Source organism: Anolis sagrei, chromosome 1 (genome assembly GCF_037176765.1).
Source record: "Anolis sagrei isolate rAnoSag1 chromosome 1, rAnoSag1.mat, whole genome shotgun sequence".
NCBI lineage: Eukaryota > Metazoa > Chordata > Lepidosauria > Squamata > Dactyloidae > Anolis > Anolis sagrei.
This window is the reverse complement of record NC_090021.1, coordinates 55,924,704-56,213,061: the sequence shown is the minus strand read 5'-3', so window position 1 is coordinate 56,213,061 and position 288,358 is coordinate 55,924,704. Positions and strand designations below refer to the sequence as shown.

The 288,358-nt window shown below is 39.2% G+C and overlaps 4 protein-coding genes and 1 long non-coding RNA gene across 12 annotated transcripts in view; 3 read left to right on the top strand and 2 right to left on the bottom strand.

Moving 5' to 3' along the window:
* Positions 1-51,552, top strand: part of WDR64 (WD repeat domain 64) — an 87,619-nt gene extending 36,067 nt beyond the window's left edge. The window contains exons 11-28 of the mRNA XM_067464456.1: positions 11,681-11,807; positions 14,577-14,725; positions 17,256-17,379; positions 19,096-19,268; positions 20,031-20,210; positions 21,359-21,486; positions 23,579-23,671; positions 24,515-24,599; positions 25,374-25,416; positions 26,046-26,194; positions 29,214-29,319; positions 31,740-31,801; positions 33,437-33,546; positions 37,419-37,607; positions 40,118-40,217; positions 40,507-40,587; positions 48,559-48,651; positions 51,246-51,552. Of these exons, the coding sequence (XP_067320557.1) occupies positions 11,681-11,807; positions 14,577-14,725; positions 17,256-17,379; positions 19,096-19,268; positions 20,031-20,210; positions 21,359-21,486; positions 23,579-23,671; positions 24,515-24,599; positions 25,374-25,416; positions 26,046-26,194; positions 29,214-29,319; positions 31,740-31,801; positions 33,437-33,546; positions 37,419-37,607; positions 40,118-40,217; positions 40,507-40,587; positions 48,559-48,651; positions 51,246-51,374 (2,121 nt within the window). The 3' untranslated portion in view covers positions 51,375-51,552. The remainder of the gene's footprint in view (positions 1-11,680; positions 11,808-14,576; positions 14,726-17,255; positions 17,380-19,095; positions 19,269-20,030; positions 20,211-21,358; positions 21,487-23,578; positions 23,672-24,514; positions 24,600-25,373; positions 25,417-26,045; positions 26,195-29,213; positions 29,320-31,739; positions 31,802-33,436; positions 33,547-37,418; positions 37,608-40,117; positions 40,218-40,506; positions 40,588-48,558; positions 48,652-51,245) is intronic.
* An 11,436-nt stretch (positions 51,553-62,988) lies between these two features.
* On the top strand, positions 62,989-83,136 carry EXO1 (exonuclease 1). Of its 3 annotated transcripts, none has more exons than XM_060753885.2 (14): positions 62,989-63,092; positions 65,365-65,549; positions 66,230-66,349; positions 67,708-67,831; positions 70,091-70,228; positions 71,183-71,395; positions 71,866-72,053; positions 72,629-72,725; positions 73,954-74,182; positions 74,663-74,912; positions 77,119-77,593; positions 78,199-78,303; positions 79,715-79,908; positions 82,806-83,136. In XM_060753885.2, the coding sequence occupies exons 2-14, from the start codon at positions 65,389-65,391 to the stop codon at positions 82,948-82,950; spliced, it is 2,439 nt and encodes an 812-aa protein (XP_060609868.2). In that variant the 5' UTR covers positions 62,989-63,092; positions 65,365-65,388; the 3' UTR covers positions 82,951-83,136. The 3 variants fall into 3 exon arrangements, with proteins under 3 accessions (XP_060609868.2, XP_060609870.2, XP_060609869.2); XM_060753887.2 differs by having other exon boundaries at positions 63,008-63,229; XM_060753886.2 differs by having other exon boundaries at positions 63,008-63,353.
* A 23,001-nt stretch (positions 83,137-106,137) lies between these two features.
* MAP1LC3C (microtubule associated protein 1 light chain 3 gamma) lies at positions 106,138-114,528 on the bottom strand. The gene is made up of 4 exons (XM_060755086.2): positions 114,447-114,528; positions 114,016-114,071; positions 112,611-112,717; positions 106,138-106,680 (listed from the first exon to the last, which is right to left on the bottom strand). Exons 1-4 carry the CDS (start codon positions 114,502-114,504, stop codon positions 106,476-106,478), a joined length of 426 nt encoding a protein of 141 aa, XP_060611069.1. The 5' UTR covers positions 114,505-114,528; the 3' UTR covers positions 106,138-106,475.
* A 48,038-nt stretch (positions 114,529-162,566) lies between these two features.
* PLD5 (phospholipase D family member 5) lies at positions 162,567-287,926 on the bottom strand. 6 transcript variants are annotated; one of them, XM_060753888.2, is made up of 10 exons: positions 287,367-287,926; positions 236,853-236,989; positions 221,412-221,580; positions 219,486-219,600; positions 187,609-187,736; positions 183,542-183,739; positions 177,662-177,801; positions 175,378-175,543; positions 173,513-173,627; positions 162,567-173,168 (listed from the first exon to the last, which is right to left on the bottom strand). In XM_060753888.2, exons 1-10 carry the CDS (start codon positions 287,553-287,555, stop codon positions 172,936-172,938), a joined length of 1,590 nt encoding a protein of 529 aa, XP_060609871.1. In that variant the 5' UTR covers positions 287,556-287,926; the 3' UTR covers positions 162,567-172,935. The 6 variants fall into 6 exon arrangements, with proteins under 6 accessions (XP_060609871.1, XP_060609873.1, XP_060609874.1 ...); XM_060753890.2 differs by lacking the exon at positions 287,367-287,926 and adding an exon at positions 282,126-282,215; XM_060753891.2 differs by lacking the exon at positions 287,367-287,926 and adding an exon at positions 251,568-251,692.
* On the top strand, positions 263,104-273,869 carry LOC137096157 (uncharacterized). Its single transcript, XR_010909355.1, has 3 exons — positions 263,104-263,125; positions 270,963-271,057; positions 273,023-273,869. It is a non-coding gene; the product is annotated as an uncharacterized lncRNA (long non-coding RNA).
* Positions 287,927-288,358: the final 432 nt, after the last annotated feature.

The following is a 288,358-nucleotide window of genomic DNA, read 5'->3' as shown; positions in this document are numbered from 1 at the left end:
AGCTATATGTGCAGCATACATCAAAAAACTATCACAAAGTCTTTACTTCACATCCATTTTCAATAATGGTAGGAAGGACAAACATGCCTTGAATGGAATATTATATAAGATCATTTTTTTGTTATGCTAGCTTTTCCAGTAACTTTATGAATAGACTTGGATTTAAAAAGCTATTCCTAAAGGATATTTTTGTATAGTTTTACTGACAGGATACCTATAAAATGTTATTGAATTCTGTTTCAGAAAGGCTAACGTGAAATCTTTAGACTCATTATCTGAGAGGCAATCGTGGATTTATTTTATTTTTTTAGAAAAAGCAAAACCACCATGAGTCATGAAACAAATGTGTTATTTTATAATTACACAGCATTGAACCATATGAAAGTAGTATCAAATTGCGTTATTTTTATTGTATAGATGCACTCTTAGTGTCTGATTTACACCTGACCAGGCATTTCTAGGTATACGGTGTCTCATTAAAATCAGTAAGTCTCATTTCCAAAGAAACTTTCATGGGGTTTCACTACTTGTATATGGAGGAACTTCATGACATTTTCAAAACTGATGAAAATAAATATTTTTAGACTGATGTTATTTACAAGCATTACTACAATAATTTAAAGCAAAGTAGAAAAATACATAATATTCTATGCCATTTATCTTCAAATTTTAGTTTTAAAAACAAGTATCTAAGCACTGCAGTTGTTGTTGCTGTTGTGTGCCTTCAAGAATTTCGATTTTATGGCAACCATAAGATCAATCTATCATGGAGTTTTCTTGGCAAGAATTCTTCAGAGAGAATTTGCCTTTGATTTCCTCTGAAGCTGAGTGATATAATGACATGCTCAAGATCATCCAGTGGGCTACCATGGCTAAGTAGAGATTTGAACCCTGGTTTTGTCCAATATCCAAACCTCTAGCCATACTGGTTCACAGCAGTCTATATTATCACATCTGCAGGACACTATGAGCCTCACCACATTGATGAAGTCTCGTGGGGTGATTTGTCAGCCTCCATAGCGTATCAGTGGGGCAGAGGAACAATCCCAACACTCTGCGCCCTGCCTCACCCACAGTGCCGCTTTCCCATCACACGTGGAAAAGCATCACCACACAGCTTCCCCTGCACTAGCCCTGTTGTTCTTCATGGAACATGGGAAACCTCCCGTGTTCCAAGGGAAGCATCCTACCATGCTGTCAGGACACTTCCTCCACGGGCCCTGCTGGAAGCTGTTGTATATCATGTGATGGTGTCCAACGAGCTCTGAGGAGGAAGTGTCCTGGCCGCATGCTAGAATGCTGATTTTACCTTGTGTGATGAGGTGGTATGGAAAAGGAGTGATTTAGCAGAATTTGTATACATTTAAGACCACTGATCCCAGTAAAAGAGTTAATGTGGGGATTAGATGATGATGGTCCTAGGACTGCTTTTAGGATCTTCAGCTCTCCAGTCTCAGCTTCCCCTTTTCTATCCAAACTCAAGGGTCGGTGGAATGGGTCTCCTAAAGGCTTTCAGAAGTGGTTATTTAGAAAAAAAATAAGTTGCAGAGGCCTCCTTGCACATTAAAACGGCCAGGTTTTCGAAACTTTAGGTGACCTTCTAGTCTGGGCTTTTGCTAGTCTGTAGTGTTTCAGGAGTCATAAGGAGTGCAAATAGGCTCCAGACTCTCTGCAATTGTCCATCCCCAGATTAATGGCTACATAAAGGCGAAGTAATATATTACCTTTCAGACAAAAGAAGTCTTTCATTGTCTGATGATGGGTTAGTAGGTTGTTGCCTGTGTTGATTTCCAATTAATACATTTCATGTGATTCTTATTTAAAACTACTTTCAAGCATGCGATGCAGAATAAAAATGACTAGTTTTCCTATCCTAAACTTCTCCCTCCAATCCTACTTTTTTGCACAGTCAAAATTTAATGCTAGTTTTCCTTTTATGAAATTAGCAGATCCCCCCCCCCTTTTTTTTTCCTGCTTTACCTATTGGTTCTGGAGGAAGATTTTTTAAAAGCAATTGCATTTAAAAGTCACTGTCTTTAATCAAAGTTTAATCTGCCCTCTCCTGACAAATTGTAGGAGTTTCTAGGTCAATTGCATCCCGAGGGCGATTTGTTGAATAGTACATAAAAGAATGTTTGAGGGCACAGCTGATGTAATGCCAGTGTTTAGATCCGGTGAGCCTGTGGTGTTTTGAAAGTCCTTTTGGCTGCGAGGAATTGTGGGATGGTATCTGTGTCTCTGCAGCGTAGAAGGAAAGTCAGGGAGCACAATAGATGTGCTTTCCTGGTCCTTCGACAATACATTGAACATCTCTACGGGGAGAAACTGTTCCAAGACACACGGAAATTGGAGAAACTAAGGACCAGGAAAGCACATCTATTGTGCTCCCTGACCTCTTAAGAGAGAGAATCCACACCATCTGCAAAGAACTCGCAAACACAGACAAGGAACTACTGCATCTCCATATCAATATCAGCCAGAAGATGAATTCCCAGGACTGGGACAAAATAGACAATCTCACTTACAGGAAAATGGAGAAGAACATGGTTGTCCACACCAACAGACAAAAACAAAAATTCCACAAACGCCAAAAGCAACAGCCGAAACCAGAACTGGATACATCACGGACCATCATCAACCTGACAGACAGACAACTCTCTGAAGACCAAGTATCCATACTAGCGAAAGGAGGAAACTTTGCTGTAACCGCCACCAGGATCCCAGTAGAAAACATCATTGCCAATGCCAATGTCGAATCAGCAATTTACCGCCTACCAGAGGAAGAAGCAGAAGAAGTACGAGCGGAAGCAGCAAGGATCCTGAAAAAGGCAAAACTCCCCTCCAGTAACATTACTAGGAAGGAAAGAGAAGCCATTCGAGACCTAAATTCAGATCCTGATATCCTCATTCTGCCAGCAGACAAGGGGAATGCCACAGTCATCATGCATACGGAGCAATACAAGGAGAAGATCAGAAAACTCCTGGACCCTACTATATACAAAAAACTCAAGCAAGACCCAACTGCCAAAATAACCAGGAAAACCAACACCCTGATTAAGAACTCCTCAATAAACTTTGACATACGACAGCAGCTATGTAAATCGGAAGCCCATCCACCCAGGCTTTATGGACTCCCAAAAATCCATAAGGACTCCACCCCACTCAGACCCATCGTGAGTGCCATTGGATCCCCCACTTACGACCTAGCAAAATTTCTTGCTGCACAGTTACAAAGCCATATTGGGCTCACTACACACTACATCAAGGACTCAGCCCACTTCATAGAAAAAATCAGCAATCTCAAGCTAAATACAAACGACAAACTGATCAGCTTCGATGTGGTATCTCTATTTACCATGGTCCCGGTAGCAGACACCATGGCACTCATCAACCAGAGGTTCCCAGAAGACATCACGGCTCTGTTTCACCATTGCCTCACCACCAGTTACTTTCAGTGGGACAATGAATTCTACGAACAGAAAGATGGAGTAGCTATGGGGAGCCCTCTCAGCCCAGTCATAGCTAACTTCTACATGGAACACTTTGAAGAACAAGCCCTGGAGACAGCAACGAAAAAGCCCACGATATGGTTCAGATATGTGGATGACACCTTCACCATTTGGAGCCATGGAGATGAAGAACTCAACAGGTTCCTGGACCATCTTAACAGCATCCATCCAAACATCCAGTTCACCATGGAAAAAGAAAATGAAGGAAGACTGCCTTTTCTAGATGTCCTAGTCATCCGCAAACCAGATCAACAATTGGGTCACACCGTCTACAGAAAACCCACACACACAGATAGATATCTACATAAAAACTCCAACCATCACCCAAGTCAAAAAAGAAGCACCATCAAAGCCTTGGCAGACCGTGCAAAAAGAATCTGCGAACCCCACCTCCTCCAAGATGAACTGAACCACCTCAACTGGGCTCTCCAGGCCAATGGATACTCCACCTCAGACATCAGAAGAGCTACAAGACCAAGAACAAACCACGAGAGTAAAGATGAAGATCCACCCCGAGGAAAAGTGTTCCTGCCATACATCAAGGGAACCACTGACCGCATAGGGAAGCTGATGAGGAAACACAACATACAAACAATCTACAAACCCACCAAGAAAATCCAACAAATGCTACGTTCAGCAAAGGACAAGAGGGATCCTCTCACCTCTGCAGGAGTCTACCGTATACCATGCAGCTGTGGACAAGTCTACATAGGGACCACCAAACGCAGCGCCCAGACACGCATCAAGGAACATGAAAGGCACTGCAGACTACTTCAACCAGAGAAGTCAGCCATAGCAGAGCACCTGATGAACCAGCCTGGACACAGCATATTATTTGAGAACACAGAAATGCTGGACCACACCAACAACCACCATGTCAGACTACACAGAGAAGCCATTGAAGTCCACAGGCATGTGGACAATTTCAACGGAAGGGAAGAGACCGTGAAGGTGAACTGGATCTGGCTACCAGTATTAAAAAACTCTAAAATTATAACAGCTAAACATCAGAGAGGAAGAAATCAGGCACAGATTAACAACTCCCAGCAACAGATTTTCCCAGACTCAGGCAGGCCTTCAAATGCTAATGAAGGTGATTAGCTAACATTCACACCTAACTGCAGCAGGGAAGAGCTCCTTGCCCCACCCCAACCATTCCACAGATATATAAACCCATTGTACTAATTGCAACCAGACCCTCTGAGGATGCTTGCCATAGATGCAGGCGAAACGTCAGGAGAAATGCCTCTAGAACATGGCCATATAGCCCGAAAAAACCCACAAGAACTGAGTGATTCCGGCCATGAAAGCCTTCGACAATATATGAAAAATATGTTTTGAACTTAATATTATATAATACATAGAGGCCATGATCCAATTTGAGATAATGGAGGAAATACTTACAGAATGTAGGAATGAGCAAGCAGTCTAGCAGGCAGCACCATTCCTCTTGAGCACATAGATCCATACTTATTCAACATCCCAGGATAACTGGCAAGGCAGGCTTATCTATTTTCCTCTTTTCATTCTGTTTTGCTCTTCTTGCATACTCAATAACAGATTCTGGAGACAGCTGCTGTTTAGCTTCCCCAGCCTTGAACTTCATTGCACTGTTTACTTCTGGCAAGTTGCTGCAACCCTGCCCCCAAAATATTTTTCTCTTGTTCACTTTCACCATCCTACCAAGGCTCATCAATGTTAAAAAACAAACAAAGCAAAATTTTGACTGTAAAAGTAATGCAGTTCGATGCCACTTTTGCTGCCATTGCTTAATGCTATGGAATCATGGGACCTGTCACTTTGGAAAAACTTTAGCTTGCTCTGCCAAAGAGAACTCGTCCCTTGCCAAATTAAAAATCCCAGAATTCCATAATATTGAACCATGGCATTTAAAGCAGTATAAAACTGTATTAATTCTATATGTAAATGCATTCACAGACACAGACAATATGGAGAAAGAGAGAAACTTGGGCTCTATCTACACTGACCTTAAAATGAAGTGTAAAACCAAATCATATGAATCTACACCATCCACATAATGCAATTTCAAACGGCATTAGACATAGATGTGAATGAGGCCTTGGTGACAGCAGAAAAAGCTTTGTAAAAGGAGCTTTCTTTTCTCCCATTTTGTTAAATTGAAGCAACTGCAATAAAACAATAAGAGGATATAAAAACAAAATGGTGTTTATCAGATCGGTTTCCATTGGGAATTTGATCTCATTTTATTGGTGGCACTAGACTAAGAAATGAAAAGAAGACAGTTGTGGGCTGGCAGTAAAAAGCTGCTGTTAAGTAGAAAAATCCCAGATGGAAATGCATGCATGGAGTGATTGGAGCATTTTTAAAAGGCCACAACTTTATTAATTTTACAGCTGTATAGATTGGAATGGCATGAGGTGTAGACACAGTGAACAAATAAATTGGGTGAATTATCCAGTTGCAATTCAGTTGAGCCCAGTCTACTCACCCAAATCGCTAGGAAACCACCATGGCATGGTAGCTGAGCAAGCTCCTGGGCGCACTGCCTTGTAGTTTTTTGTCATCTGGATTGAACAGAACCAGACCCCAAAGCTGCCCCTACAAATTCAAAGTTATTTAAGGAGACACACAGTCAACATGCCAATGTAGATGCTGCCTCTGGTAATGCCCTGATATTTACTAGAAAAGCCATTGAAACAAGTAGGACTTCCTGTCCAAAATAGCCCTTTGTCACTAACTTTGGTGACATGATTTGCAGTTGATTAATATTAAGTAGTGGATTGGGGAGGGGTGCCATAAAAATGTGGTCATTGAGGGAGTGTTGTTTCATACCACTAAAATGGGCTTCAAGTATATGAGGAGCCAGGTGTATGTTGCACACTTGTGAGTCCCTCCTTGGAGGTTGAGAAGAACGGGGTATAAATGCTTGAAATAAATAAATAAATAATAAGAGAGAGATCCAAATCTAAAGTTTCAAAAAAGCAAGTGTGCCATATGCATTTGTAGATGTCCAAATCTTTAATCCTGTCCATAGTTCAAACATCCTGTGGATTCCAGTATAATTGAGGTACATGAAAGCATGTTTAGAAAAGCAGCTCTACTGCAGGCTTGTGCAATCCTTGTAAACCTTGACCCGTTTTGTGTCCCGGCTTCCAGGGAGGGGAGGGGGCAATCTGCTTTTTGAGAGCCTCAGGAAATTGGGAGGGCAGATATCTGTTTTTTCTCTGGGTTGCCATTTTCAATTGGTCCATTATGGGGGTGGGGCTTCCTAGGCTCCCCTTCTTGTCATTTTAGGCATTTAAGCTCTACTCTAGAGGAGAGTTGCTCAGCTGCAGGCAGGTGTGCACTTTAAGGAGGTGTCTTACCTGTGGCATGCTTTCTGGGCCTGCATGACACATGTACTTTCCAAGGCAAGGAGGCAAGTTTACTCCAGAGGAGGTGCTTGGCTGTAGCCAGGTGCTTGTGCTTTCTGGGCCTGCACACCACACACACTTTCCAGGCAAGTTTACTTTATATGAGGCATTCAGCTGCAGGCAGGCAGGTATACTTTCTGGGCCTGCATTCCACATGCACTTTCCAAGGCAAGGGGATAAGTTAACTCCAGAGGAGGCACTCGGCTGCAAGCAGGTATGCACACTTTCTGGGCCTGCACACCACACACACTTTCTAAGGCAAGGATGCAAGTTTACTACAGAGGAGGCGCTTGGTTGCAGGCAGGTGGATGCATTTCCTGGACCTGCATGCCACTTTCTGAGGCAAGTTCTCTTACTCCAGAGGAGTAAGAGAACTTGCAGGCAGGCATGTACACTTTCTGGGCCTGTATGCCACACATGCTTTCTTTGCAAGGCAAGGACACTGCTCATGAAAAACAGGCAAGGAGCCAAGATTCACTGCTGCTTGCTTTCGTGAAGAACTGATCTTCGTACCAGGAGGGGTCTTCCCATTACGTACTCCCAAAGGTAATGAAAGTAACAAAAAAAATGGATGTAATGAAAGAAAACGGATCTGCATACAACTCTAAGCTCTAGCCAAAAGCACTTAATTTCATGTTACTTCCTCTTTTGCAATGTCTAGTCTTGCCATCAATGTTTTAAGTCTAAAGCCAATCTGTCATATTTGTCAACTCGCCAATAAAGCCTAGAACTAACTAATAGCGTTTAATTCAAAATTTTTGATGACTCTCCTACATTAGTAGTGGTACCTGTGTGCTGTCAAGTTGTCTCCAATTTAAGGTGACTTTAATATAGAACTTTCTTTTTTTTTTCTAAATAAATAATTTTTATTACAAAATATTATCACATATATTTTTTTTTTAAAAAGAGAGAGAGAAAAAGTGGAAACAGTATAGGATTTTCTTAACAAAATTGATTTTGTGGAAGTTTACCACTGCCTTGCTTCTGGGCTGAAAGAGTGTGACTTGCTCATGCTGAAGACTTGAGCATTTCCATGGATGAGCAGGAGTTTGGACCCTCCCCCCACCCCACCACCCGTAAGACTCAAATTACATGCCCCTATATCAGAGAAAGCAATTATCTAAACAAAATGCATTATCAAACTATTGAGTTTTTCACTGCCTGCAAATAGCACCTCAGGCATGGGGCAAAACAGAGCACAGAAATTAGAGGTGTGATGATATCACACCAAGCATTTTATATCATTGATCATTACAGAGGAAAGAGGCACAAACTGTTGCACTTCTGGATTCCAACTGTGCGTCATCTAGCTTTGACTTCATAAACCTCTATATACTCATGTATAAGTCTAGAAATTTTAGTCAAAAAATCAACCAAAAAACCTGAGTCAACTTATCTGTGGATCAGTATGAGTACTGTACCTTAACTCTTATTGAAAAGGAACCATGCCTTGTCTGAGACAAGTGGCAGAAAGCAACTGTTTAGTCCATCCTGGGAAAACCTAAAAGAAGCACCAATTCCCTCTCCACTCTCGGTGGTAGCAGCCAGGGGCAGCTGGTCTCCTGAGTCAGCAATGGTGCTTTCCTCTCTCTGTAGAATGACTCTTCACATATCCATGAGTCATATCAAAATCCATAATTTTGCCCCCAAACCACCCTTGACTTATACATGAGGTTGACTTATACATTATTATATATGGTAGCTTGCAATATGCTTTATGGGAACTGTCCTCTTCTTGTGAACACACAGTCTTAAGGACTTATTATTTCAGCTCTCTCTTGGGACACAGTGAACTCACATCAGAAACAAAACAGGTAGTTTGTGACAGATGTGTTAATATAAAGGTATTAGGCAGCCATCTGGCTCTCAGGATGAGCCCAAACGTTAATCGGATTAACTCTATTTCTGGCAAACAGAATATGTAATTTAATAAATTGCATATTAAACAAATGTTCTTTGCTTTGAAATGTCTCTTGAAAGGCCACATAGAATTTTAAAACAAAGGGTGGTTTGATGCCATGAATTGCTGTGATGTTATGCCTGGAAACTGAAAAACAGGACTTTGAGGAATTGCAGTTTTCAGAATTTCCCAAGCAGCCTGGCCAATGGCCACACTGGTCAGGGAATTCTTTGACTTACATTCCCAAAAGTAAAGTTTTTCAAGTACTGATAGGAAACTTGTGACACATTTATCTAAAAAATAAAATATTCAAGAAACCACAAAACTTGAGGTTGCTTCACTTACCTTACAATATGTTCCTTGCAACACTTTATCACATAGGAACATGCTTATATTTAATGTTAGATAAACATTTGTTTAATTTCATTAATTAATTAGTTGCATATTGGTATTTAATTTGTGGCTGGTGAGCATAGTGTTCAGCCGTCAATCAAACATTGAACTGAACTGTGCTAACAGTGTAATTTGGCCAGTATAACTCTTTTGATGATGGTAAAACAATTATTTTGACACAATCATTATAATATTTGTTTTTTCCCCTGTTTCTTGAAGTCAAATTGCAAAATCTGTATCATGAAAACACATGATTAGAGCTGAACTGGTTTTCTTTTAGTCCTGGTGTTAAACAAAAGAAATCAACATTGCTAGGCAAACTATTGCTGTGCCCAAGTGATAGTAGTTGTTTTAAAGTCAACATATCTACACTGCCATTTATGAAAAGATTTAAAGTAATATTGATTTTACCTCAGTTGTTATTGTTTTGTTAGTTAAATTAAGATGCCATGTTTTCCCCAGAGCAAGCTAGAAGACAGTTTGTATGATACGAGTTTCAAATCACAACAAATTTACAGTAATATTTAAAACCAATTAAATCATTTCATTTAAAAATCTATTTTAAAATATATGAAAGTTTTAAAAGATAAATAAAACATCTCGATAAAATAAATCTCTCCATACATTAAAAGATTCCTTGAGTTCTCCTAGCAAAAGGAGAACATCCTAATCTCCAAAGGAAGGGAAATCCAGAGAATGGGAGCAGCTATTGAGAAAACTCTCTCATATCCTCACCAATCATAGCAGGATTTAGAGAAAGTCCTGCTCTGGTGATCATAGGGTTATGGTGGGTTCATGTCAGAAGATACAGTCTTTCATCAATTCTATTGAAATTGACAAAATTGAAAGGATTATTTTACAGTCATTTAGTTTATTCTGACACCTGGCGAAAAGGGGGGTTGCTTGAGACAAACACATTTCAGTCTTATCCACATAATGGTACTGTAGTGCTCCTTGTGCAGAGATGCCTTTAATAATGCTGGACAGCCATTAGGAACCTTGAGGTGGCTAAGTATATGCATTACTCTATACCTATATGGTGTTAGTTGCATTGGCTGTCTACTGATGTCCAAGCTTGATTTAAAGTGCTGTTAAAGACCACAGTGGTTTGATCCTAAGTCATCTGAGGGACCATCTACATCTGTGGCCAAGGGACACATGAAGCTCTCTGGTTTGTGCCTCACACTAACCCTCTCATCACATTTCTCCTGGAATTTCATTGAAACCACTCTTTCCTTGGTTCCAGTAACAGTGAGAAAAGTCAAGATTGGTGTGGGGTAGGTGGGCAGAGAAGGCTCTTTATTGTATTTTGGAATGCTCCCTCTCTGAACCTTTGTTTGGAATAGGGTTCCATAGATGTGGGAGTATCCCTGACAAAGTTCCTTCTCCTCGTGCCCACCAACCTGGATAACCACTTGAAAAAAGTCTGCAAGGATGATTTCAAAGCATGTGCAGATTGGTACACATGGACGTCCTTCAAATAATCTGCTTCCTTCTATTTAGGACTTTAAAGTTCAAAACAAAACATGCACTTTGAATTATGTCCAGATATGTCCTAGCAACCAGTGTGGCCAGTACTTGGCTGCCCTGGTCTATGATTTGTGCAGAAACTTCGCCAGTAGCAAACTTCTGTCAAAAATAGATCTGGTGGCTAAATAGCTCCTATAAAACCAAGAACGGCTGTTCTGACCCTCCTGTCCTTCTGAATATGTGAGGGGCTGCATTTTGTGCCACCTGAAGTTTCTGAACCATCTACAAAGAAAACTCCAAGTGGAGCACATTACAAAAAATCTAATTGGATGTCACTAGCACATGGATAGCAGTGGCTAGTCATTCAAAAAAGCCAGAAAGAGTGCTGCTGCAGCAGAGGGAGTTCAATGGCTCAGTGCTTCTTTTAGGTTCTCCCAGGATAGATTAAGCTCTCTCCTTTTGGCACTCTACTCAAGGAAAGGAAATGTTCCTTCTCCAATAGGAGCCAAGTTATAATACTGACATTAACCTATGGTTTTTCTGAGTTGATATTTTGACTTAAATTTCTAGAGTTATATGTGAGTATATACAATAACTGTATTTTATTTATTGTATTATTGGTGCTACATACGACGCCTGGACCATGTAAATGGATTATGCAATAGATTATCTCTCATAAAGTCAAACCCTGCCTCTTTTGGTTAAAATATATGAATATATGGTGCACTTTACACAAAAAATCTGCAATCCCCCCTGGAACATTAAGGGGCAGACAAGCATCTAAATGCCATGTGACTTTTCACTGTGGAATAAAGTTGGAGGAAATTAAGTACAACACAGTGTATCTTCCATCACACCTCTGATGTATAGCAGAAGAAGCAGTGTGGTGGAAAACTATCTTATCCACCCATTTCATTTTGTACATAATTGTCAAAGCTTTGTAGAATGGAAGGCAACTTTCATACATTTCCTGTCTGCCCACTGAATTTTTGTGTATCTCAATTTTCTTTCAGATTTTTAGAGTATGGGATATCCAGACCCTTTCACTAATGCAGGTCTTCCATGACAGTCAATCAGGGCCCAGAGAGGCACAGATCTTTGCCATGTTATTTGATAATAACCATGGTACACTGATTACAGGTATATCTTACTGATTGTTCTGTGAATACTAGATGAACCAGTATGCTTGTACCTGATGGAAGAAAATATATTAGTATCTTCAAGTGATATTGTGTGTGGATGAAATAGTTTATAGCCATAGAGGCAAGATGTAACAACTGCTTTTTCTCAAACTGCAATTAAGGACAATAAATATAAGAGGGATATATAGTATAATTTGGGTGTTGAACTGCAACTCCCATCAGCCAAGTATAGTCAATGATGAGGAATGCTAGGCAATACAGTCCAACATCCTCTAAAGGATAGCATTTTGTCATCCTCTGTACCAATGGTTTAAACATGTATCTGCTTGGTTCCCATATTTAGTGCATGAGAACAATGGTCAGGTGTTATCACAGCTCCCTGCAGCATGTTTTTTTCTTGACATCAATGCATTTTCTATTTATTAAGGAAAGCGGACATTCACTGATAATATCTAATGTTTGTTCCCTTCTGTTGCAAAAATCTGATGGACCTTGATTCAGCACAAGACAAATGTCATTTGTTGTATCCTCTCTGTTTTTATGAAAAGGGAATATTTAGAAATTATTTCTCAGCAGACATTCATCAGTGGTGATGTTCAGACATTGCTACACAGCTATGTTGTGTATTACTGAAACCTGGCTTGTGATGGATATTGCAATTTCTGGTGGCAGGCCAGAAACCACAATCTGAACCCAGGGCTCGTTGCTGGATTATGAACTCTTATGGCTTGTCATAAATGTTCAAAGATAGAACAATGGCTGGTACCTAGTTTGCTTTCCCCATTTACCCCTGTTAAAAAAACCCCATAGCTACACAGCTATGTTGTGTATTACTGAAACCTGGCTTGTGATGGATATTGCTATTTCTGGTGGCAGATCAGAAACCACAGGACAAAACAGAAACACATTATAAAACACATTTGAAGACCTATCTCTTCTGGCAGGCTTACCCAGCCACTTTAAATCACAAATTTTAAACTTGCGTCTTATGATCTTAGTTCTGTGTATTTCAACATGTATTTTGTAGAAATATGTGCATTTTATAGAATGTTTTAGATGATTGTGTGATTTTATAGTAATGTTGTAACCCACCACAAGCCACAAGGAGAGGCTGGTAATATCATCATCATTGCTAAACAAACCAGAAATGGAGGAAATAAGCCATAATTTGGTTATCTGTGACGCAATCTATGGTTTAAGTGTAATACACAGGCACCATAAACCATGACAACTGTGACAAGCAAATGTGCCCACGACATTTTATGTGAAATAACTACAGCTCACAGCCTTGCAACTTGGCAGAGATTCATTGGTGTATTCAGTGGCAAATTGCTGGCATGCGTGTTGCTGTATTTCTATTTTATTTATTTGATGGTGTCCAAAAGATGTATGGGTGCATGTATGTATGTGTGTGTGTGTGTGCATTCATACACATAATTTATTTTTATATATATTTAGGCGATCTCTCGTTGTCCAAGTATGATGGCCTTCCAATTTCTTGGAAGATGCCTGTGTGTGAGTTTTTGTAATGTGTGGAGGTTGGTGCACAGCCGATCAACACAGTTTTCACAGAGTGAGGGTCCCAACCAGTGGCATGGTTAACATGACGATGGTGTCTTCTGAAACTGTTGCAGCCGTCTTAGAATCATAGAATCATAGTGTTGGAAGAGACCTCATGGGCCATCCAGTCCAACCCCCTGCCAAGAAGCAGGAAAATTGCATTCAAAGCACCCCCCGACAGATGGCCATCCAGCCTCTGTTTAAAAGCTTCCAAAGGAACCTCCACCACACTCCGGGGCCAAGAGTTCCACTGCTGAACAGCTCTCACAGTCAGGAAGTTCTTCCTAATGTTCAGATGGAATCTCCTTTCTTGTAGTTTGAAGCCATTGTTCCGCGTCCTAGTCTACGGGGCAGCAGAAAACATGCTTGCTCCCTCCTCCCTATGACTTCCTCTCACATATTTATACATGGCTATCATGTCTCCTCTCAGCCGTCTCTTCTTCAGGCTAAACATGCCCAGCTCTTTAAGCTGCTCCTCATAGGGCTTGTTATCCAGACCCCTGATTCTTCCGCCTTCACAATTATAACATGTACTATGTTATCTTCTACCTGATCTGCGATTATGGATCTCATACACATATGAGAAAAAAGAGTATATGCATGTAAAATATAATATTAGTTGCAAGAATGTGTTAATCTTACTTGAAAATGTAAGAAAAACAATATTAATGTTTAAGTTTCTCTTTTAACATTCTATATTTAATTTGTTATTTTTTTAAAAAAAGAGATTAGTACTTCAGATAAGTGCATAAGACAAAGATAACCTGTTTTGTTGGACACAGTAGTGCTCCGCAGTGTGCCAGTCATACCAGTGTTGTTTATCCTGTGATCAGCTAGTTGTAATACGAATCGGCAGCTACTACACCATGTATAAGTCCTAAATGGATTAACTCAGCCAAGTAATTCTGAAATCCTTCAATAGGAAATGCCTTTAGATACTCATTTGGATTTCAGTTTGATCTTCAGCATTCCAAACAAGCTCTGCTTATTTTAGAGAGAAAGTAATACTTTGTATCCACATCACTAAAACAAATCTTTTGTTATTAATATAAATTGATGAGATATACATTGTTTTGTAGCAACATTCAGTGTTAGTCTTAAAGCAATCTATACTTAATGTTATGATTTGGTTGCATGTTTTCCAGGATGGCTGATGGAGTGCATGTTAATAAACTATAAACAACTGTGTATATTTTACAATTCACAGGGTCGGCTGTCATTGATGTCTATCCTCTGACCCGGATGATACAAGACACCAAACAGGTCCCACAGACACATGAACGGAACATCAATGTACTACTTTACAACAAAGCTTTTCACCAAGTCCTTACTATCTGTTCTGAGTCTGTAGTAAGGGTGAGTACATACCTTGTTCATTTGTTCAGTCTTTTCCGACTCTTCGTGATCTCATCTACGCCAGATCTCCCTGTCGGCCGTCACCGCCCCCAGCTCCTTCAGAGTCAAGCCAGTCACTTCAAGGATGTAATCCATCCATCTTGCCCTTGGTCGGCCCCTCTTCCTTTTTCCTTCCTTTCCCCCCAGCATAATTGTCTTCTCTAAGCTGTGATTAGAAGGCTCTTCAGCTCCTCCTCACTTTCAGCCATCAAAGTGGTGTCATCTGCATATCTAAGGTTAATATTTCTTCCAGCAATTTTCACCCCAGCCTTGCATTCGTCAAGCCCTGCACATCGCATGATGTGTTCTGCATACAAGTTGAATAGGTTGGGGGACAGTAAACAACCCTGCCATACACCCTTCCCAATCTTGAACCAGTCTGTTGTTCCATGGTCAGTTCTTACGGTTGCTACTTGATCCTTATAGATTCCTCAGGAGAGAAACAAGGTGATTTGGTATGCCCATACCACCAAGAACTTGCCACAATTTATTATGATCCACACAGTCAAAGGCTTTAGAATAGTCAATAAAACAGAAACAGATGTTTTTCTGAAACTCTTTGACTTTCTCCATTATCCAGCAGATATTGGCAATTTGGTCTCTTGTTCCTCTGCCTTTTCTAAACCCAGCTTGTACATCTGGCAATTCTCGCTCCATGTATTACTGGAGTCTTCCTTGCAGGATCTTGAGCATTACCTTACTAGCATGAGAAATAAGGACCACAGTACAAAAGTTTGAGCAGTCTTTAACATTTCCCTTTTTTGGTATGGGGATATAAGTTGATTTTTTTCAGTCTGATGGCCATTCCTGTGTTTTCCATATTTGCTACATACCTTGTAGCCTTTCAAATCACAGTCAATTTATTTTGCATAACTATATGTATTATTTGAGTGTGTGTGTGTGTGTATCCCCCTATATCTGAAGACCCCATGGCGGTGTACAATAAATGATAATAATTTAAAAATATTAAAATAGATTATTAATTGAAAACCAGTTAAACTAATTATTAATAGTGTACTCATAACACGCGTGCCACCTGAATGAAGGTTTTAATAAAAAGCCAGGTTTTGACTTGACCTCAAAAGAACCCTAGTATTAATACTAGGGGTGTGCAATTTTTTCGCTAGTTGTCGCAAGTCATCACATGAGATATTTCTTCCATACTGCTTGAAAAGGTTTTGCAGGACCACGCAACTGATCTCTGTGTTTCAGATCTCAATTTCCCTTCCCCAATTCCATGAACATAATCATTGACATTTTTATCCAATTTTGTGAAAGAAAATTCCTTTGCAATCATAGAATGGAGTCCCTACAATAAAACATAGTTTCTTTCTTCTATCCATTGATGTGTTTCCTTCTTAAATCAAGATCTCTAACTGTTGCATGCACTCTAACAATCATGAACATTATAAACTATTGTGGCGCCTTCGTTCCTCTATAGATTGGTAAAATGGTTAATTCATTTCAGAGCAAATTCTATTGGGGAAAAAACTGTACATTCAAAATATGCCATTCTTCTTTGGGGAAGGGGGCGTGAATACCACTGTTCTTGTGGGGGGGGGAGTGAAACTGTTCTGTCACCTCTGGAGCCAGAATGAAGTGCTTTTAAGAGAGGATGTAAGGCTTGCGTCCAGCGGGAAGCCAGGGCCCCCGAAAAGGAGTCGTTAGAGAAAATTCCCCTTATTAAGCATTCTTTAGAACAGGCTTGAGAAATATAACAGTTCTTTATTAATGAACAAACAGAAATTGTAAGCTTTCTTGACAGACTATTAGCTCTTGCAATCTTGTTTACAGGAAACAGGCACTATCTTCAAAAACTTTGCTCAAAAGAAAATTCCCCTTTTTAGCTCCTCCCAGGCTGCTGTGAACCTAAACCTGACTTGAGTCCACTACCGGCTGAACTGTGTCTCAGAACCTAGCAGACTTGCCAACAGGCCTGTAATCACTTAGCTGGAGATGAGCAGAGCTGTTATTCCCTCCAGAAGTCCTCAGGGCTGTAAAGCCGTTTCCCTGGAACCTTTTGGTAATCTGTAGAGGCTCTTAAAACTGTTCTCCCCCGGGAAGTCTTAAGAGACGAAGCCTTTGCACAGGAGGACGTTTGTGTACATCCTCTGCATTGACTTCCTTTTTGAGACTAACTGAAAAATGGCCCTTTCCCTCCAAAAAAACCCAGAGAGGGGCGGGACCAGGGAACTTAACTGTTATTGACAGGTGGCTTGTCCTATGAATGCAAATTATAACAGGAAGCCACCCTGCTGCAAAATCCCTGCAACTTAGGACAATGAACAAACACTCAGTGTGGCACAAAATTGGAGCCCCTGGAACAGCCGTTCCAGAACAGAAACCAAAAGGGAAGGTTAAGAATTCAATACTGTTTTTTATTTGGATCTAATTGTCTCCCCTTTTACTTCAATAGTTTGGGTATTTACTGAAAGTAACAGCTAGATATAGATATAGATTGATCTGAATATATAATGTTCTTTATTTTTAGGTATGGGAATTGGAAACAGGGCAGTTGATATACCAGATTGAGGATGCTCATGGGTCTAATGTTGAAGTTACATGTGCAGCAATTGATAACAATGGGTTTCACCTTGCCACAGGAGCATGTGATGGTAAATAATGAAATATAATTTGTATGTAACAATGTAAGAATTAACTTTTGTGACAAGAATTGTGATGTTGCAAATAACTGCATGAATAAATAATTAGATTTACCTTCAAGATTGTGACTTTACAGTTAAGACTAGCTGATGACTATTTTGTATGTATAAGATTATTGGCTGCTCTCAAAAACTACTTTAGTGGGATACAGGATGCAACATTTTAAAACGGATTTCACCTATGTGAAACCAGTTTAAACATGTTTCATCCTGTATCCCACTGCTTTGTCATGGAGAGTACCTGTGCCAAAACCAATGGTTCACAGTATTGTCAGCACTGGATTTTTTTTATCGTGTCAGAAGCAAATTGAGAGACAGACTGACTCTGTTTATTATTGCAAGCTTGTAAATTTGGCTACCATTACATTCATCTGCTGGGACAAGTAATTTCTGGTGTAAGAAACTTGGCCATCTGCAAGGACATTGCCCAGGGGAAGCCTGGATGTGTTACCATCCTGTGGGAGGCTTCTCTCATGTCCCTGCACAGGAAGCTGGGGCTGACAGATGGGAGCTCACCCCATCTCATGGATTCAAACAACCAACCATCAGATCATCAAGTTCAGCCAGCACAAGGAGCCACCACTGCAGCTCCTATGAATACAAGAGGTGGTAGTGGATAATGATGGAACCTGCATTATGTAGGGTATAGTCATATCAGATACATTTCTCTGATAATGTCAAAGAGTTGTTGAAGTGCTAGTAAACTTGAGCACTATTGTCTCTTCTTATACTGGCAAGTGGGTTTCTGAAATCAAGGGACATCAGTTAGGAGGCTAGGTTGATCACATCAACTCTGATGTAATATCAGAATAATGTTCGTGTAACATGATTTCACACAAATGTAACCCATGTAAAACTCAGGTTTGGCCTTCACAGAAAAATAAACAAGTGGGTAAACTATCTGGTTTCTTCAATTTTATTTCACACAATTAAACATTCATGCTCCAACATCCTTGCACAGAGATAGTATCGGGAAAACATTCTAAACTCTCTTGTGCCTGATGGACAGACTGAAGAAGATCAGGGAGACAATAAGACCAAATCAAATCTCCCAGTATTTCACTGATGTTATTTTTAAATATTTCTGATTTGATTTATGGATTTATTATTATGCTAGGCATATTTTAAAAGACATATTATGGAAATACTTCTCATAGACACATTATGAATAACACTCCCGTGGGGTAAATTGAACTGGTAGTGAAAAAAGTGGCTCAATGCTTTTTCTCCTAGACTGCCATCTAAATCTTAATCGCTGCACAGGTCAGCTATTGTCTTTGCACTGCTGGAGAAAACTTTTTTGAGACTTGCCTCACCCTATCTCTGCTTAATTTTTAGTATCTTTTGGGGTGATGCTTGGATATTGTTACTTTTATTGGTTCTGAAGTTGATTTCATTTAGAACATTTAGTAGGGCTTTATAGTAAAGGCAGTCTACAATTTAAAAAGACAAATAAATTACAAATTAACCTGTGCTTCCATTCCAGGCATGATTCCAAGGCATTGATACATAAAGCATTCCTAATATTATCTTACCTGAAATACTTGCATGGTTGTGATTACCATGAAAATGGCTGCCTTCTTTTTTCTTCCATTTATCTTTCCCTTTTTCTTTTTCTTTCTCTCTCTCTCTCCCTCTTTACTCCACCCCCTTTTTTGTTTGTTTTAGGGACTGTCAAAACATGGGATTTTGGAAGTGGACAGGAACTTAAAGGTTTGCCTCTAGGCAAGGAAATCAATGATAATGAACATTGGCTGTTGCAGATGGTTTACCTGAATGCTAGCGAGAGTAGACATGTGATCCTGGCCTTGGAGTACAGCGGATTGATCAAAATTATTCAGGTTTTGTTAACAGTTTTTTTAAAAACTCTATGTTGGCTTGTGTTAAATATGCCATTTTCAAGTTTGAAAATCAGTTTTTCTGGAGGCTAGACTTGCCAGCAGTAAAGATATGAAAATATTTTTATTTATCTAGCTCTATACCTGAATTCTCAATATCATAAATATACAATACAATTTTATGCATGTTCATTTACAAATAAATCCCAGTGTATTTACGTAATGAGATTAACTATGAAAGAAGTCTGCTTACAGTCTGCACTTTTAATGACCAGTCAGCAACTGTATTATCCATTTGTCAAAGGTTTATACCTTTTTCTCTTGTTCTTCATAAATTAAAACTAGAATCTTCCCAATATGTATCTATCAGTTCACAATGCTGCTAAAGTTAGGGTGGGCAAAGGATAGGTCTCCCAGACGCTTTAACCAGCGCTGGAAATGGTGAGGAATGCAGAGTGCCGCAATGCAACATCTGCACAAGAGGTTCCCAAGTTTATTTAGCCTACCGCTCCCTTTTCAGAAAAATAAAAACCTTACTTCTTTAAGTGAAAAAACAGAAAGATGCAGCGACAACTTTGGAGTCTTTTATGTATCTATATTTATAGAACATGGTAAAGAATGTGATGTCCAGTAAACTCAGAATGAATGTCTAGAATTAGTAATCAGTTGGACAGCTGAGATGCTCCTTCCATAAAAAATAAATTCTACCAAGTTAATTGTAAAATATATAGATGGACAATTATTCTTCAAATCTTTCTTTTGTAGGCTAATGAAGGTGAGCCTTTCTTCTCTATTACCTGGAATCTTCCTGATGCTGTTTCAGTTGCACTACAAGGCAATTCATTGATTTCCCTCAAATTGAGTCCCAATCCCAAGAAAATTAATGGATTTTTCCCAGATATCGAACTGTTGCCTAATAAGGGTCCTGAAAAATCAAATACAGAGGTGAGAAACCATACCAATTCCAAAGTTTTAAACATCCTCAAATTTGAACCTTTGTCAATTCTGAGTTCTGATTAAGTGTCTTAGAATCTGTCAGTGGATTCCCAATTGAAAGCTAATGATTCCGAAAACACTCACCTGAAGAGGAAACATGTTAAGACGTTCCCCAGTGAAAGAGAAAGAAAACTTGGAGGGGGTTTGTAGAGTCTCTGGCTGCTCTTCTTCACTGGTGATATAGAGGCTATGTTTCATGAAAGCTCAAGATATCACAAATGCATTAAGTCCTTAAGATTTCAGCAGACTCCATGTTGTTTTAACCATTCACTGTTTCTGCTCTTCCTCTTCCAACCATCTAAAGCAGGCATCCTCAAACTGTGACCCTCCAACTGTTTGGGCCTTCAACTCCCAGAATTCCTGATCATTGAACAAGCTCATTAGGGCTTCTGGGAGTTAGAAGCCCAAACAGCTGGAGGGCCACAGTTTGGGGATGCCAGATGTAGAGCAGTGGTTCTCAACCTGTGGGTCCCCAGATGTTTTGGCCTTCAACTCCCAGAAATCCTAACAGCTGGTAAACTGGCTGATTTCTAGGAGTTGTAGGCCAAAACACCTGGGGAGTTGTAGGCCAAAGCATCATAGGTTGAGAACCACTGATCTAGAGGCTATTAACTGCTACGGAGGGATAAGATAAAAGATACATATAATAATATATTTATTAGGTCTAGACAATCCCCCAAAGGTTATCTCTGCCTCCCAGGATCTTGCTAACAGGTATAATATGTAGACAGGTGCTTTTATAAATTAAAAAATTCATTTTAAATGAACCAAATATTTCACTCTGGTTTAATCTTCTTATATCCTTGTTTCTTCATAGGTTATATCAGTGCTTAAAGCTATCATAATTATACAGTTCTGTGTTTGAAATAATTTAAAAAGCCAAGGAGGATAATTTTTGCATCTTAAATCGAGTCTGTGGGAAGACTGTACTTTTCAGAATTGAGTTCTTTTCACATCAATAATTATATAGTAGTAATATACTGTGTAATTATATACTAGATAATTAACAAGATTGGTACAGCAATCCTCGAAGCTACACATTTTACCTACTGCCTTTTCATGAATTACTCTTGATCCTCTTTTACATATCTTTTCAGATACCTCAGGGGACGGAAGTCAAATGCTTTGATTTGCTAAGAGTAGAAGGTTATAATTTGTTAGCTACTGCAAGTCCAAATGGTAGTATCATCATGTGGGATTTTGAATCTGCCACTGCCAGACACATGTAAGTAAGAAACGACAAAAATGGGCAGAAGCCCATTCTCCCTCCTTCCAAGAAAAAACACCATCTGTTAATACAGTTCTACTGGACTCTTATTGCCAAGGAAAATGGGATCAGAATTAGCATTTCAAGACCAAGGGTGCAGATCTGGTCCTTGAGAGCACCTCACTAAACATTGTCCCCAATTTTCTCGCAAGCGGAGTGAGTGCCAGACAAAGGACTCTTCAGCTTCCTTCTCCCAGTGTGATCATCAACAGAGATTCTAACTTCAAGATTCTGTTCTTTTTACATCTCACCTTCTCAGAACTGTATATAAACTGAGATTCAAACAAAATGAGCTCTTTCCACCTGCCGTATGGGAGGGATGGTGGTTAAAGAGCTCCTCACCAATATCTGGGCCACCATCAAGTATATCATTGAGCAAAACCAATGTATTCTCCTTTTTTGCCTTTATGTCAAAATTTAGAAACTATTAATATGAGTTGCCTACTGTCATACCAACTATTTCTTTCAGTGCTCAACTGCCAATACATTTTACCACAGCAGGAGGAGAAACAGGCAAGAGTCTTTAGCTGGTGCTGTAGCATGAAGCATGAAATGCCTTTCACTTTGGCAGCCTTTCCTAGTTCCGAAGTTCAGAGAGATAATTCCCCAGGGGATATCTCAGGATTTTGCACTTCAAGCAGAAGGCACGACTTTCCCAAACCTGTACCCCATCTAATTTTATATTGAGCTGGTTTTCCACAGAACACATACACCACAGCATGCACACACACACACACACACACACACACACATACAGTATGTATTGCCTCATTGCCCTCTCCTTCAAATGCAAATAATTCCAAAGAGAGGGTGATGCCATTATTTCTCTTCCACTCTTCTTTTAATTTTATTCAAGTTAGAAGTCTCTTGCAAATGCTTAGTTCGATTCTCTCCTACATTAACAGATATAATCACTTTCTCCTTCATTGCATGTACTCTTTGGTTGGAAAAGTACAAATCACAAGAGGTAGGCTAATGGGCTCAGCGAGGAAACATCCTCTTTAAAAGCATTTAATTTATTTTCACTTTTTGGTAGAGGAAAGTTGATTGTCTATCCCAGCAGTTAGGCCATGAAACAGCACCTCCCACATAAATGAGGAAGGTATCACTAAGCTTGAAGGAACTTCAAGGTGTGCAGAAAACAAAAATCATTTAGAAATAAATAGCAGTGGGATATAACTAAGTGTTCAGCAATCATGTTCAACAACCATGGAATATTAACTAACTGTTGTGAGGGGAGAACAAAAAAACTAGGGGAGAGTAGAGAGGAAATAGAGCTTTCTGAAAGACAACACAGCATACTCGAGCTCTGAACAAGAGCACTCTGCACAACATTGGTGATACTCTCTGGGAATAACATACTAGCTAGCCATTATGTCTATCATATTTCAAATCTTCCTAGCATTTGGAAATGAGTGATCAGTCTTTAAGAACCTGAAGTACTATTAGTGTTATAAAGTCTGTATTCATTTGGAAAAATTATTCATTCCCAAGCCTTTTCGCCAGAACCATTCTAAACAGGTTTTCAAAAATGATTTTCAAATGGGTCTATCCCTATATGTCCAAATCCTCTGCAATAGAAATCACTTTTAGCAGGCAAGTAAAAATGGAAAAGGATTCCATGTTAAAACTCTCTTTTATTAAACCAGTTGTATGTTGACATAGACTTCACTGTTGGTAAAGGGACTTGCATGGAGTAGGGTGACATTGAGCTCACCGAAGAGCTACAACATAAGGAACTTAATATGTTGTGAAATATTGAAAAACTGAATTGTTGCAAACCATTACATCATTTAGATGTAATCAATGAATTGCATTTTTGTTTTCAAAAATATGGGTGCAGTCTTCTACTATGAGTTAATCCTATGACAACTTGCAGCCCTTTAGTGAGATCTACATGAACTTACAAGCTGCATGAACTTATGATCATCAGCATCTTTATGATATATCATGAAGAACAACTTCTTATCATTGATTATCTTGGTCCATGACATATGCACTGATTGAAGTAAATTAAGGCAAGTGTATAAAACTGCTTTTTTATTTCTAGATTCAAAACTAGCAATATCACTGAAGGAGAGGAACCTGAATTACGAGGAATCAATAAATTACACTTCCTTTATCGACGTACCATGTCTGATAGGTAAGTGAATTATGTGCTTATACAATATCTATTGAACCTATACCTGATGTAAATTCCAACCAGGACTACTGATTTATTTTTATATTTGAAATATTATAAGAAAGCTGTCGTTCTGACATTAAAACACCCTGTTATTGGAGAGATATTGAAAAATGATGTAGCCTACAAAATTTGAAGTATGCTTCTGGCATATTGGTTCAGTATTATTTGGAATTCCAAAATTGTCAAGATGGCTTTCTGAGATTTCTATGTACACAAAATTGTACACAAAATTATTTAAAACTATTGCATAAAATTGCCTTCAAGCCTAATGTATGGGTCCCATCTGCAAGATCACTGCTATACTCACCAATTGGCTCAGTGTAGAGTCAGATCAGCTCCACGATGGCCAAAGACTGTATAGAAATTATCCAGGCTAACGTGAGATAAGGCTCCCTTAACAGAGGCTTGTCCCACATTATCCAAAGTCTCAGGAAAGTCTGAACTTTAGGACTGTCAGAACTGTTGGACTAGTTCCAAAATGGAACAGCTACAACTGTTTCCACTGCCAACCTGTGTTTCCCAGGCTCAGGTGTTCTGGGGACACGGGATGTCTATGCCACCCCATAGATTTTACATGTCAGCCATTACCCACACTGATGCTGACCCAGGGCAACTGGAAGCTTTAGGAAGGGAGTGAGGAGAAGATGAGGGACCCCAAAATATATCCTTATGTACATATTAACAAATGTAATTATTCTAAAATCTGGGGGAAAGCACTTCAAATCCTGGGATTTTGAATAAGCAATGCTCAACCCATATTTGTTAATACTTTGGGCTGTCTGGATTTTGTCTTCCATGCAGGGATCTTAGTCAGTCCAATCTCAGTTCAGATCCTCAAAGCGATGACAGTCGTACTCAAGAAGGAGAAGGCAGTATTGTCAAGCTGGTATGCTTCCTTTCCTTTCCAACATCAAACAATCTACACTAGATTAATATTCTATCCAGGCAATTTAGATGACACACACTTCCTTGACCCATGTACCAAGTTCAGAAACTCCAGTTGGTTCAAATAACGGCAGCCAGGCTAGTTACAGGAACATCCAAGAGTGAGCATAAAATATCCATACTAAAGTCACTCCACTAGTTGCCAATTAGTTTCTGAACAAAGTACAAAGTGTTGGTTTTGACCTTTAAAGCCCCACATAGTTTGGGTCCAGGTTAACTAGAAGATCACCTTCTCCAGTACAATCTGCCCCTTAGAACACTTAGATGTGAGTTTAAAATTCATAGTTAAAACTGACTGGGTAGGCCTGCTGGAAGAGATAGGCCTTCCTATATGTTATACATTCTGACAGCTCTCTCTCTCTCTCTCTCTCTCTCTCTCTGTGTGTGTGTGTGTGTGTGTGTGTGTAATCTAAATAACAAAGCTTGAAAACATTTCTATTCTAATTAAGGTGTACTAACAGGTTGAATGTAAAGTATATAAATAATACAAAATGATCTTGTTTTTAGTCAACAAATACTGCTGTGGTCATCTTCCTCTGGTTCTTTATAAATTCCGTTTCCATTCTTTTTGAAGTTTTTGTGTATTTGTTTATTGTACAGCTAAAGTTAATTTGACCATTTTGGTCATGACAAATGCATTCAAAATCTTCAACAGTGTAACCATTTTTCCTCCTGAGTGTAAGCAAGCTAATTTCTAAATATTATTTGCTTTTAGGAAAGTGATAAAAGCGAATCTGGTGGTATAGCTGCTTCTTCAGGTATGAACGGAAATATGATAAACTATTTATATGATTGGCTATAGTTTTGAAGACCACATTTTTTTTAAAAAGCAAATGTTTATCAGAAATCCTAAAAAATGAGTGGTTGGGTCAAATTATCAACTTTAAATTAATATCAGACAACTTTGAAATGGTGCACATTAAAAAAATCAGAATCCCAATTCTTTGTTTGGTTTTTATGGTAATGAGAATCAAGGTGCTTAGAGATTGTTAAAATCTATATGGGAAACCAGAACTAACATATTTTCTTCGTGTAAACACAGTATATTACTCACAAAAAATACTTACCAAATCCAACTCTTTCATGTTCACCATGACTTTAAAATGATGGTAATGTTGAATTACTCAAACATTAAATAGAACGTACATTGATGTTTATTATCCAGTGATTCTTTTCTTCACTATCCTTTCTACCTAATTCTGGAAACAAAATGAACATGAACTAGATTAGACAATAGAATCCCGATATGGTTGATCATCTGGGTAAGGTAGGAGTTTCATTTCAGCTTTGGGCTGAAAGGAGATATTTTCAACTGGATGCTGTGGTGTGACGTGGCCCAAAAGAGAAAGAAGTGTAAACACTATTGGTTAGTTGTGCTTTATTGCAGAACCAAAACTTCCATCTTCTCTTATTGTGGAGAACAAAGAAGTAACACCCAGTTTATTGAGTACTGGAGCTGAAAAATTGGAACGTTTGAACATTCCTGTACTTGCCTCAGCTCATGAAGATGGTTATATCTACCTCTGGACTATAATGGTAAGTTTTTGACTGGCTTGTGGTAGTGAATGATCACTAAACTGCCTTCCAATTCTGCTGTCAACCAAGGGACTTATAAATGAGAAGATCCTTCTACTGTATATTTTTGTGTGTTTTCTTTTTTTCTCCATTTTCCTAGAAACACAAAGAATTACTTCTTTAACAATGTTAAAGAAAAAATCATTTTCTTAAGCAAATTATAGCTCAGAAATCCCATTACCTTTGATGATACAGGACTTTATCGGTGTTGGTAATAAGAATATGAAAAGAGCCATACTGTATCATATCAGATGCCTCTTTAGTCCATCATTCAGTTCATGCAGTGGATAGTCACTTGTATTCAGGAGTGTCCCTATGATACTGAAGGAAATACACAGGCATCATGACCTGGACTATTTCAGTGACTTTATTTGGACTTGACTTCTATGCAAGGACTCTGTTTACGACATCACCCTTACCACTACTTTAGCATTGGGGGTTTACATTATGAAAGCACTTTCTAAATACTGCTTAGAAAAATATGTATATTTAGTTTAGCTGGGACCCAGACTGAATAAAAGGTTTAGATCAGAACTCTGAATTTGGGCCAGATTATTAATGGTTCAAGCAGATTAACTGGTTAAAATCCCTAACTGATGATGAAGTAATCATTGTTTCTTCTTCAGTCTCTTTCTGAATCCCTCCCTCTTTCTATTGCATATTTTGTATGTCATTTGAGTAAGAATGCACAGGGTCAAGCCATTAAACTCAGTGAAATGGTATGGCTGCAAAAGGATATGAATATTTTTGTGCTGCTCTTCATTATTCTTTGCTTTTTATTTATGATTTGGGTTGAAATTTCACCTGCATCTATGGCAGGCATCCTCAGAGGTTGTGAGGAACAAGACCATGCAGCTCTGAAAACACACAACAACCCAATGATTCCAGCCATGAAAGCCTTCGACAATGTATTTATGATTTGTTTATACACTTAATTTTGCTAGTACTGATCCTAGAACAAAAATTCTTTTAGAACTGCTCCAGGATCCCAGCAACCTTATTCCAGTTTTCGATAGAATGCAGAAGTCATGCAGTTTAAGAAGTGTTGCTTATGTTCCTAAAATAACTGAACTATCTGGGAACATGCTATAGCACAATGAAGTGGTGGTGTTCTTTGTTTGTGAAAGATCCTAGATTCATTCTGTAGCCTCTCCTTTAAAAAAATGAAGGCATGAAGCAGGCTTGGGAACAATCAATACCGAAGTCCCTGGAGAGGGTACTGCAAGCTGAAGGAGACTGCACATTTATATTTTGTACTTGCTAAAAGTGACTGCAGAACACTCTTTGAAATCTGTTTATATATCCAGAACCCTAACTTTTTGGATTTTATGGTAGCTGTTGATGGGAGCATTCTGGGAGCTGTACCAATCTCAGCATATCCATACCCTGAACTGTGTAATTCTATCTATTTATCGATCTATCGATCTATCTATCTATCTATCTATCCATCCATCTATCTATCATCTCTCTCTATCTACCTCTTCCAGTTTTATTTACAATATAGGTTGAGAATATCCCTTATTTGAAATTCCTGAGACCAGAAGTCTTTGGGATTTTAGAATTTTTTTGGATTTTGGAATACCTGTGTATTTATCATTATACATAATACAATATCTTAGATATCCCCACTTCCCCACCATTGGACAGATCCGCACATCTCCTTCAGCTTAATGCCTCACTCATTTCCTACTTGTATTGTGTATGAGAAATGAGGCTAGAAAGAAATTGGCACAGTGCCTGACAGAAATCCCCCCCCCCCACCCCATTTTACAGATTGTCACTTGTCTCTCTCTCTAGCCTCCCTCCTCTCTCCAGGAAGTCCTCCAGCTGCTCATTTTCATCTTAAGAACAAATGAGTGGGAGTGTTTCAATAACCACCACAAAAGTGGAAACAGATGGAAGGTGGCATAAAGTTTCAGATTTTGGAGGACCTCATATTTGGGGTTTCTATATAAGGGAGGCTCAATTTGTATTGCCGTTATCTTAATCTTGATATAATTTTATGGTTGGACCTTTTGTGTTTATAAACAGTATGTGTTTTAAAGACATGGGAATAATAAAATTGTTCAGCTCAGAAAATAATTAGATCTAACAAATGGTGAAATCCTTTTCATATCTATTAGAAGCAGTAGTCATATCTAGGTTTATTCAGAATTAAATCCATGAATGGAATGGGAACGCTGTGGCAGCCTGGGATCCTATTTGTGCCATAGGTTGAACCAGGCATGTAGCCGGGGGGGGGGGGGGGGGGGCCTCGGGGGGCTTCAGCCCCCCCCCGAAATTTTCATGGTGGTTCGCGAAAAGACCTTATTGGTGCATTATTTAAACTGTTATGTTTATTCATATCATGATCTGATCACCATACTCAATATATCCCATATGCATGGGGGTATTGGGGTAATGATACAAAAGGTTTGCTAGACTAGACCCTCTTTCACTCAGACTCAGCGCCCCTCCCCCCGAAACTCAGCCCCCCCCCCGAAACCCGCCCTGAAAAAAAATTTAGCCCCCCCCCCCCCGAAACAAAATCCTGGCTACGGGCCTGGGTTGAACCAACCCAACAAAACAAAGCCAGAAGTAGCCAGAAGCCCATTTCAAGAAAAAGAGAAACATCTGGTGTGGTTTAAAAGCCCCAGGGATTACAAAAACAGAACCACATGGTTCCTTGTCATGCCTTATAAATTCAATTCATTATAACTACTAAAGGATCATGTTACAGCATGTTTGTAGAATTGTATGCAGGCTTGCCTCAGAGTAAACCCTACTAAATTCAATGACAATTATTTCTAAATAAATCTGGAGAAAACTACATTATAACTCAAGGTTCAAACGGATATTTGGAAAGCGTTAAAATCAAGATTGTAGCTGAAAACATGGCATAATGAAGTAGATCAATGTGACTCAAGCAGCCTTCCAAGCATCAAATGTCAGAAAATTCTTCTTTGTTAATAGAAAGTGTAATTATTTTTTCTTTATAAAGGGAGATCTACTGAGAGAAATTTTGCCTTTCACAAAAAATCCTCCAATTCCTTTGACAGCACTGTGCACTGACATCTCTTATAAAATGCTTTTTGCTGCAAATAAAGGTAAGCAATCATTTCTCTTTCAAGGCTTTTGGGACAATTGATCAGCTGAATAAATTCAACATTGGGAGCATGTTAAAAACACAATCAGGTAGTTTTCTGTTCAGATGAATGTTTGATTTCAACCGAATAGTCTTCAGAAAGAGGATGCAGAAATGCAGGTGAAATGTTTCACTTTTATGATAAGATTGAGGATTTTTTTTCATGATATTTTATGGATTATGTGTTAGAATCATAGAATCAAAGAGTTGGAAGAGACCTCATGGGCCATCCAGTCCAACCCCCTGCCAAGAAGCAGGAATATTGCATTCAAATCACCCCTGACAAATGGCCATCCAGCCTCTGCTTAAAAGCTTCCAAAGAAGGAGCCTCCACCACACTCCGGGGCAGAGAGTTCCACTGCTGAACGGCTCTCACAGTCAGGAAGTTCTTCCTAATGTTCAGATGGAATCTCCTCTCTTGTAGTTTGAAGCCATTGTTCCACGTCCTAGTCTCCAAGGAAGCAGAAAACAAGCTTGCTCCCTCCTCCCTGTGGCTTCCTCTCACATATTTATACATGGCTATCATATCTAAGTTGTTTGAAGATTGTGATGGCATGAAATATAAATAGTGTAAAAAATAGACTAAGAAGCATGGTTCTGGAGAACATAGGGTATGTAGTCCATATTGTGAGTTTCCACAAAAGTAATTGTTTGTTTCTTTGTCTAATTGATTTGTAACCCATTTCCTAGGTTCTCTCTGTTCAAGGACTGCTAACTATAAAGGTTTACCTATAAGAAAAGTGAGCTACCGCTTTTGCCAATGGTATAGCTCTTTGGTCTACATCCGATGTCTCCCTCCTTTGTGATTAAAATCAGGAAAATGAATAAGCTAATTAAAGTTCAGACAAGATAGAGAATGTCCCAGCTTGATATTGTGCATCTTCACCAATTTTATTCAAGAAGTAATTAGGTGTACATTTTCCAAGCATAAACGCATCTAATTGCTACCTTAAGACAAAAGTTCTGGAATATGATTCGAAAATTATTTCTTTTTTTGAGTACAGCTCCCAGAAGCCGCATTGAGTCACCTGTTAAGGGCTGAAAAATGCGGTATAGAAATAAAGCAAATAAATAAATAAATAAATAAATAGGCATCCTGCACAGTTACCGCTGGGGATGAAAGATCAAATATAGAATAGGATACAAAAAGATCAAGACTCCTGCACTTTTAATAAATGATTAGAGGATGAATGAAGAATTGTACCTACTGAAATTTCCTCTTAAAATTTAACATTTCAGTTTAAACCTGGAAAAGCAAATGTTACTTTTTGGATCACAATATCCAGAAGTCCACAGACAGCCTGCACAATTACTGTTGGGAATGAGACAGGATACATAGGACTGAATACATAATAGTACAGGGATCTTGTATCTTTAATAGGTGGCTAGAAAAGGCATGACAAGGTATGCCTGCTGAAATGTTCTCTTTTAGACGGCCAAGGATTTCATCAATTCCATCAGTAGAGTAGAGACAGTGATTATTTTTGATGCTTTCATAACCCTGAGGGTGTACTTTCATCTCTCATTCATTTGACAATATTTCACTATTGAAAGTTTAAGAAAAAATACACTTGATGATTCTGTGTGTTGTTGAAGGCTTTCATGGCTGGAATCACTGGGTCTCCGTGAGTTTTCCGAGCTGTATGGTCATGCCCATACAGCCCGTAAAACTCACAGCAACCCTTGATGATTCTATTTAGATGTGATCATAATTTCAAAAAACTGAAAAACACAGTGCGTAATGGAAAATACATAAAATGCTACTTCTTGGAAATGAACTAAAATGGTATTGCTACTTTGGGAGCCATGTTTATTTCCCCTGAGTATAATTTTCAATGTACTATCAATACAATTTCAGTAAACACAAACTTAACTAGTACCTTGGACACAGGTTTTTCTCCATTTGATTATTTTAAATGAGAATACTGGTGTTTATCTCATTTGAAAGCAGTGGAAATTTTTCTATTCAAGTGGAAAAGATCCACTTACTGCTAAGAGCTTATATTGTAGCAATATGGGTCTAGAGGGGAAAATAAGTACATTGCCATTTGTGAAATGTCACATTATTCCTTTTAGCCCAATATTCTTGCATAGGGAATGTGCTGCAAATTACATCTTCTTGAGGCATGATAAAATAGACAGCTATGCTATCCGGTTTATGTATGATTATGTACAGTGGTGGATTGTGGCCCACATATTTGGAGATGTGGGTCCACTCCAGGTATAAATCAGACTTTTCAAGGAAATATCTAAAATTCTAGGCTTATTTAGGGAATGAAATTTGGTATATTGGATCAATCTTTTCTAGTCAGAACAACCAACAAGATTTGATTTCATTTCATAAAATTTGATTGCTGTTTTCATTGAGCATTTCTCTTACAGAGGGGCATGTTATCCGATGGAATGTGGGCTCGTTTTTAGAAGATCCGCGAGATGTCAAAAAGGTGAGGAATCTAGAAGGCAGTATATTATTTTAAAATATGTAACATCTATTTAGAAGTCAGCACAGTGGTTTGGATATGACTCTATAGAACAGGGCTTCAAATTTCCACTTGGCTATGGAAACCCACTAGATGGCTCTCTGTCACTCTCTGTCAATCTCAGAGGAAGGCATATTCTTCCTGAATAACTCTTGTCAAGAAATCCCTGTGATAAATCTCCCACCAGAGTTGGGAAGTTTAAATTCCAAGAACGGATTGAATGAAAAGTAGCTAGGCACCTTTGGTAGAGTTTCATAGTTCAGTGAGATAGCCCCTCTCACATTCCCATGAAGCATGCACTAAAGGATGATGGTACCAAGGGAAGCGCCAAACTAACAACTTTAAAAAAACTAGGTGTACTCCTAAAAAGAATATGGTGCTTCAGGTGCCCTTGGCCCAAATTCTATATAGTTTTATGGATTGTAATCAGTACTTTCAATTGTGCCCAGATATATGTTAGTAGCAGAATGAAGTTGTGGTCACAATGAAGCCAATGATTCCCTATAACCAGCCCAGTCAATAACCAAGTGCCAATATTGTTCAAAGATATCATGCATCCTCATACATCAGCCTGCAAAGGAGTTGAAAGTGTTACCTTAAGTATTAGACAGAGTGCAGGGTTAGATTTAATATTTTACCTTGAACACAAGCTTTGCAGTTCACACTAACTGCAACTTTCATTCTCCTCTCCTCCACTCTCGAAGCATGGGGGAGAAGAGGGATTGCCATGTTTAACAAGCTGCAACTTTGCGGTACCAATTTCATGCCCACAATAAGGAAGGACTCATTTACTTGGAGAACTTTGGGGCTACTAGGTCATTTGTTGTATATTGGAACCCCCAGAAACAATGGAATGGCGTGCTTCTTTTTCTTATGTTCATCGTATTTAATAAAACTTTTTACATCAGTGAGTGCTCTATTCGATATTTCACATCTGATTGATGAGTGCAACAGGCCTACCATAAGATAAATGTAGAAGAGCAAAATAGACTTAATGTCCATTTTTGAACTACAGTAGGGCCCCTGTATCCCCGGGAGAGACAATCCAAGGCACTCCATAGATACCTGGAACTACGGATAGTAGTAACCCCAGTATTTTCACTACACTTGAACCAGAAGCATACCATAGAATCACAGTGCAGGACTTTAAAAAAATCCATAACAGCTTCTGGGAGGAAATATTTTTTGGAATTAATACTCTGCCAAAAATGGTGGAAATCAACTATATGGATAAGGAGCTTGCACTGTATATTACATTGGCCAGTTCCCAAATCTGAGTTTCTACAAAAAACCAAAACCCAATTCTACCCTAAATGAATATATCAGCCTTTGTTTTATTTAAAGTATTTCTGTGCAGTGCTTCAGTTCAAATTTCCGGTGCAATTTTCAAGAGTCTTGCTGGAATTATTTCATTATTTTGACTGGCTGTTTTATTTGTATTGGGTTAAGTTATATACATAAATGAGGCTTAGCCTGGTACATTTATTCATACCATCTACCTTTGATGTCAGTCCTGGATTTCAGAGTTTCTCAATAGCTGTAAGATGCCAAAACTTGATGACATATCTTTGCCTGATTCTTCCCTCTCTATTTTCTCAGCGTGTAAAGCAACAAATTTGCTGGCGAGCTCATTCCACCAAAATAGTTGACCTCTTCTACAATGAAGAAAGAAATCTGGTGGTGACCGCTTCTGTAGACTGTTCTGTGAGGTTAGTCATTGTTAGCTGTAAGCATTGACTTGGAATTGGATCTGTTTATTTATTTATTTATTTATTTATTTAGTACACTTGTATACCGCTAATATCTCAGCCTAAAACGGCGACTCATTGCGGTTTACAACATTTAAAAACAACAATATTCCAATTAAAAATATAAAACACATACATATACAATACACAGTATTGGGCCACCAATACAGACCAATGCATCTCTTAAATTAAAATCATAATCCAATTTCGTTGTCTGTGATTGCCAGTCCTTGATCAGAGATTTCATCGCATCGGATTAGCCGAATGCTTGCTCAAACATCCATGTCTTGAGTTTTTTCCGAAATACTATCAGCGAGGAGGCTGATCTTATCTCTATAGGGAGGGCATTCCAAAGCCGCGGGGCCACCACAGAAAAGGCCCTGTCTCTCGTTCCCGCCAGCCGCACCTGTGAAGCAGGCGGGATGGAGAGAAGGGCCTCTCCCGAAGATCTTAGGGTCCTGGTGGGCTGATAGGTCGAGATACGTTCGGATAGATATGTTGGGCCAGAACCGTTTAGGGCTTTAAAGGCCAATGCCAGCACTTTGAATTGGGCCCGGTAGCTAATCGGCAGCCAGTGGAGCTGGTACAGCAGAGGAGTTGTATGCTCCCTGCGCCCTGCTCCTGTTAGTACCATGGCTGCCGCCCGTTGGACTAGTTGGAGCTTCCGAGCCGTCTTCAAAGGCAACCCCACGTAGAGAGCGTTGCAGTAATCAAGGCGGGATGTAACCAGAGCGTGGACTACCGTGGCCAAGTCAGACTTCCCAAGGTACGGTCGCAGTTGGCGCACGAGTCTTAACTGTGCGAATGCTCCCCTGGTCACCGCCGAAACCTGGGGATCCAGGCGATGAGTCCAGGATCACACCCAAACTGCGAACCTGTGTCTTCAGGGGGAGTGCGACCCCGTCTAACACAGGCTGTAACCCTATACCCTGTTCGGCCCTGCGACTGACCAGGAGTACCTCTGTCTTGTCTGGATTCAATTTCAATTTGTTCTCCCCCATCCAGACCGTCACAGCGGCCAAGCACCGGTTCAGGACCTCGACAGCCTCCTTAGTAGCAGGTGGGAAGGAGTGACAGAGTTGGACATCATCTGCGTACAGATGACACCGCACCCCGAAACTCCGGATGATCTCGCCCAGCGGCTTCATGTAGATGTTAAACAACATGGGGGACAGTATTGAACCCTGAGGAACCCCACAAAACAAAGGTTGTGGGGTAGAACAGGAGTCCCCCAGTAACACCTTCTGAGACCGACCCTCGAGGAATGACCGGAGCCACTGCAAAGCAGTACCTCCGAGACCCATTCCCGCGAGGCGTCCCAGAAGGATACCGTGGTCGACGGTATCGAAGGCCGCTGAGAGGTCGAGTAGCACCAACAGGGACACACTCCCCCTGTCGAGCTCCCGACGGAGATCATCCACTAAGGCGACCAAGGCTGTCTCGGTACCATGCCCCGGCCTAAAGCCAGACTGTGCCGGATCCAGATAATCCGTGTCTACCAAGAATGCCTGGAGTTGTGAGGCCACCACACGTTCCATGACTTTGCCCAAAAAGGGGAGATTGGAAACAGGCCGATAGTTGACGAATTGAGTGGGGTCCAGTGATGGTTTCTTCAACAGCGGTTTTATCACAGCTTGCTTTAAGCTGGCTGGAAATATGCCTTCCCGAAGGGAGGCATTAACCACCACCTTAACCCACTCAGCCAATCCCCCTCTGGCCTCCTTTAGAAGCCAGGATGGGCAGGGGTCTAGGATGCATGTGGTAGCTCTCATTCCTCCAAGCACCTTGTCCACATCCTCGGTTTGAACTAATTGAAATGAATCCATCAAAATTGGACAAGCAGATGCTCGTGTTACATCCTCAGAGACTGCCGTTAATATGGTATCCAGTCCAGAGCGGATCAAAGCGACTTTGTCTGCAAAGAACTGAGCAAAGGCTTCACAGCGAGCTGCCGAGTCATCAGGGCACCCATCCTGAATGGTGGGTTTTAACAGGCCTCTGACAACTCGGAACAGTTCAGCCGGACGGTTCTTTGCAGACGCAATAGTGGCCGCAAAGAAAGTTTTCTTTGCGGCTCTTATTGCCGCGGCATATGACCTTAAAAAGGACACAAACCGTGTTCGATTTGGCTCGCTCGGATCCGAACGCCACACGCCCTCTAGTTCCCTCTTCTTTCGCTTCAACGCTGCCAGCTCCTCAGTAAACCAAGGGGCTGGTTTAGTTCGGCTACTTGAGAGGGGACATTCTGGAGCAATCGTGTCTATTGCCCTAGTCATCTCCCCATTCCAGAGAGCGACCAGGGCATCAACAGGATCACCAACCGAGGTGGCGGGGAATTCCCCAAGAGCCATCAGGAATCCCTCCGGATCCATAAGCCTCCTGGGGCGGACCAATTTAATAGGTCCTCCACCTCTGCGGAGGTTAGGGGGTGCAGTAAGTCTAAAGCTGACCAGGTGGTGGTCGGTCCATGGCAACGGAGAGATGGATAACTCCTCAACACCGCCGCCTTCCTCCCATCCCTGACAGAAAACCAAGTCCAATGTATGTCCAGCACTGTGGGTGGGGCCAGATACTTGTTGGGACAGCCCCATGTTCGCCATGGTAGACATGAAGTCCTGAACCGCTCCCGTTAGGGCAGCCTCGGCGTGGACATTGAAGTCCCCCAGCACAAGCAGCCGTTGGGACTCCAGTGCCAGGTCCAAGACCACCCCCGCTAGCTCAGGTAGGGAGACTGTAGTGCAGCGAGGTGGACGGTACACTAGCAGAATTCCTAATCTGTCCCGGTCACCCACCCTCAGGTGGACGCATTCAAAATTTGTTGACTGCGGGATGGGGGTCCTGGTCAGAAGAATGGAATCTCTGTAGACTACTGCAACCCCGCCTCCCCGCCCTCCGGATCTCGGTTGGTGCTGCACAGAGAACCCGGGTGGACAAAGCTGGGTCAAATTTACACCTCCCGCTTCGTCCAGCCAGGTCTCTGTGATGCACGCCAGATCTGCCCGTTCATCCAGGATTAAATCTTGGATGAAAGTTGTTTTGAATATAATATGCCAGTGTTACTTTTTCTGTTCAACTGAACTCAATTTTAGTTTTGCATAAGGGCATGAATCACCTTAATGTGATAGTATGGAAAACTGCAAATGTGGCCATCTCCAGAGGTAAGGATGAACTTGACACAGCACTATCCAAATGCTCCTACAATGGTGAGCTAGTCCTCCCTTGGGTTCTTGGAAAACTTTTATTGCCTATATTGTATGGTCTTGGCTGCTGCATCCATTGCTTTCAGTGTTCCAATGTATCCATGGTACAGAATTGAATTCCCAGGCAATTAGCAGGACAGCTATGTGCTCAATGCCACTGTGCTCAATGCTGGAAACAAAAATGGTAGCAGGTCTGACTGTGGCTTCTAAACATGGCAAATATGATGGACAATCTAATTCTATGAAGAAAAAGCAGTTATGCTAGGGAAACAAAAAGTGGGTGCATAATGCCAGTAAGCTTGTGCACTAGCTCTTAATATTTTGTTGTAAGTTGTGCCTGGTTGTTGTTTTTTTTTTGGGGGGGGGGGTCGTTTAAAAAAAACCCAATAGAACACTAGTATTGGGCGCTGCCTGGAGAATGTGTTATTTTGGACTGTATTTCCCAGTATTTCCAACTCAATATGGCCACTGGCCATGATGTTCAGACATTCTGAAAATTGTATTTTCTAAAATTGTTCCCCAGGCTGAGCTTTCTGACCACCAGTTTTTATAACATAATTAGAAGCCTCAACCTTCCTTCTGTTTGAACTTGATGATTTAAAAGTTTATTTCTGTGACTCTTTTCACCCAAAGGCTTTGGCATTCACCCGATGGACATTACTTTGGTTATTTTGGTCAGCGCAGATTGTTTGACATTTCTCAACTTACTGATATAATTTTGCCCTGTGATATAAATGAACTTCCCTTCACAATAAGAGATGGCAGCAAATATATGGAGAAAAAGCAGAAGTATGAATATCCCCTAGTCCTTGACAGGCAAAGGTAAGATTTCACACCTTCTCTTCTTCTACATTAGATTGTAAATCTATTGTTTCTTTGGAAACTGATCTCTAAGGACATACCCCCAGCATGGAAGGCTGCTCTCAATCTGAAATTTACTCACAGACTTCACAAAATCCTCTGGATGATATCTGTACAAAGAGGCAGAGCAACACAACCAATCAGTATTAGAGGCCAGCAATTATCTTTCAATGTAAATCCCTTAATTACCGTTATCAAAAACTGCATGGGCACATTTTGGCTAAAATCTTTTGGGAGTGAATTAATGAGGCTTGTGAAGAAGACCTTCTTTCCTTCTCCCACATAGCTGGAATACTGAAGTGTTTTGTCCTTTGTTACTTTTGCTTGTTTATTGTATTTCTTTTGCATACTTTTCCTCCTTGGTTCAATAATATAATAAGACCCAAATGCTATCTACTGGCACTGTTAAAGGGAAAATGGGAACTTTATGGAACTTAGGGCCTCATCACAAAGGTTAGTTGAAGCGTCTTGCTTTGCCTGGCATCACGGCAGAAAAAGAGGGGCAGTGGGGCGAATATGTCGCCCTGCATGCAGCTCCCTCTCAGTGATCCTTTCCCCATCACACAGGGGAAGCATCACCCTTCCAGAGAGGACCCATGCTGGCTCCATTGGTCACGTTCACCCCAGTTGGGGGCGGGGCCTCCCCAGGAAGTCACACAATGTTGTGTGATGGCCAGCATGGGGCTTCATCCATTAGATGGGGTGAAAGCATCCTAGGATACTAAATTCGCCCCGTCAGATAAGATCGTTCAATAATCATAAATACGCCATATTGTTAGTTGGTAGAAATGCCAAAGAGCAGACAGACCAGGAGGCCATATTCTGTTCCTAAAATCTAACTCCTAAATTGCTCACATTAACTCTTTTTTCCATTAAAAAAATCTACTCTCTTATCCCTGTAATAGAGACAGTCACAGATGATATAGTTTGCAGTATGAGATACCAAGGCATCTCATGCCAAGGTAAAAAATACACCACATATTTCACAAAGATCCACTACCACTCATTAAATGCTAAAATATTACCATGTGAAAAAAGCAGTGTTAGCAACATGGTACTGCAAAATAATTTTTTCAGTATTTGCCAGTTCATTGGTGGGTTTACAAATATTACAAGGTATCCGGTAGAGCATGCAACATATCCCGTTATTCCTGCTTTTATTCTACATTGTTCCCATATATTCATTAAAAAGCTCAATTTGGTTGCAGTTGGTTGAACGACTGCCTCCATCATCCATCTTCTCGATTACTGTACCAACTCCCTCCTATTTTATTGGATCACAACTTGAAGGTGAAATTGCCATTGTTTTACCTCTACTCGTCTTAATTTCACCTGCTGTTATAAGCAACAAAAATGCTTCTCTTCTTCTGATGACTCAGCATGGCAATGTCTGAGTCTACAGATGAAATATTTTCACAATAAGAGTCTCAAGGTTGTCCTGCAGTTCCTTTTTGTGAGCAATGCCATGTTAGATTGATTTGGGATGGATGGGTGCCCTTGTGTCCTTGTGAAAACTGAGAAAGGATGTGCATGTAGAAAAAGCACCCAGGTTATTACTTTGACAGCATTGAACAAAAATGAAGTGATGGTGTATGGCACATGTTCTAAAACCCTGTCAAATTTATGTATGAGAGATAATATGTTTCAATAATGGTGTGGGTTATGCTGGCTTGTAAATCCTATCTTGTGGAACACAAGGAAGCTGCTGTTATTTTTAAGATATATAACTGTTGGTATTTCTACAGTCCTTCAATTTAATGACAAAAGAGATAAAATGACAATACTCCTCCCGCATGAATTGTAGATAGCCAAGGTGACATTATTGCATTCTCCTTCACTTACTTCTCATGGAAGAAAATACTTCTATGTCATTTAAAATAAAAACTGCATTTAATAGATATTAATATCATTCAAAACAATTGTATATTATTTTTCATTTATATTACCCTATATACTCATCTAGAAATTTTAGTCAGTAAATCAAGCCCAAAAAAACTGGATTTGACTTTTCCACATGTCACTATGAGTACAGTAACTTAACTCTTATCAAAAAGAACCATCTTCTGCTTTGAGTAGAATGACAAAAAACAAGAGCTTAGTAATTCCCAGGAGATATTCTGTGAGTCCCCCCAGGGGTGAGAAAAGTGATATACAAATACAGCAAATAAATAAATAAATAAATAAATAAATAAAGCACTGACCACCTTTCTCTTCCATTGTAGTGCCTCTTCTGGCCTTTTTTAATGTTTGGGTGAGGAAATAGCAGTGGAAGAATTCAAGGTTTTTTTCTTTCTGTAGAATGACCGTTGACCTATCCATGGGTAATTTTTAAATATATATCCTCCCCCCCCCCCCCCCGCAAGCTTACCCTGAACTAAAAAGTGAGGTTTATTTTATTATAGATGTTAATTATGGCACTGAAATTTTCACTTGCTTTTGTCACTTGACCCGTGTTTCTTTTTTTTTAACAGGTGGAAGACTCTAACCAGAAGTTCTTTATCCTTGAAAAAACCTGGTCCATCAGAAATTGAATATGATTTCAAATTTTTCAAAGCCTTAGCTTCTCCAAAGGTACTAAGATTCACTTGCTACTTTAGATCCCTTGTATTTCACACTGCTAAAATACTTGTGTATTTTTTTGAAAGACAATACAGCTCAACTGGATATAATTTTTTTTAAAATCATGACATTACTCCCCATATGTCGGTGGAAGTTTATGCTCATATAGCCACAAGAGGATTGCCCAGAAATGTTCATACGAGATCTAAATTAATAGGTTAAGCACTGAAAAACTGGGAGGGGCTGATAGTTCCTTTTCTGGAGCTCAAAAGATGTTGACTATATTATTTTTGTTTCACAGATTAACAAACAGCCTCTGGAAAGTTTCAAATCTGGAAACAAAGATGCTGGTATTGTATTTGGCTCTATACCTATATATAGGGTGAGTTCAGGGTTACCTGATACATTGGAAGTTTCATAAAGAAAGAAGCATTAAAATTAAGCAATTAAAAAAGCCAAATTGTGAATTGCTACCATGTACTCAATTTTAATTTAATCTAATTTAACTTTTAAAGAAAATGTATCGGAATTCCTTGTACACTGGTTTCCATCCTTTAATCTGAATCTTCTGGTATGATTCATTTAAGATCACATTAATCTTACAGCTAGTATCCTGTGATTTGTGATGAGGTATTAAATGTGGACCATAAAGTATCTACATCCAGTACATTAATGTCGAACTAGATTGACTGTAGAAAAAATTTAAACCACAATGCAACACATCTTCATTCAAAGGCCTTGCTAGTAGATGAATAATAATAATTATTATAATTTAATAATTATTATATAATAATTATTATTATATAATAACCTGATGAACCAACCTGGACACAGCATTTTATTTGAGAACACAAAAATGCTGGACCACTCTCACAACCATGTCAGACTACACAGAGAAGCCATTGAAATCCACAAACATGTGGACAATTTCAACTGAAAGGAAGAAACCATGAAAATGAACAAAATCTGGCTACCAGTATTAAAAAATTCTAAAATTGCAACAGCAAAAACAGCTGAGAGAAAAACAGGCAGGGACATCTAATCACCTTTCAAGAAGAGTTTGCTCCAGGCACAGTCAGCCCATTGTATGCTAATCAAGGTGGTCAGTTGAAAGATTCACACCTAGCCCAACTTACAAAAGCCCTTTGTCTCACCCTGGTCATTCCACAGATATATAAACCCCTTTTTTCCCAGCTCCAGCAGACCTCACCTCTGAGGATGCTTGCCATAGATGCAGGCGAAACGTCAGGAGAAATGCCTCTAGAACATGGCCATATAACCCGAAAAAACCCCACAAGAACTGAATAATAATAATAATTTATTTATTTATATACCGCCCTATTTCCCCAAAGGGACTCACGCAGTTTACAACGAAGTAACAGAGTGGCAAACATTCAATGCCAAAGTGAACAAAGAACAAATCCACTGGAGCCACAGCGGACTGGTGGAAGGGCGATGACAAGAACCTCCCGGGGCTGTCATGGAAGAGGGAGGTGATGAGACCCTCCTGAGCCTGGCTTCGATTAGGGCGATGACAAGGCCCTCCTGGGCCCAGCTTGGAAGAGGGAAATGAGGAGACCCTCCTGGGTCTGGCTTGGAAGAGGAAGATGACAAGATCCTCCTGGGCCTGGCTTGGAAGAGGGCGATGACAGCTCTTAATACAGCTTATTCTTGGGAAAGTTTGCATTACATCCTTAAGGTCTGATTCTCTAAAGAGATGACAAGCCCTACTGAATCTCTAGTAATGTTTTGTAGCACTGAATTCTTAGTGCCAAGTTTGATTCTTTTATGAACATATCAAACTTTAGTTTGCCCTACCTTAAGTGAACTAGTCTCCCCTTATATTTGTGATGCTTTCCCCATGCATGCCTCCAGTAGATATTTCTGCATTATGGCATCTCCTTGTTGTATGTTTGGAGACTGGGCTGTGAATAAGGGAGTCCCTCCTTCCAACTTCACCTTAGCAAATGCCTCAATCCTTCAGCTGCAACCTTCAATCTGAAACATGAGAATAAGAAGGCCAGGTGAACACAAGAAATTGGAGCTCAAAAAGAAATCTGTGTCATGGAAAGGGGAGGAAGAGGGGCAGGCAATACCCACCACACTATTCTGGTTCATTTTCCAGTCTTCTAAAGCAGATATTTAGGGAGTGTCAAGAAAAATTTAGAGCAGAGCTTTCCAAACATGTCATGTTGGTGATACAGTTTTGAGACATGCATCATTTCGCAACACAGTAATCCAGTTTTACTAGCAAACTGGAAGTTAAACTAACTTCTTATAAGAGATACAGATCCACACATAATTTGTACTAACAAAATATATAGGGACACATCTCTCATAAAAACCTTTCATTTCTATTTTTTGAAATATATGATTTTAAAGATAATATACATTTCCAATATTTTCTCATTTGTTAGTGGCAATATGTAAAAATATACAAGCATTCAAACAAAACTGTATAGCACTATAATAAAATAACTACTTCCTTCCTTTATCCTCCTTTCTTTTTTCTTCCCTCTCTGTCTCCTCCCTGATTTGTCTTTCTTTTTTGTTTCATAATTTCCTTCCCTTCTTTTTCTGCCCTCCCTCTTCCCTTTCTTTCTTTCCTTTCTTACTTTCATTCCTTCCTTCTTCTGCCTTCCTGCCTGCCTTCTTTCCTTACTTCCCCCTTTCCCTTGTGGTAGGCAGGTGGTGGGCGGAATCAACTTATTCTAGGCTACAGTGATGCTGGCAAAGGTCTCTTCCTTGCTTTCCTACCATTTTCTACCAGGGAGTCCTCCTATGCCTCAAGCAAGGCCTAGAAAGAAGCTCAGACCACCCACCTCAGCCACACGATCACAGGGTTCATTCCACCTCTGAGCAATCTAGTCCTCAAACAACACATGCCTGAAAGAGGGCCATGACATCTAGCAGCAACTAATCCTCTTTGTTCCCTCAGCCACTCCCTTAGATTTGTCCCTGAATTGGTGCTTTCTTCATTCTTTCCCTTGGCTCTGGCTTCAAAATGGAGTTGATTTTGTAGTTGTACATCTGCAATTATTTGAAGTTGGGTAATCATGGGAATGTGTGCTGAGTTTGATCCAGATCTGGAAAGCCATATATATGTGCCAAGTTTGAGCTAGATCCATCAAGCCTTCGTGGCACAAATCAATCAACCAACATACATACTTTGACATTTATATACCGATAGATGATTACAATACAGCATTTTAATTATCAGAGTCAGAATCCACCTGATAAGCACTTTCTAGGAACAACAGCAGGACAGCAGAGTTGCACTAATGTAGTTTGTGAGCTACCTAGTGTGGGAACAAAATGCTAGAATAAATAGTCCTTTTATTTGACCCAGAATGGTTCTTATGAGACTTTTATATGCCATTATCCCAATACATTTTCTCTACACAATTTATGGCATTTGACATTCTTTCCATTTCTAGTTTATTGGTCCAAGAAAATTGTGTTACACTTTCCATCAAAGAAACTATAAAACCTTCAAGGTTTTTGCTTCTGTTATTCCCCACTGTGCCCTTTGAAATCACCAATATCTCAGTTAATGTCGGGGGAAACTTTAAATGAGTGTAAATTGAGACAGCATCACATTTCAGCTATTTTAGTTAGGTATCAAAAGGGGTAAGTTCTGGTTCATTAAAACCTGCTTCTTGATGACATAAACCTCACAACCTTAAGATGTTTTTGAATTTAAAATGCATTTATGTTTTTGGTACCATTATGGTCTCTCCGTTCTGTGAGGAGTGGTTATCAAGGTTTAGTTTCCTTTGGAAGGCACTATGAGGCTTTATGGTGCTTGTGAATCCATTCTGCTTCCAAAATATTGCTCACCATTACAAGTCATAATGTTTTTCCTTCTATCAAGTTAACAAGTGATATGAATGTTGATCAAAAAATTAGTGTTAAATACTGGTCTCTCTCTCTCTCTCTCTCTCTCTATATATATATATATATATATGCACAGGGCCTCTATGCTTGTGGGCCAATAGCCATCATATCCCTGTGTTAAGATGGCACTGCAAACAGACAGACTGAAAATAAGAGACACTTATAAGTGCTCATGCTATTGCTTTAAAGGCGCTCAAGACTTGGCTGTTTGGTTGTGCATTTAAGTAACTGGATCAAATTTTGCCATAGTCACTGCTGAATGTTTTTATGTTGAATGTTTTTATGTTGAATGTTTTTATCTTGAATGTTTTTATATTGAAAGTTTTATATTTTTTAAAATTATTTTAATTAATTTAAATTATTTAAATTATTTTAACTGTTTTAAATTGTAAGTCACTCGGAGCACCTTGATGGAGAGTGACTAATTAAGAAATAAAGTGATGATGATGATGAAAGTTCATGTTATAGCTCATGCTATAACACTGGCCAACACACATTTTGGTGCCTCGAATGTTAGCCCTGTTTCTGGATATATTCTGCCTGCTGATTCCAAAATTGGCACCAGCTTTCCCCTAGCACCTCTAGTTTTTGAGACTCAGAACATAAAACATCTACCACTTGCCATCTACTCGTCCATAGATAATCATGACAACCATATCTAAGAAACTTTTTTGATAGGCTGTGTAATCAATCTGTTGGCCTTAAAAGTACCACTCAGCTCTTTGATATTTTACTACAAAATGCTATTATAGATACTGATACTGCAGAGAATAAGAGAATCATTAAAATGATAGCAACTAAGAGAAATTTAACATGAACAAATATGATTTTAAGGAAAAGAGAATCGAGGTCACACACACATGGTGTTGGATAATTGGTTTGGACAGCTACCCTCTTGAGGAAGATTTAGATAGCATGAATAGTGGAAGATGAGTCACGATATCCATGTGGTTACACAACATTTAGGTCAAAATAACATTGCTTCCAGTCACTCAGAAATAATCAATGTCTCTCTCTCTTCAACATAGTTTTTATTTGGAATAGCATTTTTGCTTGAACATGTTATTCTGTGTGCAAAAATTAAATTCTTCACAAAGAGACTCAAGGCAAAAAGAAATGTAGCCTATAGAAAAGAACCTGAAATCTGAAGCTCACTCAGAATCAAGGATGAAGAAAATTCATTTGATTCACATTGTAATATACAGTTATCCTTCAATTTTCAGACTTCTGTGATTCTGTTCTCCAATTAAAATGCAAACAGAAAAAATTATATATAAAATGCATACATACAGAATGTATGCAAAAGGTATATATTGAGAGGAGTGCTGGTCAAAATTATAAATGAACTTGAATGTATACAAGAAGGCATATTTTGTGCAGCATTTAAAATATGTAGATTTTTCTTAACAAACTGTAAAACTGATATAGAAATAACACATAGCAAACTTAAGTAAATATGAATATTAGACATAGCGTCATTCATCTATAATTAAAATCTTTTTAGATATATTAGTTCAGAAGAAACTATAAATTTAGTGTTGCTTATTCCCAGGTAAGAGGGTAGAGCTGAAGGTGGGAAATCTAACTATATACATGTTCTCTCAGAACTCCAACTCCTAAATGTAGTATTGAAATAAAGTTCCAAAATTAGAATTACCTTTGAGGAAAAAGCATAGGAATTTGAGTTGCACATAAGAAGAGTAATTCATGTTCAGAAACAAAAAAGAGAAAGGGAATGAGCAATTACATATCCAATCCTGCAATGACAGTAACACAAGCATGGGAAACTGCAGAAGGATGCATAACCAAAATTAGCTGCTGCTCCATATTGTATAGAATGAAAGCAGAAATTACTTTCAATTTGTCCTAACAGAGAAAGAAGAGATTCCGCATAAGTAATAGGTAATAAATAGCAGCCCAGAAGTCAAGAAGTCAAGGAATCTCAGTAGCTAGAAAAACTAAGACTGGCAGAGGAACGTGCAAAAGAGTAATCATCAAGATCTAGTTGCAAGTGTCCAGAAACCAGGCTAGGGTTTCTGAGCTGCAATGGGTGATAGACATTGCTGTTTGCATCTGAGGAGTGTTTGCTGCTTCCTTTACATAGGCAGGCTGAGTGTAAAGTGAGAACGGCTAGGGCAGCTTCAACTGAGCTGCAGGCATGCATAGTCCTACTCCAAATACTCTTGCATTTGTGCTACTCCAAAGGGAGGGCCAACTATTTCAGTTTTCAGCATTTATATGTATATAAGAGGGGGCAGTCCCCACAGTACAATAGTACAATAATTGTCTCAAAAGAAAATGGAAACTAATTATGGTAAACTGTATGCTATAGAAATGCTTTCTGTATGGGAGTAATGAAGTGTTTCATGAACCAAAATAATCACATCCTACAAAATTATTCAATCAGAAAAACTAATCTGCTTCGGGTAATGATAAATAGTTTTCAGATTGTTTTAGAATAATACTTGAAAATGCTTTTTATTGTGCATTGCTGGAGTCAGCAGAAAAAAAAACACAACATAAACAAAGAAAAAAAGAGTGGATAATATAGTAATCTGATACTAATAGGGTAACATTTGTGAATAGTTACACAAGTGGTTACTAGACAGAAGTCTTTATATACTATAACTGATTCCTTACTTTTCACATTCCCTTTTCTATACAGCCTGATGATTAAGAAAGCTATTTATAAGCAGGATCTGAACAAGTTCATGTATGGGTTTTCCAATGGTGAAATAGTCCATCCTCCATAACTGAATCGAGTATTGATTGAGGATTTCAAAGTTAGACATGCTCAGATTATCTATTAACATTTCTTTCCCCTGCAATGTAAGAGGCCATTAAAAGTAGCCATTGATGCAAACAACAGAGCCACAGTTCCCTTGTGAGAGACAAGACAACGAGCAAGGAAAATAACATATTGCTTGTTAAAATACTACAATACAGTGGTGCTGTGTGGTGTAACATCACAAAATATCAGGAAGCAGCAGAAAACACTGATCACCATTAGTGTTGCAACATGTCAATATGGAGGGACTACCTGGTTAATAGCCATTGATCCTTGTTCTGGAATGTCATCCTATAGAATGGAAATCACACAGTTGGCCTGCACAACCATTGAGAAGCACTCAGAGCAATGAAGGTGTTTACATTAGTACAAAACAGAGTAAAATCCACTGTCCTCTTTGAGGATGACAAAGTATCTTCAACCTGCTCTTTCTCTGATGGGAGGGAGACAGTCTTGTTGTTTTTGCTGTGCAAATCCCACTGTCCTATTTGAGCATGGGAAAGTATCTTCAACCTGATCATTCTTTGATGGAAGGGAGACAGTCTTTGTTGTTATGGCCAACTGGTTGCCTTCAAGTCATTTTCAATTTATGGTTGACCTAAGGCAAACCTATCATTGGATTTTCTTGACAAGCAGTATTACTACCAAATACTTAGAAAGTCCCAAGTTCATGCTCTGCAAAGGAGCAAGCCCATATATGTGATCATGAATGCAATAATTTTATTCTTTTTATTTATTTTTCTTTCAGGTTATAAATTAGTAATAGACAACCATTCAACTTCCACACTTTGAATATACTGGTACTACCAAAATCACACCAGAAACATATTTTGATTTGGCTAAGAAACATAGGGAAATATCCAGGAGACTTATGCTCCTGATAGCCTGCTAGACAGTTGTTTGATGGAATATCATGAATTTCAATATATACAGAAATAGTATATATAGAGAGAAAGAATCACTGGATTTGAGGCAACAATTCTATTGGCTGTGTGGATGGGGTTGGACATGAACTTCTACAAGTACAGCACAAATAACTAAAATAGATTTAAGAAGACAGGCTGCAGTAAAATGTTTGTTGTTTAATAGCTTCTGTAGATGGTCTGAGTTCCTTGGACAAACTTATTCAACACAAGCACATAGGGTCAATTTTATGTTTATTTATAACTTTTTTCTTTTCTGTAAACAGAAGTAGAAGAGAACAGTTTCAACTGTTTCATTTTTCAGCTTCAACTATTCCAGCTGAAACTACAAGCTCATATGTAAAACTGGAAAAAATATTGATTTTGCTATTATGTACCTTGAAGTCTTTTTTTATTTATGGAGACTCTAAGGTGACCCTATCATGGCACTTCTTGTCTCTGTCTTCCTCTGGGGCTAAGATAATGTCAAGGTCATAGAGTGAGTTTTTACTCCTGAGTAGGGATTTTGACCTGAATCTCCAGAGTTGAAACATGATACTCAAACCACTACACCATGTTGATCTACCACTAAGTATTGCTATGCAGTTATAAATAATAAAAACTTTTTAAAAACCAGTAAACTTTACATATTAGGAATGTTCCCTGAAAATAATTCTATAAAATCAAGTATTCTTTAGTCTGGAATTTTAAAAAAATATTGTACTTATCTACATAATTTGTGATTTTTCTGACTTATTTATAAAAGGTTTTAAGTCCCCCAAGTTTGACAAGTACTACTGCAGGAAAAAATGGATCTGTCGACAGTATCATCAAGCGAAGCAGAATAATGTTTACTACAGTAAGTCTATTCATCATTTCTTCATATGGGATGTAGATTAAGCCTAAGAGTATGGGCCAGATAAAGAGTATTTCAATTTGTGTTGCAGCCAAGAGAAGAAAACACATATCCTGAACTGATAAGAGAACTGAGCTAAATGAGCTAAATTTTAGTTGAAGGGTGGCCAAAATGCACCCCCCCCCCTTCTGATGTTGTTGGACTGCACCTTCCATGAGCCCCAGCGTAGTCAGTGGTTAATAATTCTTAGAGTTGTAGTTCAACAGCTGGAAGGCCGCATGGTTACTACCACTGGTTAACTCTATTGCCTAAATGACAAATTCTCTTAGGTTAGTTATTTCTCAAGTTTATTTACACTTTGGAATAAGTAAGAAAATAAAAGTAATCTAATACACAAAATGTTTGCAGCATTCAATGAAATTTCCAAATACCAAAAATACATTTTCTAGGTATTTTCGTCTTGGGGTTGAGGTGAGAGGGGGGGGGGGGAGGGGGAAGAGAAGTACACAAAATGAATTGTAATAATTGTCATACTGCATACTATTACAACTTTTCAGAAATGTTATGCTAAAAGATGTATAAGAATGTAGGCCAAGAGTAATAATTTTATTCTTATTCTATTGCTGCTCTCCTCAATTACCAAATCAAAAACTGGAAAGTTGCAATACATAGAGCTTAACTCCAGGCTAACTTAAGAACTGTTATCATGTATTATGAGCCTCCTGGGCTCTACAATCTTGTGCTATTGTGCTGAGGTTTTGTTTTTGTTTTGTTTTTAATGGATTTTAATTGTTTTCATTGTATGGGTAGTTTTAATTCCATTTCAATGATGACAATTTGGTGTTTTACTGTTTATAAGCATTTTAATAGTTTTACAGAATTTCTTCAATTCTAAGATGCACATTTTCCCTATATAAACATCTCTAAAATTGTGTGTGTCTTAGAATCACAGGTATATCCTGCTATACCATAATATATTTTTGTTGGTGGAGGTAGTATGTCTTACAATTGATGGTGTCTTACAATTGAAGCAATGTGGTAACATTTGTAAGCTGCCTAGGGTCCCAGAAAGGATGGAATATATATAATTGTAAAGGTAAAGGTTTCCCCTGACATTAAGTCTAGCTGTGTCTGACTCCGGGGGGTGGTGCTCATCTTCATTTCTAAGCCAAAGAGCTGGCATTGTTCATAGATGTCTCCTAGCTCATGTGGCGAGCATGACTGCATGGAATGCCATTACATTCCTGCCGATGGGATACCTATTGATCTACTCACATTCGCATGTTTTTGAACTGCTAGATTGGCAGAAGCAAGGCCTAACAGCGAGAACTCACCCCTCTCCCCGTATTCGAACCGCCAGTGTTTCGGTCAGCAAGTTCAGCAGCTTAGCAATTTAACCCACTGTGCCACCAGGGGGCCATATAATAACAATAATTTAAAAAACAGCAATAATATATAGTATGGCCTTAATTCCTATAGGGGATACATTCCCAGACTTTGCATGCATGTGTGAAATCACAAGTAATACTGAAACCAAATGAAACACCTCTGGTCCAAGAATACCATGAAACAATACAGGAGGAACTAGATACTCCCTGATGACATATTTTGAAGAAGATGAGTAAATCAAACCAAAAATACCATTCAAGTGAATATGGGAGATTGTACTGCATATATTCATTTTAAATAATACAGATATGAGAAATGAAGCCCTCAGGCGGGAGATGTAAATAAATCAGTGATGAAGAGACTACCATCTTCTGGGACAATCTGTTCCAGTTCTACTCTAAGTGTTGGTACCAGTCTGTGAGCCATAAACTGCTGATCCTTGGGGAGTTTCCAGGAAAGTGAAGAACTGTGGCAGCCAATGGATACAAATAGGATATTAGTCCCTACTACACTGGGAGAGGGGAATCCTGGTCCCCCGCATTAAATAACTTAAGAAGCATTAGTCTGTTCCACTGTCGTAAGAGCTCTCACCATTAAGAAATCCTACCTCATGTTTAGTCTCAATCTCCTTCTTGCAATTTGAATCCACTGTTTCAAGGTGTATCTACTGGAGTTCACTTTATCCAAGATCCTAAAGTAAAATGAACAAAGAAAGCAAGGTTTGTCTTGGCCTTAGGTAGTTATAGGGTTTTTTTTTAGTATACTAGGAAATTGCGCACAGTTGCTGAAGGGAGTCAGCTGGACATTGACAACAATTCTAGAATATAATGACCTTCCAAACCTCTAATGTAGCTATATTGCTCCTTCCTACATAGATTTCCCTCAAAAATAGCCTTAAATTGGACACCAGTCTTAAATGTTCTATACACATTTAACTAAATCTGAAGGAAAAGTAAGGCAGATTTAAGGGAGTAATGCAAAAGCTACATATAGTAACTGTATAAATGGATTGAAAAGCATAAATGCCAATCTATAGTGCGAGCGTTTTAAAGAAATTGTAATACATTCATATTATTTGCTAAAATACTTTTGGAAATTTAGAATCTCTTGCAGAAATGAGTACATGTTGCACACAGAAAACAAACTGATAATTACTTGACATTTTAAGCACAATAAATCAGCATATGACGCCTTTTTTTCTTTTGCAGCCATCACGTTTCATGGTCAGAAGGGATGGAGATGCTAGCCAGACACCAATCTCCTCCCCATCACGTACAGGGTCCCAATATAAAAGCCGTGAACATGTTGTGATGGAACATTACAGAAATAAAACCTAAACAACAAAGCAAAATCAGTGATCTGAATTTCTGTACTGAAATTAAATTTCAATCTTTCATTACCAGGACATCTAAAGGTCAAACTTCAAACTTTCTTTACCTGCTACTGAAAGGAATATCTGTCAGGTCATAACTCCTTTATTAACAACATGGGACATAAGCAACTACATATATGTGTAAAGTAACTCCTTGTCTATAACATATGATTCAAAATAGTGTCCATCAGGTGAGGTGGATATTTTGTATTTATATTTGCACCACCTTTGAACCCACTCATCAAACTGACTTTGGAAAAAAAATCTTTGTGGCAGTACCCCATACAGTAACTGATAGTGCCTTCCACTTTGGCTACATCATTCAAACTCCATCCCTGAAGGCTTTTCTTCATCTGACTGAACAAGTGAAAGTTGGAGTGTATGTAGGGAAAAATCAGGGATGTAGGGAAAAATGTAGCATCACTGACCACTCCTTTGTTACATGAATCTATGATATTGCCTCAGAAGTGTGGGGCTATGCATTATTTTGGTATAACTGGATTGCATTCAGCGGTTTTTGTAATATTTTCTTCAATCGCTTGTAAAAGTTGCTGGAGTGATTGAATGTAATTACACCCTCAAGAAAATCAATAAAATCAGCCCCTTGTCACCACAGAAGAAAATGGCCATAATCTCCCCTTATTCCACAGAATTGAGCTATAGCAGTTAAAATGGCATCAAACTGCATTAATTCTGCAGTGTGGATGTACTCATGGGTAACTTGAAACTAGCAGAATGGTGATATGTGATCCTTTATAAGGAGACATGACTTTTTGTCCCCATTCTGACTGGGACTTCAAGGATCTGAAGTCCAAAATGTCTCAAGAAATTAAAGCTTCATACCACCGGTTTGCGGTCTGGAAAAATGCAGGAACAATTACTATTATTGCTGCTTTGGAATTCTGAATCAAACATTTTCAGGTCAAATAACTGAACACAGCACTATTCATTTTTGTTTGGAAAATACTCTGGTCTGGAGTGCTTTGTATAACCTCAGCACTAACTGGATGCTCACAGTGAAGGGCACATTTTGATTTAACTTTGCCTATACTTGTGAAGGCTACAAAATTAAGTATATTAAAGCTGTGTTCAGAAATCTGTTTTTCTACTTATTTCGAAGAGATATTTCTGCTGTGCCTCCACCGTGATTATTATATAGACTCTCTGGTGCTATATACAAAAAGCATATAGGAAGAAGGGAAGGATGAGGCTGCTTAATATAAGCAAATACGTATTATTTTGAAATGTGTAAAGCCAGCAGATAACACTGGGAGAAACATATTAAAAGTTTTGGAAATTAGCAATGCTGTCAATAGACACCAACTCATGAGGGTGCTTTTGGATGGTTTATCACAGTTCTTTTCTGGTTCCCAGGCAGCATTACACTATATTTCAATAACTTCCTCCAACATTCACATAGGCCCCTTCTACACACAGTTTAAAGTAGGATAAAGGGGGAGGAGCTAGATGACACAAATTGAAAATGAGTGTTGAATGGTGGGATGACATGAAAAATATGTGATAGAGATTTGCTTAAAGTCTGCAATCAGACGAAAAATGCGCTGCTAGGGAACACTGTCTATTTCTGCACTAAAAAACAAAACAAAAATGAGGGTTCCTTGCGATACACTGGTGTAGGCTGCTCCAGGGTTTATCCTCATTTTATAATCCCTAAACAGCTGCAATGAGCAAAGCAATGTAACTACAGGCAGTCCCCAAGTTACGAACAAAAAGGCTCTGTTGTTTTGTTCTTAAGTTGAATTTGTATGTAAGTCAGAATAGGAATGTTTTTAAAGTGTAACTCTAAACAAAAATATGGGTTTGTTTTTTCTTTAGCTTTGAATAGTATATGGAAGGGTTAACCCCCCGTGGTCTCTGGTTGCTTCTGGTTTGCAAAATCTGTGTGTGTGTGTTTTTTTTCTTTTTAATCTGTGTGTTTGTTTTGTTCTGTTAGAATTGTAACACCATGGTATGGTTGCTGATGACATGATAAATAAATACCCCTGTGGTGTTTGTTTTGCTGTCTGTGCTCCTGTTCAAAAGATTTCACTTCACTTTCTGATTCCACAATAATTGGATTTTGAAAAATGTGGCTTGTTGTGGAAACAAGGATTGGTGATAAAGCCACCTTTCACACATGATAACTTTCAGGAGTTCATTTCCCTTCCAAGGGGTATATTTCCTTCACTTCCTATTGTTTCACTCCCATTTGTAACTATGAGTTGTTTGTAAGTCTAGTGTTTGTAACTCGGGGACTGCCTGTATGTGACTGGATCTTCCTCCTTGAGTATTAAGTTTTAAAATAGTTATATAATATTACCATAACAGTTACTTCTGCATTGTGACTTATATATTGGGTTGTTGGGAAATTCTGTGACAATATTCAATAACATGTTATTCTAATTGGACTGTTCATTTGTGTGGAGATAGTTTAAGTCTTGATGCCTACTGAGGCATCTACAAGGCATGCAATTCAATATGTGTTCCACATACAGAAGCTGCATGATAGCTGTTCATCGATTTTGGATGAGCTTGTAACAATGAGGCCCGATGATACAACACTTTCATCAATGCACAGAGAAATAGCATCCCAGCAAAAGAAAATGGGCCATTCAGCTGACCTAGCTTTCTTTGCCTTTCTGAGAATGTGATTCATTATATGACACAAATCTTAACAGCCTTCCCTGATCTACTCCTTCCATTTAAAATATGGCCTGACAGCTTTACCTTATTCCTTTGTTTCCCCACTCTAGTAGCTGGAGATTAAAGGGCAATCTCGAGCAAAAGGTGAATGTTTGAAATAGAAAACTAGTAATCATGGGAAAAAAGGAGGAGGAATAGAAAGTAGTGGAAAGAAAGAGAAAGACATTTACAAAGTGCTAAAAAGGAAACCATATTTCCAAATCTTTTAAAAAGGTAACAGGCTCATTGATTGGAAATGCTCTATGTCTCAGCCTAGCTGTTTTAATGGCCCTTTCCCAAGAGAATGGGGAAAAGACCTCTTATGCATTTCATTTGTACACTTAGGATGGTTTTCACATGAGTCTTGAGCCTGTATCTATCTAAATGGTGTGGCTTTTTTCCTGCTCTCTTGTATCAGGTGCTTAAAAAGGCAGTCTTGAGACAGAATATTATGTGTTCTTGGCTCTTGAGTCTAGGGGCTTCAGAACTCAACCCCTTCCAAATAGCTATATAAGATAGCATCCTTAATAAAAGATCTTCCATTATCTAACTTTTCAAACAAGCTAATTTCAAGCACAGATCTGTTTTCACATCACAATGTTTATGGGGCAGCGATATTTCTGCATGTCTAGTCTCACTTAAGGTATTGAAGTAGATTCTGATTAATTCTTAGATGAAAATAAATACACACACCAGCATAGAAGAGAAACTCTGGATTCAAAGATAAAAGCAATACTGGCAATCTGAATGTATAGTTCTGCCTACAATAGTGGGATTGAAATTTGAAATTATGGCCATATCTTTCAACTCAGTTTGAAGAACCTATTGCTTATGAAAGGTTTGAAAAGCAGAGCCAGTGGTAATAATATAAACAGTTTAACCTGTGTCTTTATCAATTGTTTTAATAGATGAAACATTTTATTTAGCTTGTTTTCATTTCACACATATTATAACAACACATTTTACTTTAAGTGGTATAAACATTATCTGATAAAAAAACTGGAGCCTTTAATTGACGCTCTTGCTGCACCACAGAAGTAGCAGGTGATGTGCTAAACGTATGATTTCTATCTTTAAGCCATCAGATTTGCATGCCTTCCGAATGCAGTTGCACATACTGTACTCTTTCAGTATCTGAGAAAAAAAAAAACTAAGAACTGTGAATGTATTTTTGTTACTAAAGTGGCTTTGCTAATTAACACCTGTTTTTTTCATACTAGTTACAGTAACATACAGGTGCTGGCAGTGACCAAAAAATATGACTTTTCTCACTCTTTTATTTTCTCACTTTTCCTTACAAAGAGTTTTGTAGAATCCCATTAGAAAGTTAAAACTTTCATGTGGAATCAGATCTTTCCCAATAACCCATAACAAGCAATGACGAGGCAGCTATTGTTAAGGCACATCACTGAAAGCCACTTTGGACTTAGCAATGTTTACATGGTCTAAAGAAATGGAACTACTAGGATTTTTAGCATAATGTTTTTATGGATAACCTCAGTGGGAATTTTAATGGTATATGATGCATTTATTAAGTTTGCTGTAGATGGTTTGTGTCACATGCAGTTTGTTTATCTGTTTTATTTGGGGTTGTGATGTTGTGCTTTTTGTGTCATTTAATTTCTGTTGTTTTAACCATTGTTCACCGCTTTGCATCCCACCCATGAAAGAAAAGCAGGATATAAATAAATAAATAATAGCCCAGGTCTTAAAAACAATGAGTAGGATAGCACACAAATAATAAAACTGTACTTTTATGTACATTGTTTCAAGTAAGCATTCAGAGTTATAATTTCAGTTGGTATATTCATTTCAAAAGAGAACTGCAATTAAACTGAGAGTGGATGTGTTCTCAGAGAATAACTTCAAATGAATAACTTGCTGAAAATACATACAAATAGTGAATATACAAATCAGCTCTAAGAATACATCCATGGAGATACACATTGAAATATATACTAAATATATGCTTAAAGTCAGATTTTCCTACAATTTTCTTCCCCTTCTAAGCTGGATGACCATCTGTCAGAGGTGATTTGAATGCAATATTCCTGCTTCTTGGCAGGGGGTTGGACTGGATGGCCCATGAGGTCTCTTCCAACTCTTTGATTCTATGATTCTATCCCTCCTTCCCTAAAGGTAAGCGTTGAGGCATCAAATGAAAGTGATAAGACTGGTGGAGTCATAGGAACTTGTGGGTATTATGGACAGATATCCCAGTGGATATGTCTGTGGTGATGAACCACAAAGGTGCGTCAAGCCTACTCTGACCTGGACTGCCTTCTACCTGGAAACCAATGACCTCACTGCAGAAGAACATATGGATCAAGACACCTACGTATCCACCACCAAGACATTACACTTGGGGGGCCATCATCCTCAAGCTGTAAGGTATCACTTAAGTAAGCCTAGGATAATGAAAGTGGATTGTTTGGGGTAAGAAGACCCACTTACAAAATGTCACCCCATCCATTAAGACGGGTTCCAACCTCATTTTCCTCAAGGGCCACATCATCCTTATGTTGTTGTTCATTCGTTCAGTCGTCTCCGACTCTTCGTGACCTCATGGACCAGCCTACGCCAGAGCTCCCTGTCGGCCGTTACCACCCCCAGCTCCCTCAAGGTCAGTCCAGTCACTTCAAGGATGCCATCCATCCATCTTGCCCTTGGTCGGCCCCTCTTCCTTTTGCCTTCCACTTTCCCCAGCATAATTGTCTTCTCTAGGCTTTGCTGTCTCCTCATGATGTGGCCAAAGTACTTCAACTTTGTCTCTAGTATCTTTCCCTCCAGTGAGCAGTCGGGCTTTATTTCCTGGAGGATGGACTGGTTGGATCTTCTCGCAGTCCAAGGCACTCTCAGCACTTTCCTCCAACACCACAGCTCAAAAGCATCGATCTTCCTTCGCTCAGCCTTCCCTAAGGTCCAGCTCTCACATCCGTAGGTGACTACAGGGAATACCATGGCTTTGACTAGGCGGATCTTTGTTGCCAGTCTGATGTCTCTACTCTTGACTATTTTATCGAGACTGGACATTGCTCTCCTCCCAAGAAGTAAGCGTCTTCTGATTTCCTGGCTACAGTCTGCATCTGCAGTAATCTTTGCACCTAGAAATACAAAGTCTGTCACGGCCTCCACGGTTTCTCCCTCTATTTTCCAGTTGTCAATCATTCTTGTTGCCATAATCTTGGTTTTTTTGACGTTTAGCTGCAACCCGGCTTTTGCGCTTTCTTCTTTCACCTTGATTAGAAGGCTCCTCAGCTCCTCCTCGCTTTCGGCCATCAGAGTGGTGTCATCTGCATATCTGAGGTTGTTAATGTTTCTTCCAGCAATTTTCACCCCAGCTTTGCATTCATCCAGCCCCGCACATCGCATGATGTGTTCTGCATACAAGTTAAAAAGGTTGGGTGAGAGTATGCAGCCTTGCCGTACGCCTTTCCCAATCTTGAACCAGTCTGTTGTTCCGTGGTCAGTTCTGACTGTTGCGACTTGGTCCTTGTACAGATTCCTCAGGAGAGAGACAAGGTGGCTTGGTATGCCCATCCCACCAAGAACTTGCCACAATTTATTATGATCCACACAGTCAAAGGCTTTAGAATAGTCAATGAAGCAGAAGTAGATGTTTTTCTGAAACTCTCTGCCTTTCTCCATTATCCAGCGGATATTGGCAATCTGGTCTCTCGTTCCTCTACCTTTTCTAAACCCAGCTTGAGCATCTGGCAACTCTCGCTCCATGTATTGCTGGAGTCTTCCTTGCAGGATCTTGAGCATTACCTTACTGGCATGAGAAATAAGGGCCACTGTACGGAAGTTGGAGCAGTCTTTCGCATTTCCCTTTTTTGGTATGGGGATATAAGTTGATTTTTTCCAGTCTGATGGCCATTCTTGTGTTTTCCATATTTGCTGGCAAATGGCATGCATCACCTTGACAGCATCATCTTTTAAGATTTTAAACAGTTCAGCTGGGATCCCGTCGTCTCCTGCTGCCTTGTTGTTAGCAATGCTTTTTAAGGCCCATTCAACCTCACTCCTCAGGATGTCTGGTTCTAATTCATTCACCACACCGTCAAAACTATCCTCAATATTATTATCCTTCCTATACAGATCTTCTGTATAGTCTCGCCACCTTCTCTTGATCTCTTCAGCTTCTGTTAGGTCCCTGCCATCTTTGTTTCTTATCATACCAATTTTTGCCTGAAATTTACCTCCAATGTTTCTAATTTTCTGGAAGAGGTCTCTTGTCCTTCCTATTCTGTTGTCTTCTTCCACTTCCATGCATTGCTTATTTAAAAATAGTTCCTTATCTCTTCTGGCTAACCTCTGGAATTGCGCATTTAACTGGGCATATCTCCCCTTATCCCTGTTTCCTTTTGCTTTCCTCCTTTCTTGGGCTACTTCCAGTGTCTCAGCAGACAACCATTTTGCCTTCTTGGTTTTCTTTTTCTTTGGGACATACTTTGTTGCCGCCTCCTGAACAATGTCGCGGACTTCTGTCCATAGTTCTTCTGGGACTCTGTTTACTAAATCTAGTCCTTCAAATCTGTTCTTCACTTCCACTGTATATTCGCTAGGAATGTTAGTGAGATCATATCTAACTGGTCTGTGTATTTTCCCTGATCTCTTTAGTTTTATTCTAAATTGGGCAATAAGAAGTTCGTGATCTGAGCTACAGTCAGCCCCAGGTCTTGTTTTCACCGACTGGATGGATGTCCGCCACCTTTGGCTGCAAAGGATGTAGTCAATCTGATTTCGGTGTTGACCATCTGGTGAAGTCCATGTGTAAAGCCGTCTTTTAGGTTGTTGGAAGAGAGTATTCGTTATACACAGCGAGTTTTCCTGGCAGAATTCTATCAGCCTGCGTCCCGCTTCATTTTGTTCTCCCAGCCCATGCTGGGAGATCCCAGTTGTCATTTGACTTCCCACCTTGGCATTCCAGTCTCCTGTAATGAAAATAATGTCTCTTTTTGGTGTATTATCCAGTAGTTCCTGCAGATCCTCATAGAACTGATCTACTTCTGCTTCTTCAGCAGCTGTGGTTGGGGCGTATATTTGGATCACTGTAATGTTGAAAGTCTTTCCTTGCACTCGAATTGAGATCATTCTGTCATTTTTTGGGTTGTATCCAAGCACCGCTTTAGCGAATTTCTTATTAATTATGAAGGCTACTCCATTTCTTCGATGTTCCTCTTGTCCGCAGTAGTAGATCTGGTGGTCATCTGATGTGAAGTGGCCCATTCCAGTCCATTTCAGTTCGCTGACCCCCAGAATGTCTATCTTTAGTCTTGACATCTCACCAATAACAACATCCAATTTGCCCTGGCTCATAGATCTTACATTCCAGGTTCCTATGGTGTGTTGATCTTTAGAGCATCGGATTCGTCGTTCACCTCCAGTACCGTCGGCCGCTAGCCTTCCTTTCGGCTTTGAGCTAGCTGCGTCATCACATCTGGGGCTAGTTGAACTTATCCTCTGCTCCTCCCCAGTAGCATTTTGGCCATCTTCCGACCTGGGAGTCCCATCTTCCAATGGCATACCGACATATCTCTGGTTGTACTGGTCCATTTAGTTTTCTTGGCAAGGATACTGGAGTGGTTTGCCATTGCCTTCCCCAGGGATCATGCTTGGTCTGACCTCTCTGCCACAACCGTCCCGTCTTGGGTGGCCCTTCACGGTTTCGCTCATGACATCATTGAGGTGCTCAAGCTCCAGCGCCCCGACAAGGCGGTGATCCTTTGCTGGAGCATCATCCTTATGGCTGCCTTCAAAGGGCCATTGAATCTATGAACTGAGAATCCATGGATACAGAGGGCCAACTATATACACACACACATATAGTGGTCAATGCTCTTTAATAATAAATCTTCATTTATATCCTGTTTTTCTCCCTCATGGGACCCAAAGCAGCTTACGACATATTAAAATCATGTAAACAACAATCCAAATACATTGATGACAAGTATAAAAATCTTTAGATGTTATTGAATGACAACTCCCATCACTTTTGATTATACGTCATGCAGACAGGGAAGAATGGGAATTGCAACCCAATAGCATTTGGGCCTCTGAGGTTGGGGAAAGGTTAAAAGTCATTTTAAAGTCAGACACCATATCCACAAGATTTGGATCTAAATCCAATCCCCTCTATCCTGACTACCGTAAACAGAACAAACTGCAGCCTATCAGATGTTACTGAATGACAACTCCCATCGACTCTAGTTATGAGGTCTAATGCTCGGCAATACAGGAGTTGTAGGCCAGCATCTGGAGGGCCATAAAATGACAGAGGGCCGGATTTGCCCCACTAGCCTTGCCACATGTGCATTAAGATGTAAGGCAGCCAGCTGTGCGGGTTTCCACATTCTCAGTGTCGGGATGGAAGAATTTATTTATTCATTGGGTTCTTGTAGATTTTTCGGGTTGTATGGCCACGTTCTTGAAGCATTCTCTCCTGATGTTTCACCTGCATCTGTGGCAAGCTTCCTCGGAGGTTGTGAGGTTTGTTGGAAACTAGGAAAATTGGGTTTATATATCTGTACAGTCCAGGGTGGGAGAAAGAACTCTTGTCTGTTGGAGCTAGGTGTGAATGTTTCAATTGGCCACCTTGATTAGCATTTGATGGCTTGACAGTTTTTAGGTCTGACTTGTTACTGACTGGGAAAATCCTTTGCTGACAGGTGATTAGGTGTTCCTGATTGTTTCTTGTCTGGAGTTCCCCTGAGTTTTGTTTTTTATTTACTGTTATAATTTTAGAGTTTTCTGAGTACTGGTAGCCAGATTTTGTTCATTTTCATGGTTTCTTTCTTTCTGATGCAATTGTCCACATGCTTGTGGATTTCAGTGGCTTCTCTGTGTAGCCTGACATGGTGGTTGCTAGAGTGACCCAGCTTTTCTGTGTTCTCAAAGACTATGCTGTGTCCAGGTTGGTTCATCAGGTGCTCTGCTATGGCTGACTTCTCTGGCTGAAATATTTATTTATTATTTATTTATTTCACTTGTATACTGCGTTTCTCCCCGCAGCCGGAGATTCAAAGCTGTTTCCAACATAATTATGGCAACATTTAATGCCTCACATACAGGAACCTAACATAACAATAATAACATATGATTATCAATTAATTTCTATGAAACACATATACTCTGTACCAGAATCCATAAGGGGAGAATAGTGGGAAAACAAAATATCAAACAAATAAAGATTATTTTATGATCATCACTTTTTGGAAAATGTTTATCCTTATCATGCTGGCATCACTTCCCTCACTCTTCACAGTCCTTTACTGAGGTCCCGACGAAACTATAATGCTCACATTAGTTCAAGTAAATCAGTGTTTCTCAACCTGGAGGTCGGGACCCCTAGGGAGGTCACAAGGGGGTGTCAGAGGGTTCAGCAAAGACCACCAGAAAACACTGTATTTTCTCTTGGTCATGGGGGTTCTATATGGGAAGTTTGGCCCAATTCTATTGTTGGTGGGGTTCAGAATGCTCTTTGATTGTATGTGAACCAAAAAATCCCAGCAACTACAACTCCCAAATGTCAATGTATATTTTCCCCAAACTCCACCAGTGTTTTCATTGGGGCATATTGAATATCCCAAGTTTGGTCCAGATCCATCAATGGGAGGGCTGTTTCTGAGACTCTAAGTGGGGAGAGGAGAGCAGGCATGCTTGGCGCATGGCAGCGTGGTACGCCTGCATGGGCAAGGTTGGAGGGAGGCTCGTGCCAGCAAATCTCTTCAAGACATGCGAGTTCTGTGTAGGAAGTTTGGCCCAATTTTGTTGTTGGTGGGGTTCAGAATGCTCTTTTGAGTGTAGGTGAACTATAAATCCCAACTCCCAAATGTCAAGGTCTATTTCCCTCAAACTTTACATTTGTGCATACTGAGTATTCGTGCCAAGTTTGGTCCAGATCCATCATTGTTTGAGTCCCTGTGCTCTCTGGATGTAGGTGAACTACAATTCCAAAACTCAAGGTCAATGCCCACCAAACCCTTCCAGTATGTTTTGTTAGTCATGGGAGTTCTGTGTGCCAAGTTTGGTTCAATTCCATCTTTGGTGGAGTTCAGATTCCTCTTTGATTGTAGGTTAACTATAAATCCCAGAAACTACAAATGACAAAATCAATCCCTGCCCTGCAACCCCACCAGTATTCAACTTTAGACGTGTCAGATATTTCTGCCAAATTTGCATCCTGCATATCAGATATTTCCATTACGATTCGTAACAGTAGCAAAATTACAGTTATGAAGTAACAACGAAAATAATTTTATGGTTGGGGGTCACCACAACATGAGGAACTCTATTAAGGAAGGTTGAGAACCACTGAAGTAAATGGAAGCCTCTGTGACAAGAGAACAAACTGGGATTTATGGAGCCAGGCAGAAGGGTGTAAACCAGTTTGCACACCCGCCACCTGAAGGGTTTTAGACTGTCCCCGGTTTTTAAGACAATTAAGTTTTCCCTCCAACAGATAATGGAGATAATATTCTTTGCAAAACGTGTTCTCCTACACATAGAATCATAGAATCAAAGAGTTGGAAGAGACCTCATGGGCCATCCAGTCCAACCCCCTGCCAAGAAGCAGGAATATTGCATTCAAATCACCCCTGACAGATGGCCATCCAGCCTCTGTTTAAAAGCTTCCAAAGAAGGCGCCTCCACCACACTCCGGGGTCAGGACCTGGGCTTCTTTTTTCAGAACTGACAGCTGCAAAGCGAACCCTGAAGACCTCCTTTCCCTCTGTTTCCCGTGCGACGATTCCGCGACGTTCCCTGACGCTTTAAATGCCAAGTGCGTGATGAAGAGCTCACGCGAACTACGTCAACCAGCGGCCTGCCGTGGTGCATGCTGGGAGACGCGGACCGAGGGGCGGAGCCTCTTTGGCTCGCTTGGCCTGGCGGTGGGGAGCGGGGGGCGGGGTTTAAGAGCCTGGAAAGCGCGCGCGCTTTGAAAGCGGGTTTGATTGGTTCGCGCGCTCCGCCGCTGTCTCTTCGCGCGCCTTGTTCGGTACAGTTTGGGGGTGCAATGAGGGAGGGAGGCATCTGTGGAAGGGAGGCCAGTTAGCGGCAGCCTTGAGTGTCCCCCCCCCCTTCCCTCCGGCGGCCCTAGGAAGCAGCCCTGACCCCCATCTCGCCTCCTTTAAGGTAACAAAAGGGCAGCAAGGGAGATCTTGTCCCTTTAAGTGGTTCACGGGTTGCGCAGGATATACATATTTCGTCAACGATGGAATCAAAACAAAGCGGCTCCCTTCATTTTTATTCATAAAAGGTAAAGGTTTCCCCTTTGACCTTGAGTCTAGTCGTGTCCGACTCTGGGGGGTGGTGCTCATCTCTATTTCTAAGCCGAAGAGCCGGCGTTGTCCATAGACACCTCCAAGGTCATGTGGCCGGCATGACTGCATTTATTTATTTTATTTCTATATGTGTTTATATCTCTTCCGACAGGTCTATCCAGTTAGCTTTCAATAATGAGTGTTGATTTACATTCTTTTGCCACTATATGTCAATTCTTTATATTTGTTATAAATTTTCTCATGTATGAGTGTGTGTGTAATCTATGTAATTAATTGTATTTTTAATGTTCATTTGTTTTTGAACTTCACCATGAGCCATCAGGAAAGGCGGGTAATAAAGAAAATATTGCTATTATTATTATTATTATTATTATTATTATTTACTGTAGATATGTGTGTACATGAATAGGGTAGGCCAAAAGTCACAAATAGGTTCTATATATTTTGATTTTAGTATTTTTAGTATCTTAGTTTTTATCTTGCACATGCGGCCCGCTCATTGTTATGTTATTTTATTTTACTGTGTATGATTTTGCTTTATCATCTTTGTACTCATATGTTGTGTGCATTTTACAGAGTTGTAATTGTGTTTTGGTTTGACTTTATTGTAATATGCTGTTGGGCTTGACCTCATGTAAGCCATCGCGAGTTCCCCTTGGGAAGGTGGTGGCAGGGTAAAAAATAAAGTTTATTATTATTATTATTATTATTATTATTGTATATGATGCCATTTATGAGATGTATGATGTCTTGGATGACACTTAACGAGATTTTATTTTTCACAGAGTATATAAATTTACACAGATAGGTAGATAGACACATACTATTTTATATATAAATGTGTGTGTATATACACACACATATATGTACACACTACATATGACCCTATGCTGTTGCAAATTAAAAACAAAAGGAGTTATTAAATATTGAAGCCCCCTGGTTTCTTTTGGCCCGCCCAGTATGTGTGTACAGAAAGTCCCCATGTTACAAACAAGACTGGTTCTGTAGATTTGTCCTTAAATTGAATTTACATGTACATTCTTAAGTGTAACTCCAGCCAAATCTATGTAATCTTTGGATGGCATAGGGAAGGGTGAACACCCCTGTGGTGTTTGTTTTGCTGTCTGTTCCCCTGTTCAGAAGATTTCACCTCACTTCCTTTCTCTGTGATAATTGGATTTTGAAAATAATTGGCTTGTTGTGGAAAAAGATTGGAGAGAAAGTTTCAGTGGAGAAACCTTTTCCCCTTGACAACTCTTTCAGGAGTGAATTCTCCTTCCGAGGGGTACATTTCTCTCACTTCCTGTTGTCCCACCCCCATTTGTAACTGTGAGTCATTTGTAAGTCGGATATTTGTAACTCGGGGACTGCCTGTATATGAGAATCTGCAGTATCTTATTCACTCTCCAGGGATTCCCAAGCTTTGGTCCTCCAGAGGTTTTGGACTTCAGCTTCTGGGATTCCTGACAGTTGGCCAAGATGTTTGGGGCGTCTGGGAGTTGAAGTCTTCAAAAGGTGGAGGACCAAAGCTTGGGAACCACTCACCTACACAAAAACTACGTGATGCACAATTATCGTTTATGACATGCAAGGCTGAGACTCAGGAAGCATCTGTTAACACATTTATGGTTTATTGAAGTACCAAGTGGAAGTATCAGCCTCATTTTAGTTAGTCACAAGTTTCTGTGTAAAATTAACATATTGATCCACCTTTATAAATTATATAACATATATCCTTCTGTCTACATGAAGGGTGAGTAAGCAAAGACACCAGATTCTGAGGCATCTAGTTCCTTCCTGCCATATTCTCATAACATTTGGGTGCGGGGGTGGGAGATAGGTAAGCATGGAAGTAAGTCTTGTAGTGATTTTCAGGGTTCAGTGAAAACTCCCAACCTGGACCTCCTGAGTTCCAGTCTGACATTTGATCCATCACACCACACTGCATCTTTAGAAGCATTTGTGTTTGTGTTTTTTCCTTACTAGTCGGACAAGCCTGACCGAAGCACAATGGGAATCCCAGGTTTGCTCCAGTTTATCAAAGAGGCTGCTGAACCTACTCATGTCAAGAAGTACAAGGGACAAGTAGTTGCTGTGGATACTTACTGCTGGCTGCATAAAGGAGCCTATGCTTGTGCTGAAAAGCTGGCCAAAGGAGAACCAACAAATCAGTATGTTTAAAGCTAACTCATGGGTTTTGTTTGTTGTTTGTTTGGTATACAACCCTTCAACATTTGCTGGAGTTAGGGGCACAAGACTCCCTTAAAAAATTTTAAATGCAAATTAATATTTTTTACCATCTTGCAATACACAGTCATGGACCAGAAAATCATATTATCAATATTTTGTTGAATGCAATAGACAACAGTTGATAAATGCCTTCCTAACCTTGTGATATTAGAAGAGGAAAGTCATTTTCACTTGTTAAAGGTAAAGGTTTCCCCTGACATTAAATCTAGTCATACCTGACCCAGGGGGGTGGTGGTGCTCATCTCCATTTCTTGATTGAAGAGCCGGCATTGTCCGTAGCCACCTCCAGGGTCATGTGGCCAGCATGGCTGCATGGAACGCAGTTACCCTCCCTCCAGAGCACTACCTATTGATCTACTCATATTTGCATGTTTTCAAACTGCTAAGTTGGTAGAAGGTGGGCCTAACAGTGGGAGCTCACCCCACTCTCTGTATTTGAACTGCCAACCTTTTGGTCAGCAAGTTCACCAGCTCAGTGGTTTAACCTGCTGTGCCACCAGGGGGCCCATTTTGTTAGAAATGATATTTCTTTAGCAAACTGCATTTTACTTTTAAGTGAAAGATGTTATGCCAGATGTGTGACGTATTTTTCTTTCTACAGATACGTAATTTATTGCATGAAACTTGTTGATATGCTTCTGTCATTTGGTGTCAAACCAATTCTTGTATTTGATGGATGTACCTTGCCATCCAAAAAGGAAGTTGAGAAATCACGGCGAGAGTAAGTCAAGTTTATAAGTCAGTGATGTGTGGCTCCCGTCTCTTCCAAATTCAGAAAAGTACAAAGACATGCTATTTAAAAATGCTTAGAATCAGGAAACCTAACTAGTATTGTTGCAGAATGTAAGCATGCTTTTAAAATGAATACTCTTATATGAAAATAAACCATATATCCAAATAATCCAAACATCATGTTTTACATAGCAAGAGGGGAGTATATAAAAAGGAACAAACAGTACAAATAATGTAATGAAATCTAGGTTTAAAATGTTTTTAAAATCCTTCTGTTATGCTAGATCAGGGGTCCTCAAACTTTTTAAACAGAGGGCCAGGTCACAGTCCCTCAAACTGTTGGAGGGCCGGATTATAATTTGAAAAAAAAACATGAATGAATTCCTATGCACGCTGCACATATCTTATTTGTAATGTAAAAAACACTTAAAAACAATACAATACTTAAAATGAGGAACAATGTTAACAAGTATAAACTTCTTAGTATTTCAATGGGAAATGTGGGCCTGCTTTTGGCTGATGAGATAGGATTGTTGTTGTTATGTACTTTCAAGTCATTTCAGACTTAGGTTGACCCTGAGCGAGGGCCGGGTAAATGACCTTGGAGGGCCGCATCTGGCCCCCGGGCTTTAGTTTGAGGACCCCTGTGCTAGATTGTCAAGCTGTATCATCTTGGGAATTATTGCCCAGCCTAACTGGACAAAACTGAATTAAGTAAGTCTGCCTTCGACTTTCATGTCTTTTCTTGTGAAAAGTCATTCCAGAAAGTTCATTAACTTGTTACATTTGCATCTAAAATCCTTAAAGGAGTTATAATTAAAGTAGAAATTAGTATGTACGTGAAAATGCTCTTGAGTATAAACATAGAAATCTCTCAATCCTGGCCTGGAAGTCTGTCTCAGTAAAATCAGTGGAATAGCATTCAAGTAATATTCACTTGCATAACAGATTAAGGCACTTGAATTCTCCTGAAAGCAATGTGGTTTTATTGCACAGAGATACACTAATAGTAATTTTTTTCAAGTGCAGGTGAAGCACAGTTAATGTTTCTAAAGGTGTTTAGATTTAATATGAAAATATGTGATTTAGCTCCTCCCCTTTATCAATTGTCAGGCTGCTCAAAAGCACCACCCAGAGTGGATTTTCACAAATGCATTAATGTCTACTTTTTGTTTGATTTTTGTTATCTTGACAAGTTATATATCTGGTTTTCAAATTGCTACATAGTACGCACATTCTTGCATACTGGGCATGTTTTTTGCACCTAAAGTAATTCTATTGCTGCCCACTTGGTTGGTTATGATGACATGGTATTGAGATGATGGGTTTATTTTCTTAACCTTGAAGAAAACGGCAAACAAATCTTCTGAAGGGGAAACAGCTACTCCGAGAAGGAAAATTATCAGAAGCCAGAGAATGTTTTTCACGGAGTATTAACATTACACATGCCATGGCCTGCGAAGTTATTAAAGTAAGTTATACGTTTTGGATTGTAGTTGTTTGAAAACACCTTTACTTTTTATATTTAGTGGCAAGATAACTGTCTTTCCTTTAACCCTGAAGTTTGCATATATTAGAATGGATTAGAAACTTAAAATTACACATTACTCAGTAATTAATTGTTTTGGGTACATATAAATAGGAGCCCCCGGTGGCGCAGTGGGTTAAACCCCTGTCCCGGCAGGACTGAAGACCGACAGGTCGCAAATTCGAATCCAGGGAGAGGTGGATGAGCTCCCTCTATCAGCTCCAGCTCATGTGGGGACATGAGAGAAGCCTCCCACAGGGATGATAAAACAAAATCATCCGGGCGTCCCCTGGGCAACGTCCTTGCAGACGGCCAATTCTCTCACACCAGAAGCAACAAGTAAAAAAACACTTTAATATGGGAATATTCCATTCAAAGCTTTAAAATCTAATTTTAATCTAATTTTAGTGTCATATACTAATATATTTACTAATAAATAAAAGGTGTGATTCTAACTGAGGTAGGTTTTACCACTGTGTCTTGGTTTAGCATTGAAGGCTTCAGGTGTAGGGTTACATGACTAAACATTTCTCCCTCCTTTCTCATATCGCCCTTACATAAGAATTAAAGAAAAGCCATATTGTATCAAATCAAAGGTCTTTTTTACTCTTCTGTTTATGTTTGAACAATCTTGCCAAGAAAAACTTATGAAATGTTCACCTTATTGTCACTATTTTAAATCAGAACTGACTCGAAGGCACATAAAAATAGCAACTTAGTTTTCTGTGTTCTCAATCTCTAATTGCTTCAGTATCTTGATCTTTTTGGTTGCCCTTTTCTTCACCTTTTCCAGAATGTCTTTTTGTTTTACAGTGACCAGAATTGCTCTAAAAATTCTAGATTTGGTCACACCATCAATTAATGTAAGAGTAGTATGATACTTTAGTTTCACTGCATTTTCTAATTGGGCCCAGCATAAAATTTGCCTTTTTTTTACATCTACCGCACATTGAGTAAAAAAATTTTATTCTGCTATCCGTAGGCTCACAGTCCTGTTTTTGGTTAGTTAATGTCAGCTCAAGTTCCAACATGTATATTTCATTTTGAGTTCTTTAAGAACTCAGGTGAGTGCCATTTGGTCTCAGTTATTGTGGAAGTCTGGATGACGTTTTCAGTTACTTCAATAGTCACTACTGTTTACATTAGCTTTGCACCCTTCCCTTCTGAAAACATTCCTAGTTCAGTGCTTATGGCAGTTATATTTATTTATCGTGTCAGAAGCAAATTGAGAATATAGTTAAAATGTATTTTCAAAAGGGGCAAAGTTAAAAACTTGGCATTGTACTAAATGTCCTTTGTCCAGAAGCCACTTGGAGTGCCTTGGATGTGGTTGTAAGAAGGTCCTCTATTGTGCACGTGGCAGGGCTCAAACTGCATTGTAGTAAGTGGTCTGTGGTTTTCTCTTATCCACACTTGTATGTTGTGGACTTCACTTTGCAGCCCCATTTCTTAAGATTGGCTCTGCATCTCGTGGTGCCAGAGTGCAGCCTGGTCAGAATCTTCCAAGTTGCCCAGTCTTCTGTGTGCCAAGGGGGAGTTTCTCATGTGGTTTTAGCAACTGTTTGAGGTTCTGGGTTTTAGCCTGCCACTTTTGGACTCTCGCTTACTGAGGTGTTCCTGCAAGTATCTCTGTAGATATTAGGAAGCTGTTTCTTGATTTAAGGCATTGGCATGCTGGCTGATATCCAAACAGGATGGGCTGGTGATATCACTGCCTTGGTCCTTTCATTATTGGCTACTACTTCTCGGTGGATGTCAGGTGGTGCAATACTGGCTAAACAGTATAATCTCTCCAGCAGTGTGGGGCATAGACATCCTGCGATAATGCGGCATGTCTCATTAAGAGCCACATTCACTATTTTAATTTGGTGAGATTTATTCCCCATGGGGCGTGTATATTTAGCAGAAGAGTAGCAAAGTGCAACAGCAGATGTCTTCACTGTATCTGGTTGTGATTCCCAGGTTGTGCCAGTCAGCTTTTGTATGATATTGTATCTAGCAGTTACGACAGTTATGACAGAGTAGGTTGCTTGTCCCCTATTCAATTCATGGCATCGCTTGTTAAATGGAGGGTGGATTAATATGACTGGGACTCTGGAAAGGTGTCATGTGAGAAAAGGTAGACCAAATCATAATATAATATGGCTTCATGTGTTCATATGTGAGACTAAGAATATTTTCAAGTATACTGATTCTTTTCAGGCTGCCCGAGCCCAAGGAATTGACTGCATTGTTGCTCCATATGAAGCTGATGCTCAGCTGGCCTACCTTAACAGGATCGGCATTGTTCAAGCTATAATAACAGAGGATTCTGATCTTCTTGCTTTTGGATGTAAGAAGGTAAGAAAGATCCAGGGCAATGCCACATCTCAAATATGCCTTTAACCTGATTCCATCATTCCATATAACCCTGTGTCAGAATGTCAATTTGGTAATTGTAATTCGGACCTAGGTTCCTCATTCCACATGGTCCCTGTACGGTACAAGAATGTGAATATTATAATTTACCAATAATAACTTGTAGTAGAAGTAGTTAAAAACCTATCACAACTTCAAGATGTGGCTTGGAGAGGCATTCTTTTTTCTACACTTAAGAAACTGGGATAAAAATGCACTGGATCACAGAATATAAATGAACTGTACTTTTCAATGAACAAAAAAACATTTCTTTCATATGTTTGAGATCTGAGAAATTGATTTTGTGAAAATAGATTATGGGACTACCTAGGTTGATCCTTCTGTAAATTTTAAATTAGAAGAATTCTTGACATCAGAGAGAATGTATATGTGCACTGGATTAAAGTTACTAGAGCTGGATTACTTCATTATTTAGGTGTATACAATATTTCCTTTTGCATAATTACCTCATAGCAATTGTTAGAGAAGTCCTGCAAGGTAGGCAAGCTTTGGCCTCCCTGGTGTAGGTGTATGGCCTTTTACCCTACAAGTGCCCTCAAAAACCAGCTTTGAAGAACCTGGAAACATTTCTAGGAAGTATGAAAGCTGAAAAGGGTGGTAGTTCTTTGACTTTAATTGCAGCTATAATAGAAAAAGTTTATTGCAAATCATTTCTTATTCCTTCCCTAAGAAAACCCTGTGAAGTTCACGGGACATCTGAATCAACAGGTGACTTAAAGTCACAAACACCAAACAGGTGTCTGTCTGATATAAACAATTGCTTAGAGAGACATGTCAAAGAATCTACTTGAAGATATTAGATTTGTTTGGGGACACTACAGTCTGCATAAACTGTGGGTTTCTATAAAGGACTTGTGATTTTGCTTGTTCTTTTAGGTGTTTCTGAAAATTGATAAGCTTGGAAACGGCTTAGAAATTGATCAAGCTCGGTTAGGGATGTGCAAACAGCTTGGTGATGTCTTCACAGAAGAGAAATTCCGTTACATGTGTATTCTGTCGGGCTGTGACTACCTTCCATCGATTCATGGTATTGGATTAGGCAAGGCTTGCAAGCTACTTAAAATAGCTAACAATCCTGATATTATCAAGGTAAAGTAGTCTTCATCATATCATAGTTCACTTTCATTTTCAGAAGCTTCTGCAAAAAATGGAAAGAAGTTGCTTTACGCAAAGCATTTCATTTAGTTGTTGATGAGCTGGAGATCAGTGCAAAGAAAAGCACTTTAGCAATGGTACACCTCTAATAGTATTACACAGATCGCTCATATATTTGTAATATATGTTGACTGGAACTTCATTGTCTCTTGTGTATAGAATTCGGATTCCATATAGGATGTTTTTTGTATCTTTTTGACTGAGCTGATTATTTGTGGTTGCCATTTTGTCACCCTAAATCATCAAAAGCTCTTAGTAATTTCATTCTGGGCTTACACTAGTATTATCATCATAGTTTCTAATAACTGATCAAATGTATGTCATGCAGATTTTATCCAGAAAATGTGGTGGAGTATTTCTGACTGCTGTTTCTCCTAAGTAAATCTATTACATTTTTTCCCTAGGTAATTAGAAAAATGGGGCAGTATTTAAAGATGAATATATTAGTACCAGATGACTACTTACAAGGATTTATTCGTGCCAACAATACCTTCCTCTATCAGCTGGTTTTTGACCCAGTCAAGAGGAAACTTGTTCCTTTGAATGCTTATGAAGATGATATTGATCCAGAAACATTGCATTATGCAGGGAAGTATCCTTTCTCAAATAAGAACATAGATCACATAAAGTTCCTTTCCTTTTATGGTGTCTTTTGAGGTCCAGACAAAGTTAAGAACTTTAAGATTGCAGTTATGTGGAATTTCTTGGGGAATAAGTCATTTTAAAATCTGCACAATCTTAGAACTGGGTCCAGTGATAATTCTGCCAAAAAAATTAATGGAACCATTTTTTCTCATTGCAGTTCTTCAAAAATGCTTGGGAGACTTTCACAACAAATGTTAATCTCTGTGTACAGGATAGAGAGAGAAACTCAGTCGGATTTGAGCAATACTGGAGGCATTTTCCTTATCGTTAAGGACAATTCTATAGAGATCTGTAGAGAAAAAGCTATTCTTTGTAAAGTTTAATATGAATAATCTCATGAATTGCTTATACTTTACTTAAATGCAAAGACAATACATCTTTTTGTTTCTTATTTCATACATCTTATGTTTGCATGAGCATTTTTATTGTCTACTTAGGAGATTGGAAGCTGCAAAGTGACACTTCTAAAAACAAGAATATCCATAAAGGAACCTCATTTTTTCCTTAGTTTGATTAACTTAGACACTTTGGTGACAGCACTGCTTTTCATATTGCTCTTGGAAATAAAGACATCAATACAATGGAGCAAATCGATAATTACAATCCCGATGCATCGCAGGTAACATGTTGAATTGTAACTAAGACGTGTAGGGAATTTGAAATTATGTGGTTGCCTGATTTGTTGGATAAAATATGGACACAAATAAGCTTAATACGTATATATAGAAAAAAATACCTTTTATGTCAGCATTTGATATCTTAAAAATACCATATCAGCAAGCCATTCCCTAGAAAAATGATAGATACTAATTTGTCAAAGGAAGCTGTAGGGACCTCACTTGTGTAAAACCTAGAATGTTGTGAGATCTTCTTAGTTGTCATAATAGCAAGAGGACCATGGAATTAACAATAAGCTACTTGATAAAGGCAAATCTCCAAATATGTTCCTGTGACTGATAATAAAGAGTGAAGCAAGGACTAGTGATTCACCCATCACAGTGTTACTTACATTGGCCTTCCTGTTACTAGACTTGGTCCTTGTACTTTGCTATACATCAACAAGTGACTCAGTAGGTTCAGTGTGTGTTCGCAAGTTAAGACCAATCAATTGGATTGTATCACCAATATAACCTCAAAACAACAGTTCAGTATTACTCTGCTGGCAATGTAATGTCATGTAAGTGACCATCATATATCAACATTTTCTCTTCTTTCCCAAAGTAAAGATGATGAAAAGTATTGGTATATGAGATGGAGCAGCAGTGCACCTGTCTTAAGCATCTGTAAGCAGTTGCTGATAAACTTAATTAGCATACCATCAGGCAGAGCTCAATTAGGCCCAGAAGCCAATGAGTGGCCCTCTTTCTGTCCCAACTCCTATATTATCCTGATAGAGAAGGAGAGAAGAAGCAGACACAGCTCCATCACGCTTAAACTCAGCAACTGATGAGACCCTCCCTCTATAGTTCACCCGCCTGTGCTGTGGTCCTTGGAGGAAGAGAACAGCAACCAGTACCTGCTGAATTTAATCCTCTGTCCCATTGCTATTCCCTTTTCCTTATACATCTTTTCTTTTTAGATTGTGAGCCTGAGAGCAGGGAACTGCCAAATTAATAAGTGTAAACTGTTCATTTAAAGCACTATGTACACTGATAACACTATATTTGTCATCTTCATCTAGGAGTCTCCCCAGTCAGGGCCTAAATACCCATTATAGTATTGGGCAAGGACTGAATAGCCACCAGCAAAGTTTTGCTGACTAATTTTCAGTGTGTGTGTGTGTGTGTGTCTATGTCTATATCTTTCTTTCTTTCACACATATTTATTTTTGTTGTCTCTTACTGTAGCCAGTGCAACCCAGAAGTCGTGGCTGGGATAACCAATGTGCTAGCGAGAAGCCATCCAGTCTAAAGAGCATTTGGAGTAGAGACTATAAGCCTGGTTTCACTGCCAGTGATATCAAAAACCATGAACCATTGTTTAAAAAACCCACAACCAGAGGCATGGAGCAGTTAATTAACACAAAAGGACTAAATCTTCCTGGCAAAGCACTACTGGCAAAAAGGCCAAGACTTGGTATGACCATTTTTTAATTACAGATGTTTTCTGTAGAAAGGAAAATGCCAATTAGGTTGTTCAAATGGTACCGAAGCTTAATATTTAAACTGCATATTTTTGTGTTAATTCCTTCTTGGTCCTTTATATGTTGTGAAGGAATTACTAATACAACATTAAAGAATAACATAATACAAGAATAGTTGGCATATTTCCATAATACTTTTAAAGTCTATTTTTGCTATGTTTACTTTTCTGCTTCTGCTCTCAACAAATGTATTGATTTGGTATTTGAAAGCTTGGCATTTATTCCTTTTCCCCTGATTAATAATAATAATAATAATAATAATAATAATAAGCTAACAATCTATTTCTCAGTGCATATGGGAGAGGGACAGCCAATCAATGAACTTTTCTTTTTCTTTTCTTTTTTGGAAAACAGTATTTTACAATATGTTACTTTTATGCTCAAGTATAATCTGCATATATATTTATGTTTAGAAGAGCTTTCAGAAGGAGATTTGTTGAGCCAGTATTTTTCAAATCCAAAAAAATCCAAGATAGAAAATGAAGAAAATGGAGAACATAATGACTCTACTAGTGCCTTGTCTGTGCTCCATTCTTCAAAAGACACTCCCAAGAAAAAGGAGGAGACAGACTCTCAGCTTAGACCTAGAAACAAATTTGCTTTCATTCTCCAGAAGAAAAATGAAGAGAGTGGTGCAGTTGTTGTTCCGGGAACTAGAAGCAGGTATGTCCTCTTTTGCAATAAACAATAACATTCTTAAGGAATATAATTTGACAATTCCCCACTATCTATAAAAATTACCATCATTACTCAAAAACAAAATATTGGATTGCTCAAGAAATGTAATCTGGTTCATACTGCCCATTAGCAAACCAGAGTAAAACACAGCTGTTTTCCAAAAGACGCAAGGGGAACTAACAAGCCTTTTCAGTAATATATTCAGCTCTACTTTAAAAACCTGGTGCATGTCAACTGCCAGTTTTACTAACTGAAATACCCAATGTTACTTAGCTATACCTCACAAGGGACAAATTATACAATTGTAAAGTCAACAATGAATATTTCTAATAAATTGCGTTACAAAATTCACACCCAGGTAACACTGGGTACATCAGCTAGTTATTAAGAAATGGTTGTCTTGACTGAGTCACACTCTTGGCCTCAGAGAAAGGTGCAGACAATCCCCTTTTAAATAAAGTCTTTAATTGTTGCCTTAAGCAACAATTTTAAATAAAGTCTTTAATTGTTGCCTTGCTTTCACCTGAAGTCGCACTCTCTCAACTGGAGAGAATTAAAAAAATTACATTTTACTACACTGATTGCTTGCTTGACTGAAGCGCTAGCCATGACCTTTGGGGCTATGTTTCCTTTTTGTGGAGTACAACTGAAGCATCTTCTGCAAAGCCCACTTTAAACATTACATGTTATTAACAGATTTGTGTAAATGGGTAGCATTCAGAAACTTTAATATCCCCATTTTTGGCAACCCTATCATTGAGCTAAGGGGACCCCATTTGGAGTCAGGATCCACAGTTTAAGAAACAGTGGTTTACTTACTTAGACGATCCCTCGTTGTCTGAGTATGATGGCCTTCCAAGTGTAGTGTCTTGGATGTGTAGCTGACTGTGGAGCCCTATTCTTGATCCACATGTTCTTCCAATGAGGGCATCGGTTTACTGTATAGGCAAGTGCGCTTCCAATACATGCAGATACCTGAATATTAGAAAAAACCTCCATGGGAATGCAATGCACCAAACACAACTGGGTTTCTGAGTTCGGTTTATAAGGTTGGACTACAAAGCAGTTGTATGCACGCTCTTGGCCAATGGCAATTATACTAGATTCCTTAAAATGGAGCATAAGTCCCCCCGATTTTAATGATGTGTACTGTAGATGTATTCTATAAACCTATCGTGAATATAGAAAAGATATACCCTATGCTTCAGTAGGTTTCCAGACTGAGTTAGAAAAATGAATATGATAAATAAATTATACTACCAAAGGCCATGGCCCAGTTCCTTCCATCTCTTTTTCTCCCCACAGCCCTCTCTGATGCATAAATGCAAACAGAGTAAAGGAAACTTGGCATGCTCAGCTAGTGCTTGTAGACATTCTGACTAGTCTCCTTTTCCAACAAAAATGCCAGGGGCCTTTCTGATGCAGTTGTGTACAAGGGCAGATTTCCTCCTGTTCTTACTTTCTTTCTCTTCCATCTCTTACAACTAAAAATGTTCATGTAGGGTATTGTGTACAATCTGCACAGATTATTTTGTAAGTTATGTAAGCAAAAAAACAGAGAGTAAGAAGGAAATGTCTGTAGCATCACAAAATATCTGTTTGTGTTCAGATAAAAAGGAGAACACTTGTATATAGAAATATTGTGAAAGTAGGATTTTCTGCTAAGCAGTTGGTGTGCATGTCATAGACAGGCAGTATAATAAGTGTGAGAAGTCATTCCCTGCCTTCCGAATTCTTCATAGATTTGTATATTTCAGATTTGTTGATAAGGTAATTAATTTTTCGCATGATAATGTCAATGATGGTTATAGCACTGAAAAATAAATGTATCATTTTAATATCATAGTAGCACTAATATTTTAGTTAAGAAATGCAAAGATTGCTAATAATCTGTTCTGACAGGTGCATTTTGAACTATGGTTAGTGTAATAAGCAGAAGTTAGAAAAGCATAGATCGAGTAGATCACCCTGGGTCAAGCCTAGCTGATCTAATTTTTAAGTTCTTCCATCAATTATTTCCATTCAGCATTCTTAATGTCCATAGAAATGTTTGATATAAAATATATCAGCCGATATTCCAAGTGTCTCCCTTGTAGTGAAAGGTGAACTTCTAACATTGATTAGATTTCTTCATGAAGATGGATCCTTTCATTAACGATCCACATGCTTCCCATGATTTTACCCATATTAGGTTCTTCTGCAATATAATGGATCTGCCTGACAGACAGCCAAAGGGCAAAGTTCTCCAACCATCCCAGGATTGTGAGACTACTGAAGCAGAATGCACACCAGTGGAAGATCACAGTCCTCACTTATCAGAGGCGGAAGAACTAGAAAGAACCATCCCATCATCCCTTGGGGCAACACAGACCAGCTGCTTCAGTTGGACAAAGAGCTTTTCCGAAAAACCTGAGTCACCCAGCCCATTGCAAAATGTATCTTTTCTAAAGCGATTCCACCGGCAAACACCCAGTAAAGTCACATCCCAGAATTGTAACGCATCACAGATGACGAGTTCCACAATAAGTACAGAGTTGGATGAGGAAGCATCACATTTGAAAGAACAGGGGAGCTTATCGGAACCAGAACTTGATGTGTCATCAGAAAGCAATCTGGACACGTCAGAAAATTCACCAGTGACCAAGAAAAATGTTGTTGCTGACAGAGTAAGATCATCACTCTGTGTTCATAAAATTGTCATAGTTGTCTCAAGGGTGTCTCTCTATTTATTATAATAGGCATACATCTGGCTCTCTACTATAAAAATGTTTTCTAATGATGAAAAGTGTTGCCTGCCTGTCGGCCTGTCTACTGTATTAAAATTGTTATCTCATACTTACCATGATTCTGGTGATGAGTCAGTTTAAGAATTTATCTAGATTTCCTTGCAAATCAGTTCATAGAATCATAGCGTGGGAAGAGAAAACAAGGGCCACCCAGTCCAACCCCCTATCATGCAGGAACACAGAATCAGATCACCCCTAAAAGATGGCCATCCAGCCTCTGCTTAAAAACCTCCAGAGTTCTTTACACAATAAAACCCATTGGGTTCAGTGGGATTCCATCCAGATAAAAGGACAGAGGTTTTATCCTTTACTCATTGTCAGCAACAGCAGTCTGACAATTATGTTCCTTGACTTGAAATGTATTTTTACTATTTTAGTATTTTTGGGATAAATGTTAAATTTTATAGATTGGCAAAACCACAGTGTTGGATTGGTAATAAAATAATACTTAATCATTGCTTTTTTATTTTTGTTTTGTACCAAAGGAATCTGATCACAGTTCACAAACAGTCTGCAAGCCGAATTCTCAGATCTCTCCATACTTCAAATCATCTTGTACAGATGATAAGGATACAATTCTCAAGAGTATGGTGTGTCTCCCCCCCCCCCCCCTCTTGTTTGAATCTTTCTTCTTGTGACTTTAGATAGGATATTATGTCTTTCAGAAAATAATTGAATTGTAAATTCTTACAACTAGGAATCCTTTTTGATAGTTATCTTACATTTCTTGTCTTAAGGGTTATGGGATGTTTACAATAGACATTTGATCTTATTCGCATAGCCACTTTGATGTAAGTTAGTCGAGGGTACCTGTAAATTGAAAGCAGAAAACCACTTCACTAAGGCAAATAGGCAGGTCACTACAAGGATGGTTTTTGTACAACACATAACACAGTCCATGTTGGAACATGTCACAGAGATGTAAAACCAGCAATTTGATGAAAATCTCTAAAATATTTCACATGCAAATTTATCTTTTCCAGCCAGCACCGAAAATATTGTACTGGCTAGTATAAAAGTATTTATAATCCTTTCCTTTCCCTTCTTTCTTTCATTTGCTTAATTTTCTTAAAAGGAGAAATAATAATAAATGTCTAATCAGTACCTTCAGTAGATATTAAAAACTATCCATTTGTAATATTTGTTATGGGAAATTCAAATTATTCTCTACCCCAATATTATTTTTTGGATTATAGTGACATCTTGTGGTTAGTGGTTTGACTGTGCTGAAATGGAAAGTTCATTCTTCCTCTCCTGTGTCTGTTTGTGTATATACATATGCATTCACGGCTACAGCAGATTTTTGCAAGAATTATGTGATCCTATCTTGGATATTTTAACATTTTAATTACGGCATTATGTATTTCAAATTACTCTTACAGTACTTTTAAAAACTAACATGGGAATAAACAGCTCTAAGCTTTGCTTTTTAAGTGGAATGATCATACAGGCTGAGTATCCCTTATCCAAAATGCATGTGATCAGAAGTGTTTTGGATTTAAGGTTTTTTTGTTTGTTTGTTTGTTTTTATTTTGGAATACTTGCATATACATAATAAGCTATTTTGAAGATGGGAACCAAGTCTAAATATGAAACTCATTATTCTTTTATGCACCCCTTGTACACATAGCCAAAAGGTAATTTTATATATTTTAAGTAATTGTGTGCATGAAACAAATCTGTGAACATTGAATTGTATGAAAACAAAGCTGTTACTGTCTCAGCCACCCCTGTGGACAGTTTTGAATTCTAGAGTATTTTGAATTTTGTGACAAAGGGAAAGCTTGGTAAAAACCTTATTCCGGAAGAATACACATGCATGTACATACCCCAAAAGCTATTTTCTAAACCCGTTAGTTTTTTTATTGGTAAAGAGCTCATGTGGGATAATAAATCTGTTGAAATTTTCAATGAATTATATTGTTCAGTGTCACAGTTTTCACATGATATGACAAATATAGTGCTACTCTGAAACAGTTGGTGTTGTTCCACTTTCTATAGGTTCCTGGATTTCATAAAACTAATTCTGCAAATCCCCCTGTTGTAATGAGGTGCAAATCACTGGTGCCTGCAAGAGCAAGTGGCTTAAGTAAGAAAATTACAAAGTCAAAGAAGAAAAACCATCATGATGTTGAAAATAAATCAAACCTGCAAGTCACAATTCATGAACTGTGGAGAAGCTTCCAGTTTAAAAGGTGAATATTCCTTTTACCTAAGGATCATGTCTTCATTAATTTAAATGTTAAGTTATTTTATTAACATATTGAACAATCATATTCAATACAAATCTGATCCCATTGAAAAGGTAGATGGTATTTGTCAGTACACACACACACTCACTCTCACATGATTGTTAATGTAGCTTTTAGCACAGGCATGTTGGCATTCCCAGAGGCTCAGAATTTCTAAGGTTGATAAGGGCAGTTTGAACTGGTTCGCCTCTACTCAGCAGGGAAAGTTGGAACAAAAATGTAAGTAGATAGATATTCAAGAATTTCTCATTTATATGGGTTGCTAGAAATATTTGCTTCAGAACAGACTTCCTTTCCCTTGATCACTGATCATTACACAAAAGTAATTTAAATCACTTTTTTTCTTTTTGCAAGAGGCTGGGCGGCCATCTGTTGGGGGTGCTTTGATTGTGTTTTCCTGCATGCAGGGGGCTGGACTGGATGGCCCTTGGGGTCTTTTCCAACTATGATTCTCAGAGACCTTTGCATATTTAAAATTCCTAACCGCTTCCATTGTTTTCTTTCCCTCACTATATTTTTATTCACATTTGTATTTTCCATTTCTCTTAATGTGTTGTTTATCACCACTCCCCTGCATGTTTTGCTACTTTCCATCCATGCATATGGGAGGATAATTGCAACTTGAGTCTAGTGTCTTATACCTATGCTTCCATTGACTGTCAGACCTTCCTTAACAGGACTGACAGTCAATTAAGTAAAAGAAATCCTTATATGGCAATTGTAGCACATTCATAGAATCATAGAATCAAAGAGTTGGAAGAGACCTCATGGGCCATCCAGTCCAACCCCCTGCTAAGAAGCAGGAATATTGCATTCAAATCACCCCTGACAAATGGCCATCCAGCCTCTGCTTAAAAGTTTCCAAAGAAGGAGCCTCCACCACACTCTGGGGCAGAGAGTTCCACTGCTGAACGGATCTCACAGTCAGGAAGTTCTTCCTAATGTTCAGCTGGAATCTCCTCTCTTGTAGTTTGAAGCCATTGTTCCGCGTCCTAGTCTCCAAGGAAGCAGAAAACAAGCTTGCTCCCTCCTCCCTTTAAAATCATTCGAATGTGCATATTTATTTATTACTTATTTATTCATGACATTTATATGCTGCTCTTCTCACCCTGAAGGGGACTCATAGGAAAATGGTGCTAGATATCAGATACTTATTACAATTGTTTAGGGTCCCATTTTGATGTTTATTCGGTCTCATAGTGTCATGCAAATTTCAGAAACTTGCATTGGTAAATGTTCAAATTTAAGATTAATATACATGGAATTGAGAGGAATGCTAAAAGTAAGCGCCCAGCACTTGTAATAGCATGTCTCTGAATAAATGACTGGAGGAGATAAGGGGTTGGATAACGAAAACCAAACTGAAACTGAATTCAGACAAGACAGAGGTGCTTCCTATGAAGAGTTCTAACCTAGGGATGGAGTTACACTCCCCCTGAAAGACTGTCGCAGCTAGGTTGTGCTCCTGGATCAGTCTCTCCAAATGTCAGCCCAAGGAAATGCAATGGTCAGGAGTGTTTACTATCAGCTTTGGCTAATACGCCAGCTGCATCCCTTCCTAGGTTTGGAGGACCTAAAGATGATGGTGCACATGTTGGAAACCTCAAGGTTGGTCTTCTGTAATGTCCTTTACATTGAGCTACCTCTGTACCATGTTTGAAAACTCCTTAGTTCAAAACACAGAACCCAGACTAGTTACAGGAACATCCAAGAGTCATCATATTACCTTAGGACACTGGGGTCCTCTGGGGGGTAGCTACTCCAACCAGCCAGAACCCAACTGGTGACCATCAACAAGAGGATCTTTTCATCAGCTGCCCCAAGAATGTGAAATTAGCTGTCGGAGTGTAAAACACTTCTGAAGACCTCTCTCTTCCAGCAGGTCTACCCAGTCAGTTTTAACTATGAATTTTAAAATCACATGCTAAGTGTTTTAACATTTGTTTCATGTATTTTAATATGTCTATGTTTTAATATGTGGTTTTATGGATGTATATTAACTATAGTGTCCCGTCTCAAGCTGTAAGAAAATATGGGTAATTAACACAAATTATTATTTTCATTTTGCTTACATAGCAGTAAGCATACCAATGAACCAAGCACTTTTTAATGGAGTTCCAGAGATGAGGCTAACTGACCATTGCTTCCCTGCCATCTATGAGAGCAAAGCGTTCAGCTTCTGTTCCCTAAGATAGAATAATTCAATAGTGGGGTGAGCTCCCGTCAGTCAGTTCCAGCTTATGTTGGGACATGAGAGAAGCCTCCCATAGGATGGTAAAACATCCGGGTGTCCCCTGGGCAATGTCCTTGCAGATGGCTAATTCTCTCACACTAGAAACGACTTGCAGTTTCTCAAGTCACTCTTGACACAATTTTTTTCAATATTTCCAAATTGGATATTATCTTGCGAAGCATTTTATTTTTCATGTCTACTTTTAATCGCACAGGAAGCTACCATATATTGAGCCACACCTTTATTTTATCTACCAAAAGTTTGGTGACACTGAAAGCAGGAGTTTTTCTAAAACCTGCCTGAACATATAGAGTAACATCTCTGGAGCCTGCTGCATGTAAAACCTGTGCCTTACCACGAAATTGCTATCAGTAGAAGAGATACTTCCAAATGCTGGAAGTAGAAGCAGTGCAGGCTGTACCCATTTTGGTAATTGGCTAGGGGCACATTTCTGTTCAAAGTAAGAATTAAACAGCTGCAGTGTTCGGTTCACTAATATGCTAAATAGAGGATAAATTAGATCCTTTTAAAAATCACAGTGGTACTGAACTCAATTTGAACTGTCTGTGCACAACTTTATTCCTGGATGTTTCCTTTCAATTTGCAGGGATTCTCAAAAACTACCCTCTTGTAAAACAACAAAGCCATTGTCTCCAGTCAAAGATAACAACATTCAGCTCACTCCTGACACAGATGATGATACTTTTAATAAACTTGAATTCAGTCATGTGCAGCGGAAGATATTTCAATGAACTCATACTGCAGATTTGAGCAATTTTATAATCATTGGCAGAAATAATGTCAGGAAATTTCGATTAATTGTTCTAAAATGCAAAAATCAAAGTAAAATTTGTACTTGTTTGGCTATGAGCTATAATTGTAATGTAGTTTCATCAGATCTTGTTGAATACCTACTTGAATAAAATTATTTTGATACACATGTAGTGCTTGACTGTCATTATTTACATGTGAGAAAGCAAAACGTTTGGAAAAAAATATGTGGAAGATGCAAGATGAAGAATACAAAATTTTGTTTTTTTATGAACAATTCTAGTTCTGAATGGGGCAAAGAAGCTGAAGAAAAAGGTATGAGCACGTATTCTTTAGAGCCCTTCTGACAAGTCACTTAGGGTCCTTCCACACAGCCATATAACCCAGAATACCAAGGCAGATAATCCACAATATCTGCTTTGAACTGGGTTATCTGAGTCCACATGGCCATATAATCCAGTTTTATATAGATGTGTGGAAGAAGCCTTACATAGGTCAGGTGTTAAAAGGAAGACTCCATCATTTAATTTAAATGGTTCAGGGTTACAAATTTTGTGAAATACTTCATTCAGTGCAAATCTATATTCTGATTTTTCCAAGAAGAATTCTGACAGATGTATTTGGTTGTCTTAACTTGCCACGGCTTGATATGAACAAAAGAGTATTTTGTTAGATGTGCTCTTCTTACAACCAATTATGCCAAACCTTTTAGTGAACAGCCTGCTCACCCAACTGGTACAGGGATGAGAACTTGACAGATGTGTCCAAGCCTAGTCTCAGATGTGTGTAATTATTTGCTGAGTTAGGGGGCAAAAATAGTTGACAGTTGAGTGTCAATATCAATAATTCATAAAAGCTTTAAAATAATGAATTTAGCCTATCAGAAGTAATATTTAGCTTCCATATATAACCACAGATATCAGTGATTCCTAAAACATGGTAGGATTATGACTAGAAACAACTACTATAGCCCATTAAACAGCATGGGTGACATTTGCATAGCATAATTAGATAAATTCAAATGAAGTGAATAAAGGTGTTGCAAAATAAACACCTTAAATGTTTCCATTGCAACCTGGAATAAAATTCAGAACTGACAAACACATCTGACATAAGTGTCACCAGTCACTGCCAACTCTTAATTTGCACTTGTATATGCTGGGCCATTTTATTAGTTCTGTAACTAATCTGCATGGCATTGGAGACCTGGATCAGCATTATTATTTTATATTTTGACTTTGAATGCCAGATCTGTGAAAGACCTGGAAAACTCACCCAGACTTTTCTTCAATTAGCATCCAGTGCCACTACTGTGTTTCCTGCAAAATTGAAAACTAATTTCAAGGATGCTCTCATCATCATGCAAGGGGAAATTGCAGCTATCGAGACATACAATTTCCATTCGGAACAGTTTGTTCACAAAGAATCAGAATCATAGAGCTGGAATGAATCCCAACAGGCCATCAGGTCAGCCTCTCTAATGCAGGATCTCCAGTGAGAGCATCCTCAGCGTGCAGCTCTCTAGCCTCTTTCTGAAGAAGTCCAAAGAAAATAACCTCACCACCCTAACCCTTTATTAACACTTTATATTCTGCCCTATCTCCCCAAGGGGACTCGGTGTGGATCACAGTACACATACATGACAAACATTCAATGTCGTTTGGACAGACAAGGATAGAACAGACAGAAAGGAGGTATGCTTTGTCGACATCCAGCTTTTCGGCACCTTGGAGGTTGTGCTCAAATCTAGCCATGGGGGGGGGGGGGGGCGGACGACTGTCCTGATGACAAAGAGTCATCAGGACTTCTTCCATTTGGTCGAGGCATTTCTGGTCTTTTATGGTGTCATACCTTCCCCACTTTTTAGCGGTACCTAATTTCTCTACTTACAGCTCTAAGCTGTTTTCAAACTGCTTAGGTGAACAGTGAGCTGATCTGATAGTCAGATGCTCACACTGACCCATGCTTTGAACGGGCAACCTTTTGGTTGGTAGATTTTATTGCTGCTGGTGGTGATTTACCAGCTGAGCTATAGCCTGGACCTGCCTTCCTAGGCAATTGGTTCCAATACCAAACTACTCGTGTGTCAAGGCATTTCTTTAAATGTTTAGTTGAAATCTAGTATCCTATAACAAAACCATTAGAGCTAGTTAATAATAATAATAATAATTTTATTTATACCTTGCTCCATCTCCCCAGGGGGACTCAGGTCAGCTCTATTTCTACCTTCAGCAGTAAACAGTAAACAAGCCAGCACCCTGTTTCTGGTGTTTAAAGAGTGTGATCATAACACCCCTCAATCTCTTGACTAAGTTGAACATGCCCAGCTCCTTCAACCTCCTTTCCATTTCTCTTAGCATTCTTGCTGCATTTCTCTAAACATGCTCCAACTTGTGTATGCCCTTTAAACAAAGCACCCAGAACAGAAGATGTGTATTGACCAGTGCAAAATATAGTGTAACTATTGCTTCCTTTGACTTGGAAACTATGGCTCTATTAAATGCAGGCTAAGATAGCATTTGTTTCCTTTGCTGCAGCAAGGCATTGCTGACTCATGTTTAACTTATAATCAACAAAAAAATCTCAAAGGCTTTTCACTTGTAGTACTGGTGAAGCTGTGAATTTGATTTTTGTGTCCTAAATTCTTTAACATTATACATTTGTGTCTATTATGTTCTGTTTTATTAAGTTCAGCCCAACTTTGTGGTTCATCAAGGTCTTTTTGAATTTTGTTCCTGTTTTCCAATGCGTTAGTGACCACTTCCAATTTTGCATGGTCCACAAATTTGTTAAGGTTTTCTCCGTTATGTATTCTAAAACATTGATCAAAATGTTGAAGAGCTAGGACAGAACCCTTTATCTAAGATTTCTGAAAAAATGATGGCAAATGATTGTGTGAACATGTCAGCAATTTCCTTCAATATTCTGGGATGCAGTTTGGCTGGCCTTGACTCAAAATGAAATTACTAAAGAGTTGTGAGAAACCTGACTGTGGCAGGAAAATATTCTTTGAAGCAGGCACGCGAAATCTGGTTTTCATTACTTTTTCTTCCTAGGAAAACTTTTTCCTTAAAAATTTATATCAGCTTTTATTATCATCTTTAAAAAGGTACTGTATTTCTTTGATTCTAAGGTGCCATCAATTGTAAAGACACACACTAGTTTCAGTACCACCAAAAGTGGGAAAAAGCTTGATTTGTATATACATAGATAGCACCCACAATTCTAAGACTCACCCCATTTTTAGAGATGTTTATATATGGGGAAAACGAGCATCTTAGAACTGAGGAACTACAGTATTCGCTGAATGCATAAATGACCATATTCTCTCCTTTGCATTTTATCTGCTTTAATAAAAACCAGAGTCTCTTTTTACAGAAGAAAAAATAGAGAACATCTGCTGGAACAACTCACGCCAGAACCTCGCAACAACCAAATGAGTAGATCCCTATTTCTTCATTGCTGTCTGTTTTGGAATATTCCTGTTCCAAACCATTGAATAATTTCAGTCTGCCCACACACAAAGCTTGATGGACGTCCCGGTAAGGCATAGCAATTTGGACCAGAGTCTGTCTTCTCTCTGCTTTGACCACTCAGAAGCCAGATGCTGGTTCTCAAACTCCCTGTCTGGGCTGCATGATAGGAGACAGAAATAATGGGATGGTAGCATGTAGGTCCATCTTTTCCCCAAAATCTCTCTCTACATAGCTCCCGACGTTTACAGCTGGAGACAGTAAAACTCTGACAACCCCTGTGACAAGCTGTTTTCAACAAATTCATTGTTGACTGCAATTATTTGCAGGAAACATTATTTTTCTAGTCATAAATAAGTAAATAAATAAGTAAAAATATCAAATAAATTGCTTGATTTTTTTTCTTCCTTTGCAGTCTAGGTAAAGGTAAAGATTTCCCCTGACATTAAGTCTAGTCGTGTCCAACTCTGAGGGGTGGTGCTCATCTCCATTTCTAAGCCGAAGATCCAGGGCAGTCTGTAGACACCTCCAAGGTCAAAGAATACCATTACCTTCCTGCAGAAGCGGTACCTATCAATATACACACATTTGCATGCTTTCGAACTGCTAGGTTGGCAGAAGCTAGCCCTAACAGCAGGAGTTCACCCTGCTCCCCGGTTTTGAACTGCCAACCTTTTGGTCAGCAAGTTCAGCAGCTCAGCGTTTTAACCTGCTGTGCCACCAGGGGGCCCCTTTGCAGTCTAGATAATGTTGAATGAAAATAGTTATTGAAGCTCATGTCAGTTTTTAATCTTGTGAAAGGCAATTTTGTGTTGTCCTGGGTGACCCAATGGATCAAGAGGTGAAGACCAAATCCCTTGGATGAATAATAATGAATAGTTTTGCTCAGGGCCAAAAATAGAACACAACAGACTTTGCCTGGATCAGGTTCCATTCCTGCATGGAACATCTTTCTTTATTAAAAGCAACATTGCACATGAGATGCGTTTCTCCCACTATCTAATTTGGCCTTGAAACGATAAACTATAACTTTAACAAATGCTGACATCAAAGTGAAATATGTAAGCTAGAAGCATTTAATATATGCTTCGATGTACTATTAGAACTGAAAAGTGCAACAACTTTGGAGGACAATTGGTGAGGAAATCTAATAAAAAATTGTCAGCTTCACCTTTTCTCACTGTCCTCCCACCTCTTATTAGTATGCAAGCCATTGGCTTTGTTATAGAAATAAATCACTGAGCTAGCTTCATACAGGAATAATCAACCAGCCTCTGAAGCAACTGACTGTCTTCTCCAGGTAACAACAAACTGTAACGGCACAGCCGGCCCTTCATATTTACAGATTCTGTATCCATGCATTCAACCGATCATGCTTCAAAAATATTTTTTTAAAAATCCAAAAGTAAATGTTGATTTTGCCGTGCACTGAGCATGATGCTGAAATGTAGATATGTCTTCCTGCAGCTTGCTGACGTTTTCAGAACTTCAGGCTCTCTGGCATTTGTTTGAATTGTCCATCACTTTATATAAGGGACACCATTTTATTATGTCATTGCTTTAGCGCTTACTGATGTTGATATCCATAGGGGTTCTGGAACCAAAGTGAGGCCAGACTGTTCTTTGCTACATGCCTAGGATCCTGCCACTGCTCATACGTGGCTTAAAAACTACAGACTAAATGTAACTTTCCAGGGAATGCCTCACAAATTACATGAACTTAGATCATATGAAGAGAAAGGAACAAATGTTGTCCTGTGTATATCCTTAACAATATTTAATTTCAAGAGCTCAAGGCTCCAGTCTAAGTGGAAATGTGACAATGGACCTCTTTCCACCGCCCTTTCAGGTCCTGCCATTATGCTGGCAATCACCAGTGAAAGAAAAGGTATGCGGGGCTGCTCATGGCACCCCACACGCCCTTCCTCCTCCTCTTATCACACGATGATAAGGGGAGCCACCACCGTGTAAAGTCATAAAGCCATCAGATGGCAGAAAGACACCCAGGACAATGTTTTATGGCTGTGTGTGTGTGTGTGTGTGTGTGTGTGTGTGTGTGTGTGTGTATATATATATATATATATATATATATATATATATATATATTGTATGCTAAAGATTTTAACAGAAGTTTATTATTGTTTTTACTTGTTTATAATTGCTGAGGCATCAAATTGTTGCCAACTGTAAACCACCCTGAGTCGCCTTCCGGCTGAGAAGGGTGGTATAAAAGTGCAAGAATGCATGACAACATGTGTTGCCCTGCCACCCTTTCTGTCATTACACAGCAAAAGGGGAGGAGAGTGTGGGTAGCATCAATGGAGCTACTCAAACTACACTTCCCTTGACTTTGGAAGAAATGTGGGTGGGACCTGCTGTGTGTTGTGTGATGGTGCAAGGCAGGCCCCTTCTTTGCCGTGCCCAAAAGTGGAAAAACGGGGCAAAAATGCCCCATGTGAAAAAGTCCTAACAAACCTACAAACCATTCTCATATATTCCAGAGTGCCAGAAAGAGCCCGAGGATCTCTGAAATGGTGGGAGGCTACATCAGGGTATGCTTGGCACACAGCAAAATCAAAGTTAGCTTTTGGAAATCCCCCCTCCTCAATATTTTTGAGCTATATTTAGTTTCAATTTCCATGTGCAGAATGTGGATACAGAGTGCCAGATGTATTTACTTCTTGTTGTTTTTGCTGCTGTTGTTTGTCTTCAAGTAATTTCAAACTTATGGTGACCATAAGGTGAACCTCCCATGGGGCTTTCTTGCTCATAAGAGGTTTGCCATTTCCTTCCAATGAGGCAGTGAGAGTTTGCCTTTGAAGGTCGCCTATTGGGTTTCCATGGTTGAACAGGGAATTGAACCCTGGTCTCTAGAATCATGGTCCAATGCTCAAATCACAGCACTATAGTAGAACACTTCTAGATAATGACAATTGCTTATTAATATGTCTTACAGGGCAAGAAAAGTCCAGAAATGAAAGTCACTGGCTGTGTCTTATGGGAGTCTTTTCACATAATGGTCTGGCTGACTTTCAATAGGACTGTGAGCACTGCAAATGAGACCTACTAAAGGCAATAGATATTGTTTCTGACCTTCCTATTATCTCTGTGAGCCGGTATGCCCTGGACTATAACACTAAAACGGAGAGCTGTCTCATAGCATTTAATGAGATGAAGAGCATTTAATGAGATGAAGCAGCAGTACTTTAAAATCTGGCCACTACCACCTACCTGCAGTCCGAAGAAAATGAATGCATTGCTTTGCTTCTTCACATTGCATATTTCATAGAAAAGCTGAGATGTCTTGTGGAATTTTGGTATAGTAATACCAGATAAGTTAATAAGAATTTCTCTGTTTACTTTTTATTAAGCACTACTGCTTTGGCTATTACTTGGCTAATTGCAAATTCAATATGAATGGCATAAAGGTCCATAAACTCCCGGAGCCGAGCTTTCCAAACTGTGTGTTACAACACATCAGTGTGTTGGCTGCAGCCTGCAGATGTGTCACACAAAAGAAACCTCTGAGCAGAAGCTATTCATGAGATATGTTGTGTCCCCATACAAGGGTTAAACCCTTGTGCCAGCTGGATTGCTGATCTGAAGGCTGGTGGTTCGAATCCATGAGACAGGGTGAGATCCCACCTGTCAGCTCCAGCTTCCCATGCGGGAACATGAGAGAAGCCTCCTACAGGATGGTAAAACATCTGGGCATCCCCTGGGCAAAATCCCTGCAGACAGCTAATTCTCTCACACTAGAAGCGACTTGCAGTTTCTCAAGCTGCTTCTGACAAGATTAAAAAAAATACATTACATTTAATATATGAGCCCACATCTCTTATAAGGGATTGGGTTAACCTCTGATTTGCAAGTAAACTGAATTGCAAAATAATTCATGACTACAAAGCGTGTCACCAACTTGAAATGATTGGAAAGATCTGTCTAGTTGCGTCCTTGAAACAAGGAAAAATGCATTACCTGGTTCTGAGCCCAATGTCTGTTTAGTTGTGATGGTTACAGGTGACTTTGGGCTCATCATCGCTTCTCAGTTCAACCTACCTCACAGGCCTGTTGTGAGAACAAAAGACGGGTAGGTGAAAAACAAGAACTATGTCAACAAGAACCTCTCTCCAAGGTGGGGGGAAGTAAAATAAAATCCAAAGAAATCTACCAGGACCTGTATTTTGTTTTTCTTCTTTCTTTGCAGAGACCGGGATCATTTCATTTCATGTTGTCTTTTTTTAAATATCCAGTTAGGTTTAAATTGCATTCTCCTATTTATATTTATACACTGAGCTGCTGAGCTTGTTGACCGAAAGGTCACAAGTTTGAATCCAGGGAGTGGTGTGAGCTTCCACTGTCAGCCCCAGCTTCTGCCAACCTAGCAGTTTGAAAACATGCAAATGTGAGTAGATCAATAGGTACTTTCCGGTGGGAAGGTAACAGCATCCCATGCAGTCATGCTGACTACATGACCTTGAAGGTGGCTACGGACAACGCAGACTCTTCAGCTTAGAAATGGAGATGAGCACCAACCCCCAGAGTCAGACACGACTTGACTTAATGTCAGGGGACAACCTTTAGCTTTAATATTTATATGTGCAAAGTTTTAAAATTGCAATTTTTATTCAAAACAGATAGGTAGTTCCTTCAGCATGGGCCTTTTGTTTAGAAGAGTCCATATGGCGAAGGGTGAGGTAATTTTTTTCAGCAAGCCTGGCACTTTTCAAGGCTGGCCACTTTCAGAAGATGGCTGCAGTTGCTAAGTGACCTGGAGCTTGGCAAAAGGGCCCACAACTCAATCACCGCTCAGCTGGAATGTGTGTTGTGTCTAATATCATGTAGGATGGTCAAGGTTTCAAGACACAAATTAATATTTCTCTTGGATTAAAAAGCAAGGTCAGACACAGAGAACACATCCATCTTGTCACGCAGCACTGTGCATGATATAATTTCAAGGGGTTCTGTGGTTCATGGCTGAATTGCTCTTGGTTTCCTGTGTCTGACATGCAGTTAGCCAGTAATACAGTTCTTTTCCGAGTAGAGGTATGACACAGAAGCACATTCATGGGTGTAGAATGAAAAGGGAGAGAAGTGTAGAGAACGCAAGAAGTTGTCAGGGTTAGTTATAGAATCTGGAGTTTGCAATATAAACATTGCAAATGAGCAGTGCTGTTCAGGACTCTAGGCTCTTCAATCCATTATCTCTGATGCAACCCATGGCTACTGAATGTGCACAATTTTCATCAAGCATAGCAGATTTTCTCTAAAGATCCAGTACTATAAATACCAATCATTTTGTCAAAAAACTAATAGTTGGCCCTCTGTAGTCACAGACAATCCATACATTGATTCAAGAGCCCCATGAAGGCAACTATGAGGCTCCTGTGGCTCTCAATGAAAATGACTTTGACCCATTTGCCATAAGGGGTCCTGGAACCAAACCCCAGCAGACCTCGACCTCCTGCAGGGAACTGGATTGCCTCCATAACTAGCATACTTGGCTTGAATTCCTCAATATATTGGGAATTATTCCAGAATGCATATTGAAATGGCCTCTCTCAGTGGGCTGTTGAAGAAAATAAGCGTACATTTGGTATTTAGGTTTCAGCTGGCTATAATCAAAGATGCAGTGTGACAGTGATCAAGGAAAACATGGCATCAAAGTGTGCTTAAGTTTTTCTTGACTTTTTTGTGAATGGTAGAGATGGAGTTTGAACTTACAACATACAACTTGATCCTGACCATGTCCATCAACTGTCATTCCCTTATCAAGCCAATGATTACATTATATTTTGCCTCTTGTTTTAAAAAAAGCAAGAGTGAAAGTCAAATCATGTTTGCGCTTTCTGATTAAAACTGGTTCTTCAAAGTGTGAGGTAGGAAATGAGGGTATATTATCTCAGATATGAATTCTGGTTCCCAAATGAATTTTTCTTCCAGTCCCCAAATTGCAGAGAGTGAGAAAACCTAGAGTTCTCCAGTTTGCCTCATTCACATTCTCTCGATAACTTTACCTGGCCCTTTTCTTTGGTTGATTAAACTGTATTTCTAAATACTTATCTGCAGATTTAAATTCCTACAATGCTAGAAGTTTGGGAATTACAAGATTACTCTCTATTACAAAATAGAGAGTAATCTTTCAAAAGAAGTGGAAGTGATGCAAGCAAGGATGGGCTCATAATATTGCATGAAACATCTGGATTGTACTGCCTATTTGTTCAAAAGATATTGCAAATAACAGGTCCATCAGTGGAATAGTACTAGACTGGTTTTTCAATGCTTAGCTGAGAAGAGATTAGATATCTTGTGTCACTCATAAATCTGCTATATAAGCAGTTACCACGTAAACTATTAACTGCTTTATACAGCTCAGCAAAACATACCTCAGTCCTTGCTTTGCAATTTTAAGCAAGCTTCTTGAAATTAATGCCATTGGGTTCATACATTTGTTAATGCTGAGGAAATATACTAGATGAAAAACGTGATTATTTTGAGCATGTGTTCAGATTGCTCTAAAACAACCTCCTCCAACTTGGCAATACAATTATGGGTGGTGGGAGTTGTATTCCAGAACATCCAGATAATATCTGGCTCTGAGATTTCCACACAAAAAATGGAGACCTGGAAATGACACCTTATAATGTCACATGAGATGAGATTGAATATGTCATTAAGCAGCCTACATTTTGTATCAACCACAGTTGAAGAGATTGTGATGTTAAAGTAAAAAGCAAACAAAACCTCAATCTAATAAATGGGGACTATTCATAACCTAGTCCTATAAAGGATGATTGAGGACACTGGGTATGTTTAACTTGCAAAAGAGAAGACTTGAGAAGAGAGAGGATAGCATCTTTAGATATCTGTAGAACATGGAGCCAGCTTGTTTTCTGATACACCATAGATTGGAGCATGAATCTATGTCTTCAAATGACAAGGAAGGACAGAAGGAAGGAAGATAGGGAGGGAGGAAAGGATTAGGAAGAACATCATGGCTGCAAGAGCAGTTGTGGAATAAATTGCTCTGCAGTATGTTGGACTCCTCCTTTGGAGGTCTTTAGCAGAGGTTGGTTGGCTCACTTTCAGGAGTACATTCACTATATATTCCTATATGATTCGGGGGGGGGGGGGGAGGGGGTTGACTAGAATGGTCTTTGTGCTCCCTTCCAAGTCTATTATCCTACATGCAAATACTTTTTAAGTCAGTGGTTTCACCCTGTGATTTTTTCCCCCTTGTCCTAAGAATCAGAGAACAGAGGGCAGGACCTTCACTGATTGTAGATGGCTGCTCTAAAGCAGGGCTTCTTAAACTTTTTCATTCCTGACCCCTTTCAGCCCAAGAAATCTTTGCATGATCCCAGGTATATAGATGTATAAAATACATATAAAATAAAACATTTCTCCATGTACCAGGCTTGCCAAATAGACTTGTTTTTCTTTTTATGAAGCATCTTCTGCCGAATCCATTGTAAACATTACACAATAGATTCATGTAAATATCTGAAACTGCCAATGCATAGAAATCTTTTACTGTTGCCAGTTTTTCAGGACCCTAACACTGAGCTAAGGGGATCCCATTTGAGATTGAGACCCGCAGTTTAAGGAGCAGTGCTATATAGTTACTTCTGTTTCCGGCACTCTATGTCCAGGTGAGCAAAGAAACCTGGATGAAAGTCTGAAGGAAGTGACATGCTTATGTAAAAGAGAAATAATAGGCATATTCCCCAAAAAATGAATCAGATTTATTTCTGAAGAAATAGACTAGATCAACTAACCGTTTATAATTCTTATTGGAAGAAAAGGAAGTAGGCATCTTTACAGCACTCCCCATATTCTTCCTCCATTCTGGAGGGTCCCATGTCTCACTAGTACAGTGGTTCTCAATCTGTGGGTCCCCAGGTGTTTTGGCCTACAACTCCCAAAAATCCCAGCCAGTTCACCATCTGATAGGATTTCATGGAGTTGAAAGTCAAAACATCTGGGGACCCACAGGTTGGGAACCACTGCATTAGTGTTTACCAAATCTTTGTCTGCCAGATTTAATTGACTTCAGCTACAAGAATTCCTGATCATGGGTCAAGCTGGCTAGGGCTTCTGGGAGTTGAAATCCAAAACAGCTGGAGGGCCAAAGTTCAGGAAATATTACTCTTGAGCCAATTGGGCAGAGGGGACAAAAAGAAATAATGAAGTGATGGAGGTTGTGTCAAGACTACACCTTCTGTTTAGTGGATAAACGTACATGAATTAAAAGCCTCTTGCTAACAGAAGGAGCCTAGGGCAAATCTATCAAGGGGCTTTCTTGACAAGATTTATTCACAGGGGGTTGGCATTTGCCTTCTTCTAGAGCTGATTGAATGTGACTTACCCAGGGCTATCCAGCAGATTTTCATACTCAAACAGAGATTTAAACCCTAATTTCCAGAGATCTAGTCTGATTCAAACCATTACACCACATTTTGCTTTCTTTGGCCTTTCCTCACTTTATTTATAATAGAGGTACATGTCAAGGACAGGTGTAAAGTATGTGTATTTTTAAAGCAGCTTCCATGCCAATTGTAAGATGGCAACTAAGTCTTCTGTGAGACAACTATAGTTATAAAACCCATCATATATTTACTACATTCTCCTTGGAATCAGAGTACACAGAATGTAGTAGATTTTATTTTTATTTGTCGTGTCAGGGCAACCAGTCAATTGTATTACATTTCTAACAGAACAAAACAAACAGAAAAAAAATACAAAATACAGTGTAGTAGACAATGGACAGGAGTGGACACTTGCTCCAGGTTAATAAAAAAACTCACTAGATGAATCAAATATCTCCCCAGGCAATCCAGCACCATTTCTGTTTTATAAGACTTGCATGTAATCAGAAGCAGACCTTTTGTTATTTAATAAAAAGTAGCAAAGAATGTGTTTCCACTAACCAAAGTCAAGGTTCAGAATGCCCAAAGCCACCACAGCAATACTGACCCATGAGGCTGGCAATGCCATAGTAATCTCTTATCACCCTATCAGTAAGAACACAACAATAGCCAAGAGGAAAGAACTGGTTTTCTTATCATGACAGCCAAAATCTGCTGCTGAGGTAACACCTAATAACTGGCTCTGCATGTTGCCCCCCTCCAAAATGGCAACAAGAGAGCATCATGTCATTTGCTAAAAGATTCACAACACAGAGGTTGCTAATTATTTGGAATGTCTGCTATTTGTCCTTTGGCTTTTTAATTTACTTACTGGGTGAACACACAAGTGTTGTACTGACACCTACAGCAGAGCAAAAGGGATTAAAGCAAAGCCTCCTTGTTTGTGTACTGAACTCACTGCAAACTAATCTGTGTAACGAGAGATTAGCTAGAGATTTGGGGTGTCGTTCAATGAGCACGTCTCTCCTGTAAACCCTGTGATATCTATGTTTAACAGAGAGAAGTACTTAATGGTGTGTTTGTATGTACAGCATCTTATTCTAGAAATTCCCAGAGGGCTAATACTAACCACATTACATATATTTACTCGAATATAATGCATCATCAAATGTAATGTGCACCTCAATTTGGAGGGTGGAGATTACAAAAAATGAATTTGCCTGTGAATGTAATGTGCCCAACAGCAGAGGCATAGCATGTCAGAGAAGCAGGCAGCATGAAGGAGGCACTTTGGGAAGCCATGCCCCTCCATCAGGCCATGATTCTCAACTGAGGGGGAGGTTGTAAAGGCCTCATGAATGAGGTCAGTTGGGAACCACGTGGAACTGAGCAAAACACCCCAAGCACCAGGAGGTGACAGGAATGACTGGGTCTCCAACTGAACTCTCATCCTCCTTCTCTTCTGCGTGCCACGGGGCCCTGAGGTTGCCACTACTACCAGTAACAGCCTCTTTGTGTCCCCACCTCCCTGTCCAGCCTCTAGGATTCTGGGTTCCCCTGGGCCTTTTTGCACAGGTGAGTTTATGTGATCAGTTCTAATGCACCACTGAATCTAATACACACCTCAGTTTTGGCAATGCAGTTTTGCCAAAAAAAAGGTGAGCATTAGATTTGTGTAAATACAGTTACAAACAAGATAGGTTCTATAGGTTTGTTCTTAAGTTGAATTTTTTTCAACTTACAGTACATTTTAAAAGTGAAGCTTCAGCCAAATATACATAGCTTTGGATATCATAGGGAAGGGTTAACACCCCTGTGGTGTTTGTTTTACTGTCTGTGCCACTCTTCAGAAGATTTCACCTCACTTTCTGTCCCTGTGATCTTTGTATTTTGAAAAATATGGCTTGTTTTAGAAACAAGGAATTGTGATAAAGCTTCAGTAGAGACATCTTACCCCCATGATAACTCTTTCAGGAGTGATTTTTCCAATATGGTGTTGAGTGTTGATTGATTGATTGATTGATTGATTTACAGTATTTATATTCCACCCTTCTCACCCTTCAGGGGACTCGGTGGATTACAATGCACAGATTCATGGCAAACATTCAATGCCATTAGACATACAACATATATAGACAGATGCAGAGGCAATTTAACATTCCAGCTTTCCAGCTTCATGAGGGTATGATTGATTCTGGCCACAGGTTGAGCTGCCACTTCACTGTCCACTTGTGATACCGAGTCCTTGATGGAATACTTCCTCATTCTTATGCACACTGCTGGAAGATATTTTCTGGTGTCATAAATTAGTTAAATTAGCCTCCCTGCATAAAGTGGTACCTAAATTTCCTACTTGACAGATGTAACTGTCTTTCGGGCTGCATAGGTCAACAGCAAGCTAGACTATTAATTGTCAGGAGCTCACTTCGAACTCATGACCTCTCGGTCCATAGTGATTTCATACAGCTGGTTACTAACTAGCTGCACCACAGCCCAGTCCCAAGGACTCTGAGAGAATGTGAATGTGCCTTCAAGCTGCTCCTTGCTTATGGAGACTGAAGGACACTTCATCATCATCTAGAAAATGGCAAGAAATTTTTATAATAATAAATATTAATATTAACTGTTTTTCAAACATACTCTTCCTCTATGAACTTGAATTGCTCCTTTTATGAGAATGAAGAGGAAAAGGAAGCCGGTATACTGAGGCTTTGAATCAAACTTACCTGCTTTTAGGTTAATAATTATTCTCTAGTTCAGAGCTTTCCAAACGATGTGTTATGACACACTCGCATGTCACCTAAAGTCCCTAGGTGTCTCATGTGAAAAATACTGCCCCTTGTCCTTGCTGCCCCCGCAAACAAAGGTTGCCTGGTGAGGGAGTGCATTGGCCAAGCCCATGCATTCGGCTCTAAGTCCCCCTTGTGGGGAGAAGGGCGGGATAGAAATATACAAAATAAATAAAAATAAAAATAAGCCCAAGCCTGAGGCCCTGCCATTCTCCTCCTTCTCCTTATCATCCTTTGTTGCAATGCCTAGACCTCCTTCCCCCCCCCCCCCCCCCATGATTACAGCCCAAACAGCAACTCCAGCCCCAAGGGAGCAGGGAGAAGAAAAGTAGGCGAGCAGGAATGGGGAGGGGTTCAAGGAGGGGCCTGTAAAGGAAAGGGAAGCACAGTATTAGAAGAAACGCTCAAAGGGCATCTAGTCAACCCCCTCCCTCCCACCCAGGCAGGAAGACACAGTCAAAGCCCTCCCAACAGACAGCTATCCTGCTCTGTTCAAAAATCTTCAGAGAAGGAGAGACTACTGGCCTCCCAGACAGAGATAGAAAGAGTCTCAAAAAAGGGCCTCTTAGCCAACCAATTTCAGCCAGGAAGGAAGGTACAATTAAAGCACTCCTGGCCATCCAGTCTCTGCTTAAAAACCTATAGAGAGATTTAATCACTACATAAGTACTTGTGCTGTTCAAGTTAGTTGTAACTTTTATAATTTGCACCATTTGTTGATTGAGTTGCAGTAATTACCACTAAAATGGATAAGTTTCTGATTAAGCAAAGAAAATCTGTTGACAATGACGTTTATGATAAACCACAGGGAGCAGCTAAAGAGGAAGCTACAAAAGAATAAATTGTAGTACCTAAGAAGTGTAAAGGAAATTTTTCCAAACCTTCTTCTTCTTCTTCTTCTTCTTATTATTATTATTATTATCGACACAAAAGCACAGTATGTCACAGCAAACAAGATCTATATGCTGGATTTTGTATCACAAAATCACAAGTCGAACACTCCCAAGTGTCTAGGACTGTGTGATGTATTTTCGAATGATGCACGCAGATCCAAGTAAGGTGGCCTTTTGCAGTTGACAGATCGTGATTTTGTCGATGTTTATTGTTTCCAAATGCTGGTTGAGATCCTTTGGCACGGCACCCAATAATAATAATAATAATAATAATAATAATAATTATTATTATTATTATTAGAAACACAAAAAGATTAGTACACAGCAAACAAGGTCACTCTCCTGGCTGTTGTGTTGGATCACAGGTCAGACACTTCCCAAGTGTTTGGTCAGTGTGATGTATCGGTGAATAATGCTTGAAGATCCGAGTAGGGTGTCCTTTTGCAGCTGACAGATGGTAATTTTGTCAGCACCGATAGTGTTTAAGTGCAGGCCAAGGTCTTTAGGCACTGTACCCAGTGTGCTGATCACCACTGGGGCCAACTTTACTGGCTTGTGTCAGAATCTTTGCAGTTCAATCTTTAAATCCTCGTATTGTGTCAGCTTTTCCAGTTGTTGCTCTTCAATCCTGCTGTCGCCTGGGATTGCAACATTGACGATCTATACTTAGTTTTTAACATGATCGTGATGTCAGGAGTATTCTGCTCCAAAACTCTGTCAATCTGAATTCGGAAATCCCAGAGTCGTTTGACATGTTCATTTTCTGTAACTTTTTCGGGCTTGTGATTATTTATTTATTTGCCATAGTTATATCCCGCCCTTTTCCACCCCGCAGGGGACTCAAGGCGGCTTTACACATAGCCAACTATTTAATGCCATAAAAACAACATACAATTAAAAAAACATTTAGAACCACATTAAAGCATTGAAAACATTACATCAACTATTACAACCACACCATCCACAATCATAATCTGGGCCATTCTAATAGTCATTGCATATATTCTGTATCCATCCACAGCACTACAATTATTCTCCAAAGGCTTGGTCCCAAAGCCACATTTCTGCTGTCTTCCTGAAGACCAGGAGTGAGGGGGCCAATCTAATATCACTGGAGAGGGAGTTCCACAGCTGAGGGGCTACCACTAAGGAGGCCCTGTCTCTCATCCCTACCAACTGCGTGTGTGAAGGAGGTGGGACCGAGAGCAGGGCCTCCCCATAAGTTCTTAATCTCCGAGGTGAATCATAGAGCGAGATATGTCCCCTCTATGGACATATCTCTGAATAATTTACTCATTTATTCAGTAAAGATAATATAATATATTGTATAAAACTCTTTTTAGCAGTTGGGTTAATCTCCAGTTTGCTAGTAAACTGCATTATTGTGGCACCAAAGAATGCATGTCTAAATAATATGCCACCAACATGAAAAGTTTGGAAAGCTCCACTCTAGTTGTTTGTGAAGATTCTGGCAGGCTTATAAAGTGCAGCTGTGTTTTAGAGCAGTGAGATTTGTTTCTTGATGTTTAGTTTACCACAGAAAGTCTAGACATGGAGTGCATTTGAATTAGGCTCCACTCTGATAAAAAGGGCTGTTTTTGCACCCTGCTAACAGATGTGTGTATTTTTGTTGATGACTAATATCTAACAATGCTGTGAAATAAATGCTGCTTAGAATGTTCTTCTGTCTTCATCCAAAATGTGGTGGGAGTAATTTGAAAGGTGACCTTTATCTGAAAACAATTTCCTCTCAGGGCAGGAATACCAATCAAATAACTTTTAAATTTAGAACCAATTTTGCTACACATTTGACTATCTAAACATATATTTAGCAAGCATCAGAAGGTACTGGAGATATGTGAAATTCTCTTGTATGCATTGGTACCTTCATAAGATCTTTCTTCTCTTCCTGAACATACATAGAAGGTCACAGCAGCCGGTCCATATGGTTCTGCAGTATTTATTTATTTATTTATTTGGGGCATTTGTATCCCGTCCTTTCTCAACCTCTGCAGAGGGACTCGGGCAGCTACCAACCAGCACAGCACAGTGCCAACAACATAGTAAAACAAACATCAATAGACATATTATAATAAAACAGATATAAAAATACATTAAAATAATTCACCGATTTAAGTCGTCATCCTAAAAACAATATTCTATCCATTCTTTAGACATCCTAAATGTTGTATCTGAATTCTCCCATCACTTTGTCTGTTTATCAGATACTGTTATCCTAAAGGTTTCTTATAAGCAGTAGGTGACAAAATACAAAGAGTGTATATTATTAGCATAAGGAATGCCAATGAAATTTTCTGTGCAGGTGAATTTGACATATGGCCTCTTCAACCTGGTGGTTTCAACTCCACTTTCAAATGCCAGATGTCTAACTCACATGCCAAAGTATGCAGTTAAAATCCATCCACATGAAGGCAGTACTGAATTGACTGCAACATTAGCATATGTATGGAGTTTATTTTCACTCACTTTGTGTACATAAAATCTAAGCTGAGAGTAGACATGGCTTCAGCCCTGTCCTTCCCTTGAATGCTTTGAAGGGAAAGGTTGGTGATTTTCCTCAGCCTTAGAATTGAATCTTAAGAATCACATAATGGGTAAAGATTACCAAAAGGAGGAGAGAGCTAAGATTTTCAACAGAATAATTCTGAATCTCTGGAGCAAAGTAGATTCCTGGTTTCTTGGCCAATTATCTCAGGGAGAGGCAGCAGATTTCCTGGTCCATGTATTTATTGTTTGGGTGTTTGGCTATGGCTCTGGAGACCAGGGAAACCCACACCTTCATGCTTAGAAGCCTCATGATAAGATTGGCCGAGGGTTGCCATAAGACAGAAATGACTTAAAGGCACACAACAACAAATAGTTCTGCTTTTACTGCAAGGTTGCAGAGAGGTTACTAGGAGACCTGGAAAAAAAAACTTTTCACAATTTACAACTATAGCATTGTGATTCTTGTTTAATTTCTATGGTCCTATCCTATGAAATATAAAATCTGCTGGTTGGTGGTGGCGGCGGTGTGGTACCTACTAGAATTCTTAACTAGAGAGCTCTAGTGCCAAATAAATAGCCCAAGATTATCAAGGATTTGCAATGACAAAGCAAAATCATTATGTATAACTGGGTAGTGTGAAAGGGCCTTAGCCTCCTCCTGTATTCTCTCTTTCCACACTATCAGTCCACTTGGTCCTTAGGATATGATGGGGTTTGGTTCCAGGAGCCCACATGGATACCATAATCCATAGATGCTTTCATTCCATTACATACTCTGGCCTATTAAAATGGTATTCCTTATATAAAATGGCAAAATTTTGAATTTGTAGATTATTATTATTATTTTGTAGATGGTTTATATGATTGATATCTGGAAATATGGAGGGCCAACTCTTACGTCTTTTTTGGTGGAATTGTTTTGGTGACCTACAATGACATAACCAGCAGTTAGCAAATGTAAATATTTTTCCAGGGAGGAAAAGCATGCAGGAGTTCCTTCTATGTGAGTCTGATGCTGCTGCTGTTGAAGAGGCCAGAAGCAGGAGGATCTCTTCTATACCCCTTCACTTGCTTTTGTACTTCTTGTGAGTATAGTGCAGCCCCAAGCCTACTTCAGCGGAGTGTGACTCAGCAATCTCCAAGAAGGACGCAAGTATAAAGCTTGAGTCCACTAGATCTGGGAGGCCTTGAGTCTGTTGCTGGTGGTGAAGGGGCCAGAAGTAAGAGCATCATCATCCAGCACTTCTGTACTGAGTATGACACAGCAATTTATGAGGAGGGAGCAAATATAAGGCTGAATCCACAAGGCCTGGGAAAAATTCTTCTACATTAATGTGTGATATGTTTGCAGAAAATCAGCTCATTGGGTAGCTATTGGTTGCTCAAGGACTGTTACACCAGCTGGTGGTGAGAGAGCTTGAGGTGCAACTGACTACGGCCACCATCTCAATGCCATGGCATAGCTAGGCAATGAAGAATGAACTTTCTGGACTTTGTTGAAAGCCTAGGAATATATGGAGTCTAACCCTTCTTTCCTGACTGCTTGCAGCCTATTGAAATGTAGCAAATGTAGTTTTTATAACATTTTGACAAACGTATTAATAACTTTTAATTATGATTAACTCAGTGGGCAGAATTTAATGAAACACCTTTCTTGAAGATACAGGAAGTTGCAAATGATGGCAGTAGCAATACATATTAGCTGGAAGGCTGTTTGTGACATATACATGTGCAACCTGAGGTTATGTACAGGTATATTCTTTTAAAATGTTTTTAATGTACTCATTACATCCTAATTCAACATCCTTCCAAGGCAGCTTTTGAATGTGCATAATAATCTAGTATGGCCAGGGGAGTGGGGAAGCACCCATGCAGAGGGCAAAACCAGCTGCAACTTTGCAACTGGGGGAAGAAAGCTGACCTTGACCTCACGATTTCTGCTGAAAATCTAGGAGAATGAACTCAGTTCTTTTTCCTCAGCCCTCTTTTTTTAATGAGTGCAGCCTGGTTGCATTTCCCAGCCAGTAGATGGCTGTGCAGTTGCAGTCTGGGTACTTGGAAGCTGCTCTTCTGGGGTGAGTAGGATATGGAACTATATGGGTGCAACATGATGCTCAATTTGCATGATATGGGATCACAGACATTGTCAATGATAAAAAAAAACTGGGAGAAGAGATTATCATCAATTTTGCCAATAGGTTATTTGTTACTATCACTAAAAAACCAGCCTTCTTCAACTAAGTCTTTCTTTTTGGAGAATGTAGCCATAACAGTGCAAATCTAGACATGTCAGCTCAGAAGAAAATAAATCTCAATAAGTTTAATGAGAGCTTTCCACCCTCCAAGATGGCGGGGATTATCTGCTGATTGTAACTAACATTCCCTACTTAGGAAAAACTCAAATAACCTTGTGTCTCCTATTCTGGAAAAGATTTTTTTTTTAGCAGCTGTGATAAACTGTGTGTAAACCCCAGCTGTATTCAAGGGACTATTTTATGCTTCAAAGATATCACAGAGCCTCAATTTAAACAAACATCTGCAACACCTACATTTCCTTTGAAAAATAAAATTATAAATAGAATTGAATTGGCTTCCAGGTTCTCATACAGCTTGCGATCAGTTTTTTCACTTTGTACTATTGGGGTTGTCCATAAATAAATCTTGCAACTCCTCAGTCCAGTTCTTCCAAGGAGTATGGCTCTTCTGACACACGTTTTGACAACTGCACGTTTTGACAACTGCTAGCAGGTAAAGGATATCTTTATTGAACAGATTTATTACCATATTGGGATAGTGGTGACCTTGATAGGCAGAGATATATATACACATATACACACATATCCAAGATTGCAATCTATGGATTAACATATATACTTGGACTTAGGAAAAGATTCAACTTCTTCCTTCTCCATGTACCCTGCTATCAGCACAAGCTTCATTGAGATGACAGAGAGCTATGGAGGACATTTTCCTGGTAGATTTTATTCTTGTGCTACTCCAAAATGAGAAAGAAAGGAAAAAAACTACAGGTGACCGCTCTAGAAATAACAAAAGAGGTAAAAATCATGAAAGCATCATTTGTGCTTCTCACACAGAAAAAAAAGAGCTGATAGCTCCAAGTGAGGAGTTCTTTGAGGTGTTATCCACGCTTCAGCTTCACTGAGCTGCATCTTCAGCCTATGCTCTTTTGGGTCATTCGATGTAACTAAGTGTTTCTCTTGCCAAAGATGTGTTGCTTTAAGCTGCATGATGACTGAAACTCACATGTTTGAATTACAAGGCTGTCCTCCCCAACCAAGCCAATGAAATGAATATGATATAGGCATACACATAAACTCATACAAGCTGCAGACACAATCATTAGACTAGACAGCAGTTATTCCTAACATGGTTCTTTTTTTCAAGCAAGTATGCATATTAGTTTGCAAACTAGCACAGCACATGCCTCAAATATAAAGAAAGGACAAGTCATACCCCAAAAAAGGATGGTAAAATGAAGTGGTTATGAGATACACAACTGGTAGAATTTTTTGAAAAATAAAATGGTTCAAGGTGTGTTTCAAATTCTAGTTATTTTTGGTAGATCTCAGCATACCCTCCAATCATCCACAAATGAAAGCTGGAACAGATGTGGCCAAGCAACTTCCAAGTAGAGTCAAGATGCAAAACTTATTGATGCAGAAGAACAAATAAGCTGGGAGAGGCTGTAGCAACTTGCTTTTGCCTGAGCCTAAGATTCTTTTTCCTCCCATTGAATTAATTGACTATAAATAAATTTTGCAGTTTTGAATTCGGTTTTACAGCAACTGAAAGAAACGGAGGACAAAGAGGGGAATCGGAGGAGGATGGCGAAATCAGAGAATACCTGATAAATTGGGAAAGTCTCAGATTAATTGGGACTTTCCCAGCCATATCAAAATTGTTGCAGATTTTGATCTTAGCCCATCCTCACTATGCCATAAAATGAGCGCAGGTCTTTAAAGATGTTTTGGCCTTCCATCCCATCAGCCCCAGCCAACATGGCCAATGGTCAGAGACAATGGGACACTGGAGTTTTAGAGGGTCACATTTATCAGCAGAGTTTAGGATTTAAAATTTCAGGCTAAGTAACTTTTAATCCCCAAGCACTTTGTGAGCTACAATAGGATGACTTTGAACTAAAAAACAAAGTTTGCCTTTATATAGTTGTCTTATCTTTGACAGATTTTAAGTTAAAGCTCAGAGCAGAGTTCAGATAGCAAGAACACTGAATCATGATAAAGTTTCTATAAGAGTTTCCAGGCCTGCAACCTCAGCACTAAAGCTTAGCTATTGCCACCTACCTTCTACTTACTCTTAGTTTAAGCTTTGCAAGACATCAGATATGTATTTGTACTCTGACCACAGCCCCATTGAAGTAGCTGCACACCTGAACAGCCTTTCTGCTGATTTCAGCATCAAACAGATTTTTTCTAGATTTATTTTAGTGGGACCTGTCTTTAAGGTTGTATTTAAAAGAGGCCTATTACATGCTGTAGCACTATCCCACTTCATAAGATTCATTTCCATATAAATATCTCTGTTTGGGGAAAAGAAGCAAGTTCACATATGTGGAAATAAATGGGTTCAGTTTCTGTTTGTTTGCTTGCTCTTAAACAAGGGACAGCAAAGTGTAGCCCTGTGTTCTTTTTTCCTGATTCTCCAACTTATGCAAGCCAATTGTCTCTTTCAGAAACCCCAAGAAGTTAGAACTCGCCTTCTTGATATGTTATTTTTTATTTATGCATTGAATTTATATCTCAATTTTCCTCCAGGATAGTTACAGCACAGCACCTCCCACCCCACCCTGGGGGCTGTTTATTATCAGAAAATACCTATTTTTCAAAAGTAGAAGTCAGTATCTGATCATCTACCTTCCTTCCATGTTTATATAGCCCCCAAGATTTCAAGGGCAGACAAATGGCTCCTGCATCTGGCACAGCGGCCAATCCTTGTTGCAAAGCTTAGAGTGTAACCTGCACCCGCTGTTGGGATTCCTCTTGGAGGAAGGCAGAACAAGGCTTCAACAAAAGCAGGTTCATAAAAGAGCCAACTACAGCTCTGTTTAACTAACAAGCAGTGTGAAAGTGTCTAACACTCACAGAATTCCTACCTGCCCAGGTTGTTTCCCCTGGTTATTTCCCCTTTATTTGCTTCTCACGCATCTCCATTTTCAATATTTTAAAAAGCAGATACATAATTTAAATTCATCTGAACACTTAAGCATATCACTGCTACTTTCTTTTGGCAGATTAGCAGCCAGGTACAAAATATGCATTCATGTCATTTGTTTAAGATGGTTTCTTCCACTGCTTGGTTCTTGAGTTGGGTCCTGCCAACTCCTTGGCCATCAGTCCTTCAGGAGAGCACACATTAGACAGACCACTTTTCATCTTCAAGCCAGTTGCATGATTCACAGCCCAGCTGTCTAGCCACAGCTGTCACCAAAATAATATTTATGTTTTTAGGAGACATTCCTTAAAGTTGCCAATAGTTAAGAAGCCTCCAAACATTTCCTGGGAAGCATAGGTCATGTACAGAAAACCATCTTCATCTTTATAAATTCGGTATACTTCAGCCAGAGTTAGAGACATGCTGGCTAAACTCCTGTTATTTACTAGCAAGTAGAAAGCTTGGGTATTACTCAGCGCCATTCGGCTCCTAGGTAACAAAGGAAACAGACAATCAATTTTCAAAATACGTCATATTCTTCCATGTTATGCAGAAAGGAAAAAAGATGTCTAGGTCAATGGACACAATTTGTAACCTGGGTCAAAAAAGGTTTACCAGACTCATGTTTCATAAGCCACTTATTGGAACTGGCCCTGTCATTCGACAGAGTGAATCAGACACTCCAGACATCTGGTATCATTAAAGAATAGAAAATTGTTAGTTTTTTGAACTTTTACTGCATTTTTCCTGCCAGGTTTGGGGTTCCTATGAGATTCTATGTTTCCTCTGTCTGTCTGTCTGTCTGTCTGTCTGTCTGTCTGTCTGTCTATCTATCTATCTATCTATCTATCTATCTATCTATCTATCTATCTGCCTGCTTGAATATTTGCACCACTTGCTTCCCAGCAGAAGGCAGCAAAACATTTTGGGCCTGCCCTGCCACCCCTTGATCTTGGGACAACAATATTTCAAATTGGACTGATTTTTGTTCTTGGATTTGAACAAAATTAACACTTGAGTTTTAAGTAGCAAAGCTCACACATGATTAGACAATTTGCATTAAGCATCCTTAAGTGATCAGAATGCTTCTCAGTAAATATAAAAGCAAGATTTTTTATTTTCCTATTCCAATGCATCCATTCACAACTGGAGGTGTAAGAAATACTTGTAAATGTTTTCACCTTTAATTAGAAAAGATGTCACATGGAAATTCCATATGAGAAAAATGTCAACAGTCTGAAACTGTATTACATTGTGTGACTTGGGGGGGGGGGGGGGGGCTGTCACATATTCACCAAGATCCTACACTGGAGATGTATTTATGAATGGGCAACTACATCTCATCTCAACTACATCTACATCTCATCTCCCAAATCCAACTCCTTAAATCTACCTTAACATCTAACAGCCACATTGGACGACAGGAGTCTGTTTGACTGCCAACTGGAGTTCAGCAAGATGATATTTCCAACCCCATTCTGCCAAATATCTCCAATGCAAAGAGAAGTTGCAACAGAGGTTCTACTTCTGTCACTCCACAGACAATGGTATGAGGGGCTGAAAATGCCCTGCCTTGTGCAGAACAGCTCGTCATCATTTGAAGCAGCTGTTGTTAAACTGCATAAGGCATGGAATTGGGAATCGTGCAAGATCATGAATATGGAGTGTGGCTGAATAAGAAACAGTAACAAATCCAACTCTAGCTCATGAATCTGTAACTGCAATCTTAAGATGTCTTTTTTGTCTTTTTTTTTTGCAAAGTCAGTAATTGTATACAGAATACAATGCCTTTTTTTTTGCAAAACATGATCTTCTGCAAAAACATTGAGCCAAAATGCATCAATGTACTTGTGTAGTGTAAAACCATACTCATGCAATGAAGTAGTGAGTACACCACCCTTCTGACAAATGCGAGTGCTGTGCAACTAGTTGTGCATTTGTGAATACGCTTGTTGTTTTTGCCATCCAGTGACTCAAGTGATGCATACTGAAGGCACTGCTGAGTCATTACCCACCATGCAGAAAAGCACAACTGCATGAACTCAGCAGACTCACTTCTACGTCTTAGAAGACTTAAGGTTTACTAAGACACAAGTAAATATGCAGTAGGATTGCTCCATTTATCTCATATGTTAGTTTTAAAGATAGCAATTCCTGCAAGGACAATATGTGAGGGTTGTTTCCATGTACTATTTTAAATGCACACCCAAGAGGTATTGAGTTCAGGTACTTGCATGGGAGACAGCCAAGGAATACCTAGTACTGTAGGAAGGCTATGTTTCAGAGAAAGGCAATGAGTGCTCCCTGCTTAGGAAAATCATTGGAACTTCTTGCCATCACAATAAATTGGTAGCAACTTGAGGGCATAAATACACAAAATAAGTAGATACTTAATGCAAGTGTACATTCCAAGAAACAACGATTTTCTGTGCTGAAGCCTAGGCATTATATTGTATCCCGATTCAAAAAATGTAATAAATTACAGATTATTAAAATGAGTATTGTGAGCACGCATCCATTGCTTCCTTTCTCTCTTTCTTTCTTTCTGTGTTGTACCATTTCAGGTTTTGTTAAACTGTAGCTTCCTATGAATGCAGAAAAACTGGACTACATAACAGTTAATGATGCAGGTTTCCAATCCTGGTTTTAGTCTTAAACTGTCCTGTCTAGATCCAATGGTACTAGGAAATTATTGTTTCGCAAACCACAAAAGTCTGTAACTATGATGCAGGAGGAGAAAGAGATGCGGGAGAGATATTTTAGCTCTTGTTCTATCAAGCTACAGTTTATTAGACTGAGGCAGTTGCATTAGATGTGTACAATGACTACGAAGTTTAATAAATAACTGAACATGGAGCTATTGGGATCAGGACATTAACTGCCCTATTTTTTGACAATATTGTATCAACACCCAATACAGACCACCCCTCATGTCCTATGTTTTGTTGTTGTTGTTGTGTGCCTTCAAGTCATTTTCAGCATATGACAAATCTATTACAAGATTTTCTTAGCATAATTTCTTTAGAGGGGGGTTTGCCCTTGTCTTTCTCTGAGGGCAAGAGAGCAAGGTCATGCAGTGGGTTTCCATGGCCCAGCAAGCATTTGAACCTTGATCACCTATGTTTACATTAGCAGAAAGGTTTAGAAGAAATGTGGTCAATGTGTTCCCCTCTAGATGTCTTCGTGACCGCATTCCCTCCCTCCCCCATGAACTGGTGTGGGCTCTAAGATCTGCCGGAAAGGCTCTCCTCTCGGTCCTGCCACCGTCACAAGCACAGGTGGTGGGGACAAGGGAAAGGACCTTCTCAGTGGTAGCCCCCCAACTTTGGAATGCCCTCCTCAGGGAGATTAGACAATCCACCACACTGTCCTCCTTTTGTAGGGATTTGAGGATGTGGCTTTTCAAACAAACTTTTGAGAATGCTTAGTCTCTAGTTGTTCTGTGCAGTAGTTGCACATCCTTGCACTTTATTCTATGCCCTCTCTCCATTGTTGCAGCTTGCACTTATTCCATTGTTTATAGCTTAGGCATGTTTACAGCAGTTTACTGCCACTAGTTGATATTTTAGTTTTATTGAGTCTGAGTTGATGTTTTTTATATGTGTATGTGTTTTATTATATTATATTTTATATTGCGCTTCATTTTAATGTTCTTTTTTAGGCACTTTGTGCTGTCTGTAAGACGCAAGTCCCTTTGGGGAGATGGTGGCAGGATATAAGAATAAAGTTGTTGTTGTTACCATCATTATTATTCAACTATATTTCCCATGATCCTCCATGGTTTAGAATGGGACTTCCAGCCCCACATAATTTGCAGGATTACAAGTTGCTCACTCTTGATCTATGTAATAAGAGAAAGACTTAATCGACAGCCTTACTGTTTCAAGACAGGACAAAAATGATATAGGAAATATGTGGGGAGAGTAGAGCAATATAAGGTTACTCCAGCCTTCCCTCTTATCCAAGTAAAACAAAGTAGGGGCTGTTGTAGCAAACAGACACATTCAGACTTTGGAGGAAAATGCAACGTGGAAGAATAACAGTACTGTGAAGTTGCTTTGTCTGCAAAGAGGGAAAAAGCAACGTTGCGGAAAATCACCTAACTATTGAGGTACAAATGTGTAGAGGGAAAAATGGAATTGGAGCGCTCATTTGGAGATATTAGCCACAATAATAATAATTTTAAAAATCCCAGAGGCCAATTTTATGTTCCACTCCTTCCAAAAAAGTCCTGAGCAGGGAAGGCAAACAGTGCTTGAATCAGGAGGGGTCAGTCCACTTAGGATCAAGGGCAGATTGCTGAAACACAGCACACAAACTAATCCCAGCCTTGTAGTTAGGCTGCAGCTCAGGGTCACTTCTGGTATTACTTTTCTCTGCTACAGGCTGAACCTACAACGATGTGACCAGAAACCTGCCGGCATGCTAGACATGTGACCCAAATCCAATATGATCTTAATAACATGTGGATCAGAAAGCACTGCAACATCATGTGTGTGTTTCCCTTTTCAAGAAACTGTAACTTCCAAATTATAATTCCGGATTGAGGATTTTTAGCACCTTCTAAGAATATACTATTTATAGAACTTTTATTCCATTTAACTGTCATTGCTGCATTTTACAGGACCTTGGGATTTGTAGTTTTGGGAGATATTTAGACTTTTTTTGCTAGAGAGCAATAGTTCAGGGAAATATCTGTATTCTCTGGCAGAAAGCTCTCTCTTAACAAAGAACAGACCCCAATATACCATAGAATAGAGACAGGATAGTTGAAGTGGTATAAAATAGTTATAATTGTGCAGTGTATCAATCCTTATATCCACAGGATAAAAAGTTTACAGAGAAATCTGGCATCTACTAATAGGTCACAGGAGCTTAGCTAGAGAATAGAATCATAGAACCTTAGTTGGAAAAGAGCACAAGGACCATTCAGTCCAACCCCGTCATGCAGGAAAACACAATCAAAGCACCCCTGACATATGGCCATCCAGCCTCTGTTTACTTACTTTGAACAGTAAGGCTTGGATTAAAACCAAAATACATAGCAAACTGTTCTCTGAAAACTGGGGAAACTTAAGATGCAACTATAGTAGAGTCTAGCTTATTCAACACAAATGGGCCAGCACAACGTTGGATAAGCAAAGATGTTGATCAATAAGGAGGGATCAAGGAAAAGCCTATTAAATGCCTATTAATTTTCCAAATTAAGCACCAAAATATCAAATTGACAGAAAAGGCAGTTTAATACATGGTAACGTTATGTAGTAATTACTGTATTTACGAATTTAGCACCAAAACATCGCAATGTATAGAAACAGCTGTGGATCATGGAGAGAGGAAGACTGTGTTGGATAATACAGAACGTTGGATGAGCAAAGCTTGGATAAGTGAGACTCTACTGTGTACTGTAAAAATACTGCAATTTGACATCACTTTAGCTGTCATGGCACAATGCCCTAGAAACAAGGTTCCCTTCCACACAGCTGAATAAAATCCCACATTTTCTGCTTTGAACTGGAATATATGGAAGTGTAGAATCAGATGATCCAGTTCAAAGCAGAAATTATGAGATTTTCTGCCTTGATATTCTGGGTTATATGGCTGTGTAGAAGGCCATGGCCATGGCCAGAAATAAAATTTTTGGGGGGTGGGGGGAGAGTGGAAATTTTTTTTAGCGACTTATGAAGAGTTCTTCCATAAGACAAAATAATTTAAATAGTATGGTTCATTCTATATTTTATATAGACTTAATTAAATTCATTTTCTGGTGTCCTTCATGTGGGGCTTAAAATCCTTCCCATGCCTTAGGCTTTGCCTACCAGTTATGGGTGGGCCAACTTGGTTGTTCCCACTATATCAGCTATTGCTGCAAGTAATGACTGTGAATAAATTGTCAAAATTTGCTAGTGATAGTGCCTGCAGTTCTGGAGGGACTCGTTTAATTTTGCTTCTCATAGACTTAGCAGGGGGATTTGGTTAACCAGTTAAAATTCATGAGTAAACCAGGATTTTTTTACCCTGAAATTTTTCAGGGGGGGGGGGGAGGAGGTTGAAACCCTACCCCCCCCCCCTCGGGCTACAGCCTCTGTCAAATAATGCTAGTGTGTCACTAAACTAAAAGTCACAGGATTCCATAGCACTGAACTATTGCAGTTAAAGTTGTGTCAAAGTGCATTAATTTAAAAGTTTAGATGCACTGTTGGAAACAGTTTCCAATACAGCAGTTTCCAACTTGAAATCAGAATAACTGTTACTCCTCAGAGTCTGGGGCAACAAAAGTTGCAAAAAGATGCCAAGTTAACAGCATTGGTATTATCACATAGTCTCCAAAGTCTTTCAGAAGTCCTGTAGCAAAAAATAGACTCCAGATGCATGGACAGCCAACAAGATTAACAGCCTATCAGTGGGTTGCTACATACCTAATGATGGTTATAAACTGCGTCATGGTCAACTCTTGAGGTACAAGAAACTTTGTTTTGTCCAATAGTGGGAGGTATTTTTCTCTTTGGTATCTTTCAACAATTACCTGTTTTATAACAAGAAGGCAAACATTTTTAGAGGAAGATTATAAAACAAATTACACAATAAAATTAATGCTTAAAACCTAGGACAGCTCTCATTCAGAATTTGGGAACGTTACTTCTTTGAGTTATAGCTCCCAGACCCCTCAGTCAGCTGGTCAATGAGAAGGCTGTGCTGACTTGGAGATTCTAGGAGATAGAGTCCAAAAAGGATTTTTTTTCAAATTATAAAAAATTCAATGGAACTTACTCCTGAAGATTGCATTGGTGGGGTAATAAGTACAGGATTTGAAAAAAAAAATACTTTTTTGGACTACATCTAGAATCTTCAAGCCAGCATAGCCTTATCATAGACCAGCAGACTGAGGATTCTGGGAACTATTTTTCAATGAAGTAACTTTTCCAAATTCTGAAGTTTGCTTAGGAGGGCTGTCCTAATTATTATTAGGAAAAAGTAAGGTATTATTATTATCATCATCATCATCATCATCATCATCTTTCTTTTTTTCTCTTGATAGAGACCCAAACCAGCTTTGGTTTGAATGTACAGTGAACATACATAGGGCCCTCAATATCCACAGGGATTTGGTTCCAGGGCACCCCATGGATGCCAAAATCTGTGGATGCTCAAATCCTATTATGTACAATAGTGTAATAAAATGTCACCCCTATAGTAAAGGTCAAAGTTTTCCCTGACATTAAGTCTAGCTGTGTCCAACACTGGGGGGTGGTGGTCATCTCCATTTCTAAGCTGAAAGCTGGCATTGTCCATAGACACCTCCAAGATCATGTGGCCAGCATGACTGCATGGAGTGTCATTATCTTCCCACAGAAGTGGTACCTATTGACCTACTCACATTTGCATGTTTTTGAACTTGTAGGTTGGCAGAAGATGGGCCTAACCATGGGAACTCACCCCACTCCCTGGATTCGAACCACCAACATTTCAGTCAGCAAGTTCAGCAGCACAGTGGTATAATCCACTGTGCCACCGGGGGCCTGTCACCCCTATATAAAATGACAAAATCAAGGTTTGTTTTTTTTTTGGGGGGGGGGGGGGGAGTAAATTGGAATATTTTGAAGTCCTGAATAATTGAATCTGTGGATATGGAGGGCCGACTGTAATTGGAGTTGCACCCAGATACGTGGAATTCCAGCCAGCAAACTCCACTAAGGCCAGAGATATTCTCAATCACTTGAATATATAAAAATCAGTCATCATTTTCCTCTCTTTCAGAAAAAGCCCTCTGATGTATCAGTAATCAGCACAGAAAGGAAACAGAGGAAAACTATGAATACTTACAGGGATTTTTGTTGGGAACTTCCCTCGAATGCTGGCCACTTCTTCAACTCTGGTTGCTGTGCAGAAGAAAGCCAAGATCAACACTGCTTTCTAAGAATGCAAACCTAGCCATGACTGATCAGAATAGAAGCAAATTTGGTAGGATCTACTGCCTTAGGGTAGTGATTTTGACCTCTTGTGCCCAGGCTTGCCATGCCAGAAATACTTGCCAAAGACCTTATCAAACTACAACTCCTGGGATCCCACAGCCCTAAGCCAAGGCAGTGAAAGTGGTATCAGTCAAACGGCATTCATTCTACATGGTAGATATACCATCCTACGTTCAGAAGTCAGCCCAGGTATGGCTTTGAAGGAAGACAACTTTTCAGATAAAGCATGCAGCCCTATTGACCTAGTGATTAGCAGCTCTTTTGAAGTGTTCTCCAACTTACCAAAACTCTTCCTTAGTTTGAAGGGTCTGACAACCTGGTAGGTCTGTAGAGGCTGCATTGTGCACTCGCCTGCCTCCAAATGCAGGCTGTCTGGAAGAAGACTCTACCGCAATAGCAAGAGCTGCCTGTGACCTGTTTTGAAAAGGGGGTGGAAAGGAGCCCTGTTTATAAAGGCCTGGCTGATGATGTCAAACACCTCCCCTCCTGGCTCCCCATCTCACCAGCCCCAGAGGGAGGGGTCCAGCTGGCTCAAGTCAGAGGAAAGGCAACTGAGGAAGACCTCTCCTGGGAAGACTTCTCTGTGTCCTGCTTGCCTTCCCTTTGCTCTCCTGGCTGACACATTCTTTCTCCCTTTGCACTCTCCTGCCTGGCAGACCCAGACGCTGAAAGGAGCAAACAGGGAGCAGACCTGACTGTTCCTCTTTCTTAGATATCAGGTAGTTTCAAAGTCCTGGGACATTTGGATTAGCAGGGACTACAAGAATCTCTGCCACTCTCCCTGGGCTTCCCTGTCCCCTCTCAGGTAAGCAATATTTCCCTGGATTTTTCAGAGGTTAACATGGTGTTACTGGAGCTATTCCTGTTGTGACCCATTGTCATGGAATGTCCTGATCTTGAGTGGACAAAAGCCATTGTCTTTACAAAAGACCTACCTCCAAAATAGATTTTAAAATTTGCTGAACTTTTAAAAAGACCCTGTCAATCAATGTAGCTGTATATCAGAAGCCCCCAGTGGCACAATGGGTTAAACCCTTGTGCCGGCAAGACTGGAGACCAACAGGTCGGAGGTTTGAATCCGGGGAGAGCACGAATGAGCTCCCTCTGTCAGCTCCAGCTCCCCATGCGTGGACATGAGAGAAGCCTCCCACAAAAACATCAAAACATCTGGGCATCCCCTGACAACATCCTTGCAGACAACTAATTGTTTCACACTAGAAGCAACTTGCAGTCTCTCAAGTCGCTCCTGACACACACAAAAATGTAGCTACCTGTATTTTTGAGGATGTGGTTGAAAGAACTGTTATGGGATCAGACTAGATGGCCCTTGTGGTTTCTTGATTCTGTGAACCTCCACATTTACCACTACACTACTGTCAATCACCATAGTCAGGCAGAAGCCATTTTGCCTTTGCCTGGTATGAGTATTTAACAAGTATATTTAACATTTTATCATCTTATATTGGAACAGGGTTTAATTAAAAATCACTCACAGTGAAGTAAATGAATTATATTTAAAGTCTGGCTCCATAAAATTATATTTAAAGTCTGGCTCCATAAAATATAGACTGGATCAGTCCCATTGAGCAGAAATAATTTATTACAAGGAAGGACCATGTTGTCGTCAGAGGCTTTCATGGCCAGAATCACTGGGTTGCTGTGAATTTTACAGCATATGGTCATGTTCCAGAAGGATTCTCTCCTGACATTTCACCCACATCTATGGCATGCTATCTCTGAGGATGCCTGCCATAGATGTGGGCAAAACTTCAGGAGGGAATGCTTCTGGAACATGGCAATGCAGCCTGGAAAACTCACAGCAACCCAAGGATCATGTTTTTATTTTGATGTCTACTTATAAGTGAAACAAAGCATTGGAAAGCATCTCAGTAGAGAAAAAGAAAGGACCACACGTAGATTCCACTTTCATCATTGCATCTCTCCATCCCACAATTGTTTGCCTTCTCCATTTCTCTGCAAGACACAAGCCTTTTGGAAGTCCCTTTAAGCAACCACACACATAAACATTGATGCTGTAATCTAATCATGCCCCACTGAACACAATATGATATCTCCCCAAATAAGAGCTTGGAGATAAGTCACTTTGGCTTCTTCAGAAGTTGTATTGAGATCTTCTGAAGAATCCACCCCCCTTTTTTTGTTCTACCATGCTCATAGAACGTTGAGTTGGAATCTTGTTTGTTAGATATACATACACAAGGCAGCCAAATATGTACCCTTTTGGTCAGTCAATGACTGGTTATCTCCTGCCTCTCTGACCAGCACCTCCCTTACCTGTTGGCCATCGCCTGCAGTGACATTGGCCTTGACACTCTGGGGAAGAAGGGGGAGAATAAGGAATTACCCCCACCTCTTCCCCCAGTCCAAACCAATGCCATTGTAGGTGACTGCTGACAGGTAGGACATGTGTTGTGGCTGGAGACCACTTCAACATCAAGTACTTACTTAGGCGATCCCTCGTAGTCTGAGGATGATGGTCCTCCAAGTCTAGTATCCTGGCGGTGGGTCCGTAGGTGACTGTGGAGCCCTATTCTTGATCTGCATCTTCTCCCACATCGGTTTCCAGGTGAAAGGTGGCCCCGGTTGGGGTTGGCTTGATGCGTCTTCCTCTTGGCACATTTCTCTCTTTCACCCTCCATTCTTGCCCCTTCAAATTTTGCAGCACTGCTGGTCACAACTGACCTCCAACTGGAGCAGTCAAAGGCCAGGGCTTCTCAGTTCTCAGTGTCTATGCCAGAGTTTTTAACGCTGGCTTTGAGCCCATCTTTAAAACTCTTTTTCTGTCCTCCAACATTCCGTTTTCCATTCTTGAGTTTGGAATAGAGCAACTGCTTTTGAAGACGGTGGTCAGGCATCCGGACAACATGGCCGGTCCAGTGGAGTTGATGGCAGAGGACCATTGCTTCAATGCTGGTGGTCTTTGCTTCTTCCATCATGCTGACATTTGTCCGCTAGTCTTCCCAAGAGATCTGGAGGATTTTTTGGAGGGAGCGCTGATGGAATCGTTCCAGGGGTTGCATGTGGCATCTGTAGACTGTCCACATCTCGCAGGCGTATAGTAGGGTTGTGAGGACAATGGCTTTATAAACAAGCACCTTGGTATCCCTATGGATGTCTTGGTCCTCAAACACTCTCTGCTTCATTCAGGAAAATGCTGCACTCACAGAGCTCAGACGGTGTTGAATTTCAGTGTCAATGTTGTCTTTGGTGGAGAGGTGGCTGCCAAGGTAGCAGATATGGTCAACATTTTCTAATGTTACACCATTAAGCTGTATTTCCGGTACTGGAGAGGGATTGGCCAGTGACTGCTGGAAGAGCACGTTGGTTTTCTTGATATTTAATGACAGGCCGAGCTTCTCGTATGCTTCTGCAAAGGTGTTTAGAATGACATCAAATACTGTGGGATGGATAGGAATTTTTTTGGCACTACTGAGCAGTGAGGACTTCATCCCATATCCGTGGCAGCTGGGGAAGTCCCTGTGTGAACCATCCCTGAGATCATCCTACACCAAATCAATCCAAAATAATTTGTTAGTGTAGATTCAGCCTATGATAATTTCAGTAGTCAGGGAATATCCAGCTGTATGGGACTATTATGCTATGCTGGACCATACGGAATTGAGGCCTAATCTGTACACAAAACAGAAAGATCTTGGTGCCTTCTTGGCAGTTGAACCACTTTCCAAGACTGTCCATAAGTTCTTTCTTCTACTCAAAGGCAAATACCATGTTATGTCAATGAGCTTTTTAAAAACAATTATTTATCTTCCATGCTGATTTTATAAATATCTCTCCTTTCTCCTGGCACAGAATCCAAAGTGCGTCACAATATAGAACAAGAAAAAATTGTGAAAAACCTAACAATACAAAAGTTGGTTTTGCATTTGAAAAGCATACATATAAAACAGTTTCAAACACAGTTAAGGTATAATACATCTTACCCCATTAAAAGCTCCTTCTGCCACAATCAGTTAATAGTCAATGGCCTGTCCAAATGAAAAGTTCTTTGCCTGCTGATAAAAATAGAGGAAAGGGGATGAGTTTGCTTCTCGGTCACCATCTTGGAATAATCACCAAAAAGGCTCTCTCCTGTATCTTCAGCCAATGTGCTTGTGACAGTGGTGAGACTAAGAGAAAGCCTTTCCTCAAAGATTTCAGGCTGGCTTGTTGTAACCACCCCCCCCCCCTTTTTTTTTCTCTAGCTGCTATTAAATGTGATTAATTCAACTGTGTTTTATTATAACATGTTTTGTCTTTTTATTTATAGCTACTCATTGTGAGTCAGACTGCATACCAATTTTGGAAGAAAGAGGAGATATGAGGGTACATCTACACTACAGAATTAATGCCAATTTAACTGCCGTGGTTCATTGCTATGGAATCATGGGATTTGTAGTTTGAAAAGGCACAAGCACTTTTTGGCAGAGAAAGGCAATGACCTTGTGAAACTACAATTACCACGATTCCATAGCAGTTAAAGGTGCCAAATTCTATTACTTCTACAGTATACATGAAATTTAAATAAATCAGTAAATTGACCAATCTAGGATCCCAGTATTGGCATGTTTTTCAACTTAAATTCTGAGTATAAGAATCTTCTTATTTTTAATGCCATGAGTTGCTCTGCCGTCCCATCACCATTGTTACAGGCTTTCATTTTGTCCTATTTCATACCTATTGATTTCACATGATTATTTTAAACCAGTGCTTCCCAACTTTTTTTTTTGACCAGGGACCACTTTGACCAGACACCACTCTCCAATATTAGTACCAAAAGGGTTGCAAATCAGTTTTTGGTTAATTTTAGATTCGGTTTGGTTATTTAGAGTGCTGATTCAGAAAATTGCATTGGATAGACCACATCAATTCTAGTTTCTGATACTGTTATGCAGTAGTCATCATCTGCTCACCCACAGTAAACCATATTTAGTAAGCCTCGGCATTATAAGAGGGTTTCATGAGGCCAGTCGCTCTAGTTGAAACGGTGTCGTAACAGTGAGGCCGCGGACTCCAGGTTGGGGACCACTGCTTTAAACACTCTACAAAACAGCAGTCAACCACTTCTTTCCTGTTTGTCTTTAATAGCAGTGGATTCAAATGCAGTGCGGAATTAGTCCTCAGAACTGTTGTAAAGTGAACTGAGGTTGAAGTTGGTTCCTATTCCTTGTTGGATTTATCGGGATTGACATAAAATGACAACCCTGAGGGAACCTTCCATCAAGAGTAATTTTCTAGGTTAAATCCATCTTTCCAACAGCAAACAGTTCAGTTTTTTCTTGCTCATCCAGGCAGCTCTACAGTACATTGAGATGGAGATGTTAACTGTATCCTAAACTATCCATCCTTTCAAAGTCCATTTGGTTGGAGGTAGAAAATGATTTTCTAATGCACTTTCTATGAACAAGACAGGATAAAATGCCCCAGGCCCTTTCATACTGTACAATTATAGCACTGGTTCCACTTTAAGTATGGTTGTTCCATCTTGGGACCTACAGTTTAGGCAGAGATATACTTAGAATTATTTGTCAGAGATGTTTGCTGCCTCATCAAACAATAAGCTTTGGGATTCCATAGGATGTAGCCTTGGAAGTGCTACAATTGTGTACTGTGTATGATTTCAGATTAAAAATTGGCAAACAGCTACTGGACTGCAGCAGTATTGGAAAGTGACACTGGCAAAAGATCTCAGACGGATATTGGCACTGGCACCATAGCTGACAGTTGTTATTACTCCCTAGAAGGAGGCAAGCTCTTTTACCATGAAAAGCCAATGATGAAATAATCAAAATGAAACAACAGATAGGCCTAGAAGATGAAACTCACAGGTTGGGCATCACTCAACAAGGTACTGAGATACAGCAGGGGATCACTACAAGTAGTGCTTTGGCAAATGATGCAGTTGGACTCAAGTCGGGCTTTAGCACAACTGGTTAATCACTAGCAGCAATAGATAATACCAATCAAAAGGTTGGCAGTTCGAAGCCCAGGGCAGGGTGAACACCAGACCTTCAGCCCAGCTCACTGTCCATCTAAGCAGTTCAAAAACAGGCGTGAGCTGTGAATAGAGAAATTAGGTACCACTTAAGTGGGAAGGTTTTTTATGGCATCATAAAAGAAAATACCAGAAAATGTCAGTGATCAAAGAAAGGAGGAAGTCTGTGATCAAGGGCTCTTCCTCATAGAAGATGGAGCAACAGCACCCCCTGTGGCTGGAATCGAGCGCAACCTCCAGGACCCTGATGTTGGGGAAAATGCCAACATATACCTCTATCTGTTTTCCGTCTTGTCTGTTTAACGGCATTGAATGTTTGCTGTGTATGTGTTCTGTGATCCGCTCTGAGCCCCCTTCGGGGTGAGAAGGGCAGAATATAAATGCTGTAAATAAATAAATAAATGTTCAGCTGTTGACCTGCTCAAAGGAGAAATTCTGAAGCTGCACAAGGAATGTGGGATACAAAAATATGAATCAGGGGAAGCTAGACATTGTAAAACAAGAAATTGATTAAGCATTGCAGTTCTTGGAATGAGTGAAGCAAAGTGGACAGGAATGGAGCCAAATAATTACACAGACTCCAAATCAGAGTTGGGGGTCTCCATGACCATCCAGATGCAGTTGGATCGAAGCTCACAGTTGTCTTCGACAGCACATTCAACACTACAGAATGCTGTAAGTTGCAGTTCACTAATGTCTCCAGGGCATGTATGAAATTCAAGGTCTGTGGGCTGAATGCAGCCCACCCTGCAGGACTACAACTCCTGCATTCCTCATCATTAAACATCATGACTACAGCTGATGAGAGCTGTGATACAGTGACATCTGGAATGTTGCAGTTTGTTCTGTTTAGTCAGGATTGTGGGGTTTGGATTGAATATAAAGTTTGTACATATGATGTCTGACTTTAAAATGTCCTTTAATCTTTCCCCAACCTTAGAGTCACAAGTGCTCTTGGGTGGCAATTCCCATTATCCACAGTTCTCATGGCAGAAAATGAAAAGTGATAGGAGCTGTAATTCAATAATATCTGGGGGCCCAAACTGGGTAAAAACTAAAGAACACCAATCACTATGTAAACAAAGTATAGTTGGCCATCTATACCCATGGATTCTCCATCCATTGATTCAACAGCCCTTTGAAGGCAACCATAAAGTTGATGTGGCCCTTGATGAAAATGAGTTTGACACCCCTGATCTACAGGGCCAATCTTATTTCAAGCCATATTCTAAATGCAAGTAAGATATAATGAATAAAAATAAGAACCTAACTTAAAGTCTGATGACTTATAGCCCAAGCTATAATCTTTTTTTTTTCATGTCAGAAGTGACTTGAGAAACTGCAAGTTGCTTCTGGTGTGAGAGAATTGACTGTCTGCAAGGGCATTGCCTAGGGGATGCCTGGATGTTTTGATGTTTTACCATCCCTGTGGAAGGCTTCTCTCATGTCCCCGCATGGGGAGCTGGAGCTGAAAAAGGGAGCTCATTCATGCTCTTCTTAATCTTAATCCTCAATCTTAATCAGTAGTATTCATGCATTTAGAAATTAATTTTAATTTATATCTCTATTTTATCAGTGGAATTTATTCTTGGACCAGCAGACTCAGTTGAACACATTGACACTTCTTTCTGAGCACAATTCAAAGTGCGGGCTTTAGCCTATAAAGCCCTAAATGGTTCTGGCCCATCTTACTTGTCTGAACATCTCTCTCTCTATTAATCATCTCGGAGATTAGGAACTTCCGGAAAGGTCCTGCTCTCAGTCTACCTCCTTCGCAGATACTGTTGTTGGGGATGAGAGGCAGGGCCTTCTCAGTGGTGGCTCCTCAGCTGTGGAACTCCTTCCAAAGTGATATCAGATTAGTCCCCTCCCTCCTGACCTTTAGGAAAAAACTGAAAACTTGGATGTGGAATAATTGATTGATAATTGATTTGTGCAATATTTGAACATGGAATGATGCAATGATAACTGGAATGGCCTAGACTATGATATTGGATTATGTGATTTTAATAATTTTAATGTTGATATGTTTTTAGTGGGTGTTTAATGTATTTTTTATTGGCTGGATGTATGTATGTAATGTATGGCATCGAATTGTGTCGCTATGTGACACAATTCACATAGTCCCCTTTGAGTCCCCTTCAGGGCTGAGAAGGGTGGGATAAAAGTATGGCAAATAAATAAATAATATAGAAATTTACACTGAGAGTGCTGTAGAAGATTTAATTAATTAATTCTTAGAAGACTTGATTATGTTTATGTAAATCAATTTTTCTATCCATTGTTTTTAAAAAGTCCTGTGTATTAACACTAGAATGACTATGAATCTGAAATTACTTAAATACACAGAATTATAATCTTTTACTGCCTCTTAGTTTGTGCTACAACTTCTAACACAAATTTGTAATAACATCTTATCTTTTATTTTTAATTAAAATATTCAAATATATACACACAGTTTAATACAATAATTTATTCAATTTATTTCATTTTAACCTTAACAATAACAAGGGTATATACATTCTAGATTAAAGTAGAGATATCTAGCAATTTGTTTTTGATACAGCAACATCACAGATTTGATTTGACTGAATGGACTAATTCAAAACCAGAGTTCCAAGAATGGAAGTTGGTAGGAAAAGAACCAATTAAGCAAGTAATTGGTGAATGGCAACCAGATGGTTGCTCACATATAAAGGAGCCGTGTCTTAAGATGTTACTTTATTATCCTTTTCAAAAAATACAAAAAAGTTAAAACATATGTCTCCTTCATATACAGTTTTATCCTTCTTCTTTTTTGAATGAAGAATGCTTATGACAGTCCCTAGTTGGTATGTCAGATTTTCTGCTGATGCAACTTCCCAAGCTTCACCTTTCTATCTTCTTCGTGGTAGTTCTGCAGTTGTTTCCCAACAAGCAATATTGCAATCTTTAACTTTGCTCTTACCAGAAATACTTTTAAAAAACTATTTATGCACATTTCCGAACATTTGCAACAACAAATGTGCTCCATAACAATGTAACAGTAATCATTGACTGTCCAGCCCTTTGCTCACCTGTCAGACACAGCAAGAGTGTAATACTTTCCAGGAAAGTATTATTTCCTTCCTGCCTCTCTTTGGTCACTGACGTGAAGTTTTGCATTACATGACTTTATTTCTTAACAGATTTCCTATTAAATAGACCTTGAATGCTGAAGAAAATGTTCCACAGTAAACTAAATTTCAGTCTTTTCCAAATATGACCACTGGTACTTAAGAAGTTATTTTGGCTCATCCACTCTATTGCCAACTCTGATCGTGTCCAATGCCCCAGAAATTGGAGTAGTATTTTTCTCGTTCGTATTTAAAGATGCTGAAGACTGAAACATTGGCTTTTTTAGTAGTGACTAAAAAAGCTAATGGGATTTTGGCCTGCATAAATAGGTGTATAGTGTCTAGATCCAGGGAAGTCATGGTACTCTTCTATTCTCCCTTGGTCAGACCACACCTGGAATACTGTGTCCCATTCTGGGCACTGCAATTGAAGGAAGATGTTGACAAGCTAGAATGTGTCCAGAGGAGGGTGACTAAAGTGATGAAGGGTCTGGAGAACTAGCCCTATGAAGAGCGGCTTAAAGAGCTGGGCATGTTTAGCCTTCAGGAGAGAAGGCTGAGAGGAGACATGAGCGCCATGCATAAATATGTGAGGGGAAGTCATAGGAAGGAGGGAGCAAGCTTGTTTTCTGTTGTCCTGGAGACTAAGACATGGAACAATGGCTTCAAACTACAGGAAAGGAGATTCCATATGAACATGAGGAATAACTTCCTGACTGTGAGAGCTGTTCAGTAGTGAAAATCTCTGCCCTGGAGTGTGGTAGAGGCTCCTTCTTTGCAGGCTGAGGCTGAATGGCCATCTGTCGGGGGTGCTTTGAATGTGATTTTCCTGCTTCTTGGCAGGGGATTGGACTGGATGGCCATGAGGTCTCTTCCAACTCTATGAGTCTATGAACCGAGGACCTTTTACATCACGTATTTAACATCACGTATTTAATCTAGTCTAAAATGACATGATTCGGTTCAAGAATATAGATGGCTGGTTAATGTTTATGTATTCATTTGGATGCAACCGCTCTGTACAGTAATGCTGTATTCCGGTATCAATGGGGAAATTGTTTCTGTCTGGACCATGGGTGAATGTGAATCAACAAATAGTACTGAATGCCATTAAATCACCTCAGTATACCACAATAGGGCTGGGCAGTTTCGTTTCGTAATTTCGTAATTCGTTAAAAATTCGTTATTTTTTTTATAACGAAGCGATAACGAACCATTCAGGAGCAACTAAAAAACGAAACGAATTTTTAAATTCGTTCTGTAATTGTTTTGAATTCGTTTTGTATTCGTTTCGTTATCGTTTTGAAATCGTTTTGTTATTATTTCCGCATGTCTGGGGCAAGTTTTATAGTTGTTGTTTGTTTAATCAGTGAAAAAAAATTATAAATATCACACCAACAGTCAACAACAGAGGGAGAGGGAAGCTTCAGAAGTTCCCCCTGTCCCATTTGGAGGTTTTTTAGCGTATTGCGCGGTCGCGCCCGCCATTAACGAATTGATTCGTTATTGTTTCAAAATTGTTTCGTATTGTTTTGTAATTTTATGAAATTTCATAAATATTGAACTTTTTTAAAGAAAAATTTCGGAATTCTTTTAAAAAACGAAACGCAAAAAACCCCTAAAAACGAATCAATTTTAGAAACAATTTTTTCCGTGGTTGCCCAGCCCTATACCACAAGTTACCCTGGAGGACATGGAAATTGCTAAAGAGGTATTCTCTTTTTAGTTTTCTCTCCCATTGAGTCCTGGTGAATTTATGCTGTTTGACATTGTGCCATGGCTCTATGCTATGAAATCATGGAAGTTATAGTTTTAAACTTCATTAGCCTTTTCTGCAAAGAGTGCTGGTGCCTCATCAAACAACAAGACCCAGGATTCCATAGCATTAAGTCAAGGCACTTAAAGTGGAGTCAAACTGCATTCATTCTACAACATATATGCACCCTGGAGTCTTACTCCATTATTCAAACAGCTGCATTGTGTGGGATTATCCAATAATACAGTCATTCATGTAATTTTACTGAAGGAAAGATATGTCCATACTATGACTGGAGATCCATCAGACCTCTCCAATGCTATTTTTCCAAAGGGGAATTGGAATCTGTTTTCAATTGAACTAGTTCCCAAGAGAACTAGAACCTGCAGCTAGAAGTTCAAGGGCATTGAGTGAAAAAAAACCCCCTCTTATGAGGTTGAACTAGGGGCCCATCACCAGTGCTGAATCATAGCACTGTTATTCCACTTACCTGCCGTGGTTGTGTCCTAAGGAATCCCATATTTTGTAATTTAGTAAGGTACTGAGGTGCGCTGGCTACACATTCTAAGGACCTCTCTTTAGACTTCCAATTCCCAATTTCCATAGAAAGGAATAAAGCAATCAAAGTAGAATAATAACGCTATAATAATGTAGTATGAATCTATCCCAAGTCTCAACTAAAGCTATCTATCTCTAGGGGCTGGTGAATCTTTTTTTGGGGGGAGGCTCATAGTGTCAACCCCCCCCCCCCCCAAGTGAGGATAGAGAGCAAGGAATCGCCCTGCAACAATTTCAGCCAAAATGAAAAGATGAACAAGAGTTTATCTTCTTTTTTAGATGCATTTGTGTCATCCAGCTGTTATCTAAAGCTTTTGGCTATCAGGTTGAGGGGATTTCCCAAGACTTAAATTAGTCTGAGCCCATAAATGAAGAATTGCCAACCCAATTTCAGATGGAACCTAGAGTTATTTGTCAGGACTTAAACTGAAGCTTAATTTTTAACTCTTCTGGATTTTCCGTCAAGAAACAACTTTGTTTTTGACCTTATGTCTATACAGTTTTTATTTTTCTGGCTGATGCTGTTGTTTCCTGTTCTTTGGGCAACAAGTGCACCACTGACTATCCAAATCTGTATGACATGGAAGCAATTTTTGCACATTTCCCCTCATTTGAATGGGAAAGAAATCTGTTGATGATTGGTATGTTTTAAGAATAAATTACTATACATAGTCAAGTATAAGTCGACCTCATGTATAGGTTAGGTGCAGGTTTTGGGGCCAGAATTGTGGATTTTGATATGACCCATGGATAGGGGGCAATGGAAATGCGGCTCTCTCCTTATGTTGAATTCTGTGTTTTCCCAAGAGCCACTTGCACTTTTTTTGGATAATCCGGTGTTCCTGCACAACATTGTTATTCAGAAAATCCCCCACAATTAACCTTTTGCAGGTGAAAACCAGGACATGTGTGTACAAGCAACATTATTGCGTGTCAAGGTGGCAAAAGTTACAAATGAGGAATAAACTAGACCAGGCTGCTGCAGTTTGCTTTTGGTTGAACTTGGTGGCAAGACATGATTCCGCCCTTTCTTTTCTCAGTTCCTGCTTTGTTTTAAATTCAATTTAGGGCAATTTAGAGTAAGCTGAGGAGTAGGAAAAAGTAGGAGAGAGAAAATCAGACATTTTGAGGCAATTGAAAAAGTGATATACTAACAGATTAATTGAGCTTGTCCATGCTCATCTAAAGCTGTTGGAGGTTATGCATGAACTTCCAGACAATTCCTGGCACCATATTTCATTTGTGCCCTTGTAAAAAAAATTATCTGTGCCTGATTTGCTCTGGATATTCCCTTTATGGGTGGATTTTTTCTGTATTATCCAAATAGGGGGAAAGTGTTTATTCTCCAAATTAGAACCAGAACCTTGTGTCACACCATGACTTGGTTTAGATTTGGACTGCAAACATTTAAGTCACATAACTTTCCGATTCAGATATTATTTAGTTAGTTTTCATCTATTCCCCATAATTCAAGGTGACTTAAAATATTTAAACCAAACAACTAAAAATTAAAAATTCAATTAACCAATTAATAAAATTGAAAATAATTAAAAACAGATATATGTTGCTGGTGGTGGTAGTGAAAAAGAACAAGAAGAAAATATTATGACACATCATACAATGGCTACAACAGCTAAAGCCAAAGTGCTTGTGGAAAGGAAATCTCTAGGCAAGGCAGGGGTATGTTTCTGAGTTCCTTTCTGCTTCATTATGGTGTGGTTGTCTGAATTTGATACTTTGTGTGATTCACCTCAATAATGAAATAAGATACCAGAAAAAGAAAAGTGTGATGATGACATTGCCCTCGTTTTTTTGACATATAATATGTAAAGAATGATTGAAAATGTTTTCCATCCCTCTTTCCTTCTTCTTTCTGTCAGATTTAATCACAGATTTCTATGAAGTTCTCTGACTGTATATTCCTGCAAGACAAGGGATTGGACTGTATGGCCCTTGTGGTCCTTTCCAATATGATTCTAAATATTTCACCCTATAACCAGGGGACCTGAAAACCTTTGAGAGTCAGAATATTAGAAATGTGTTCCCAGCCAACACTCTTGATATGAAGTCTTTCAACTAAAGCTGTATAACTATTTCATCCCAATCAGCAAAGACAAATCATTTCCATGGTTTTGCCCTCACTGCAGGAAAAGAAGAATATTTCTGTGCAGTTCTTGCATAATATTGATGTATCCCACAGTGTTTCATAAAATAATTATGTGAAGAAATACATGTGGGATTTTGCATTAAAATCATGGAAGAAGGTACAACACACACACACACACATGCCTTCCATGAGTTTTTCTTTCTTTCACATACATACGTATTGGCTATCATCCTATGAGGCATTGAGAACAATGTTATAAACTAGGCTTACAATCTCTTAACTATTTGGTATTCACATTTGCAATTGTGAAACCATTGCTGTAATTATTAATGCCCCCAAAACCCACCTTAAAATCCAGATAGCCATACTTAAGGATGGACTTTTGTAGCGTTGGTGAGCATGGCACTGAGGGATGACACATCCAGCCCCTTCCCACCTAGGAAACACCTTGTGATGAAGAGTAGTGACAAGGCTCTGTAGGGGTCAGATCCCCATGGGTAGCAAGGCTGGGAACTCAAAAACGATATGCAACTAGTGCTCCCTAGCAACCAATATTAAGAGACATACTGTCGCTAATCAAATACTCAAAATGACTGGTAGCCATTGATAGCCTCAGTCCCCAAAGGATTTCTCTAATACCCCTGTAAAGCCTCCTCAAGGTACATCCAAACCTCTTTAAAAGCTCAGAAAGCCACAGATGTATAGGATTAATTGTATTTTAGTTTCTGTTAACAGAAGCATAGTTTCCAGGTCGAGGGAAGTAATAGTACCACTGTGTTACCTATGTCCCCTTCCTAGTCAAGTATCACTTGGAGTACTGCATTCAATTCTGAATTCCACATTTTATGAAGGATATGGACAGGTTCCAAGAAGTGAGGAAGGATGATCAGAGGTATAGAGAACAAAACATATAAGGGAAGGTAGAAGGAGCTAGGCACATTCTGTTTGATGAAGAGAGATTGAGGGAGTGACATGACTGCAGCCCGTAAATACCTCAAAGGCTTTCACAGAGAGAAGGGAGCAGGACTGTTCTCTGCTGCATCAGGGATAGGAACAGGTCTAATGGTTTGAAGTAACTGGAGAGTAGATTTCATTTAAATATTAGGAACTTCTTGACAGTCAGACTGCTTTAGCATAGAATCAGTTGCCTACAATGGGGTCTTTCCCCTTGAATGTCTTCAAAAAGAGGCTGGAGAGCTACCTGCTGCCAATGTTTTAGTTAGAGATTCTGCACTGAACAGACTGTTGGACTTTATGACTCACAAGGCCCCTTCCAGCTCTAAGATTCTATGACTATGACCACGTAGCCCATAGCTTTGTTTAGAATTTCAAGTTCCCTTATCAACTTTCTAAAGGCCAAAGTTTGCTGTTGTGTAATTAAATTCCAATATCTCTGATGTGCCTTCGTAAGCAGCAGACGTCTCAGTCCAAAACAGCTCTTAAATGATGTAACTGGGCTACTCATTATTCATTATGTTAATGTTCAAAAACTTCATTTTTTGTCTCAATGTTTGTTGTTGTTCACCTTCATATTGGCATATCTGTTTCTGACATTGGGTGGCCATGGGGTTTTCTTGGCAAGATTTGTCTTTGCTATTGCCTTCCTTTAAGGCCAAAAGAATATGGCTGACTCAAGCTCTCTCAGTGGGTTTATATGACTGAGTGGGGAGTTTTGACCCCTTGTCTTATAGGAACATAGAGTTAGGAGAGACCATAGGGACACCTGAAGAGAAATGGGCTGAGTATCCCAGAAGAATCTATTTTTCCTGGGCCATGCATTTCAGAGTCTCCTAGTGCCAACCTAGCAGAAACCTATATTGAAAGTATTGTGCCTTGCTCCAAGAGTTTATTGAATCAATTTTGCTTTGTGATAGAAGTGCTTTTGGACACATTGCCTGACAATACATTATGCAACTCAGACTGAGCCCTGAACAAAAGTGTCAAGAATATACAGCTTCTTCCCAGGTGAGCTTCTGTTCAGTGCAAAAAGAAAAAGACAAGTGATCTCCACCACAATGTCACATCACATGGAAAACACCAGTAGGAGACCACCAGGGAATCCAAGGAAACTGACTTTCTCTATGCATTAGAAAAAATAGGGTGGGAAAAGATGTAAAGGAGGACAAAGTAATGTGACAATAGATCTCTGGATGATTTACATTAGACTGGCTGAGATTTCAACTGGAATTGTTTACAATAAATAGCAACAAAATGTTCCTAAACTGTTTACCAGAAGTTATGTGACATAGTTGTATAATCCATTACTTTCTCAGTGCTGTATTTTGCACACAACCTTTATTAATGCGAAGACTACTAATGCCCATTAAAAATGTCTCATTCTATACATGAGGGACATAAATATTGCAGTATTATACTTGCTGATTTTCCAGAGAGAAACTTATGCAGTCAAGCAGAGCTGTAATCCTATTTCCTTCTCTACTTCCCAGTCCCTAAACATAAATAAAAAATACTAAAAGAAAACAAAGTCAAAATTTCTTCTATGTATATATTTTTGGTTAGCTGTGTATGTGTCTCTATACAAATGTGTGTGAAAATGTTCAAAATACAATTCACTCGGTTATATCCTGAACTGATTCAATAGCATGTATATCCTGTGTGTGTCGAGTTCTACTGTTATCATTGACAGTGGATACATACCAGGTTGAGCACATTCAATATTGCACCTGTATCCAATTGTGAAATTGCACTGATTCAATAATTCATGGTCCTACAGTTGTATATTTACATACCCTTGCAAACCTGCCTTTCTCCTCATCTCTGTTATTTTTATTTCATAGCAATTTAGACATTTTAAAAGGGTAAATAGAATTATAAAATATAAAATAAAATGGAAAGTAAATGAGTTGATAATAGTGAAGAGGAGTAGGAGGAGGAGGAGATTCCTGCCCTCTGACGTCACTTTACTACAGGCATGCCAGCACAGAAGCAATACTGACCCATCTCACCAAGGCAGGTGACAGAAAAGTTGGAGGATTGTGAGCTATTGATAGGCTTTACTCATTACTTATCAATGGCGAGGGATTGAACTATCATGGGGAAGAGGCAGATGAACAGCAGGATGTGCACAACTCCATGTGATAGGGACCATCACCAAAGATGATAGTCTAGTTACAAGGCCAGTTTGCTTTCGCCATGCAAGAAAATCCCGTGGGTGGAGAAAAAGAGGGGAGGAGTGAGAGTGTTTACACGTGCCTTAAAGAGATACTGCTAAGAAGAGGAGATAGAAATTGCCCCAGTTCAGGTATATATGTGTCTATGTGGCTGTCAGTTCTGTTGGCAAATGACACCAACGTAACCTTATTGTTGCAAGAGGTGACAGTGGCAGGAAAATAACTGTGTGGGTGAATGGTTGTGAAGGCATTTGGCAGGTTTTATCTTCTTTCCCACCTCTTTGCAACCCTGGAATAAGTGCAGCCATGAGTTTAGTGCATCAATATGATTATGGTCTTTGGAGGTTTTTTTACTCTAATTTGCACGTTCTCCGTCCAATCTGTTTGGAAAATTTCACAACAACCTCTGCATAGCATAAGTGGAAAAACAGGAGTGAATCAAACAATACTATTGTGTGATGATAGCCAGACCTCTTGCAAATATGCAAGAATCTGATTAAAGTAGTCAAATATTTAACCAAGTCTTTGTTTTCAGGTAGATGTCAGCACACATTGATGCAACCATGCAATTTTTTTTTTTAAAAAACTGCTCCTCTCATGCCATTGAGCTTTTTGCTTGTTGTTTAGCTTCATTTAAGTTATACTGTTGTTAATAGCAGTGAAAATTTTGAAAGTATTTGTTTTAGGCTTAGAAGGTTTGCAATTGTTCAATGATTAATTAGCATTAATTGATAATGAGTGTGAAAAGGTTGTAAGCTGCTAATTGCCCTGTAATGCCTCTTATCTGATAGCAACTCATCTGGATAACTTGAGGCTGCTGAAGGTTGGCCTAAGAGCTCTGAAAGCATTCTAAAACGATTGCCTGGAGTTTGATGCCACCAGCAGTTTGGTAGCACGTTGACTGCCATAGCTCTAGCCTTGACAGTTTAGCATTTGTAGTATGGTGAGGGATACTAAAACTATTGTACAGTTCCCCACAAAATCCAAAGGTCTACTTCAAGCAGTAGGCAGGCACTCATTCACACAAACAGGATATCTACATGATCATAACAAAGAAGTTTCATACTGATCTCACACTGAGCTCTTTTCAACTGCGCTCTTTTCAACTGCGAACGAAAGCTCAGGGCCCTTCCACATAGCCTTATATCCCAGAATATCAAGGGAGAAAATCCCACAATATCTGCTTTGAACTGGGTTATCTGAGTCCACACTCAGATAATGTGGGATTTCCTGCCTTGATATTCTGGGATACAGGCTGTGTGGAAGGGCCCTCAGTTGACTACACAGCATTGTTGTGCCAAATTCATTGGCAAAGTATAGATGGGTGGTAAGTTTTGAAAAACTAGTAACTCTCATCTTTAGCTTACTGACTGCATGTCAGAAAAGGGCTTTTGTGTGAGTGCATGATGAGGCTGATGTGCTTCAGTCAGGGCCCTTGCACACAGCCATATAACCAGAATATCAAGGCAGAAAATCCCACAATGTCTGCTTTGAAATGGGTTATCTGAATCCACAATGCCATATATTCCAGTTCAGAGCAGATAACATGGGTTTTTATTCAGCTGTGTGTAAGGGGCCTCAGAGACTGCATTGTTGTAAGTGGTCTGTGGTTTGCTCTTCTTCACACTCGCATGTCGTGGACTCCACTTTGTAGCCCCATTTCTTAAGGTTGGCTCTGCATCTCTTGGTGCCAGAGCACAGTCTGATGTTCAGCACCTTCCAAGTCATCCAGTCTTCTGTGTGTCCAGGGCAGAGTCTCTCATCCAGTATCAGCCATGAATTGAGGTTCCAGGTTTTAGCCTGTCATTTTTGGACTCTGGCTTGCTGAGGTGTTCTTGCAAGTATCTCTGTAGATCTTAGACTTTCAGCATAAAAATATGCTGATTTTAAAAGAAAGAGAAAGTGACTTGGATAGAGATAGGAAGAGGAATCTTCAGCAGTATTTTTTTTAAAAAAAATAAAACGACATTGGTAGTGTCTTCCAAGAAACTTAATATTATATTCCTGCCAGTAGTAGAAGTTTTTGTAATTGTGCATCATACATTGTTATAATACGCTGTCCACAAAAATATCCATTCATATTTTTTCCATTTTTATTTTCCTTTTTCCCATCACATCATCATTGCTGTTCAGTAATGGATGGCTTCAGCATGTTATCATAGCCATACTTCTTAAAAGTAACAATCAGACTAGTGTAATTTAGTGTTGTTTCTAGAAAAATGTGAACAGAAAGTGGCTATGTTCTGCTTTCATGCCTTCCTAATTTGGGTTTCTCTCTCACACACACACATACACACAAAATCTGCCACTGAAACAGCTAATGAGGGTGTTGGTTTATTATGTGAAAGAGCCTACATGCAGTTCTTGCAACCCTGGCTGTTGTAACCAGGTGGGTTTAAATCAGCACGATCCGTCATTTATAAAGCACATTTTTTCATTATCAACTTCTTCCTCATTTGTTCATGAGCTGTGTTATGATGTATCTTGGGAGACTAATATATAACATTGATCGCTAGGTGGCACCACATACTCACTTGTATAATATAGGGATGAGACTTTATTTTCAGTTATTAACATCCATAATGTATTTGGGCCTCTTGCCCATCATTGATACATCTCTGTATTGGACTGCGGTGGCTTTTAACTATGGATTTTTACTGCAACTATTGAATGATGGTGACCTTTGACAAATCACACCCTCTTGGCATTAGAGGAAGCCAATGGCAAATCCTCTCTGAAGAAATCATGCCCCCCCCCAAAAAAAAACCCTTGTGATGGGTTGCCTTAGGATTATCATAAGTTATAACAGACTTGAACGCACACAACAATAATAATTCAAGGCCCTCAACTGAATGTTTTGCTTCTCTGTCAGCAGATTTTCTATCTGTTGAATACTGAACTGACCATTTGGCTGCTGAGAAGGTTGCCTTGGAAGTGCTGCAAGGTGACATGAAAGAGCTGGCCATGTTTGATGTTCAGGCAATACCTGCAAGGCACACTTTATGCTGAATGCCTCAGATGATGAATGTGGTTGGAGTGTGAATCAGCTTTACTCTGCAATCCTGTACAGATTTGTTCTGAAATAAGCCCTGATAAACCAAATAGGATTTATATTTGCATATAGAATTGCTCCATCAACTTTTCTTTCGATTTAGAGTAGGCATACATGAAATCTACTGTTTCTACTGTCATGCAGAGCATGTACGCATACACGCACACATAAGTGTCAGCAAATATTGGGGTGATTATAGTTTGCAAATGTGCAAAAGATCCCTGGATTACACACACTCACACACTTATGAGAATTAAGGAACTTGATAAAAAATTGAGCCTCAGAGAGAAGGAAATGGGATGTCCTGGAGGAGGATCCTGAACCCAAACATTTCAATCTGATATTTTGTTATAGGTTGTATCTTGTATTTGTCATTTTCAATTTTGTAAAATTTAGCCCACTGTTTTGCCAGAACAATATTGTTCTTCACAAGCTTGTTGTAAATGAATAGGACTTATGACCTCCATGAGTAGGCATAACTACTAGATCAGGTAGTCATGGGTGTGGATTTGGTTTCAGAAACATCAGAATACCAAATGCAAGAGCAGCATCGGGATTGGCATTCAGCCTCCACATACTGCATCCAGGGTGCATCTATATTGTAAAACTAATGTAGTTTGACATCACTTCAATGGCTATGGCTCAATGCTATGGAATCCTGGGAGCTTTCACTGCCAAAGATTACTGATGCCTCATCAAACTTGAAGTCCTAGGACTCTATAGCATTTGGTCATGACAGTTAAATATGTGTCAAACTGCATTAATGTTACATTCTAGTTGCACCATAGGCATCTAGTTGGCCATTGTAAGAAACAGGATGTTGGACATGATGCATCTTGACATACTCTCAAAATGGAAGAGAATGCATCTTAAAAATATGAGCATGATGACAGGATATATTCCTGAGTATTTTGTGACTATTGTAGACCATAACTTCCAGAATCCTCCAGCCATTGGGATCAGTTGGAGCCCACAAAAGTAATGTAATCTTTCCAGTCTTTGAGAAAGCTATAAAATGTTTCTTGTTTTTCAGAAGGCTGACACATCTTTCCAATATATGTGTTGGTATATAGTTGTGTGCCTTCAAGTCACATCTGACTTATGGTGACCCTATCAGAGCTTTTTCTTGACAAGACTTTTTTTGCCAGAGATTGATTGTTTTTGCTCTCATGGCACAGGGCTTTTTCATCCTATAGTACTAATAAAAAGAATATATGGGAAAAAGAACCTTTTCCGTGTTGGCATACTGGCTTCTGTGCAAAAAGATCCACATGAATGTGTTTGTGTATGCCTGTTTTGGCATGTTCTCAACTGCAGATCCTTTTCAAAAACCAAGTTGGTGAAATTATTCTTCTTTCCTGTGGGCATGAAATTTGTGAAGATTGAGACCATAAAAGAAGGAGGAGGATACCAGTGGCAGAGAGCGAAGAAGCAAAATCGTCAAGGTGAGCAGTACACATGAATAGCAATCATTTTACAATATTCTCCTGTTTATGCAATGAGAATTCCTCATTGCATAATTTTGCTTCTTTTCTGCCCCATTTATAAAGCATGAAACAAAAGCTATTAGAGGATGCATTAGTCACCGTCCTTGGCTGAAACCTGGCTCACTGGTCTTGGCACACATATGGAACCACAATGGGCATTTCTGGAACCTGCTTCTACATCAGCAACTTTCTTATTCCTTAGTTCACCAAGAAGAGGGTCTGCTGATTAGATAAAAGTATAATAACAGAAAATGTGATGATGTGCTGATGGGACAAAAGAGTGGCAGGAAACAGCCAACAGCCAAAAGTGAGTCAAAGTACTTTTAAAATGCTGTCAAGAATCTCAGCAAGGGAAATTGTTCTTCAACGTTTTCCCATTTTTAATGGAAAAGGCACACACTGACCTGCCATCTGGCATTTGTAAGTGGGAAATAGCTTGTACCTAAGCAGTAATAGCTTTGGTGGGTTTAATAAAATCAGCAGCAATTTAACCAAAGTCAAAACACATTGCACCTGGCTTTTAAAAGCGGGGAGAAAAGCCCTCACCTTTCCCTGAGAAATTGACCCAGGAAAGGAATGCTTTCTCCTGCATTATATGAACACATTACTCACTGACAGAGTGTGATAACACACAAATGGGAGTAAATGCTATAAACATGAAGAGTAGACATTATCAGTGAGCAACAGCATTTGAGGAGCATGGTTAGAAAGAAGAAACAGGGAGAAAGTGGCACAGACATATTATCATTATTATTATCATTATTATTATTTGAAACACAAGATGAGTCCACAGAAGACAAGATCACTCTGCTGGCTGTTGAATTGGATCACACATTGGACACTTCCCAAGTGTCTAGGACTGTGTGATGTATCAGCAAATAATGCGTACAGATCCCAGTAAGGTGGCCTTCTGCAACTGGCAGATGATAATTTTGTTGTTGTTGTTGTTGTTGTTGTTGTTGTTGTTGTTGTTGTTGTTATTATTATTATTATTATTATTATTATACCCCGCTTTATCTCCCCAAAGGGGGCTCAAAACTGCTTGATGTGTGTGGTTGCATTTTCTCCTTAGGGCCTTCAATGCGGTTGCTATTTGAAATGTTATCTTTTAGTGGTAATTGTGGATATCCAGAGCTAGAAACAAATATTTGAGGGCATGTTGATTAACCATTAAATACAGTTTGAAGGCAGCTTGACAGCACAGTGTTTAAATGATGGCCACCATGAACACATACAACTTACATAAGTGCTTTAAAAGGATAAGCAAAATCAGGGGATATAACAGGATTGGTGCTCTGGCAATCTGTACATTGTCGCAGGGTGAGGTGGAAAAAATCAGTTTCTTCATGGCCCCAAAACTGCTGAAACTGCAGATCCCAGAACTGGTTGGAAGCTAGCCTCTGTAGTACATATAAGCACTCTAATCAGTTCTAGAACTTTACATGTAATCATCTACACAGTAAAATTACATCCTTCTCTGCCAGTTTCACACCAACTTAAGTAGCCAGTGAAGATGGGCTTCTAGACTTGCTACTAGCTACCCCAGTGTCTCAGCCTCATTCCTACTCATCCAGCTTTGTTTTCTCCTGCTGTCATATTTTCCAAAATGAAAATACACATGCTTCCAATTTTTGAGGGCAGCTGTGAAATTCCAGATGACTACCTGGCAGGAAGACAATCCTAGTATTACTATCTTAATACATTTTCTCACAGAACCTGCAAAAACTGACACATTTGGCTTTAACATAAGGACTTCTCTAGCCAGTAAGGTAAATTGAATTTTAGGCATGAGCTATGGCTGAGTACAAGAATCATCCTGTTCTTCTACTTGCCTTTTTTGAAGTTGTTTTATTAATATTGCATCTGCATGAGGAAATGTTATATCTGCATCTGTATGAGGAAATGTTATTATCTGCATCTGCATGAGGAAATGTTATATCTGCATCTGCATGAGGAAACTATTATAACGTGAAAAGAACATTTAGGTCTGTAATAAAATTGGCATGAGAACTTTCTTGGCTATAATGGAGGCTCTTTCCTCCCTAACAGAGTCCAGGGGGAGATGAAGAAGACCACACAGCTCTGTCCTGTAGTCAAACACTTTGATCACTTGAAGAGGAAAGGTGTCACCAAAGAAAGACAGCAGAAATTGGCATTCTATTTGAATGTGTCAATTATCATTTTCAGTCCTTCTCATTGCCTTCCATTTCTACACAAAGATGCAAGGTTAGAAATAATTCCTGCAACACAATTTAACTGAAATAAGTTAAATACAAATACAGTATATCTCACCATAACTGGGAAGACAGTGACCCAGTGACCTATATAGCTGCTCACTCACATGTGCAGAAGCATCCTTGTTTCCTTTCTGAACATCTGTCCTTTTCAAACTGTACTTTAGCATATCTTTAATGTATGTTTTAAATTTTTTAGTGTGACTACATCAAGTTATAGTCCATAATATGTATCTTTAAAGGGAGAAAGGAATAGATCTATCCAATAGGCATGGATAGAGTCGCGTCAGATAACTCGTTGCTCACAATAATTTCATTAAAATTGCCTTTTTGAAGCAATATTGAAGCTTTTTTAAAAAAAAACCTGAAGTCCCTTTGCCCTTCTGAAACTTTTTCCGCAATTTTTGTTACGACTCAAGAAGTGAGTCAGAAATATTCAACTTTTCCCCACTTCTGGTCCCTGGCCTCAGGTCAAGCCAGAGAAGCCAGTTTTAAACCATAGAAGGAAGGAGTTTCCTGGCCTCGGTTCAAGCCAGAGAAGCCAGTTTTAAAGCCAGAGAAGCCAGTTTTAAACCAGAGAAGGAAGGAATTTCCTTCACTTGCTTTTCCCTGCTTCTGGTCCCTGGCCTTGGCTCAAGGCAGAGAAGCCAGTTTTAAACCAGAAAAGGAAGGAATTTCCTGGCCTCAGCTCAAGCCAGTTTTAAACCAGAGAAGGAAGGAATTTCCCCCGCTTGCTTTTCCCCACTTCTGGTCCCTGGCCTCAATTCAAGCCAGAGAAGCCAGTTTTAAACCAGAGTAAACCAGTTATAAACACTTCTGGAGTAAAACAACTACTTTCAAAGTAAAGACTACCTAATGAAACAGGAAATAACACTTTCAAACCATTAACGAAAGGATTCAGAAGTCTTGGAAGTTTCGAAAAGTTTTGAAAAAAAATTTCTGTGAAAATCGGAATTGATTTTAGAATCGAACCACCAGTGCCCCCTACATCCAAAACGAGTTTTGAACCTCCTCCTCCTTCTTCTTCTTCTTCTTCTTCTTCTTCTTCTTTTTTTTTTTTTTGGATCAACCAAGCCTAATATCCAATGCATGTAATCAGGTAAACAATGCATGTAATCATCCTCTTCAAAAGTAAGGTACAGGCTGTCTAAAATTATCACTTTCTCTGTTTAGAACTGTTATAGTCTTCCCTAATTCTGTACTTTCACCTTCCAATAGCAGCAATCCCTCCTCTTTCAGGAACTGTTTTGAGCAGTACAATATAACATAATTGGGGATTATGAAAGTCAGGACAAACAGGTGTTCATTTGCTTGAATCTTTTTTGAGGACTTTATAAAGCACAATTCTGGTAAGATAAAAGTGTCTGTTAATGAGGCTGGCAACATGACATTGTAGCTGTCCTATAATCACATTGTGCTTGACTCATTGTTGGATTGTCTTTTTAATTTGGTAGGGAAAGCCCATCATTAATCCCACATTGTTCTTGTTCTTCCCAGGGCAGTAGTCTCCTTCTGCTGCAGCTCCAGTATTGAAAAATGGAGGAAGGTTTGGCAAGACCTGTGCAACTGTGGAGTTGTGAAAAAATAGGGGGGAAATTAAGGAAAAAACACAGTGCACCTAAATCTAAAAACAGGTACAAGGTGAGGCTGTGTGGAATACCGATCAAGGAGATTTGCATCAATGATGTGCCAATATTACAACATTTGTCCTGAGGTGCAAAATAAATCATTCCAATAATAGTATGTTTCTATTTGCTTAAACAACATGATTGTGACCAGGCATGTAGCTGGGGGGGGGGGGGGGGCTTGAGGGGCTTCCGCCCCCCCCCCCCGAAATTCTCATGGTGGTTCACGAAAAGGCCTTACTGGTGCATTATTTAAACTGTTATGTTTATTCATATCATGATCTGATCACCATACTCAATATATCCCATATGCATGGGGGTATTGGGGTAATGATACAAAAAGTTTGCTAGGGTAGACCCTCTTTCACTCAGACCCAGCCCCCCCAACCCCCCCTGAACCCCCCCCCCCCTCCGAATCAAAATCCTGGCTACGGGCCTGATTGTGACAAAAGGACGGGCTGGTGCAATAAATTCCTGAGAGCCTTTGCTGCATCTTGTGCATGTACTCAACAAGTTTTAAGATGCTTTAAAAGATTAAAAAAGTGCTGGGAAAAACTGAAAGAATTAGAGGGATAAATTGCTAGAAGGCTAGAGAGCACCATTAGAGGCATAGTGAGCATTGTGGCCTTGTGAATCCATCAAGCTAATTTACATTAATGCTAAGCTCAGAAAGTTTTGAATTCCTGATTAATTTGGTTCACATTGATTTGAGAGCATTCGAATCTGAAGATTCTGGAGGATGAAAGGGAAGTGTAATTCCATTTCCTTGCTTCAAAGCATTATGTGAGACATTTGGTTCAGCAAAGTGGTATGCTAGGGCAATGCAGTATTCTGAATTAAAACTTTGTGCAATGTGACCTCAGGCCATGAACTTTAGATGGTGTGTTTTTAACTTCAAATATGTTTTAATTCTATTTAATATGTTGCAATTTTAAAATGTTTAGGTAATTGCAGTTGAGCCCCCCTGTATAGGGTAGAGAAGGGATGGGATGTAAGTATGGCAAATAAATAAACAAATAAATGCTCTGACTTTTCCCCCCTGTTTTGGAATAATATACAATAGGATGTTGGTGTATTACCGTTAAGGTATTAAATAAGTTCTGCAGCTTTCTTGCCTTTATTATTGAGTCCTCTTGTGTGTGTCTTTGCATCCGTCCAGACAGCCCCTTCCACAATAAAAAGGGGGCTGTCCATACAATGTTCTGGGCATTCTCACATTAATTTGCTACAAATCAGGACAACCCTGGTTTGTAGTGAATTAATTTGTTAATGCATTTATTCCGTGGCTTGGTAAACTGTGGGAAAACCCATCCCCTCCCCCAAAGCTCCAAGATCCCTTAGAAAACTAAAAAATACATACGTGGTCTCCATTAGAATACCAGCAAGCTCTCCTGGCGCATAGAAATGATGTGCCAAGAAGGGGAGGGGGGTGTGCCACTGTCCTGGCACATCATTTCTATGTGCTGGGAGAGCTCGTCTGGATTCTATTGGAGACCACATAAGTATTTATTAGTTTTATTTATTTATTTATTTATTTATTTGCTACATTTATAGCCTGCCTTTCTCAACCATACGGCAACTTAAGGTGGACAGCAACTCATGGCTTTTCAAAGGGATCTAGGGGCTTGGGGGAAGGGGAGGGCCACCCCACATTCTCTCAGGCTAGTCCTAAGAGAACGTGTGGACAACCCACCCCAGAAAGTGTGCGCTTTCTGGGGTGGGTTGTCCACATGTTCTCTCGAGACTTGTCCGAGTGTGCGCTTTCTAGGGTGGGTGCGGACAGCCCTCCCAAAACACCCGCGTTTTTATAATGAGGATGCTTTTATGATAAAATGCTGTCTGAATCCGCCCTTTGCTTGCAGATGATGGCTACCATGGATCTCAGAACTAATTGCACTTTAAGGCAGTGGTTCTCAACCTGTGGGTCCCCAGATGTTTTGCCTTAAACTCCCAGAAGTATTAACAGATGATAAACTGGCTGTGATTTCTGGGAGTTGTAGGCCAAAACACTTGGGGACCCACAAGTTGAGAACCACTGACTAGCTGAAATATTACTAGTTATAATACTTTTCATTTGTGGACCTGGTCATAGAATCATAGAGCTGGGATAGGTCATAAAGGCCATCCAGTCCAACCCCTGTCATGGAAGAACACGGAATCAAAGCACCCCTGGCCAGCTAGCCTCTGCTTTAAAATCTCCAAAGAAGGTGACTCAACACTCAGAGAATGCAGCAAAGCAGAGGCAGAATATTCCACTGTCAAACATCTTACCATCAGGAAGTTCTTCATAATGTTTACAGTTGTTTGACAGTGGGTTCTGGGCTGCATCAATAATAGCATAGTGCCTAGATCCAGATAGGTCATAGTCCTACTCCATTCTGCTTTGGTCAGACCACATCTGGAATACCATACCCAGTTGCGGGCACCACAATTCAAGAAGGACATTGACAATCTGGAACACAGGGTCCAAAATGATAAAACTCCTGTAAACCCTGCCCTATGAGGACCAGCTATGGCAGCTGGATATATTCGCCTGGAGAAGAGAAGGTTAAGAGGTAGCATGATAGCCATATTTCAATATTTGACAGAATATCATGTTGGAGATGGAACTTGTTTTCTGCCATTCCAGATACTAGGACATGGAGACAGTATCAGACAGTACCTTTATTTCAGGAGCTCCCGCAGCAATGAGGAGGGTGATGAAACATGTGGAGGACACAATTTTTTTTGGTCTGCACATAAATCAGAACTTTTGCAGAGATGTGGATATGCAGAATAAAATCCAGAAACATGACCCTGTTGTTGGATGCCACAAGTACACAACCAAATCTGTCTAGACAGATGGCCAGGCAGCCAGGCTCTAAAAATAATCGATAATGACAAAGTTCTGTTCCTGGCTTTCAAATATGTGTTCCTGTTTGTGTACTGCTGACTTGGGAAGTAGTGGTTCTATCCCATGAGGTTTGTAAGTGTGGGAGGTACTTTATGAAACATCTGGAGGGAACAGTTTTTCTGGCCAGGACAAAGAACTGAACTTTTGTGGTTTCAGACAGCACTTTAACATGAACTTTAGTGAGGGGAAAAAAATCTGTCTGAAATCGCCCATGGATTCAAACTACAGGGGAAAATATTCCATCTAAACATTAAACAGAGGCTGGATGATTATCTATCAAGTGGGTTTTGATTGTGTCTTTGTGCATAGTAGGGGTTGAACCAGTCTCTTCCAAATCTACGAAATTTTTACTGAATATTGAATTTATTTTCAAATTCTTTCCAATCTAGAGTAAAGAAGCACAATCTATAGCAGGGAATTGACAGTTCAATAAGTAACATAGAGTGCTATAAAGTGAATAAACACTAGACATTTGTGCTTTTGAGAGATCATTTTAAGAAGCTTGAATAAATAAGTATGGAACATCTTCAACAACAAGTTGAAGGTTGCTCTAGGTTGCTAATGCTCAGCTACAATCATAATGTGCTTCTGAATATCTTCTAAAGAGGAATGTGCTTTCAGAAGAGTGTGATAAACCCATTTGCAGGATCCCGGTTTACTTGCTCTGCCTGTCCCTGTGTTGTCTGAGTCAAGGCTTCTCTCCTTCCCAGCGTCACTCTTTTATCCATATCATGCAGCCCACAGTAACGAAACAATGCCATGCTAGCTTTTCTCAATGATATTTCAATTGTTTATCAGTGTGACAGTCATGAAAGGCATTAGCAGCTATAAAATAACCTTCACCACGTATATTTCAGCTAATGTAAGAAACATGGACATTTACATAACAAAGGCTTGCCAGCAGTAATTGCCAACTTTAGACTCAAGGCTTCTGCTATGTAAAAACAGAAGGAGGGGCACAAGAAATGGTTGTTTCTGTGTTTTGAACCCTAGAAGAAACAGCATCGAAATACACAGAAGTCTGGTAGTCACTCGGAAAAACAAAGTACTTTGATAAACCACATGTTGTATCAACTATAACAACTGCTGGCAGTCCACATGAGTAATCTGAGGGGTTGCTAATTTCTTTTACTGGCCCCCCACCTTTGCAGGCTCTGCCCACCCCAGAGTTACAAAAGTAATGGAAAAGTAGTGCAACCCTTTAAAGACAATGAGTAAGCTTTTCAATGTCATAATGATTAATCACAATGCACTACTTTCCACATGCTGTAACAAGCCGGAATAATCACCTGTTTTAGAAAAGTATAGTTAAGGTACTTCATAAAATCATAGAATCGTAGAGTTGGAAGAGACCTCATGGGCCATCCAGTTCAACCCTCTGCCAAAAAGCAGGAAAATTGCATTCCAAGTACACCCGGCAGATGGCCATCCAGCCTCTGTTTAAAAGCTTCCAAAGAAAGAGCCTCCACCACACTCCAGGGCAGAGAGTTCCACTGCTGAACGGCTCTCACAGTCAGGAAGTTCTTCCTCATGTTCAGATGGAATCTCCTTTCTTGTAGTTTGAAGCCATTGTTCCGAGTCCTAGTCTCCAGGGCAGCAGAAAACAAGCTTGTTCCCTCCTCCCTATGACTTTCTCTCACATACTTATACATGGCTATCATGTCTCATCTCAGTCTTCTCTTTTGCAGACTAAACATGCCCAGCCCTTTAAGCTGCTCCTCATAGGGCTTGTTCTCCAGACCCTTGATCATTTTAGTCACCCTCCTCTGGACACATTCCAGCTTGTCAACATCTCCCTTCAATTGTGGTGCCCAGAATTGGACACAGTATTCCAGGTGTGGTCTAATCAAGGCAGGATGGAGGAGTAGCATTACTTCCCTAGATCTAGACACTATACTCCTATTGAAGCAGGCCAAAATCCCATTGGCTTTTTTAGCTCCAGCATCACATTGTTGGATCATGTTTAACTTGTCCACGAGGACTGCAAGAGCTTTTTCACATGCACTGCTCTCGAGCCAGGCGTTCCCCATTCTGTATCTTTGCATTTAATTTTTTCTGCCAAAGTGGAGTATCTTGCATTTGTCCCTGTTGAACTTCATTTTGTTAGTTTTGGCCCATCTCTCTAATCTGTCAAGATCGTTTTGAATCCTGCTCCTGTCCTCTGGAGTATTGGCTATCCCTCCCAATTTGGTGTCGTCTGCAAACTTGATGATCATGCCTGCTAACCCTTCATCTAAGTCATTAATAAAGATGTCACACTAGAAAATGAATCCACTTTAAAACCAGTTTTATCCAGTTTCTGCCTCCTGCAGAATTCTAGGATTTGTAGTTTGGTGAGGCCGTTAAAGGTTCCTCCCTAAACTGCAAACCCCAGAATTCTGCAGGAGGCAGAAACTGGATATAAAGTGGATTCATTGTCTAGTGTGATGAGGTGCAGGAAGACTTGAAGTTTTACACCTAAGGTGGGGGGCAACTTCCCAAGACCCATTATCTTACTGCTGTTTGGAGATGGACTCCATCTCTTATTTTGTTTGTGGAGTTGTATTTGTAGTATTCTGAATCCCCCCCCCCCTCCTCCCGCCCCTTTAAAGAGCATGGGTTTTATTTTCCTACTGACCTCTAGTTAGGGGGCAGGCACCTAAAACAGCCCAAGGATGGGAAAATTATTTCAGAATTCTTTCCCAAAGGATATATTAAATTGCAGTTTTAAAGGTAAAAAATGGGTATTAGACATGCTGGTTTTGTCATGCTCACTTCCAGCAAGGTAGTTTGAGTTGCTTTTGATAAAAGATTAAAGTACTCCAGGCCTTGAACAGGCTGAATACAATTCCTTCAAAGAGATGAACTATCCCACTGTAATACCTTCACCTTGAGAACACAAAGCCTTAGCCTATCACTGATTTTGTTATCAAGAAATCAGACCTGCCCCCCCCCCCCAGTAATGTGAATTATATAAACTATATGAGTATTAGTATTATTTGCAGATATACAGCCAGCACATTGTATTTTTCTCTTTGCCTACAAAAATCCTTTTATGAATCCCACTGGAATGTTGCTTCAGCACACCTTGGACTACAAGGGACAGCCCCCCAGAATCACCACAATGACCTAACACTGCCCACGCAATCTTAACAATGGAGTACATCATAGGTCATGGAAAATGCCCAATTGAAGATAAGTACAATGGTTGTTAACTCAGCAGGCTAAACTGCTGTGCTGCAGAAAAATACTGCAGATTGAAAGGTCAGCACTTTGAGCCTGGGTTAGGGTGAGCACCTGCCGTTAGCCCCAGCTTACCTGCTCACCTAGCAAAAAAAAAGCAGAAATGCAAGTAGATAAAATAGGTGCCACTTTTAGCAGGGAAGTAATAAAAGTACCCTTAAGGACATCGATCAGAGGAAAAAGCTCCTCGGCATGGAAGATGGAGCAACAACACCCCACACTTTTCCCCTCCCCCCCCCCCCCCCCCCCGCCTTCATGGCCAGAGTTGAGCACAGCCTCCAAGATGCCAGAAATAAGATGGGAGAAACTGCCTTTACCTCTGTTTGTGTTGTCTGTCTTGTTAATTGTATAATCTGCATTGAATGTGTGCCGTATGTGTGTTCTGTAAGACACTCAGAGGGCCCTTCCACACAGTCCTATATCCCAGAATATCAAGGCAGAAAATTCCACAATATTTGCTTTGAACTGGGTTATCTGTGCCCACACTGCCATATATTCCAGTTCAAAGCAGATAATGTGGGATTGTATTCAGTTGCGTGGAAGGGTCCCGAGTCCCATTCAGGGTGAGAAGTGAGGGGTATAAGTACTGTAAATAACAACAACAATAATAATAATAATAATAATAATAATAATATCCGAGGTCCAAGCTTATATTCACAATGCCTGAGGGTGGGGTGGGCGCTGAGAATAGGTCACCCCATTAAATTCAGATGGAATTGCATTTGCAAAGACATATTTGGGATTGTGCTGTTAATTTGTATATTTGGCTCCTATCAAGGCTAGTGAAAGTTAAATCACTTTACTTTGATTGAAGTGAGTCCAAGGAGTAAAGTGATCACTACAAGTATCAATGTGCATACCATGAAAAGCTTGGCAGAGACTGATGTTTCCTGATTTAGTTCACTTTAAAAGATCATCCACTCCTTAAATGGCAGTATTACTGAAATACAAATCACACAGCTGGGAAACAAACCTTCAGGCAAGACTGAGCTTGCTGCAAACCTGAGCTTTTGCGGTGTGTAACACTCTGGAAAAGATAACTGATAGCAATGGAGATGAGATGCAGTGCTGTGAATATTTATCTCTGCCAAATCAGCTCTCCCAACTGATCTGTAAGTGACTGACATAACAGCAAGTGAGCATTCCAGTTTATATATATATATATAAAAAAAAAAACAGGAGGGAGGACTCATTAAAATGCTGAAGCTGTTGTTTTTAACACTTACCTTCTGCCAGTGACTGCCAGGAGTAATTGATATTGGAATTAAGGGCAGCTAAAAAATGTCTATTACTTTTATGGAAATTTGCATATAGTTCACATACTAACCTTCTAATGAGGGGAAAAGATCTCTTGGCATTTTATGGGCCTATAATATAATTAAGGAGACAGACAGCTAGCTTCTGACCTTCATAGGAGTGGAAGCAATATACAGAGAAAATTTAAACTTGTATGGAGAATTGTGCTCACAACAGCCAATGCAAAAGTAGAGTTGGGTGTGCATGCTGTTTGCACACACTTTATTTACTGAGACATACTAAAAGACTAAGAGACTACTATACAGTGGTGCAAAACCTCTGGCACTCCATCAGCCTTAGCTGGAGTATTCAATGAGAAGAGATTATCGAATGAGAGATATCCAATGGAACGACTACAGACTTGATTTTGGATGGCGTGATTTTAATAACTGTTTTAAAATCATGTTGTTTATCAGTGGGTTTTAATATCATCATCATCATCATTTAATTATGTATTAATCGCCCTCCATCCGAGAATGCTCTAGGCGATTTACAGCTAAATTGTAAAAGATAAAATACATACATACAAAAATTAATCAAATGCTCTAGTTAAAAGCCAGGTCTTAAGTGCTTGAGTAAAAGGTCCTAAGTCACACATGGCTCTCATGTAGGGCAGCAAGGAATTCCACAAGGCAGGGGCAGAAATAGAAAAAGCCCTGTGTCTGGTACTTTCCAAGTGTGCTTCTCTAGGACCCGGTATATAGAGTAAGTCACGTTGGGCTGGTCGTTGCTACCTCCGACAATGGGAGAAGGAGAGGCGGTCCCTAAGGTACGATGGACCCTGGCCGTAAAGAATTTTAAAGGTCAGAACTAACATCTTATACAGGCCACGGTACTCAGTTGGAAGCCAATGTAAATGTTGCAGCACTGGTGTTATATGGCATTTCAAATACAAAAAAGGTTATTGTATTATCGATGTTTATTTTTTTTATACTTTATGCCTAAATGTTATTTTCTGTTTTTGTTTTAATTTGGCTAGGTTAATTTATAGTTATATGTTATTGTTTTGCTATTATCTTTTGGTTTTTGTATGTATGTATAGCATTGAATTTTGCCTTTATAATGTTGGAAACCATTTTGAGTTCCTTTAGGAAAGTGGTTCTCAACCTGTGGGTCTCCAGATGTTTTGGCCTTCAACTCCCAGAAATCCTAACAGCTGGTAAACTGGCTGGGATTTTTGGGAGTTGTAGGCCAAAACACCTGGGGACCCACAGGATGAGAACCACTGCTTTAGGGGGAGAAAATGGTATATAAATGTAGTAAATAAATAAATAACATCTGGAGGACCATACATTCCATATTCTGACTGCCTTATATTTCCAATGACTGGACATAATAATGCTGAAGAGGAGTGGAAAGTCCATTATAAGACACTTAATTATTTATGTTTAATTTTAGCGATGCCCACCTATCCAAATCAGAAGATATTTCAGCAAGCTATGTAGATAAATTCAGTTTAATTTAAGCAGTATCCCGAGGAACTAATATACCGAACTATTAAATAGATCCTGAACACCGACATCATTCCCATTGGCAAAACTAGATGGAGTGAGTATGAACTCCAAGAATCATTGTCCTGGATTTAGACCAATTAACAGAATAACTGAAAAGGCCCTGGAGCTATTAATTAATGTTATTAACTCTGAAAAAGGGGATTCTGCTCTCGAATTAAAAAATTCATCCTCATAAGAATTGCCTTCTAGTCATATTTTTCATATTGTCCACCCACAGATTGCTGAATTTTTCCGAACTGCATCTGCAAAAATGTCCAAATGTTGAGTAGTGTTTATATATTTTCATAAGGTTTTAATGGCTCTTAATGAGACATATCGCATTATCACAGAATGTCTACGCCCTACACCACTGAAGAAATTATACGGTTTAGCCGGTATTGCATCACCTGACATCCATCATGAAGTAGCAGCCAGCAATGAAAGGAGCAAGGCAGTGACATTTCCCACCCATCCTCCGTCCGGATATCAGCCAGCACACCAATGTCTTAAATCAAGAAATAGCTTTCTAAGATCTACAGAGATATCAGCAGGAACACCTAAGCAAGTGAGAGTCCAAAAGTGGCAGGCTAAAACCTGGAACCTCAATCAGCAGCTGATACCAGATGAGAGACTCCCTCCTAGGCAACTTGGAAGGCACTGAACAGGCTGTGCTCTGGTGCCATGAGATACAGAGCCAATCTTAAGAAATGGGGCTACAAAGTGGTGTCCATGACATGCGAGTGTGGAAAAGAGCAAACCACACACCACAATGCAGTCTGAGCCCTGCCACATACACAATGGAGGATTTTCTTTGTCACTCAGACTATGCAGCTCCATTTCCCCTGCTCTCCTCCTACCCTCCATCCCTGGGATATTTATTCAGTGCCATCGGTTGTCTAGAGAATGAAAGCTGTTTTCCTTGAGGTGACTTTTTGGGAGTCTGTTTTATTTTAATGTATTGTCGTAGGCTTTCATGGCCGGAATCACTAATTTATTTTACTTTGCAAGAAACTGATTTTCACCTGGAAATGAGGAGAATTGCTATCATTTTAGTATGAGGGAGGCATATTTATCCATTTGTTATTAATAATAAGTAGTAAAGTTTATTACGGTTGATGACCAGATCACAACATGGGGACCCAGTCCTGTACATTCACATCAAACCCAAGGGATTGTACACTTTAAACTTCAACAATTTGTTATTGAATTTATATGGTGTTTTGTTCCGAATGTGGGACCCAAAGCAGGCCACAAACAATCAAACAAAATATGCTAAAAACAGAACAATGATATAAAAATCCAATTAAAAGATCACCATTTTAAAACCAGAATTTTGTTAACAACTCTCATGGGTTTTTCTTGGCAAGATTTATTCAGCGGCAGTTTACTATTGCTTTTTCTGAGGCTGACAGCAGCGATTGGCCCAAGGTCACCCTTTGAGTTCCCATGACTGATCAGGGATTCAAATGGTGTTATAATAGTGTTGTGCTGTTACTATTAAAAAGAACATGGACACACATAGAGATGGAGCTAACATGGTTATCACATGGAGACAGAGCTGGATTTCAAAAACCTAAAGGGGATGAAGGAAATGGCTTCTCTAGCCTTGAAACCACAGCCAAGTGAATTTAGACATGGAGGAATAAAGGCTATTTTGTTTATCAAGGAAATGAATTCTTCCCACTTGTGGTTTTGTCTTACACAATTTCACCCTTATTTATTCTCTCCTTGTCATTTGGTCCAGAAAGTCCTCCCATATTTGGTATGGTCTTGAGTTATAATGGGTGGCATCCTGCACAGATTTCCTGTAAATCAGTGCTTCCCAACCTCTGGTCCATGGACCACCATGGTCCACAAGAACGAAAATAGGGTCTGCGGCCTCACCATTACTACACTGTTGCCTCGAAACCATACAGCAATGAGAGTAACTGGTCTTGCAAAACCATTTTATAGTGCTGAGGCAATGGGGATGTTGGGAGGGGAGAAGCTGACTATCCACAAAAGATTACTCCTACCACATCAACTCTAGATGATTCAATATGTTTTTTTTTGTGGGCAAGCAGATGGTGACTAGGTAAGGTAAAGGTAAACGTTTTCCCCTGACATTAAGTCCAGTTGTGTCCGACTCTGGGTGTGGTGCTCATCTCCATTTCTAAACCGAAGAGCTGGCATTGTCCATAGACATCTCCAAGGTCATGTGGTCAGCATGACTGCATGGAGCATCGTTACCTTCCCGCCAGAGCGGTACCTATTGATCTACTCACATTTGCATGTTTTCGACCTGCTAGGTTGGCATAAGCTGGAGCTGGCAGCAGAAGCTCATGCCACTCCCCAAATTTGAACCTGCGACCTTTCGGTCAACAAGCTCAGCAGCTCAGCGCTTTAACCCACTGTGCCACCGCAGGCTCCCAGATGGTGACTACTAGTGGGCATATGTTTTGTATCAGAAACTAGAGCTGATGTGGTCTTTTTTCTGAACCAGCACTCCAAATAACCAAACTAAATCTAAAGTTGACCAAAACCGATTTGTAACCCTTTTGATAGTAATGTTGGAGAGTGGTCCCTGTTCAAAGCGGTCCCTGACCAAGTTATCCCTGGTCAAAAAAAGGTTGGGAATCAGTGCTATAAGTGGAAGACATATTTCCCTATGAAAGCTCTTGACACAAAAAAAAAGCCTGTTCATAGGAGCATCGAGGAGGTCACAGATTTTTCCCTGTAGCCTTTAATGCTCTGTTGCATCAGCTCCACAGGACTAGGAGGCTGCAGAGGCAGATAAAGAATCACCATTGAAGATTGCCATCTCCCTTCCCACCAGAGGAAGCATTATGAGCACAATTGTGCTTTAAGAAGATATTACCAGTGGACTAAGAGCTCTGGACGTAATTTGTTGTCATGGTACAATAACTGCCTTTTAACCCTCTACATTTGCCATACATATTGAGATAGTCCATCAATCTATCTTGCCTAATGTTCTCTCCTCTGATCTACACTCATTTTCCAAGGTGTTAAGTACCTTTATCTGGCAAGGCTGATGAATACTGGTGTTCTTGTGAACAGAAATGAATATAAGCAAGCACACGTTGTTTATTCATTAAGTAGCTTCTGACTCTTCGTGACCTCATGGCCCAGCCCACGCCAGAGCTCCCTGTCGGCTGTCACCACCCCCAGCTCCTGCAGAGTCATGCCAGTCACTTCAAGCATGTCCCCAGTGCATCAAATTTCCTTGGTCTTTCTGTGCGCTGTATTTTTTGGTTTTGGCATCTAGAAATACCCCCTTCCTCTTTTTTTTCAATAAAGACTGTCCACCAGCACTCTGTTCCAGTCCAGACAGAAAGTACACACTAGATACCCCAGGGACAAAAGCTTGGTTAAAAGTAATGGAAGCCTTCATGCTTAAAATTGTAGCTTGACCTTCTGCCTACTAGTCATGGTAATATTCGTACCAGAAACAACTAATTTCACACCAGTGTAAGTCTCTAATCATTAGCATCCATTACTTGAGTATGTTTAATTGGCATTCAGCTTCTGTAGACATTTTCCCCACAGCTACATTAGGCATGTACAGTTAGCCTTTTGCTCAAGAGCTAGCCTGAGCTAATAAACTACAGTGCTACTGTGAAGGATGGTGTAATTTTTTACTTTGCAAAAACCACCAACAATGTTGGTAGGGCATGGGTTCAATATTCTAGAATTCCAAAATCCAAAGTACTCCAGACTTGTTCACAGAGGTGTCTGAGATGGGGACACATTTGCTTCCTGGTGGTTCAGTGTACACAAACTTTGTTTTATGCAAGTATAAAAAATTAAAATATGGTGCATAAAATTGCCTTTAAGCTATGTGTGTGAGGCATTTATGAAACATGACTGAATATCAAGTCTAGACTTAAGGTCTCATCTCCATGATATCTCATTTTACAGGTCTTAAAAGAATCCAAAACACTTCTAGTCCCATGCATCTCAGATAAGGGATATGCAACCTGTATTTTGTCCTTGCTTTTCTGAATTGTTCAAAATCTATTACTTGGGCACAAGTGTAGAAAGGCACTAAGTATATATTTAAAACACATGAAAAGCACAGTTTTGCTTTAATGAGCACTTTAATGAGCACATTAAAGAGAAACCAAAATAATTCAAGGCATATGAAGAAAAAAAAACATGAAACAAGGTTGAAGGAGCTGGGTGTGCTTGGTGTGATGAATAGAGAACTGAAGAGGTTAAACGATTATCTTTTTTATGTACCCCAAGCACTGTTTGTTCTCTGCATTCCCAGAGGGTAGGACCAAGTCTAATGATTGTAAGTAACAGGAGGATAGATTTCAACTGGATGTTAGTAGGAATCTCTTGATAGCAAATGTGGTTGGGAAATGGAAGCAATGGTCTAGAAAGGTGATGAAGTTTCCTTTTCTGGAAGTCTTCAAAAAGAGAATAGACAGCTACTTGTTTGGGCAATTCTATCTAGAAATACTGCATTGAATAGGTTGGATTACTTAGTGCAGGGTCCTCAAACTATGGCCCGGGGGCCGGATACGGCCCTCCAAGGTCATTTACCCAGCCCTCGCTCAGGGTCAACCTAAGTCTGAAATGACTTTAAAGTGCACAACAGCAATAACAATCCTATCTCATCAGCCAAAAGCAGACCCACAGTTCCCATTGAAATATTAATAAGTTTATATTTGTTAAAATGGTTCTTCATTTTAATTATTGTATTGTTTTAAAGTGTTTTTTGGCACTACAAATGTGTGCAGTGTGCATAGGAATTCATGTTTTTTTTCAAATTATAATCTGGCCCTCCAACAGTTTGAGGGATTGTAACCTGGCCCTCTGTTTAAAAAGTTTGAGGACCCCTGACTTAGTGTTTCTCAACACTTTCTGACCTTGTTTCCTTCCTGTGCCCTGCCCTTCATTCTACCCAGGATATTCAAGGGGCACAGGTGAAAATCTCATATTTACAAGCAAAGCATTTGAATTGATATCTTTCTACTAGTAGGATATGGAAGTGGGAATATGGCCTCAGGTTGAGAAACACTGAACTAAATGACCCATGGGGTACCTTCCCATTCTGTGATTCTGATTATTTCTCTGGGGTTTTGGAAGATGGTGTCATCATTGTGCATCTGGTTATGGGGACATAGACTCCTCTCTGAGCCCCTCTGAGTCCCACCAGCAACAGAATGGGCTGTTTGAGTGTTCCAGTGGGTTTTGGGGATGGTCAGCGATAATAGTGTACCAGCTCCTGCAATAACAAAAGAGCACCTGCAAGTGTAAGATGGACTTACATTTGCATGTGTCACTAATGTTACCAGCCACTGTGGGGGTTTTTTTTTTGCGGGGGGGGGGGGGGGGGGAAGATGCTATATATGTCACAGGCAATGGGTCAAATGTGAACTGGAATATGTTCTAGTTTGAGTTTCACACTTATTCTTGAAAAGCTCTGGTGCCCTGTGACACTGCACATCAAAACCTATACCCCTCTTTTATTTAAAGACATTTTCATGGGCTTCTGACACAACTAAATATAAAGCCGTCTGGCATGATATTTCCTTTTTCCTGCCTCAACTCCCATGTTGATGAACTTCCTTTGACACTGTCTGTATTTGCATAGAAATGTTTTGCCTGGTTATTTATGATGAGTTAGACTGTTGCAAAAAGTTCAGCAGCATAGACAGAAAAAATGGAAAATGTAATCTGACAAGTATGCTCTAGTAATATCCAGAATTGAGAGATTGAAGGCAGCTCCAGTATATAACAGGCACCCAGATCTGTCCTGCAGAGATTCTTCTTCTTGGACCTCGCACCTTTGGTGCTCTGATTTATTTTTAGACTTTCTGTGTGGCCATAATCTTGTTAGTGACATTTACAGGTGAAAATTGCATTGTGAAGGCAGGTATTTTACTAGACATTACTGAATGGCCATAACCACCTGACAAGAATGGAAATAAAGCCCAGGTTCACTACAGATTTCCATGGTCCAGCAGGGTTTCCAGAGTCCTAGTTCAATACTCAAACCACTATATTACACTAGTTCTCTGGCATATGGAGTGCCTCATGTAAGAAGAATGCGAATCTGTCAATGGTTATTCATGCTATGTTGCAGTGATACAAGATCTCAGCTTATGTGTGCTTCTTTCTCCCTGAAATGCTTTGTCTCTCTCTCTTTTCATTCTTGTTTTTTCAATCATTACTGAAGTGTTTCAAAGGCCTCTAGCATCAGAGCTTAGAAGTAACAACTTCTAAGTAATGTAACTGCCCAAATCAATTACTCCCACCCACCACCCACCCCCACCTCCTTTTGGTGATAATGAAGGTGGAATAAAGTTTTATTTCAAAATATGAAATAGGAACAAAATTATTGCATTGGTGACTGAAGCTGAGATTCTTCCCTAGAAAAATCAGAAAAGCCATCTGCCCAAAAAGACAAGTAGGTAAATAATGTGTACTTTATGGATGGAAGGAAGGAAGGAAGGAAGGAAAAGTAGATGCTACAAAGCTAAACATAATGAATATGAAGTAATCAAAGACCAAGAACCTGCTGGGAAGACTGTGATATGGAAAAGAATTTGGAACTGAAGGGAATTATTTTCACAAAACTGAAATATGAGATTGCTAAGATCATTCAAGTAAATTATGTTGCTACAGAGCTATTGCTATGATACTTGTGCCTCCATCAGAAGGCCAGTTGTAGAAAGAATGGCTGAAAGTAAGTCTTACTGAATTCTACTGGGCTTAATTTGAGGGGGAGAGAGAGATTGTGCTGTGTGCAGTGCAAGTTTTGAGAATTCCCCTCTTGTTTCTCAGCAATAGCTTGCCTTTGGATATTCAAGTTTCTTATTTTATTACTACAATATATTACATGTACACATGTTGTTTTTTTAAGATTGAGGACATTACTTACTTCTGATAGTCATGATGCAATTTTAATGGGCTGACCTTTTAATCTGTAGACAAAATAATAATGCTAGCTGTGTTGCTTCCAGCTTTTTTCACCCTAACATAGAATTATATAATTACAGAATCATAGAGTTGGAAGAAAACACAAGGACCCTCCAGTTCAACTCTTCCCATGCTGGAACACACAACGTACCCCCATCTAATAGCCAACCAACCTCTGCTTAAAAATCTTCAGAGAAGGCAACCCCATCGCATTCCAAGGCATCATATTCCACTTCCAAACAGCTATTACTGTCAGGAAGATGTTTGGGTGGATACTTCAATACATTATTACCAATGGAAATAATGACTAGAATCTTCAGTCACTCCTCGTAGGGCTTGGCTTCCAAACTTTTTATCGTTTCAATCACCCTTCTCTGGACATATTCCAGCTTGTCAATATTCTTCTTATGGTGGTGCCCAGAATTGAACTGAAAACAGTATTCAAGGTGAATTCTGACCAAAGCAGTACAGAGGAAATTATTACTTCCCTCAATGCAGACATTATGCTTTCATTGATGCAGCTTAAAATTGCATTGACCTTTCTAGGTGCCACATCACACAGTTGACTCTTGTCAAGCTTGTGATCCACCAGGACTCCTAGTTCCTTTTCACCTGTACTGTTTTTAAGCCAGGTGTTGCCCGTCTGATATATGTGCATTTCATTATTATTCCCGAAGTGTAGTACCATACATTTCTCCCTGTTGAAATTCATTTTGCTAGCTTTGGCCCAGCTCTCTAATTTGTGATGGTCATTTCAGATTTTGATCCTGTCTTTTGGGGATCCTGTCTTTTGGGGATCCTGTCCCAAAGAGAGGGGACAGCTGACTTTGGTGCAGAGATGGCTCTAGGCATTAAGGAGAGATGCCTGGAGATAGAAATGTGAAAGCTCAGCCAAGGTGAATCATGAAACCCCAAAAGATGACACTTCAGCAGTAATCTGCCATGAGCAGCTGTATATGCTACTGTCCTGTACACCAGTACAGTAGCATATAAACACGCTCTGATTTAGGCTCTATTGGTATAAAGAACACGGTCCTCATCCATCTTGTTCCCTGCTGTCAAGAATCTCAGGGATTTCATTAACCAGCCTTCCAGAACCATGACACCACTGACAACTCCAGGAAATGACTATTGCTAGTGAACACCTTGGCTCTGTCAGGCATTTATAACCAACCTCCCCCTCAAAAAACACCCCCAAAATACAGCCCTTCTGAAGTTGTTAGATTGCAACACTATCAGGCCAAGCCAGAACAATAAATGGTTGTGGATGTTAGGAATTGCAATCAATTAATCCAGATGACCAGGCCAATTAGATTTGATGCGGATGACTAGGACGGTTTTAAATTGTGTGTTTTAATATTTTGGTCAATGTTTTTTAATGTTTATGTATTGTATGTGAATTTGTGTTCCAGCATTGAATGTTTGCCATGTATATGCTGTGCTCCGCCCTGAGTCCCCTTCAAGGTGAGAAGAGCGGAATATAAATGTTTTAAATAAATAAATAAAATAAATTAAAGAAGGCTACCTTTTGTCTGCACTTACAATAAGTGCCATGTGAAACATTCAGCAAACTGTGCTATACATTAAAGTTAAGGATCCTAATCCTCACATATCTTAGAACAAATAACAATGTATTTTTTAAATACTGTAATCACTTATTCCTTCAGTGTTAATCTCTTGGTCACAATATTTATTTATCGTGTCATCAGCAACCATTGTATTACAATTCTAACAGAGCAAAACAAACACAGAGATTAAAAAGAAAAGAAAAAAAAGAAAGAGAAAAAAAAACCACACAGATTTTGTAAATTTGGTATTTGGTTAAATGTCCTTTGACCAGTGTCTGGCCACTTGGAGTGCTTCTGGGGTTGCCGCAAGAAGGTCCTCCATCGTGCATGTGGCAGGGCTCAGGGTGCATTGCAGCAGGTGGTCAGTGGTTTGTTCTTCTCCGCACTCGCATGCTGAGGATTCCACCCTGTAGCCCCATTTCTTAAGATTGGCTCTGCATCTTGTGGTGCCAGAGCGCAATCTGTTCAGCGCCTTCCAAGTCGCCCAGTCTTCTGAGTGCCCAGGGGGGAGTCTCTCATCTGGTATCACCCATGAATTGAGGTGCTGGGTTTGGGCCTGCCACTTTTGGACTCTCGCTTGCTGGGGTGTTCCAGCGAGTGTCTCTGTAGATCTAAGAAAACTATGTCTTGATTTAAGTCGTTGACGTGCTGGCTGATACCCAAACAGGGGATGAGCTGGAGATGTCTCTGCCTTGGTCCTTTCACTATTGGCTGCTACTTCCCGGCGGATGTCAGGTGGTGCAATACCGGCTAAGCAGTGTAATTTCTCCAGTGGTGTGGGGCGCAGACACCCTGTGATAATGCGGCATGTCTCATTAAGAGCCACATCCACTGTTTTAGTGTGATGAGATGTGTTCCACACTGGGCATGCGTACTCAGCAGCAGAGTAGCACAGTGCAAGGGCAGATGTCTTCACTGTGTCTGGTTGTGATCCCCAGGTTGTGCCAGTCAGCTTTCGTATGATGTTGTTTCTAGCGCCCACTTTTTGTTTCATTGGTCACAATGAACATGCACAAATCCTCTGAAAGTTAGGCTGAATTCAGAATCATGGAACTAGTTGGAAAGAACCACAATCTGGTCAAACCTGCTATAACGCAGGAATCCAGACTGAAAACACTTCTGAAATATGGCTATCCAACCTTTCTTTGGAGACTCTACCATCTAGTCCAATGTTGAAAGCAGATTTTCCTCCCTTGCTTTTTGGAGGTCATGAAATAGTAGTAAAGAATCTGCCACAGGCACTAATTCAACTATCCTTCAGAAAATTGCATTGGATAGACCACATCAGCTCTAGTTTCTGATACAGAACCTATGCCACCCAGTAGACAGCTTCTGCTCACCCACAGAAAACCATATTTAATAATCTAGAGCTGATGTGGTAGTAGTAATCTTTTGTGGGTAAGTCAGTCTTTCCCCTCCTGACATCCCTGTTGCCTCGGCATTATAAGAAAACTTTGTGAGACCAGTCACTCTTGTTGCCATAGGATTTTGAGGCAACGGTGTAGTAATTGTGCGGCCACAGAACATGTTTTCATTCTTGTGGATCACTGGTGATCCACGGTCCACAGGTTGGGAAACACTGGTCTAAATGTATGGTTCTGAAAGTGACAGAAGTTGGTGGAAATTATTTATACTACATTTTATGGAGGTTTTCCATAACAGTAACTGCAAGCAAAAGCTGTAAAACTAATTTGAGATACTGATGTACCAAAGAGACACAGCAGTTTATTAGACCATGGCAGATGCTTTCTTCTTGCAAGATCTGGAAGGTAACAGGGATTAAGTTCAGTCTCATATTTACATTACTTGTCAAGTAAGAGAGAGGGATCATGCTTTTGTCAACTTCAAATAACTACAGTCAGAGCGGCTTGGTATAAACTTTTCTTCATTTTACCAAGATAAACATTGAATTCTTATTCAAAGTCATTTCATAAGAAGTACATAGCAAGCCTTTTCATTTTTGCTGTAGTCTTTCCAATTTCCCTGAAACATAGTGACATCCAGCAATCCACTCGCCATACTTGTGATCTTATGCACCAGTAAGAAGAAACCAACCTTTGCATAAATTTATGGGGATGAATGGCAAAGTAGCTCTTGGAATAAAACAAAAAAAGGTATTTTGTAATCATTTATAAGTTTTTCCCCACATATTACATGACAGACGGTTGGTACCTTCAGAAGTGACAAATAGAGACACTTCTTAGATTCCGTTCTACACCAATATTGCTGTTGATGGGATTGCGAGGTCAGGAGCATCTAAGGATGACAAGTTAGGACTACGTTATGAGCTGTTGCAAGGCTCCTTGCAGGGCAAGGAGCCTGGTGAAGTCATTGCATCTAATATATCAACCATAGCTTGGCAAACAGATTAAAAACACAGAGTTCAAAACATAGTAATATATTTTGAGCTGAGCATTAATATAATCTTAATTTAAAAGGAGCATTCCCAGGTCCCCCTGAATAACAGGAGCATGTCTTCACACAGAGAGGATCTGTAAACATTCATTTAATTTTGCTCCATCAACAAAGTCTTAAGCACCTTCAGGTCAATCACCAGTAGCCTTCTGTATGAAAAAGGGAATCTTGCATTGTGAAGAAGTTAAATCAAAGCAGTCAAGATTAAACATTATCCATGAAGGCTTCAGTTGTAAATATGATTAATAAGGAGGCATTTCCATGGTACTCAATAGGACTTTTTTCTATATGGTTAGGATTGGACTAGGATCTTCTATAAACCTAGCCATAACCTACTAAAGTTTGTTGTTTGGATAGCTGATCTGTCAGTCTTATACATTTTTTTAAAACCAATGATTCTTTCCCACAAGTTGTCTAGTTGTGTGTATAATTATGCTGCAACATTATCTCCCACTACAACAGTAAGAAAACTAAACCCTGGGGTATTTGTTACACATCTGCAGCAATCACAACAAAGATTACAAAATGTTTGCCCACATGTTTTATATTGTTTCCACCTTTGTCAAAACACACCGAGTCATTTCAAATGCAACTCTTCTCTTGACACATATTTACAGGGTTATTGATAACCTGATTGGTAACATTTCACCAGCTTCTTCTTTTTGCCCCAACAGCAGGCCTTTCTGAAACTCTGCCTTCAACACAAGTATGCTCACACATTTCTCCAGCTCTAGGTTTGACAGATGGGGCTATCATGGGAGTTGTAGTCCAACAAAACAGCATTTCCCAAGATCTACTTTTTTACATTAAGTATTCTAACCAACAAGGAAGATATGGAAGGATGTGCCAGCATTTCTAACATCAGCTTAGGGAGGTCAGAACATCAGTGGGATCATTCCCGCAGGTCTCGCAGCATCCTAAAAGAATTTTTAATTCTAACTACTGTCTTCCAAATATATCTTCCCCAATCCAGTGCCTGGTCAATCTCAATCTTTTCCATTCTTTCTGATCTTCCACTCCAACCTCTTTCTGCCCCTTTTTTTTATCCTTGTCTTCCCAGATTGATTCAGAGTAGAGAACAAAGAGCAACAACCAGCTAGCAAATACTGCTGTTTTTTTGTGAGAGCTTTGGCCTCAACAGAAGGACACAACTCATGCTGTTCTTTGTGTGGTTTTGCTCGCTGCTGTGCTGCCACTTCATCGATTGCACAAACTGGACATCTTGATTTCTTCTTGCTTGAGCTCAGTTTTCTTTCTTTTGCTGTGCCTGGATTTACAAAACGGTAGGAGGTAAACTCCCAGAGATTCAATCAATTCCTAAGTTTTTCAAGTGAAGCAACTGACAAGTTACAGCAGGTATTAGATGCAGCCAGCCTAGCAAACATAGATACCTATGTTTATCCTTTTTTTTTCCATTTCCACCTCCTCTCATCTCACTAATTACATCCTCCCACCCCAAAGATGTGCATAAATAACTGGCAACAGAGGCACCTAATGCATCTAATGAAGGAGGCTGCAGTCTGCAAAAGGTTGCGCTAAATAAAGCTTATTACGTTTTAAAGGTGTGTATCCTTGGGTAGTTACTACATCTTGTTGTTTTTGTTGCAGAAGACTACCTGAAGACTTTAAATAGTATGGTTTTGTTGATTATTTGTTCAGTCCCTTTTGACTCTTTATGACCTCATGGACCAGTCCACACCAGAGCTCCCTCTTGACCATCGCCACCCCAAGCTCCTTCAAAGTCAAGCCAATCACTTCAAGGATACCATCCATCCATCTTGCCCTTGGTCAGCCCTTCTTCCTTTTTCCTTCCATTTCCCCCAGCATCATTATCTTTTCCAAGCTTTCCTGTCTTCTCATTATGTGGCCAAAGTACTTCATCTTTGCCTCTAATATCCTTCCCTCCAGTTAGCAGCTGGGCCTTATTTCCTGGAATATGGACTGGCTTGATCTTCTTGCGGTCCAAGGCACTCTCAGAATTTTCCTCTAACACCACAGTTCAAAAGTGTCTGTGTTTCTTTGCCCAGACTTCCTTATGGTCCAGCTCCTGCATCCATAGGTTACTACGGGGAATACCATTGCTTTAACTATGCGGATCTTCATTGCAATTGATGTAAGAAAAAAAATGCCAATACAGTATATTACCATAATTGTATTTCTAAACATAAATCTTTTCTACATTCTTTTAACAGTAGCTGTTTTCTTTCCCTGGCAGAATTTACACCAAAGATTCTTATTCACATATAATTCAGTAGGACACATGTATGAATCAATAGTTCAAATGCTCATACCATGCTCCTGAGACAAATCAATGTAGAATTAGTCCATTAAAATACTTCATCTTTTCTTTATTATGTTTTGATTCAATTTCTCCAAAATCTGAAAATTGACCTCAAATGTTTACCTTCAAAATCATGTATTTACCTTGTTCTCTTGGTTCTTTTCAGCTCTCTCTTTCCTCAGAGTAGTATCATGAAATGGCAGACTGCTGAAGTAATGGAACTACTGTTTCCTTCTTCCTGGAAGGCCTCTGTTGTGTATCTTTTTTCTGCTACTTACCTGTCCCACCTCCATTTCCACCTCTGCCTGGACTCACCTTAGACTCAGCCTTAGCCATGCTGCCCTCTCCCATCCTTGGCACTATGGTGCTACATCATATACCTCCTATTCCCTTTCCTCCTTCCCTCACCATGTGACAACACACTGTCCCCTCATACATCTTAACCATCATCAAGTTTTATTGTCTTGCATCTTGCAGCCTGCTACTGTACCTCTCCCCCTCCTTCCTCTGTTTCCTCCTGTCTTTCAGTTCAATCTCCCTTCTCTCCTACTCATTCTGTCATCTCACCTTGTGCCCTAGCAACACACTTAGCACATTCTTCTTCAATTCACCTGCTTATGTTGCTCATTCTGCTGTTTCTGCTATTCTTTCTCTTACATAATCTCATTTCCTTCTGGCATACCCTTGCTCCTTGCACTCTGATGTTCATTTCACTTATTTCAAAGTCTCCAATATTTCCCCCTTTGCCCTTGTTCGCTTCTTCCACAGCACAACTTGCAATGCTTACTCTCCTGCCTCTTTTCTCCTTCCCCTACCTCATTCCATGTCTTTGTATTGATCCTCTCCTTTGCATCTTTACCATTGCTCACCATTCACTCTTGCATCTCTCCTTCCCTTCCCAAAGCCCACACTTTATTCGTGTATTCTGTCAATACCTTTCTTTTCCAGACTTCTTGCTCCCTCCCTTACATCACTGCACATCTAAAAATCACATTGCTTGCTTACTTCTTGTGTCCTGAGTCTTGTGCTGTTTACTTTCAATCTCTCCTAGGCTACTGGGACAAATAGCATTACTTTCCAGTTAATAAAATGGAACCTGCAATACCAATGTTGTGAGATTTCTACTAGTTCATATATACCTTTTGGTGAAGGAGATTGAACTATCTGTATCACCCTAGTTTCTAGTCACACTGCTACTTGATACTTCTGCAAGAATTCCACACTGAAATGAAAAGGCAGCATAATGTACAGAAACATGTTTCTTTATTTTCTGTGAAGTAAAAAGAAAGAAAAGAAAATAAGTCCACTAGGCATGAAAACTTGCATTTGAAAATAAATTGGAGGACTGAACAAAATGCTGTGTGAAATACATTCTGTATAATGTCAGGAATTGTTGGTGATCAGAGCCATGAGAAAAGAAATCAATAATGCAGACATTAAATTAAACATTTGTATAACTGTAAATCAATGCATGACCCAATTATTTTGATTTAGTATTATATCACTGGAAACTTAGTTTGCAGTAGTATAAAATATTGCCATTCTTCTTCATTATTTAACATTAGTTTTTCTTCATTCCTCAGTCAGACAGAGATTTTTGAAATAATGAAAACTTGTACTATAGTAAAAAGATATCAATCTGTCCCTTTGGTATTCCCATTTTTGTTTAAACAAGTGGTCAAGTACAGGTATATCGATCTTTGGTTACATATAGTAACACTGTAAACAACAGACCCAGTTCACAACCAAATAACCTCACTATGACATATTGTACCCAATGAACCATATCCAAGACAGCAGGATCCTGAAAGGAGATTTTGTGCCCTTTGTACCAACTTTGTCGCTTGCCTTTCAGACATGCAGGAGAGGGAAATAGGAAGCCTAACAAGTCCACTGCCAATTTTTACTGTCTCTCTTTGTGATTGGCATTACAAAACTCAGGAGCTTTGTATGTAGACCAAGTTGTTAGATGTAGAGGCTTTTACCTTCTCCAAATTGCATTTTTCCCTTCTTGGAAACCTTTTTGCACTTGCAGGTCTACAGAACTCAATCAGGTGAAACGTATTTAAGGTAAAGATGAAAAGAAGGAAGCATAAAGATACTAAGTTTGACATCAGCTCTGAGAGTCCTAAGGAGCTCTCTATATATACCCCCCCCCCCCACCCCAAATCTGTAAACAGCAGACTTTAGGGAGAACAGTTAAATTATATTTCAACCTTCACTGGAATATATAAGATTGGAAATCTATGGGTCAAAAAAAAAAAGAAGCAAAAATCCCACTGAACATGAACATAGTAACCACATGTTTGGGTCCCAGAAATTTTTTAATAGCTTCACATCTTCAGGACTGGAACCCCCAATGGCACAATGGGTTAAACCCTTGTGCTGGCAGGACTGAAGATTGACAGGTCTGAGTTTCGAATCCAGGGAGAGCGCAGATGAGCTCCCTCTGTCAGCTTCAGCTCCCCATGCGGAGTCATGAGAGAAGCCTCCCACAAGGATGGTAAAACATCAAAATATATGGGCATCCCCTAGGCAACGTCCTTGCAGATGGCCAATTCTCTCTCACCAGAAGCAACTTGCAGTTTCTCAAATCACTCCTTACATGGAAAAAAAATCTTCAGGATTAATTTACCAAATGAAATGTATCTTGGTTTAGGATTACCTATTTTGCAGTATCATACAATAAAATAATATTTAATAGATTTAAGTCTACTACATCTGTTCCTCAACAAAAGATTATAGTGTAAAGTGAGACAGGGAAAATAACTGCCACTATTTGGCAATGACTGCAATAGTAACAAACGGGTATTGCTTAGATTATCTACCTCTTATATCAAATCAAACTGGTTTTGGAATAACATGTCTGACATTTGGAAATATTCATTGGAATCCCATATTGTTACAGATTACCCTGGGGATAATCTGTACAAGTATAGACAAAATTTCGACACAGCCCTACTGAGATATGCAAGTGTCTCCAGGATCTAATAAGGCCTCTAGTTCCGTTTATACAAAATCACTGATATTATGAACACACTAATTATTGATTCATGTTTTGCTGTGAACTAAGCCCACTGCCCGTAGGAAGCACATTTCCTGCCATTTAAAAAATGTCTTGGTGCAAACTTGTTTTAGAATGGATTGAAACTAACTACTGTAATAACCATGTTATTAATACTATATGTTTCTTGGTTTCTCTTTATGTGCACAACAGAATAATGATAGAATCATGCAGTAAATATAGCATATTTACAAAAAAGAGTACAAAACATTCAATATTCTGGTATTAAAGCATTTACAATGCATAGGCATTCATAAAATGTATTTCATAATAAAACTAATGACTTACATAAGCATGCAACAATTGCTCTGTTTTTAATTTTTTAGAAATCATAGCACACTGGATTGTTCAAATACAAATCAGCTAATTAAAATTACTTTGCAACAACTCTCTTGTATTGGCAACTTTCCATTCTCATAATCTGTATTACAGGCCTCATTAACCACATGATCCCCTTGAAGATTCTGTAAGGCATGTCTCAAGTAGTTCAAATATTGAAGCATACTCACTAAGTTCATCTTAGGGCTAATTCAAAGGTAACCAGAACAAGAATTAAAGAATACAGAGTCAATTGTAGGATTGTGCATGTTTCTCAGCTTCTTTTCACATTAGCCTCTGTGGTGGTTTCAGTGCTGCATCTACTGAAAGGTAACGAGGATAATAGGTTTTCTGCTAACAGCCTCAACTCCACAGGGTTGGAATTTACAGCTCCCCAGATGTTATTTAACAGCAGCTCCCAGCATTTTTTTTATCTTTGCTAGCTAAGGCTGCTGGAGTTTCAGTCCAACAGCATCTGGAAAGTTGGATGACTTAACTGGCCCAGAACCTCCCAATTACTGTATCAGCGAACTAGCCATACAGTTTTCAAATGGAGTTCAGACATCTTTGCTCCTTGACCTCAAAAGGACAAGGAAAGCACCAGCATACATTATACAGTGCTGTACAAAACATCATGTCCTATTGTAAAATACATGGGTAGTTCCAGTTTTCAGAGAGTAATCTGTGTCAAAGAAAACTGGCACTATTTATCTGTGAAAAGGGCACTGTGGTACACCCATTAGCAAACATTTTCTCATTCTCTCACTGTTCAAAATTCAGTTCTGTGCTATCAGAAGGCTTTCCTAGTTCAGCAGCCAAGGATTTGCCACCTAACAAAAGAGTGATGCTATCAGAACCATTCTTTGAATATCTCTGAGCAATCTGCTTTCCTTTCGGGTATCCTTTCTGAATAATATAGTAGCCTGATGCAAAAGCTTTATAATAAACCTGTTTTTAAAATCATATGTTGACTTTTATCTCCCTTTCTCTATTTGCTTTAAAGAACATCTAATGAAATGAGCAAGTAATCTTGGGAAACCTGTTGACAAACCTCAATGATTCAATTGTTTAATGGTAAGTTTTTACATAGGTAAAGTCCACCGCTTCAATGCATCTAATCTAATTAGCAATAACAGCAAGATTTAGGTCAATATTTGCTGAGGTAGCATATTTATGAAACAGAATGGTAGCTATTATATCACTTGAACAAGGAAAATGATTCTAAATATTTCTTATCCTCACCCCAGATGATGGCGTGGTCTAGATTTTGATGTATTTAATGGTTCTGATTGAAGCAAATTTACCCACCCCAACCTCTGACCTGCTGAAAAAGTTGCACAGAGGGCCTGGGGACTCTTAAAAGTAGCACTGCTTATTTTAAGGGGAAATATATAAGGGGACGCCATAGGGAATAGAGGGCAAGCTTGTTTTCTGCTGCCCTGGAGACTAGGACACAGAACAATAGCTCAAACTATAGAAAAGGAGATTCCACCTGAACATGAGGAAGATTTTCCTGACTGTGAGAGCTGTTCAGCAGTGGAACTTTCTGCCCTGGATTGTGGTGGAGGCTCCATTTTTGGAGGATTTTAAACAGAGGCTGGATGGCTATCTGTTGGGGTGCTTTGAATGCGATTTTCCTGCTTTTTTGGCAGGGGGTTGAACTGGATGGCCTGCAAGGTCTCTTCCAACTCTATGATTCTATGAGACCTTCTTATTCAGAAGGCACCTTCTACAAGCAGAGTCCTTCAGTTCAAAGAAGGCAGATCTTGGAGCCAGAAGGAAGTTCCATAGAGTTCAGCATGAGGTGAGTTTGTATTGGATTGAGTGAGGTGAGTGTGTATAGGACTGCCCTTTACAACATACGGTGAAAAATTATTGTCTCATAGATTTGAAATGAGGGAATTTATCTTAAAGACCCAGTAATATGTAATTAGCATTATAGTCACTCAAAGCATTGTGAACTGAAGTCCACTTAAAATAAAAAGCAATTCACCAGAATGTTCCCCAATTCCCATAACAAATAAAAGCCTAACCTGGCCCCCTTACTATGGTCTCATCATTGTCTCTTGGGTGAAACCAAGATGGAAAATTTGAATAGTTTTCAATCCAACTCTGTCTACGAAAGCTGATAATTTATTTCAGGATGTTAAAGCAAATGTAGAAAGAAAGTAGTGTTTTATGTAAGGCCTGATTCAAATTGGTAGTTCAGACTAGACGAGACCCATTGAATCTATGCAACTTACATATATGCTGGCTAACCAGATTTCCATTGATTTAATGGCCCTGCCCTAATTGGGTCTAACAATTAAATTAGGCTTGTGTGTTAGACCAAAAGGTCTGAATTACTTCTGGATCATAACAGAATAGTATGTAGATGCCACGTTCTTTACAAGATATGACTTCATAACAAAGGAAATGCTACAGTAGTTCCCCAGAAAGCAAAGTCTTTGTTAAAATCCATTAACTGCAGCAAAGTTCTGCCCATTATTCCTGTCTACTGAGCAATGAAAGCAGCAGGAGAAATCAAACACCATGTGAAATAAGCAAATGAGCTTCTAAAGAAATATTGGTGCATCACTGCAGAGAAAAGACATCCTTTACTGAATACTAGAGGATCTATAATACAAATCAGCTGACTATGGATGCTCAGGCTGGATCGACACTGCCACTGCATGCAGTTCAAAATGCATTGAACTGCATTATATGAGTATACACTTTGCATATAATGCAGTTCAAGAAGCAAAGACCACCAGCATTGAAGCGATGCTCCTACGCCATCAACTCCACTGGACTGGCCACATTGTCTGAATGCCCAATCATCATCTCCCAAAAAAGTTACTCTACTCCCAACTCAAGAACAAAAATGGAATGTTGGTGGACAGGAAAAGGGATTTAAAGACGGGCTGAAAGCTAACCTTAAAAACCGTGGCTTAGACACTGGGAACTGGGAAGCTCTAGCCCTTGAGTGCTCTAACTGGAGGTCAGCTGTGATCAGCAGTGCTGTGAAATTTGAAGACCCACAAATGGAGGGCGAAAAGGAGAAACGTGACAAGAGGAAGGTACATCAAGCCAACCCTGATAGGGACCGCCTTCCACCTGGAAACTGATGACCTTACTGTGGAAGAACATGCGGGTCAAGAATAGGACTCCTCAGTCACCTACATATCTGCCGTCAAGACACTGCACTTGGAAGGCCATCATACTCAGACAAAGAGGGATCGCCTAAGTAAGTAAGTAAGAGCTTAAAGAGTTGATAGAGAGTGTTTGAATCCTATGGCTGCTCCTGAGAATTCTGGGATTTGTAGTGAGGTCCAGGACCCCTCTGACTGAGCACTTTAAAGGCTCCTCCCTCAAGGCAGCCACAGCATTTAAACACCCTTTACCTCCTCTTTAAGTTCTAGTGTGACACGGTTAGAAAAGATGAATGAATAGCCTTCACCAGCTGTAGTTTTCCAAACTTTATGATCTTCAAAAGAAGGCTTCTTCTAAGGGTGACCTGCCACCAGACATAAGGTGGATACTGAGTACACCGCCTTCTTAATGGTGGTATTCCAATTCTGAAATGCTTTCTCTAAAAGTACCACTTTATTATTTGATCCCAGGCAAACCCCTCTTTTACACACATACACACACACCCAGTTTTAAAATTTTGAATGAGTTCTGTTGCTCTTCTGTTCTGTTTGGGTTTTGTTGCCTTATTAGTTGTTGCTTCCGCCGAAATGTTTTTTAATGGAATTTTATTTTCAACCATACTGAAAGTTTAATCATGGGGAGTGAATATATCTATAATAAAGCAGTATCAGCCTATAACTAGAAATGATATGATAAGTGATTCAAAGGAAGTCTAAATAATATACAGCTAATCAAACCATATTCATGTCCTGTTCCCCCCACCCCAATATTTCCCTCCTCTTCTTTCTCCCTTTCCTTACATCTATATTTTCTAGTATTAAGGATGTAGGCAGCTTCACAGCTGTGAATATGTATTTAATTGGAGTTTATGTCTTGTAATCTAAAAAGCTTGTGCTCAGATTTTTTGATCTTATTTATTACCATTAATATTCATAAATCACACTTTCTGCCCAGAGTTACCCAAAGCAAGTTATAACTCTTTCAGCCACCAGCAACAGACTAAAATGAGACACATGAGCAGATCTTTTCATGGAGGGATACACGTTCATGCAGTCTGAACATCTGGCATACTATGGACAATATACAAAATTATGTCAAAAAGGAAGAACCAACAGAAATAAGAAAGTTCTATTATTGTTGATTTAAACTGAACCAATAATTCATCCACTAGTATCTTAGTGAAGAGAATGATAAATATGAAATTTACAACACAGGAAAATGGGAGGGGATTTTGAGGGTAGTGGCAGTGTAATACTCATCTAATTTTAATCTCCATATTCACATAAGGTTAATCCTGCAAGGCTTCCTATTTGCAGGAACACTTTTCATTAACCCCAAGAATGAATGAATATATATATATATATATATATATATATATATATATATATATCAGCAGATGAGTCAAAGAGCTGAGTTTTCTCAATCTGATAGCACAAAGTAAAGCTTCAAATAAGAATGCAAATCTCATGGTTCTTAAATGCAAGATGCTATGGCAAAGAAAATGTGGTAGAAATGTTATTTATTTAAGAGAAAAAGGGAAAACAATGGGCTTCTTCCTATAGATAAACGTGTGTGAGAGAGAGTGTGTGTGTGTAATGGAGGCTGGACCATGCATAATTGTTATATTAGTGCTTCTGATATTTTACTTTTAGAGGAGGTTCAGAAATGCAGTGGGTTTTTAATTTTTTAATTTTTTTTTGCATTTGCCATCCCACTCTAATGTAAACTCAATTTTGTCCCTTACGGGAACCAGCTAGAAGAGACTGCTGTTTTTAGGTAAACAGTAGGCTTGGGCGGTTTCGTTCGTTAATTTCGTAATTCGTTATTAATTCGTATTTAAATTAGTTTACGATCCAATATTGAGCCATGCAGGACTACTGTGAGGAGTAATTAAAAATCGAAACAATTTTTCCAATTTATTTCGTATTGTTTCGTAATTGTTTCGTTATTGGTTCAAAATTGTTTCGAAATTGTTTTGTAATTGTTTTGTAATTATTTCCGTATGTCTGGTGCAAGTTTTATAGTTGTTGTTTGTTTTAACAGTGATAAAAAAATAAATTATCACACCAACAGTCAACAACAGAGGGAGAGGGAAGCTTCAGAAGTTCCCCCTGTCCCATTTGGAGGGTTTTTTAGCATATTGTGCAATCGCGTCCACCATTAACAAATCGATTCGTAATTTTACGAAATTTCGTATATTTTGAACTTTTTTAAAGGAAAATTTCGGAATTCTTTAAAAAAACGAAACACAAGGGCCCCCCTAAAAACGAAACAAGTTTAGAACCAAATTTTTCCGTGGTTACCCAAGCCTAGTAAACAGCTTCAGTAATGGACCCTTGAGATTTGACTGCACAAAGCTGGGGAATGCATCATACTGAAATGGCAGCAGATAATCTGCAAAAAAAAAATATTCTGAAGTTTGGACTTTTTTCCATGTGCCTAATAAGACTTACTTTGATTTTGGTAAATTCCTTTTTAAAATATTCTTACTTTATACTGTATATTGTTTTCAGCCAATTCATGATATGATTTTTTAGGAGTCTGAAAACCATGATAGAGTTAAATGAAACCCTGTCCAGAAAAAGGCACTAGTAAGCATTATTACAAGCAACAATTACATTTTGTATTCATTAGGGGAGAAAAAAACCCCTAAATTTCTTCAAACTATTCGTGTTATAGTGTTTGACCTCATCACACTAGAGAATGAATCCACTTTAAATCTGGTTGCTGCCTCCTGCAGAATTCTAGGGTTTGTAGTTTAGGGAGGAGTCTTTAACAGCTTCACTAAACTACAAATCCCAGACTTCTGCAAGAGGCAGAAACTGGATTTAAAGTGGATTCATTCTCTAGTGCAACAGTTAGAAAAAATCTACATGAAAGTGCACTGTAGTTATTCTACCTGGACAATAATGAATACAAAATTGTACAGCATTCTGAAGGAATGAGCTGCAACCTGAAGGAGCTGGGGGTGGTGACGGCCGACAGGGAGCTCTGGCGTGGGCAGGTCCATGGGGTCACGGAGAGTCAGAAGCAACTGAATGAATAAACAACAACGTGCTGCATCCAAGGTTTGTACTAGCAGATATTCCAACCAGTCACAGCAATTCTATCAATGTTGCAGTAGCAAGCAACTTGTGTATCAGCTTCAATAAACAATACACAACAGATCATGCAACACTGACCTAGAATCAAGGTACAAGGATGAATTGTGTTTCCTCCAACCTGGAGGCACCCTCCAGATTGGAGGAAATAGCAAATATTAATTATGACCCCATCACTGTAATGGGGAACAAAAATACTGTGACTTCCCTCAATACTAAACTGTTTAAGTCTAAACTGTATTTTTTTGCAGCCAATGTAAGATTTGAAAATTAAATCTTATCATTCTTATGAAAGAAATCATAAAGGTCAAATTTTAGTCATTTTAGAAGCATGTCACTTACTGGTGGGCTTTAGATTTCAGAAAAGAAACCTGCTTGTATTTATTGTAAAATAGAATATTCATTTTATTTTTGCTATAGAAAGTGTAAATAAAAGAGACACCAATTATGCCCAAAAATATAAATCAAAGAACATCCCCCAAGAGCCCACAAATTTGCTGCTGCTGTGCTGTCTGTTTAGAAAGGAAGTGAGGAATAGAGCTCTTTTAAAACATACTATATTATAAATCCTGAAACATGCTTCTCATTTTCCCTCTCTACCTTCTCTTCTCCCAGCTAAACATCCCCCAAGAGGAAAGAAGAGAGGAAAAAAGAGAAGGGAGGGAGGGAGGAAGAGAATAATGGAAGGAAGAGTGGAAGGGAATGGAGGGAAGAAAGAGAGAAGAAAGGAGAAACAAAAGGGAAGGAAGGAGAAAGAGGGGGGAAGGAGAGAGGAAAGAGGGAAAGGAAGAAGCAGGAAAAAGTAGAAGGGAAGGAAGGAGGGAGAGAAGGAGAAAGAAGGGAGGGAGGGAAGAAGGAAAGAATGAAGGAAGAAATGTTAGGATGGTGAGAGAGATGAGGGCCTGAGAAAAGAGCCCAAGGGGCTGCACATGGCCCCTGGGCTGAGTTTGCCCATATCTACACTATAAATTTCTGGGCATGCCTCTATGCTTGCAGTGGATCACCTCTAAAGCACTCTAGAAAAAATGAGAAACATCAGTATTACAGAAATAGGTTAACCTTGTAATTTTGAGTAATAAGCATTTTCCCCAAATTTGCAAATACACTAGTTAGGAGAAAATTCACATTACATGCAACCTATTGCTGACTTGGGAAAAAAATGATTTTAAACTGTCCTCTCACCACGAAAAAGCAAGGTATTTATAATAGTATTTTTCCAAAATTAAAATTAAGAGGGTAAGTGCATCATTAGCAGAATAATTTAAATTAGTTCAGTCATACCCTTTAAAATTATTTAAACACATGTGTTTTTATTACAGTATACACATACTGTAATAAAAACAGGCAGACAGCCAAACAATTTGCTTAAACAGTATATGCTTAAACAAAGAAATGGTTAAGATGACTGTAAACTGGGATTATATTATCTACACGGGAAAAGGCCTTCTTCATACCCATATCTTTCATTTGAGTGAAATCTGCATTTTAGTGTCAACCACTCTAAGGACCAGCCCTTCCAGACAGGCCCCATATCCCAGGCTCTAATCTAACCCCAGGTTTTCTGCTTTAAACTGGATTATATAAGTCTGCACTGCCAGATAATCTGGGATAAACAGAAAACCTGGGATTAGATTCTGGCATATAGAGACTGTTTGAAAGAATACACTTACCATGTTTATGCTTGTTTTATACTAATCAGAAAGGAGAGAAAGGCATAACCCTATAACTTAAAGATCAAAGCATGCTTTTAAATTTCATTGTGATACCTCCAAAGCAACAACAGACCAGAAATGACATTCAGTGTCAGCAGTAACAAATCTAACATTTGTAAATAATACAGTATAGAGAATATAGTTTAAAGAATATTTTATATAAGTGTGCTTTTTCCTATAAATCTTTTTTGCTTTTTGAAAAGTCTGTTGTCTGTAAATATCAAAGGAGAGGTCAGTATCAGTCCCATTCTCTCTCTCAATTAGTTGTACTGACCAATAAAGTAGACTTCAGTTCACATTTCTTAGGGAGGTCTTATTGGCTGCTGCTTGGTGGTGTTTGTAGCTTAAACAGTTTGGAATTTTTGTAGTTGAACTTTTAGCATAATGTGAATACCAGTCTCTTTCAAACACAGCTTTTAGTTGCTTGATTACACTGGTTTTGTTTCCTGACTCTGCTTGGTTGATGACCAGGCCAGCTCCAGCATCTGTATTAAAATAGGTCCCAACCCAGTCAAAATTACCTATAAACAAATGAAAGCACATTCAATCATAATTTAATACACAAAACAGTATTGTTTAAGGACAACTTGAAATTTCTTCTGTCAAAGAAAATCCAGCCATGTTTCCTTTCTTCAAAAATAGCTTGCACTTACTTTTTGCATGCTGTCCTTAGCGGCTCATAGGGAAGGTGAGTGGGTGTTAAATCATGTCAGATGGTTCTAACTTTTCACATGTGGGATTTACTAACAAGTCAAGATGTTAAATTAGTCCTTCAACTCTTTATTACATAATCATTTTTATTTTAAAATTTGTTGCTTACATGTATTATGCAACCTAGCATTAAATGCATCAATAATTTACTTACCGATATAAACGGCTTTATCAGTTACTACGTACTTGTTGCGATTTAGCTTAAAAGTGGAACAGTTCTTCTGTTCCTTAAAACAACAAGCACTTTCTTCTTCAAGATCAAAGAACTTCTGCATGAAAGAGGACAGGGCAGGTTAGTGAAAGCAAAGCATCATTACATCAGTAAAATGGTAACCTATCACATCTGAAAAATTGAAAATTAACATAAAAAGATTATGAAGGAACTTTGATTTAAGATGACTTTGTGGCAAATCCTATAATCTGTATCTTTCAATAGTGATTGTATTCTAGAAGATTACCTGTCAGTTTGAATTTCAAAGGTGTGGCATATAATTGCCAACTATGACAATACTAACAGGAATCCTGGTCTTTAAATTACCATGATTACATTCAGATTTCAGGGAGATGTGATATGTACAAAAATAACTTCAACAGAGGAATAGCCTGGAGAATGGAGAGCCACCACCTTTATCAAAAAGCATTCAAAGGCAGTCACAGATGAAGACCACTATCTCAGCCAATTTTTGTAGTTGTGCAGGTGAAATGGCTAGCAATAGAGGCCATCAAACAAACATTGTGCTGATGAATGCCAGAATGCCATCTACTCATTGTTAGGGAAAAACTACCCTAAAATATAACAGACAATCCAGAAACAAACAGGATACTAAAAGTTGAGCATTCAGTTCATTAGCGAGCAGAGCATGAAGTGCCATGTGATGTGGCTGTAAAGAATTTAGAGCTTAGGCAGGCGAAGATGCAGAGTCCAATCTTTAAAAAAATCACAAAAAGTTTATTTACAATATAAACAATAACTGCATTTCTTAATAGGTAAAGAACTGGGTCTGAGCTACTCTAACACCCATCTCTTCTTAGGTTTCAAGAGAGGGAAAAATAATCCAAGAACTACATCTCTGACACACAAACAGAAAGAGATCTAAAAGCACACAGCACATACTCTGATGTAAGAAACAGATGGCAGTGGAAAAGTATCCATTCTGCACAACCAATCAAAATGAGAGTAGAAACAGAGAGGAGAGGAAGGTGAATCAATAGCTTGTTTTGGGCCTCTGCTCCTTCCCTTTTCTAGATGGTGGTTGTGTGTAGGAGCTCTTGAGGAGATCTTTGCTTCCATCTTTACCTACCTGCAGAGGATCCTAACATCTGAACCCTAAACTATAGTTAATTTTAAATATGATTTGGAGAAAGAAGCCAATTTAATAAACCATGATTTGAAACTTGCTTGTTTCTCTAAATCTCAGTTAAGATTAACCACATTGAATTTGGGTTCAGATATAATGACAGACTGCAATTAGTTGAACACAAAAGGAGAAAGCCTCCAATCTCTGCTTAGTGATCACAAAAGAGCTGAGGAAGGAGTTGATGACCTCAAGGTTCATTTACAAAACTAAAGGCAAGTGTACCACTGCTTCAGAATGAGGTTTGTGTGTTTTATGGAGGCAGAAAACTTCTCCATTTTGCAATCAAAATCAGCTGCAAAAGGTATGTACAATGTTTTGAGGCAATAAATATTTATGAACCCAATATGTTTCCGTTAAACAGCTCTTCTTCAGAGGAATTTATATTTATTACTATCCATAGAAAGAGCCAGAATATGCTGAACTGTGAAAATCAAATACAATCTAAGCAAAGAAAGAGCACTGAACAAGTGAGATGAGCAAACAGACATTTGACACTGGGATGCCATTAATATACTGAGCTAACAAGAAAGAAGATTGTGTATTATACCTGGTGGAAAGTACAAAGATGGGATTTAAACTTATTTCTTGTGGCTTTATGAGACAGCAAAAAAACAAAAAACCCCACAAAAGTTTTAGAGGAAATAGCAGAAGGAATACTTACAACTTTCAAACTACAGCCACTAACTTCTGTACAAATTGCTTTAAGAGATGAAACAAAGTTAAATGTGAGTGGATTTGTTTCTTTTGAGTAACTTATGAGGAGCCGTACTTTAATATTTCGAAGAATCAGTGCTTCTCTTATCTTTCCATCCAAATATGGCCAATACCTGTGGAGAGAGCAACCAATATTCTTTTATTACTTTTTTTAAAGGCAGGATTTGTTAGTCAAGTTGGAAAAACCCCAGAAGAAAACATCATCAATATCTCCAGATGTCTGCAAAAGATGTATTTGCTTTAACACAGTGAAAAATGTTATAAGAAGACCAAGGAAAGGACGTTTATGTGCAAGGCTACTTTTGAGATTAAGCCATCTGTGGCAGATCATGCAACTGATGAAAGAAGCAGAAGCCTAATACCATCAATATGTAGATTTCCCACCAGGAAACCCCACCACTGTGGTGAAATGTGAGATTTCTATTCCTTAATCTGCCAAATGTGAAGACTTCCATAGTATATACTGCAATTATCAAAACTAAGTGTATTCTGTGATTCCCACCTTTGCCTCTAGTGTAAGAATGCATTGCTATCTTTTTGCAGGGAACCAAACCTCAAGGTTCCTATGTTATATAATTTCCATCCCCAATGAACACCACACCTCTTTATTAAATTTTGCCACCCCAGATACCTTGTCTGAATCTAAGACTTCATATAAAGCACATTTCCATATGACCTCAAACAAATTGTTGTTTTTCTCCCCACTCTAATCTTACTTCGTGTGTTAATTTTTCAGAGATCTTAGATAAATGACTAGGGAAAGATATGACTATTATTAATAAAATTAGACAATAGAGGATAATTTATTAGAGGATTGACAGGGAAGTAGTTTGCCTGTGACTTGAGGAGGGTGAATGGTTGGTATAAGGTAAGATTTTAGATTGTGATTTGTTGCCCTTCTGTGATATTGTATATATTGTGGAAATGTTATTCAAATTTACATATAAAAAAGGAAAAAAATATTTTAAAACCTGCCATTCAACAACCAAATGCAAATCCCCTCAATTATTCCACCAATGAGCATTCACTCCAATATTCTATTTTCTTCTAATTACCAATGAAGAATTAGTAGAGAATTGATCCTCAACTGCATGAGACAATTGTGACTAGAATTTCTAGTTACAATTGAAAGTATGATGAGGAATCTTTCTTCTGGTTAGATCATGACTGAGATTTGGTATTGCCACCTTTCACAAAATGACAAATATAATGGAACTAGCTCATTACTTCAAATCTCACCACTGAATCTCAAATCTCATTGGAAATTGTAGAAATGTTTTAATGGCAGATATAAAAGCTAGAAGGAATACTAAAAAAGAACGAAGTTTGAAATATTTAGAGCTCTACATCAGTATTGTTCACAGAGCCTGTAAAGAACAACCTTTGTGTTAGGCTTTCACATCTAACATAATTCATTCTTCCCCTGGATTGTCACTGTTAATTAGCAGGTTATGACAGTGAGATCAAAACAGATATGTTTCTCACACAGACGAATTCTGTTGGAAGCTTAATGCCTAGGCATCCATCTTAAACGAGTGGCATGTCAAGAAAAAAATTCATGTTTATGTCAAATGACATATTATTAATGTCCTGTCTGAAAGGTGATTTCTGCATAAAAAGTTTGGCAATTTGGTCCCTAAAGAAAATAAAACATATCTGCATATATTGTGCACTTGAATGTCAGGAGTGTTTGCTCCCCAACTATCTGTGGTTTTAATAATCCAATACATATCATGGAGCTGAATCCAGTTTTGTCATCCTACTGGCACCAGGTTTCGATTGCACACAGAAGCTTGTTACATCTTTGCTGAAGTATCAAACCTAGTCTCTTGCTTTTACTTTTGCAAGCTCCTGTACAACTCATTAGACTAGGTGTTGCTTGCCTTAATAATGCTGATTTTCCCTCTGGAATTTGTGCAACTGCTAGGAAAACAACACCATATTTTATACATATTCTCATCAGCCTAAATGCTGATGTTTAATTATGATTTATTCAAAAATGGACATGATTTATACATCCTGTTCTGAACCTCGCATTTATATCTTATTAATTAATTAATTAATTAATTAATTATATTTATATGCTGCCCTTCTCACCCCAAAGAGTTATACGGGTTAGTAGACTTTGTCCTTAGGAAATCTCCTAATGAATGGTTACTTTCATTTTTAAAAACCCCACATTTATTTCAATGCATTGCCAGCAAAATAAAGGTTTCTGGTATTTCACTAACCTTGTCTCATTTGTGATGTTAATAATAGGCAAATAGTCTGTGACAGCAATATAAACAAATTGTTCCGCATCATCCATAACACTAAAGATGGCATCAATATCCAAAACCCTGTCCTTAGGGCAAAGAAGCTTGGGGGAAATCTGTGAAGATAAAAAGTGCAACACTGTACAGAGGATACGATTTAGAAACATTTCATCTTTCTTCAGTGTAGAATAAATACACTGAATGTGGCAATTGAATATTGCACAGACCATCTGTGCTCTTAAACTGTAGCTCTCCACAAGAAATCAAAATCTGGGTACAAACATTTTTTAGTGGAGATTACACCCTTTTCAGCGTCAACCATGTTTCCCATAAGTAAGCCATGGGCAGTATTATACAGACCTCATGACATTGAGATCCTTACAGTGGAAGATGGTGAGGGAATCTGTTGGGCAGTGTCAGACAGCAGGCGAAACTGGCATTGAGTGCCCTGCATTATCATGTCACCCCCTTCACCATCACACAGGGGAAACTATCTCTGCCTAGCTTCCCGTCACAGTGTCTGGTAGCTTACCTAATGAGAACATAGAAAGCCATCCATGTTCTCAGGGCTTCTTCCTATGATGCTTCCAGGCCAGAGCTACACCAGAAGTAGCCCTGTGTCATATGTTGGGCTCCAGCAGGCTCCATCCTGGAAGCATTGTAGGACAGAGTCTAAGTACCGTGTGATAAAGTGGTACATCAGCTACTTAAGGTAAAAACTAAACATCTGAGGATTCCATAGCATTGAGCCTTGGCAGTAAAATTGTATCAAACTACATCAATTCTACATCATATATTTAACTAAGGCATCTGAAAAGAATCAAGGGAGCAGAGGGATGATTTATTGTTGTCACCAATTTGAAAGGAACCAGTATTCAGGAGATTTTACCCCAGTTCCCAATTCTAAAAAGAACTGGCCGATTTGCAATGGAGGTTGCCGATTAGGAACCAAATTTACCATCAAGTTGGAAGGGAGGCTGTTCCATTGCACCTCCTCCTTTATTAAGGAAGTAATAACTTAGTAGTAATTACACTGTATATACTGTAGCGTGACTGGAGAGATGAATGTAGATTTATTTGGTTACTTTTCCCTGCGTTTCTGCCACCACGTGAGGTAAGTTGTAATATTGTGAGAAATGGCACTTTGGACACAGAATAGACGGAGCTGAGGCAATCTTCAAATAAAAGTTAACAATTTTATTAAGTACACAGCGTGTGGTTGCAAGACGTAACTTTTCCTTGTTGCACTTGGAATAATACTTGTAACTTTAACAGTTCATTCTTTCAAGTAACACAGTATCTTTCTGACGTAGAGCACTTGTTTCAGACAAAGTTTCAATACAGGGATGTTTCCCTTATTTGATCCTCCCTAGATCAAATACTAAGTAAACTATTCTTTAGCCTCTCCTTAGACTAAAAGAATACCAGCTATGTTTCACCATTCGGCTGCACTAGCCTGAGAAACTTCCAATAGCCAAACCCAGCTTTTCAAAGCCTCAAAGCTTTGCTTCACAAGTCACTCCGCCACCTTTCCTTTCCTTCTCTCCCAACTCCTAACTCCTCACTCCTCTGAACCTAACTCCTGACTCCTCTGAACCTAAACCCGAACTGCTCACTCCTCTAAACCTAAACCCTAACTGATTTTTAACTGTCGTTTTTTCAAACTCTCCCCTCTAAGCTCCTTCCACTTCCCTCTCTCCATGGCAATGCACATGGAGGATACCTCTGACTTAAGCCGCTCCAGCATTACTGCAGCCAATCTAAACACAAATACAGTTAAAATCATACAATTTATAATCAACTCCTGTACACATCTCTTGACCCAACCCCACAAAACTTGAATAAAACATTTTTATGCCCCAATAGCAAGAAGAATGCAAATTCTCCCTATGCAGTTGATGGCCTGTAAAGTAAGTTAAAGGTGTTAGGACAATAATGCCATGGTTGTAAGAAATGATTTAGCACAAATATGGAGCAGTTATTGCTTAATAAATATAGTATATCTAACCAAGAAGCTGATGTGGACCAACAGACCATATTTATAGGTACCAGTATGTTTTCCACCGGGATGATAGCATGCCATAAAAATTAATAGCCTGCAAAGCCTATGTGTGTTAAAGACAGGTGACAATCCAACCTTGTCTGATTTAATGTTAAAAGTTTTTATAACTTTTCTGTTTTCTTTAATGCATTTTTCAGCTTTCATTTAACTACGCAAATCCTGTTGCTGCTGTTGCTACCAATATTCACAAGAACATCATCAATTCCAATGTTCTTTCATGTCTGCAAAAAGTATATCCAGCAGGGAATGTAGTATATGCCATTGGTCCTGGCTGTGCGTGAGTGATAGTAACGCAATAATAAATAATTCAAACAACAGTGGAGTCATTAAAACTGAAAAGCAGTCAGCAGCTTCCATGACCTTACGCAGAAAGTACATGTCCTTTTGTGTTTATCAGCCTTACAGATTTTCAGTTGCTTAGCAACTGTACCATTATGACTGCTGAAGGGAGAGCACCTAGTTTCAGTGCCATGTGGCCACGGCATAAAATAAGCAAAGGCTGCTAGTACAGTATTTTTCCCATTGGTATTACTTTTTAGTTACATGCTAATATGAGCACAATGTGATTTTTAAAAGATTAACTCAACTTCTGGCTGTGAGGAATATCATGATATATACAAATTGGCATATTTAATGCAAAAGAAAGGAGAACCTGTAGGCTGATATCATGTAAAAGAGAATGAATCCACTTTAAATCCAGTTTCTGCCTCCTGCAGAATTCTGGGGTTTGTAGTTTAGTGAGGCTGTTAAAGGCTCTTGCCTAAACTACAAACCCCAGAATTCTGCAGGAGACAGCAACCGGATTTAAAGTGAATTCGCTCTTGAGTGTGATGAGGTCCTAGGAGAAGTAAAAAGAATATTTTGTGGAAGACCGCCTTAAACCCTAAGTTGGACCCAGTATGCTCAGTGACTTTGGCTGTGTTGATTGACTGGGCTGGAATGAAATGGACAATCCTATTTGGCATTGCTGGTTGGATATTTAAGCAGAGTGGATAAAAACAGATTATAATAAAAACAGTAGGCATTGCATTTCCATTAAGTAATAAACTGAATATCCCCTATATGAAATGCCTAGGACCATAAATGTTTTGGATTTTAGAATACTTTGCATCTATGTATGTAATGAGATATCTTCGATTGTATCGCAAGTCTAATCACAAGGTGTATTTGTTTCATATAGACCTTTTAAAAAGTACACACAGCCTGAATGTAAAATTCCACACAATATTTTAAATAATATTGTGCATGACACAAAGTCTGTGTATATTGAACTATCACAAAACAGAGGCGCCACTATTTCAGCCATCCATGTGGACAATTTTAGATTTTGGAATTCCGGATAAGGGATGTTCAACCTGTACCCAATTAGGAATTCAAATATTTTTATATAAATGTGCTTGATCTACAATTTATCTTGAAAGCCAAGCATTAAATCTTGGAGATATAGTGGTTAAAAGGCATAATGGTAGAGTGATTAAAATTTTGGATTGGAACGTGGAGAGATCTTGGTTGCTCTTGCATAAGTTACTCTTTTTCAATCTGAGAAGTATTGTGGGAATAAAGTGTGGAGACGAAACCCCATAAACAGTGACTTGAGCTCAAACAAACAAACAAGTACTGATATAATAATCTACCCTATACACATATTTATAGCTTATTCACTAGGTGTAGGCACCTAGTGAACATGAACTAATTTCCCACCAGAGCTTACGACTAACCATCATTCATGGACATTTCATTTTTGTTTACTTCTTGGCCATATGTGTATTTGTGACTGTTTGGGGGAGGGGGGGCAGAAGAAAATGTGGCCAGAGAATCCCATATTCACATACTTAGACTATTCTGCATGCTTTCTCAGGAGTTCAGAAAAATAAAAACATGCAGACTACACATGAGGTGTGGACTGTAAGTGGCATTTGGCCCCAATGGGCCAAATATATTGTTCCCAAATGCCCTCTAGGAAACAACATTTTTGCATCCTCTCAATCAGTTCAGGAGAGACTTTCTGCAAAACAGGAAGTGAAGAAGTGACATCCGTTCACTTCTTGCTGTAAATAGGCCTCTCTTGGGCTTCAAATGCCCAAGGAAAGCATAAATGAGGCAATATATTTTTAAATTTTGTTTGGTGAGGTAGGAGGGAGTATGGCCTTTCAAAGTTTCTTTAGGCTCCCCTAAACTTCCACAATTGCCCAGCCCAATAAAGACAGTGTGGCCAAATGAAGTGTGCTGGGATGTCAGAACTGAACAGCATAACATATTTTAAGGCTGTTCTGATATTGTAAGGCTGCTCTGAGTCCCCTTCGGGATGATAAAGTCAGGATATAAATACAGTAAATAAACAAATAAACTATTATTCCAGTTAATGGTTAGATTTGTACCAATGGTTAGGAATTTATCATTTATTTTGTTCAAGACATTTATCACCTCTTCACCAACGAAGGTCCCAGAGTGTATTGCCTATTAAATATCAATAGGATTCAATGTCTTCCAGAAAGTATGTTTCTTCCAGGCCCTTCTCTCGCCCTTTCCTCATTCACAGGCTCGACTTGTGGGAATGAGGGAAAGGGCCTCCTCCACTGTGGCCCCCCACTTCTGGAACTCACTACCTAGGGAGATCAGGCAAGCCCCTACCCTAGCTGCTTTTAAGAAAGACCTAAAAACTTGGCTCTTCCAATGTGCCTTCGGAGAGTGACCACTCAACCCATCTGATTGTTTTCATCTACAGCTGCCCTAAGAATAAAGCACCTTCCCTGCCCCCTATAAAGGCCAAATCCCATTGTTCCTCCCTGTCGGGCTCCTCTCTTATAAATGCACTTTTATCCCTATCTCGCCCAGAGTTTTAACTTTTTAACTTTTTTACTTCATGTGTTATGATGTATTTGTGTTATGATGTATTTTTTTGTTTTTGTGTTTTAATTGTGTGGTATTATTTTGGGCTTGACCTCATGTTATAACCCACCACCATCTCTAGGGAGATGGTGGTGGGTTATAAATAAAGATTATTATTATTATTAATATAAATTTGCCTCTTTTTCTATTTGATGGATTCCTGCTATTACTTGTCCTCTTTGTCTTCTAAATCTACTAGCAAAATAAATCTTTATGTTAGTGGTGAACATGAAAAAAATAGTTGAAGGAGAAAGGAGAAGAGTGTTGTTTCTTGTCTGAATTATATCTATCTAGGGGCCAACATGGTCTTATGACCTCATCAGATGGGGTTTATTCCGGCAGCATATGCTGGTTGAGCCCTAGATGATCCACAGAGCCCACCAACTCCCTTCTGATGACACAGGGGAATTCCAGCTGGACTCTGTGGGTTATCTAAAGTGGAGCCAGTGTATGCCACCGTTGCGGCAACATGAGAGGCTTCCTGTGTAGCGCAGGAAGCAACTGGGGAAAACGGTCAATGCTTCCCCTGTGGGATCAGCTTCCTGTTGAGCCAGGCAATGTGGGGCAATGGGTTTTTCACGCCCCCAATGACAGTCACTGAATTCGCCACTGTGCGTGGCAATTCCAGTGATTCATGTGATAAGGTAATGAAGCACTTTTTTAAAAATTAAGGCAAATGTAGAATTGAATTGCAAATTTCTCAGCAATGGAAATCAGCAACAACCAAGTTTTAAGGCAACAACATGAGAATAACTCAAAAATGACACTGTTTTAAAAGGACATATGTACAATGTCGTTAATCAAATAGTGATTTCAATAGCTAATGAGGACTATAAGTAAAAATATAGCAGGGGAAACATTTTCGAAACCAACCCACTAATCAACCAACAAAAGATAATACTCACCGAAACAAAGACTTCTGACTTGGTTTCATTCAACTTGAGAGTCAATTTATTATCAGTGTTATACACAGCATACAGTCTCTTCGACCAAATAGGCGGAACTTTGCTCTTGGATTTTAAAGAACTGTACAAGGCAAATATCCTTTGTAAATCTAACACCAGGCAGCTGCAGTTGTACACAATGACACCAAGTTCTTTCATCTGTCAATCCAAAGTACAAGTCATTAAGAGCAGATTGTCTAGTACTACATGCTAAAAATGCTTTCAGATGTTAGTTAATAGATAAATGCATGACACTGCTATATTAGTGCAAAATAAATGCATAAGACTTGATCTAAAACATTATCCAAGGTTTTCATAGAAAAAAAATATCAAAACTGGATGTTCTGCTAGTTCTGGCCTTGTGACTAGCAACCAACAGAATTTTAAATGGAATGGATAACTTATCTGTATCAACCTCCTTCCCTTTTGGATTTTATCCTAAATGTATCAAATCCCAGTACTACGTTATTCCAAGTGCAAATGTGAGAGAACAATTATTCATAATCCAAGTTTTGTTTGATGTAGGGTAAAACACTTAATTTTAACAAATGTCATAAATGCCTTATCTTAAAAGAGCCAGATGGGTCTTTTCATAACTTTAGGAAACCCATTCACTCCAAACTGTAAGAGACTGATAACAGTGTTCTTTTTCACTACATAGAGCTCTGAAATGAGATGATGCAGCTGTCTTTAAGAGAAATGCAAATGAACCAATCTTCAGCTAACAAGTCTTACTGTAAACTCTGGTTTGGAAATACTAGAGAGAACTGAAATTTATACTTTGGTATTTATAGCCAGCCTTAGTCCAAATATCAAGTTAGACTGGCTAAAGTATCTTTGAAAGTCCAGTATTTAATTATACAGGAAATGTCATGCTGAAGATGGATTGCCATTACAATTTGTAGAGGCAAGCATAAATTCTGCCAAGGTATATAGGGAAGTTCAGAGTAGAAGCTCAGAGTAAACAAATGCTCAAGGTCCATGTAATTTTTAATGTTTTTGATGTAACCAAGCAATGGACCTGAAGGAAACAGACAACAAAGATAAGATGACATTATAATATGTTGATGTGTAACATACTCTTTAGATCAGGCATTTTTATAAATATATATATAAATACTCTAGTCTAGCCTTTTCAAGCCAAAATGAGTTTTCAAATTATATGTGCATCATGAACATTCACAACCCTACAGCATTGTGTTTGTTGGTTCATAGACCAAAGGAAACTAGAAATCTAACAAAAAGAGGGCTCTACATCAAACTATGCCAATAACCTACATCTAGATTCAACCCTTCTATTGTCTTTGTATGTAAAGCTACCCACCACAGAGGTAGTACTAGATCTTCCTATTTCATCATAACAAGACAGTGCAAAGGTCACCTGCAACAGCACTGTGTTGTCATAATTCTTTCTTCCATCCTAATGTGCTTATAATCTTATTATGTGATGTATAAATATTAGCTTGCTTGTTTCAGTATTTTTTGGTTTATGCTTACTTACTTGCCTTCTCCGAAGGCTTTCAGGTACTGGCGCAGGATTGATAGAGAGGCAGAAATGTATTTATGGCTAAGGTAAGATATCAAGTCTCTAACTTCTCCAATCTCAGAATAAGTGAAATAAGGCACACACACTCCACTCACTCCTTTTAAAACCCTCTATGGTTTTTCAGGAAATCATGATTTATTTTGTATTGTTTTTGAACTCAGTTCTCCCGGCCTGACTTATTTCCCTATATCTACATAGGTGTGCAGAGAGGTGCAACAAGTGGTTTTCTCCAGAATAGCCCTGATTAAATATAAAATATATAGATTGTATCCAATATTATCTTATTCCATATTATGTTATGGAGAATATGTGATTATGAAATGAAACAATTTTGCTACATAAGCTAATTTTGGTAGAATGTTATATACAGAGATATTGAATGGATGGATGACTGGGGAGACTAGCAACCAAGGGAGGCATACATGCAGGAAGAAAAGTACAGTAGATTCAGGATTCCTTTTAGCTACAAAACATTTCCAAGGCAGGGTCAAATTGGACATTTTATATTGCAGCTGCATGAATATTTGTTTCCTCTCAATGACAGAGGTTATTTTCAATTAGCTCCCTAAACTTGCTAATGTTTTATATTTTAAATGGTCACTTGCAGTTACAGTGAGCTGACTGAAAGTTATTTTGTTTCAAATACAAATATGGGACATATGCAAAGAAGATTATTTCATAAACACTCCTATCATGTAAAGCACTACAGCATTATGTCTGATGAATAGCAAGGCCAGAGAGCATTTTGCAACATGTTGCTAGAGTCAATAAGAATAAAATAAGTTTCTTTAACATTTGAATGCAGCTGAAAAACTGCTTCCTTGGTGGATTTTAAGGTGTTTTAAAATATCAGTTCAGTTTCTAGCTTTCATCACCTAAATAGGGCAGACCTACCATAATCTTCACTATGTTGTTGTTTATTTGTTCCGTTGCTTCCGACTCTTCGTGGCCTCATGGACCAGTCCATGCCAGAGCTCTTTGTCGCCACCCCCAGCTCCTTCAAGGTCAAGCCAGTCACTTCAAGGATACCATCCATCCATCTTGCCCTTGGTCATCCCCTCTTGCTTTTTCCTTCCATTTTCCCCAGCATCTTTATCTTCTCCAAGCTTTCCTGACTTCTCACTATGTGGCCAAAGTACTTCCTCTTTGCCTCTAATATCCTTCCCTCCAGTGAGCAATCTTCACTATGCTATCATGTACATGTAGGGGAACAGTTGTTCCTACTGGTTGTGGCGTGGGTAGCCCCTTCTACAGTGGTTTCAGTTGGGAATGGCAATGCGGGTCAAGGATTAATGTTTTCTATCATATTAGGGTCCCGATTCAGCTCCTCAATACATGTATTTGCCTTTTTAATTTGCTAGCGTAAGATGAAACTATATGGAAAACATCATGTTTAACCGATGAGTTAACTGGAGAGTTAATGCACTAAAGAAGAGTTTTATGAGCACTCTGAAAATACTTATGCTCTTTGCAAGTTTTAGTCAAGTTAAGCAAATATGAGAGGGCTTATAAACTATGCATTGACAAGGTCTTGTGTTATGGCTGCTGGTGGGAAAGGAATGCAATTTGAACAATGATCTGCAACTTAGATACTTTTTGAATACAAGATTGACATGGTCCCTTCCCAGCCAAAAATGAAGATGGGAGGTAGTAGCTGATGAAATGTTATTCAGGTGAAGAAAGGACAGTGGCAAGTCAGATGTGGGAAAGGAAGAACCAAATTATACAGATTGGAAGAACCAAGAGTTTATTAGAGATAGAAAGAAATAGTTTGTAAACACTTCTGGACTACTTTGTGTTCTAATCATATCAGAAATTTCACTTGTATTTTACTGTGGGCAATGTAAGACATTGTGTGTTTACTGGTGGCTTTTATTTAGCTTATTTAGCTCTCCCATTCTCGCCATGGGAGAAAGAGAGGATACAAACCAACCAGTTTGGAGATAAAATGCCAAATAACTTTAAAACTCTTTAATCTCTCTATATAATCTTGGTACTTCCAAGCTAGGATGACAAGGCAGAACATTAGAAAAATATGCATGTACTTTTTCTTTAGTTTTGAACAGTCATAATGAAAGAGGATAACTCCTGTATTTAAATATTCTCTCTTCTGTGTCATGAAAAATATCTGAAGATACTTCAGTATGCCATAGCTGAAGCAAGCATATGAGAAGGAAGAAAAGGAGGAGGAGAAAAAATCACGCGTTTTAAAAAAGCTCAAAAAGTGGGACAATAGAGGATAAATCAGCTCTATCTCTGCCAGACTGGGAGAATTGAAGGGTGTGGAACTGGGATTGTAGATACCAAGTTGCTCTTGCCATTTCTGGGGGAGAGTTCAGTTTCAATCATATCACCATATGACCTTTTCTCATTACAAACTATAATGTAAAGTTTCATTCATAGAAGCAACTTTGATGTATATTCATAATAAAAGTACCCACGGTGTGTTAAAAATAATTTTTCATTTTGAAATTGAAAATACCTGTCCCAATGAACTCCATTCTAAACTGGCACTTCCAATGTATACATGTTGTTTATCCACAATCCAGAATGATGACTGCATATGGCCATCATTGTAAGCAGTCAAGTTCATGTACATCACTTCTGCACCTAGAGAAAATTAAAACAAAACAATCAAAATGTGCTAAAATATAAAAGAAATTTAGCAGTGCAATCTTTAGGAATTGACAAATTTTATCGTTTCAATAATCCCAATAATAAGTGTATTTTGAAGTATGTCATTTGGACATAACTACTATGCATACACATTAAGAAGCCCATTGACCTAAGTGAGACATGATTTTAATAACCATTCATAGGTCTATGTTGCAAGGAGATGAAATCCTTTTTCTGACACCACTTTTCCTGGACAAATAACAAGGTCTGCTCCCAGACTCTGGAATCCCTTCCTAGAGAGGTCAGACTGGAAGCTCCCAAATTTATGTAACCTACTGCCTGCTTTTCAGAAAAAAATTACTCAGCACCTCCCTGGAAATCGACCTTCTTGAACAAAGATGGCGTGACAAATTTGCCTTCTTTTTTGTATCTATATTTCTACCTACCTTCAACAACATAGTAAAGAAAGATGTTGGAAATAAGACACCCTGAAGCTTGAAATTATTATTATTGTATTAAAATCAATTATTGTAACAAAGGATATTAAAATAAAAATTACAACTAACATTAAAAATAAACCTAAATTAGAAAAATGAACCAATTTATTAATCTTCAGCTCTGTTTTTGTCAGTAGCATAAATTTTAAAAAATTCAATACTTATTGCACTTGTGCTATTATTAAATGCTTATCACACAATTCAGACAAAATTATGTTTCATACATGTTGCCTATTTATAGTATTGTATTCTAAACAAATGATTACATGCACATATTACTGCTGATGCATGCTGGACTTCCCAACAATGCAAAACAAGGTCGCCAGCCAACATTTGCTTGTTAAGATCTATTGAAGAACTTGACCACTGACTTGCATTTGATATATTCATTTGGGAAATAAATTAGTCACTATGATTTTAACTCTATGTTACACAACAGATTAAACATACATGATCTCACAACCTCTGAGGAAGCCTGCCATAGATACAAATGAAATGACAGGAGAGAATACTTCTAGAACATGGCCATACAGCCCAAAAAACCTACAACAACCCATACATGAATTGTTTTTCAAAAGTTTCTTCTTTCTTTTTGTTTCCACCACCCCCTGATTTTCACTCAATGTCCCCAACAGCTCTCCAGCACCCATTTTGGGAAGCACTGTCCTAAACCATGATCCTCTTTGTAAGCAGATGAAGTATTTTTAGTTTTGGTAGGCTTCTGTCAACTCAGTGAAGAAATGGCCTTCAATACTGTACTGTATTGTACATATGTGTTGTTTTTCTTTTTAAAATGCTTTTAATTCTAATTCCATTTTAACTTTTGTATGATGTGAAAATTTGGATATTTCTATTTTTAACTTTTGTAAGCTGACTTAAATTCCAGAATTGAGAGAAATTTCAGAATATTACACAAAATTAAAAGACTTGTAATGTCATTTCAAAACAAGAAGTCTATACATAATTTTATTTAGAATAAATGCCATATAAGTATGGATTCAGCTTCATTTATTTTACTTATTACTCTGTGAAGAGCAGGTGAAAATTGACATGTCCAACTATGTTAACTGATATTTTACTCAATTAAAAATCTAATGTAATAAGCAGGGTATTTCCATAACAAATTCCTGTGATGTCTTGAAGACGAACACGTATGCTGTTACAAAACTTTTCTATGATCTATAGCCTCCTTTGTCATCTGGAGTGTTATCCAGATTTCAAATATATTTACAGACCAGATGGTTGAAGGTGGGATCATAAGGAGTGAGGTAAAAGGAAAAGTAAATGCATAAAGTATTGGCAATGACAACTAAAATATTAACGAAGGCCATCTGACAAAATTACAACTCCAAAATATTGCTAATACTAAAAACACCATGGCACTAGGTGGGTCTATTAATTCATGCAGCGAGATATGAATTTGTCATGCAGATTCAAATCTCTGATGATTGATTGGAACTTTTTAATGAAATGTAAATGAACAAACTTTTGGTATAATCTTCCTTTGAAGTTTCACTGCTTCATGTTGGCTACTGTAAAGTAGGAAATAGTGTGTCCTGAGAGGCTGAATGTTCTCCCACTATATTAAAAAATGTTTTTAACATTACCATTTGTTTTCATTAAGAAGTGCTGGTCTATCACCATAGGTTTGAAAGAGTATCATAGATTTTTATCCCATAACATGTGTTAATTGATGTCCAGAGAAGTCACTAGGTTGATAATTCAATTTTAACCATCATAAGGGTGAAGGTTTTTCTTCCCTATGCAAATATGCTTGCATTGATGGTTTCTAAAGCACTATATTTGTTTGGGATACTGCAAACATTCTCATACTTAACACAGTCTTTTGGACTGATTACTTTTCTGTTGCAATTTGTATCCTGCTTTTATGTTTTTTTATATGCTATATTATTTGTTTCTAGTACTTTTAGTATTATCTGTTCCAAAGCATGGAGTCTTTTTGACAGGAAAACAGGTTTATCTATTAAAAATATGATCTCAACTGCACCGAGATCCATTACTTTTTTCTGATTTGATTTTTGAAGCACTACTTCTTTTGATCCTAATCATGAGTATTCTGATATTGTTAAGAGAGTTGCAGCTATTTAACCCCAAAAGCAAGTAAGCCAGCAACTCAATAGGTAGGAGTGCTGATTTCTGTTAAAATTCTTCACTCATTCTCAATGAGAAGACTGCCTTGGGGAGTGGTTGGCTTCAAATGAGTTCCAAGTGCCATAATGATACCATACACTGAAAGCATTGGGTAGTTCCAGATGAAAGCGTTATTGTGCAAGCTTCTTATCCCACTCAAACATTTTACTGAGAAGCCAGATGTTGACTTGAATTCACAATAGCAGTTACATATGCATAAACCACAGTTATGTATCCATAATTGATTAGTATTCATGCTCTATACATATTCATGGTTGTTGCAATAATATGAGGAATACACAGGGATCCAAAAGTTCCCCAATCCTGCCTTGCTGGGGAGCAGGTGCTGCAAATGACTAGAGAGAAGATCTCTATTCATGATTGAAGTGGGTGGGCCAGCAGACATTACTTAATTAAGCATATCTAATTAAGTAACTGGTTTAGCATCTTGGCTATGATTTTCTACTTGTATTTTCCTGCACTTCTTCTGTTTTTGATGGTTTGTTAGTTGTCATCACAGAAAAAAAAACACATCTAAGGGCCTGGTCACAGAATCACAGAGCTGGAAGAAGAGTCATCCAATCCAACCCCATCACGCAGAACACACAATAGACCACACCTGACAGATGGCCATCAAGCCTCTGCTTAAAGACCTCCAGAGAAGGAGACTCCACTACCATCTGAGGCAGCATATTCCACTACTGAACAGCTCTTACCATCAGAAGCTCTTCTTAACATTTAGGTGGATATACTTTAATAAAGGGATATCAAACTCATTTTCACCGAGGACCACATCAGCTTTATGGCTGCCTTCAAAGGGCCACTTGTAATGGTAAGGCTGTATAAATGTAATTACTTCTTAACATTTATGCGATGGGAAGTTGCTGCTAACTGTGAGAGAAATAGGTTTAGCAGCAACTTCCCATCACATAAATATTAAGAAGTAATTTAGCCACCCACTGCATGGCTATGAGCCTCCTCCTAGTAGACTCAAATCAAGGAAAAGCTTCATAAGAACCACGAATTTTTTAATGCTGGTAGCCAGATTTTGTTCGTTTTCGTGGTTTCTTCCTTTCTGTTGAAATTGTCCACGTTTGTGGATTTCAATGGCTTCTCTGTGTAGTCTGACATAGTGGTTATGAGAGTGGTCCAGCATTTTTGTGTTCTCAAATAAAAAAAATTCTAAAATTGCAACAGCAAAAACAGCAGAGAGAAAAACAGGCAGGGACATCTAATCACCTTTCAAGAAGAGTTTGCTCCAGGCACTGTCAGCCCATTGTATGCTAATCAAGGTGGTCAGTTGAAAGATCCACACCTAGCCCAACTTACAAAAGCCCTTTGTCTCACCCTGGTCATTCCACAGATATATAAACCCCTTTTTCCCAATTCCAGCAGACCTCACCTCTGAGGATGCTTGCCATAGATGCAGGCGAAACGTCAGGAGAAATGCCTCTAGAACATGGCCATATAGCCCGAAAAAACCCACAAGAACTGAGTGATTCTGGCCATGAAAGCCTTTGACAATACAATGTAGTTGCTGTTGCCCATTTTTGGTCAAATGATATTTAGCCGCTTGTGCTCCTTCTATTTTTATCATTTTTATACTAATTTATGCAATGCTTTTAATGCGAAATAAATAAACCAGAGACACCATACCACACAACATCCTCATTCATTAAAATAAGTAAATGAATAATGAATAATAATATTAATAAAAATAATAATAATGTGAAACTATGTTGCTCTGACACTTAAAGTTTAATACTTAGTTCTATATAAATGAATGAAAAATAGAAATAATAATTAAAAATGAAATTCTGTTGCTCTGGCATCAAAAGCCTAATATTTGGCACTATATAAATAAATGAATAACAATAGTAACAATAGAAAGATGAAACTATGTTGCTCTGGCATTGAAAGCCTAAAATGCCTCCCACATGACAACCACCCACCAATTGCCAAGGGTGCAGTGCCCAATTTACCATTGTGCTTCGGTGTGTTTAAGCACTGGGCCTCGTTGGCCAGGGAAGACCACCTTCCTGCCAATTTTTTAAATGATGGATTTTGCATATGTGGTGCAATTCTAAATTTGAAGGTGTTCTGTTTTGGAGTGATTTCAGACATAATGACAGTTGATAGCCTATGGGAACATGCCACAAAGCAGGGAATATAGGCTTACCAGACCTACCTCCTTCAATACCCAAGTAATTAACCTCAAAATTTAACTAGCACAGGACCTCATTTGTTTTAAATACAGCACTGCAAGGGTGGTCCAGACCTCATGTATCACATTATCCCCAGACCTCTAAAAAGAAGAGCAAAATGGAGTGAATTGTCTTACTTCAAAATCCCTTTCCTAATTTGTGCCACAGAGTGAGGGCCACTGTATTCCAGCTCAGCTAGGAGGGGAATTGAACTTTCCTGCCCCCAGATCTGGCTCCTCTGGGGAAAGACTGCCTGGCCCTGGGGCGGGAAGGGAGAGACTGCTACTTGCCTCATGGCTGCATCCACCAGAGCTTCACTCAGATATTCCAGAACTGACTGCGAGGGGCAATTTGCATTCAGCATCCATTCAGCACAGCCAAAGCAGCAGCAGCACCATGCATACTATTCCCCTGTGGTCTCCAGGACACTAGACACTGCAAGGAAATGGTCATCAGCAAGAAACACATTCCCTCATAACTAGGTTCCTGCTGTGTTTGAAATGCAGAGGGTGCAGCTAGCTCTTGGTAGAGAGGGTGGTGCCAGCACAGGGAGAGTTTTAATGTCTTAGGTCACATAAAATGATGTGTTCAGTAGATTTGGCCTGTGGCCTTGGATCTGGCCCATGTGCTTTAATACATGGTCACCAATGGAAATAATGGCTATCATTCTATTGGCTGCCAGTTGTATCTCCCTAATCCTCACTTACCAAAAAGCATCTGAAGTAATTGATGGGAGTCTCTTCTGTTAGTATGTGGTTTTATATGATGAGAAAATTGCTTATAGCTTAAACTGTGTGGTTAATTAATGCATGAGTTAATACATAGAGTTGTAATGCATTGCTAGAGTGTGACTTTAGGAGGTTCCTGGGCTGGCCAGATAAAGGAGGGTAGATAATATAGGAATGTGCTTCTTGCAGTGTGTCCTGATGTGAAGGGACTTGGTTGAAAATTCTCTTATTTATATAGTGTATATTTGCCAATAAAGTTGTGCCACTTTCGTCTTGAAAGCTGAATTAAGGAGTCATTCTTCCCTTCAGGCAAATGCTTGAAAGGTCGAAGGAGACTGAGATAAGGAAGGTAATTTATCTCAATTAACCAACATGTTCTCCTGTTCCTGGGGAAGCGACTGACCGATATCCCCATTCCTTTTCATCAGTTATTGTCATTGTGAGAGGCAGGAGCAAGGCCCCTCTAACAATTACCCTTGTACTGGAGATTGCCCTTTCATGGAGGAGTTCAAAGGGAGTGGAGCCTGAAGCTGAGGTGCATGGGCTTGGGCAAGCTGATGCTGTGGGAAAGGAGGAGACACAGGAGGGTCAGCACTATAGAGGGAGGGAGGGAGGGAGGGAGGGAGGGAGGGAGGGAGGGAGGGAGGGAGGGAAGGAAGGAAGGAAGGAAGGAAGGAAGGAAGGAAGGAAGGAAGGAAGGAAGGAAGGAAGGAAGGGGCAAGCCTTGGAGTGTATGTGTTTGTGTGTGGTGGGGGCACTGTCCACACAGGGCTCCGGGGCCAAAGCCAGGCAAAGCACCTTCCTGGCTTACAAGGCATGTGTGACATGATCCTAGGTTTTGTATTCACAAGTCATCAATGGAATTCTGGCCACGACCTCCTAATACAGTGTTCCCTCACTTATCACGGGGGTTTAGTTCCTGGCCCACCCGTGATAAGTGAAAATCTGCGAAGTAGGGATGCCATATGAATTTTAATATTTATACATTATTTTATATATATTATATATTATTTTCTTACCCACGCTTCCTTACCGGCCATCCCAAGGGCACCAAAGTTTTCAATATGCCTGCCTCCCTGACCTCTGTAGAGCCATGCAGGCAGCAGCAGACCAGGGAGGCAGGCCTTCCCTGTCATGCCTCAGGCCGCCGCACTTTCGGGGTCCCTGGCCTCCCTGGCCTCCAGTGGACGTAAATATTTAATATTTTTATTAATATTTTCAAAAACTCACAAAACAATGACTCCACTAAAAGCAAACCACGAGGTAGCGAGGGAACACTATACAAACAAAACTGGGTTAAATAGAAATATATACAACACATCCAGTAAGAAATGAAACTAAGTAAATTCAAACCAGAAAGTTTTCAATATGCATGTAAAAACAGAAAAAAAATTGTAAAATCAGACACCGTGCAAATATCTCCTGTTCTCTGTTAACGTACTGTTAATGAATGTTAATGTATTCTCAATTCGCTTTTGACACAATAAATAAATAAATGTTAATGTAATGGAGCGAATGCAATTCAGTCACAACACAAAAAAGAAAACCTTATTTGACAAGCATATAATATTAATACAATTATACACACGCTGATCATCAAAATTAATGCCTACAGATGTAAAAATGCAGATGAAAATGGACAACTATGCAGAATGCCTGAACTTTTTACTCTATTTCAACTTTTATTATTTTTAGGGAAAGTAGTGTTATTGTTGTTGTTTTTAAATAAGCAGAGAGATAATGCTATAACATTTTAGTGGATGAAATTATTAGGTGATCAGATTTCGCCCTAATAACATACAACATTATGAGTATGCCTTAATAGCCATAGCTGCGGCCTATGGGATCCTGGAATTTGCAGTGTAGGGTTAGGCATTTACAGTTCCCATCTGGAAGACTCCAGTGCCTTTCCAAACTACCAATCCCCAAATTCCATAAAATCTAAACCTGGCAGCCGAAATGGCCTAATATTTTAGTAGTGTGAAAATGCATAAAAATGGCCCTGTTCTCTCCTCCTTTATCAATACAAAAGTAAGCCATTGTAAAGAAATATTCCAATGGCATTCACACTACTTACCAGGTGAATAAAATCTGTTAAAGCACTATGGACACTCTAGATGTGAACCTCAGAAAGCTACTTTTGAATGTATTTTGTGAAAATGGTCTTGGTTTAGGAATTTGTTTTAGGGATATATAACTTAATGAGATAAATAAAGGACCATTAGTAGTATATCTGACTATGAGAGGAATCCTGTTAGTGGAATACATGGATGTAACTTCTCATTATACTAAATTTTGGAAATGGGCATTTATAACCTTTTGGAAAACACCTTTTGGAGATCATAACTTTTAGAAAAACATGACCTGTCAGAGAAGAGCCAAAAACCCTTTAGAGTAGGATTTTCTGTTGTGGTATACAACCAGATATAATTTTGCAAGGCAATGGTTTCAGTTGTTAGACTGAATAACCTGTTATCTTTGATCTGTTAGAAAAACAACACAGCTTTAAAATTGTTTTTCAGTGCCACACACACACACACTCCCATAAAACAATTTGTTTTATATCATGCACCGAAGAGACAAAAATGAAGCAGACTTGGATAAAAATAACGTTTTTGGTTTATTCACAACCTTCATATGTTCAGCATTAACAAGTACAAAACTTATCAGTCCAGTTTCAGATATGTTTGAGATGGTTCCCTGTGCCATTTGGCCAGGGCATCTCTCTTGTAGTAAAGCAGTTATCAGCAGGTCACATAGTCAAAAGGAGAGAAGAGGAGAGCATTTGGTCTGCAGTCTGCCTGTAGTGCAAAGTGATCATGAGGTCTGCAGCCCCTTTTATAACTTCTCAGGAACCATAGAATAAAAGAAGCTGCATACCAGAACATATATACAGGAAACAGTAAGCACTAGCATCACAGATAAACATTATTAGAGAAGGTTGTCATTTCTAACAGTAAAGTATATCACTTTTTCAAACATCATGGAAAAAAGTATTCAGTCCAGCTCCGACAATGAAGTTCCCTTCTGCAAAGTTTCCTACTGTTTTCTTCATCATTTTCTGTCTAAGTTGAATTTTTTTCAGTAGTGTCACCATTGAGAGGAGGGGGTGGGGGGAAGGTCGGAGAAACACAGACGTTCAGTATCAAGTTGCAGCACTGTGTCTGCAGAAAACAGTGCCATAAAGAAGCACTCTGAAAAATAGTAGTGGGAGGTGCTGCAGCCTATCCCTGCTGATTTGAGTCCATGAAAGATGATGCTCTAAACATTTGATGGGACCATGTTTGTGATGTCTGGCTTTTGGATTGAAAGGTGACTGTCACTGGGACAGAATGAAACTACAAGGAACCCTTGTTGCCTTATCCTGCACTACTTTTTGTTGTTTATTCGTTCAGTCGCTTCCTACTCTTTGTGACCTCATGGACCAGACCACGCCAGAGCTTGCTGTTAGCCATAGCCACCCCCAGCTGCTTCAAGGTTGAGCCAGTCACTTCAAGGATATTATCCATCCATTTTGCCCTTGGTCGGCCCCTCTTCCTTTTCCTTCCATTTTCCCCAGCATCATTATTTTCTCCAAGCTTTCATGTCTTCTCATGATGTGACCAAAGTACTTCATCTGTGCATCTAATATCTTTCCCTCCAGAGAACAGTAGGGAATTATTTCCTGGAGTGTAGACTGGTTTGATATTCTTGTGGCCCAAGGCACTCTCAGAGCTACTACCTGCACTACTACCCTCTTCAAAAGCCATTGTAGCATGGTAAAGTTATTTATGTATATTTATTTTTTCATTTGCATATCACCCTAATTAATTTACTTTATTTGTATCCCAGCATTCTTCCACTACAGTTTAGGGACTCCAAAATGAAACCCACAATGGGTTCTAGAAAGAGTCTGTTATAAAATCCTGGACAATAAATAACATTTTAAACAATTAAAATCACTACATAAAACAACAAAATCATTTAAAAGACATAGAAATGTGTCAAAAATAAACAAATCTTGTCCACTCTCAATATTATAAGGAAATATACTGGAAATTTACTGCTGTATTTTCTCGTTCATAGTTATGTTCAATTTTGATTATATTGGGTCATCAGTCTATGTTGTGATAAATAGGAGACTTTCTACCAAATTACATTACTGGCTTTGTTTTTATTTTATCTGTTAGAGGGAAAATATTGTCCGCATTAATTAAATTAATTCGGTGCCTAGCAATGCATGTATCTTAAATCTAGTGATCCCAAAGCACTTACTTAAATTTATACAACATTGTTTTCTGTGTAACACATTGCAAGAAAAACAAGCTGCCTTAATAGACATAACATTCTTAGAGAAGAACTTGAAAAAATGTCTGAGGGAAGTGAATCCACTGCCATAACATAGGAGATTAAATACTAACAGAAGAGCAATTTCACATTGGATGTATTCCAACTACACAGAACTAAACAATCACATTTCCAGACATTTTAAGCATCTCTCCTGGTTTTTTTGTCAAAAGCTTGGAGATGTTCCAGAAGTTCCATTAGTGTAAATTTTCTGCATTCAAATTAGGATAAGTGTAAAAATGGAGGAATACACAATATTATTATTATTGTTATTATTATTATTATTATTATTATTATTATTATTATTATTTTGTATTCTCCCCTATCTCAGGGGACTCAAGGTAGATTCCAGCATACACAAACACAAAAGCAAATATTCAATGCCTAGGAACAATGAAACAGATAAAGGTAAAGGCTTTCCCTTTTGTCTCTGTGGGGTGGTACACATCGGCTCTAGGGGTTGGTGCCCATCTCAGTTTCTAAGTCAAAGAGCCTGCATTGTCCATAGACACAAAGGTCATGTGGTCAGCATGACTGCATGGAGCACTGTGCTGGTACAGTAGTGCCAGGAGCTCCAATTCTGTTTGCTTTGCATTAAATGTTTGTTTGCAATCCCAGGGATTTTGCAGCAGGGTGGCTTCCTGTTATAGTTTGCAATCATAGGGCAAGCCACCTATCAATTATCGTTAGGATCCCTGGTCCCGCCCCTCTCTGGGTTTTTTGGAGGGAAGGGGCCATTTTTCAGTTAGTCTCAGCAAAGGAAGTCTATGCAGAGGATGTATACAGACGTCCTCTTGTACAAAGGCTTCGTCCCTTAAGACTTCCTGGGGCAGAACAGTCTTAAGAGCCTCTAAAGATTCCCAAAGGTTCCAGGGAAACAGCCTTACAGCCCTGAGGAATTCCGGAGGGAATAACCACTCTAATCGTCAAGATCTCCAGCTAAGTGACTACAGGCCTGCTGGTACGTCTGCTCGGTTCTGAGACGCAGTTCAGCCGGTAGTGGATTTAAATCAGTCAGGTTTAGGTTCACAGTAGCCTGGAAGGAGCTAGAAAGAGGAATTTTCCTTTGAACAAAGTTATTGAAGATAGTGCCTGTTCTCTGTGAACAAGTTTGAGAAAACTGGTTTCTTTACCAAGCAAGCTTTACAATTCCTGTTTGTTCATCAATAAAAGACTGTTATATTTAAACTCAAGCCTCCTAAAGACTGTTTAATGAGGGAATTTCTCTAAAGGCTTCTTTTCGGGGGCCCTGGCTTCCCGCTGGATTCAAGCCACACATCCTCTCTTAAAAGCACTTCATTTTAGGTCCAGCGGCGACAGAACAAGCACCGTTTACCTTCCCGCCGAGGCAATACCTATTGATCTACCCACATTTGCATGTTTTTGAACTGCTAGGTTGGCAGAAGCTCGGGCTAACAGTGGGAGGTCACCCTGTCCTGAGGATTCAACCTGCCAACCTTCTGGTCAGCAGGTTCAGCCACTCAGCTATTTTATTGCATAGCTTACACCTGTTTTAAACCAGACAATTGTGTGATTAGAGAGGTGTATGTATGGCTATGTATTCAACATTTTGTGAAGTAGAGCAAAGTGAAATTTTCATGTTATTCAAGAATAACACATTTGAAACCTAGTTTTAGGTCCTAGCATGAAGTTTCCAGCACAAGGAAAACCCATATCTACATAACTATGTTGAACAATAGAGAGCCTCTGCAAATTTGTATATGCTATGCACCATATGCACATATATATGTCAATCTTGTGTGTCTACTGAGAGCATGTTTTGGGAATTGTGAATTTTGATATGACCCATGGAAAAGTAGAGGGTTGTTTTGCAGAGAAAGCATCAATGGCACCTCAGGGCCAATCACCACTGACTTCCACTGCTATCATTTCTGTGCCCAGGAATTCAAAACAGCTGTGGCAAAACAGTAGGAAGAGTAAAGGGGATTGGTGCTTCTTTTAAGTTCTTGGGATGGGATAAGCGATTGCCTTTTGACACTCAACTCACAGAAGGGAATGGTCATTTTTAAATAACAGTTAAGGTACTTAACATTGACTCATGGACAGGCCCGTAGCCAGGATTTCGTTTCGGGGGGGGGGAATTTCAGGGGGGGTTTCGGGGGGGCTGAGTTTCGGAGGGGGGGCTGAGTCTGAGTGAAAGAGGGTCTAGCCTAGCAAACCTTTTGTATCATTACTCCAATACCCCCATGCATATGGGATATACTGAGTATAGTGATCAGATCATGATATGAATAAACATAACAGTTTAAATAATGCACCAGTAAGGCCTTTTCGCGAACCACCATGAGAATTTCGGGGGGGGGGGGGGGCTGAAGCCCCTCAAGCCCCCCCCCCCCCCCCCCCGGTTACATGCCTGCTCATGGATAAGACCACTCAGGTATTTTGGGTTGATTTTTGACTTAAATTTCTAGAACTATACCTAGGGTACTCCATTCTTAGAATGATGGAGTTTGTATCAGGTTCCACACAATTTCTATGGGTGTGGCTACATTGTAGAATTAATGCAGTTAGAAACCACTTTAACTGCCTTGGCTCAAAGTTATGGAATTATGGGAACTGTAGTTTTAACAGGCCTTTAGCTTTCTTTGCCAAAGAGTGCTGATGCTTTCACAAACTACAACTCCCAGAATTCCATAATATTGAACCATGGCTGTTAAAGTGGTGTCAATTTGCATTAATTATACAGTGCAGGTGCACCCAAAGTGTTTCTCTAGTAATGAGCTCCACCATGACGTCTCATTTTAGATGAACAAGTGCACTAGTCTAGAATATCCTTTATTTTTTTGTGAACACTCTATCTTGAAAAAACAAACCTTGAAGAGGAGTATCCACTTCCATGAAGTATCTGACAGAATTACCAAGGTCTTTTTATTCCTACTTCCCAGATCATTTTTTTTTAAAAAAAAAAATGAAATATAGCTCTGCTTGGATTATCCAAAAACTAGGTAAAAACACTTCCCCAGTAAATGCTACTATTGTTTCTATGACAAAGCATCAGCATGGATCAAATGAGGTAAAGAAGGTTTGCATCAAAACAAAATGATAACTAGCGTAATATCATTAAAGCTTAACTAGAGTAATATCATTAAAGCACTTTAGAACTTTTGACTATAATTTGAGGAGGAGGAGGCAGCACAGTGGAAATGGGTGAAAATCCCTTTCTGAACTATTCATCAGTCTAGATGTGACATGTGGAAGGAGAGAAGGAAGGACACAATGGAGGGGAAGGAAAGAAAATCCAGGATATTTTTAAAACAAGAGTTTGAATGCAAACCTAGGAATATGCAGGTAATATCAAAATACTAGAAACTTTGACATTCCCAGATGTTGCTTTCTCTTCTAGCTGAGCCCTTTCATCTAATCTATCACATCCCACTTCAGAGCAAATGATAAAGAATAAACACAACCTCAATATGTCATTACAAGGATGACATCTGACTCAAAGCATTAGCAAACAACTCCTTTTGGAAAATATGGCAAGATTAACATTTTTTCATGGAAATTTAAAAGTCAGATCTGTGCATTTGGCAAATGCTAACCTACTTTTACATGGACAAGAGAATGGGGAGTATCTACTGATGTTGTCAATATGTTACTTAGGACAAAAAACTGTGCCACTCTTTAAGGACCACTTTTCTAATGACCTTGCCACCAGACAGAGGGGCCGATTCTGCTGCCTTGTGAACTGCCCCATTGCAGCAATGCTTTCTGCATCACATGTGTAAAGAGTTGTCCTCCCAGTGAGGACTCATGCTGGCTTCATGGAGTCAGTACAATGCGGACAGGTTCCCATGTTGGGAGAGAAGTGTCCAAGGATGCTTCCACCCCAGTTGAGGCTGGGGCCTTGGCTAGAAGTCACACGTCGTGCGAGGACTGGCATGGGGCTCCATCCCCAAGACAGGTGGAAGCATCCTAGGACACTAAAATTGCCCCATCTAATGAGGCCCCAAATCCTGAACAAATGGGTGATATAAATCCCATAGGTTTATTTATTTTTTTACTCTAAACGGCAATAACAATGATATCACTGATAAAAATGCAAGAACAGTAATATAACAAATATATTAACAGATATACTTTTATTTATGATTTCATTATTGATGTTCTAATTTTGATATTACCTATTTTTGAATATTTGTCTTTATTATTTCCCAATCATGCTACTTTCAACTTTCTTCTATAGCTTTCCTTGTAAGCCATTTGAGATGTTGGGTCTCATCACACTTGAGCCCCAGGTGGCTCAATGGGTTAAACCCTTGTGCTGACAGGACTGCTGATCAAAAGAACGGCAGTTTGAATTCAGAGAGCAGGGTGAACTCCCATCTGTCACCTCCAGCTTCTCATGCGGGGACATGAGAGAAGTCTCCCACAGGGTGGTGAAACATCTGGGCATCCCCTGAGCAATGTCCTTGAGGGCAGCCAATTCTCTCATACCAGAAGCAACTTGCAGTTTTGTCAAGTTGCTCCTGATACAGAAAAAAAACTCACTTGAGCATTTATCCACTTCCAATTTTGGAGCTTGGAGTTAACGAAAAACCTACACACATGGATAGATACCTTTTTAAAATTCAATTTTTAATGTTTTATTTTTAATATTTTAATGTATATTTGTAATCCTGTTTTTCACCCAATTGTCTATGTGTTTTGTAATGTGATTGATGTTATTGTCAGCATCTAATGGCTGCCATTTGTAAGCTGCCCTGAGTTCCCCCTCGGGGGTTGAGAAGGACAGGATAGAAATAAATAAATAAACCATCACCCAATTTAAAAAAAAAAGAAGCACAATTAAAGCCCTAGCAGACTGTGCAAAAAGAATCTGCGAGCCCAATCACCTCTTCCAAGATGAACTGAACCACCTAAACTGAGCTCTACAGGCCAATGGATACTCCACCACTGATATCAGAAGAGCTGCAAGACCAAGAACAAACCATGAGAGGGAAAACACAGATCCACTCAGATGAAAAGTGTTCTTACCATACATCAAGGGAACCACTGACCACATAGGGAAGCTGATGAAGAAGCACAACCTACAAACTATCTACAGACCCACTAAGAAAATCTGACAAATGTTGTGTTTTCTCTTTGTTGCAGACTGCTGCTCTCAACTTATGATATCATGATTTTGTTTTGACTCAATAGATGGGCTTGCCAACAATGAATCATATGCAACAGCATGATCTGTTATATGTTACTTTCTGGGAAAACAATAATATAAAACATGTTATTACTATTTTAAATTTAAAGGTATTATTTGTTAGTCCTAAACTTTTCCTTCTGTGGGTTACTTGTGTCTATTTTTTCAAAAATAAAGAAAAGAAACAAAAACAACAGCCAGTAACATATTACTAATGCACCACAATTTAAATTAAGATTGGAATTATGCAGATGTTGGATTACAACTCCCAGCAGTCCTAGAACTTCATCACATGCAACCTCTCCCCCTCTCCCCTCATTTCCACGCTGTTCTAAAACAGTTCATAGACAAAGTACCATGGAGCCCATGATATGACACAGACACACTTCTGGCTGTCATCTGTGGTGTTTAGTCAGTGATCTGTCAGAAGTGTGGAGAAAATTTGGGGAACTGAAGCTGTGGGAGAAATTATCTTCTGAGCTCCTGATGCATCTGGAAATGGAAGAATGCGCATAAAAACACGTAGGATGGGATACATTAGGTTTGCCTGTGTTGAATCATTTCAGTGATGTGGAAAAATGGGCATTCTTAACAATGGTACGTTGGGTCTCCTGTAGGCTAACAGGGTAGAGGAGGAAAGTCAATGGTGTCTGTCTTAAGAAGGGTGCCTTGGGTCCTCTTAAAGCAGATGGTTGAGGTGGGAGGAGGAGATCCAGTGTGATGGGGGTAAGTAATTTCTACATCTTTCATAAAAACAGAATCCCATGCAAAGAAGATGATTCTACACGCAAGAAGACAATTTCTCTCACTTCCCCCCACTTCCCCCCATTTTCTTCAGATCTGCCTGTTGAAGTCCCTAGTCAGCATAAGCAATGGCAAGGAATGTTTGGAGCTGTGGTCTAATTACATATAAAAGGGCACATGATTCCAATCTCTGCTTTAAATAATGAAGAACATTAATGAATTACTCCTTTAAAAGCAGAAGGAAACTACTGGGTTTTTTATTTAAAAATTGTTCCAAACCCTTTCTCATAGCTACAGTGTATTTGAAAATTAAAGCTGTGGAAAATAAGAGAGAATCATATAAACTATGGTGAGGATAAAAAAAAATCATATGGTCACTCATACACAGATTTTGCAAATGAAACTACAATAATTTGAAGTTACAAAAGGGTAGATTTAGACTGGACATGAGAAGAATCTTCTTGGCAATAACACCAGTTCAGCAATGAGACATCTTCAAAAGGAGACTGGACAGATACCTGCTGGGAATGTTTTCGCTGGAGATTCTGCATTGAGCAATAAGTCTCTATGGCCCAAGAGGTCTTTTCCAATTCTATGGTTCTATGAATCTATAAAAACTTGACACCCAATTATCCATCTACAATATAACAAAATACAAACAAGTTTACAGAGGGTAGTAGCAAATCATATATTTCAAAAAGATTTATCACAATCTGTACATCACATAATTTCATAAGGCAGCAAGCTGAGACTCATTGTATGGAAACAGCGGGACTTATTTAAATGTAAAAATAAAGTTATGGTGGCATATTTGTAAAGCTAACTCTTGATTTTTAGGAGCTATAATGAAAGAGCACAAAATGCTTTCAAATGAGACATAGGTTGCCCACCAAAGCTTAAGATCCCCCTCCAAATATTCTCAACATAAAGGGGCCAAACTGGAGGACAATGGCCAGCCAGTCCCGTGGAAGGATGCAGAAGTGTGCCATACCCAGATAGCATTCTAGCTTTGTTTCCACCACCACTGCTCCATTAACAAGAAGAAAGAATATGCAAATATCACTTCTGTCTGGAGAATTGAACCATTCCATTTTAGTCTACTCATACTGTATCCTATGTACCCAAGCAACAAATACACTGCTCTACCAATTCTGTTATAGCTGGAATACTTTCCAGTTTCTCACTGTTCTTAAACAGAATATGGGTTACTGCTTTATTATACTGTAACAATTATAGCATTACAACATATCAGGTCTTTTGATATAGAATGGCAACTACCCCCTTATTAAGTACTGCCAAACTGACTGGATAAATATGTGTTCTGTTCATAATGGAAAAGTAAAATTTCTAAATACTACAAATGATTTCACTCTAGAATAGTCAGTCACAAAACCAACAAGATGGGTAATTATACATGGTACCGCCAAGGATTTCACATGAGAGGCAGGTGTGGACAAATTAGCTTACAACAGAAACAACAATGCCATTGCAACTAATTTATATACCTGTATATATTCATGGATAAGTCTCTCAATTTTAGATAACAAATCGACCCAAGACACGTCTGTCAACTTATCCACAGGTCAATGTAAGCACTGAACATAAACTCTTATTTAAAAGGGGGCTTTTCCCTTCTGTGTGTAGAGTTTCAAAGGGTCATTCTGCTCAGTCAATCTTGGGAAAACCTAAGAAGAAGCACTGACTCTTTCTGCTCTGTCACGTTGTTATTTCTGGCCCAGGAAAGAAAATTGTGGTGGTGTCCAGGAACTAGTATTTTCCCCTTTCCGTAGAATGATCCTTGACTTATCTGCAGGTCATTCCAGAATCCATAACTTTGGCACCAAAACTGTCCTTGGCTTATACATGAGGCCAGCTTATAATATATGGAGAAGGAAGATTCATGGAATTCCCATACTGTCAGATTTGACTATAAATGAGAGAGAAAACATTTAAAAGCTAGTTTAACTCCAATTTTGACAGAATTATGCAAAGTACTGATCCTTGTCTGTCAAACTGGTTCATCATTTGGATAGCTCATTCAAGATGACCTATCCAAATGATACATTCTGAATTCACCGTCTTCTCAATTTGGAAGTTACCAGCCGCCAAGTCTCCATTACTATATAAGGTTAAACTTGTTAATACTATTTTCTTCAGCTAACTTGACCCTAGCCTTTAGCTCAGTACTGTAGTAGCTTTTAAAACCGACTAGTTGCTACAACAATTGATAAAACATATTAGTATACATAGATTACCTTAAAGGCACAGGTTTTTTCCAGCATGATATACCATAACTTTGGTGAACAAAAACAGAATTTAATACATTTTAATATTTGAAACTACAAAAATCTGTTCCTAGCAGACTCCATCTCTAGGTTTCATAAAATGAAAATTAAATAGGATATAGTAAGTAATCCAAAAAAGACCATCTATTTCTCCTCTGTCTTTAACAGATACTTGAGGAAAAGATATCAGTTACTGAAACTTTTCAAGCAATATCACTTAAACCTGTATTTAATAATAGCTGTTAAAAGAAAATGAGCAGAAGCCAAGACAAAGCTGGCAATTTTACATATTGGAGACATTGTTCAATAACAAACTTTTATTGTATTCCAAATCATATCAAATATTCAAAGTCAGTTGTGCAGACTTAATCAAAATCCCAACCATGAATTTGCAGGCCCTAAGCAGGACTGTTAATGAAAGGGTGCCTTGAAGGTCTCTCATTCATTGGGTATCCATCAAACATATTTGATGGATATTAAAAATAAATTCAAATCCAATTGTACAAAAATGCTCAGCACATTTTTATTTTTAATGGATTTAACACCACTTAATGATTAGAGGCTCCCCTCCCCCTTTTTCTTGTTGCAGCATTGCACAAGAAAGAATCTAATTCTTTTAGCACAAACAATGGGCAGAATAAATGCCACTTGAAACGGTACCAGCATGTCTGATAGTTCATGAAGCTTCACCCTCTCAATCTGCCACTCAAATAAATTCCTTCTGGGATTTTATGTATGGCAAATGTAGAAAGTTTTATGGGGGTATCTGATCCTTAGAGGCACAGAAATGGCTTGCTACCACAGTAGTTCAGTTTCAGATAGCCCCCAGGCTATTATTCATCATTTGAATGGGACATCATGTTGTTCTTTATTAACTAAAACTGGCAAGCAGTAATGGGTTCCATATCATGCAAAGAGTATCTGGGAGATCTGGGACTAAAGTCGAAATCTATCCTATCCAAGTGCAAATGCAATTCACTGCGTTACAATCAATCCAAAAGTGTCAACATTCAAATATGGAAGCTCCATGGGAACATAAAAGTGTTTTTTTCTTTCCATTTTTTCCTTTGCTTTTTTTTTAAAAAACCATTTAAAAATTCATCTAACTTTCCACAATGTTTTCTCACTCCAGGGTGACTTACCCTCATTCTGTTGATGATCTCATCATAGGATCTGGTTTCACATTTTCCTGCAAAGTGAATGAGAAAATGAGCCTCATTTTGATGCTACAGGTGAATTACAAATGAGATCTAAGGTGGGAGCTATCATTACATTCTACCTCCCACCTCCCTTAATCCCAATGCATATAGCCCTGGGTTTTAGAATAACATAAACAGAAAAAGCACTGAAACTATTTTTGTCTCTCTGTAGCATTTGACTCTCAGTGGAACTTTGTGGCAAGCATAAGCTAAAATTCCCATAGAGCATCTCACACGTTGAATGTTGACACTGTAATGGTTTAAAGCTTCACTGAGCTGAATACAAACATTTCAGCAAATAAAAACACTGGACATCACAGTCAGCCCTTTCAATACATGCATAATTGACCACAATCAGATATGAGAAGATAAGCAGTTAAACAAAAGAGAGGGAGATAGGGAAAGAAAGAGAATTAAAAGAAGAGGCTATTAAAAGACAAAAGAATTAAAAGAAGAAGGCTATTAAAAGAAGAGTAAGGATTTGATCCACACAACAGGATGCATTTCCATGAACAATCAACATAAGACAATGTTGCACAAATAGTATGTGAAGAGGATATAGGTCGAGGAAAGGAGGAATTTATCTCTATTGTCATTCTCAAAACCAATTATTTTCCATATGCAGGTGAAGATCCATAGGTCTTTTAATTTGAATTATGAAACAGTGGAATATGCTGCCATATAATGTGATGGAGTATCCTTCTCTGGAGGGTTTTTAAGCAGAGGATGAATGGCCATCTGTTGGGGGTACTCCGCTCGCGGAGCCCTGGCCTCGCCATTCGTAGAGGCCTGACCTCGCTGCAGCAGACACAGTGAAGGAGGAGGCTGCTGAGGTGAAGGCAAGGTTGAAGCCAGGAGGTGCTTATGACTGTGATTTTGCTGCACTTGCTGCACAAAGGTAGAAGAGGGTTGGACTAGATGGCCGCTGGTGGAGGCAGAGGCCTCGCCGCTTGTGGAGGATGCAGAGGAGGAAGAGGCTGCAGAGGCAAAATCAAAGCCAGGGAACTTTACTCAAATATAAGCTAAGTGGGGCTTTTTTGGCCCCCCAAAAAGGTTGAAAACTCAGTTTATAATTGAGTATATATGATAGTTTCTAGACAAAGTACAAAGGTTTTGATGTTTAAAGCCCTACATGATTTAGGCCTAGGTTACCTACAGGAGCCCCTAGTGGCGCAGTGGGTTAAAGCACTGTGCCGACAGGACTGAAGACCAACAGGTCGCAGGTTCGAATCCGGGGAGAGGCGGATGAGCTCCCTCTATTAGCTCCAGCTCCTCATGCGGGGACATGAGAGAAGCCTCCCACAAGGATGATAAAACATCAAAAATCATCCAGGCGTCCCCTGGGCAACGTCCTTGCAGACGGCCAATTCTCTCACAACAGGAGCGATTGCTCCTGACATGACAAAAAAAAAAAAAACCTACAGGATTGCCTTCTTCCATACAATCCAACCCAAACACTGAGGTCTTCTGGGGGGCAGCTACTCCAACCAGTCAGAACACGATTGGTGAACATATTATAGAATTGTAGCATAACAGAGTTGGAAGAGACCACATGGGCCATCTAGTCCAACTCCCTGCCATGCAGGAAAAGCACAATCAAAGCACCCCGTCATCCAGACAATCTTTTCAATGGCTGCCCACCTAAATGAGTTGTCAGAATTTAAAAACTATCTAAAAAGCTATCTCTTCTGACAGGACAACCCAGCCAATTTTAATCCTGAATTTTAAACTTGCATCTCCAGTTTAGTCTTTGTTCTGTGTATTTTAATATACAGGGTGAGGCAGCATAACTTCCTTTTTTCAAAACTTAATAAAACCCATTGTAATGAATTAGAAATTTTTATTTTCTTTTTTATAATGTAGGTGCATACCTAAAGTTTTGTTTTACATAGTTTTGAAGATCAAATTAGGTAGGTGACATCCCCCATTCTCTATTCTGGCATTTGTCATGACTCTTGCCAGCATAGCAGGTGTTATGTTGGCAATTTCTTCTTGGATGTTGGTCTTCAAATCTTGTAGGGTCCTTGGACGGTTCACATAAACATGGGATTTCCAAACACCCCATAGAAAAAAATCACAAGGGGCCAAATCTGGAGAGCGGGCCGGCCACTCCAAATCCACTCAAAAAGTAGGCCTCAATGGCAAAAGCACGCTCCTCACTGTTCCAACGCATGATGGCGACTGAACTGTGTCAGGACAAAACTTTATACTCCCGCCTCTCAAACAATACCACTAGCGCTCCGCTATGTCTTCAACCGTCTGAATGGCGTGCATTTTAAAAAAGGAAGTTATGCTGCCTCACTCTGTATATATCTATATAAATAAAAATGTAATGTTCATTTGTGGGATTAACGTAACTCAAAAAACACTGGACAAATTGACACCAAATTGGGACACAATACACCTATCAGGCCAACAAGTGACTATCACTCATAAAAACACTGAAGAACAGAGCAGAAGGGACTTAAAAAACCCTCCAAAAAAGCAAAAAGGCCCTACAGTGCATGCACAAAATGACTCCCCCTGGCCAACAAAACACACAATAGCATATCCACTCTCTCCTCCGGATTACAGCTCCCAGCCTCTCCTAGACCAGGTCCTTTAGGAGAGGAGGATGATCCAAATGAACTGCTTCCAAGCTGCAAGCTTTCTTCTCCTTGGATTTCTTTGAAAGCATCCCAACCCCTGCATATTTCCAAGTTCCTATTCCTGGACTGCACCTCCCAGAAATCCTCCAGATAGATAAGATCAATAGATTAGATAGAGATAGGTAGGTAGGTAGGTAGATTGATCTGGAGGACTGTTGAGGGTTGCAGTCCAAGAATAGGTAGAGAAGGAAGAAAGGGGGAAAAGAGGAAGGGAAAGAAAAGGGGGGGAAGGAAGGGAAGAGGAAGAGAAGGAAGGAAGGAAGGAAGGAAGGAAGGAAGGAAGGAAGGAAGGAAGGAAGGAGAGTATGAAAGAAAAAAGGGAAGGAAGGAAGGAGAGAAAGAGGGGGGAAGGTTGGACACAGTAACACGTGGTGGGTACAGCTAGTTGTAGAAATAAGTTTTAACATGTGGAGTTTATAGAATGTTTTAGAATTTAGATGATTATGTGTTGTTAGCAATGTTGTAACCCACCTTGAGAAGTGGCTGCTAAGAAATAAAATTATTACTGTTATTATTGTACCAAATTTCAAATATTTTATACCAGAGGTTTAAGATGAATGCTCCAAGATTCTTCCAATTGCTGGTAATACCTAGCCATTATGTATTATCCTTATGTATTATTTCCTTAATTGCACCTCTAAATAAATGTAGTAGTGTCAACCTAGGATTAGGAGTGATATGGCATTCCAACATCTGGATTATTTCTGGTTGTATATCCTGCCAAAATCCTTGTATCAATAGACAGTTGCATCGCAAATCCCTACAAATCATCATTTATCCAGCATAATGAAGAATTGTTATTAGCTTCATATGCCAGTGTTACTGCAGTAAGGTACCTAGGTAATAATTTAGAAGATAGAGAATGGCAGAAAACTTGGGTCATTGCCCAAGGAAACCTGTTATCGCTCACAATAAAGAAAGTAAGTTCAAAATATATCAATAGTTCCCCAGTTAACAATATACAAAGGAGTGCCCCTTCCGATACTGAACATAATGTCTAGCCATCATGACTAAATAATTTTGTTTCCCCGTGAATTTGTTTTCTAAACTAATAGCCCCTAAACATTATAGACCCTCTGCATAGGTGAATTGCATTAGCAGCCCAGTGGTTTTGGTTGCCTCTTTCTACACTTATTCCAGATGCACAATAGTTTGTTTTTTTGAAGCATAGATCAATCATAATTGCACCACAGGTTTGCATAACGACAATATGATATTGGCAGTATTATTTTGTATCGTTTTTGTAATTATTTCCATAGACCCTCCCCAAACATTTTAAAGATAAAGCTGAGACACATGTGGCCAAGCAATATCAAAGTGTGGTCAAGAAGCAAAAGATATTACTGAGGAAGATGCAAGCTAGGACAAGCTCCAAAACTTTACTTTTGCCTGAGCTTTCCAAGAGCCTGCTCCTTCCTTTTCTCTCCCATCTCCTGCATTAATAGAGTTCAAGCTGTTTTTGTAATTAGAACATATTTTGCATTAATGTACACAAGCTTGGGAGGAAGAGGTAAATTGGAAATAGGAAACAAAAATTGGGAACCTTTTCAAAGCAGGTAATATTGAGACAAAAGAGCATTAATCAGTTTTGTTACGCATCAGCATTCCTGGGCAGAGAAGACTACTGACCTGATAAAACTACAATTCCCCGGATTCCAAAGCAATAAGCTGTGGAATGTGTGAAACTACATTCATTCAGTGTACATGTAGCCTTGATCATCTATAAAACTGGGCATACCATTACATATCCTTATCTCCAAATTTTATTTATTTATTTATTTATTTACTTTGCTTATATACCGCTGTTCTCAGCCCAGGGGCGACTCACAGCGGTGTACAACATAGGAACAACAAAATTCAAGACATAGTATAAAAACAATTCTGGCCCCAGAGTGGCCGTTGGTGTTGGGGGAGGGGCGCTGATGTCACAGGGGACAAGATGGCAATGTCCTCCCGGCTCCCCTTCTTTATTCTGGCCCCAGAGTGGCCGTTGGTGTTGGGGGAGGGGTGCTGATGTCACAGGGGAAAAGATGGCAATGTCCTCCCGGCTCCCCTTCTTTATTCTGGCCCCAGAATGGCCGTTGGTGTTGGGGGAGGGGCGCTGATGTCACAGGGGACAAGATGGCAATGTCCTCCCGGCTTCCCTTCTTTATTCTGGCCCCAGAGTGGCCGTTGGTGATTTATAAGCAAATAAAAAAGCATCAGTCCGAAAGTGGATGCTGAAAATACCCCCCTTTTTTTTACATCTATCCATCAAGGGCATATTAACATGAGTACTTGAACCCTAAATGGGCGAGAATCAGCTCCATGGTGCTACATGATGTATGGAGTCATCTCACCCCAACTCAGGGCACATCTGTTCAACACCATTGTTCCTCATGCTAGGCAAAGTTGGAGAATGCTCCAGAGTGTCCCTGAAGCCCAGAGAAGCCCACACTTCAGGGTAGTGTGAACTGCTGGCCTGGTTTTGAATTGAAACTGTCCCCTCTGCTCACATGGCACAATCCCACTATCCAATTTCCCCATACTTGGTGGCATGGAAAAAACAGAATGGCACTTATCTTGTCAATTGTTCATCATTGCAGTAGCAGTTTCGCAGACCTTTGACCATTGCTCGGTGTCCTTGCCAATGTAAGCAAAGATGCCCACATGACTACTTCATCACACTAGAGAAAAAATCCACTTAAAATCTAGGTTTATTTATTTATTTATTTAGTACACTTGTATACCGCTAATATCTCAGCCTAAAACGGCGACTCATTGCGGTTTACAACATTTAAAAACAACAATAATTTCGATTAAAAATATAAAACACATACATATACAATACACAGTATTGGGCCACCAATACAGACCAATGCATCTCTTAATTAAAATCATAATCCAATTTCGTTGTCTATGATTGCCAGTCCTTGATCAAAAACTTCATCGCATCGGATTAGCCGAATGCTTGCTCAAACATCCATGTTTTCAGTTTTTTCCGAAATGCCATCAGCGAGGTGGCTGATCTTATCTCTATAGGGAGGGCATTCCAAAGCCGTGGGGCCACCACAGAAAAGGCCCTGTCTCTCGTTCCCGCCAGCCGCACCTGTGAAGCAGGCGGGATGGAGAGAAGGGCCTCTCCCGAAGATCTTAGGGTCCTGGTGGGCTGATAGGCCGAGATACGTTCGGATAGATATGTAGGGCCAGAACCGTTTAGGGCTTTAAAGGCCAAAGCCAGCACTTTGAATTGGGTCCGGTAGCTAATCGGTAGCCAGTGGAGCTGGTACAGCAGAGGAGTTGTATGCTCCCTGCGCCCTGCTCCTGTTAATACCATGGCTGCCGCCCGTTGGACTAGTTGGAGCTTCCGGGCTGTCTTCAAAGGCAACCCCACGTAGAGAGCGTTGCAGTAGTCAAGGCGGGATGTAACCAGAGCGTGGACTACCGTGGCCAAGTCAGGTTCTGCATCCTGTAGAATTCTGGGGTTTGTAGTTTAGTGAAGCTGTTAAAGAAAGGGGAGAGGATCGCCCTGCCCCCCTCCCCCTCCAAGTTTCACAGTGCCTTTTTTACATCAGCAAGGAAGCCAAGTGATAGACCCAACCTCACTGGAGCTACAAGGCCCCTACTATGGTGACAAACAATGAACAAGGTAAGGATGACTGTCCATCAAAATGTAACCACTTCAGGAGCAACATTGTGTGAATGCCAAAATTGAATCCAGGCTGTTCAGAATTAGCAGCACTTTACCCCAGATTTTGTTGCCCATGTTGATGCCCCAAGTGACTGGTAACAGAACAATGTGTCTGCACTGCAGTGTTGTGTGATGACACTGTTGCAGGAAAGATTACAACACCCAAGTTAGACTAACAAATGTGTCAAATTGTGGTAATTACTAGAAAAGCCAAATGGATTATTTAAAGCATGGCATAGCACTAGGCTTTCACTCTATATTTTTTTTAAAAAAAATGATGAAATACTATTCTAATGATTCTCTTTAGTTAGCGGCTCGGGAGAGAAAAACACCATGCGCTGCTGAATAGTATAGTACACTAAAAATGTGGTCACATAAAAATGTAATCAAGAGAAAACACAGCTACAGCCAGAAGAATTATTATTCTGCCCTACCACCTTAATACCCTGCCTTGCTGGACAAGATAATTTTATAATTAGCATGAGATTAAGTATTCATAGAAGCAAAATAAGCATTATTTCATAATAATGCTTATTTTGCTTCTATTTTGCTTCTATTATTTGCTTCTATTATTTCCCATGTAGTCAAGAAAATAGCAGGAATGATAACACCAAGAGTGGGAGGACATTCAAAAGAGAAACGTTTAAATTAGTTAAGAACACAACACCCAAAACCACAGACTGCCACTAGTCCATAAAACATAAGAAACAGAAGGGATAATATGTAATTTAATATGGAAAAATAAATTAATGCTCATGTTAGATATTAAGTTTGGCTTGAGCAAAATTTAGTTATGTTTTTAAATTTCCAACCCATTTTTGTAAGACCATGCTGACTAACTCTTGCTCTTGGAAAATTTAAAGTCTGGAGAAGTAGGCTGTTTTAAACAGTTCATATTCTTGATTTCTGTTGCTAAATAAGACATTCCCCAGAGGACAAGACAAGTTGTTTGCCCTCATGTTATTCAACTGATACAAGTCTTGTAAAAAATACTTTTGACCTACCTGAATGTTAACATATTAAAATCATCTAACTGTCCCATGTGGAGTGTAACTAGTTCAAACAACTTATTATGCGAATGACATGGAAGGTCCTTGATTGCTAATTTTTTCTTTCAAAAATAACTACAAGGTAAATGGTTTACATCTCTTCCCAACAGTCAGGATTGCTCCCAGGTCATGCTGGAGATATCTATATCTATTCTGCAATCAAGAGCAAACCACATGATATTTTTCTTATGAGGAAGTGGTTTTCCTCAGGGGTACATCAACCTGAACAATCTCAATCATGATCATGCTGCTATAATTTTCTTTCTGGCTGTGAAAATAATAACAGTTTGCATAAAGTAGAATAATCATATTTTTTAACACCAATGGTAAAAAAATGGAATCTATTCCATATCCTTGTCTATTTAAAATCTGATCTGGAGGATGGACAGATTGTCCACAACAGATATTACATAATGAAGGACATGGGTTTTCATAGGCATTAAGGAGACATTTTAAGGGGCATACAGAAGACTGCAAGGAGGGAGGAGGACATCAGAAAGAAAGAGGGGAGAACTCATCTGCACAGGCTGTACTGCAGAATTGCTACTTTAAACAGACCCCAGATTCAGTGGAGCTGTGCCTCTGAACCACATCAGCTACAGGAGGAGAATCCAGTCTGTCCAATGGTGCAATCACGTTTAACTGGAATGTTGTTTGTGTTACTACAGTAAGACAGCTAAGAGCTCTGGGGAGTTCCCAGCCATTGGCAGTTTAAACTGCTGATCATTCCCCTCTCCTAAAGCTCTAGGTGCTCTTACTGCCTATTACAGGGGAAACCATCTGATTACTAATCCATCTAAAATGTAGACATGTGTTTTCCATCTTAAGAACAGACAACCATCTTGAGCTCGAAGGATTACCTGGGAAGGAATCCCACTGGAGCATTGCAGCACACCCAAAGACCTGGGAGTTAGCCTGGACCATGCTCTGATCTACAAGAGGCACTACTTGAATATCAAGCAAAAAGTGGGTACCAGAAACATTATACAAAAGCTGACTGGCACAACCTGGGGATCACAAACAGTCACAGTGAAGACACCTGCCCTTGAGCTTTGTTATTCTGCAGCTGAGTATGTATGCCCAGTATGGAACACATTTCACCATGCTAAAACAGTGGATGTGGCCCTTAATGAGACATGTTCCATTATTACAGGATGTCTATACCCTACACCACTGGAGAATTATTATTATTATTATTATTATAACTTTATTTGTACCCCGCTAGCATCTCCCAAGGGATTCGATGCGGCTTACACAGGCTGAAGCCCAAAACACAATACAACAATACAATACCTAAAGCAAATTAAAAACAGTTAAGCAGGAAAACAATAACAGTAACAATACAACAAGACACTATTAAAACTGGGCCGGCCAGAGTAGGGGTACAGGATTAAAAGTGCTGATGTGGTGGGAGGAATGTAGGATTATAATATAAGTGCAGAGTGCAGTGTGCAGTGATCTTGGTTCTGCTAAGGTGCTTCTAGGATTTGGTGCTGGGGTTCCTAATCTGAAAAGGCACATCGGAACAGCCAAGTTTTCAAATTCTTTCTGAAGACTGCCAATGTAGGGGCTTGTCTGAGATCTTTTGGGAGGGCGTTCCAGAGTCGGGGGCCACCACGGAAAAGGCCCTGTCTCGCGTTCCCACCAAGCGCGTTTGCGACGTGGGCGGGATCACGAGCAGGGCCTCTCCAGATGACCGGAGTGAGCGTGTGGGTTCGTAGACAGCGATACGGTCACGCAGGTAGGAGAAATTACACTGTTTAGCCAGTATAGCACCACCTGACATCCGCTGGGAAGTAGCAGCCAATAGTGAAAGGACCAAGGCAGTGACATCTCTGGCCCATCCCCTGTTCAGATATCAGCCAGCATGCCAATGCCTTAAATCAAGAAATAGGTTTCTAATATCTACAGAGATACTGGCAGGAACACCTCCGCAAGCAAAAGTCCAAAAGTGGCAGGCTAATACACGGAACCTCAAGCTATGGCTGATACTAAATGAGAGACACCCTCCTAGGCACACAGAAGATTTGGAAGGCGCTGCTCTGGCACCACAAGATACAGAGCCAACCTTAAGAAATGGGGCCACAAAGTGGAGCCCATGACATGTGAGTGTGGAGAAGAGCAAATCATAGATCACCTATTACAATGTAGTCTTGGCCCTGCCACATGCAATGGAGAACCTTCTTAAAGCAACACCAGAGGCACTTCAAGTGGCCAGCTACTGGTCAAAGGACATTTAATATAATGCCAAGTTTTTAAACTTTGTGCTTTTTAAATACATTAAATACAACTGTACCAGTCTGTGCCACAGCTAGTTAGTAGCCAGCTGCATTAAACCACTATGGACCGAGAGGTCATGAATTCGAAGCCACCCCAGTAAGTTCCCAACTAGCTTGCTGTTGACCTATGTAACTCAAAAGACCGTTGCATCTGTCAAGTAGGAAATTTAGGTACCGTTTTATGCGGGGAAGCTAATTTAACTAATTTAAGATGCTATAAAACCTTCCAGCAGTGTGCAGAAGAATGAGGAAGTACTCCACAAAAGGAGCCAGTGTCACAAGAGGACAGTGAAGTGGCAGCTCCCTCCTTGGCCGGAACTGAGCATACCCTCATGAAGCCGGAAAAGCTGGACTGTTAAATTGCATCTGTGTCTGTCTATATATATATTGTATGCCTAAATAGAATTGAATGTTTGTCATGTATATGTGCATTGTAATCAGCCTGAGTCCCCTGTGGGGTGAGAAAGGTGGAATATAAATACTGTAAATAAATACCCTCAGTTTGCTACTGACACAATAAATAAATAAATCCCCCCTCCTTTTCTTTGGTCATGCAGGTACTTTTGCTGAAGTTAGCAAACGTGGCAATGAAAGCTAGGAGCTCTCTGGAGCTCTTTTGCCAGCTGCTTTGGAAATAGCAATGCACTGTCCCGATCTGTCTGCTTTTCCATGCACTGTGCAACAAAAAGAAAGGGAGATAGAAGCACCTGGCTGTGTGGGCAGTAAACCGGTTCAAAATAGAGCTGGCCCAGCTGTCCACACTATCCCATATTGCAGGGGTGTTTCACACTTTTGATAAAACTCCCGAGCATTCCTTGATTTATCCTGATGCAGAATAAAACTAGGTTATGCAATTTTACCTCAGGTTACCTAACAAAAATCCCTGGATATTGTGTGGACATCTAGGAACAAATGTTGGTTGGAACTAGAGTATAGGGTCAGTGTAGATAAGCTCAGAGAACCAGAAAGAGTGTGTCTATTTTAAACAATTTACATTGCCTCCTTTCTTCTCAGGCCCCCAACAATGCCAATGCTTAGAGCAGGTAAAGTGAGAAATAGCAAGAAAAAATCATTTTCAGTAATCTTACAAAACTACAATCCTGAGGTTTTTCAAAAGAAGAAATAATAGCAAAGCTGAATTAAAGTTAATATTTAGATAAATAAATCCAGGCTGTTGAACTGATTTCAAATGAGCTTTACAGCTACTTTTATCAGATCTTCACGGGAGGTTTCTGCAGCAACTAAAGCATTTCTTTTTATATAATTATTTTATTACACATCAACACAAAAATAGGGGCAGATATTATTTACTCCATGTGTGTGTGTGTGTGTGTGTGTGTGTGTATAATGAGAGTTAAAAATACAAAGACGTGAGGGAGCGGAAATATCAAAGGAAAAAAATCTATATGGGAAAAAATAGGGGAGGCAGAAATATAAGGTAGGGTAATTGTTGACTTCCAAACTCTTTCATCAGGGTAGTGAATCAATGTTTATTTTCAATCTTTAATAAAATATTCTATTCCCTCTCTCAAAAAAGAAAAACAAAAAAACCTTTAAATTATCATTTTCATTTTTTTCTCATTTCAAATAGTCTTTAAATATAGTCCAATAAGTTACTTTTTCTGGATGTCCTTAGTAATTCTTGAGTTGGTGTGTTAGATTGTCCATACACAGAATTCTGTAATTTTTAGTAACCATTCCTCTATTGTTGGGATTTCTTTGGCAACTAAAGTATTTCTGAATGCAATAAACATCTAGCTCCTATTGTCAATATTAAGATATTCCCTATTTGGGATAGAAACAAAATAATATATGGCAATGAAATTGTGATTTGCTTGCTTATTTTTCCATTAAAACACAGAATATCAACATTTGACAGAACTAAAGAGCCAAATAATACAGTGATTGACCACATCACATTATATAGAAACAAATAAATACATAAGGTGGCACATTACATCATCAGAGAGGGAACATCCACTTCTTGTCTGTTAATAAAATATGCCAAAAAATCTGGTAAAAGCTAAGTTTCCAAATTATGTTGTTACAACTATATCGGATTTATAAAACACTCCATTTATTTTAAGAAATGCTTATGGAACATGGCCATACAGCCTGGAAAACTCACAGCAACCCATTGATTCTGGCCATTTATCTGCAGAATTGTAGGTATTCCCTCTCACATGCATATTCACGCACAAGTAGATGTTTATGGGATACAATGTTTCAGTGGTCTTTATTCTCAATAAATAATGTAGTACTACAAAATGTTAACTGTACAAAACTTGATGTTTCATAGATATACCATAGGATGCAAAAAAGACAACTCACAGTTGCCGTAATGAGGAAACTGAGAGTACCACCAATTTCCTCACCAATTTCTAAGTTGGCCTTCTGATTAGTGCTGAAAATTCTGAAATAAATTTGCCCTAAAATATTCAGTGATGTGAACAGAATTAGTTAGTAATAACTATCTAAAGTGTTACTGTTGATAAAGTAATCTTTATTTACTTTAGATAAGAGATTATATTGGTTTCTAGCCTGGTTTCTTGATTAGTATCTCTGGGTAAGACAAAACCAAAGAGAAGCATTTAATGTCCACTTATCTAAAAGGGAAATGTTTATGCAGGTACTTAACTTTCCCATCCAAATCAGTATAGATGATATGTGGTAAAGTTTATTTGGAACCTTATAGGTGAGATTTTTGACTATTTATTTAACCCATATAAAATATCTCCAATTTCAAGGAGAAATACAATACTGATTTATTAACGTGAAAGTAGAAGAAATTAAAGACCTTGTTCTTACCCTTATTTCTCAAATCCTTTAATAACCTGGACTCCTTGTGAAGAATATCACTCACTAATTTGATCTCAATGTTTTGAGATAATAGTTCTTGTAACTTCTCAAAAAGATGCTTCCCCTGTAAGAGGAGAGGACATTTGGAAATTATTATTAAAGTAAAACACATGGAATTATAATATATAACATAATATGTATGTTGATTTTTTTATATCAAACACTATAGTGGTATTTATTAATGGAACTTAAAGCTATCTCTTAGAATAAATATTTGAAGCTGTATTGAAAAACAATGGGGGATTTTCAATGACATATGATCTACTTAAAATATTTTTTACAAGATATGTGACTTTTTAATATCACAAAATTTAAATAATTTGAAAATCCTGCTCAGCCAAAGAAGCCCAAAGGAAGGTACTAATAACTGACAGTTTCATACAGAATTATAAGAGGAAATGACACTAGAAAATATTGTGACATTCTTTGAACCCTTGGTACAGGATGATGGTGTAACTAAACATTTTTCTCATATATTTGTCATCAAATATTGTGAATTCTATGAAAATTCTCAGATTTTGAAACAGCTGGAAACAGCTTCTCTTAGTTTTATATTTCCATTCTTACAATTCAACAATCATAGTAATAAATTAAAATGTAGCCCCATTTCAAAATGCAAATGGACTTTTCTTAAGGCCCAAACTAGATGAGGCTAGAGCATGAAAGATTTATGTTGAAGCCTTGCCTGTCAACATATAAAGATGGGTTGGAGTGTTTCATTTTACTATAAAAAGAGATGTGTAGTTGAGAATTGATTCCTCCCTTCCAGTCACCTCGATATCACAAGAGCAAGAAGAAAGGCAGTAGAGATCTGTTTAGTTATTTCTGATTATACTAGTGACCTCATCACATGGGGTCTGGGCTCCGTCATAGGATGATTTCCACACAAAGCCAAGATGGAGCCGGACAGAGCCCATCACACGATGCAGGGTTACTTCCAGCGGGCTCTGTCCTGACTCCATGTTAAAATAGGCCTACGACAGACTCTGGGGGGTGGTGCTCATCTCCATTTCTAAGCCGAAAAGATACTTCCTAGGTCATGTGACTGGTATGACTGCATGGAGCGCTGTTACCTTCCTGCCGAAGTGGTACCTAGTAATCTATTCACATTTGCATGTTTTCAAACAGCTGAATTGGCAGAAACTGGGGCTAAATATGGGAACTCGCCCCATCCGCAGATTCAAACCACCGACCTTCTGGTCAACAAGATCTGCAGCTTAGCGATTTAACCCGCTGAGCCACCACAGCCCCAGTTTAGACACTACTTATGTCAAGCTTTAGACACTATTTTTAAAAACCCAACATAATATGAAATACCTGTTTTTACATTTGATTATATATATGGAATCAGTGGGAACAGTTTGCTATTATTGTTCCAAAATGTAGCATCATGAAAAATAGTATTAGTATAGAAAATAAGTATAGAACTTCAAAATGAAGTGAAAAGAAGTCTGGCTTTTCAAAGCTCTGTCCTAAACACAGTTACATTGATCCACGGGCCTTTTGTAGTTGCCTTGCATGCAAATCACATAAAAAGTTGTCAAGTAAAATACATTTAATTCTAAGGTTGCCAGGTCTGAGCAATTCCGAACCCTAAGATTTCAGAGCAAAAACATGCAATTCTGAGAAACACTTTGGTGATGTTTCAAAACAATGTGCATGTCTTGACATTTCTCTCTCTCCTCTGGATCAGAGAAGATGGGCCAGGCCATGAAACCTGTAAACCTTGTTCCCAGACTCTTCAAAACATCCATAGTAGCCATTTCACCAACACAGTATGTTGTAATTTGAAGCAAGGAGTTCAAATATAGAAAAGCATACAATGCAAAAAAAAAGCAGATCTCCAAAGGCTTGTCAAATTAAAATAATGCATACCTGGCATGCAGATGGATGACTGTGACTGAGGTCCCATTGGGAAGATACTATATCAACAGATTTTTTAGCCATATTAAGTAAATTCATCCAGCCTTGGAAAAGAGACAAATGAGAAGGTGCACTGTCTGAATAGTTTATGCCTTCAGGAATATTTTCCACCAGAGCAACCCTGCAGAGATGCAAAGGAAATAAGATAGTTTGTTAAAAAATATTGTTTCTATTTAGAAGTCTGTAATATCCCAAATCTTGCTCCTTAATGCTCCCTGAATTAAAACTCAAAGAGACGAAAGGCTACATGCTCAAGCATGTGATACATTTTCCTACCACAGAACAATTTAATTTACCATTCAGTTTAAAGGAACTTTATCTACAGTAATGAAAGTTTTTATCTTGTTCATAAAACAAAACAAAAAATGGCTGAAAAGGATTTCATTTAAGTATATCAAAAATTCCTTCCTATCAAAATTCCTATCAAAAATTGATCAACCACTGTAACTGTTGTGGTTCAGCCAGATGAAGATGAGGGGTTTGGGGGTTCAGGGCCTTTAGAGCAAGATGATTCTCCAGCTGAGGGAATTGGGGGGGGGGGGGTTGGAGCAAGATGCTGTTGTTGAGATGGAGTGTGAGAGTGAAACTGTTTTGGAAGCCAACAGGCTGGGAAGAAAGGATAACATTCGCTCATCCAAGGAAGCAGCTGGTTTAGACAGAGGTACTAGGCAGCTTCTTAGGGGGCAGAGATTCAGGTGCAGGAAAGCCCATAAAAAAAGAGAAGCAGAAGCAGGCCTCTCAAGGTCAAAGGAATGTGTTCATGTTTTGCAGTCCTTAAATTAGGGAGAGATCTGTTAGGATTTTAGATCAAGCAACGTTACTACTGAAATGTGGAACTCTTGTCTTGTTACTGGTTCATGCCTTAGTTCAAGATCCAAGATTCATGGTCAAGTTTTCCCCCTGTTTTCTGGATTTACCTTTGTATTCATGCTCATGTTCTGCTCTTTGTTTCTTGGATTAATGTTCATGTTTTAACCATTGTTTTATGGATTTACTATTGTTTTGGGGAATAGCTTCCTTTGTTAACTCTTAAATTTTTACTCTTCTATTGTTTAAGGTGCCTTTAGCCCTTTTTATATATGTTTTCTTCAATAAACTGTTTATTACCACATTTGGTTTCTTGATGAGTGCTGTGAGCAAGGTGAACTCCTACTGAGGTGCAACAGTAACATCACATTTTATACCCTTGCATTATCTTTAATCACAAACAGCTGAAGTTTCCTCAGAATATTTTCTAGGACAAACAATGGCTGCTAAGAATATAATCATAACTTTTAAAGACTGCAGTTGTCAAAGTAAGATATAAATATTTTAAAATAAGCATAACAAGATCATTCTAAAGACAAATGACATTAAAATGCTAAAATTAACATCCAGATGCAGCCTGAAATCTGTTTCTTGGGGGTACTGAGAAAGAAAGAGTGGCAGAAAGAAAGAGTGGCACAGTGATAATTCTCTACTGGGAGGAAGTTTCAACCAAATAAACAAACAAGGAAGGAATAAATACAGATTTGATTTCTCCTGTTAAACTGAATGATGTGAACTCAAGAAAAAGGAAATGGTTAAAAAAGAGGAAAAAGAGAATGTATTCATTGAAAAGAATTAATAGTCTATAATAAAAATGAAGGGAAGAAAACAGTTTTCTTTTGTAGAAGGTGAGAAACACTTGTTGTCATTACAGAAAGGTTTATTATGAAAGGTCGAATGTTTAATTTAATAGAAGAATTAACAGTTAAGACACAAAGCGATGAGATATTTAAGTTAGCTTAGAGTAAGGGAGATTTAAAAATAATAACTAATGGCCTGAATAAAGTTTAAGAACACTTCTATTAAGTACATATGATTGCTATTGATTTTCTGTAAGGAAGATATATATTATCCATTCAATTTTGATTTAAACTAGTAACAAATGTATTCTGCAGAAAGGAGGAACATGATTTATTTTACAAGAGAAGCACTGAAGGCATTATAGATTAAAAAGTGTTAAAACTGCAGGAGAGAACTAGAAGTCAATTTCATCTCTCTTTTTGTTGGTTTTATCTATTCTTCCTTTTGCCCACCTTTACTTTTCTTGTTGTATTTTATATAAAGATAGTTTTAAAAATACAATTTTAAAGAGACAAAAATAGAATTGTGTGACTTAGAAAGCTACAGAATAACAAATTAAATGTTTAGAGATTTTTGCTGTGTCCAGTATTTTTAAATGAAGGAGCACCAGAAGTCACAATACAGGCATTCACGAAGTTGCGAACAACATGAGTTCTGTAGGTTTGCTCTTAAGTTGAATTTATTTGCAAGTCAGAACAGGTACATTTTTCAAGTGTAACTCCAGACATATATATATTGGGGGGGGGGGGGGGGAGAGATTGAGCTTTGGACAGCATAGAGAATGGTTAACACCCTATGCTGTTTGTTTTGCTGTCTGTGTCTCTGCTCAGAAGTTTTCACATTACTTTCTGTCCCTACGATAATTCAATTTTGAAAAATTTGGCTTGTTGTGGAAGCAAGGATTGGTGATACAGCTTCAGTGGAGACACCTGTTCCCCGTGATAACTCTTGCATGAGTTCATTTCTCTGCCTAGGGGCAGATTTCTCTCATGTCCTGTTGTCTCACCTCCATTCATAACTATGAATCATTTGTAAGTCAGATGTTTGTAACGTGGGGAGTGCCTGTACATACAGAAAAAGAAGCCATCAAGAACTGGAGCTGCATAATTCCTCAAATTTGTCATTGGTAAAGGTTATGCGTTAACATATATCAGCACACAGTTGGTTCCTTTTGCCATACTTATTACAATACTAGCTGCTGACCTAGAAACTTTTCACATGACCCAAAATTCCACTGCAGTGATGGGTTTTTTGTACTTTTACAACAGGGTCTACTGGCTCCCATCACACACATTAAAAGCTCTGTGGTGGAACTGTCTCAAAAACCTTGCCACTGCTGAAAAATTGCTGGCAGCATACGATGGAAGGCTTCCCATCTTTCCATAAGCAAGATGAGTTTAGCTGGCTTAAAGAGACTTCTCCCCCATATTATGAAGTAGGGAGAAAGCCAGGACAGTGCAGGTCATGAGGCAATAGGTCCCCACGCCCCCTAGGCGGACACCACCATTATCACCACAATCTGCAGCGATTCTCAGCAATTCCAGACATGCATGTGACAAAATCCCTCAATGATGTCATTAATAGAGTCACTTATATAAAGCTGGGAAAGTAATTATGGCAATAAAAACTGATGGATCTGTTTCACACATACATTCATACTAATGAGCCCCCCCTACCCAGGGGGTTGAGAAGGGTGGGGTAAAAATATTCAAAATAAATCAAAATAAATAAATAATGTCAAAAATGAAAACTTTGCTACAAATAACTACAACCCTCACTGTAATACTAAGACAATACTAATGATTCTAAAACAGTGAAGCTGTAAAGTATGCTCACTCTCTCTCTTTCTCAATCTTGCATATCAATAGAGGTAGCTGAGATTTTCATGAAGTCTAAAATCAGGATGATCTCATTGACTGATCTCTGTCATCAGCCATTTTATCTCAATCATGTCCATCCAACAAATGTACTATTGTTCATGATGCTTGGTTTTTAAAATGGTTAAATAGGATTTAACTAATGCTATGATAGTGTGTATCCCTTTAGGAATACTTGATGTGTTGAAAACCACAAATGAATCGTCATCACCATCATCACCATCATATATCAGAAGATTGTTGTAAAGAGGAAAATGAAGCTATATCATTTATTCCCCTTTGCCAAGGACAATGCTTTTAGTGGAATTATTTTTTAATGACATAACTCCTATTTATTTTTCCATTATGAATTGCTTTTGTGTGTGTGTGTGTTTTTACTTAAAAGCACAGAACATTCACACACACACATCTATGCATATATAGAGAGTTATTTATTTTTCTTTAATACTTCTCTGATCCTCAGAAAAGCAGCGAAAATGAGCAAAGGGATCGTATGTGACCTAGAATTTGCACTTCTGTTCCAAGATAAAAATAGAGCAAGTTATCTCTTCTAACCTTATTGAAAGTGTAATGAAGCAACTGAACTAGACCTTATTATGAGCAATATCTAGCTTCTTATAAAAGGGATTTTGCTTCATTCCTAACAACAGTGGCTAGTAAGAAAAATTAAGCATTTACATAAATTTAGTCAGGGACTAGAGTGATGGTGTTTCTGACTTTACCAAGGACAGTTTTCTATTTGTAAGGTTCTCAGTGCTTCGGGAGTAAGGAAAGCACAACTTTTGGACTGACTGTTCCCCACAGAGCCTTTTTGTAGACCTCAGGTTTGTCCCAAATCCTAAAACCTCCCAAAATGTGGTTATCTATTTGACCTAGAAAAAGAGCTGTTTGCAGATAAAATCAATTTAAAGCTTTACTTTAAGGAAAACTGACCAAAAACCATGTCTCTGGGAAGTATGCACAAGACACCAGCATCCATGCAGTAGATTAACTTAAGTTCCAAGTTCTGTAGGAGTTTAGTTAAAATATTAAGCAAGAAAGAATTATTGTAAAAGGCATTATTGTAAAAGGATTCCTGGAGATATTTGTGGAAGAATGGTGCATGAAATGGGGGGTGGGGGAGAGATGAACCAGGCAGAACCTGGTTCGAAACCTGGTTCCTACCCAACTATTGGATCTGAAGTCACAGTTTGTTCTGGATTCTAAGGGAGAATTTGGAGCAACTCGCAACTTTTGTTAACATGATTCAAGGCCACGTTAAGCAGCTCTGACCTATGTTAACCTAGATCAATTATATTAATCATTATAACCACCATGGAGTTAATTCAGTGGCTCTTCATGCTAAGTGTGTCCTGTTGGGGAGGTGATTACTGTTAAAGGGCTCAAGCTCTGCTTTATCCTCTAGTGGCCCATGGGAGGGTTGGCAGCTAGAGCCTCCAGTTTCCACCTTTAATTCCTCCTGCCAGGACCCTTCCTCTTGGCTTTTCTCTTTGTCTGAGGAGGACTCTTCAAAGAGAGGCATGCCAAAAATGTCTGTTATTTAAAACCTCCAAGACCACCTCTAATAAAAAGGGAACGTAGTTGGATCCATGGGAATTATAGTTTCCCAAGGACAGAGGGATTGATGAACTGGAAACGATCTCCTCCACCTCTCCTCGAGCCCCCCAAGGGCCAGCAGCAGTCCCCACTCCATAGCCCGAGCCCCTGCATGCGGGCTCTCGCCCCCAGATCAGCTGTTCAGGATGAGCCCGCCTGCTGGAGCGGATCATTGGTTGCTTTCTCCCAGCCAAGGAACAAGCTGAATGAGCAATTTCCAGACATCACATCCACACCCTAGATGCCAATCAGAGATGGGGCATAGAACCTTCCAAAATCCCAGCAGGAGGCCATCTGCTCACAGCCCCACAATTTCGTTTTTGAGATCCTAGCTACCCACAGGACAAAGGTACAGGATGAAACTGTGATCATGATCCCATCACCAAATATACTTCTTGTCTCCTGGCATGGGGAAATGTCTGGGACAACCTCTCCCATTGTGGACAATGGTATCTCCATAATCCTGTTAGATCCGTTTTGGGACATTTCTTTGTTTACTACATTCCATCACCCCACATTCAGGGGTGGGAACAGCCTCCGGAGCTCCCTCCCTCCATCGGACCACCACCATGAGCCCATTAGAGGCTTCGGGGCTTCCCTGTCCAGGTGGGAGGAGATCCCCAGCTACGTCACTAGTGCCTCTGCCAATCAGAGCAGGAACCAGTTTAGACTTGCCTTCCAGCCAATCAGAGGCCAAGGAAGGTGCCAGCTAGCATCGCCAGGCTGGCCAATCAGGGAAGAGGGAAGGAACTTTCAAACTAGGACAATGTCACTGAATGTAAATTTATGTGTATAAAGATATCGGCTTTGGTATACATTTCTATACCTGTACCCTTCAAGCACCCATGCTGCACACGTATCCCTTTTGTGCAAATTGAATAAAGCCTCTGTCTTTGCCTTAATCTTGGTGAAGTCTTTGGTTCCTAGTTCCTGATTCCTGATTCAGTATCCATGTTAGCTAGCTCGCCATGCACCCCTCGGGACTTAGGGGAACTGCAAATTCAGGTGTTATGTCCACAAACAGTTTGCATCCAGAAGCAATGCAATTCTAGGGTGCTGTGTGTTTACGGGCTGTATGGCAGTATCTAGCAGGATTTTTTCCCTGATGTTTCACCTGCATCTCTGACTGGCATCTTCAGATCCTTCAGTCAATGCACCTTGTCCCAATGCCCCCATATGATGGAGGAAGAAGGGAGGGCATGCAGGTTGCTGCAAGGCACCATGTGTGTCTTCCATTTCACCAGGGAACAGAACTAAACGGGGGAGGGGGGAACATTGGGGTGATGAGGTCCCTAGGTTGCCCAAGGTGTTTTTAGGCTACATCAATAGGAGTATAGAGTCTAGATTGAGAGAAGCAATATTCCCACTCTATTCTGCTTTGAACTGTGGTGTTGGAGGAAAGTTCTGAGAGTGCCTTGGACTGCGAGAAGATCCAACCAGTCCATCCTCCAGGAAATAAAGCCCGACTACTCATTGGAGGGAAGGATACTAGAGACAAAGTTGAAGTACTTTGGCCACATCATGAGGAGACAGCAAAGCCTAGAGAAGACAATTATGCTGGGGAAAGTGGAAGGTAAAAGGAAGAGGGGCCGACCAAGGGCAAGATGGATGGATGGCATCCTTGAAGTGACTGGACTGACCTTGAAGGAGCTGGGGGTGGTGACGGCCAACAGGGAGCTCTGGCGTGGGCTGGTCCATGAGGTCACAAAGAGTCGGAGATGACTGAACGAATGAACAACAACAACATTCTGCTTTGGTCAGACCAATAATACTGGGCCTAGTTGTGGACACCACAATTCGAGAAAGGTTTTTATAAGCTAGAAAATGTCTTAGAGAAGATGTATTGTCAAAGGCTTTCATGTCCAGAATCACTGGGTTGTTGTAAGTTTTTTGGGCTGTATGACCATATTCTAGAAGCATTCTATGTTGACGTTTCGCCTGCATCTATGGCAGGCATCATCAGAGATTGTGAGGTGTCACAAGCTCTGAGGATGCCTGTCATAGATGCAGGTGAAACGTCAGCATAGAATGCTTCTAGAACATGGCCATACAGCCTGACAAACATACAACAATCCACTCTCTTAGAGGAGGGTGACCAAAATGATAAAGGTTTGAAAGCCTGAAATGGAGCAATGGATTCAAATTACTGGGGGGGGGGGGGGGGGGGCTCCTACACATTAGGAATAACATCCTAATTGTAAGAAGTATTCAGCAGTGGAATTTGCTGCTTCAGAATGTGGCAAAGTCTCCTTTTTTGGAGGTTTTTAAGAAGAGGCTGAAAGGCTATCTGTCAGTAGTGCTTTGATTATATTTTCTTGCATGGCAGGGGGTTGGACTGGATGGCCCTTGTGATCTTTTCCAACTCTATGATTCTGTGAATCTATGTAAATCACCTTTATTTTAGAGCTGAAATGAAAACGTACTATAGTGTTTTTTATTATGCTATTCTTTTTTTTCTTGCATTTGCACTGCTACAAGTAAGTTGTAATCTTATGGAAATCCTTGACTGCTCAAAGGTGGTCACATGTAGTGCTTTATTCTGACTTCTATTAGAGACCCTTCCCTTCTCACCATTCTGCATGAGGATATGGTGTGAGTTTATAATGTGCATACTCCCAATTTCCACATCAAATGATAAAGAGTTCTTAGTTTGAGCTATAAATATTAAAATAATAGATTATAAAATAATCACAATTCCTTATTATTTGATTATTCTGCATTCAACAGTAATATAAGATAACAGTGTTAAACCTTTGTGGGCATTATGATTAAAAACAAACAGGTTTTTCCATAAGCTGTATTAGGGAAGTTATCTCTTTGCAGCACATACTTGCTCTCACAGCTGCTTTCTCGTCTTTTAGTTAAATGTCAATCCTGAGATCTTTTATGTCTGATGACATACTGCTATAAAGCTTAAGCAGTGAATTTGGCTAGCATTTTCAACTAGATCTTCACAGACTGCCATAAATGTCAGATGTCTAGAAAGTCGGTAAAGTTGAACCTGTATTCAGAAACCTTTTTGCAATGTGACCAAGAAAACTGAAAGTTTGGGAGGGAATTATCTCATGAACTGTGTTCTTTAGCTATTTAATTTATTATGATTATTATAATAATTTATTATGAGTTTGCCAAACTTCAGAAATAACACTGTAAATTGAAGTCATTAATGGTATCCTTATTACATTCTATGTTATTCATTTTTTTAACATATGAAATAGTAATAAATGATTCTCTCTCAAGAAGAGGCATATTTATTCCAAAATACATTAGATGTATGCATCAATTGAGTGCTACAATCAGTATTAATTCTACATCAAGACCAAGCATATAAAATATTGAATGCTTTAGAGAGAGAAAATGCTTCAGAGAAGAAAGGTTAAATACTATTACCAATATCCTGTCCTCGGGGCTGTCTTTGTAAGCAAGATATATGACCTTTGGGGACGTGCAAAGAATCTATGTAACATTCAGTATTGAGGAGGTTTCTGGCCTGAAGTCATTTATCTTTTCCTTTCTCATAGCATTATATTTGAAACACCGGGGTGCCCAGAATATTAATTCAATAAGAATACAATATTGAATAGAACAGCATCTTTCTTCCATATTATATCCAAACGGAATTATATAAAGAACAAAGCAAAACACATCTAATTGCAATCCTACTATTTCGAGTCGTATTAACTAATATATGATTTTTAAATAGTGGTGTTTTGCATTCTAAAAGGATTTATATCTATGACACTACAAATGTAGACTGCCCCATGAACTTTATTTTGTAATTATTTCATTATCCTAAGGCATCCATCATCATTAAAATCTTAGTTCTATCATGAGAGTGAAGAAATACTACACCAAATCAATTTTTAAATCATGAATCTACACATAGCTAAACCCCAACAACTCAATGGATCTCTTCTAGCTGGAACAAGCAATAAGACTCAGACTAGTATCTATGTAAGGATTTAAGAAATTGATATGTTGCCTGGGGAGATCATCATTTTATGGTACCACATAGTCCTTGCGTGTAGAATATTGGTTCCCAACCTGTGATCTGTGGACCACCAGTGGTCACCAAGAACTAAAATATGTGTTGTCAAAGGCTTTTATGGCCAGAATCACTGGGTTGCTGAGAGTTTTCCAGGCTGTATGGCCATACTCCAGAAGCATACTCTCCTGCCGTTTTGCCCATATGTATGGTAGGCATCCACAGAGGTTGTGAGATCTAAGCAAATGAGGTTTATATATCTGTGGAATGTCCAGGGTGGGAAAAAGAATTTTTGTTTGTTTAAGGCAAGTGTGAATGTTGCAACTGGCCATCTTGATTAAAATTGAATAGCCTTGTAACTTCAAAGTTGGCTAATTCCTGCTAGGGGAATCCTTTGTTGGGAGGTGTTAGCCCGTAAACCATTCAGCTGTAGACAAGTCTACATAGGGACCACCAAATGCAGCACCCAAACATGAATCAAGGAACATGAAAGGCACTGCAGACTAATTCAGCCAGAGAAGTCAACCATAACAGAGCACCTGATGAACCAACCTGGACACAGCATATGATTTGAGAACACCGAAATGCTGGACCACTCTAACAGCCACCATGTCAGACTACACAGAGAAACCATTGAAATCCACAAGCGTGTGGACAATTTCAATAGAAAGAAGGAAACCATGAAAATGAACAAAATCTGGCTACCAGTATTTTTTAAAAAAAAATAATAAATAAAATCAGGACTGTAAATGAAAAAGAACACTCAAACAACAGGGGAAATTCTCACAGCAACCCAGTGTTTCCAGTCATGAAAGCCTTCGACAATACAAGCTTTAAAAGTTTTCCGATAACTTTTCATCATTTATGACAGCGTAAACATTAAGTCATAGAGAAAGAAATTTATTTATTATTTATTTATTTCGAGGTTTTATATACCGACCCTTTCACCTTCAAAGAGGGATTCGGACTGGTTTACAACATGTGTTAACATACAAAAAACATACAACAACAACACAATGCCACTTCATTGCACAATTAAAATATCAGCACCATACACATTAAAACATTATCATCCCAGTTAAAAGAGCCAAATCATCCGACACCCTCACAATCCCATTCATCATCCTCCTTTCATGTGGGCAAAGAATTAAATCAGTTGTCAAATGCCGCGTTCCACAACCAGGTCTTTGTTAGTTTCCTGAACGTCATGAGGGAGGGGGCAGTTCTGATCTCTAATGGCAGGGAGTTCCAAAGTCGAGGGGCCACCATCAAGAAGGCCCTGTCCCTCGTCCCCACCAGCCGTGCTTGTGCAGGCGGAGGGACCGAGAGCAGGGCCCCTCCAGACAATCGGAGAGGTAAACAGGGCCGGAGTCGTTTAGGGCTTTATAGGTTAACAACAGCACTTTGAATTGTGCTCAGAAGCTAATCGGCAGCCAGTGGAGTTCGAGTAACAGCGGAGTGGTGTGCTCCCTGTACCCCGCACCTGTTAGTAATCTGGCTGCCGTGCGTTGTACTTGCTGCAGCTTCCGGGCAGTCTTCAGAGGCAACCCCACATAGAGAGCGTTGCAGTAATCTAAGCGGGATGTAACCAAAGCGTGTACTACCGTGGCCAAGTCAGCCCTCCCAAGGTACGGACGCAGCTGGCGCACAAGTTTTTTTGTTTGTTTTTTAAAAAAAACTGGCTTAGTGTATGGGCCACTGCATGTATGTAGATTTGCAACTGGTCAGATGATGTAACACTGAACAAGAAAATCAATTCACAAGATAGAGATTGTAGATTCAGTGATAGAGAAAGTATCAATATATAGCCCCCCTTTTCTCTTTGCAAGAAAAAGTATGATTAAAGCTCCCAATGAATTGTTTGTGATTTCTGGTTTGCTCATTGCCTTGGACAAAACATACAGAGCCCGAAACATACATACATTGCCTTGGACAAAACAAACATAGCCCGAAAAAACCCACAAGAACCAAAACATACAGACTTCTGAATTAACCTACACCAGGAACAGTGCAATAATCTTTATACAGTAGAGTCTCGATTATCCAACATAAATGGGCCAGCAGAACACTGGATAAGCAAAAACGTTGGATAATAAGGAGGGATTAAGAAAAAGCCTACTAAATGTCAAATTACGTTATGATTTTACAAATTTAACACCAAAACATCATATTTTACAACAAATTGAAAAAAAAGCAGTTCAATACATGGTAACGTTGTGTAGTAATTACAGTATTTATGAATTTAGCACCAAAACATCACGATGTATTGAAAAAGCTATGGATCCAGGTGAGAGGCAGACTGCATTGGATAATACAGAACGTTGGATGAGTGAAGATTGGATAAGGAAGACTCTACTGCACCAACAAAGCTGGAGAATAAATGTAGATGTTACTCCAGACCAAAAAAAATTCATATAAGGAAATCATGCCTAATAGCTGAAGGGAAGTGCAGCCCTCACTGAAAGGCAGTCCCATATCATTGTATCTGAGAAAGAATTCTGGGAGAACTAAATGGTTTACAGCTGGGACATTATAGGGATATAATTAAGATTTTATTCAACTCTTTTGTATTTAAAAAAAATAAAGTATATTTTTTAAAATAAAAAGGTTAAATGATTAGAGAAACTGTAATTTTAATGTAGCAATCTCCAACAATGAATAAGATGAATAGGTTAGTTCTGATAATAAGTGAAAAGAGGAGGAGCAGCAAATAATTACTTTTAAAATTTAATGTTCCAGCCTTAGGTATAATGGAGCTGTGAGTCTAAAATTTCCTCTGCTGTGGCAACAGTTCTGTTTCTTCATGCATTTGTATGAGTTAACTGTTCCTGTTGCTTCGAGGTGGAAAGAAACATTTAGGTAGGCGTATCTTCAAATAGATAACTCCGTGAAATTTTAGAAAAATACTCTATCCACTCTAATCTGGACAGTGTTTAGATAGGACAAGTTTTTTTAATATGAACGAAGAAGAACTTGTGAAGTTTAGATAACTATAATCCAAGGCTTTCCCATTTTTCTCCTCTTTTTCATTTCTTTTCTTTCCTGTTCTCCATTTTTGGAGACTGATAAAAGACAAATGTTCTTAAAGGTTGCTAAATTTAAGGTTTCAGAGAACTGTGCAGTTCTTCAGATTAAGCTCTAGGAAGCTCCCTAAACTTAATGAGTGGAAGCTTTGGCAAGGTTCTCTTATATATTTTTTGTAATTTTAATCTAGTCCATGTGATTACAGACAGAATTGGGTGCAGGACTAAACTGACCCTCTTTGCTGCAGTTTTGACCCCTTTTCCTGGAATGTAATTACATCCACCTTCTTGCAAGGCATTTATTTGATTTATAGATAGTGTATTTATAGATAGTGTATCAAAATGAAACTAAGACATTCCTTTGGTGTCAGAGATCACAGATTTTGTATTAAAACAAAATTAAAAAGAAAGATCCAGTTTTAGAAACTTGGGAGACTTGAAGTCATCTGTTGTAACATAACTGAAATAAGAATAGAAAAAAATACTAAATGTAAAACAATGTATGTGCAGAAGGTTAGAAAATGCATCTCTAAGTGAAAATAGAAAAGATTTCGCTTGATAAGTTGTCATACCAGTGGTCCTTCCTTCCCATCCCAGGATCTCCTGAGCATGCTAACGAAAGTAGGGCAATAGACAAAGACTGCCATGGATTGACTCAAGACAAAGTGCATTGTATTGTCAAAGGCTTTCATGGCCAGAATCACTGAGTTGTTGTAGCTTCTTCGGGTTGTATGGCCATGTTCTAGAAGCATCCTCTCCTGATGTTTTGCCTGCATCTGTGGCAAGCATCCTCAGAGGTTGTGAGGATGCTTACCACAGATGCAGGCAAAACGTCAAGAGAGAATGCTTCTAGAACATGGCCATACAACCTGAAAAACCTACAACAACAAAGTGCATTTTTTCAAGGTTGTAGATCCCCACCCCCACCCCCCACCAAATCTTTTTATGAGCAGGGGGAATGTATAGTAGCTACCAACAACAACTAGCATCCTCTCTCATGACCACCTGCCCTACTTCACTATTTTATGCCTGTATTTTATGCACTTAGTATATGCCTGTCCGCAACTAATTCAGAGCAGCCATGAGATGTTCAGGAGCTGCTCTCAGAAGCAAAGCATTTAATGAATACCTGAGGCAGCTGCTTGCCTGGGCCATGGAGTGAAAGTGCTATTTCTCCTCTCCACCCTCGCCCCTCAGGCAACTGAAGCCATAGCTGACTGACCACGTCGTCTAGGTCTCTGTCAGCTGTTGGGAGTCTTGCTTTTACCTTGATTTCCACTGAAAACACCCACCTGCTCACCCTTCTCATTCCCTTCCTTCTACTTGCTAGTACTATTGACTCTTTGGACCTCATCATACTTACTGAAATCAGCATCCTAGGATGCTTGCTTCCAAGTCATCTTCAGGACAGAGCCCCACACTGGCCATCACACAACATTGTGTGGCTTCTGGCAAAGGCTCTGCCCTCAACTGAGGTAGAAGTGCCCTTGCACATTGGAAGCTTCCCCAGAAGGCAGGAGGCTCTCCAGGAGGGTGATGCTTTCCTCATGTGATGGGGAAAGCGTTGCCAAGAGGGAGCTGTGTGCAGGGTGACAGATTCACCCCATTGCCCCCCTCCTTTGTCATGGAGGCCAGGTGAAGTGGATAGCATCACCTGGCCTTTCTGAAGAGGCTCACTTGTAACTTTCTTTCCCTCACTTGGGTCCAAGACCTGCCCATTTTTGATGCAATGACAGAGCAGCTAGATATATTTATTATATTGTAATACAGAAGTCTGTATATCATTATTATTTTCTTGGAAAGCCACCAGTTTACAAAGCATGTAAAACACAACTGACAAATATGATTGCCATGAAACACAAAAATGTACATGACATTGTTGGTTCATAGGCTTCCATCTGAACTATTCGGAGACTAATTTATGACACTTTCCTCACTCTCTCATTGGGTTTGAAAAACTGGGGAGTAGTTTTCATGTGATATTGAACTTTCAAGTTGGCAGATGACAGTTACAAAGCTCCCCAGTGAAAAATTAAAATTATTCTCTCCTGACAACAGAGATGAAGTTTATAAAAAAAATGCTGGGTTTTGAAGTCAATCAAATTGCTTCTGCTGGCTTCAAAGCCCAGAATGTTGGTTTAAATTCAGTCTCTTCTCTCCTAGCTAGAAGAAAGCACCTGAGCAGAGACCGTTGTTGAAAGGCTAGGGAAGCCTGGCCCTGAAAAGCAATGAAGATATTTGCTGAGACTGACCTATTGATAGTATGATATGTTTCCTTTCCACACAGCCCACAAATGTGCATATAACTTCCGTCTGAGTATTAATTTTTTACAGTAACCTTGAAAAGTCTCTTCTGAAAAACCAACAAAGACTGGTATTCCACTATATCGAATTTGGGGGCCGCATGCCAGGCCAGGGTGGGGAGGTTCTCCCCAAGTCACCTCTCTGCCCTTTCCTCCCCTTCCTCTTCTCTTTCAGAGGCAGAAAGTGAAGGGAAAAGGAAAGTCAGGAAACGTTTTTTTATTGTCTCCATTTGGGCTCTCCAAGTCCAAAACACTTGGAAAGCCCAAGTTTGCCCATGCCTGCTCTAGTGGCATTTGGAGAAAGGCTTGCTTTCAATGATACAGAAGAAGGTTCTTCATCAGATGTTTAAAAGAGAAATCATAGGACAGGAAGTCCAACTCGGAATTGCCCCATGGAGAAACTATTAAATTTACATAATTTGCTTCCTGCTGGATAATCAGGAAGCTCATTGCTAGAATCCTATTCAAATCTTTTCCTTTTCCTTTAGTGGCGCCCTTCTATTGTCAGTTTCCTGCTTCACTTGAAAGGAAGTAGAGCATAGCTAGTAATAAAATTGAGACGGTGCAATCACAGTTGTTTGTACATTCGGGCTCTAATGTACCTCTATTATGTTTGTGCAGCAATCCCATAGGCAACAACCAGAATCATGCTGCTGTACTACATTAGGTGTTGTTCATTTTTTAAAAAACTATCAGCACAAAAAGAACCTTAAGTTGAAACAGTTTGTGTTATCAGATGCAAAAAATCTAAAAGTACAATTTCAGTATTCTGACTCTAATACTGGCCTCATAAATTCAAATAATAATAATAATAATAATAATAATAATAATAATACTTTATTTATCCCCCCCATCTCCCAGAGGCAACTCCTTCTTTTGTTTTAGCAAACACAGTTAAAAATTAATGTTATTCCAATTGTAACTTTGTATGGTTCCTATTTTTCTCATGCATTGATATTGCCACCAACCCCTAGAGAGAAGTTTTCTTTGTTACCTCTTACCGACAGTTATTTTGACAGTTCTTTTCTGAAAGGCCATCCTCATCTTCTCCCACAATATCCACAGCCGAAAATATCAGTGCAACCAGAATTGCAAAGCAGCAAACCAGTGCAAAGATCACAATGCATTTCTGCTGGGACTGAAAGAGATTAAGGAGATTAAAATGGAGACAATAAAAATGCCAGGAAATGAAATTGTAATTCTTATGCTGGTAAAAAGAACTGAGTACAGTATGTTGTAATGATCATTAGCATAACAAGTTTAATAAAAAAAAACATTTTTGAATCTCATTTGGTTTGATTTAAAACTTATTTAAAATTACTAAAACTCCAAAATATAGTCTCTGAATCTTGATAAGAACATTTAACTGTTTTGTTTTTTTTACAGTCTGGCCATAATGGAAATTTATATTAAAATCACCTCTATGTAAATTAATACTTTAAAAATGGGTATCACACATTAGAATATGAAACAGTTGCTTTTCCAACAAAATAATCATGTCACTCCTTTTAACTTACAGACACTATGGCGTGAACATTCACATAAAAAAAATAGTTTGAAATTGAAAGAAGCACCCTGTAGGAACAATATTGTGTAACATTATTGCTATATAATACAGTCCCCATATCCACAGAAAAATATTACAATATTCTTCATGGATATCTGAAACATGGCTAATAAAGAAACTCTATATTTTGACTATACTTGGCCCAGATGCACACCATAGAATCACACTGGTGAACTTTGAGAAGTTTACAAACTCTTCTAGTGGAGGGACTGGGATTTATTTTGATGCACAGGTAAATGAAACTGAATATTGCATCTGTGGATAAGAGAGTCATACTGTAATATCCAAAAACACTGAGCTGTAAAGACCACTTCTATTATAATGTTTGTTCCTTCCCATACCTACACAACTCCCATTCCATTTCAGTGCACCCAAACATGAATTAAAGAACATGAAAGGCACTGCAGACTAATTCAACCAGAGGAGTCAGCTATAGCAGAGCACTTGGTGAACCAACCTGGACACAGAACATTATTGGAGAACACAGAAATGCTGGACCACTCTGACAAACATTCTGTCAGACTACATAGAGAAGTCATGGAAATCCACAAGCATGTGGACAATTTCAACAGAAAGGAGGAAACTGAAAATGAACAAAATCTGGTTACCAGTATTTAAAAAAAAAAACACCAGAATCAAGACAGTAAATGAAGAACACCACACAGAAACAGAGGAATTCCAGACAGCAAACAATCAAGTGCCAGTTAAACAAAGGATGCCTCCAGGCAAACAACAACCAGGCTACCTCTATGCAAATTCCCCCACTGAATAACCTTACAGCTGCAAGGCTACTCAATGCTAATCAAGCTTGCTAACTGCAGCATTCACACTTGCTTCAAACAGACAAGGGTTCTTCCCCATCCTGGACATTTCAGATACACACACACACACACTCCACTGGACTCATTTCCAGTAGACCTCTGAAGATGCTGGCCACAGATGCAGGCAAAATGTCAGGAGAGAATGCTACTGGAACATGGCAATACTGCCCAAAAAACTCACAGCAACCAAGTGATTCCAGCCATGAAAGTCTTCGACAACATAACTGTGGTCATCTCCGGAGACCTGAGGTGTCTATAGTACTTGTACAACATTCTTGGGAAGTTTAATGAAAGGTGGCTTGAATGTAGAGAAAGGGTCAACACTGCCTCCCTTTCAGTCCCTATGTAGCCATGGATTCTGGCAGAATCCCCATGGATTCTGGGGTTCATACTTTTGGGGTCTCGTTTTTGACAACACAACTAATGTTCAACAGTAGATTGCCTCAGAGGGCAGTGGACTTTCCATATTTGGCGTCTTCAAACAGAGATTGGATGGACATTTCCCAGAAGAGCTTTATTTCTGTGTTCCTGGATTGGCCTTGATTGTGTTTGTGGTCCTTTAGATAGCTCAAATATGATTCTATGAAATGGACTGATGTTATCCCACAATACATTTCAATTGTCACCTAATATAATATAATGCAATATAATTTAAAGGTATCTTTGAAATGCAGTGGGGGTCATATTATGAAAAAATACAATAATAAAACCTTTATTGTGTTTAATAGAAACTTTTTCTGGTTCCAAACTGTCTAGAATCTACTGCCAGAAAAGGAGTGCTTAAGTTAAGCATAATGTGGAAAAATGGGCATAAAACCGCTTAGAGTCAGTTGTCCTGATAGTCAGCATTCTGCCAAAAAGCACAAAGCAGGTTTTAAGAAGCCATTGTAGGAAAACAACATTCTTCTTCCATTCTCTCTTGCATAACATTCATGAAGTTTCAATGAGCCTTGTCCTTCTGTTTTTATAATGAAAGGATAAAAACCTCCTTCATCATACCAAACATTTATTTAATCAAGTTGTTGCTGTTGTTTTGAACTCAGCAAATAAGGTACTCGCTGCATATTTATCCAGATATTTCTCATGGCTGATTCCTTCCTGCTCCCAATATAGAGCATTACTGTATGTTGTCCTGATTTGATTGTGGCAGTCCCAATTAAATGCAATTTCTATTTTCCAGATGCTTTTCCTTCTTAGTCCTCTGCCAGGGGGACAGGCAAAGAAGGGGCACTTCCTAGCAGGCTCGGGCAAAGGCCCAAATTGCTGCACTCTTTCTTTGCTTGTGTGTTCTTCCTCATTAATGACGTTTGCCATCTAGACCACACTTCGATGCTGCTTGTCTATTATTATTATTATTATTATTACCCACCTCTCTTTGAGGCAGGTTACAACATAGCTTAGAACACAATAGCTTAAAACACATAAATATTGTAGAAAATACATATATTACAACTTCTTTTCTGTGAAATATATATATTAAAACACAGAGAACAAAGATTAAAATATAATGAACACATGAGTTGAGTTGAAAATTCATACTTTAAAACTGACTGGGTAGGCCTGCTGGAAGAGAGATGTCCTAGTTTTCATATAAAAAGTTGAAATGTATAATACAGTAGATGGTTAAATTCAGTTTCTGAGTATTATCTTGCCTCATAACATATATATTAAAGATTAATAATGCAAGCAATCATTTATAGGTGACTTAAAAACCGCTTTGAGTCCCCCTAGGGGTGAGAAAAGAAGGATATAAATACTGTAAATAAATAATTAATAAATAAAACTGGGAATTAAATCAGACTTGAAAGGTATGGACTGCGCAAAAAAAAAAGTACTGGTTTTTCTTTATGTCAACTCCATTATGATACAAAGTCCCATAACTTGGGTATCCTCTATAGCTCTTGAAACCTGAATATGTATTTACCGTTAAAAAGAATATTTTGCTATATATATCTCAGGAATTTTCCTCTTTTTTAAAAAAAATCTGGGGATATTTTCATGAGACCTCAAAATTATGGCACATAGAAACATAACCAAAAGAAAGTATTGTATTTGTTTAGCTCTAGTGACATTTTGATATATTAGAATACTTAAAACAGTGACACTGTTATGCTCCACTGAAATTAAATGAGAACAAAGATAATTGCATCACCCTTATATGTTCCAAAAACATAGAAATGCGACTGCAGCATAATTCTGAAAAGCATCTGTTTAACACTCCAACCTGTCATAAGGTTAAACTAATATATTCAACATGAACCAGAATTGCGTTCATTGGTATCTTGGCTCACAGTATGAATACAATGTACCCCAAAATATTTATATTCCATTTACTGCAACATAAAAGCAGCCAGTATTCAGAACAACCAATGTCTACTTTGTATTGTTCTTATTTCATTGTTTATATTTATTAAGAAGCAGTACAATATATACCCATGTACATGTTTTGAAATTTCAGCCAGAAAAGTGACCAAAAAAAACTGGGTCAACTTATCCACAGGTCACTGAAAGTGTAGTACTTTAACTCTTATGAAAAAGGAAATAATCCCCTTTTCTGAGTAAAATGCTGAAAGACAAGACCTATTCTGCACCATCCCCATCTACTCTCTCCACCACAGTACTACTTCTCACCTTTTTGGATACTTGAATGGGAAAATGCCAGAGGCACTCTGTGGAGATGCTGGAACTTCCTCCTCCATGTGGAATGAGTCTCAACTCATGCATGAGGCAGGCACATCAAAATCCATTTTTGCCACAAAATCACCCTATATACAAGGTTGATTTATACACGAGTAATGAGTATATATGTTATATTAGTAAAGTATCTCTCAAAAAATTGTTGAATTCTGTTCTTCTGCCAAGTGGAAATTTTCTAAGTGCCACACAACTACAAAGGTGTTAGTAGCAGGAAGGAGCCCCCACTGGCACAATGGGTTAAACCCTTGTGCCGGCAAGACTGCTGACCAACAGGTCAGCAGTTTAAATCCTGGGAGAGCAGGTTGAATTCCCTCTGTCAGCTCCAGCTCACCATGCAAGGACATGAGAGAAGCCTCCCGCAAGGATGGTAAAACATCAAACATCCGAGCATCTCCTGGGCAACGTCCTTGAAGACGGCCAATTCTCTCAAACCAGAAGCGACTTGCAGTTTCTCAGGTTGCTCCTGACATGAAAAAAAGTAGCAGGAAAAGATGTCACTCCTTTATGGAAAATAGAGGACACTGGACTAAATGAATCCCTGGACATAAGAAGCCAGATAATTTATATGTTTAATACACAAATGCAAAAAAATATATAATCATCTAACTACCTCATCAGATGGGGCTTGGGAAGTGTCCTTTGTTTCTTTGGTGATGCCAGGTGAAGTGGGATGCTTTGTTTGGCTCATGTGATAGTTGATTTATCCTGTGCAATATTATGTGTTTTAAGATTCATTATCAAAGCATAATGCCTCACAGTTATACAGAACACAAGAAAATTCCATTTCCTTTGAATTATTTGAAAGAAGCAGGTTTTTCTAATTTCACTATGAGTGCTGAACACATTGTCATCTCTCCCACATATACATGTTTTAAAAGAACTTGTGTAATAATATGTAGCCTCATCTTTATCCTTGAAACACTGCCTATATTCTTTCAATAAGAGACAAATATGCTCATGTGCAATCTGTGCTCACAGTGTATTCACACAGTTAATGTACTATGAATATTTTAGACTAATCTGCTGAAAGTAACTCTAGTTGCCAATATTTAAACTTCCTAAATAAATTCTGTCTAGTCTAGCATTCTGTTTCCTGAAGGGATGAACTAGTTACTTCTGAAAAGTGACAAATGTTCCCCCTAAAAAAAGTCTAAATAAATATACGGCACTATTTGTCTGTGACATATTTTGATACACAAAGAGTACTATATATTTTAAGAGATGAAAACATTCAGTAACCAAAAAAATTAAAACAATAAAATAGCATTTATATGCTGTTTGTTCAAAGTCAAGTTGAGAAAAATGTTTCTCCTTGCTTGCTTTCAATATTTCAGTATGATCGAATATTTGCTTTTATTGGAAATGTTTTTGGCATTGAAAGATAAGTCATATGCATCATGTCATATGAAAACTAAATGGTATGGTTGCTAACAGATTTCTTAATTGGTGGTACTTAATGGAGGACTGGTATGGGTAATGGATGATACATATCTAAGGAATGTATATAGTGTCATAGAAGGTAAATTTACTTTTGGAATAATGTATACCGAGATAAGTCTTGCATGTCAAGGGATGTATCAACTAAATGTCAGTGTAATGAATTTGAAATAACTTCCATGTAGCATTTAGATAATAAAATTGTGACTATGCTTGTTCATGCCCAAGTAGCCTATTAACCTATGGCAACTCCTTTGATTTCACAGGGTTTTCTTAGGCAAAGTGTGTTCAGAAGAACAATCCAAACCATTCTTTCCTGTATCCTATAACACATGGTATTTATTAATGAACTCCCATCCAAGTACTAACCAGATATGCTCTGCTGAACCTCTGGGACCAGCTAAGATCCGGTGCCTTTATGGTGTTGTTTGAAACTGTGACTACCAATTTTAAAGTACATGAAATTTCATTTTATATCACATAAAAGCGAAGTAAAAGTCTTTTCACTGAAATTGCATAATGAAAGTAATGAATACAAACGTTACATCTAAGTGAGATATATGTTTGGAAGGTAACAATCCAGATCACTCACTCCATCATTTGCTATCATTTAAACCACTAAGTTTGAAAACATGCAAATGTGAGTATATCAATAGGTAGCGCTTTGATGGGAAGGTAATGGTGCTCCATGCAGTTGTGCCGGCCACATGACCTCGGAGATGTCTACAGACAACGCCGGCTCATCAGATTAGAAATGGAGATGACCACCAACCCGCAGAGTCAAACAAGACTGGACTTAATGTCAAGGGAAAACCTTTATCTTTACCTAAACCCACTAAATAAAGTATTTCTAAATATCATGATGTCTGAAAGTGTTACATTGTTGTTTTTATCTACCTTCAAGTCAACTCAGACTTATCCCAATGCTATTCCAGGGTTTGCTTGGAAAGAATTGTTCAGAGGAAGTTTGCTGTTGGTTCTTAAGCTGACAGAGTATGCCTTGCCCAAGGTCACCAGTGAGTTTCCATAATTGAGCAGGGATTTGAATACTTTTCTTCCAGAGTTCTACAACAATACTTAAGCCACTATGTCACACCTTCCATATTGAATGCAGGATTATTTTGAAAATGTTTCTTAGTGGTTTTAAAATGATAGCCGTGTTTATTCAAACACAAACAGCTTCCAGAAATTACAGAGCTACAATCCGAATTCAAATGCCTTTTCAATATCAATAACAGAATCTTATGATAGCTTGAAAGGCAACACATTTTATTATGGGGTTGAAGAGAATAATCAATACTATTTTAGGAAAAACTAGTGGATGCTCTTGTGTAAGTCTAGAAATTTTTAGTAAAAAAAACCAAACAGACCCTCAAAAACTGTGTTGACTTTTTCATGGATCAATGTAAGTGCTGGAGCCTTATAAAAAATGAACCATCCCTTTCTCAGAGTAGAGTCCCAAAGGTGCTAGCACAGTCCATCCTGGGATAATCTAAAAGAAACACTTACCCCTTCTACTTTTGCTGCTACAGCATTGTTTTTGGTCTTTTTGAATTCCTGGACATAAAAGGGGTGACACCAGTGGCCATGAGTGTTTGGCCTAAGGAGACACTGGAACTTCCTCTCACCACAGAATGACCCTCATCTTATCCACAAGTCATATCAAAATCCCTAATTTTCATTCCTAAACCTGCCTTCAATTTATCCATTAGGATATACAGTATGAATATCCAGAACATAGCAAAATATGTTTATAGTCATAACTTTGTAATTTTGCTTTATTGTAATAGAGGGGGAACTTGTATTTTTGTCCTGCCCTTGGACTAGATCTTCATTCAGAACAATAAAGTTGCTCCACTGAAAACACTGTAATGTCCATTATTTTACAGTGAGACGGTCTGGGCAATTGCCATAAATAGTATTAGTCTCATTCTGTACTGGCATCCATTAGTAATCTTTTAAATCATCCTTCTATTTCATGTTTATTTTAAGAACATCAACTGCCATACTACATTTAACCACCTTTCCTTTCAGATATGCATCCTGTCTGAGAGCAACCAATACAATTTGTTTTATGAGACTGTCCGAACATATTCATGAGCCAGTTGCAGTGTAATTGATTAAAAACATAGCACATTGAGGTCACAGATCAATGGGAAGGAGACTAAGGGCCTGATCAGTTCCTGTCTCCAAGTCAAGTTTCCTCCATTGGGCAAAGCATTTAAAAGCCTTTCTACTCTGGCATGAATGCCCACAGATGCACAGTCTTAATGTTGTTGAACTGCACATCTCATTAACCTTAGACAGCATAACTAATGATGATGGATCAAGGAATTTGCAGTCCAACAGCATCTGGAAAGTCACATGAATTGGGGATGCTCTCTTTGTGGAACTGTCCTTCAAGACTAGAAAGTAGAATACATTCTGACTCTTTTGTGAGATTTCTGACTACAGCTAATCACAAACTACCACAAAATCTACTATGTTGTGCTTGATTTTTAATCATAAGTGTCATAGCTATCGTGTCGCTGCTTTCAAGCTGGGGTTGATTCCAAGCATCCAAACCCCCTTTGCAGAAGCTGCACCCCGTTGCCCAAGGAGAATACCCAACAGAAAACAAACTGTCTTCCAATAAAGAAATGTTTATATACAATAGTCACAAAAATAGTTTCAATCCTCAATCCTCCAGCAAACCTTTCTTCAGCCTCTTCAGCAATCTCTTGCTCTTGCTCTCATCTCTTCATTACTCTAGCATTTTCATTACTCATTCTTTTCTCTCCATTCTCTACAACACACAGTGCTTAGTCCCAATTTGTAGCATCTAATAATCTATCACAGGTGGCTTAACAGTTGTTCTCCATGCAATGCTTGGACATGGTCCTTACAAATACTTACTAACTTTTTCACTTAAGAAATGACTCAATTGATATAAAACTCTGACAATAAGTCTGAGTAATATTTTGGGGTGAAGGATTACACATAATAAAAAAACTGCTAAAGCAATTTAGCAAAACGTAAAAGTTATTGAAACTTAAATAATAATAATAATAATAATAATAATAATAATAATAACTTTATTTATACCCCGCCACTATCTCCCCAAGGGACTCGGAGCAACTTACATGAGGCCAAGCCCAACAACAACACATCATCATGATTATTCTGCCTCTCTGCCATCTCTTAAATATTGTCCTTATCATTTAAAATTCATGTAAAATTCCTCTCTGTCAAAATGTGTATGCATTCAATCGCATACTTGATTACTATAATGGTTTGATCTATACCTTTTGAGCCTTTGTACTTTACCCAGAAAATGCAAGTTTGAAACGTTATCCACATATAGCCTAGATTGCCAGGACAGGTCTAGTGCCTTGATCTCAAAACTGAAAAGTGATTCACTGTGGGATTCTAATGGCATTTTCAGTCTTTTACGGATGTAGTAGTTATAAGAGTTTAAGGGGGAGGTTGGTGCGATTCTACCCTGTTGTTTGAGTGCAGATGTTGGTGGACAGCAACACTTGTGTAAAGCAGGGCTTAACTACTACTACTACTACTACTACTACTGCAACTACTACTTTACTCTTATATCCCATTTACTGGGTGCCAATTTTTGGCAACTCCCATTTTCCCTCATGGGACCTATTTAGGGTCCGGACATATAATTTTAAGAAGCAATGGTCTATAGCAGTGGTTTCCAACCTGTGCACTTCCCAGGAGCTCCACAGCCACTCCAGGAAAATAAAATAAATAAAAGTTGAATGAAATTCAAGAAGAAACAAAAGCTGAATCAAATTAAGAAAACTAGAAATTACATTCTAAGTGGAAATTTGAATGAGGGCATTAAAAATAATAAACTATATAAAATCACGACCTCTTAAAAAAAACTTGTCAAACTAACGTGTGAAGACATGGGAAGCCACCGTGAATCTCTCCTGCTGCACACTGAATTAAGGTGGGTTGTCTCAAGGAAAAGTGTTGACACATTTAATGGAACTGCATAAAGAGCTAGCAGCATTTTTATGGACCATAATGCCCTATTGGTGACAGTTTTAAATGATGAAGACTTGAGCCCGTTCCATATATCTGAATAAAATCCACATTATCTGCTTTGAATTGGAATATATGAACACATAAAGGTTGTGAATAAACCAAATATGTTACTTTTAACGAAGTCTACTTTTGCCTCTTGAGAACATGATATGGAAGCAAGATGTTTTATGGGAGACTAGATGTTTTTAGGCACTGAAAAAAACACCTCTGAAGAACTGCTGTATTTCATGAATTGGCAAAATCTCTGTTCCTAACAGATCAGAGACAACCAGGTTATCAGTGTAACAATTTTACATAAGTACATGTGGATATATACCACTGAGTTTACTTAAACAATTTTTGGTTCTTCTCTGCAAGATCATACTTTTACAAAAGCTTATGATTTTCAAATGGTTGTGAATTTTTCTCCAAAAGGTTTTGGAGATTATGGTTTTCCAAAAGCTGATAGACCCAATTTCTTTAAACAATATAGTTTCTTTAAGCATGTGATATGACACACTTTGTGAGGATAAGTAGTCACAGTGTTAAAATTAGTCACCTGAACCACAGTGAGGATAATAGTGTGGTCTTATATATTTTTTAAACAATACATTATCCTTTTTAGCATTTATGTTTCATTGGTACTTCTGCCTTTCTTTGCCACATTTCTCAGGGCCTGAGAAGCAGATGGCAAAAATGGAAGAACGGCCTGCCTCAGGGGAGCGTTCTTGCTTCATCAATGTTCAACATTTACACAAATGATCAGCCATTGCCAGATGGGATAGAGAGTTTCATCTACCTTGACAATCATGCCATCATCACCCAAGCTTTGAAATGGTTGAATAGAAGCTCTCTGAAACTTTAGATGCACTTACTGCATATTACAGGGAAAACCAGCTGATTCCTAATCCATCTAAAACACAGAGGTGTGCTTTTCATCTTAAGAACAGACAAGCATCTCGAGCTCTGAGGATTACCTGGGAAGGAATCCCACTGGAGCATTGCAGCACACTCAAATATCTGGGAGTTACCCTGGACTGTGCTCTGACCTACAAGAAGCACTACCTGAATATCAAGCAAAAAGTGGGTACTAGAAATAATATCATACAAAAGCTGACTGCCACAACCTGGGGTTAACAACCAGATACATTAAAGACATCTGCCCTTGTGCTTTGCTACCTTGCTGCTGAGTACGCATGCCCAGTGTAGAACACATCTCACCATGCTTAAACAGTGGATGTGGCTCTTAATGAGGCATACTGTGGAGTGCCCTACACCACTGGAGAAATTATACTGGTTAGCTGGTATTGCACCACCTGACATCCGCTGGAAAGTAGCAGCCTATAATGAAAGGACCAAGGCAGTGACATCTCCAGCCCATCCCCTGTTCAGATATCAGCCAGCACGCTAATGCCTTAAATCAAGAAATGGTTTTCTAAGATTTACAGAGATACTCGCAGGAACACCTCAGCAAGAGAGTCTCCAAAAAAAGGCAGGCTAAAACCTGAAACCTTAAGCCATGGATGATATCAAATGAGAGACTCCCTCCTGGGCACACAGAAAACTGGGCAACTCGGAAGGCACTGAGCAGACTGCACTCTGGCACCACGATTCCACCACATGCGAGCGTGGAGAAGAGCAAAGGACAGAACATCTATTGCACATGCACAATTGAGGACCTTCTTACAGCAACTCCAGAGGCACTCCAAGTGGCCAGCTATTGGCCAAAGGACATTTATTATAATGCCAAGTTTTTTTAAAAAAAATACATTACAACTGTATTTCGCTTCTGATATGATAAATAAATGAATTGGTACTTCTGATTGGTACTTTGCAGTGTTCTTATTGGTACTTCTGATTGGTACTTTGCAGTGTTCGTCTTATGTCAACTACAACAGGAATTTGAAGAGAAAATTACAAATGTCTGCAATAAAGAATTCAATAAAAAAGTTCCCTGTTTCTACTTTTTCAGCGTTAGTAATCCCTCCCTAAGGCCCATAGACTTAATGTAGTTTATTCCACTATATTGAGAGCCTTGAGATTAGTGTGCCATTCTCTGGGATTCAAGATGAATGCTTTTATCTGCTTCAGATCATGTACTTCTTGGCCCCAATCTCTGTCATTCTTTTTCTTCTCTTGCCCCTCAAGAACAGAGTTCAGAAGATCCCCTCCAAGGCTAAAACTTGGTTACCATAGCAACTCCTGTTATTCTCTGGCTTCAGATTGGTACAATACAGGTTTGCTCCTGCAAGAGCACTAGGGAGGCAATCAAGAATGAATTGGAAACTGAAGCAGCTCAGACCAAGGTGACAAATGTTACAGAAGACTTGATTAAGTGAGAAATACCTCTTTCCAGAACACAATTCCAAGACATCAAAGAAACATGATATATCTTACAGAAGTAGCTTATTGACTCTCACAGAAACAGGTACCAGGATGGCTTATGACGGGATATTCTGGCTCAATACCCAAATGCAAAGAGAGTGCTGGAAACGTCTCAAATGTTCTTGTAATTATGCAACTTTAGGAATCGAAGATTATAATAAATGTACCAGTGGCCATGCTGTTTGGTAGCTCAAAAAAAGTAACTTTTTGCAAGTTTGATGTGTCAGCACTATGGATATTTTTCTACAAACAGCAAAAGAAAAAAGTCTTCTGACACATTGTGCTAATAATCTCTTTGTGTGCTACCTCTTGGTGAGTGTCACTTTCCAGAAGCAAACGTAGGTATTGGATTTAATTTGTAATACAAAAGTGTGCAGGTTTTATTTTCCTTTTAAAAGTCTCCATAGAAAATGATAAAGATTTCCCTTTAAAATGAGTAAGGTGAAAGAAAATAACTCTGCTGTAAGAAGTCAAGCCTATGTCATGGAAAAGCTGGTCATATTTTAGCATTTGAGTCAATTGCCATTTAATTTTTGCTTCTAGGCTTTTGATTTATCCATATGAAGACATATGTGAACATTTTTTTGATATTATCCTTTCTTGGGAACCATTCCTCTTACATTTCTTAATACAAAGTACAATGTTGTGTCCTATTATCAATGTTACCCACTAGGTAAAGATAAAGGTTTTCCCTTGACATTGAGTCCAGTTGTGTCTGACTCTGGGGATTGGTGCTCATCTCCATTTCTAGGCTGATGAGTCAGCATTGTCCATAGACACCTCCAAGGTCATGTGGACAGCATGACTGCGTGGACTGCTGTTACCTTCCCGCTGGAGTGGTTCCTATTGATCTACTCACATTTGCATGTTTTCTAACTGTTAGGTTGGCAGAAGCTGGGGCCAACAGCAGGAGCTCACCCTGCTCCCTGGATTCGAACCCCCAACCTTTGGTCAGCAAGTTCAGCAGCTCAGCAGTTTTAATCTGCTTCACCACTGAGGGCTCCCATGTTGCCCACTATTGTATAGTTAATACTTCTTTGTGCCACAACTATATGAATCATCCTGTTGCTTCAAGCACTCCACTATCTGGAGAAGGTTGACATTAAATTATCTATGTTCTTGCCTAACAAATAAGTTAAGTTTTAAAAGTACAAATTTTTCAGATATTATAATCTAATTAGCAAAGTTATGAATACCATCCACAATATTTGTACCTTGTGGTCTCTTCAGTATGTATCATGTGTCACAATAAAATGAACAGATCACATGGATTCAGATGATTTCACCTCCATCTGTTTTTCTTTATATTGACAAGAAAAAAGATTTAGGTGCTCCATATTATAAGATACATTCATACCCAAATCGAACCAATAACTTTCTTTGAAATTCTGAGAATATCTTAAATTTTCTGTAATTCAACACTTCTTGGAAGTTTTATTCACCTTTCCTTAGCAAGAAAAAGCACCTTCACATGACCATAACATTCAACACTTATTTAAAAATGCATACTGAGGTTGGAACAGTACTTGAAAATGAACAAATATAGGAAGTGAAAATTGTAGTAAACCTGTGTCATCAAACTAAGTAGGATATACTGTGGAAATAATAAAGAAAATGAACATCCTTCACCAAATGAGTTATTAAAATTCAATGTAATTGTTATTCATTTGGAACAGACAGCATAAGGTGATTAGCTTCTACACAAACAATATGGTTAGTCTGATTTCATTTTTTTCTATTTGAACCATATGCTACAAGTCCGATTCTTGTGCCCAGTCATTTACAAGCTGATTTCTTTGAAAACAGAGATCTAATGAAGCCACATCTGAAACTGTATAGGTGGGTGATTGCGGAAAATATTTTAATTTGTTTGATAATTTTTCATGACAAAACCTGATTAATTAAAAAAACACTATCTCAAAATGTCATTAAATTACAGATAGAATAACATTAATGTCAGCTATCAAGCAAATGCATCTAAGTTCGCACTAGCTTCTATAAAAATAGTATTTAGTGTATCTTTTGCCTTTGTGATCTCATTATTAATTTATTTTATTCTTATCAATGATTATAATGATTCAATTTTCATGTAGGAGACTGGCTTCTTTGTGCATTTCAGAAATAGTGTGTTTTCTTTTTTCAGTAAGGGTGGATACACATACGTACAAAGAAGGCTATGCAACCTTCTTTCTCTTGCTGCTAGCAATTATCTAACAACTTCACAAACACAGAGAGATCCTGCAGTGCAAATACTTACACTCTTTGTACTACTATGATTTTAGCTATGTTTTATATCAACACATGTGGATTTTTGCTTGCTAGAATACTTTGCTTCAATTATAAATGTATTACCAATTGCAAGCATATATAACACATGTACTAAAAATCAAACGTAAGGCAAAAATCAATAGATGCTATTGACCCATTCAGAGTAAATCTGCATCAATGTTGTTCCTAGAGTGCTTGTTTTATTTACATCTGACTACATAAGAGTATACCTATGCTACTGAAAACACAAACACACCGGTTTTATTCATTAAGACTCATTTAAAATAGCAATCATCTCGTCTGCTTAACTGTATATCATCACTGCCAGGAATATTTGCCACCAACTTGCTTTTCCCTCCCTACAAAATATTGACAGTGCTATTGTCAGCCACTTGCAGTTTGCTTTAAATAACCACACTGCTGTTTTCACTAGCACATCCTAATGCAAATAATTTTCTATTCTAAGCAGCAATGTTTGTTCTTAACCTGCTAAGAACAAAAGAGCTTCTTACCATTCTGATCCTGTGAAATCCAGCACTGTCAAACAAGCAATGACTCTATTCCTGCTTAGAGGAGCCACTGGAGACTCAGGCTAGAGGCACAAAGATGTGTGGAAATTGTATCACCACTGCTTTCAGTTCAGTCACTCAGCTGCTAGCCTTGATGCTTTGAAAATCATCAGCCAATCCCGGCAAGTATAGGAAGAGCTTGCAACAAGAAGTCTTGGGATGGCATACTTTGGTGTACTGTGTGCTTGTTCTGTTTTTAAAGATATATCTGCTTAATTACAATGTTTTTACCGTGGGCTAGAAAACAGACCCGCTTTCTTTATTCAGAAGCTAAGGGTTTGAAGCTATTTCTTCTGTGGACTGACTGAAAGTACTCTTGGCATAGTGCCTATCTGTATGATTACACAAAGTTTTCCCAAGCTACCCAAATCCACAGTGATGGGAAACTTCAGCTTTTTCTAAGCACCCGTACTTTTAACTAAGCTAGAAATTGGGATAGCTTGTGCTGTAGGCAAAATGTGCATCTACATGCTAGCTGGAGGTTAGTCTTTTTCTGGCACTGTGATCAGTTTTAAAATAAAATGTAAAACAAATTTCGGGACAAGAACAAGCAATTAGATGACTCAGAAACCTAAATGAATAATAATAGATCAAAATATCAAATTGCTTTTAGACATAACATAATCCAGTTATTTACTGTGAGACAAGGCACTAGTTGGACGAAAGCCAAATGGCTTTTTGACCTTAAGTCTTGCCTCTCTTTTTTAAAAATCTCAGAAACTTTTCTATGTCTGAATATGTTCTACACCAAAAGAAGAGAAGACTTTAAGAGAACAATGGGCAAATATACTTTTAAGACACAATAAGGGTTGGTGTTTTGTTATTTTTCAAAATGAACACAATCCAAAGACACAAGCTGACTTCAGCTATTTTTTTTTTTTGCAGAACAATGACCCAAGTATATTCAATATATTTCAACATTTTTCAGATAAAAACTGAAACCAAGCAACATTACAGTGTGGTCAAGATGACAAGTTATTAAGGAAGATGATCTCACACACAAGCTAGGAAAGTCTATAGCAGTTGACTTTTGTCTGAGCCTATTGAAAAGAGCAAGATTCCACTTTCTCCAGTCCTTTTATGACCTTATCATAATTGCCAATTGAAGGGGTAGCTGCCCCATGCACAGCTTCCTCTCACAACGCTTTCCCCATCATGTCAAAAGAAAGAAAGGAGAAAGTGTCAACCTCCCGTGTTTCTAGGGAAAGCATCTGGCGATGCTGGCGATGCTTTTACCCCAGTTAAGGGAGGTTGGGGTGGAGCCAGAGGTGACATTGTCTGATGGCTGCAGTAAGGCCCCATCCCCAAAGCTGGCTGTAAGAGTCTTAGGACACTAATTTGGACTCGTGTGATGAGGTCACAGGTTTACATCAACTGCAGTGGGCTATAGACAAAGAGTGTGAAGAAAAGAGAAAGACAGAGGCATTTCTGGAGAACTGCGACTGCAGGGGATCAACCAGAATAGAGTATGCACTATGAGCAACAGGAGAGGATTCATTCCTCACAGGCCCTGTTCAGTCTGCTCCATACCTTGACTTCAGCTATGTGAGGTGTCAACATACAGTGACAATTTCATGGAAAATGTAGGTTGTAAAGGGCTGGTAGTCTATGTCCTTTCACTCTGAACTTCTGCTCAGCTACTTCTATTTTATTTAAATAATTTAATTAAAGAGATACCACGTTCAAGAAATAGTAAGTTCACTTCTCTTTGAGTTATCATGATAATGATGATGATGTTTATTTATACCCAGCTTTCCCTTTCTTCAAAAGAGACTCAAAGCGGCTGTGAAGCACAAACACTTGAAGTTATGTCCAAGAAGTTGAGCCTTCCACTGCCTCCCTTCCTCTCCCTCACAACTGTAATATCTTTTTCACCTTACATTTTTCTTAAATTACGAATTGGTGTCACTTTATAATTATAAACATATACACTTCGCCCAGTGTTTGGAACAAGAAGAGTTCCATATTTCAGGGGATAGATCATCATTCACAGCTTGCAACTGCCACAAAATGTAATTCCTTGGTATAGATGGTTGGATTTTAAAGTGGATTTATGGTGGTCAGTTTGGGAAATGGAGCATGGTTATGACATTGTGACTACATATGTGAAGTAGACTCTTGGACATAGATATAAAGTGTTTAGGCTGGCTTCTCTCATCTTGTCTCTTCCCCCACCCCTCTCCATTTTAGTATATGATTACTTGTTAGCTGATAGAAATGAAGCATGCCCCCTTTTTTGCAAAGTTTATTGTGGATTCACACTAAACAGAAATGTCTCTGCTTGAAGCAAAAACATGATCACCTACCATTTCTCCAACAACCTGCTCTCCATTCCACACTATCATCTCACTTTCAGCTTTTCAGGAGAACATGAAAGCCGAGGGAGAGTTTCCTTGAATATGGGGAAAGGTGATAATTGGGTGTTATATCATGCAAATAATCACAGTTGAATATAAAGTCCCCTCTATTTTATTTATTATTTAAAACTTTTATATACCGTTCTTTTCTAACCTCCGTAGAGGGACTCAGGACGGTTCACAGCAAGGATTCAATGCTAACAAATAAAACCATTTAAACATCATACATAACAATAGATAAAAATACAATAAAATAACATATATATAAAACCAGTTCGCCAAGTTAAAAACAACGTCCGTCTCAATCCGCACTTTGTGCTCAATACATTAATCAGTTACCGGTCTCCGCCATCATTTTGGGAATGCCTTGTTATACAGCCATGATTTCACCTGTTTCCTAAAGGTCAGGAGGGAGGTGGGAGATCTAATTTCATTTGGGAGAGAGTTCTATAGCCAGGGGGCCACAACAGAGAAGGCCCTGTCTCTCGTCCCCACCAGATACGCTTGTGAAGGTGGCGGGACTGAGAGAAGGGTCTCTCTGGAAGATCTTAACACTCTTGATGGCTTGTAGGGGAGAATACGTTTGGACAGGTAAACTGGGCTGGAACCGTAAAGGGTTTTATAGGATTTACAGCATACAAATCTTGTCTTTGTTTACATTTTTTGGGGGGGAGGATACATTTCACTCCCTTCAGTGAAATAATGTTTCTCATACATCTTTTTTTAACAGCTGGACTGTTAGGAATTGGGGGAGTTGAAGTCCAAAACACCTGGAGGGCCGAAGTTTGCCCATGCCTGTGCTATAGCAGGATCAATACTAAGGTCAGCATTTTTAGTAAGATGGTTCTGGTTTGATTAAAAAAAATCAATAGTCCTAAGCACAGCATGCTAAAATTTGAAGAAGCCCAGCCTTCTGAAGTTTCCTCCAGTCTAGATTACATGTTAAATTTTGATATAGAAGATCAGTGAAACAACAGGTCTTAGAAGAGTTTTGGCTCTAGTATAAGTACTGGGTCTATTATAAAAGAAATACAAAATAATGCCCTTGGATGTAAGAAAACATTAAAATCCACTTCAGCAACCAAAGACAAACACTTGAACCCAGTGAAACTGCACTATAATAACAAAAATATATTTTCCCAATATATTGGATGAGCAGTAGTATTACAGGGTCACTGATTCATATTTAGTGAAACAATTCACATGATCAGTTTTTTTGGGGGGGGGGGGAAGCTGTATATAAAATTCTATCAAACATAACCTGCCAGTCTGCATGCCAAAGCTTTTTAATTGTACATTCTGTCTATTTTTGATTAAAATAATAAACATCTTCATAAAGCACTCATAAAAATTGTATTAGTGACAGTTATACAAGAGAATGCCAGATACTGGAAAATAAATGAGGGATATGATAGAGAGGTAGTTAGTAAAAATATAAAAATACTAATAAATACACGTAGATTGAACAAAGAAGTAACACAGTGGTTTATTACTGGATTGAAAAGAAAAGTTTACAAAGAGAAAAAACAGGTAGGAGGAATAGGGAGGACAAACAACCATTAACATTATTACTTAAAAACAATGTATATTCTTTGCCAGTTGACTAGACAGTCAGTCAATCAATGTTATTATGATTATGGAACACTGATTAAAACAGAGCAAAAGTAAATATAATCCTCACCCAAAAAAAGATAAAAGATTGTTCACAGGAACAAACATTACTGTATATATATAAAGAACTGACAGCTCAACAGCCAGCTTCTAAATCTGTGCCAAAATTTGAAGCCCAAAGCTATAGCTTACAACAATGCATATTTTAACACCAGGGGATCCTTTTATACTGTAATCACAACACTGTAATTCTGCTTTAATTGCCATGGCTGCATCCCATGGAATCCTGGTGTTTGCAACTTGGTGATGCACCAGAGGACTTTTGGGGCTGAAAATTCGAATTGCCCTTAAATACAAATCCCAGGATTTCATAAGATATTGCCATATCAGTTAGAAATAGAATCACAATGCTATTATTGTGAGTATGAAAGGATCCTTGGTGTGGGTGGCATTAAGTGTCCAAGGATCCTTTTGTACTCCACTGTAACTTCTGGTTGTCATTCTGCTTTCTTCCTGAAAAAAAAGGATTAAGCCAGTTGTTCTCTACCTGTAAGTCCCCAGATGTTTTGGCCTTCAACTCCCAGACGTCCTAACAGCTGGTAAACTGACTGGGATTTCTGGGAGTAGTAAGCCAAAACACCTGGGGATGCACAGGTTGAGAATCACTGGGTTAAGCAGTCTATGGAGAGGTAACTTGCCACATCTCTGTGTGGTTTGGGCAGTTTGGGGCATTTGTATTTTCTGAGTAGAGAATCACAGGAAAAATCATACTTAAAAAAGGTTTTGGGGAGTTCAGAGTCTTCAGGGGCTGCTAACAGGGGTGGTGAAAAATGGAGGCTCATAAACTGCATGGTCCATGGGCTGCACACCCTCCAGTTCTGCAGTAAACAAATAGCACTTAAAGCAAGAACAGTTATAGCAAAAAAAATAAATGTTTTATGATCATGTTAATACTCTATAACACTAGCAATAAATACTATAAATGCCAACTAGTGCCCACAATTGTTCTTCCTGCTGCCTTCTGATAGCCAAGGAAAACCAGAGGTCTTGCTTCCAATGATCTAGAGCAGTGGTTCTCAACCTGGGGTCCCCAGATGTTTTTGGCCTTCAACTCCCAGAAATCCTAATAGCTGGTAAACCAGCTGGGATTTCTGGGAGTTGTAGGCCATAAACATCTGGGGACCCCAGGTTGAGAACCACTAATCTAGAGCCTCTTCCAAATAGGCCCAAAACACAAGAGCTGTCTTGGTTTTAACTGAGGCATCCAAATGATGCCTCGGGTTAAACTGAATTAATCCAGAGAATTAATCCAGAATTTCCAAGTTAAACATATGGAAAGGTCCAGATCTTAAGTCTTTTCAGGTGAGGGACCTTTGGGGGTCAATCCCCACAGCAATTCTGGGGGTCAACTCCCAGGGGTCAATGCCCACAGCAATCCTGGGGGTCAACTCCCAGGGGTCAATCCCCATAGCAATCCTGGTTCTTCGTAGTCAAAAAGAGCCCAAAGGAGTGGGATGGAATCTACATGAAATCACAAGTAGAGTTTTCCATTTCATTTCAAGGATGTTGGATCAGTGTCTATAATCAGAAATGGACTGAATGAGGAAGCATAACCCAAATAAGATGGAGAAGCTCCATGTCAGTCAAAACACAGATTAGGGCAATAGAAATTCACTCTGTGCTGGATGGGATCATATCCCTTAAATGTTAGCCTGGAGGCCAATGTCTTGGCAGTTACCACAAATGTGTTCATATAATTAATGCTAGTTGCCAGTTACACCACCTTCTTGAGACCTATCAGTGTACTCCTTGAGACCTATCATGCCCATAATTTGTACCGAAATACCAGCAGATTGGCTTAAATTGAATGTGTATGTAAGTTGGAACAGGTACATTTTTAAGTGCAGCTCCAGCCATGTGTGTATGTGTGTGTGTGTGTGTGTATACAATAGAGTCTTGCTGATCCAACATAAAAAGACTGGCAGAACATTGGATAAGTGAGATAATAAGGAGACATTCAGGAAAAGCCTATTAAACATCAAATTACATTATGATTTTAGAAATTAAGCATCAAAACATCATGTTTTACAACAAATCAACAGAAAAAGTTCAACACACCTTAATGTTATGTAGTAGTTGCTGTATTTATGAATTTAGCACTAAAACATCACAATGTATTGAAATGGCTGTGGATCCAGACGTTAGATGAGTGAAGGTTGGATACGCAAGACTCTACTGTGTGTGTGTGTGTGTGTGTGTATGTGTATATATATATATATATATATATATATATATATATACACAGCTTTGGATAGCATAGGGAAGGATTAACATCCCTATGGTGCCCCTATTCATTTCACCTCAGTTTCTATCCCTGTGAAAATTGGATTTTGAAATTTGGTTTGTGGAAATAAGGACTGAGGAGAAAACTTCAGTAGAGATGACTTTTCCCCATGATAAGGAATTTTAGGAGTAAATTTCCCTTCCTAGGGTTAGATTTCTCTTACTTCCTGTTATCTCACACCCGTTCTTAACTATTTGTTGGATGTTTGTAACTTGGGGACTGTCTTTATTTTAAATGACTTTATACTGTTTAATGTGGTGATTTTAAATGTTCTTAATTTTTATTGTAAAGTTTGCAACGGACTCTCTACAGAAGCCTCTTTATTTTCCACTCTGGAAAAAAGGCGACACACAAAAAAATACTTAAATAACCAAAGAGAGAAGTAAGATATTTTCTCCCTCCTTTTCTCTTTTCTCTTATAACATTAAGGACTAGTTTTCTGTTTCTTTATCTTTATGTGCCCTCTAGTGGCCTCTCATGAGAGTGCAGTACCTCAATGTCCTCATGCAATAAATGTTTTTACAATCAATTCTGTTATATATCTTAAAGGCCCAATCTACACTGGCCATTTCATGCAGTTCAAAGCTAGCCACAAACTGTGACAGCCAGACTTGCAATTTAATATAGTTTTAAAATTACACTGTGTAACAAAATTTGGAAAAAAAAAATCTGTCCCTGGTTTGAAAGTATTCCTGTTTGACTATGCTGTATTTACTTTGAAAGTAGTTGTTATACTTCGGGAACTTTGTTTTTGTGGTTGCCACAAACTATGTTGAATTGGTTGAGGCTCTATGAGATATTCATTGAAAAGCTATAGCAAAATGTGCTATAATGTTTTTGCAGTTTAATAAACTTTTTCCATGTTTTTTTGATAGAACCAATTAGGAAATGACATTTATAACCCAGGAACAAAAATAGTGTTACATCGTACTATATAAACCCTTTTAATAAAATGGATTTTATATTTATATTTAAATTTTTATTTAAAACATCTTATGAAATTTGTTGGCAAACAGCCTATTTAGCAAATAAAAATAAATGAAAATAATATTACAAGGCATGCTTCAGGTTAACCCTTCATTTCAACTAGTAGTCATAGAACTCAGCTGATGAGGATTTGCTTTTCAGACAGGAAAAGAAGAAATAAAACCTCCGAATCAATTATGTTCAAGATTTCTTACCCATGCTTTTGCTAAGTGAACCTCTTCCCTCTCTTTTTGGCTGCTAGAGGGAACACATTGCTATTGAAGCTCTCAATTGAATTTGCTGTTGTAGGGAAAACTCATCAAGTACTGTATTTGCATTTGTACAGAACTGGTATAAGATGTTAGTGTTTTAATGCAGGTACTTCAGATATTTTTTTAAAAAATTATAAAATATGTTGTTACATTACAAGCTGTATAAAATCTGGTTGCCAGTGGTGCGAAATAATGCCTTTTATTGTCCATGATACAGACAGTTGGGATAAATAAATACTATTTTATTTGGCCTGTTTTATTTTAATTAATTAAGTTAATTGAACTGGAAAGGAGCAAGAGGTGGGAAGCAACCACATGTGGGTTCGGGTGAGACTACTCTAGACTACTTCTTCAGCCTTCCTTTAGGAAAAACACTTTAGTCCAAAGGGGAACTCAGATATTGGGTTAATCCCTAGCTGTCACTGGAAGGTAAACCCAGGGCACCACCATTAAATTCTCAGAACCTTATAAGTGAAAGCAAATCCCCCAAGTCAGCCTCAAGTGTAGATTGTTTCATTACCCCCAAGTCACAGGACATGTAATAGGAGCCCCGGTGGTGTAATAGCTTAAACCCATGTGCTGGTAGGACTGAAGATGGACAGGTCAGAGATTTGAATCCAGGGAGAGTGTGGATGAACTCTCTCTGTCAGCTCCAGCTCCCCATGTGGGGACATGAGAGAAGCTTCCCGCACAGATGGTAAAACATCAAAATATCTGGGTGTCCCCTGGGCAACATCCTTGAGGACAGCCAATTCTCTCACTCCAGAAGTTGCTCCTCAGACACACACACAAAACCAGGACATGTGGTGACTGTACAAACGTTTTATCCTTCACTAAAGTGTGCCAATTTGTACACTGAATTCTTAAATTCTCTCCCTGCCATCTGCCAAGTCCCATCTGGGGTTAATCCCTCAAATACAACATGGGGCACAAAAAAGGCATTAGAAGCAAAGCCCTACCAGCCCTTAACTAACCAGCAAATTCACACTGCATTGAAGATATAGTAGGGATGGGCTGACCTGCAATGATCTAAAGAAGTACATGAGGAGACAGCCAAGCTTTAAATATCTTCAGGCCTATCCTTATTAGATAGATAGACAGCTACACATAAAAAATATAACTGTTCCAACTTACAAACAAATTCAATTTGAGAACAAACCTACAGAAACTATCTTGCTCATAACTTGGGGAGTGCCTGTACTGAAAACATAAAAACTACAACAAATCATTTAAATCCTTGGAAATTGTGATCAGTTCAAATTCTTTCTTAGATACTGTATGTGAATGAGATTTCAGAAATGATGTGGTTTATATTGTCTTTATGTATGTGTTTTAAGCTCATAGACAATAATATTTCTCTATTACTACTTTGGTCATTACTACTTCATGAAGCCTTCTGACTTGTCAAATTTAATCTATCATCTATCCCATTACAAATTCCCATTAAACATAGGGACCTTCCACACATAACCTAGACTATCAAGGCAGATAATCCACAATATCTGCTTTGAACTGGGTTATCTGAGTCCACACTGCCGTATAATCCAGTTCAATGTGGATTTTATGCATGGTTTCCATCTACATGCAAGACCCAGAATCAGACAACCTTGTCATGGGCTGATGGAATCGGCATGTACTGTGGCAAATCCGGCAACTGTCGTCAGGGTGCGTCAAGAACCCGTTGACCCATGCCCCACATCACCCAGCTCATGAGGAAGCTGATCCCATGGGAGGGTATCATCTATGTGGCTTCCCCCACCCCCCACCCCAATTGCTTCCTGTGCAACAAAGTGGCACATTCTAGATCATCCATGGAGCCCTGCTGGAAGTTCCTGTGCATTGTCTGATGGGAGCCAATCTAGGTCTTAACCCATATGCCACTGGAAAAAGCCCCGTCTGATGAAGTCGGTATTGGTGGCATGCAGATAATTTTCAGGGTGAAAACATCATAGCAATAGTATGGCATTCTCAAAAGTGCTGAAAATATTCAAGCATCTATTAAAAGGTATTTAAAAAAAGGATTCAATGAATAAAAATCGGCCATCTACTGTATTAAAATAGATTTCCAGTAGAAATGAGAGCATGGCCACCACTGATTTCCAGTGAAAATCGGGTATTTGATACCCTGGAGTAACTTTCAGAAAATGATGCTGATTATAAAATCTCATCCTCAACAACAGTGATGATAGTTGTGATCACTCGGTATAAAATCTCTTCTCAGCTGCTTTTAGTCCTGTGAAACAACAGTTCAGGAAAGATTGCAATCGTAGCTTAATAGTGAATCGCGCATCAAATATAACAGATCAGCACAAAGATTTAAAAACACTACACCAGCAGATCACCCTGAAGCAATTAATCAGAAAGTCCTAAGAGCACAGAAGCTGAGACAGATGAAAGCTGAGTTAGTTAATTGGCTGGGAACTCCCAAAGATATTAGTTTCACTCAGAATTGTAAAAAATGCCCAGCTCTCTGGGGATCTCACTGAATGCTGCTGCAGTTAAAAGTTAAGAATGAGCTCCCATTCCACATTGTACAATACAATTAGACGTTTGTAATGAGAACTGTGTGGCTTTTACTACCAAACACTCTCATTTTCCATGCAAAAGGTGAGGATGTATAGTAGACAATAAGGTCAATAAAATTTAATATAGAGTGTATTACTGGAACACAATTAGACTTTTAGAGTGTCTTACTTGGGTAATCATGAGTTTCTACATATACTTCTAGAATGTATTTCAAAGAAAGGGAAGGGAAAGAAAATAATCCCGTTTAGACTACTGCAACGCTCTCTACGTGGGGTTGCCTTTGAAGACGGCTCGGAAGCTCCAACTAGTCCAACGCTCGGCAGCCATGATTTTAACAGGAGCGGAGCGCAGGGAGATTACAACCCCCCTGTTGCGCCAACTCCACTGGCTACCAATTTGCTACCGGGCTCAATTCAAAGTGCTGGTGTTGGCCTTTAAAGCCCTAAATGGTTGCGGCCCAAGCTACCTATCCGACCGCATCTCTGCCTATGAACCCACCAGGACTTTGAGATCTTCCGGGAGGCCCTGCTCTCGATCCCGCCTGCTTCTCAAGCATGGCTGATGGGGACGAGAGATAGGGCCTTCTCGGTGGTGGCTCCTCAGCTGTGGAATGCCCTTCCTACGGACATTAGACTAGCACCATCTCTAATGGTATTCCGCAGGAAAGTGAAGACCTGGCTATTTGAGCAGGCGTTCGAATAATTAGTGCAATGATTGGTTAATGAACATTGGAACGGAATAATGGATGACGAATCTGAATCATGTTTTTGATGATGAGACGATAGTGAATAGTGAATGGTTATTGTAGTAATTGTTTATTAATTATGTAATATGTTAGGTTGTTAACTGTTTTTACACTGTAGCATTGAATTTTTGCTGTTCTTATTTGTTGTGAACCGCTGTAAGTCGCCTTCGGGCTGAGAACAGCGGTATATAAGTAAAGTAAATAAATAAATAAATAAATAAATAAGAGATTATAAATGGTAAATGGCAATTGAAGACAGAAACATTTTAAAACATGTATCTTAGAGGGGTTTAATGAAAAAGCTAGGTACAATGTGGAGATGGACAAAAAGGATAACTGGAAAGGTCACAATTAATGATGGGGGAAGAGGATCTGAATGCAAAACAGTTCCTTTTATTTATTTATTTTTTTCAGAGAAAGCAAAAGTACTATCAAAGTTCTAATGAGCTCTAAGGTTTCCACTTACTGAAGTGGCACCACCTATGTATAGAACTGTTAGTTGTAAGACTTAAACTGTTGTATAATGCTTAATCCTGCCCCTTTTTACACTGCTTATGTATAGTTGTATGGATTGGTTGCTTGTAGCTGTCAATCAGTACTGTTTGGCTCCACCTCTTCCTGCAAGAGGGGAGAACTTCTTTTTTCTTTTTATTCTGCATCAGAGTTCCTGCAACATGGACGTGAGTAAGAGACTTGATTCTAAAGGACCCTGATTTAAGTTACCTCTTAGCACCAGTTCTGAGGTTTTTTACCCCTGGGACTCATGCTTTATGTCCAGATCATCCTGGACAATTATTGAGGAGACCCAGGCGCCTTCAAGCCGGTTCTTTTGGCACCAAAGGAAGATCCTGAATCTTCAAAATATAGGCCATCTGAACTGGGGTTGTGGTTTGCTCCGGCATTCACAGCCATTGAGGAAAGAGGAAACTTGGTGAGGTTTCTCAGCTTCAAACCCCTTGGATCCAGGACTGATTGAGACTGTAATGTATGTTTTCCTTCTCCCCTCTAAAGCTTTCCAGATTATCATAGAATCATAGAATCAAAGAGTTGGAAGAAATGACTTTGTGATAAATAAAACTTATTTTGAGCTATTTACAGCGTTTTGGGTTTTTGGGAGTTCCAGTTTCCTATAGGAGGGCAAGAAGCAATCCCCTGGGGGAAAGATGCCACGTCCACCCCTCCTTTATTGAGAATAATAGCCCCCAGGTGCGATGGCACACCCACAGAAAAAATAGCTAGCTGTTTTATTTACTTCAATAGTATATTTAAATTGTCTTTTAAGAGTAGAATTGTTTTTTATACTTCCTGTTCCGCAACTGTATTACTGATGCTTCAAAATAGCTACGTGGAGATATAGATATGTCATATATATATCATATACAGATAGACAGATAGACATAGATAGATAAATATATCATGTATCATATACCCTTCATGTCTTAGGATTTGCAGGTGAGGTTGCTAGAGCATTGCTCAGGTTTCTAGGACTTGATCCATTTCCTTGGATTTCCCAGGTGAAATAATAATAAATAATAAATAATAAACAATACATTTTATTTGTACCTTGCAATCATCTCCCCAAAGGGACTCGGCAGCTCACAAAGCACTCCGAAGTGCACCAAATAAAATAAACAATACACAGACCTTAAAATGATAATAACACAAGATTACAATAAAGACAGGTCTTGATAAACAGACCAAAGGATAAAGTCTGGGTCATTGTATTGTATTGTATTGTATTGTACTATATAGTATTGTACTGTATTGTATAAGTGGCCCCTTCTACACTGCCATATAATCCAGATTATCAAAGTAGATAATCCACATTATCTGCGTTGAACTTGACACTACTGCTCCCCTCAACATTTCTGTCACTGGAGTACATGTCCCTCTTTGTGGGAAAACTTGGTTCCACAACCCTGTTTTTATGAGCTCCCTTTGCAAATAACCTGCTCCTCCTTTTATCTCACCCAAGTTTTTTAACATTTTATCCTGCACATGTGGCCCGCCTACTGTCATTCTTTTTGCAATCCATGAGCACCCTACAAAAAAAGCCCAAGAGGGCTATGAGATCTATGAGCATTACTTTGGATGTAAGCCCTTGTTTACATTTGGGATGCCAGACATTCATTTATCTATTGAGCTTGAGGTTCAAGAAAATATAGGATTTTACCACACAAATTATGAAACACTATAATTTTTATGATACTACAGCATACATTTATGATTAAGATCAATTTCTTTATTACAACTAAAGTGACTGCTGGAATGGTCTATTTCACTGGTGGCCAGTCAGATAGAGAGATCCCATACTTCTTTCAACAAGCAGTACTTTGTATTGCACTTGTAATCCATATTTTTGTATTTTAGTATATTTATTTAATGGTTTAATTGGTTTTTACTTTGTTGTTGTTTATTCATTCAGTCACTTCCGACTCTTCGTGACCTCATGGACCAGCCCACGCCAGAGTTCCCTGTTGGCCATCACCACCCCCAACTCCTTCAAGGTCAAGCCAGTAACTTCTAGGATACCATTCATCCATCTTGCCCTTGGTCAGCCCCTCTTCCTTTTTCCTTCCATTTTCCCCAGCATCATTATCTTCTCCAAGCTTTCCTGTCTTCTCATTATGTGACCAAAGTACTTCATCTTTGCCTCTAATATCCTTCCATCCAGTGAGCAGTCGGGCTTTATTTCCTGGAGTATGGACTGGTTTAATCTTCTTGCGGTCCAAGGCACTCTCGGAATTTACCTCCGACATCACAGTTCAAAAGCATCTATCTTCCTTCACTCAGCCTTCCTTATGGTCCAGCTCTCATATTCATAGGTTACCACAGGGAATAGCATTGCTTTAACTATGCAGATCTTCGTTGCCAGTGTGATGTCCCTACTCTTCACTATTTTATCGAGAGTGGTCATTGCTCCCCTCCCAAGACGTAAACGTTTTCTGATTTCCTGGCTGCAGTCTGCGTCTGCAGTAATCTTTGCTCCTAGAAATACAAAGTCTGTCACTGTCTCCACATTTTTCCCTCTATTTGCCAGTTATAAATCAGTCTGGTTGCCATAATCTTGATTTGTTGATGTTTAACTGCAACCCAGCTTTTGCACTTTCTTCTTTCACCCTTGTTATACAGCTCCTCAGCTCCTCCTCGCTTTCAGCCATCAAAGTGGTATCATCTGCATATCTAAGGTTGTTAATGTTAGTCCAGCAATTTTAACTCCAGCCTTGGATGTATCAAGCCCTGCATGTTGCAGCAGTGTGTCTACACAACTGAGAAGAGTACATTAGAAGGCTGGAATAGAATTGAAAGGACCTTGATAAGCTTAAAATTTTTATTGAAACTAGAAAAAATTGAACAGGTTTGGAGAATACAGATGGTAAAAGGTATGAACAAACATATGAGATAAAGTTGAGAGAGCTGGGCATGCTCAGCATAATGAAGAGAAACCTTGAGGGTGACATCAATGCACTCTTTAGATTTATAAAGGCTCTTATAATCTTATCAATGGGCTAATTGAAGTGTCCTAGGACGCTTCTGCCCTGGTTCGCCCATGGGGCCCCAAGCCTCCCATCAAATGACGTACAGTGACTTCCAGTGGGAGATCTACACTGCCATATGATCCAGTTCAAAGCAGATAATCTGGATTTTATATGGCAGTGAAGAAGGGGCTGAAGTTCTTCCTAATGTTCAGGTTATTTGAACCCACTGCTCTGAGTCCTAGTCTCTAGGGCAGCAGAAAGCCTGTTCCCTCTTCCTTATGTAATTCTTTCAAATGTCAACTTGCAACCAGTTGCTCTTAAAACAATTCCTTAGTACCCTTGCAATGCAACAGTTCATCCAAAAGAACATGAAATCATTTACGTTTTGCTTCATTCTATGCAGTACAAATGGACTGCTGCATCAAAATGGATCTACACATTTAAGAGACACACTACAAGTATTGGCCACAGACCAATTATTATGCTGCTAACACCTTCTAGCACCTTTAATTATGATGCTCATTTATTCTACTCAGGCAAGGAAGAAGGATTACTATTAACAGAATATGTGACACAAATAATTGATGAGCAATAATGTAAGCAAATAAGAAGAGATACTATTCATCAATAAAGTGTAATCACATTACTAATACAAAATTAGTAAAATTATGGATTTTAAACAACTTACTTAAATAAATATTACATATAATTATAGTATGTATAAAATTGTGTTTTAAAATTTTACATTTATTTCTCTTTAAAACATGTTCTATTAAAAAGATTTTAAAGTATTATGAAGATGCAATCTATAAAAATTGAGTGTGCGTAAAACTGGACCCAGGATCCTGTCCTAAAGTATTCTTTGTAGAGCTTGGAAATATATTGTAACTTCTTTGATTGACAATTCAAAATTTGTAATGAGGGAACACAATGAAATCAAGGCAGGGGTAAATTACCATTGTTGACAGTTCTACCTTTCTCAAATTAGATGTTACATTTAGAGATCTGCATCAGATATCTAATCAGAGCTCCCACAATTATTTAAATGCAGCTGTGCCTTCCCCTATTACAGTTTAGATTGATAACACTGAATTCATTTCAAATGCTTTTTTCTTGGTCCAAGCTGTCCCGTTAGCAAACTGGAGCAGGGCTGTTCTACACAGCCCAATAAATCGGACTGAAACTAATGTCTGCAATGCCAGTTTCAGCCTGTTTTGTGGCCCATCAGGGATGCCCTGAGCTGTCTCACTGATGGCAGGACATGCCCACTGCCCAGCCATGCCAAATCAAGTTCAGCACCACTGGACAGGGGTTCAACTCCCACCCCTCCCAACATAATCTGTGGAAAAACCTGTATTCTGGTGCAGGATTTGGGTTTTCCCCTGAGTTATATTCATCCAGGGTAACTCAGGGCACAACCACATTAAGCAGCTTTCCCCGGGTTAATGCAAATCATCCACTGTGAATTTTGTGGCTGTCCACAGGCTGATCTATCACCACAGCAACCTTAATGGTCAGTGTAGAGGGGGACCTAAACAAGGAAGGAAGGGACATTTTGAACCATAAACATGGAAGTCTTTCATGCTTGTAGTCTAAAACGGTTGCAATTACTCTTAAAAACTGGGAAAAACATTAACCCTGCTCACAACTTTAGAACTATGCTTTTCTCGATGTTGTTTGCTCTGCTTGCACAAAATGCTGCAGTGCTGAACATGTTTATGCTATACAGCTATAGGAGGAAAGATAAGATGTTATATGGCTGCTGCAGCCTTTATTATTATTGTGTATATGTTATGAACTCTATGAAAACAAATGAAACTGCAAAGCTTTGTCTTTTATATCACTCACTAGAAAGAAAGCATATCTATTTAGCCACACACATGATTTTTCCCCTCCACTTGTTCACATAATTTATTCATCCCAAGAGGAAACAGTGCATCTGCTATTTGTTTGTGACTGCTAGCTTAAGTAATATAAGAACAGGTGCTCATTTCCAATTAAAAGAGAATAAAACATGAATACCAAGGAAATATGCAGCCTCTGAACAATGCAAACACTTTCATACATTGCTTTGGCAGGATGAAGCAATCCTTCTATCCTTCAGCCACTTATTATCATGATGATGTTAAAGCAGTGCAGCAGGCGACAGGGATGGGGGAGAATAAGGAAGAATGAGGAGGGTGTGTGTGTGTTTGTGTAAGAGAAAGAGATATTAACTACTTTTATAGGTAAACCTTAACCATAGCATTTAATGTAAGAAACTGCTTACTAAGAGAGTAAGTTGTAGAACAAATGACAAATACAATGAGGCAAGAGTCCCAGACAAGAGCCTTTAAGGATACAAATTCCTTCATTCTTTTCCACACTTATAGCATAATTAAATTGCTTTAATTCAACTGTGCTTTAACACTACAAATTGCTAAATTATGTTTTGATATTATAACTTTGTATTTTATTATTTTTATTTTTTAATGTTATTGTGAACTGCCTTGACCGGTTTTGGGGAAAATTTTATTTTATTTATTTATTCCCAACATTTCTACCCTGCCCTTCTCAACCCCCGAAGGGAGACTCGGGGCGGCTTACAATGGCGGCAATTTGATGCCGACAATATACAGCATACAAAAATACATTACAGCAACATTATTCAAGAAATAAAAAATTAGATTAAAATACATTAAAACATTATTCATCATAGTACAACTGAAATCATATCAACTAAATGAATACATGCATTTTTCCATCCCTCAATTGTGCTTGTAACCTGTGTGTGGCTCTGACATGGTACACTTCTCTTAAATTATGACTTCTTAAAAAGCCATCACAATGCATTTTAAGACAAATATGCTAATTACCATGGGTTCCATTGTACAGTACAGCAAGATCCAAGCTTATAAAGAGTTATACATGTTTTGGTGACATTTACAGAGCATTTGGGATTTACGTTTTCTCTGCTATTGTTTGAGTTTGCCCTATGCCGTTAACTACAGATCCTTGTCTTTGCAATCAATTCCAAACTTGATAAAAACACATTCAATTTATCCACTTCTAAAGCACAAATGACACACTTGTGTTTTGTAATTGATGGCAGGCATCAATTATTGGATGATGACTTGATGTTGTAGTTGCTGTATTATGGTTATGTACCTTCGAATTAAGGTTAATGTGTCATAGACTTTTCTTGAAAAGACATACTCTGAGGTTTGCCAGTGCCCCCATCTAAGGCTGAGGCCCCTTCTACACAGCCATATAATCCAGATTATCATGGCAGATAATCCAGATTTTTTTCATGTCAGGGGAGACTTGAGAAACTGCAAGTCACTTCTGGTATGAGAGAATTATCCATCTGCAAGGACATTGCCCAGGGAATGCCCGGATGGTTTGATGTTTTACCATTCTTGTGGAGGCTTCACTCATATCCCCGCATGAGGAGCTGGAGCTAACAGAGGGAGCTCCCCTGGATTTGAACTGCTGACCTGTCAGTCAAGGGTTTAACTCATTACGCCAGTGGGGGCTCATACAATCCAGATTATCAAAGCAGATAATCCACATTAGCTGCCTTGAACTGGATATGAGTCCACACTGCTAATCCAGTTTAAACCTCATAATCTGGATTTTATATGGCAGTGTAGAAGGGGCCTCAGAGAATATGGTTTGCCCAGCATCAGCCTGTGGATTTCTATGGCTGAGCAGGAATTTTGCCCTTTGTCTCCCAGAGTCCTCATTTCCCAGCATTTTAACCGCTACATTATACTTACATTATGCCTGAGATAATGACTTGAATGTTGAATCCAGTAGAATCAAAAAGCATTCCCAGGTAAGCAGTTAAAACAAACATTTTAACAATATTTGAGCAGAAACGCTATATCTTCTCCATGGAAATAAAATTAACTCTTGAGATCATGCTCAGAATCAACATTTTAAAATCTATCTGATGTTGGACAACTGGGACAAACATCTCTAATTACTACCATCTTATGTTGTCTGTTGCCTCTCCTATAGGGATAAAATGTTATCAGAGCAATTATGAACAATTGTAAGGATTTATAAATGTTACCATTCTAACTTTTGTTTTTCCATCTATTTTTGCATTTTTGTTTTGATAATTCTCAGCATTGAGTGAAGATGGTGTAACTAAGGACTGCCCTTTAATTGGTGGTACTGTTATTATATTGCTAGTTTTTTTTCTGCCAGTAGTTTTGAAATACGTATTTTGAAAAGAAAAAAGAATTATAACTATGTTCTCTTGACACTGGTATTTGTGTATTAATCTATCATAATGAAGATAATCAATGTGTTATCAGCTCTGCTTCCTTAATTAATAAAATGTATTGAAATATATAAAAGACGGTGAGAGCGACCACTTGCACTCTGGATCCTTGCCCCTCCTGGCTAGTTAAGATGGCCAGAGAAGGGTTGTTGGAAAGGTTTGTTGCAATAATAAATGCTTCATTGGGCCAAGGGAAATTTCCGTCCTGCCTTAAACAGGCGGTGGTAAAACCTCTATTAAAGAAGTGCTCCCTTGACCCGACTATATGTAACAACTTCAGACCAATTTCCAACCTCCTTTTTCTGGGCAAGGTTCTGGAGCGGGTGGTTGCCTTGCAGCGTCAGGGATTCCTCGATGACACCGATTTTTGGATCATTCACAGTCTGGCTTCTGCAGGCCTGGGCAGAGTACCGAGACGGCTTTGGTCACCTTGGTAGTTTACCTCCACAGGGAACTGCACAGGGGGAGTGTGACCCTGCTTGTTCTCTTGGATATCTTTCGATACCATCGACCATGGTATCCTTCTGGGGAGACTTGCTGGGATGGGACTCGGGGGCATGGTTTTACTGTGGCTCGTTCCCAGTTGGTGAAGCTCGGACCCCTGGCCATTTACCTGGCCATTTACCTGTGGGGTCCCACAAGGTTCTATTCTGTCTCCCATGCTATTTAACATCTACATGAAACCACTGGGAGAAGTCATCTGGAATTTTGGAATACGGTGCCACCTCTACGCAGATGACACCCAACTCCACTACTCATTTCCACCAGATTCCGAGGAAGCCCCAAGGATACAGGACCAGTGCCTGGCGGCTATGACGATCTGGATGAGGATGAACAATCCTGATAAGACAGAGGTCCTCCAGGTCAGTCGCTCACCTGACCGGGGTATTGGGTGGCAAGCTATGCTGGACGGGGTTGCACTCCCCCTGAAGTCACAGGTCCGCAACTTGGGGTCCTCCTGGACTTAGTGCTGACGCTTGATGCGCAGGTGTCGGCGGTGGTCAGGAGGGCCTTCGCACAGTTAAAACCCATGTGCCAGCTGCAACCATACCTTGTGAAGTCTGACTTGACCATGGTGGTCCATGCCTTAGTTACCACTAGACTAGATTACTGCAATGCACTCTACGTGGGGCTACCCTTGAAGATGGCCCGGAAACTACAACTTGTCCAACGTTTGGCAGCCAGATTAATAACTGGGGCCACTTACAGGGAGAGGTCAACCCCCCTGTTTAAGGAGCTCCACTGGCTTCTGTTTATTTTCCGGGCCCAATTCAAGGTACAGGTTATCACCTATAAAGCCCTAAACGGTTTGGGACCTGCCTACCTTCATGATCATATCTCTCTCCATGAACCAGCCTGGGCCCTTCGATCTTCGGGGGAGGCGCTCCTTTCGCCCCTGCCAGTCTCACAAGCTTGTCTTGTGGGCACAAGGGAGAGAGCCTTCTCCTCTGTGGCTCCTCGACTTTGAAACTCATTACCTGGAGAGATCAGGAAAGCCCCTACACTAGAAACCTTTAAAAAGAACCTTAAAACCTGGCTCTTCTGCTGTGTCTTTGGCGAGTAGGTGTACAACATGACACTACTGCTCCTCTCAACGCTTCTGTCACTGGAGTATATGCCCCCCTAATGGAAAGTTTAGTTTCACAATCCTGTGTTTCTTTTTGAGCTTCCTGCAAATAACTTGCTCCTATTTTTATCTCATTCGAGTTTTTTAACATTTTATCCTGCACATATGGCCCACCCACTGTTACTGTGATTGAGTTTATTGGAATGTTATTTTGTTACTGTATTTATTTGTTTTTAATGTAATTTGCATGCTGTTGCTCGTTGCTTATGTTTTGGTTTTATTTTGCTGTAACATGTTGTCTGGGCTTGGCCTCATGTAAGCCGCCCCGAGTCCCCATTGGGGAGATGGTGGCGGGGTATAAATAAATATATGTATGAATAGTTTCTAATATTGATTCCATCACCAGCTAGAACAAAATTAGGTGAAGGCACACTTTATTCATAGGTAGTCTCTTATACCTCTATTAGGCTCCTTCTACACTGCCATATAAAATCTAGATTATATGGTTTGAACTGGATTATATGGTAGTGTAGACTCAGATAATCCAGTTTAAAGCAAATAATGTGATTATCTGCTTTGATAATCTGAATTATATGGTAATGTAGAAGGGGCTTTGAACCCGGATCCATTTTTCACATCTCCCGAAAATAGCTGTTTTTGGTCCACAGAAATGGTTCAAACGAAATCCACAAGCCTAGTGCATAGTAATTTGTTCATTTGTTTCAGTTAATTCACATAAAACTTCTCCATCCATCTGCCACTGGCCTGGGCCATCTGTCAAATTTGAAAATGCAATGCAGCCCATGTGTCCAAAAGCTTCTTGGGGCTCCACAAGAAACATTTCCTTCAAAAAGGGCTATGTGACTTTATAAAATTTGAGGAGCCTACCATTATAGTTTATAGTCATACTTCTGAAGTACTATTATGAAAGTTTGTGTTTCTCTGGCCCTCTTTGTACAAATTAATGGAGATGATACTTGAGAACACAGCCCAGTTAACATGGCAGTAGTCTAAGAAAACAACAGTAAAACATTCCTTCCTCACCTTCATGATTAGGACATTGAGGAATCCTGGGTACATGTCTTGGGATAATGACTTTTTAGAAGATGTTGGTCAAGTGTGTAAATATCTATATGCCCTATAACACACTAATTTGAAGAACCACATTACAATACTCCTTCAAGCAAGGGTTATTTTGCACTACCTGATGCAAGATGTAATATCTTTTGTTGTAACTGTTGATTTTCTTTCTCTATTCCAGATTCCTGTTTAATATATACAAGACATCATTTATATTCAGCTGAAAAGATCTGTTGCTGAATTTGACTCACAAATAATTCCAGTCATGCCTTCACAGCACAGAACCTGCTGCAAAAGGTTTAACGAATCACTGCATTTTGCTGATTAAAGATCTTTATCAATTATTTTGCTTTTATCAGACCTTCAAGTTGTCAAGTCCATCAGCCATGGAGGTCTTTTGACCTACTTCTTCTCTACTATTTATACATAGCCTGAGTTTGTCGGAGTTTACATTGCAATCTAAAAGCAACTCCAATACAAGGAAATAGAATTATACAGGCAGGTAGTTACAGATTCAAGGATTTGACTATCAAACTTCTGTCTTCCTCTGACATTTTACAGCCACCCTGCAAGTTGCATGAATAAAACAAGGATAGCAGGACCAAGTGAAGCTGTGGTGGCACATGGAAGTACAGTGTGAGAATCCCACTAAACAACAGCCACAGAGTCATAGGATTGTACAGTTGTAAGGGATCTTATGGGTTCAGCCTAACTCCCTGCTCAACGCTAAAGCTATCCTACATCTATTGGAAGACATTCAGATAAAGAGAATCCACCAACTCTCTAGGCAATTGGTTCAATTGCCAAAATGTCAAATCTTCTTTCTAATGTCCAATGAAAAACTGCTTTTCTGTAACTTCAAACCATTGGACCTGGTCCTATCCCTTGAAGCAGCAGAGAACAAGCCTGCACCCTCCAGTCTTAATATCCCTTGAGGTATTTAAACATTTTGAGAATCTTTGAGTTAGAGACCAAAGTCTTTTCTTCATCACATTCCTCCAACCTTGCCTCATATTCTTTGTTCTCCATTTTTCTTTTTTTTTTTTTTTTTTTGAAATGATTTTTATTAAGTTTTTCACAATCCACACATGGAAAGAGGGGGAACAAAAAACAAGAAGATAGAACAGTAGGAAAGGGAGAGGAACACAAAAAAAAAAAAAAAAAACAAAAAAAAAAAAAAACACAGAAACCCACCATATCTAACTACCATCTAATACATACAATACAACTACTCAAACTATTCTAAAATGACTTCCACTCCAACCTCAGGATCTTTTCAAGATATTTCTTCACCTTAATATCTATTCTCATCCCATTGTTTTTTCAGCTTTCTTTTCATAATCATATATCAGGGACCAATCTGTCCTCCTCAAAACTCTTCCTTCATTTCTTCTCAACAAAAAAGTTAGTTCGTCCATGTCTCTTATTTCTTTAATTTTCTTCCACCAGTCTTCAATACTCGGAACCTCACCATTCTTCCAGTATTTGGCAAAAACCATCCTAGCCGCCGTTGTGCAATAGGTAAATAATTTATCTTCATTCTCCTCCAGTTTACAGTCATCATCTGTAAATCCCAGAAGATAATATTCAGGTTTCTTCTTAAAGCTTTTCTTTAATATTTTTTGTAACTCCTCATGAATAATAGACCAGAACTTTGTTGTTTCTTTACATGTCCACCACATGTGGTAAAAGGTGCCTACTTGCTCACTACATTTCCAGCACTTATCTGATACATTTTGATACATATGGCTCAGTCTACTCGGAGTCAAATACCACCTATAAAACATTTTATACCAATTTTCTTTTAAGTCCATAGCATATGTATATTTCAATTTTTTATTCCACATCCTTTCCCATTCCCCAAAGTGGATGGGCCTTCTTATATTTTCCGCCCATTTAATCATAGAGGTTTTCACCTGTTCTGTTTCTGTCATCCACTGGAGCAATTTATTGTATAATATTGTAACCGTTTTCCTTTGTGTTTTTAGTATTCTATCCCATATATTCTCGTTCCAATCAAAACCTGTTTTTTGATCTTGTTTAAAATAGTCTTTAATTTGTAGGTAATTTAACCAAGTTATATTGCTAAATAAAGTCTTTAATTGTTCAAATGATTTCATCTCTATTGTCCCCTTCACCAATATATCCTTGTATCTTGGCCATGTCCTCCATCCTAGTAGTCTTCTTTGATGCGCTTCCATTGCTGAAATCCATAATGGTGTTGTTTTATAGAAAAGAGCTTTGTACCTCATCCATGTCCGTAGTAGGGAGGCTCGCACGAAATGATTACCGAAATTTTTCTCCTTCATCTCTCTGTTATACCATATATACGCGTGCCATCCCACTCTTAAATCATAACCTTCTAGATTTAGGCACTTCTCTTTGTCTAAAGTCATCCAATCCCTAATCCAGGACAGTGCGCAGGCCTCATGGTAGGTCTTCAGATCGGGAAATCCCAATCCTCCTCTTGTTTTCTTATCTATTAAATTCGTATAGTTAATTCTTGGTCTTTTTCCTTTCCAGACGAATTTCATTAAATCTTTCTTCCACTGTTTGAACAGAGTTTGACTTCTTATTATCGGTATATTCTGGAACAAGAACATAAGTTTTGGTAATACATTCATTTTTATCAAGGATATTCTACCCAGGAGGGATAGTTTCAGCCGGTCCCAGTTCTGCAGATCCCTTTGTACCTTCTTCCAAACTAATTCATAGTTATTCTTTAAAAGTTGTCCATTTCTAGCTGTGATCCAGACTCCTAGATATCTAATTTTCTTGACACCTTCAATTCCAGCCTGTTGTTGAATCTTTATTTGTTTCTCCTTATTCACATTCTTAAATAAAAGTTTAGTTTTTTTCATATTCATCTTAAAACCTGCCACCTTTCCAAAATCTTCTATTTTATTTATCCAACTTTGTAAATTTTTCTCCGGGTTTTCAATTGTACCTATTAAATCATCTGCAAACGCTCGTATTTTATATTCAAATTTACCAATTTTTGTTCCTTTGATCTTTTCATCTTCTCTGATTTTCTTCATCAGGATCTCCACTGCCATAACAAAAATTAATGGGGAGAGTGGACAACCTTGTCTCGTGCCTTTCGTAATTTCAAATTCTTGAGTCACTTGCCCATTTACTTTTACCTTAGCTTTTTGAAATTCATAAATAGCATTAATTGCATTATTAAATTTCTCTCCCATATCCAACTCTTGTATCAAAATCTTGAAGAAATCCCAATTCAAATTATCAAATGCTTTCTCGGCGTCTATTGACAAAAGGGCAAATTCTTTTTGATGATTGGTCTCATAATATTCCAAAAGATCTAGAACGTTGCGTATATTTTCTTTCATATGTCTATTTGGAAGAAAACCTGTTTGTTCTTCTCCAATCCACTTACTTAAAAAAATTTTTAATCTTGTGGCCATGATATTTGCAAACAGTTTATAATCCGTATTTAACAAGGAGATCGGCCTATAATTTTTAATATCATTCTCCGGTGATCCTTCTTTATGTATCACAGTTATTTCTGCCTCCTTCCAGGAGTCTGGAACCTTTCGAGATTTTAAAGCTTCATTCGCTATAACTTTAAAAATAGGTATCAACTGCTGTTTAAACGTTTTGTAAAATCCTGCCGTAAACCCATCCGGTCCCGGAGCTTTATCTGCATTCATTTTACTAATGGCTTTCTCGATTTCCTCTTCTGTTATTTCTTTGTTCAGTTCTTCTCTATCTTCATCTGTTATTTTATCCAGTTTCATTTGTCCAATATATTCCATAATATCTTCTTTCTTTATATCCTCCTTTGTGTATAATTGTGTATAAAAAGTCCGAAACTCCTCCAGAATTTCTTTATCCGTTTTCAAGTCCTTGTCCTTGGTACTTATTTTAGCAATATGATTAATTTGCCTCTTTTTTCTAACCTGGTTTGCCAACCATTTACCCGGTTTATTAGCATTTTCAAAAGCCTGTTGCTTTAGAAATTTCATCTGTCTTGATTGGAATTCCAGCTCCACGTAATTTTTTTCCTGTTTCAGTGTCACCAATTGTTTCTCTATTCGTTTAGATGGGTTTTTCTTTAACTCCATTTCTTTTACTGCTATTTCTGCCCTCAACTCATTTATTCTTTTATTTCTCTCTCTATTCCTTCTTGCTCCTTGTTGAATAAAGTGTCCTCTCATAACTGCCTTAAAGGCATCCCAAACCACTCGTGGCTCCATTGAATCTAGTCTATTTGTTTGTAGGTAGTCCTGTATTAACTTCTTGAAATATTCTTTGTCATCTTCCATTTTTATTAAGTTCTCATTTAATCTCCATTTTCTATGATAATTTTTTTGATTTACGACAAGTTCCAGAGGGCAGTGATCTGATAAGTCTCGTGGCAGAATATTAATCTCTTTCACTTTAGTAGAGAGATTCTTAGTAATCCAAACCATATCAATTCTTGACCAGGATTGATGTCTATTCGAGAAGAAGGTAAAGTCTCTTTTATCTTTATTTCTAATTCTCCATGCATCTTCAAGATCGAAGTCTTTTTGTAAGTCCATGAATTTCTGGGGAAGTTTCCCTCCCTTAAACTTCTTTTTCTTCAAACTTTTATCTATCTGACAATCGACGACCCCATTAAAGTCTCCTGCCAAAATCAGTTCATCAAATTCTGTTTCCTTTAACTTAGTATTTAAGAATTCAGCAAATTTCTTCTTCGGTCCATTGGGAGCATATATATTACAAACCAATATTTTGGAATCTCCAATTATTATTTTCACTGCCACACATCTTCCTTCTGTGTCTCTAAATGCCAATTCTGAATCTATTGAGTCCTTTACATACGTAACCACTCCTCTTTTCTTTTTTTCATAGGCCGAATAATATTCCTTTCCTAATTTTTTATTCGGAAGGTGTGCCACATGTTTATCACAGATATGCGTTTCCTGTAACATTATTACATCAAAATTCTGTGTCTTCAGACTCCTCCATACTCTCTTCCGTTTTTGGGGGGAATTCATACCGTTAATATTATTCGAAAAACATTTTATTTGTCTCTCCATCATTTTATTTATCTTTATCTGGTCCCAATCCTGTGTCGCCAAAAGCCAATTCCATTGTTTCAGTTGTCGATTGCTCCGAACTCTGACCTCCTTTTTCTTCCTTTTTCCGTGGTGTCGTTCTCTGTGGTTTTGGTTCTTTTCCTAAAAAGCCATAATCCTTTGGTGATTTATATCTTGCCTTTTTTGCCTTTACTCCTTTCCTTGGTGTAGATAATCTTCTTTCTTCACCTTCCTCTACCTCTACTTCCTCTTCCTCTTCTTCTTCTCCTAATTCTTCTTCTTCTTCCTCTTCTCCTTGCTCTTCATCTCCTTCCTTCTCTTTCATAAGTTTTTCATAAAAAATCTTGGCCTTGTGTTCTGTTGTCAACCAATATCTTTCTTCCTTGTATGTCACCATTATCCCTTCTTTTCTTTCCCACATTTTTCTTAACATTCATGTTGTTAATCACTGTAACTGCTCAAACATATCTATATTCTTCTTAAAATGAAGCACATGGAAGACAGTACTCCAGATCAGGTCTAACTTGCACAGAATATAGTAGAACTTCTACTTCCCTTGGCCTGGAAACAATGCTTCCTGGGATGACCTTTCGCCAGCATCTATGACAAGCATCGAAACATCAGGAGAGAATACCTCTAGAACATGGCCATATAGCCCGAAAAAACCTACAACAACCCAGTGATTCCAGCCATGAAAGCCTTCGACAATGCATTGAACAAGGCTTCCGTTAGTGCAGGCCTTGCTACTCTGCTGCTACATTCACTGGAACACCTCAGGAAGCGAGAGTCCAAAAGTGGAAGCTAAAACGCAGATCCTCAATCAATGGCTGATACCAAATGAAAGACTCCCACCTGGAAACACAGAAAACTGGGCAACTTGGAAGGCACTGAACAGACTGTGCTCTGGCACCATGAGATGCAGTGCCAACCTTAAGAAATGGGGCTACAAAGTAGAATTCACAACATGCAAGTGTGGAGAAGAGCAAACCACACACCACATGCTGCAATGCAACCTGAGCCCTGCCACATGCACAATGGAGGACCTTCTTATAGCAACACCAGAAGCATTCCAAGTAGCCATTGAATAGAAACCACCCCAAGTTGAGAGAGGCGGTATATAAATATAGTAAATAAATAAATAAATAAATAAGTTTGCAAACTTTGTGTGTGTTTTAAAAAAACCCCAATATGACTGTTTGGTTGGCTCCTGACATAATAAATAAATAAATGTGCAGGCTATATTTTCCATTCCTACGATTTATTAAACTATTGAACTATTGACATAATGGGAAAAGTTCTAATAATACTTTGGGATAATTTGTTCTTGACTTACAAGAGTTACAGAAATCTGTTTGACTTACAGGGAATCATGTTTTAGGCATATCTTGAGAAAACACAACTCACTGGAAAATGCTTAATAAAGTGGGTAGCACCAGAAAATGAGACTATGTACACACAGCCCAAATAAAGTGGACTCACTTCTCAGCTTCTGCAGGAAATCTACATGACATTCAGCTGGATTCATAGCAGAAGTGCTGCATACAGACATTAATCTAGAGCAAGAGGAAATGGGATTCTGGGGAGATCCAGAATAATCCTTGTGTTTTGGAGATGTGGACAGCTGGATCAGACTGGATCCAGCCCCATCTAGTGTCCACAGCACCATCAAACCTGCTACTGCGTCGCCAGTCAGAAGTAGCACTTTTGTGCAGGTTTGCTGGTAATATCACTTCTCGTGAAAACACATCAGGGCACTCAGCCAGTTCACCAAAGAGAAATGATGTTACCAACAAGCCTTTGCAAGGGATCTGCTTTTGGCAGCAGATCGATATGCCCTTAACCCAGCCAACTGACTAGAAGTTGAAGGGCTCAAAAATGTTCTCAGGCTGTATAAGGGCAGCCCCAGAGCAGTTTACCATGGGTAAGTGCAGATTCAGTCTTAGAGTCTCTTATTCACTGAGTCACTGTGCACTGAAACAAAAATAACAGCACAGAAGAACTAAACAATGCTATACACACACACACACACCTTTGTAGTAAATTTAGGTGCCTCGGCTTATATTCGGGTAGGCTTATACTTAAGTACAGGCTTATACTTAAGTACAGTTGTCTATCCTATCAGTGCATAAAGGCATTGAATGTTTGCCATATATGTGTTCTGTGATCCATTCTGGTCCCCTTTGGGGTGAGAAGGCCGGGATATAAATACTGTAAATACTGTAAATAAGCAAATAATAAATTCTCACCCATGTATATTTCCTATGGGGAGAATAAATATTAGCAAAATCTTAACACTCCCATAAGGGTAAACAATCTTCTAAATAGCAACAACTTATAAGGATACACCAGATTCCCTAGATTTGTGCTTCTTGATTTGACAATGAAAAACATTAAGAATCATGAAGTGTAACTACTTCTTTAAGACTAAAAATGTCAACAATACAAACCAAGTGTTTATATATTAACGTTTCCTTTAAAAAGTTACTGTATATGCTTAAGTATAAGCCTAGTTTTCAGCACATTTTTATGCTGACAAAGGCTCCCTCGGCTTATACTCGAGTTCAAGTCCTGGTGGGAAGGCATGGGGGCAGGCATGTAGCCGGGGGGGAGCTCAGGGGGCTTCAGCCCCCCCCCCGAAATTCTCATGGTGGTTCGCGAAAAGGCCTTACTGGTGCATTATTTAAACTGTTATGTTTATTCATATCATGATCTGATCACCATACTCAATATATCCCATATGCATGGGGGTATTGGGGTAATGATACAAAAGGTTTGCTAGGCTAGACCCTCTTTCACTCAGACTCATCCCCCCCCCCCGAAATCCCCCCTGAAAAAAATTCAGCCCCCCCCCCCCCGAAACGAAATCCTGGCTACGGGCCTGCATGGGGGTGACAAAGCCCTTTGAAGGGATTCTACCAGCTGCATGCATCTTCCCTTTTCGACACAGCAAACCAGCTGGATCACTGTGCCGAGAGAGGAGGAGAGGAAGGTGTGCAGCCTCTCCTCTCAACACAGCAACCCAGCTGGGTTGCTGTGCTGAGAGGAGCAGAGAAGCTGTATGCCTCAATTAATGTAATTTTATTGGTATCTATTTTGTTTTGAAATTAATCAGTAGTTGCTGCATTTCCCACCCTAGGCTTATACTCGAGCCAATAAGTTTTCCCAGTTTTTTGTAGTAAATTTAGGTGCCTCGGCTTATATTCGGGTAGGCTTATACTTAAGTATATGCGGTAGTTGGCTACAATCACGGAACACAGGAAAAAATGTTAGAATTCAAAAATCAATGAGAAAAAAGTTTAGAGTCCTTCTTCTGGTAATTCATGAACAGACAGCTACGAAGTGCCCTCCCTAATCCAAAATCCTTTAGGGTACCAGAAGAAGACCTACAAAAGGCATTTCTTTTTTAGAAACAGACCAAATCTCCCAAAGCTGGCACATTTTATTCATTTCACTACCCATTAGCTCCAGAACTATATTAAACCAAAATTTGTTGTGAATAGTAAAAAGAGATAATGTCATATGCAAAAAACATAAGGACAGTTATAGCCTATTCTTGATTTTTTAGCTAATACTAAAACTATTTGCTAGCATACCATCCTGTTAAAAGAGTCAAGCAGTATCTATATTTCACTAAAAGGGATTGAGGAGAGGCAAAAAAACAGGAAAATGTGTTCATTATGCATCTAACCATGATTTGATTTTCTTTATAGGCTTAAATTGTAAGCCAAATGTATACATATTGTCTGAGCACAGAATAATACCAACAATCTTAATAAGCTCTTTTTTTACTGCTTGGCTAGAGATGTAAATCAGAAAGGTGATATGTTATCTGATAAGCTGTGAATCCGAGGGTCTCAGTTCTGTGTATCACACACTGTGCCAATATAATTTGAACCAATGCCATCTCCCCACTCCCCCCATGTAATTGTGTCAAATACAGGATAAGTTATAACTAAACTGTTAAGTTGTTAACAGTCCCCTATTTGAAAGTAATGCATTTAAATATAAAGGACAAAAAGAAGGGAGAACAGGGGCCTTCAAGCTGCACAGAGTATAAATTGGTTGATAATGGGGTGGAAGACCACCAGCAAACATCAAGAATCTCCAGATAAGGCTAGAAACAATTCTGTCTGGGATCCTGTAGAGTTACTACCAATCATAAGTAACTAGAGTAGATGGATCACTGAACATGGTATAAAGGTGGTTTCCTATATTCCGAAGTTGCCCAAAATGCCTTACCTCTCCTGTCACAGCAGCGGAGAGCTTCTTTTCAGATGATAGGCTCTCTTCTGCTGTCATAGGTGAATGAGTGCTTCAGAAGGCAACAAACAATGCTTGTCTTTTTCTGGTCTCTTCACCAAAGTGAAGGATAGTCAATCGCTTATATAAAGAATTTGCTCCACCCACAAACCAGAATATCAAATCAGAACTTGGGGGAGACATTTTTCAAATGCCCTGTTTGTCTTTCTGAACATCACATTCCCCACTGGCTGCCAAGTATACAGCAAGATGTAGCTATGCATGTCTAGAAAAAGTATTGTAATATTTTCCCAATTAGAATGAATATTGGCTACAGATAAATATCTATTTTAGAAAGAGTTATTCCTGTTACTGCTAATAAACAGTTAAAAGATCTCCAAAGCAATATAAATTACAGTGCAAATCCAATAAATAGTATACAATCTGAAATAGATACAGGAATTTTTTGTACATTATTCCTCCCAAATTAGTACATAAACCAGAGCTAAATTCAGCACAGTTTCCTTTCCACTAAATTCATTAACTATTACAACTGCAATCCTTTGCAAGTTCATCTGGGCTAAAGTCTTCATGCATAAGTATATGTATGCATAAATGTGTGTGGGGGGAGAGGGGGCAACAGTAATTTAGTGCCATTTTACTCATTTAATTATTGTCATGCAAAACTATGTTATAGCCCAAACTTATGTATAATTATTTACATTAGTTTATTGGGATGGAGTCCCCAGTGGTGCAATGGGTTTAACCCTTGTGCTGGCAGAACTGCTGACCAATAGGTCAGCGGTTCGAATCTGGGGAGAGCAGGTTGAGCTCCCTCTGTCAGCTCCAGCTCCCCATGCGGGGACATAGAAAAGCCTCCTACAAAGATGGTAAAACATCAAATATCTGGGAGTCCCTTGGCAATATCCTTGCAGATGGCCAATTCTCTCACACCACAAGCAACTTGCAGTTTCTCAAGTCGCTCCTGACACACACAAAAAACAACCCAGTATTCTAATGTTAGTCTGTTTCAGAAAAGCCAACAAAAGAGAATTGTGTCACATAAAAGACTTGTTTATTTATTTATTTGTTTACGATATTTCTATCCCGCCTTTCTCAAACCCGAAGGCGACTCATTAATTTTACTGTTGCTTAAACTTTTTACGGTCCACTTCATATTTTCACACAAATTTGTACTGTAATAAAACTAATGCTTTCGGTCCTTCAAACTTAGCCTTTAAGATGCCCCATATATTGGTGTTGATTTTTTAATAAAACAAGCTAAGTGAAATAAAAGTATGGCATGCGTATAAGCATGCATATATTTATGCAGAAGACTATCCAATAATAAGGCAGTACTTTTGACCAGTAACACTATGTAATAAAATTTGATTTGTGTGTGTGTGTGTGTTCCTGGTTTGAAAGTGTTTCCTGTTTAACTGTGTGGTACTAACTTTGAAAGTAGTTGTTATACTCCAGAAACTTCGTTATAGTGGCTGTTACAAACTATGTTGAATTGGTTGAGACTTGATGACATATTCATTGAAAAACTATAGCAAAATGTGCTGCAGGATGTATCGCAAAAACAAAGTATTTGCAGTTTAATAAACTTTTCCCTTGTTTTTATTTCAGAACCAATTAGGAAATGACATTTATAACCCAGGAAATAATTTTATACAGTATAATCAGCCTGAAGCTTTGATGATTAGTTACTTCTTCAAAGATAAAGATAAATGAATTATTTTCTCATATAGTTCGCACTCTTATGCACACTGTATCTTAATAAACTTTGTTTTTCATATCAGGAACAACTTGAAAAACTGCAAGTCACTTCTGATGTGAGAGAATTGGCCATCTGCAAGAATGTTGCCAAAGGAACACCTGGATGTTTGATGTTTTACCATCCTTGTGGGAGGCTTCTCTCATGGCCCTGCATGGAGAGCTAGAGCTGACAGAGGGAGCTCAACCCACTGTCCCCAGATTTGGACTGCTGACCTGTCCGTCATCGGTCCTGCCAATGCAAGGGTTTAACCCATTGCGTCACCAGGGGCTCCAGCTACTTTGGTGTAACACTGAGATAAACAATTCACACACAGCTGCTTCTCAACAATAGGCAATGCCCTGGACAGAGACGTTTATTTATTCCAACCTTCAGGACTATTAAAGTAAGGCCATGAGCCTTAGTCATCATTGGGAAGCCTAGTTGAATTTAGGCTTCTATGTGTTGTCGAAAATACTATTTCAAGACTCACTTCCCACAACTCATTGATTCTTGTGATGTTATTCTTTACGGCAAGTGATCTACATTTAGCCATATTTATGGAAACACTCGCTTATTCAGTATCCCCTCCTAAATAAACAATGTTTTATTGTAGTACTATCTATGAGGAATATAATACTTCATACTTTTCAGCCACTGCTGTATCTTTTAATGTGTTTTAGATGACATCATTCAGGTTCATTTTCTAACAATCTGCCAATAATATGTGTGCAGAGGACTCTATATTTTGATCCAGTGATTTCCTTCCAGGAACTGATTCACTTTAAATACATACGTACAAAGCACAAACTGTCTTTTGTGATACAGAGTCAGCTCTGAACTGCAGGTAGCTATCTTCTTAAAGCAAACCTACTGCATTATAGAATACAAGAATAGTCTTCCCTCCCATGAGCCTGCAGCAAACTTCCTATCAGGGATTACAAAAGGAGAGAAAAGGGACAGCTATGGACTTCATCTCATTCTTTATGCAAATTATATTAACCTAGAATGCCTTAAATCATCCAAATTCGTAATGCTACAAATTACATAAGAACAAGAGTCTTTTACCCTGAAACCTCCGAACCACAAGAATACTTCGAAGTACCTTAAAAACCCTATAAAATATTCATCACAATCAGCCACAGCTTCAGCTCTTCTCTGGTCCCCAAACCACTTAGTTAACATGTACTGCTGCTACAGAAATTGATGCTGGAAAGAAATCTGCTTGATGCTGACTTCGGATCCCACACAGGGGATGAGAAAGGGAAGCAGGTCTAGAATACAGAATGAGAGCACCTCCAGGCAAGGAACAAGCGAAGGAGCGCAAAACCAAGGCTTAAATATCCTAATCATCATGACATAGGAGCCCCAGGTAGTGCAGTGGGTTAAACTCTTGTACCAGCTGAACTTGTCAACTTAAAGGTTGGTGGTTTGAATCTGGTGAACAGGGTGAGCTCCCGTCTGTCAGCTCCAGCTTTTCATGTGGGGACATGAGAGAAGCCTCTAGTGGGATGGTAAAAAATCATGGCATTCCCTGGACAATGTCTTTGCAGATGGCCAATTCACTCACACCAGAAGCGACTTGCATTTTCTCAAGTCACTCCTGACATGGGGAAAAAATCATGACATTCCAACATTAGGGGTGTGTGCACAAAACCACAATGGGGACTATAACTTTATACAAATGAGGTCCCGTTCAGTTACACATATCTGTACGGGATGCTCAATTTGGTCTGCAGCAAACACAGCAGCCTAGATTACTGGGAGACCTTAAATGGATGTTCACAGAATGGAATAAGCAAAGGTTCAATTATCTGGCATTGTATTCTTTTACAAGTTTATTCTGCCACATCTCCTGATCCATCCCATGTATAGTTGGCTTAGAAGCCAACATCAGTCACACTAGACAGATGCCTTAAAGCAATGCTTCTCAACCTCCCTAATGCTGTGACCCCTTAATACAGTTCCTCATGCTGTGGTGACCCCCAAACAAACAATTATTTTTTGTTGCTACTTCATAACTGTAATTTTGCTACTGTTATGAATCGTAATGTAAATATCTGATATGCAGGATGTATTTTCATTCACTGGACCAAAGTTGGCACAAATACCCGATATGCCCAAATTTGAATACTGGTGGGGTTGGAGGAGGGATTGATTTTGTCATTTGGGAGTTGTAGTTGCTGGGATTTATAGTACACCTACAATCAAAGAGCATTCTGAACTCCACCAAACTTGGGACACAGAACTCCCCTGACCAACAGAAAACACTGGAAGGGTTTGGTCAGTATTGACCTTGAATTTTGGAGTTGTAGTTCACCTACATCCAGAGAGTGCTGTGGACTCAAAAAATGATAGATCTGGACCAAACGTGGTACAAAGACTCAATAGGCCCAATGGACACTGGTGGAGTTTGGTGGAAATAGACCTTGACATTTGTCATTGCTGGAATTTGTAGTTCACCTACAATCAAAGAACATTCTGAACCCCACCAATGATAGAACTGGGCCAGACTTCCCACACAGAACCCCCATGATCAACAGAAAATAATGTATTTTCTGGTGGACTTTGGAGACCCCTCTGATACCTCCTCGCAACCCCCCTCAGGGGTCCTGACCCCCAGGTTGAGACACACTGCCTTAAGGACTACAAGTGTTTTTTAAGATACTATGGACAGGCAAGCTGGGTAATCTGTCTATCTATCACAGGCATGGGCAAACTTGAACCCTCCAGGTGTTTTGGACTTCAACTCCCAAAATTCCTGACAGCCTCAGGCCCTTTCCTTTTCCCCCTCAGCCACTTAAGCAGGAAAGGAAAGGAAAAGGACTCCTGCCTTCCACTGAGAACTGGGAAGCCCTGGTCCTTGAGTGCTCTAACTGGAGGTCAGCTGTGACCAGCAGTGCTGCAGAATTTGAAAATGCATGAATAGAGGAATAAAGGTGCCAAGAGAAAGGCATGTAAAAGCCAACCCTGACCGGGGACCGCCTTCCACTTGGGTACCAATGTCCTCACTGTGCAGAAGAACATGTGGATCAAGTCAAGAATAGGGCTCCACAGCCACCGATGGACAGACTACCAAGAGGCTTCATTTGGAAGTTGAGCTACCAGGGATCACCTAAGTAAGTAAAGGGTAAACTTCAGCCCTCTAGGTGTTTTGGACTCCAACTCCCACAATTCCTAACAGCTTAAGTGGCTGAGGGGGGGAAGGAAGGGGCCTGAGGCTGTTAGGAATGATGGGAGTTGAAGTCCGAAACACCTGAAGGGCTCAAGTTTGCTCATGCCTGCTCTATCAGCTTGGACCTGGAGCCCTGTGTGAAAACCTTGCCTCAGTGGAGAACTCTCTGAGAGGAGGGGAGGAAGCCCTCACTTCCCTTTGGCTCCACACCTGTCAAAATGGGGACCTGCCTGGCAGAAACTGGGAGAAGGGAGAAGAAGGAGCTGGGAAGCAACACCTAAATGAGTGCTAAAGGAAAGTGCCTCACGTGTTCCAATTTGTCTTTCCTCCGGAGCCAGACGCTGGCACTGTAGTCCTGCTGCTTGACGGCGCTGTAGAAGTTGGAGCCCACTCGGGTCAGGCTGGGCGAGGGCTCGCGGGCTTTGCTCTTCAGCCTCAGCTGCTCGAAGCCCTCCGGGCGGGACGAGGAGGCCAGCCAGTCGCTCCTGCCTTCCATCTTGACATGACAGGGCGGAGGGGGAAAGAGAGAGAGAGAGAGAGAGAGAGAGAGAGAGAAGAGCCCCACAACAGGAAGAAGAACCCAGCTGAGGAAGAAAGAAGAAGAAAGAAGGTGCAGTAGGGAGAGGAGAACAAAGAAAGAAAGAAAGAACTGGGAGGGAAGGAGGGAGAAGCTCCAGGGGAAGGAAGAAGGGGTCGACCCAGGAGCGGAGAGGAGAAGGCGAGCAGCTTGTTGCCCTCTCGGAGCTGCAGTCCGTCCTCGCCTCGCCTCCTTGCGGCACTGGCTGGCAGCAGCAGCAGCAAGGAGCAACACCAGCAGCAGCAACAGCAACGGGGGCCACACAAGGAGAAAAAGAAAGAGAACGGCGGGGGCGCGCGCGCAGACACACACACACAAACACTGAAAAGGCGCGGGGGGGGGGGGCGCGCGCCGCCGTCTCTCACTCTAGTAAGGCTTCGCTCCCGCCGCCACTGGCTGCCAGTTGGTGCAGTGGAAGGAAAGAAGCGAGCGAGCGAGCAAGGAAGGGCTGCGTCCCCTCCCCTCCAGCAGTAGAAAGAAAGGAGGTGACACAGACTGGGAGAAAGTTCTCCCGGCATTTGAAGTCCCCCAAAACCAAGACACACTCTTTCTCCTTACCTCAGGGGGCTCCCCTGAGGGGTTTATTTTTTTTTGTCGCAACTTGAGAAACTGCAAGTTGCTTCTGGTATGAGAGAACTGGCCGTCTGCAAGGATGTTGCCCAGGGACAATTTTTAATATAGAAAAAGCAGGCAGGATATACACATGTTGACTATATGTACCT

Coding starts and splice junctions, on each gene's coding strand:
- MAP1LC3C (XM_060755086.2), bottom strand. CDS start 114,504: ATGCAGCCTCTACAGACCTACCAGGTTGTCAGACCCTTCAAACTAAGG. Junction 114,072..114,446: donor CAAACTAAGGAAGAGTTTTG/GTAAGTTGGAGA, acceptor TCTTCTGCACAG/CAACCAGAGTTGAAGAAGTG. Junction 106,681..112,610: donor CAGTTTATAACCATCATTAG/GTATGTAGCAAC, acceptor TTTGTTACCTAG/GAGCCGAATGGCGCTGAGTA.
- PLD5 (XM_060753888.2), bottom strand. CDS start 287,555: ATGGAAGGCAGGAGCGACTGGCTGGCCTCCTCGTCCCGCCCGGAGGGC. Junction 183,740..187,608: donor AATGGAGTTCATTGGGACAG/GTATTTTCAATT, acceptor TTGGATTGACAG/ATGAAAGAACTTGGTGTCAT. Junction 173,169..173,512: donor TGATAAAGCCGTTTATATCG/GTAAGTAAATTA, acceptor ATTTGTTTATAG/GTAATTTTGACTGGGTTGGG.
- EXO1 (XM_060753885.2), top strand. CDS start 65,389: ATGGGAATCCCAGGTTTGCTCCAGTTTATCAAAGAGGCTGCTGAACCT. Junction 67,832..70,090: donor TGGCCTGCGAAGTTATTAAA/GTAAGTTATACG, acceptor GATTCTTTTCAG/GCTGCCCGAGCCCAAGGAAT. Junction 74,913..77,118: donor GTTCCGGGAACTAGAAGCAG/GTATGTCCTCTT, acceptor TACCCATATTAG/GTTCTTCTGCAATATAATGG.